This window comes from Choloepus didactylus, chromosome 3 (assembly GCF_015220235.1).
Source record: "Choloepus didactylus isolate mChoDid1 chromosome 3, mChoDid1.pri, whole genome shotgun sequence".
NCBI classification, from domain to species: Eukaryota; Metazoa; Chordata; class Mammalia; order Pilosa; family Megalonychidae; genus Choloepus; species Choloepus didactylus.
Genome location: NC_051309.1, coordinates 101,631,304 through 101,875,096, shown reverse-complemented (window position 1 = coordinate 101,875,096; position 243,793 = coordinate 101,631,304). Strand labels below are relative to the sequence as shown.

The window sequence follows — 243,793 nt, the reverse complement described above, 5'->3', positions numbered from 1 at the left end:
CTTTTTAACTGAGGCAGTCTCGTTATAAATAGGCAGCATTTTGTAGGGAAAGAATATTAGATATGTTATCAGAAAGCCTAGGCTTTAATCCTAGCTTCCTCCCGTCCAAAATTTCTGGGCAATTTGCCTAATTTCCTTATATCTCAGTTTCGTCATCTGGAAAATGGAGATTAAAAATGACGGGTTACTGTGAGGATAAAAAAAAATTTTAAATGTAAGTTAAAAGTCACTGAAAGATGATGATAAATACGGCATGTTAATTTTGTATAGCCACCATTCCATTTACTCTTGATTTTGAGTAACTTATATCTTGCTGTTGGATAAGGGACTGCATGTATGTCTTTATTAAATTTTTTACAAACTAATATTTATATTTGCTTTCATTTCTTGTGCTTACGGTAAATGGATGCACACACTTTTTTCCCCCTAGCTTTCAATAATTTTTGCCCAGCCTCTAAAGCACTGCTCTACAAATCTTATTTCATGTCTAAGGATAGAAATATCCTGGAGAGCTGACTTGATAGGAAGTATTTCTCAGTTGTTTGGTGGTGATGTTCACCAGAACTCTTATCAGAAGACAGTGTAGTAAAGATATAGATGTCATTTTCCAAATATATCAAAAACTTCATCCATCATGGAAGCACTTTCTTGGGAAACTGAGGATTTTTAGATCAGCAGAATTATCTTGCTTGGAGAGAGGTTGTAAAAATATCTATAAAGACCCAAGTCTTAATGTTTTTTTTTTTCTTTATGCTTCTTTATTTCTTTTTAAATTTTTTTCTGATTGTGGAAAATATAGAAAAGCACACAAAAGAAAATTAAAATCACTCACATTTCCACTACCTAAAGGTAACTACTGTTAGCATTTTAATGTATATCTTTGACAACTATAATAGAAATAATTAATATTTATTGAGTCCTTTATATATGTTAGGCAGCGTGGTAAGCATTTTAACATGGATAGTCTCATTTAATTTAATTCTCATATTCTCTTTTTTCAAGGTTAAAACCACTTTAGAAATAAGAAGTGTTACATGACTGACAGGTTGTTACTGCTGACTGTGGCTGTAACTTTCTGGAAGATGAAAGCTACCCTGTCATTAAAATGTTTCATGGATTATCTTCAGGCTCCATAAGAATAGGCAGGCGTTTTATTGGGTCCTTTCACTAAACTATCTTAATGTTATAGCTGGAATTAATTCCTGTTCTAAGGAGTTAAATAAATTTCTAAAACTGATAGATATTTATTGCTAATGTATAGGGATTATCAACAAGATGCGTCTTCCATGCCAGGATTACTCTAAACCTGAGAAATGAGTGGAAATGAAATATACTAGCAGCCACAAAAATTTAAAGAGTTCTTGTAAAAATGTTAATTGTGAGGAAATATCAATTAGGATAATCTATTCATCAAATATGTATTAGTGCCTCCTACATGCCTGTCACACTTCTTAATACTGAGGACACAAGTGTAAACACGACAATGAAATGCCTGCCCTTATGGAGCTTACATCTTAGTCGCGGAGACTGAAAACAAACAAATAAAATCAACTAAAGTGTCAGACACTGCAATGAAGAAACATAAAGCGGGTGAAGGGTGGGACTGTTGGGGGTGGGTTTGGTGAGGAGGTGGTCTGCAGCGGCTCCTGAGGAGACCAAATGAATTGAGGAAGCTAGCCACATGAATATCTGTAAAGGGGATTTAATTGTACTCAAGTTTTTTCATTTTAAAGGTGCCTGTGGTTAAGACTTTAAAAATAAATGACATGTAGCTTTTGGGACATGAAGCAACCATAACTTTGACTTTACTGATTATATGCAAATATTTTGGGTTATTCATGCACAGAGATATCATAAAATGCAAAGAATAGCCAGAAGTCTTTGCAGGCTTGAACTGTTCAGCACACATATTTTATCTAAGAAAATGAAGGAAGAGGCATAGGTGGAAGTAAGACGCCTCTTCTCTCTTTGGCTTGTCACCATCACTTACTCATATAAACTTAAGTGCAGTCACATCCAAGTGAATAGAAGACTCTAGAGGCTGCACAGAGATACAGCACAAGTAAGTGATATTATTGAACTGTACATAGATTTTTAAAAATGAGCTGTTCTTCACTTTTCCTTTGGGGTTTCATTTTTATTACTCTCGTAATAAAATTTTTATTACTATATGTAAAAACATTTTTATTACTGTATGACTGAGCCACTGTTGTGACCTATTTTCACCATTAAACTCAGACCTTGTCTCATCCAGAGTCTCTTTGTTAGTGACCACGCAGAAAGCAAATGCTAATTTTTAAGAGAAGTGTAGGTATAGGTGATTTTAAAAGATCCCTTCACATGGATTTTAATGTAGAAAATACAGTAAATACTGGAGGGAGAATCCTGTCCTAATCAGAGTTTGTGACTTCTTCCAGAATTTCCCCAGGTAATTTTTCAATGTGTAAAGCAGAAGGGAATTTTGTTTCACAGTTCTTTGCCTTCTATTTTTGAAGCTCATGGATTTTATTTGTAATATTTCCTACATTTTTATGGCACATTTTGTTGAAGCATCTATATGTTTTGCCAAGAATTGCATTCTAATATCATTTGGTTTCAGAGACAGTGTAGGGGTTTCAGAGACAGTGTAGGGATTTACCACAGGTTGAGAATTTGAACTCATGGTTCCCAAAGCATATCTCAATTATGCCTCTTGCTCTGGCTTTAATATGAGGCAAGCATTAAAAATGATATTGAGTTGCTCTTTGACAAGAAAATGGAGATCCCAGCTTGCACTGACTCAAAATTAAATACCAAAATTAATGCTTATTTGGCACAGAATTTCTGTTTGGGATGATGGAAAAGTTTTGGTAATGGAGGGTGGTGATGGTAGCACAACATTGTGAGTGTAATTAACAGCACTGAAATATATTTTTGAGTGTCATTAAAAGGAGAAAATTGAGGTTGTAAATATGTTACTAGAAAAAAAGTTTTTAACACCACATAGTGGACCCTAATGTAAACTATGGATTATTAATATTCTTTCATCAATTGTAATAGAAGTTACAATTGCAAAGTGTGAATAAGAGAGAAAACTGTGTATGATTGGGGTATATGGAAATCTGTATTTTCTGCATGAGTTTTCTGTAAACTTACGTCTTTAATTAAAAAAAATAATGTCCATTAAAAAATTAAATATCCAGTGTTTGAAATCAATACTTCTCTGGGTTAACAAATATTCTTATATTTCTCTGTTGTCTTACAGTTTAACTCTAACCTGTTTTCTTTTCCAGAACTGGATAGAGGAACTGTAAAATGACGGGAATGAGGGGAATCAGCATTTTTTTGTTTGTTTGTTTTCTGTTTACCACCACTGTTAGGGGATAATAAATTGTTGTTATTTAATGTTAATATATGCAAGAAGTTCCTATGCAGACAATAGAATCTTACATGATTGATGTCTGAATCTAAGTTTTGCATTTCAAACAAACATCGTCTGTACAATGGGAGTGCAAATATTAAGCTCTATGCCACTATGTTTTCACTAGGTTTATTACTGGTCAAGGTAAAACGTAGCAGACAAGAACTGTTGGCAAAGTCACGAATAATCCTTTATTTTTATACTTTAAACTCTTAAATTATTGCACCATTATTAACTCTGTGTGTGTGTGTGTGTGTGTGTGTGTGTGTGTGTGTGTGTGTGTGTGTGTGTGTCTGTGTCTGTATCTGGAATTCTCAAGTATATTTGATGTTTCTGTTACCTTTTATTTAATAGCCAGAACTCAAATAGGCCACACAACACTTCCATGAATAAAATAAATTAAGACAAGTAGCATTTAAGTTTTGAATTGAGTTGTAAAATGATTAATACTTATATCCTTATTTTTATAATTTCCTATCCTTCAAAATTACACTAAAATCTGTACTAAGATGTGTAATATAGCAATTAAATATTAGCCACCTTCTCCAGAGGGTTCAGTTCGGATTATTGTCACCTTGCTGGAAGAGAAATTTTTGAGATTATTTTTTATCATGTTCTGACAGCAATATACAAAATAGAACATTGGCTTAGTTAAAAAGGATGGGGTCACCAGCACATTCAGCCCACACACTTACTGGATGTAGGGCAAAGTGATTCCCTAAATTCCTTTATGCTGTACTAAATCATTCATGTTTAACTGATTTGCTTAGTGAATATGTTTCTAAATTTTTCCATATCAATTGTGAATTGTCTGAAGTAAATACTGTAAAATGTGGATGGACTTCAACTGGTCCTGTGTAGCTGCCTTCTGCTTTAGCAAAATCCATGCCTTCCCACCTAGAGGGTGGGAATATACTTGTTCTCAGGATACGCTACTAAATGTTTAACAACAAGCTCTCCAAAAAGAAAGAAGGAAGGGAAGGAGTGAGGGAGGGAGACAGGGAGGATGGCAGGATAATTCTTTTACATTTGCCGATTCCCTTGGTGAAAATACTCCAGCCATGGCTGATTTCTGAGAATCACTGAACACAATGTTGGGAAGATATATTCAGTAGAACACGGTTGTAGGATTTCTATCATACAGGAATGATAGATATCACAAGAGCATTGATAATAGTAAAATGTAGTAAAATAATTAGGAAAAAAATAGATTTCATAGTGATAGTTTGTATTTTATCAGCTAAAATATATCAGTGTTATATAATGTAAAAAAAGATACAAACCTAGCAGAAAGTCCTCAAGACAGAATTTTTAAAAAGCATTATTATTTCCCATGCAAAGCATTTAATTTCCAAACAAGTTTAGCATACATTAAAAAGTAAATTTTCAGCATTTAATAGCTACATTCATAGAGTGCATATGTTGAAGTTTCTGTCTAGAGTGTTTATTAACACCCATTCATACGTTCTTTGAGAAACCATATATCTTTTTTTTTTCCAACATAATTTTAAATGGGGTTTTCATCTATCTGCTGAATCAGGAACTTGACGTGACTTTCTTTGAAGTAAAAGGAAGTCAGTGGTTAGTTTTAGGTATACAGATCTGCAACCCAATCTTTTTTTTTTTTTTTTTTTTTTTTAACTTCTTGTTTCAGTATCATTTCAGGAAATATATATGGCTTTCATGCACACCCTGTTTGGGATTCTTAACCCAGAACAGCCATGTTAGCTTCAAAGATGAAGCTAACAGGAAATAACAGGCCAGCATGACAGTGGAATTTTCCTAAAACTGTCAAGTCACAGTTAGGTCCTATAATCCAACCAGATGGTCTTTCTGTGTTTGATTTGAAGTTGTGATCAAATTATATTTATTTTCCTCTTTTGTCTCAGAACCATTTTAGTCCAGTCCCCTGTGTCCCCACTGTAATATTATATCTGTCATATATGTGTAGTTCTGTTTTGAGACTCTATGCACCAATATCAAACAACTCTAATTACAAGGCTATTTGTATGTCTTGCTATCTGATAGGTCAAATCCTCCCATCTGCTCTTTTAATTTGTCTTGGCTATTTTTGACCCATAGCATTTCCATGTGAAATTTAGGATAAGGTTTATCTGTAGAGCTGGATTTAGAATACAGACAATCATTTCAGTCACAGGACAGTTTTGTCTCTTCCTTTTCCTTCCCTACATTCCTTATTTATTGTTGTTTCCTCATTGAATTAGCTAGGCTGTCCTGGGCTATGCTGACTAGTAGGGTAGGAGTAGGATTCTTAAAAAAATGCTCCTCTTAGTTCACGGTTATGTATGATGTTTCTCTAAGTTCTTTGTAGAGACTTTATCAAGTTAAGGGAGCGTTCTTATACTCCCAGTTTGCTAAAAGGGTTTTAATTTTTAATTTTTTGCTGTTAGTTTTCATCACAAATGAATGATGAATTTTATAAATGCTTTTTCTAGCATCTATTGAGATGATAGTATGATTTTCCTCTTTTAATCTATTAATAAAGAGCATTCTATAGAAGGATATTTTGATGTTGAAACATCTTGCATTCATGGCATAAATCCTATCTTGCCATTACATTTTATTTCTTTTTGCACACACATAAATTTGAATAGCTAATAATTTATTTAAGATGTTTATCTCTATGCTTATAAGAAGAATAGTGTATTATTTTCCTCTTTTAACATCATTGACTTTTTACATTTTTCCTTTCTTTTTTACTATTTGTAAAAGATAAGGACTGCCTTTCTTTTGAAGATTAAATAAAATTCACGTGTAAAACCATCTAGGCCTGGTTTCTTTTACAGGTATAACTTAACTACCAATTCAATTTCTTTACTGGTATCGTTAAATGTAGGTTTTTGGTTTATCAACATGTTTACATTTGATTTAAGTGTCAAAATGTATTGACAAAGTTATTTTTAGTATTAGCTTATGATTTTAAAAATATTGATCTTATCTGCTGTCATGAACCCTTATTATTTGTAATAGAATTTTCAACTTCTCATATTTTTTTCTCATTATCATTTTGCTAGAGGTTAGAATATTTGACCATTTTTAAAATTTATAGATCAGCTGCCAGGCCCTGGTTTCAAGCAGTGAATACTTCCAGTCTCCCATCTTGTTTGGAGAACATTTACTCTCCTTTATTTTGAAGGAACTAAACTCCTGGTTGGCCACTGCTTACTACAGAACTTGGGATCTTGCTCATTGCATTTTATTCATTTCATTTCTGTTCACTTTGGTCCAGGTGATATTTGTTTTCCTTTTAAGCTTAATTGTATATTTTTCTTTTTATATTTTCTTTTTCATTTTTATGTGCTTGAAGAAGGATGGTTTTATCAAAGAATATGATCTTAAGAGGCATATTCCAGTCAAATCAAACAAAGCTGGGCTATAAACTTCACTAGGGTAGGAACCCTCCCTAACCTTTCCTTCCTCCTTACCTTCCTCCCTCCCTCTTTCTTTTCCTCCTGGTTTCCTTCTTTTCTTCCTTTCTTCTTTCATTCCTTCCTTCCTTCCTTCCTTCGTTAACACATACTATGTGTTAGGCACTGTTTTGATGCTTTACATGCACTATTTCCATTACTATTTTAGAGGTGAGGAAACGAAAGCTAGAAACAGTTAGTTGACTTGTTCAAGACTGCTCAGATAGTAAGTGGCAGGAATGCCTCCAAAGCCACACGTTCCCTTCTACCATCCACCTGCTCCAGCCCTTGAGTTTATTCTTCACTGCACCCCTTGGTAACATTTCACCTTCACCCTTTTAGGCCATCATGCTTTTGATATAAAGGCATTAACAAAGTGGGGTTATTGTAACATAGACGCACTGCTCAATGTAATAAAAGGAAAATATATTTTTCTATACAATATCCACTACAATTTCCTTCAGCACTTATTGTAAATGTCCTTATCTGTTTTCAAAGACAGGAGAAACATTTACTTGGAATTCCTTCTGTTAATTTTATGCAAAAACTTTATGAAATATATGCAGGATTTTGGGACTCAATAAATGTTTCTAAACTGCAATTGCTTTTACTTATTTTTCGTGTTATAAAAATATGCACATAAACACTGAAAAAGAAAAGTCTTTAAGTTTGATCAGATTACAGGTTACCAGGGGCAGGGGTGGGGGTGGAGAATTGGGAGTTAATGCTTAGTCAGTACACAGTTTCTATTTGGGGTGATGGAAAAGTTTTGGTGATGGATGGTGGTGATAGTAGCACAACATTGTGAATGTAATCAAAACTATTTGTATACTTGAAAGTAATTAAACTGGAAGATTTTAGGTTATATATGTGTTACCAGAATAAAAATTTTTAAGAGACCCATAGAGCGGCCAACACAATGAGTGAATGCTCATGTACACTATGTTAATAATATAATTATAATATTGTTTCATCAACTGTAACAAAGTTACCACACTAATGCAAAATGTTAATAATAGGGAAAATTGTGTGTGGGGAGGGGGTATATGGGAACTCCGCAAATTCTGAATAATGTTTCTGTAAAACTGCAACTGCTCTAATAAAAGAAAAAGTCTTCAGATTTGGAATTTTGTAGCTGCAGGGATCAGTAGAGTTCAGTAGAAAACATAATTAGGCAAGTAATTACAGGAATGCGATGTGAAAGTACAGCTTCATTAATGAATTACAGCTTTTAGGAGGATGTTCTAGAAGGAAAGATAAATATTTGTCAAATGTTCATGGATCTGTGCCAAATCTCAGATTTAAAGATATATTTGCAAAGAAATACAGATATACCAACCTATGCTAAGAATTTTTAAACTTCTTTACTTGAGTGAAATACAATATAAAATTGCATGATTTTATAAATTAACAATAATGAAGAAAGCTTTGTTTTCATTCAGAATTGAGGGGGTACATATCGATATTTATGTGCTCTTTGACCAAATGTAAAAAGGTGATATGTTTAATTTTAATGCTGGTCAAAATCGATACGTATGAATCTGTACATACATATAGTATTTATAAGGAACATATACAGTTTTTTTTGGTGCTGTGGAAGAATTGCCCTATGACAGCAAAAACCAATAACAAGTTTATATAAAAATGCTTTTCAAATGGAAACTGTAATTATCATACTTTTTCCACTCTGAAGGTTTTTATTTTTTGAGGTGTAAAGGAAATATTAAAGAATTATAACAATTATGGTTTTCCTTTCATAGATAAGAATGATCCCTTAACTATGATAACATAAAATGTTTTCCAGAAGGAATCTTATTACTTGACATTTTTTAATTTACTGTTTGTTATTTTTGTGCTCTCATATCTTTCCTGATACTACTTATTTCTAGGCACAACATTTCTAAATAACTTAGAAAACAGTCCCATTGTTTGAATGGACACTTAATTTAGTCCCTCAGATTTGAACTCCTAGTATGCATGTTTCTCCCCCAAAGGAATTAGGGGCTGTAAATTTTGGAATATTCATTAAGTTACTCTAGTCAATTCTTTCTATAGAGAACATTGCCTGCATATTAACATGTGTAGTATGTGCCATATTTCTCTTGACTGGGGACTGGACTGCTGACAGAAGTGGGGGCAGGACAAGAAATGATTAGAGGCGGCTCTTTTTCCCACAAGGTGACCACATCCACTCCACAACATCTGGACATGGAAAACCAGGGGGCAGAGAAATGGATTCACTACAAATTGCCATCACCATCATTTCCTGGATCCCAAGAGGGTCTAATAGGCAACCAGACAGTTATTTCCAGATCTTCCACACAGACAGATTATGTAAATGCATCAACTTTAAGTCTGAATTTTGCAATCTAGAGTTTTATGATTTGTGTTGGACTTTTTATGTAATATGATTTCAGATGGAACTTTGTTTTTGAGACTAGAGCCCAACGTTTCTTTTTATTTAATATTCCAGTAATATTCTTTGAAATACTTCCTTATTAGGGAATAAACTATTTAATCCCAGCAATTAAAGAAATAATTATCATGACATTATTTTTATTCATTTAATTACTACATTGTTTAGTTTTACTATTCTGCATTCAATGGGACAAGAGCTATTATTATCAATAGCTAATAATTATTAAGTGTTTAGTATTGTGCTAAATGCTTTACTTGCATTCCCTCATGAATTACCACATTCATATTCGTACCCCTATTTATAAAAAAGGGGCTTTGAATTATAGAGAGATAGTGTTAACCAGCCCAGAGATACACAGCTATTGAGTGGTAGAACTGAATTTCAAATGAAAATGTTTCTTTCTCAGTTGCCTGATCACTGTAAAATTACAATACATTCCACTATAAGTGCTTAAAAATCAGGAACTGCTTTTCCACAATGGAAATGAAGCGAACCAATCACAGAATGGAAATCTTACTAAATTATAATGATCTATATCTGACTACAACCAGTATTAGCAAACTTTCTGAAACGGCAAGGTGTTTGCTTTCTTCCCTCAGAGAAGGCAAGCAGGAATATACTCACCCCTGACCCTTCCTAGGCTGGGATGTGTCTGTGCCATGCAAGTAATCCAATCAAATCCATCAGCATGGATGCACTAAGAGAGAAAAGGGGAATGCTTTGATTGCTAGTGGGAAGAGCCACTGCTGGAGGAAGGGTGAGGAAGACAAGTTGGCAAGGTCCCCTACCCAACCCCTGCCCCACTTCCTCACAAACTCTGAGCTGTATCACCGAAACAAAACAAAACAAAACAAAACAAAAGTGTCAAATGCCACACGTTACAAACTACAAAAGGCAGGGCAAAAATACAAAAGGCAGGGCAAAAACATCTTAAAATGGAAAGTATTTTACTCCATCCCCTGAATGTCGAAGTGTGGCTGCACTCTCAATCTGGTCTTTTTCATAATAAAATTTGAATTTAGTTATTTCACTGGAATGTTCCAGCTAGTACTGAGAGAAAGAGTCGTGATCTTGTTTCTACGAAGTCTTTCTTGTATGTTATTAGCATAGTGATTTATAACTATGGTTTTGACTATCTTCTAATAACTCCCATTATCTCAAAAGATGTTATAAAGTTTTCAAAAAGACTCAAAAGAAAAATGTTGAGACCCCTCTTGAGGGTTGTTAAAATAATACCTCCCTTTTTCTCTTTCCAGAATCACACCATGCCGAACTACAAACTCACTTATTTTAATATGAGGGGGAGAGCAGAAATTATTCGCTACATATTTGCATATTTGGACATAGAATATGAAGATCACAGAATAGAACTAGCTGACTGGCCTGAAATCAAATCAAGTAAGTAGCAAAAGTAATAGCTCATGAAATGGGGGAAAGGATCCTTCCAGAACTTTTTGTGTTTTGTCAGGGAAATGGAAACATAAAGATATTGTGTGTGTGTGTGTGTGTGTGTGTGTGTGGTGGTCTTGTTTTTTAATTTCATTTGGCTTTAAATTGAGAAGTAGCTGTTCAGCCAAATTAAATAAATGCTATGTGACCCAGCAAATTTTCTACTAGAAGTAAGAAAAACAAGCATCACAGAAAAAGAATATAAAGATAAACCAATAAGAAGCTTTGGCAGAAGAGCTGGAATGGAGGAATACTGAAGCCAGTATTCCTGACAATTGAGTGTGATAGGTATAGGGTACTTTACAGATATCTATTAAGTTTTGACAGTTACACCGCTTTAACAGAAATCCAAGCTCACAACTGCTTAGGTAATAAGGAAATAATTTGTATCATATAGCCGAAAAGCCAGAATTAAGGCAAATGTCTAAGAATGGCTTTATCCATTTCCTCAGGCTGGTAGCAAGATGCTTGCTTCAGTTCCATCCTCACAGCTTCAAGAAGCAGCATTGAGAGGATGACTGACAAAGAGAAAGAGAGAGAGAGGACTTCTTCCATAAGTGCTTCCAGAAGAATGGAGAAAAATTTCCCAGAAGATCTTAGCATACTTCTCATGTCTCACTGGCTTAAGTTGAGTCACAAATCTATTTCTGACCCAGTCACTGGAAAGGGGACATGAACCTAGAACAATCAGGTGTGCTCTGGAGTTGGGGATGGGCTCCATTTTCATGAGGCATGTGACTGTAGGAGAGAGAGGTATATACATGGACAAAATTGGGATCTGTTTAATTGGAGGAAAAGAGCAAATTGACATTGGGCTGGCAACTCAATGAAAAGATGCTACCTAGCACTTAGAGCACTAGGGAATAGAGAAATATTATCACATTGAACAAACAACAGTAAGTTGGAAGTCATCCTCTAGATACCTGTCATGTAACCTATAAATACTAAGCAAAAATTAATTATTGAAAGTGCAAAAAATTTAAAAATTATTGAAAGTGCAAAAAATTTTAAACTTTTTATTTTGAAATTCTTTCAAACTTATAGTACAGTTAACAAAAATCATACAAACCCCATACAGAGAATTGTCACACATACTTCTCTCTCCCAGATACCCAGATCCACCAGTTTTAACATTTTGTCATACCATTTTATCTGTCTATCCATATCTCTGTCTATTTATCAATCTATTTTCAGAACACTTGAGTGTAGCTTGTATACATCAAGATCCTTGAATACTTAACACTGCCATGTACATTTCCTAAAAATAAGGATATTCACTTATGTAACCCTTTGAAGTTGCAGTTATCAAGTTCTAGGATCATGTATTGCACTTAATTGTCATTGCCTCTTTAGTTGCTCTTCCTCTTTTTTTTTTTTCTTTAACGGTGGGAACACACACACATCATACACCGTCCCATCTCAACCACTTATACCATTTGAAGGGATTAATCACATGCACAATATTACAATACTCTCACCACCTTCCAGTAGTAAAACTTTCCCATCTCCCCAAACAGAAACCCTGCATCCATTATGCATTAAATCCCCATTCTGAGAGTCCCCATCCCTGCAACCTGTACTCTAATTTCTGTCTCTATGGACTTGCATATTCTCCAATATTTTCTTTGTAGCTACCACAAGCCTGAAATTTAAAATTCTAAATCTATACCAATCTCATTTAATTTATACCAGCTTAACTACATTAGTGTATATAAACTATGTTCCTATATGACTCTGTTCCCTCATTTATGGTATACCACAGGTTCCTCAGGCTCTGTTTACTTTTCTTCATTATTTCTTCTTTCTGCTTCTTCATTCTTTCTTCTTTCTGGAGGATTTCAATAGTTCTATCTTCAAGTTCTCTGATTCTTTCTTCTGCCAGCTCCAATCTCCTATTGAATCGCTCTAGGAAATTCTAAATTTCTGTTACTGTGGTCTTGAGCTCTGTTTGGTTCTTTTCAAAATTTCCATCTCTATATTGATATTCTTTTGTGTTCATTTATTGTTTTCCTGATTTCTTTTCGTTCTTTGTCCATGTTATCTTTTAGTTCTTTGAGCATATTTAGGGCCCTGTCTTAAATGTTTGGTTTGTCCCAGGTCTAGACCTCCTCTTTGATAGTTTCTAATGCTTTAATCTTATCCTTTGCATTGGCCACCTCTTCCTGTTTCTTTGTATGTTTTGTAATCTTTTGTGGAGACCTGCACATTTTGATATTTTAATGTGTTATTGCACATTTGCACACTGATGTTCATGGTGACAGTATTCAAGATTTGCAATGGATGGAGGTGGCCTAAGGGTACATCAACAGATGAATAGAATGGTGAACTGTGGTGTATGCATACAGTGGAATGTTGAGCAGCTGCAAGAAGGAATGAAGCTGTGAGGTGCAACTAGGTGAATGGATCTTGAAGACAGCATTTTTAGTGAAGTACACAAGAAATGAAAAGACAAACATTATAATGCCTCACTAATATGGACTAACTATAACATGTAAACTTAGAATTGAATCTTAGAGCACAGCTTAGTGTAATGGTGCCTAGACTGCAAGCTCTTACAGCAGTCATATCTATTCCTGAGTTGTAATGGTTATCTCTAAATTCTGAGATTCTGGGCTCTTTGTGTGTAACCTGGTTGGTCTCTGTAACTTTGAGTATCTGTGTGACACCTTAAACTCAGAGCTAGAGCTCGGCAGCTATGAATGTCAGTATTAGCTCATACAGTGACTGTTAAAAAAGCTGAAAAAGACTTCAGACTTCAATTAGAGATATGAGTGAAGCAGATCTGGTTAGGACTAAGGCAGATCAGAACAAAGGGTAAAAGACAATATTGCACTGTGTTTTAAAACATCAAGTTCTGTATGAGACCAAGGGAAGAGATGTTTATTTGGTGCAGGATCTGTATTTTTTTTCAGCAAACCAAATAATTTAACTTGTATGGTCAGTTTATTCAAACACCATAATTACATGGAACTTTGACTAGGAAGTGAGATATAGCAGGTTTGTACACGTTAGTATGAAATCCCAAAACATCCTGAAGTAATTTGGACAGAAAATAAAACTATATTTGCAGGGCCCCCTGAGGAACTTGGGAAAAATGCAGAAATGTTGGACTTCCTAACCTTGCTTATTGCTGATATCTCATAAACATTGAGAACTAACAATTTAGCAGGATAAGCCCTCAATCTTGGGGCTTACCCTTATGAAGCTTGTTACTGCCAAGGAGAGGCTAAGCCTACTTATAATTGTGCCTAAGTGTCTCCCCCAGAGAACCTCTTTGTTGCTCAGATGTAGCCTTTCTCACTCTCTAAGCCCACACAGCAGGTGAACTCACTGCCCTCCCCACTACATGGGACATGACTCCAGGGGTGTAAATCTCCCTGGCAATGTGGGACATTACTCCCAGGGATGAGCCTGGACCCAGCATTGTGGGATTAAGAAAATCTTCTTGACCAATAGGGGGAAGCCAACATTTCAGTGGTGAGAGATTTCAAATGGAGTCAAGAGGTCACTCTGGAGGGCATTCTTAGGCACCATATAGATATCCCTTTTTAGTTTTTAGTGTACTGGAATAGCTAGAAGGAAATACCTGAAACTGTAGAACTGCAACCCAGTAGTGTTGATCCTTGAAGACAACTGTGTAACTATGTAGCTTACACTGTGTGACAATGTGATTGTGAAGACCTTTGGCCTATACTCCCTTTATCCAGTGCATGGACAGATGAGTAGGAAAATGGGGACAAAAACTAAATGAAAAATAGGATGGGATGGGGGGTGGATGTTTTAGGTGTTCTTTCTTACTTTTATTTTTATTTTTTTTTGAATTAAGGAAAATATTCAAAAATTGATTCTGGCATTGAATGCACAATTATTTTATGGAACTGTGAATAATTGTACACTGTGGCTGACTGTAGGGTATGTGAATATATCTCAATAAAACTGTATTTAAAAAAAAAAAATTGTATCATGAAAATGCCTCATCAAATAGAGAATATCAATAAAGAGAAATTATAAAAAGACCAAAAAAATAGAATTGTTGCAATCTTTCAATATTTTCATAGATTCTTAGGGTTGTGATGATTGGGATATAGTTTCAAATGCTTTAATAGAGACCCAACATAAAAGTAGCTCAAAGAGGATAGAATTTTATTTCTTTTGCATAAAATGTCCAAGTGGGTATGATAGTTCTGCTCCTTGAAGTTGTCAAAGATTAGGCTCCCTTTTTCTTGTTGATCTGCTACCTCTAGTAGGTTGCCTTATCTACACAGTATAAAGTAGTTCACACTCCTTCCACATTCCAGCTTACTGGAAATGTGAAAGGGGAAAGGAGTGCACAACCCTTCCTTTTAACAGCATGGCCAGGAAGCTGCACATATCACTTCTTGTTACACTCCCTTGGCAAGAATTTAGTCACATGGTCACACCTCACTGCAAGGGAAGCTGGGAACATAGCCTTTACTGTAGATGGTTATTTTCACAGCTAAAAATCCAGGATTTTGTTACTTTTGAGAACAAAAGGGAAGATAGATATTGGGAGGTCATTTCTACTATAAATGTTATCTAGTTTAATCTCCCACCCAACTGAACAATTTTCTCTAGTGTTTGAAACTCTATGAGATTGCCTCTGCTAGAATCTCCAGTCAACAAATTTCATCATTAGATATTTCTATTAAAAATTTCTTCCTGGTCAGATCTGGTAGGCATGTAGTTACACCTTTTTCTCCCCTAAAAACTTTATAATAAAGTATTTTTTAAAGGCAAAACCCCACAAGGACCAATAAATCAAACTTGAATATGACAGCACAAAATTTTGAAAGCTATAAAGCAGGTCAAAGAATGGTAAAGTGACGTAGTACACCAGTGAAGCTCAAACATAAGCCTGGAGGAGGAGAAGATGAGCTGAATGACTGCAGAGATCCCCCAAAAGGCTCAGGAATAGGTAAATCAACAGATAGCTCTGAGCTGATAGAGGATTGACTGAAATAACGGGAAGAAGCAATGATTATTCCTCTCCTTAGATCATTCCTCTCCTTAGATGAAGCATGGTGATTATTCTTAGGAGAGAATGGACCAGAGATTCTGGGACTCAGGCATGTCTGAGTACGTAATGGTATAGGGCAGATGGAATTAAATAGAAGCCTACAAAGTAAATGGAGAGACCCACCACTCCCTCCCCTTTACAATCAGAATTCTGCAGCCAAGCTGATATGCCTCAGGCAGGAAATTGGAGAAATTTTCTCAGTGGAAGCTGACCAGCCCAAGAGAAATGTCTAACAGTTACTGAACCAATGAGCACTTTAATAAAATGGCCCAGCCCTGTCAGTTGCAAGCAACCCTATGCACTTGGAGCTTCCAGTTAACTCTTATTCCTTTGTCCTTAAATACAGGAGTGGCATGCCAATCATCAATAGATAACTGAGAACATCTCTAATATGAACAGACAAACAAAAAAGAAGGAAAAGAAAAAAAAGAAAGTCTGAGGAAACCAAGATGACGTAGGGTGAAGAAAGCTTCAAAAGATTATAAAATCCTCAAAGATAAAAGAGAAGATAATCTATACATGAAACAAGGACTAGATGCTGTAGAAAGGAACATTCAGACAAAAAGAGTCTCTGAAAATAAAAAATACAATACCAAAAAAACCCACATAAAATGATGGAGAATTAAAAAAACAAAAACAAAAACAAAACCCACCCAGAAATTAGAATAATCGGACAAAGAAAGGGAAGAGAGGAGAAGAAAGATAGGGAAACATGAGGATGAGTTGGTTAAGGAGGTCCAAATTCTGAATGAAATTCTAGGAAAAAACAGAGAAAACAGAAGGGAGGCAAACTTTTTTTTTTTTTCTTTTAATAAACTTTTTATTTTGGAATAATTTTATATTTACAGAAAAATTGCAAAGATAAACAGTTTTCATATACCCATCATCCCATTTCCCTTTATTTTAACATCTTACATAAAATATGGAATATTTGTCAAAACTAAGAGATAAACATTAGTATATTACTATTAAACTCCAGACTTTATTCAGATTTTACCAGTCTTCTCATTAATGCCCTTTTCCTGTTCCAGGATCCAATCCTAGATACCACCTTGCATTTAGAAGGTTTTGTTTTTAGTGAATTAAGTCATACCTACAAAGATTATATGTAGATCCGCTCCCAAGCATGGGATTAATCACATTCACAATATTGCTGTACCCTCATCACCTTACATTGCTAAACTTCCCCATCTCCCCAAACAGAAACCTTGCACCTATTATGCATTTAACTTCCCAATCCCTGTGTCTCCTACCTCTGGCGACTTGTACTCTAATTTTTATCTCTGAGCTTGTATATTCTCTGTTATTTTCCTTTTTTTTTTTTTTTTTTAATTTTTATTGGGATGGTTCAGATACCATACAATTATCCAAAGATCCGAAGTATACAATCAGTTGCCCCTGGTACCCTCATACAGCTGTGCATCCATCATCACACTTAATTTTTGTTCAATTTTTAGAAACTTTTTATTACTCCAGACAAGAAATAAAGTGAAAGATGTAAAAAGGAAAAAAAAAGGGAAACTCGAATCCTCCCATATCTCTAATCAACCCCCCTCAATTGTTGACTCGTAGTGTTGGTATAGTACGTTTGCTACTGTTTATGAAAGAATGTTGAAATACTACTAACTGTAGTATATAGTTTGCAATAGGTATATATTTCTTCCCTATATGCCCCTCTATTATTAACTTCTAGTTGTATTGTCATATATTTGTTCTGGTTCATGGAAGAGTTTTCTAATATTTGTACAGTTAATCATGGACACTGCCCACCATAGGATTCAGTTTTATACATTCCCATCTTTTGACCTCCAACTTTCCTTCTGGTGACATATATGACTCTGAGCTTCCCCTTTCCACCTCATTCATGCACCATTCGGCACTGTTAGTTATTCTCACATCTTGCTACCAACACCCTTGTTCATTTCCAAACATTTAAGTTCATCCTAGTTGAACATTCTGCTCATACTAAGCAACCACTCCCCATTCTTAAGCCTTGTCCTATAGCTTGGTACCCTATATTTCATGTCTATGAGTTTACATATTATAATTAGTTCTTATCAGTGAGACCCTGCAATATTTGTCCTTATGTGTTTGGCTTATTCCACTCAGTATATTGCCCTTGAGGTTTTGTCATCAACCCATTTTTTTTTTAAGATGGTTTTGTTCACACACCACACATTCCATCCTAAGTAAACAATCGATGGTTCTCTGTATGGTCACATATTTATGTGTTCACCACCTTCACCACTATCTATATAAGGGCATCTACATTTCTTCCACAAGGCAGGAGGGAGAGTCAAAGAAGATAGAGAGGCAAGAGAAAGAGGAAAAAAAATGACAGCTAGGAAGTAGCAAAAGGAAAGGTAACCTTAAATCAAAGTAGAACTGCATGGTATGTGAATGTATCTCAATAAAAATGAATTAAAAAAAAAATCAAAGTAGAGTAAAGAGTCAGACAACACCACCAATGTCAAGTGTCTAACATGTCTCCCCATCCCCTCCTCTTCTCTGCATTTACCTTGGTATATCGCTTTTGTTGCATTAAAGGAAGCATAATACAATGATTCTGTTGTTACGGTCTAGCTTATGTTGATTGCATCCCTCCCCCAGTGGGGAGGCAAACTTTTAAAAGACTCTTCTTCCTTATACATAATTGAAATCTGTCTTCTCGTGGCTTGCATATCCGGTCAAAACCTTGATTTCTGATTCTAGCCTCCAAAGCTGAGAAAATAACTTTCTGTTGTTTTAAGCCACCCAGTATTTTGTACCTTGTTTCAGCAGCTACAGGAAACTAATACACCACCCAAGTGGGTGCCCTCTGACCAAGCTCATGTGTCTGACATTTAAAACACATGGTGCCCCCTGGCAAACACTATTCTCCAGGCACAAGAGCAGCACTGAGCAGAATGAGACTTTCCCTCTATCAAAAGCTGATGATATACTAACACATTATATTAAGACCACAGTAGCTATTTTGGCAGCCGTATCACACTGAAGCTCCAGAGACAGTGTCACTAAATTCTCTAAAGCTTTTTAGCAGGTGCTCCTGTGAAGTCGCACTTCCAACAACCCTAAAGTTATTTTTTTTCTGGAACCAAATGATGCACTTAGCATTTGTCTTCTTAAATTTCATCTTGTTAGAATCAGCTCAATGTTCCAGCTGTAAGCAATTATCTCAAGCTTGCTGGAACACTGCCAGTGGCTGAAGGCTTACCATCTCACAAGAAAACACATTCCATGGTCAATCGTTCTAAAGCTAACGAAGTTATCCTTCATAGTGAGTTAAAGCTTGCCACCTCCTTTTACTTTCCTATTACTTTTTTTAAAACTTTTTATTTTGAAATAATTTCAAACTTATAGGACAGTTAAAAAATAATACAAACCCCATACAGAGAACTCCAACTACCCTTACCCCCCTCCAGATCCCCAGATCCACCAATTTTAATATTTTGCTGCCTTTGCTGATCATTCTTTCTTTCTATTTATCTATCTATCGTCTATCTATCTTACCTATTTCTCATCTATCTAATCTATCATCTATTTTCTGCACACACCATAATCCTTGAACACATAATACTTCCATTACATTTCCTATGAACAAGGATATTCACTTACGTAATCACATAAAGTACAGTTATCAAGTTCAAGAAATTTAATACTGATATAAATCTTATATTCTATATTCCAATTTTTTCCTTATGTCTCAATAATTTCCTTTTGAGCCTTTTCTCCTCCCTTCTTAGATCTCATCCAGTGTCAAGTATTGCATTTAATTGTAAATATCTCTTTAGCTTCTCTTTCTTTTTTTTTAAATGTGGGAACATATATGCAATATAAATCTTTTCCTCCCAATCCCTCCCAAACATGCCATTCAGTAGGATTGATCACCTTCACATCGTTACAGTACCCTCACCACCATCCAGTACTATAACTTACCCTTCACCTCAGACAGAATCCCTACACTCATTTTGCATTAAGTCCCCATTGTCCCTGTCCCCAACCCCTGGTAACTATACTCTACTTTCTGTCTCTAGGAGTTTGCATATTCTCTGATATTTTCTTTGTGGTTATCCATGGGACAAATTTAACACCCTGAATCTACAATAATCTTGTTTGCTTTGATACCAACTTAACAACTTCAATAGCACACGTAACTTATGTGCCTATACCATTTTATCCCCTCACCTTTATGTAGTTCCTGTCATAAATTACATATTTATACATTATGAGTCCAAAACCATTGATTTATCATTACGTTTTATGAATTTGTCTTTTAGATTCTATAACCTTCCTATTGCTTTTTTTTTTTTTTTTTAAATACCAACAGAAATTTATTGTCTCACCATTCTGGAGGATAGAAGCCCAAAATCAATGTCAGCAGGGCCATTCTCCCTCTGAAATCTGTGGAGGAGAATCCTTGCTTGCCTCTTCTAGCTTTTGGTGTTAGCAAGTAATCTTTTATGTTCTGGCTTGTAGATGCATCACTCCAATCTCTGTCAACATCTCCACTGGGCTTCTTTCTTTGCTGTCTGTATCTGTGTCCAAATTTCCTCTTCTTGTAAGGATATATGTGACTGTATCCTTTTTTTAACATATATATATAACAGTGATAACTTTAAAAGTATGATTTAACAAGTAGTTTGAGAGCAAATATCAAAGAATATTTTGGTTTACAGATCCACAATTTTGGTTATTTCCTTATAACTTTCAAAGTAAAATTTAATGAGTAGCTATAGAGCAAATTTCAAAGAATGTTATGTTCCACCTTTTCAGTTATTTCCTTCTAGCTACTTTGATACTCCAGCAACTAAAAAAAAATCATATAAAGATTCAGTATTTGTAATCCTTTGTTAAATCCTATCAGGTTTGTTGCTACCCCTTCCTCTCATTTAATCACTTTCTCAATCTTCAGGAGTGTCTAGGCAGAGACTACCCTAACTTGTTCATATTGAAAAAGGGTGTCAACTTTAGGAATACTCTGGTAGATTCAAGTTTTTGAAAGATAAAACTTAGCGAGTAAATCTTTTACAGAATCTCAGGTAGGGACCTAGGTATTTGGGGACTACTTTTGGTAAGGGCATGGCAAACTGTGGCCATTTGGGGTATCTTAGCAGGATAGGCTCTCGCCTCTATTTGGAATCTCTCAGCCACTGTGACCTCAGCTTGTTACCTTTCTTTTTTCCCCCTTTTGGTCAAGTAGGCATTTTCAATCCCTCACTGCCAGGGCCAGGCTCATTTCTGGGAATCATGTCCCACATTGCTATGGAGATTCACTTTCCTGGGAGTCATGTCCGGTGTTGGGGGGGTGTGATTTAATGAATTTATTTGTTGATTTGGGCTTAGAGAGAGAAAGGCCACATCTGAACAACAAAAGAGTTCTCCGGGGTGCCTTTACGCATAATAATAGGAAGGCATAGCCTCCCTTTTACAGCCATAAATTTCACATAAGTTTCTGTACATTGGAGCTAGTCAGAATAGGTCCATGCAATATTTGAGGATGAGTATCATGTGCCTGTTAGTTCATTTTGTCTCCTCTCCAGGTGAAGCATGCCAAGATTATTCATCCAATCCTCATAAAATGTGATTTTCAGACCGCTTTAACTTGGCTACTATCTTCTGGGCTTGCTCTGGTTGTTAAGGTCTTTCTCAAAACATGGCTCCTAAAATTAACAAAACAGCTGAATAAGGGCTCCAATTAGCTTCAGTTTGAATCCCAACTCTACTAGATGTGTTACCTGGGCAATTTATGCAACTTCTCTTAACCTCATTTCCTCATTTGCAAAATCAGATACTAGTTAATATCTGCTTCATAGGGTTATTGCAAATATTAAAAGACCCAATGAGCATGCTAAATATTTACTACACTGCTTAGCACAAAGGAGGCACACCAAAAAAAAAAAAAAAAGAATTACACATATTAAGTCCTTCTTGTTTGCACAGTTTCCTTCAAGTAAGGTACCCCAGATTCAAGTCAACTTTATTTGGGACTTTGTTTTGCTCAATGAGTATCTTAGGCACCTAGAAGAGAAGCTCGCTCATTCATTAGGTAAGCAAGTGCTCAAAGATTTGTTTTTAAATTCCCAATGAGAACTGTAGTTCATCTTATAATTATTTGTATGCATACGAAAGACTTTGAAGGAGATACACAAAGTTGATTTTAATAGCTATATTAGGGTCATGGGATTTTGAGTGGCACTTTATTCTTTTCCCTCTTTACAAAAAAATTGTTTATCTAAAATGAAGGCATTGGTCGAGAAAACTGTGATCAATTCATTTGGCAAAATATTATGTTGCCATTAAAAAGTTGGTGTTTCACTGATACAGAAATATATTTGAAAGACATAAATAAATGAAAAAAGTGGTTTACAAAACATGATTTTGTTTTTTAATATATATGGAAAAGTAATTTAAATATTAAAATGTTTTTAACTATGTGGTAGAATTATTTTCGTCTTCAATTTAGAATTTTTATATAATTGTTTATTACTTTTTGACAAAAATATAACAGGCTTAGGTAAGATAACAAAGTATGATTTACAGATAAAATATTAATATGGTATCTACTGTGAGTCTATCCTATAGTCATACAAATATGCTTGCTGCCTTACTCTATACTTCAAATAGTCCCTCATCAAAATAAGAATTTGGCTAAATTCCTTAACGTAACTAAATATATAAATCAAACTATCCATTTTCTTCAACTATAATTTTGAAGAAAAATCAATATGATCTGTGATTTAGGCCACAGAAATTACAAAGCTTCAATAGTTAAGTATATGAGAAAATATAATATAGTATGTAGATAATATATAATATATAGCAGCACTGGAAACCTAGGTTTTAGACTCAATTCTGCCACTAACCCTATAACAAGTCTTCTAACAACTCTTTTTTAAAAAAAAACATATAAAATTTAAAAATTCCACTATAGGGTGTCTAATGTCCCTTTCAGAATAAATATTCAAGAGTGCCATAACTTTAAAAATCATGCTTTGTTTCCATGATTATCAGTAAGAATGAAAGTATTTTATCTCTTGGCTTTGTTATGGAAGTTGATTCTTTCTTTGTGTTATTTTAAGCTCTTCCATTTGGCAAAATCCCTGTTTTGGAAGTCGACGGACTTATGCTTCACCAGAGTCTAGCAATAGCGAGATATTTGACCAAAAACACAGGTAAAATGTTTATTGTGTTTAAGATTTTGATAACTGGAAAAGCACAAGTTTTAAATTTAGTATTCATTAAATAACTTTAATATTGAACAGCACAGTACAAGGAAAAATGGAATTAAATGCTAGAGAAGTATAAATGTACCATCTGTATCAGTTTAACTTTCTATGAGTTCCCCAGAGAATTTTATTTTATATTGCCACCCACCACCACCTACCTCATACCTCTTTGCCCCCCAAACCCTTATTCATATTTAGCTGAAAAAAATGGGACAGGTATGCCTCACCCCAAACTTTTGCTAGTATGTGTATTATCAGATAAGAAGACTAATTAATAGGAAATACAGATGGCATACGGAAGTTGGAATTCCACAGAGGATTAAAATCTTGTTTTCAATGATGTTCTTCTTCCTAATCCTGCTGAAAAAAAAAATAGAAAGGGAGTCTTGGCCTCTATGGAGTGCTCTCTGAGTCATCTTTAGTGGGTAGTTAGCTCTGGATTGTTTTGTTCGTGGCTTGCTCCATGGCCTTGATGAAAATAGATAAAGGAAACTTAGTTCTGTTCTTTGCCTGATGCCCTTTCCCCCCATCCAATGTTCCACCATTGTCTTCTCTCTCCTTTCCTGCTCCTCTCACATTCTTTTTGAGTGAAAAGTGACTTTGGGCTTCTTTTAAAACCCCTATCTTTCTATTCAATCTGCGGAATCACCATTCCCTCTCCCACCCAACCCTATCACCCATTCTACCACTATGATCCAAGCCATAGACACATGGTTGGCTCACAAATAAAACAGGCCCTAGTTATGTTAAAAATTTGAAAATCTCTTAAATAACATATTTCAACAGAGGAAGTTCTTTGGAACTTCAGAAGAGATGAAGATTTTGCTAACTATGGAGACCAGGTTTTGAAGTGAATACGATAATTGAGCTGAGCCTTAAAGGATGCCTAGAATTTTAAGAGGAAGACTTGGACTTGGACAGTGGTTTCCAAGCTTTAGGTGCATCTGAATCACCTGGAGAGCTTGTTAAAACACAGATTGCTTGACCCCAACTTCAGAGATTTTGATTCAGTAGGTCTGGAATGGGACCCAAGAATTGGCACTTTTACTTTCTCGGATCATGCTGATGAAGCCGGTCCAGGGACCTCACTCTGAGAATCACTGGGGTAGGACACTCCATGCAGAGGAAAAATAGCCTGAGAGAAGGAAAAGAACCTCAAAATTGTGGGGTGGAGGAGAATTAGAAAGAAAAACATCTAAAAAACAGATTGGGATCTGGTTAGAAAGATCCAAAGTATGGGCTTTCTTCCTTAGGTAATTGTAGGTTTTTATCTAGAAAAGCAGAGTAACTACAGCTGTGAGTTTGGGAAGATTATTCTGGCATGACTGGAGGCAGGGGAGAAGATTTGGAGGTCATTAAAACAGTCCTGATGGCAACAGAAAAGAAGAGGGAGTGAGGGAAACATGGGCAAGTTTGTGAAGGTAGAATCAGCATACAGTCCGGATGACAGATGTTGGGGGCATTCTGTTTTACCAGGAGAGCAAGGGCCAGGCAGACAACAGCTTGGACATGGTTTGTCATTCTCATAGTGCTGTATACATTCTTTTTAAAACTTTCCTTAACCTGCAATGCCCTTTTCAGTGTCTTCTCGCCCAGACCATAAAACACACCACGTGGGCAGGTAATCTGTTTTATTCACTGCTGTGTTTCCAGTTAGGGCTGACCCTGGTTGGAGTCCAGTAATTATTTGTTGAACGAATGAAGAGGAGCTGGTTTGAGGTAGATGTGATGACTCTGTTTGGGGATTTGTTGATGTTCAGGAGCCGAAGGACACTTAGAGAAATATTCAAAAGGAGGCTGAGAATATGATCCGGGGTTTAGAACTAAAAGTGGTGAATGAAGAGTCTTCTGTATAAAATTAGTAGCTAAAGCCCTGAACATGGAAGTCAAAGTAGGGATGAAAGTGAGTGAAGAAGACTATGATAGAGTTCTAAGGGATTTTTTTAAAGGTCAGGAAGAAGAAGGTGAACAAGCTTTGAACATCATACACACACGAATTAGACAGACAGATTGACAGATAGGTAGATGATGCAGATAGTTTACAGAGGAACTCTGTATCACCAAAGCATGTTCTTTTACTTTTAACAGCTTTATCGAAGCATAATTCACTCATTGTCAGTAGGCAGTTTCTTGATTTTTAATAAATTTATTTCTTTGTAAAAAAGTTATCTAGTGAGAAAATATTTGGAAGATGAATGAATTTTTTAGTAAAAAGGAAGCTCAATGATTGGAAAAGAAAAATATCTGTATTATTTTAAACTTAAAGTCTATAGGCAGAAAACAAATGCTGACAGAACTTCTCTGTAAAAATAAAAACAATTCTTCTAACAAAATAAATCATAATATGTGTGCAGGTTATTTATTCCAGTATTGCCTGCTTTAGCAAAAGATTGGGAACAAACTTAATTATTTGAGACTAGTTAAATCAATTATGGCACATCAAGACAAAGAAATGCTTTGTAGCTGATAAATGAGTGAGGATACCCTTTAGATACAAGTTAGGAAAGACCTCTAGGATATATGGGAGAGCATATATATACACATATATAAAAGTATATTCTTATTCTTATTCTGATATATAAGAATATATGTTCTTATTTACTTGTATTTTGATAAAGAAACTATGGAAAGATACACAAGAAACTAATGAAAGTGGTTGCCAATAAGGTAGGTAAGAAAGGGAGTAAAATGAGGTGGACGGGGGTAGGAGTGGAAGTTACTCTTCCTGGGATACTGTTTTATATTGTTTTGAATTTTTGACCCTTGTGAGTATATTGCCTATTAAAAATTAACAAACTTTGTTATATAGTAAATTAAATTGAACACGTTCATGGGCATAAAATAGCCTCTCTCTATTCCATAGATTTGGCTGGAAAAACAGAATTGGAACAATGTCAAGTTGATGCTATTGTGGACACGTTGGACGATTTCATGTCACGCTTTCCTTGGGCAGAGAAACAACAAGATGTAAAAGTAACGTGATCAGTTTGCTATTACTTCTATTTATCACATACCACTTGCCAGCCACTGTGTTAGGGGCTTTAAAAAGTTTCTTTTTATCACAGTATTACATATGTATAGTTTTAAAACATCAAATTATATTAAACACTTTAAAATAAAGTACAGTGATCCCATTCCCCACCTCTTCATATTGCTCACTTTAGATACAATCCCTTTCTTTAAACCCTTTAGCTGTTTCTTTAGGATTTACACAACTCCATATTTCTATAGGATATGTAAATATGGCTTTCTTCTGATTACCAATTTTAGACAGTCTCTATGAACTGCTTCCTATAGTAATAAGAATTTATGTCTCTTACATAGTCATCCCTTCTGCTTCCTTTCCTCCCACACTTCCAATACAGTGATAATTTTTTGGTTAAATCAATAATCAGTGATTACATTAGTATGCCTATGCAAATATTATGTGGATCTATGCATTGTAATATACTTTGATTATATTTCCTTTCTCACAGTTCCTCCTTGAAGTTAGTTATTTTTTTTCATTTGCACAATTCTTTTTACCTTTATTGCTGATTCTTCCCAGACCATTGATAGCCTGCCAATACAATTTTCCACAAGGTCAAGCCATTGATTATTTCCAGTATTTTCTTAGACATACACAGCCTGAAGATGTCCATGTTCCTTTGTAGATCTCTCTAGGTTTTTTGTACAGCTCTCATCATTGGACTTCCCTTCCCTGTCATCCCAGAAACCCTCTTTCTCTTTGTCTTGAATTAGAATCCTGTTTCCTGGGTGCTACCTTTTTTGTTTGCTCCTTTGTTTATTTGGGGCACATCCTACAGTGTTGAAAGGTTAAAATGAAAGTTTGAGGACAGAAGGTCTGATGATGGCAGACTGTGTGACCATGTCTGTCTCAGGACTCATGCTATTTCTGTTGGGTTTGGTTGCCCTAGGCACTTGGGGCACAGTTATCTTCCTGGGATGTCCATTATCATCCTGGATGTTTCTTTTGATCATTTCTTGTGTTCATTTTCCTGTTTCCTGTCATTGGTTTTGTGGCGCAATCTTCCAATAGCTTATTGAACATGAGAAATAAAAGTTTGAGGCCTTCTTTATCTGAAAATGTTCTTATTTCATCCTCATACTTGTTTCATGGTTTGGTTGGGTATAGAATTCTATGTTGAAAGTAATTGTTCTTTAGTAGTTGGAAGGTGTTTATCATTTTCTGGTTGAGAAGTCTGAATCCAATCTAATTCCTGATCTTTTGTATGTGACCTACTTTCTCAATTTCTCTCTCTCTCTCTCTCTTTCTGAAAGCTGGTAGAAGACCCTAGAGTTCCAAAATTTCACTGTAAAGAGGCTTAGTGTGATCTTGTTTTTCTCCACTTTGCTATCTCCTTGTTGGGCTTTCAATATCGGACTTTGTACTTTAGTTCTGGGAAATTTCCTCTAATTATTTCACTGATGATTTCCTCCCCCTTTTCTTTGTTTCTTCATACTGAAATTTCTCCAATTTAGATGTTGGATCTTTTTTTCTCTCTTATTTGCATTACTTTAAGGAAGAAGTCCTCAACTGTGTTCATCAGTCCTTCTCTTGAGTTAATAAGTTCTGATATTGTGTTTTTAAATTTACAGGGCCTCATTTTTTTTCACATTCTCTGTTTTCTTTTTAAGATATCATTTCATATTTATTTAAAGATGCAATATGATCTCTTTGCCTAGTATATGTCTGTTAGCAGTTGCTTTATTCCTCTTTGTTTTGTTCTCTATCTTTACTGGGGTCAGATAATCCTTCATAATTTGAGATAAAGAATAGGGAAATTAATAAACTTATTCAGAGCTCTGAATGTGCAGATGGGGTTTGTTGGTTGAGTTTCACTAGGTTACTTCCCAATATCAGTATCTTCAGGTTTGCCCTCTGGCACTGGACAGAGTCCTTAGAGAAGAGTTCTAATCTCCTACCCAGAGATAAAGACTTCAGTGTTCTGAAGTGAAGTAGGGAAGGAAGGGCTGGGAGTCTCAGAATTTAGCATTCAGTATGCATATGTTCATTTAATCCCCCTATTTTTAAAACAGTGTGTGTGCCTTTCCTCAGCCCAGAGATCATCTGTTTTACATTCTCTCTTGCCTTGTGCTTAGGATAGGAAAGAGGTAGTTGTCTAGCAGCACGAAATGAAAAAGGAAATCCCATGTTCTGACTACTTCTTTAACAGCTTTCTATGAACCCTCATTTTATCAGCCTCCTCCACCTTTTGAAGTACTCCTTTAACTATACTACTCCCTCATTAACTCTACTAATGGTAGAGCTACAAATCCTGCTATTTCCCAAGCTATTCCAGTATTTTATGTTGTAGATAGGGTTGGTTTTCCACTTCCCTTTGCAGATGTCATTCATCCATCTGCTTTGCAAATTTTATTTGCTCTTGTCTCTTCTCCTTGTGGGTTCTATCTTTTTTTTTTTTTTTTAAAGACATTCATTTACTATAGTTTTGGAACAGAAACAAAATTATATGTGTGCCACATCCATTGTCTTTATCCAGAATTCCAAATAGACCTCCTCTGTTACTCTCTATAACAGCAACCTAATCATTTCTTTAGGGCACCTATCACAATCCATATTTTGTTTTAAAATGGATTTACTTGTTTGTTGTCTCCTCCAATAGAATGTATCATGAGGGCAGAAATCTGTCTGTATTAGTCCCTGCTGTATCCACCACACCTATCACAGGGCCTTTTACATAGCTGGCACTTAGTACTTGTTGAATGAGTAATAGGAAAAGCTAAATTTATCCAACACTCACCAAATCATGTGCCAAATCCTTATGTATTATCTGTCAGTCCTCAGAACCCTTTCAAGAGATAAGTCCTTTTTAGTGTCATGCTCACTTTCTAGATAAAGAAACAGAAATAAAGAGGTTAAGAAGTTGCCCAAGTCACACAAGTAAGGACAGAATTGTGATCTGAGTCCAGATAGCCTGGTTCCAGAACCCACAGCCTCATCACTTACGCATATTCTCTCCTCAGTGACTAATTCATACTGCATCCCTTTATGGAGAAACTATGGTTATCCTCATTTTCCAGATGAGGAAATGGAAGTTTATGTAGCATAAGTAACTTGCCTAAGGTTCTTTTAGCTAGTAAAGTGTAGAGCAGGTATTCAGATCCCAGCCTCTCTGACTCACACCCTGTTCTTAAACACTCTGTGCAGGGCTTGCAACTGCTCAAAACAGCTTGGTCGTGAATATCTATGTACGTGTCATAGCTAAAGGCCTATACCCAAAATCTACAGCACATAACAAATGGTGATTCTATCAATTTACTTTGAACGTATTTATTCTAAATACTGTTTTCTTAATTAGGGCCTTCTTATTTGAATGCAAATATCTGGACATAAAAGTATTCACATTTACTGACTCATAAAAATGTTAGGTTTGAGGGGGATATACCTCCTCCCCCCACAAACACACACATACACAAACACACACACACAGACTAGACAGTACAAACTCTTAAATAGAAGCTTAGCTTTGGTAATGCTAAGTATAATGAGACTTTTTGACATGAATACATTTGGATTAGAATCAGAATGCCAGGCTTGAATCTTTTTTTTTTTTATCTTCATTTTATTGAGATATATTCACATACCATGCAGTCATACAAAACAAATCGTACATTCGATTGTTCACAGTACCATTACATAGTTGTACATTCATCACCTAAATCAATCCCTGACACCTTCATTAGCACACACACAAAAATAACAATAATAATCATTAAAGTGAAAAAGAGCAATTAAAGTAAAAAAGAACACTGGGTACCTTTGTCTGTTTGTTTGTTTGTTTCCTTCCCCTATTTTTCTACTCATCCATCCATAAACTAGACAAAGTGGAGTATGGTACTTATGGCTTTCCCAATCCCATTGTCACCCCTCATAAGCTACATCTGTATACAACTGTCTTCGAGATTCATGGGTTCTGGGTTGTAGTTTGATAGTTTCAGGTATCCACCACCAGCTACCCCAATTCTTTAGAACCTAAAAAGGGTTGTCTAAAGTGTGCGTAAGAGTGCCCACCAGAGCGACCACTCGGCTCCTTTTGGAATCTCTCTGCCACTGAAGCTTATTTCATTTCCTTTCACATCCCCCTTTTGGTCAAGAAGATGTTCTCCGTCCCATGATGCCAGGTCTACATTCCTCCCCGGGAGTCATATTCCACGTTGCCAGGGAGATTCCCTCCCCTGGGTGTCTGATCCCACGTAGGGGGGAGGGCAGTGATTTCACCTTTCAAGTTGGCTTAGCTAGAGAGAGAGGGCCACATCTGAGCAACAAAGAGGCATTCGGGAGGAGGCTCTTAGGCACAATTATAAGGAGGCCTAGCGTCTCCTTTGCAGCAACCGTCTTCCCAAGGGTAAAACCTATGGTAGAGGGCTCAACCCATCAAACCACTAGTCCCCTATGTCTGTGGTCATGTTAGTAACCATCGAGGTGGGGTAGGCCAATACCCCTGCATTCTCCACAGGCTCCTCAAGGGGGCACTACATATTTTTTTCCTTGTTTTTCTTTTTTAAATCAACTGAATGAAAAAAAATTAAAAAGAAAAAAAACATACAATAAAAGAACATTTCAAAGAGACCATAACAAGGGAGTAAGAAAAAGACAACTAACCTAAGATAACTGCTTTACTTCCAACCTGTTCCTACTTTACCCCAAGAAAGTTACCTAATATAGCAACATTTCTGTGAACTTGTTCCTACTATATCCATCAGAAATTAACAGACCATAGTCATTCCTGGCCATCCCCAGAACGTTAAATAGCTTATCCGTTCTTCTTGGATTATTGTTCCCCGTTCCTTAATTGCTCTCTATTGCTAGTTCCCCTAGATTCTACATTATAAACCATTTGTTTTACATTTTTCAAAGTTCACATTAGTGGTAGCATATAATATTTCTCTTTTTGTGCCTGGCTTATTTCGCTCAGCATTATGTCTTCAAGGTTCATCCATGTTGTCATATGTTTCACCAGATCGTTCCTTCTTACTGCCGCGTAGTATTCCATCGTGTGTATATACCACATTTTATTTATCCACTCATCTGTTGAAGGACATTTGGGTTGTTTCCATCTCTTGGCAATTGTGAATAATGCTGCTATGAACATTGGCGTGCAGATATCTGTTCGTGTCACTGCTTTCCGATCTTCCGGGTATATACCGAGAAGTGCAATCGCTGGATCGAATGGTAGCTCTATATCTAGTTTTCTAAGGAACCGCCAGACTGACTTCCAGAGTGGCTGAACCATTATACAGTCCCACCAACAATGAATAAGGGTTCCAATTTCTCCACATCCCCTCCAGCATTTGTAGTTTCCTGTTTGTTTAATGGCAGCCATTCTAACCGGTGTTAGATGGTATCTCATTGTGGTCTTAATTTGCATCTCTCTAATAGCTAGTGAAGCTGAACATTTTTTCATGTGTTTCTTGGCCATTTGTATTTCCTCTTCAGAGAACTGTCTTTTCATATCTTTTGCCCATTTTATAATTGGGCCGACTGTACTATTGTCATTGAGTTGTAGGATTTCTTTGTATATGCAAGATATCAGTCTTTTGTCAGATACATGGTTTCCAAAAATTTTTTCCCATTGAGTTGGCTGCCTCTTTACCTTTTTGAGAAATTCCTTTGAGGTGCAGAAACTTCTAAGCTTGAGGAGTTCCCATTTATCTATTTTCTCTTTTGTTGCTTGTGCTTTGGGTGTAAAGTCTAGGAAGTGGCCTCCTAATACAAGGTCTTGAAGATGTTTTCCTACATTATCTTCTAGGAGTTTTATGGTACTTTCTTTTATATTGAGATCTTTGGTCCATTTTGAGTTAATTTTTGTGTAGGGGGTGAGGTAGGGATCCTCTTTCATTCTTTTGGATATGGATATCCAACTCTCCCAGCCCCATTTGTTGAAAAGACCATTATGGCTCAGTTCGGTGACTTTGGGGGCCTTATCAAAGATCAGTCGGCCATAGATCTGAGGGTCTATCTCTGAATTCTCAATTTGATTCCATTGATCTATATGTCTATCTTTGTGCCAGTACCATGCTGTTTTGGCAACTGTGGCTTTATAATAAGCTTCAAAGTCAGGGAGTGTAAGTCCTCCCACTTCGTTTTTCTTTTTTAGAGTGTCTTTAGCAATTCGAGGCATCTTCCCTTTCCAAATAAATTTGATAACTAGCTTTTCCAAGTCTGCAAAGTAGGTTGTTGGAATTTTGATTGGGATTGCATTGAATCTGTAGATGAGTTTGGGTAGAATTGACATCTTAATGACATTTAGCCTTCCTATCCATGAACATGGAATATTTTTCCATCTTTTAAGGTCCCCTTCTATTTCTTTTAGTAGAGTTATGTAGTTTTCTTTGTATAGGTCTTTTACATCTTTGTTTAAGTTTATTCCTAGGTACTTGATTTTTTTAGTTGCTATTGAAAATGGTATCTTTTTCTTGAGTGTCTCTTCAGTTTGTTCATTTCTAGCATATAGAAATATTACTGACTTATGTGCATTAATCTTGTATCCCGCTACTTTGCTAAATTTGTTTATTAGCTCTAGTAGGTGTATCGTTGATTTCTCAGGGTTTTCTAGATATAAGATCATATCATCTGCAAACAATGACAGTTTTACTTCTTCTTTTCCAATTTGGATGCCTTTTATTTCTTTGTCTTGCCGGATTGCCCTGGCTAGCACTTCCAGCACAATGTTGAATAACAGTGGTGACAGCGGGCATCCTTGTCTTGTTCCTGATCTTAGAGGGAAGGCTTTCAGTCTCTCACCATTGAGTACTATGCTGGCTGTGGGTTTTTCATATATGCTCTTTATCATGTTGAGGAAGTTTCCTTCAATTCCTACCTTTTGAAGTGTTTTTATCAAAAAGGGATGTTGGATTTTGTCAAATGCTTTTTCAGCATCTATTGAGATGATCAATTGATTTTTCCCTTTCGAGTTTTCAATGTGTTGTAATACATTGATTGTTTTTCTTATGTTGAACCATCCTTGCATGCCTGGAATGAACCCCACTTGGTCATGGTGTATGATTTTTTTAATGTGTCTTTGGATTCGATTTGCAAGTATTTTGTTGAGGATTTTTGCATCTATATTCATTAGGGAGATTGGCCGGTAGTTTTCCTTTTTTGTAGCATCTTTGCCTGGTTTTGGTATTAGATTGATGTTAGCTTCATAAAATGAGTTAGGTAGTGTTCCATTTTCTTCAATGTTTTGAAAGAGTTTGAGTAAGATTGGTGTCAGTTCTTTCTGGAAAGTTTGGTAGAATTCCCCTGTGAAGCCATCTGGCCCTGGGCATTTATTTGTGGGAAGATTTGTGAAGACTGATTGGATCTCTTTGCTTGTGATGGGTTGGTTGAGGTCTTCTATTTCTTCTTTGGTCAGTCTAGGTTGTTCATATGTTTCCAGGAAATTGTCCATTTCTTCTACATTATCCAGTTTGTTGCCATACAGTTGTTCATAATATCCTCTTATAATTTTTTTAATTTCTTCAGGATCTGCAGTTATGTCACCTTTTTCATTCCTTATTTTGTTTATATGGGTCTTCTCTCTTTTTGATTTTGTCAGTCTAGCTAGGGGCTTGTCAATCTTGTTGATCTTCTCAAAGAACCAACTTTTGGTGATATTTATCCTCTCTATTGTTTTTTTGTTCTCTATGTCATTGATTTCTGCTTTAATCCTTGTTATTTCTTTTCTTGTACTTGGTTTAGGATTGGTTTGCTGTTCATTTTCTAGCTTCTTCAGTTGATCCATTAGTTCTTTGATTTTGGCTCTTTCTTCCTTTTTAATATATGCGTTTAGTGCTATAAATTTCCCCCTTAGCACTGCTTTTGCTGCATCCCATAGGTTTTGGTATGTTGTGTTCTCATTTTCGTTCGTCTCTATATATTTAGCAATTTCTCTTGCTATTTCTTCTTTAACCCACTGATTGTTTAGGAGTGTGTTGTTTAACCTCCAGGTATTTGTGAATTTTCTAAGTCTCTGATGGTTATTGACTTCTAATTGTATTCCATTGTGGTCAGAGAATGTGCTTTGAATAATTTCAATCTTTTTAAATTTATTGAGGCTTGTTTTATGTCCCAGCATATGATCTATTCTGGAGAAAGTTCCGTGAGCACTAGAAAAGTATGTGTATCCTGGTGATTTGGGATGTAATGTCCTGTAGATGTCTGTTAAATCTAATTCATTTATCAGATTGTTTAGGTTTTCAATTTCCTTATTGGTCTTCTGTCTGGTTGATCTATCTATAGGAGAGAGTGATGTGTTGAAGTCTCCCACAATTATTGTGGAAACATCAATTGCTTCCTTTAGTTTTGCCAGTGTTTCTCTCATGTATTTTGTGGCACCTTGATTGGGTGCATAGACATTTACGATTGTTATTTCTTCTTGCTGAATTGTCCCTTTTATTAGTATGTAGTGGCCTTCTTTGTCTCTCAAAACATCCCTGCATTTAAAGTCTATTTTATCTGAGATTAATATTGCTACACCTGCTTTCTTTTGGCTGTAGCTTGCATGAAATAATTTTTTCCATCCTTTCACTTTCAGTTTCTTTGTGTCCCTGTGTCTAAGATGAGTCTCTTGTATGCAACATATTGATGGTTCATTTTTTTTGATCCATTCTGCGAATCTATATCTTTTAATTGGGGAGTTTAATCCATTTACATTCAACGTTAAAACCGTGAAGGCATTTCTTGAATCGGCCATCTTATCCTTTGGTTTATGTTTGCCATATTTTTCCCTCTCTCTATTAATATCCTTTATTGTACCCATACCGAATCTCTTTAGTACTGAACCTTTCTCCAAGTCTCTCTGTCCTGTCTTTGTTTCTCTGTCTGTAGGGCTCTCTTTAGTATCTCCAGTAGGGCAGGTCTCTTGTTAGCAAATTCTCTCAGCATTTCTTTGTCTGTGAAAAATTTAAGCTCTCCCTCAAATTTGAAGGAGAGCTTTGCTGGATAAAGTATTCTTGGCTGGAAATTCCTCTCACTCAGAATTTTAAATATATCGTGCCACTGCGTTCTTGCCTCCATGGTGGCTGCTGAGTAGTCACTACTTAGTCTTATGCTGTTTCCTTTGTATGTGGTGAATTGCTTTTCTCTTGCTGCTTTCAGAACTTGCTCCTTCTCTTCCGTGTTTGATAGTGTGATCAGTATATGTCTCGGAGTGGGTTTTTTTAGATTTATTCTATTTGGAGTTCGCTGAGCATTTATGATTTGTGTATTTATGTTGTTTAGAAGATTTTGGAAGTTTTCCCCAACAATTTCTTTGAATACTCTTCCTAGACCTTTACCCTTTTCTTCCCCTTCTGGGACACCAATGAGTCTTATATTCGGACGTTTCATATTATCTATCATATCCCTGAGGTCCATTTCGAGTTTTTCAATTTTTTTCCCCATTCTTTCTTTTATGCTTTCATTTTCCATTCTGTCATCTTCCAGGTCACTGATTCGTTGTTCAACTTCCTCTAGTCTTGTACTATGAGTGTCCAGAATCTTTTTAATTTGGTCAACAGTTTCTTTAATTTCCATAAGATCATCCATTTTTTTATTTAGTCTTGCAATGTCTTCTTTATGCTCTTCTAGGGTCTTCTTGATTTCCTTCATATCCCATACTATGGTCTCATTGTTCATCTTTAGTTCTTTGAGTAGCTGCTCTAGGAGCTGTGTCTCTTCTGGTCTTTTGATTTGGGTGCTTGGGCTTGGGTTATCCATGTCGTCTGGTTTTTTCATATGCTTTATAATTTTCTGTTGTTTTTGGCCTCGTGGCATTTGCTGAACTTGATAGGGTTCTTTTAGGATCTGTAGACCAATTGAAGTCCTTATCTCTAATTTATCAGATCTACAGCTTCGTGGAGTACACTTTCTCTAACTAACCAGCAGGTGGCGTCCACGAGCCACCTGTTCTCCACAAGCCAGTTCTCCCCTGCTTAGCCTTTGTGGTGAGTGGGGGAGTGAGTCTTGTGGGGCCCAATAGGTGTACCAAGCTTGCGTGTGTAGTTGGTGTTGCCTGCCCTGTATGTGGGGCGTGTTTCTGGGCAGTCGGGGAGGGAGGGTGGCCCTAACAATCAAATCTCCCTGATGATCCTAGAGTTTTAAAGCTGCTGCAATAGTCTAATCCTTCAGTTCACTCGTGCCACAGTTTGTCTCTGCCACTGACCCACAAGTCTTTGGTATTGGCGTATGGCTCCTGAGACTTGCAAGTGGGCCCCTCTTCCAGGCCGTGCACCCCGGGTCCTCTGTTGAGGGATGACTGTGCTATGTCACAGGTGAGTGCCGTCCCCCCAGGGCAGTTCTGGGCTGCTGGGCTGTGTAGGGAGGCTCCCAGTCTGCTCAAATGATGGCTGAATGGGGCTTTGTTAATTCACACTGCTCCACCTTCCCAGCTCTGGGACATTCAGCTGAGGTTGCAGCGAAGGCTAATGTCCACGCCCAGTTTTGTGGTGTGTGCCTGTTATTTGAAGCACTTCTGTCACACTGGGTTGTCTGGGGCAGCTCTGGGCTATGGGGCTGGCGATGGGCAGGAGTGCTTCCTGTCCACCAGGATGGTGGCTGTGAGCGGACACCCCCCTTTTCTTGGGAAGTTGTGTTGTTTAGTGAATTTTCTCAGCCACTGGATTATTGCCTTTTGTCTCAGAGCTCTCTTAGTTCTGCTCTTGACTTGACGTGCCCAAATTGCAATTCTTTGAAGCTTTCTGTATTGGGCTTAGATTTCGCTGATCTCAGCAGTTCCACGTTTTCATGAGTGTTGTATGAAGTATGCCCAAAGACAGATTGCTCTGTGGTGTCCAGTCCACGCAGTTCCTGGCTTTTTGGATAAAGTATTCTTGGCTGGAAATTTTTCTCACTCAGAATTTTAAATATATCATGCCACTGCCTTCTCGCCTCCATGGTGGCTGCTGAGTAGTCATTACTTATTCTTATGCTGTTTCCTTTGTATGTGGTGAATTTCTTTTCTCTTGCTGCTTTCAGAACTTGCTCCTTCTCTTCCGTGTTTGACAGTGTGATCAGAATATGTCTCGGAATGGGTTTATTTGTATTTATTCTATTTGGAGTTCGCTGACAATTTATGATTTGTGTATTTATGTTGTTTAGAAGATTTGGGAAGTTTTCCCCAACAATTTCTTTGAATACGCTTCCTAGACCTTTACCCTTTTCTTCCCCTTCTGGAACACCAATGAGTCTTATATTCAGACGTTTTATATTATCTATCATATCCCTGAGGTCCGTTTCGATTTTTTCCATTTTTTTCCCCATTCTTTCTTTTATGCTTTCATTTTCCATTCTGTCATCTTCCAGGTCACTGATTCGTTGTTCAACTTCCTCTAGTCTTGTACTATGAGTATCCAGAATCTTTTTAATTTGGTCAACAGTTTCTTTAATTTCCATAAGAACATCTATTTTTTTATTTAGTCTTGCAATATCTTCTTTATGCTCTTCTAGGGTCTTCTTGATATGCGTTGTATCCCGTACTATGGTGTCATTGTTCATCTTTAGTTCTTTGAGTAGCTGCTCTAGGTGCTGTGTCTCTTCTGATCTTTTGATTTGGGTGCTTGGGCTTGGGTTGTCCATATCGTCTGGTTTTTTCATATGCTTTATAATTTTCTGTTGTTTTTGGCCTCTTGGCATTTGCTGAACTTGATAGGGTTCTTCTAGGATTTGTAGACCAATTGAAGTCCTTATCTCTAATTTATCAGATGTACAGCTTCGTGGAGTACACGTTCTCTAACTAACCAGCAGGTGGCGTCCACGAGCCACCTGTTCTCCAAAAGCCAGTTCTCCCCTGCTTAGCCTTTGTGGTGAGTGGGGGAGTGAGTCTTGTGGGGTCCAATCGGTGTACCAAGCTTGCGTGTGTAGTTAGTGTTGCTGTGCACCCCCTGGTCCTCTGTTGAGGGATGACTGTGCTATGTCACAGGTGAGTACCATCCCCCCAGGGCAGTTCTGGTCTGCTGGGCTGTGTAGGGAGGCTCCCAGTCTGCTCAAATGATGGCTGAATGGGGCTTTGTTAATTCACACTGCTCCACCTTCCCAACTCTGGGACAATCAGCTGAGGTTGCAGGGAAGGCTAATGTCCACGCCCATTTTTGTGGTCTGTGCCTGTTATTTGAAGCACTTCCGTCACACTGGGTTGTCAGGGGCAGCTCTGGGCTATGGGGCTGGTGATGGGCAGGAGTGTTTCCTGCCCACCAGAATGATGGCTATGAGCAGACACCCCCCTTTTCTTGGGAAGTTGTGGTGTTTAGTGAATTTTCTCAGCCACTGGATTATTGCCTTTTGTCTCAGAGCTCTCTTAGTTCTGCTCTTGTCTTGACCTGCCCAAATTGCAAGTCTTTGAAGCTTTCTGTATTGGGCTTCTTAGAGTAATTGTTTTAGAAAAAGAAAAAAGGATTAAAAAAAAAAAAAAAAGGGCACTCCTTAGAGATCTAATGGGTTATTGAAATGCTAAGAAACAAAGCAATTAGGGCCATTAAGGAAAGGTCCACAGAGCAGAGAGATCAGCTTTTCTTCGGGATTTGCCTATGAGCCTCAGGGCCTGAGCTCTGCCCTTCCCCTTTCTATGTTCACCAGAACTCCAAAAATCCTCCGCTTTTATTTTGGAGTTTTTCGTGCTGTTTTTTTCTGTGCCTGTCTCCTCTCTGCTGGGCTGGCTGCTCTCAGATTCTCTGGTGTCTGGTCTCAGTCTATCTATGTTTGGAGTTTGGATCAGTAGAATGAGTTTCTGATAAGGGCTGCCACTGCAGTTCTCCCTTTTCCTTCCCGGAGCTGACTGCCCCTCCTCCCACGGGACTGAGCCTGGCAGGGAGGGGTGCGGGTCCCCTGGCCACAAAAACTTACAGATTTCACTGATCTCAGCAGTTCGACGTTTTCATGAGTGTTGTATGAAGTATTCCCAAAGTCAGATTGCTCTGTGGTGTCCAGTCCACGCAGTTCCTGGCTTTCTCCAGGCTTGAATCTTGATTGTCTTCTAACCAGCTGTCATTTAACTCTGTATCTATATTTCCAATTCTTTATTTGTAAAATGGGAATATAATAGAATCTACTTTGAATTTAAACAACATATGTACCTGTGGCTAGGTAGAAAGTATTCAATAAATATTACCTATTGTAAATAATATGATGTTAAATAGTTTATTGCAAATTGCTTTTACTTATTTTTGTCAGACACGGCATCTATATTTTACACATCCTTATAAAGGCAGAAACAAATTGATACATGATAGCAAATTTGTTCCCTGTGTCAAAGACCCCACTGATTGACAGTCTATCAACTTAACAATCTTGCCCCTTCTCTATTTTCTCTCCATCCTGGCTGAGGCTCTATAAGAGATGCCACCTCACAAAGAGAAATATTCTCTGAACTTTCATAAGAGTAAACATTCTTCCTTTGAATTAGAATAATTATGCTCTTCCATATCACCCATCTCACTGTACAATTTCACGAGACACAGCAATCCAAGTTCATTAGTGAATCGTATGGAGGTAGAAAAAGTTGCAAAAATGTTGCTGATAGCCACAAACTACCTGAATAATAAGCAGGGCGTGCCTAGTCAATGCGTAGTGAGCAATGCATAGTTCTTTGGTATTTCGTGTGTTTGTTTTTTAGTGGGTTGCATTGCTGCCACCTTGTGGTCAAGTAAAACATTAACATCTAATTCAAAAAAATACTAAATCACTTAAATGGACAAATAACGAAAATATTCCTATCATCATGTGTTTTTAAAGATCTACCAAATATATATTAATTATAGATGTTTCAGTATCTGTTTCTATAAAATTATTTTTCCAATTAAAAAAAAATTAACGTGAAACATGACTCTGGACATTGGTAGCCCTAACAGTCCTTGAACTTAACCACTAGTGTAACTTTGTTTACTCAATGTATCTTTGTTTCAGTATCCTCATTTGAAAAACAGGGTAGGGATAAAGGATGAACAGATTGAGGAAATTCCAATGCCAATACTAAATGATTTTGGTATTGTGGATTTTAAAATAATGCTTTTGAGAAATATGCAAACCTCCCTATATCCCTCAGAAGTCATTTGTTAGAATGTGATAGCAGTGATTTCTCAGAGTGAAAAAAAATCTGTTTCATAACTCTCTGAAAGGGCAGGCAGGAAATTTCTGAGTCCGCCAAGTATAAGAGTAGCTGTCTAGGATTTATCAAGATATAAAATTTTTATGGTACACATTTGGGAAAAAATGATGTGTAAATAAAAATTCATTTTCTATATATTATTTTGGTAAGTGTAATTTAAAATGAATCTTAAATAATATGATTACCCTGTTTACTAATTCACATTTCATTAGCCTGAGCTGATTCATTAAACTTGTAAAAAAGAACCTGTGCTACACAAGTCAATAGCACAGATATGAAATTTTTATCTGACACTGCATATACACAAAGATTTGGTGTCCTGAAGTTGTGTATATTCAAATTAGGAAAAGTAACAGAATTATCCAGGAATACAACAGGAGTTTGGAAAGCCTATCAAGCAGCCATATCCTGCTTACTCCCCCCTCCTCTTCACCAGTTCTAGCTATTCACTAGGAGAACAAAGTCGGCCATTACCAACCAAGTGGGCCAGAACCGAGTCGGCTGATGCTGAGCTGAGCTCAGCTGTGGGAAATGCAGTGTCACTCTGGGCCCACAGCCCCGCAGCTCACAAATTCTGTGTAAAGGGCACAAGGACTCACTAACGTATTATTTAAAACTATGAACATATTAAACATAGAGCACTTTATGTACAAAGTTGTACACAACAGTGGAAAGAACCTAAAGTCAATTTAATGACAAGCTTTCCAAGCTTCAGTTGTAAAATTGGCAAATATATGTAGGTATGTAATGATGCTTTTGCAAACGGCACTCCACGAATATGAATTGTTATAGTAATATGTTATATAGCTAAATCATAATCAGAGCAGAAAGTAAATCAGTGAATTGATTTAGTTATCCAATGTTTATTTTTTCTTAATAAAGGTAGTATTTTATTGTAGGTCAATTATATACATTAATAAATGACATATGCATATTTTATATTTTTGAGTTTTCCTTAAATTTCATATCCAGACCACAAACCAGCCAAAATCTTCATATATAAAGAAACACTTCTTATCAAGAAAGAGACCACAAAGAAATGGCCCTGAGAGCTTCAAGTAAAAACACAAGGACAATTTTTTAAAAGATAGGTGTATCTGTTAAATCTTTTCCGCTAAGGATTTTAATACCTGATTGCAATATTAGCTTACATAATATGTCAAACAGTGCCTCTGGATAATGGGTTTTACAGATGATATTCAAGACAGACAAATTTCGTATTAAGGCAAAATGACAGACCAAGCAAAGAAAATCCACAAAGGCCCAAGAGCATAATGAAGCATTATGGATTTTATTCATTAATTGCAATGGTAAAATAAGAACTGTCAAACTGGAGGAATCTGGCCTTACAAAATAAAATCAAGTTCTTTTCCTTCATATATATCATATAATTGTAGGGGAGTTTGGCTAAGAAAAGGAGAAAGTTGAGAAATCTAAAAACATAAGAGAATTATTCTTCAACAAAATATAAAGATAAAAATCATGAAAATATTTTATGGCTGAAATATTTAGTAATTATACATAAAGAAACTGTAAGAACTGGTGACAAAGTACTTTTTAATTAATGAGTAATAAAGATCACAGATTTGTAGAGAATCAGACCTGAATCTACTTAATGTCATTAATTTGAGAAAAACATACAGCAACATATATTCCTCTCTGAACTCATGTGGAAGAATAAAGATGGAAAAATCTACTACCTCTTCAAATGATATTATTTTCCTCCTTCTACTCTTTTTTTTTAAAAGCCATTTTATTGAGATACATTCACATACCATACAATTTATCTAAAGTGTACCATGTCTCCTAGTATATTCACAAATCTGTGCTTTCATCACCATAATCATTTTTAGAACATTTTCACCCACAAGAGGCTTCACTATATTATACAGTCCCATGTTTCATTGTCTGGCTTTCCTTCTAGTGACATCCACAACCCTAAACTTGCCCTTTCAATCAAAAATCACACCCACATATCATCACTATAGTGAGTTAATTAAACTCACTATAATATTGTACCATCATATCTATCCATTTCCAAACATTTATACTCAAACTTATTACAAATTCTGCACAAAGTATCAGCTCCCCATTCTCTGTCTTCATTCTTTCTTCTGTTGACCAGTGTTCTAGATATTAACATCATGAGTTTGCTAGTTATATTTAGTGCATATTAGTGAGGTCATACAATATTTGTCCTTTTGTGTCTGGCTTATGTCACTCAACATAATACCTTCAAGGTTCATCCATGTTGTCACATGTGTCAAGTCTTTATTTCTTCTTACAGTTGAATAATATTCCATCATATGTACATGCTACATTTTGTTTATCCATTCTTCAGTTGATGGACACCTGGATTGTTTCCATCTTTGGCAAGTGGGAATAATAATATATAGTCTTCCAATCTATGAAAATGGAATGTCCTTCCATTCATTTAGGTCTTTGATTTCTTTTGGCACTGCTTTGTAGATTTCTGAATACAGGTCCTTTGCATCCTAGGTTAAATTTATTCCTAGATATTTGATTCTTTTAGTTGCTGTTGTAAATGGAATTTTTCCCCTGATTTCCTCCTCAGATTGCTCATTACTAGAGTACAGAAATATTACTGATTTTTGTGTATTAATCTTGTATCCCACCAATTTGCTGGACTTGTTTATTGTACTCGTAGGTTTGTTTTAGCTTTCTCAGGACTTTCTGGGTATAAGATCATATCATCTGCAAACAGGGAAAGCTTTACTTCTTTTCTGATTTGGATGCATTTTATTTCCTTTTCTTGTCTAATAGCTTTAGCTAGAATGTCTAGCACAATGTTGAATAACAGTGGTGACAGTGAGCATACTTGTCTTTTTCCCAATCTCAGTGGGAAAGCTTTCAAACTTTCACTATTGAGGACGATGTTAGCTGAGGGTTTTTCATACATGCCTTTTATCATGTTGAAGAAGTTTCCTTCTATTCATATTTTTCAAAGTGTTTTTATCAAGAAAGAATGCTAGATTTTGTCAAATGCCTATTCTGTGTCAATTGAGATAATCATGTTTCTTCTCATTTGATTTGTCAATGCAGTGTATCACATTACTTGATTTTCTTCTGTTGAACCACCTTTTCATACCTGGGATAAAACCCACTTGATCATGGTGTATAATTCTTTCAATGTATCATTGGATTCAATTTTCAAGTATTTTGTTGAGGATTTTTGCATCTATATTCATTAGAGAGACTGGTCTGTAATTTTCTTTTCTTGTAGTATCTTTATCAGGCTTTGGCATTAGGGTGATGTTGACTTCATAGAATAAGTTAGGTAGCATTCTTTCCTCTTCAATTTTTGGGAAGAGTTTGAGCATGATTGGTATTAATTCTTCTTGGAATGATTGGTAGCATTCACCTGTGAAGCCACCTGGTCCTGGGCATTTCTTCGTTAGAAGGTTTTTGATGACTGTTTCAATTTCTTGTGATTGGTTTGTTGAGGTCTGCTATTTCTTCTGGAGTCAGTGTAACTTGTTTGTGTGTTTCTAGAAAATTATCCATTTCATCAAAGTTCTCTAGTTTGTTGGTGAACAGTTGTTTATAGTATCTTCTTGTGATCTTTTATTATTTCTGTGGGGTCAGTAGTAATGTTTGTCTTCTCATTTCTGATTTTATTTGTTTGCATTTTCTCTTTCTTTTTCAGTCTAGCTAAGGGTTTGTCAATTTTTTAAAAATTTTTTAACATTTTTTATTGTGAAACATAACATATATACAGAAGGTGATAACTGTCAAAGTTTGATTTAACAAGCAGTTATAGAGCAAATTTCAGAGAATACTATGGGTTACTGTTCCACAATTTCCATTATTTCCTTACTGTGAAATATAACATATGTACATAAATGTGAGAACTTTCAAAGTATAATTTAACAAATAGCTATAGAGCAAATTTCTGAAAAGTAAACTTTGGTGAGTGAAGCTTTTATAGAGTCTCAGATAAGGACCTAGGTATTCTTTAGTATTTTCAGGACTACTGTTGGTTAGGCTTGGCATATTGTGGACATTTGTAATATCTAGCAGGAGCTTGCATAGTAGTAACCTCCAGGATAGCCTCTTGACACCATTTGGAATCTCTTAGCCACTGAAATCTTATTTTGTTACCTTCTTTCCCCTTTTGGTCAAAAAAGGCATTCTCTTGTGAGTCTCTTCCTGTAGCTCATTTATGGTGTATAAGAACATTAATGACTTTTGTGGATTAATCTTGTATCTTGCCACTTTGCTGAATTTATTAGCTCAAGTAGCTGTGTTATTGACTTCTCAGAGTTTTACAAATATAAGATCATGTCATCTGCAACAATGAGTTTTACTTCTTCCTTTCCAGTTTGGATGCCTTATATTTTTTTGTATTGCCAGATTGCTGTGGCTAGAACTTCTAGCACAATATTGAATAATGGTGGTGACAGCAGACATCCTTGTCTTGTTCCTGAGTACTATGCTGGCTGTGGGATTTTCATATATGCCCTTTATCATATTGAGGAAGTTTCCTTCAATTCCTACCTTTTGAAGTTATTTCATCAAAAACAGGATGCTGAATTTTGTTGATTGCTTTTTCAGCATCTATTGAGATGATCATTTGATTTTTCCCTTTTGATTTGTTAATGTATTGTGTTACATTGATTGATTTTCTTATGTTGAACCATCCTTGCATGCCTGGAATGACCCCCACTTTGTCATGGTGTATGATTCTTTTAATGTGTCTTTGGATTAGATTTGCAAGTATTCTGTTGAGAATTTTTGCATCTATATTCATTAGGGAAATTGGCCTGTGGTTTTCCTTTCTTGTAGTATCTTTTATCTGGTGTTGGTATTACAGTGATGCTAGCTTCATAAAATGAGTTACATAGTGTTCTTGTTTCTTCAATGTTTTGAAGGCATTTGAGCAGGAATGATGTCATTTCTTTTTGGCAAGTTTGATAGAATTCCCCTGTGAGGCCATCTGGCCCTGGACTTTTATTTGTAGGAAGCTTTTTGATGACTGATTGGATCTCTTTACTTGTAACTGGTTTGTTGAGGTCTTCTATTTCTTTTCTGGTCAGTCTAGGCTGTTCATGTCTTGGCAGGAAATTATCCATTTCCCCCAAATTGTCTAATTTGTTAGTGTACAGTTGTTCATAGTATACTCATGATTTTTCAAATTTCTTTGGGATCCACAGTAATGTTCCACCTCTCATTTCTGGTTTTATTTATTTGGGTCTTCTCTCTTTTGACTTTGTCAGTCTGGCTAAGGGCTTGTCAATCTTGTTGATCTTCTCAGAGAACCAGCTTTTGGTTTTATTTATTCTCTCTATTGTTTTTTGTTCTCCATGTGATTTATTTCTGCTTTAACTCTTATTATTTCTTCTGCTTGCTTTAAAGTTAGTTTGCTGATCATTTTCTCACTTCTACAGTTTTTCAGTTAGATTTTTTATTTTAGCTCTTTCTTCCTTTTTAATGTATACATTTAGAGCTGTAAATTTCCCCCTCAGGGCTGCCTTCCCTGCATCCCATAGGTTTGGATATGTTGTGTTCTTGTTTTCATTCATCTCTAGATATTTAGCAATTTCTCTTGCAATTTCTTCTTTGCCTCACTGATCATTTAGGAGTGTGTTGTTTAACCTTCACATATTTGTGAATATTCTGGTTCTTTGATGGTTATTGATTTCTGGTTGCATTCCTTTATGATCAGAGAATGTGTTTTGAATAATTTCAATCATTTTAAATTTATTGAGGCTGGTTTTGTGCCCCAGCATATGATCAGTCCTGGAGAATGTTCTGTGAGAACTAGGGAAAAATGTACATCCTGGTAATTTGGAATGTAACACTCTATAAATGTCTGAAGTCTAATTCATTTATAGCATTATTTAGGTCCTCAGTTTCCTTCTTGGTACTCTGTCTGGTTGTTCTATCTGTAGAAGAAAGTGGTGTATTGAAGTCTCCCATGATTATTGTGGAAACTTCTATTGCTCCCCTCAGTTTTGTCAATGTTTGTCTCATGTACTTTGGAGTGCCTTACTTGGGTGCATAAACATTTATGATTGTTATTTCTTCTTGGTGGATTGTCCCTTTTATTAATATTTAGTGTCCATCTTTGTCTCTTATGACATCTTTGCATTTAAAGTCTATTTTGTCTGATATTAGTATTGCTACTCCTTTTTTTTTTTTTTTGGTTGCAGCTTGCATAGAATATTTTTTCCATTTATTCACTTTCACTCTCTTTGTGTCACTAGATCTAAGATGAATCTCTTGTAAACAGCATATCAATGAATCATACTTTTTAATACATTCTGCCAATCTGTATCTTTTAATCAGGGATTTTAATCCATTCACATTCAATGTTATTACTCTGAGGACAGTTCTTGAAACAGCCATCTTATCCTTTTGTTTTTAGTTGTCAGATTTAATTTTTCCCTCTTTCTCTTTATTTCCTTTAAGTTTCCCTTACTAATACTCTTCAGTTCTGTGCCCTTCTCCAGATCTCTATCTCCTTTCTTTTTTTCTCAGCCAATAGAACTCCCTTTAATATTTCTTGCAGGACAGGTCTTTTATTAACAAATTCTCTTGGAATTTGTCTCTGAAAATTTTAAACTCTCCCTCAATCTTGAAGGATAGCTTTGGTGGATAAAGAATTTTTGACAGGCAATTTTCCTTTTCAGAATCTTAAATATGTCATATCTCTGCTTTCTTGCCTTCATGGTACCCAGTGAATAGTCAGTAGTCTTATGTGGTTTCCCACATAATGTGGGTAAATCATTATGTGGTAAATCACTTCTCTCTTACTTCTCTCTTACTGCTTTCAGGAATTTCTCCTTCTCTTCAGCATTTGACAATCTGATTAGTGTTTGTCTTGGAGTGGGTTTATTTGGATTTATTCTATTTGGAGTTAATTGAGATCTTTGATTTGCACACTTATGTTGTTTAGAAGGGTTGGGAAGTTTTCTCCATGTCTTCAAATACTCTTCCTAGCTCTGTACTCTTCTCTCCTCCTTCTGGGACACCAATGATTCTTATATTTGTGCACTTCATGTTGTCCATCATTTCCCTGAGGCCCATTTCAAATTTTTCGATTTTTTTCACCATTTGTATTTTTGTGTGTTCACATTCAATTGCTTTGACCTTTAGTTCACTTATTCTTCCTTGTGCCTCTTCAAATCTGCTGTTGTGTGTCTCTAGTATATTTTTAATTTGATCAACACTATCTTTTATTTCCATAAGATCTGCTATTTTTTAATTTACTCTTTCAAATTCTTCTTTATCCCTTTTAGTGTCTTTTTGATGTCCTTTATGTCTTCAGCTAACTCATTGAAGTGTGGTTTTGGAGATTTGTGTGTACTTCTCTAAATAATTGCACCAAGTTCCATGTCTCCTCCAGCTTTTTAATTTGCTCATTTGGCTTGTCCATATCTTCTTGTTTCTTCCTGCACTTTACAATTTTCTGTTGGTTTCAGGGCATTTATTTATCTTGATAAGGTTATTTTTGGAAATGCAGGATTATTTGAACATTTATATAAATATATAGTATTTGTTAATGTAGTGTATTAACAATTGATTTTCATATATATATCCAAATATATCAAATATATATATATATTTGGCAGAGCCACAGCTTGCTAGAGTGCACTTTCCCTGTCTTCCTGGAAGATGGTCCTCTTGAGCATCTTTCACTCTCAAGCCAGCTTTCCCCTAACTTTGCCTGTTCACTGGACAGGGTCCAAACTATCAGAAGTCTCCAGGTATTATTGTAGAGATGTCTATTATTCCCTTCAGTTTTGCCAGGATTTGCCTCAGGTACTTTGGTGCACCTTGATTAGATGCATAAATATTTATGATTGTTTTCTTCTTTGTAAATTGCCCCTTTTATTAATATATAGTGTCCTTCTTTGCCTCTTAAACAGCTTTGCATTTAAATTCTATTTTGTCCAATATTAGTATAGCTACCCCAGCTTTTTTTGGGTTACTGTTTGTGTCAAATATCCTTTTCCATCCTTTCATTTTCAACCTTTTTGTATCCTTGGGTCTAAGGTTAAGTCTTGATAGACAGTATATAGATGGCTGATTTTTAAAATCCATTCTGCCAGTCTGTGTCTTTTGATTGGGGTGTTTAATCAATTAACATTGAATGTTAATACTGTAATGGCAGTACTTACTTCATCCATTTAATCTTTGGCTTTTATATGTCATATTTTTTGTTTATGATTTTAGCCTTTTAGTTACCTTTACTGATACTCTTCGTTTCTATGCTCTCCTCCAACCCTCTCTTACCTGTCTTCCTTTCAGCCTGCACAACTCCCTTTTGTATTTCTTGTAGGACCAGGTCTTGTTAACAAACTCTCTAAGCTTCTGCCAATCTGTGAATATATTAAAACCTACCTCATTTTGAAAGACAGTTTTGCTGGATAGAGAATTCCTGGCTGGCAGTTTTTTCTCTTTCATTATCTTAAATATGTCATACTACTGCCTTCTTGCCTCCATGATTTCTAATGAGAAATTTTTATTTAGTCTTATCAGCCATCACTTGTATGTATTGAATTGCTTTTCTCTTGCTGCTTTCAGAATTCTCTCTTTATCTTTGGCATTTGACATTCTGATTAGCCTTCTCTTAAAGTAGGTCTATTCAGATTTATTTGGTTTGGGGTATGTTGTGCTTCTTGGACATGGATACCTATGTCTTTCAGAAGAGTTGGGAAATTTTTTTTTACCATTATTTCTTCAAATATTCCTTCTGCCCATTTTCCCTTCTCTTCTCTTTCTGTGGTATGTATTAGTCAGGGTTCTCTAGGGAAACAGAACCAACAGGACATATCTGTAAATAGTATGAGATTTTTTAAAATTGTCTCACACAACTGTGGGGAATGCACGAGTCCAAACACTGTAGAGCAGGCTGCAAGCTGACACTCCAATGGAGGTCGTCAATGAATTCCCCAGGAGAGGATGTCTTTCTGAAGTAGAGACAAAAGTTCTCTCTTCTGACTGCTGAAGTCATCACTTCCCCCTTATAGTCTTTCAACTGATTAGAATAAACATCACTCATTGTGAAAGACTCTCCTGTAGGCCAATGGCAGATGTAAGCAGCCATAGAAGCAAGCAACATACTGATGATTTAAGCCCATGAAATGTCCTCATAGCAACAAATAAGCTTGCCTAGTTGACACTTGAATCTATCACAGTCCATCCCTTGTCTAGTTGGCGAGTATATGCATCACCTTAAAGCATGCTTAATCTCTAAATAAAAACAATAACAAACATATTTTTCACATAACAATACTCAACTGTCTTGCATACAACCAAAAATGCACTAAATCTCTCCAGAATAGAGTGCAAGTCCTTGGATAATATTCACTCTTAAACTTGATATCCTATAACTTATATACTATAGCATGAACAATACAATTTATATCATTTGATAAGGGGATAAGATAAAGAAGAAAACAAAGATATTTGCTTTATGTACAAATGAAAAAATTCATAAGAAAACAATGAAGAAATATTCATACCACTATAGTTATTTCTGTAACTGGTCACATGTGTGTAGTTAATATTTATCACTACCTTCTTCCACTACCATTCCATGTTCTCTTTACCCTCAGCAAGCACCTCAGCTGGCTGAGTTATTTGACTGGTGGGGTGACCCAAACCTTCATTCCTGAAGATTCTGGGCCATTGTTAGTCCTGCCTTGATTGAGTTTTTGCAGTTTTTCCATTGACTTTAATCATAGGGCATGGTAGTAAGAGATGCCCTATGGGAGCTCCTGTATCCCAGGAGAACTCTTTTTTTATCTCCACTGGGTAGTTGCAGTCCTATTTCCCTTGATAGTCAGGATCAATCACTCCAGAAAGTACAGTAATCCCCTTCCTTGCCTGTTGATTTCAAAACATGAGAAGCCCAAAGTGGCCAGATGGCAGACTTAACTTCTGGTTCAAAGGAAACATTGTTGTGTTTTCTGGTGGAAGCACTCCTCCTTTTGGAACTAAAACTTGTAGACCAGCAGAGCTTAAGGTTGCAGGGACAGGAAGCAAAAATTTATCTAGTGGATCACTAGGGGTGATAATAAGTTGCCCCTCCCATTTCCACCCCTTGATTCCTGGACCAGTGAATTCCTGGACCAGCTATGGGAGAAGAAGTTAGAGTGGATGATGATTCAGAACAGACATAGTCTCCTGGAGAACATTGCTCCAGCCCTGCAAGGTATTGCCATCTAGCTGGCACCATAATTGAGCCTTTAAAAGGCCATTCCACCATTCTATCAACACAGTTGCCTCTGGATGATGGAGAACATGGTAAGACCAGAGTATTACATGAGCATGTGCCCATTCCCACACTTCATTTGCTGAGAAGTGGTTTCCTTGGTCAGAAGCAATGCTGTGTGGAATACCACAATGGTGGATAAGGCATCCCATAAGTCCATGGATGGTAGTTTTGACAGAAGCAATGTGTGCTGGGAAGGCAAACCCATATCTGGAGTATCTGTCTATTCCAGTTAGAACAAATTGCTGCCCCTTCCATGATGGAAGTGGTCCAGTGTAATCAACCTGCCACCAGGAAGCAGGCTGATCACCTCAGGGAATGGAGCCATATCAGGGACTAAGTATGGGTCTCTCTGATGGCAGATAGGACACTCAGCAGTGGCTGTAACCAGGTGAGTGGAAGTCCGTGTTGCTGAGCCCATGCATAACCCCCATCCCTACCACCATGACCACTTTATTCATGAGCCCATTGGGCTATGACAGGAGTGGCTGGAGAAAGAGACTGATTAGTATCCACAGAATGGGTCATCTTATCCACTTGATTTTTAAGCCTTTCCTCTGATGAATTCACCCTCTGGTGAACATTCACATGGGATATAAATATCCGCATGTTTTTTTTTGTTTGTTTGTTTTGCCCACTAAGGTCTATCCACATAGCTCTTCCCCAGACCTATTTATTAGCAATTTTCCAATCATGTTCCTTCCAAGTCCCTGACCATTTAGCTAAACCATTAGCAAAAACCCATGGATCAGTACACAAGCACACTTCTGGCCATTTCTCCTTCCAAGCAAAATGAAAAACCAGGTGCTCTGCTCAAACTTCTGTCCACTGGGAGGATTTTCCCTCACCACTGTCCTTTAGGGACATCCCAGAAAGGGGCTGCAATGCTGCAACTGTCCCCTTTCAGATGGTACCTGCATATCCTGCAGAACCATCTGTAAACCAGGCACAAGTTTTCTCTTCCTCAGTCAGCTGACTGTAAGGATATCCCTAAAAAGCCATAGCTCTGAGCTGGGAAAAAGAAGGCAGTGTGGCAGGAGTGGGGGCTATGGGCATTTGGGCCACTTCCTCATGTAACTTACTTTTGTTTTCAGGATCTGCTCAAGCCCTATTTCATATATACCGTCTCCATTTTATGATGAAGTGCTGCTGTTCAAGTTTATGGCTGAGTGGGTCAGACAACAATCAGCTCATGACAGGCAACTCAGGTCTCATGGTGACTTGGTAGCACATGGTTAAGTGTTTGGTCTCCACTAAGTCCCAGTAGCAGGCCAAAAGCTGTTTCTCAAATGGAGAGTAGTTATCTGCAGAGGATGGCAAGGCTTTACTCCAAAATCCTAAGGGCCTGTGTTGTGATTCTCCTATAGAGGCCTGCCAAAAGCTCCAGACAGCATCTCTGTTTGCACCTAACACTTCCAGCACTATTGAATCTGCTGGATCGTATAGCTCAACTGGCAGAGCAGCTTGTACAGCAGTCTAGGCCTGTCACAGAGCCTCCTTTTTCTCTGGCTCTGACTCAAAACAAGCAGCTTTTCTGGTCACTGGTAAGTGGACTGGAGTAGCATACCCAAAGAGGAACGTGTCTCCAAAATCCAAAGAAGCTAACTAGGCATTGTGCCTCTTTTTTGGTCATAGGATGGGCCAGATGCAACCACTTATCCTTCACTTTAGAAGGGATATCTCAGTATACCCCAAACCACTGGACACCTAGAAATTTCACTGAGGAGGCAGGACCCTATATTTTTGTTGGATTTATCTCCCATCCTTTGAAATGCAAATGCCTTACCAGTAAGTCTAGAATAGTTGCTACTTGCTCACTTGGTCCAATTGACATATCATCAATATAATGAACTACTGTGATGTCTTGTGGGAGGGAGAAATGATCAAGGTCCCTGCAGACAAGATTATGACATAGGGCTGGAGGGTTGGTATACTTCACTGAGGTAGGCCAGTGAAGATGTACTGCTGGTCATGCCAGCTGAAAACAATTTCTGGAGGTCCTTACTAACAGATACTGAGAAAAAAAGCATTTGCCAGATTAGTAGCCGTATACAATGTACCAGCCCTAGGAAGGCAGGCTCTTAGCTACCTGACAAATCCAGAAAATGGCATAGCACCAGGCCAGGTGAGTTGAAACCACAGGTCCTGGCTGTCCAAATTTGCTGGCCAAAAGCTGGAACAGTGCTAGACTGAGTCCCACCCTGTTCTTGGGAAAGTGGACCTCTGTGGCTCTCTCAGTCTGCAGCCACCTGCCAACCAGGACTGGTCACCATGAAGCTTTCTGCCCCAAGGAGGGGAATGGGTATAAGGAGCTAGGGCTGATGTGGGGTTACTAATGATCTCTCACGCAGCTTCTCATCTCTTCTTCCAGCAATTTCCTGTGTGTTGCACAGCCCTACCCCCATCTCCAGAGCCCCAGAACTATTGTTCCAGTTTCTGCCTGTCTCCTAGTCATTTTTATGAGAGAGAAGTTATCCCAGCCTCTCCCTTATCAGCCATTTTGGATTCTATCTTCTCCTATTATTCTTTTTTTAAAATTCAATTTTATTGAGATTGTTCACATACCATACAATCATCCAAAGCACACAATCAATTTCCATGGCACCATCACAGAGCTGTGCATCCATCACAATTAATTTTTTTTTCAATTTTTAGAATATTTTCATTACTCCAGAAAAGAAATAAAAACAAAAAAGAAAACTCAAATCCTCCCATACCTCTAACCCCTCTCCATTATTGACTCATAGTATTGGTATAGTACATTTGTCACTGTTGATGAAAATTAAAATACTACAAACGTGTAATACATAGTTTGCAATAGGTATATTTTTCCCTATATACCCCTCTATTGTTAACTTCTAGTTATAGTGTCATACATTTGTTCTAGCTCATGAAAGAGATTTCTAATATTTGTACAGTTAATCATGGACATTGTCCACCACAAGATACACTGTTTTATACATTCCCATCTTTTAACCTCCAACTTTCCTTCTGGTGACAATGTGACTCTAAGCTTCCCCTTTCCACCACATTTACACACTATTCAGCACTATTAGTTATTCTCTCATTAACTTGCTACCATCACCTCTGTCCATTTCCAAACACTTAAGTTCAACCTAGTTAAACATTCTGCTCATAATAAGCAATTTCTCTCCATCTTTTAGCCTCATTCTATACCCTGGTAATCTATATATCATGTATATGAATTCACATATTATAATTAGTTCATAAGAGTGAGACCATACAATATTTGTCCTTTTGTGTCTGACTTATTTCACTCAAAATAGTGCCCCCAAGGTTTCTTCATCAAACTATTTTTTTAAGGACAATTTTGTTCACACACCATACATCCTGTCCTAAGTAAACAAATGATGGTTCCCTGTATAATCACATATTTATGCATTCACCACCATCCCCACTATCTATATAAGGACATCTCCATTTCTTCCACAAAGAAGGAGAAAGAATCAAAGGAGATAGAGAGACAAAAGTAAAAGAAAAGGAAAGAAAAAAACATGACAGCTAAAAAGCAACAAAATGAAAGATAGAATAAAACTAAAGTACAATAAAAGAGTCAGACAACATCACCAATGCCAAGAGTCCCATACTGCTCCCTTATATCCCCCTTTTATAGGCATTTAACTTTGGTATATTGTCTTTGTTACATTAAAGGAAGGATAATACAATGTTTCTGTTAACTATAGTTTCTAGCTTGCATTGATTGTATTTTTTCCCCAATACCACCCCATTTTTAACACCTTTCAAGGTTGACATTCATTTGTAGTCCCTCTTGTAAAAATGTATTTGTACGTTTTATCACAATTGTTGAGCACTCTAGGTTTCACTAATTTATACAGTCCCAGTCTTTATCTTTCTTCTTTCCTTCTGGTGTCCCACATGCTCCTAACCTTCCTCTTTCAACCATACTCACAGTCATCTTTGTTCAGTGTACATGCATTGTTGTGCTACCATCACCCAAAATTGTATTCTAAACCTCTCACTCCTGTCTTTTCCTTTCTGTTTGTAGTGCTCCCTTTAGTATTTCCTGTAGAGCAGGTATCTTGTTCATAAACTCTCTCATTGTCTGTTTGTCAGAGACTATTTTAAACTCTCCCTCATATTTGAAGGACAGTTTTTCTGAATATAGGATTCTTGTTTGGCAGTTTTGCCTCTTTCGGTATCTTAAATATATCACACCACTTCCTTCCTGCCTCCATGGTTTCTACTGAGAAGTCTTATCAAGCTTCCTTTGTATGTGATGGATTGCTTTTCTCTTGCTTTCAGGATTCTCTCTTTGTCTGATGTTTGATAATCTGATTATTCAGTGTCTTGGCTTAGGTCTATTCAGATCTATTCTGTTGCAGTACACTGCACTTCTTGGATGTGTAATTTTATGTCTTTCATAAGAGATGGGAATTTTTCATTGATTATTTCCTCTATTATTGCTTCTGCCCCTTTTCCATTCTCTGCCCCTTCTTGGACACCCATGAGATGTACATTCATGCACTTCATGTTGTCATTCAATTCCCTGAGACATTACTCATATTTTTCCATTCTTTTCCCTATCTGTTCTTTTGTGTGTGTGATTTCAGGTGTCTTGTTTTCCAGTTCATGAATGCTTCCTCCTGCCTCTTGAAATCTGCTGTTGTATGTCTCTATTGTGTTTTTCATCTCCTGTGTTGTGTCTTTCATTTCCATAAATTCTGGCAGTTGGTTTTTCAAACTTTTGATTGCTATCTTACCTTTGCCCAGTGTTTTCCTTATATCCTTCAACTCTTTTGCCATATCTTCCCTAAACCCAATGACTTGGTTTTTGAATTGATTTAGCTTATTTATCTGAAAATCTTTAATTGATTGTTCATTAAAGTGAAACAATATTTCACCTGTATCTCAATTGAGGTGTAAGTTTGTTCCTTTGATTGGGCCATATCTTCATTTTTTTTTGTAGTTTTCTGTTTTCTAGGTATCTGGGTTCTTTGGTTACCCCAATCAGATTTTCCCAGACCCGAATGGGTTCAGGTATTAGAATGGTGCTATATTCAGTGTTGTTTCCCTGAGGGTGTGTCTTGGAAGATTGACAGACTATCCTGTGAGGTCTCTAGCCACTGTGCTTTCCCCTAGCCTGCCCAGCATGTGGTGCCTGTCAGCTTGTCACTCCTGACTGGTGTAAAGAGGTGTGGTCCCCTTAATTCTCAGCTTAGGTTGTTTCTGTTTTGACTGTTTTCCTCCAGGCCCAGGGGTTTGAGTTCTGAAGGAAGGCAGGCACTACAGCTTGACCCCACCTCCTTCCTCTTAGGGAAGATACACCACATAGGGAATTATTTTATGCATTTTAATTACTTCTTTGTCTCTCTGACTCTGTTAAGTACACCCCTGTCTGGGTCAGAGTGCTGCAAACTGAAAATGGCTGAGGCTTCCTCCACTGAGCCATTCAGGTTGAGAGAGAGAAAAAGGGAAAGACAGCCCCTTTTCAGAGCCATGGCCCCCCAGTTTCACCGATCAGTCAGAGGGAGCACCCAGTCTTATGGGTTCCCTTTCCCGGGGCACAGGCATTTTCTGGCTTTCTAAGGTAAGTCATCTCTAAAAGTCTTTGCATTTTTTTAATTAATTTTTTTTTCTGTCAGCTCCACCTCCTCTCCACTGGGAGTGACCTCAGGGTACTTTGCTGCTTGTTAGGGGTTTGTCTATGTTTGTAGTTTATATTCAGCAGTCTACATTTGTTAATTAAAACCCAGTTGGAGCTAGGCTGAGCTATATTCACTTGCTCCAGGAATGCTGCTTTCTCCCACAGTGAGGTCTTGCAGCAAAGCCTGCCATGGGGGAGGGGGCTCCCAGCATGGTTCCACAGTTTTTACTTACAGTTTTTATGCTGTAATTTCAGCCATTCCACCCAATCCAGGTTTGTGTACATGTGTCAACAATCACAGTTGTTCCCCAGCAGTTGCTCCATATTATTTACTAGTTGTTCCTGGTTGTTTATTAGTTGCTCCAGGGGGCTAACTAAATCCCACATCTCTCTATACCACCTTCTTGCCCCTTCCACCTCCTCATATTATTCTTAAAGTGATTTTTTTCTCTCTCTCCTAGGATCAGATGTTTAATGAACTGCTCACATGTGATGCACCTCATCTTCTGCAAGATTTGGACACATATTTAGGAGAAAAAGAGTGGTTTGTTGGTAGCTCTGTGAGTATATCTTAAATCTCAAAAAATATAAAGAAACATATGTTTCTTTAAAAAGTAAAAGGATAAATAAAAACATAAAAACAATGAAAAAATGTTAATCAGAGGAAGGGAATAGCGGGAATAAAATCTAAACTTCTTTGAATAAATATTTTTTGTAGATTGGACTCTGGAACCATGAAATATTTTATATTTAACAGCAATTACAACAAAAACAGAAAACATTTTAAAGCTCTATGTCTAAAAATGAAAAACAAAACAATAGAAATGAACCTAACTGTTTTAAGTTGGAGCATAAATTGCAGAGTACATAGTAAAGAACTTTTTCAAGAAATATCATTTTAAAACACTATTTTTTTATTAGAGAATTTGTGAGTTTACAGAACAATCATGCATAAAATACTGGGTTCCCCTATACCAGCCGACTGTTAACACCTTGCATTAGTGAGGTACATTTGTTTCAGTAGATGAAAACTCATTTTTATAATTGCAGTATTAACTGTAGTCCATGATTTATCTTAGGGGTCACAGTTTATGTTGTATAGTCCCATGGATTTTTAAAAGATTTTTATTCTAGTAGTGTATATAAAACCTAAAATTTCCCCCTTTAATCACATTCAAATATATAATTCAGTTCTGTTAATTATGTTCACAATGTTGTGCTACCATCACCACTAATCAGCACCAAAACTTTTTCATCACCCCAAACAGACACTCTGTACAATTTAAGCCTTAACTCCCTATTCTCTATCCCTACCCCAACCCTCAGTAAGCTGTATTCTAGATTCTGACTTTATGAGTTTGCTTATTCTAATTAATTCATATCAGTGAGATCATACAATATTTGCATTTTTGTTTCTGGTTTATTTCACTCAAAATGAAGTTTTCAAGATTCATCCATGTTGTCACATATATCAGAACATCATTCCTTTTTGTTGTTGAATAATATTCCATTGTGTGTATATACCACATTTAGTTTATACATTCATTGGTTGATGATCATCGGGTTGCTTCCATCTTTTAGCAACTCTGAATAATGCCACTGTGAATATTAGTATGAATGTATTTTTTGAGACCCTGTGTTCAATTATTTTGGGTATATACCTAGCAGTGAGATTGCTGGGTCATATGGATATTCTATACTTAACTTTCTGAGGAACTTCTAAATTGTCTTCCACAGTAGCTACACCATTTTACATTCCTACCAGCAATGATTGAGTGTTCCTAGTTCTCCACATAATAACCAACATTTATTTTCAGTGTAATAAATCTTTTTTATTAAGATTTATTCATGCATCATACAGTCGTCCAAAGTATATGATCAATTGTTCATATTACCATCATATAGTTGTTCATTTATTACCCTGATCTATTATTTTAATATCATCCTTGTACCAGAAAAAGTAAAAATAAGAATAAAAAAGTAAGAGTAAAAAAGAACACCCAAATCATCCCCCTTCCCTATTTTTCCTTTAGCTTTTTGCCCCCATTTTTCTACTCATCCATCCATACACTGGATAAAGGGGTGTGTGATCTGCTAGGCTTTCACAATCACATTGTCACCCCTTGTAAGCTACATTGTTATATAATCATCTTCAAGCTTCAGGGCTACTGGGCTGTAGTTTGATAGTTTTAGGTATTTACTACTAGCTATTCCAATTCATTAAAACCTAAAAAGAGTTATCTACACTGTACTTAAAAGTGTCCACCAGTGGCCTCTCAACTCCATTTGGAATCTCTCAGCCACTGAAACTTTATTGCATTTCATTTCACATCCCCCTTTTGATCAAGAAGATGTTCTCCATTCCACAATGCCAGGTCTGCATTCCTCCCCGGGAGTCACATTCTTCATTGCCAGGGAGATTTACACCCGTGGGTGTCAAATACCATGAAGAGGGGAGGGCAGTGAGTTCACCTGCCAAGCTGGGTTAGCTGGAGAGAGAGGGCCACATCTGAGGAAAAAAGAGGTTCTCACGGGGAGACTCTTAGGCACAATTATAGGCAGGTTTAGCCTCTCCTTTGCAGTAATGAGCTCCATGAGAGCAAGCCCCAAGAAAGAGGGCTTGGTATACCAAACTGCCAGTCCTCAATGTGTGTGAGTACATCAGCAACCATCCAGGTGAGGAAGCCCAACACCTCTGCATTTTCCCCCAGCTACTCAGGGGTGCTTTGTATATTTTTTCCATTTTTTAAAATTAACTTAATCAAAAAAAAATTTTTCAAACAAAACCAAAACAAAGGAATAAGGAAAAAAACAAATAACCTAAAATAAGTACATGACTTCCATAACACTCCTACTCTACCCAAAGAAAATACACAAACTATAACCCAACAAAGGAATAAGAAAAAGAGATAACCTAAGATAACTATATTTCTGTGAATTCATTCCTACCATACCCACCAGAAATTAACACATTCCTGAGCATTCCCAGAACATTAAATTTACCCACGATAACTTATCTGTTCTTATTAGGTTATTGTTTCCCCTTCATTGTTTGCAATCTATCACTAGGTCCCCTACATTCTACATTATAAACCATTTACTTTACATTTTTCAGTGTTCACATTAGTGGTAAAATATAATATTTCTCTTTTTGTGCCTGGCTTATTTCACTTATGTCTTCAAGTTTCATGCATGTTGTCATGTGTTTCACATCGTTCTTTCTTACTACCGCATAGTATTCCATCATGTGTATATACCACATTTTGTTTATCCATGCATCTGTTGAAGGACATTTGGGTTGTTTCCATCTCTTGGCAATTGTGAATACTGCTGCCATGAACATTGGCATGCAGATATCTGTTCGTGTCACTGCTTTTGGATCTTCCGGGTATACACCGAGAAGTGCAATTGCTGGATTGAAGGGTAACTCTATATCTAGTTTTCTAAGGAACTGCCAGACTGTCTTCCAGAGTGGTTGAACCATTATACAGTCCCACCAACAATGAATGAGTTCCAATTTCTCCATATTCTCTCCAGCATTTGTAGTTACCTGTTTGTTTGATGGCAGCCATTCTAATTGGTGTGAGATGGTATCTCATTGTGGTCTTAATTTGCATTTCCCTGATAGCTAGTGAGGCTGAACATTTTTTCATGAGTTTTTTTGCCATTTGTATTTCCTCTTCAGAGAACTGTCTTTTCATATCTTTTGCCCATTTTATAATTGGGCTGTCTGTGCTATTGCTGTTGAATTGTAGGATTTCTTTATATATGCAAGATATCAGTCCTTTGCAGATACATGGTTTCCAAATATGTTTTCCCATTGAGTTGGCTGCCTATTCACCTTTTTGACAAATTCCTTTGAGGTACAGAAACTTCTAAGCTTGAGGAGTTCTCATTGCCTATTTTTTCTTTTTTTGCTTGTGCTTTGGGTGTAAGGTCTAGGAAATGACCACCTAATACAAGGTCTTGAAGATGTTTCCCTACATTATCTGCTAGGAGTTTTATGGTACTGTCTCTTATGTTGAAGTCTTTAACCCATTTTGAGTTCATTTTCATGTAGGGTGTGAGGGAGAGGTCCTCCATTCTTTTGTATATGGATATCCAACTGTCCCAGACACATTTGTTGAAAAGACTGTTATGACCCAGTTCAGTGGCTTTGAGGGCCTTGTCAAAGATCAGTAGACTATAGATCTGGGGGTCTATCTCCAAATTCCCAATTTGATTCCATTGATCAATATTTCTATCTTTGTGCCAGTACCATGCTGTTTTGATTACTGTGGCTTTATAATAGGCTTCAAAGTCAGGGAGTGTAAGTCCTCCCACTTCATTGTTCTTTTTTAGAATGTTTTTAGCAATTCAAGGCATCTTCCCTTTCCAAATAAATTTGGTAACTAGCTTTCCCAAGTCTGCAAAATAGGTTGTTGGAATTTTGATAGGGATTGCATTGAATCTGTAAATGAGTGTGGGTAGAATTGTCATCTTAATGACATTTAGCCTTCCTATCCATGAACAAGGAATATTTTTTCCATCTTATAAGTCCCTTTCTATTTCTTTTGGTAAAGTTATGCAGTTTTCCTTGTATAGATCTTTTACATCTTTGGTTAAGTTTATTCCTAAGTACTTGATTTTTTTAGTTGCTATTGAAAATGGAATCTTTTTCTTGAGTGTCTCTCTTCAGTTAGGTGATTTGTAGTGTCAAGGAACATTAGTAACTTATGTACATTAATCTTGTATCCCACTACTTTGCTAAGTTTGTTTATTAGCTCTAATAGCTGTGTCATCGATTTCTCAGGGTTTTCCAGATATAAGATCATATCATCTGCAAATAATGACAGTTTTACTTCTTCCTTTCCAATTTGGATGCCTTTTATTTCTTTGTCTTGCTGGATTGCCCTGGCTAGCCCTTCTAGCAGATGTTGAATAACAGTGGTGACAGCAGGCATCCTTGTCTCATTCCTGATCTTAGAGGGAAGGTTTTCAGTCTCTCACCATTGAGTAGTATGCTGCTGTGGGTTTTTCATGTATGCTCTTTATCATATTGAGAAAGTTTCCTTAAATTCCTACCTTTTGAAGTGGTGTTATCAAGAAAGGATGTTGGATTTTGTCAAATGCTTTTTCAGCATCTATTGAGATGATCATTTGATTTTTCCCTTTTGATTTGTTAATGTGTTGTAATACATTGATTGATTTTCTTATGTTGAACGATCCTTGCATGCCTGGGATGAACCCCACTTCGTCATGGTGTACGATTTTTTTAAAGTGTCTTTGGATTCTATTTGCAAGCATTTTGTTGAGAATTTTTACATCTATGTTCATTAGGGAGATTGGCCTGTAGCTTTCCATTCTTGTAGCATCATTACCTGGTTTTGGTATTAGAGTAATATTAGTTTCATAAAATGCATTAGGTAGTGTTTCATTTTCTTAAATGTTTTGAAACAGTTTTAGAAAGTTTGTTGTCAGTTCTTTTTGGAAAGTTTGATAGAATTCCCCTGTGAAGCCATTTGGCCCTGGGCATTTATTTGTGGAAAGCTTTTTGATGACTGATTGGATCTCTTTGCTTGTGATTTGTTTGTTGAGGTCTTCTGTGTCTTCTCTGCTCAGTCTGGGTTGTTCATGTGTTTCCAGGAAATTGTTCATTTCTTCTACATTATCTAGTTTGTTAGCATACAGTTGTTCATAGTATCCCCTTATAATTTTTTAAATCTCTTAAGAATCTGCAGTAATGCCACCTCTCTCAGTCAGTATTTTGTTTATTTGGGTCTTCCATCTTCTTAATTTTGTCAGTCTAGCTAGGGGCTTGTCAATCTTGTTGATCTTCCCAAAGAACCAACTTTTGGTGTTATTTATTCTCTCTGTTTTTTTGTTCTCTATGTCATTTATTTCTGCTTTAATCTTTGTTGTTTCTTTTCTTCTACTTGGTTTGGGATTAGTTTGCTGTTCATTTTTGAGCTTCTTCAGTTGCTCCATTAGCTCTTTGATTTTAGCTCTTTCTTCCTTTTTAATGTATGCATTTAGAGCTATAAATTTCCCCCTCAGTACCACTTTTGCTCCATCCCATAGGTTTTGATATGTTGTGTTCTCATTTTCGTTCATCTCTATATATTTAGCAATTTCTCTTGCTATTTCTTCTTTAACCCACTGATTGTTTAGGAGTGTGTTTTTTAACCTCCAGGTATTTGTGAATTTTCTAAGTCTCTGAGGGTTATTGATTTCTAATTGTATTCCATTGTGATCAGAGAGTGTGCTTTGAAAAATTTCAATCTTTTAAAATTTATTGAGGCTTGTTTTATGTCCCAGCATATGATCTATTCTGGAGAAAGTTCCATGGGCACTAGGGAAGAATGTGAAACCTGGTGATTTGGGATGTAATGTTCTATATATGTCTTTAATTCAAATTCATTTATCAGATTGTTTAGGTTTTCAGTTTCCTTATTGGTCTTCTGTCTGGTTGATCTATCTATAGGAGAGAGCAATGTATTGAAGTCTCCCACATTATTGTGGAAACATCTATTTCTTCCTTTGGTTTTGCCAATGTTTGTCTCATGTATTTTGGGGCACCTTGATTGGGTGCATAAAGATTTATGATTGTTATTTCTTCTTGTTGAATTGTCCCTTTTGTTAGCATGTAATGGCCTTCTTTGTCTCTTATAACATCCTTGCATTTAAAGTCTATTTTATTTTAGATTAATATTGCCACTCCTGCTTTCTTTTGGCTATAGCTTGCATGAAATAGTTTTTTCCATCCTTTCACTTTCAATTTATTTGTGTCCCTGTGTCTAATATGAGTCTCTGTATGCAACATATTGATGGTTCATATTTTTTATTCCATTCTGCCAGTCTATATCTTTTAATTGGGGAGTTTAATCTGTTTACATTTAATTTTATTACTCTGAAGGCATTTCTTGAATCAGCCATCCTATCATTTCATTTATGTTTGTCAGATTTATATTTCCCCTCTCTCTCTTACTGTCCTTTAATGTACACTTACTACATCTCTTTATTTCTGAACCTTTCTCCATATCTTTCTCTCCTTTGTTTCTCTGTTGGTAGGGCTCCTTTAGTATCTCAAGTAGGGCAGGTCTCTTGTTAGCAAATTCTCTCAGCATTTGTTTGTCTGTGAAAAATTTAAGTTCTCCCTCAAATTTGAGGGAGAGCTTTGCTGGATGAAGAATTTTTGTTTGGCAATTTTTCTCTTTCACAATTTTAAATATGTCATCCCACTGTCTTCTCACCTCCATGGTGGCTGCTGAGTAGTCTCTGCTTAGTCTTATGCTATTTCTCTTGTAAGTGGTGAATTGTTTCTCTTTTGCTGCTTTCAGAACTTACTCCTTCTCTTCAGCATTTTACAATCTGATCAGACTATGTCTCTGAGTGGGTTTATTTGGATTTATTCTGTTTGGAGTTCATTGGGCATCTATGATTTGTGTATTTATGTTGTTTAGAAGGTTTGGGAAGTTTTCCCCAACAATTTCTTTGAATACTCTTCCTAGATTGTTACCCTTTTCTTCCCCTTCTGGAACACCAATTATTATTATATTTGTGGGTTGTATGTTATCCATCATATCCATGAGCTTCATTCAATTTTTAAAATTTTTTTCCCCATTCTTTCTTTTGTTCTTTCACTTTCAGTTCTATCCTGTTCAAGCTCACTGTTTCACTGCTCAGCTTCCTCTAATCTAGTACTGTGAGTATCCAGAATCTTTTTAATTTGATTGACAGTTTCTTTTATTTCCATAAGATCATCTATTTTTTTTTTAATTTACTCTTGCAAATCTTCATTATGTTCTTCTAGGGTCTTCTTCATGTCCTTTATACCCTGTTCCATGATCTCATTGTTTGTCATTATTTATTTGATTAATTGTTCCAAGAACTGTGTCTCCTCTGATCTTTTGATTTGGGTGTTTGTTTCTGGGTTATACATGTCTTCTGGTTTCTACATATGCTTTAAATTTTTATATTGTTTTTTGGCTTCTTGATATTTGCTTATCTTGATAGGGTTCTTTTAGGATACACAGGCTTATTGGAAAAATTATCTCTAATTTGTCAGAGCTACAGCTTGGTGGAGTCCACTTTTTCTGACTAACTAGCAGGTGGCTTCTGAGAGCCCTCTATTCCCCTCAAGCCAGTTCTCCCCAACTTTGTCTTTGTGATGAATGGGAGTCTGAATCTTGCAGAGGTCCAATTGGTGCCCCAAATTTCTGTATGTATTTGGGGCTGCCTGCCCTGAATGTAGGGGGTGTGTCTGAGTGGTTAGGAAGGGAGGTAGGCCTTAATAATCCAATCTCCCAGGTGTTCCTGGAGACTTGAAGCTGTTGTTGGAGTCCACACTTTTGGTTCAGTCTACCCACAGTCTGTCTCTGCCATGGACTCACAAGTCCCTGGTATTGGTGTATGTTCCCCACAACTTCCATGTGGGTCGCTCTTCTAAGCCTTGTCCTCCTAGGGCCTCCACTGAGGGAAGACTACACAATGTCACAGGTGAGTGCAATCCACAAGAATCTCCAACATTTGCAATTTTTGGTTTACATAGTAACCATTCTAGTGGGTATGAAATGATATCATTGTGGTTTTGATTTGCATTTTGCTAATGCATAATGATGTTGGGCATTTTTTCTTCACATGCTTTTTAACCATTTGTATATCTTCTTTGGAGAAATATCTATCCAAATGTTTTACCCATTTTTAAATCGGGTTGTTTCTCTCTGTTGAGTTGTAGGATTTCTTTATATATTATAGATATTAAATCTTTATCAGATTGTGGTTTCCAAATATTCTTTCCCATTGTGTAGGTTGTCATCTTACTTTTATGACAACTTCCTTTGACATGCAAAAGTTTTTAATTTTGAGGTGGTCCCATTTATCTAATTTTTTCTATTATTGCTTATGCATTGGGTATAAAATCCAGGAAACTATCACCTGACACAGGTCTGGACAAGGCTTATCTACATTTTTTTCTAGCATTTTTATAGATCTAGCTCTTATATTTTTGTCTTTGACCCATTTTGATTTTATTCTTTTATGTGGTGTAAGGTAGGATGTACACCTTCATTCTTTTGCATATGGAGATCCAGTTTTTCCAACACTATTTGTTGAAAAGACTATCCTTTTCCAATTGAATGGTCTTTTCCTCCTTGTCAAAAATCAGATGGCCATAAATGTGAGGGTTTGATTCCATTTGGTCTTTATGTCTGTCCTTCTGCCAGTGCCATGCTGTTTTAATTACTGTGGCTTTGCCTTAAGTTTTAAGATTGGGCAGTGTGAGTCCTTCAACTTCATTCTTTTTTTTCTAGACAGCTTTGGCTATTTAAACCTCTTACCCTTCCAAATAAATTTGATGCATGGCTTTTCCATTTGTGCAAAGAAGGCTGTTGGACTTTGAGGGAGATTGTGTTGAAACTGTAAATTGCTTTGGGTAGAATTGACATCTTAACCGTATTTAGTCTTCAAATCCGTGAACACAAAATATCCTTTCATTTATTTAGGTCTTCTTTGACTTCTTTTAGCAATGATTTTTAGCTTTCTGTATGCAAGTGCTTTACATTCCTGATTAGATTTATTCCTAGATATTTGATTCTTTTAGTTGCTATTTTCAATGGAATTTTTTCCTTGACTTCTTCAGACTGTTCATTATATGTGGTTAGAAATTCTACTGTTTTTTTTTTTTTTTTGGTGTTAATCTTGTATTCTGCCACTTTGCTGAATTCATTTATTAGCTCTAGTAGCTTTGTTGTGGATTTTTCAGGCTTTTCTCTATATAGGATCATCATCTGCAAATAAGGAATGTTTTATTTTTATCTTTCCAATTTGGTTGCCTTTTTTTAAAATTTTATTTTGAAATAAATTCAAAGTTTTAAGAACAGTTGCAAAAACAATACTAACCCCATACAAAGAATTCCATCATACCCTGACCCCCCTCCCCTGGTAGCTCAATCCACCAACCTTAACATGCTGTCACATCGCTATTTCTTTCCCTCCCTATCATCCATCATCTATTGCTCTGTCTTCTGAACATATGAGAGCTAGCTGCACACATCCTTGAACATACACTATAATTCACGTATACACTTCCCATGAACAAGAACATTCTTTTATGCAATCCCATTAAGCGCAGCTAAGAAGTACAACAGGTTCAACAATGATACAAAGCTTACATTCTATATTTCCTTTACCTTATGCCTCAGTTGTGTCCTTTTGAGCCATCTGTCCTCTATCCTCTAATTCCATCCAAGTTCATCCTTGGCATTCAATCATCTATTTAGACTGTCTTTTTTTTTTTTTTTTTTTTTAGTTGTAGGAACATATATACAGCCTAAATATTCCCATTCCACCCCCTCCCTAGCCTTCCATTAGTGGGATTAATCACATTTAGAATGTTGTAATGCTCTTTCCCACCATCCATTACTAGAAATTTCCCTTTACCTCAAACGTCAACTCCACCCTCATTTCTTAACTCCCCATTGCACCTTCCCCCATTTCTCTTAACCTGAACTCTACAATTCATCTCTATGGTTACATTCTCTGATAGTTTCTTTGTGTTTGCTGTGGGGGTTAAAATTAACCTCTTAAATCCATATCAATCTTATTTTTCTTTGATACCACCTCCACTTCAATAGGACACATAAACTATGTTCCTATACTCCTCCATTCCCCCACCTTTATATAGTTGTCTAAAATGACATATTTTACATTGAGTTCAAAACCACTGATTTGTCATTAGGGTTTGCGTAATTTATATCATGTAGGAAGTAAATAGTGGAGTCACAGTTCAAAAATTATTGACTTCTATTTGTATTTCATTGTGGTTGGAGAATGTGCTTTGAGTATATTCAAAAATTTTTTTTTTTTTAATTTCTTGAGGCTTGTTTTATGTCCCAGTTTATGGTCCCTTCTGGAGAAAGATCCATGATCACTAGAGAAAAATGAGTGTCCTGTTGCTCTGTTAAAATTCTCTATATCTCTTTCTTCTTTCTGTTGTTTCTCTGTTGGTAGGGTTCCCTTTAGAATCTGAAGTAGGGCAGGTCTTTTATTGGCAAAGTCTCTCACCATTTGTTTGTCTGAAAAATTTAAGCTCTCCCTCAAATTTGAAGGAGAGTTTTGCTGGATAAAGTATTCTTGGTTGGAAATTTTTCTCTCTCAGTATTTTAAATATGTCATGCCACTGCCTTCTCGCCTCCATGGTGGCCATTGAGTAGTCTCAACTTAGTCTTATGTTGTTTCCTTTGTATGTGGTGAATTGCTTTTCTCTTGCTGCTTTCAGAACTTGCTCCTTCTCTTCAGTATTTGAGAGTCTGATCAGAATATGTCTCGGAGTGGGTTTATTTGGATTTGTTCTATTTGGAGTTCGCTGGGCATTTATGCTTTGTGTATTTATATTGTGTAGAAGGTTGGGGAAGTTTTCCCCAACAATTTCTTTGAATACTCTTTCTAGACCTTTACCCTTCTCTTCCCCTTCTGGGACACCAATGAGTCTTAAATTTGGACGTTTTATTTTATCTATCGTTTCCCTGAGATCCATTTCGATTTTTTTTTATTTTTTTCTCCATTCTTTCTTTTGTTCTTTCATTTTCTGTTCTGTGGACTTCTAGGACACTGAGATGTTGTTCAGCTTCCTCTAGTCTTGTATTGTGATTATCCAGAGTCTTTTTAATTTGGCCAACAATTTCTTTTATTTCCATAAGATCTATTTTTTTATTTAGCCTTGCAATGTCTTCTTTATGCTCTTCTAGGGTCTTCTTTATGTAGCTTATACCATGGTCTTCTTGATGTCTTTTAAATCCTTTGCCATGCTTTCATTCCCTGATTGTATTTCTTTGATTAATTCTGCGAGGAACTTCATTTCTTCTGATAACTTGATTTGTGTGTTTGGAGTTGGATTCTCCATATCGTCTGGTTTTATCATATGCATTGAGATTTTCTGTTGTTTTTGGCCTCTTGGCATTTGCTCTGCTCAACAGAGTTCTTTTAATTTGTAAAAAAAAAAAAAAAGAAAACCTATCTAATTTTTCAGAAACACTGTTTGGTGACATACACTTTCTCTAACTAACCAGCAGATGGCATTTGTGAGTCACCTATACCTCTCAAGTCAGTTCTCCACCTTATCCCTGCGTTATATGGGGAAACAATTCTTGTGGGGTCCAGCCGGAGAACTCAGCCTGGGTGTGTTGCTGGAGCCATCCACCCTGAATGCAGGGCACTTGTATGGGTTGTCAGGGAGGAAGGACAGCCTCAATATTCAAATCCCCCCAGTTCCTGGAGATTCAAGGCTGCTGCAAGAGTCCAAGCCTTTATTTCATTTCAGCCCCAGCCCCTCTGTCTCAATGTCCCACAAACCACCGGACTTGGCATACTGTCTCTGGGATCTCCAAGCAGGTCCCCCCGCCCAGCCGTGATCCTCCAGGACCTCTGCTGAGGTAATGCTGTGCTATGTCATCAGCGCGCGCCATCCCTCAAGAGAAGCCCTGGGCCACTGGGCTGAGCCGGCTCGCTTTCAGTCTTATGCAAAAATGGTTGAACGGGGAGTCTCCACACCCCCCTCCTCACATGGTTCCTCCTTCCCAGCTCTGGGACAACTGGTGGGGCTCTGGGCTGTGGGCACGGCCCCAGGCAGGAGTTTACCCAGCCCTCCCGGGAGCGAGCTGCTAGCCGCGGGGATTCTTTTGGCTTCTGGCTCTCCGCTCCATTCCCCTGGCCCCAGGGATATCTGCAGCGGGCTATCTTCCAGGCCAGACACCGAGAGGCCGGCCCAGCCCCCTCTTGCTGTGTTTTACTGCATGTTTCCCATGATCGCACCTGCAGCTGATCGCACCTGCAGCCACTCCTGGGTTTTCCCCTTTTTTCTTTTTTTTTTAATTAAAAGAGCCCATTGGTCTCCAGACGCCAAACCCTGTCTTCTCCGGATCGCCGTGTGGCTGCAGGACTTCCAGCCAGCTTACTCACTCGTTTCAGAATGCAGACTCTCAGTTTCACCAAGTACACAGACCCTGGGAACTAGCAGATCTCATCCAGCTGGCACATCGCTGTAACCGGTATTCTGGGTCACTCTCTGGTCCTTATCTAGTGTTTTCCACAGAGGTGTTCCTTAGCCCTGTCTCACCTAGCTGCCATCTTGGTTTCTCTTCCAATTTGGTTGCCTTTTATTTCTTTTTCTTGCCTAATTGCTCTGGCTAGAACTTCTGGTACAGTGTTGAATAATAGTGGTGACAGTGGGCATCCTTGTCTTGTTCCTAATCTTGGAAAACTTTCAGTCCTTCACCATTAAGTATGATGTTAGCTATGGGTTTTTCATGTATGCTTTATCATGTTGAGAAAATTTCCTGCTTTCCTGTTTTTTAATTGTTCTTATGAAGAAGTGGTGTTGCATTTTGTTAAATGCCTTTTCTGCATCAATTGAGATGATCATATGCTTTCCTCCCTTCATTCTGCTTATGTGGCATATTACCTTAATGACTTTCTTATGTTGAATCACCCTTGCATGCCTAGGATAAATCCCACTTGATTAATATATCTAATTCTTTTAATGTGCTGTTGTGTTCAGTTTGCTAGTAGTTTGTTGAGGATTTTTACATCTGTATTCTTAAGATACTGGTCTGAAATTTTCTTATCTAGTGGTATCTTTATCTGGTTTGGTATAAGGGTGATGGTGTCAGAATGAATTATGAAATGATCTCTCTTCGATATTTTGGGAACAGTTTGTGCTGGATTGGCATTAATTCTTCTTTGAATGCTATGTAAAATTAATGTTTAACCATCCAGTTGTGGGCTTTTCTTTGTTGGGAAGTTTTTGATTACTGAGTCAATGTTTTTACTAATTATTAGTTTGTCAGTATTCTATTTCTTCTTGAGTCAGTGTAGATAGTTTGTGCCTCTCTTGGAATTTTTCATTTCAACTAGGTGATCAAATTTGTTGGTGCACACTTGTTCATAATATCCTCTTATAGTCCTTTTTATTTTGGTCAGGTCAGTAGTAATATCCCCCTTTTCATTTCTCATTTTAGCCTTTTTTGTTCTCTCTTTTTTCTTTGTCATTATAGCTAAAGTTTTGTCAATTTCATTGATTTTTTTCAAGGAACCAACTTTTGGTTTTAATTCTATATATTTTTTATTCTCTATTTTATATATCTCTATTCTACTCTTTGTTATTTCCTTCCTTTTGTCTCTGGGTTTAGTTTGCTGTTCTTTATCTATCTTTGAAATCTTTCTTCTTTTTTAAAGTAAGCATTTAGAGCTATAAATTTGCCTCTCAGCACTGCCTTTGCTGCAACCTGTTAAGTTTTTTTATGTTGTTATTGTCATTTTCATTTGCCTCAAAATATTTCCTAATTTCCCATGTGATCTCCTCTTAACCCACCAGTTGTTTAAAAGTATATTGTTTGATTTCCACATATTGGTGAGTTTTCCAACTCTCCCTTTGTTTTTGATTTCTAGCTTCATTCCATTGTGGTCAGGGAAGATCCGTTGTATGATTTCAATATTTTTGAATTTATTGAGACTTGTTTTGTGACTTAACATATAGTCTATCCTGAAGAGTGATCCATGTACATTCTACAAGAATGTGCATTCTGTTTTTGACTTTTTGACTGAAGTGTTTTATATACATCAAGTTGGGTCAGATTGGTTTGGAGTATTGTTTAAGTCTTGTATTTCTTTATTGTTCTTCTGAATAGATGTTCTATCCATTCTTGAAAGTGGTGCATTAAAGTTTCCTACATTAATACAGAACCATCAATTTCTGCCTTCAAATGTCAGCATTTGTTTTATATATTTTTGGATTCTGCTTTTTGGTGCATACTATTTATAACTGTTATGTCTTCTTGTTGAGCTGATCCTTTTATCAGTATATAATGACTATCTTTGTCCCTTTCCAGTTTGAATGTATTATGTCCCCCAAAATGACATTATCTTTGATGCAATCTTGTGTGGGCAGACATATTAGTGTTGATTAGATTGTAATTCTTTGATTGTTTCTATGGTGATGTGACCCACCCAACTGTAGGTGATAACTCTGGTTAGATAATTTTCATGGAGGCATGCCCTGCCCTTTCAGTGTGGGCCTTGGTTAGTTCTCTGGAGGCCTATAAAATCTCAGACAGAAGGAGCAAGCTTGCTACAGCTAAGAGGGACATTTTGAAGAATGCACAGGAGCTGAGAGAGGAACTGAAACTTAGAGAGACATTTTGAAGACAGTCATTGAAAGTAGACACCAGTCATGTGCCTTCCCAGCGAACAGAGGTTTTCTGGACACCATTGGCATCCTCCATAGAAGGTACCCGATTGTTGATGACTTACCTTGGACATTTTATGGCCTTAATCCACCTTTATAAAAGCTAATCCATTTCTGTTTTGTGAAAAGGCAGCATTAGCAAACTGGCACAGATTTTGGTACCAGGAGTGGGGTGCTGCCGAGTTTGCAAATACCAAACATTTTGGAATGGGTTTTTAAATGGATAAGGGGAAGATTCTGGAAGAATTGAGAGGAGCTTGATAGAAAAGGCATAGATTGCTTTGAAGAGACTGTTGGTAGAAATATGGACTCTAAAGACACTCGTGATGAGGACTTGAACAGAAATGTTGAATGTGTCTTTGTAACCTGGAAGAAAGGCAATCCTTGTTTTAAAGCAGTGGAGAATTTGGCAAAATTTAGTCCTGGTGTTGGATGGAAGGCAGAATTTGAAAGCAATGACCTGGAATATTTAGCTGATGAGATCTCCAAGCTAAATATAGAAGTAGTAGCCTGGCTTCTGCTTGCAGCCTATAGTAAAAATTCAACAGGAGAGAGATAGCTGAGAAATGAACTCTTGGGTACGAAGAAGCAGAAACTGATAGTTTGGAAAATTCTGGGCTTCCAAAAAGTGAGATCCCAGAAGCCACAATTCCACATGAGGATTTAACCAAACAAGGAACCCAACTGCCATTTCAATACAAGCCAGGATTGGAGATGGGGTTATCCAGAAAGGATTTGTGGAAAGTCCTATTGTTTGATGGTTTTGACCCCTGTGTGCTTCATGCCAAGCCAATGAGACTTTTGAGGGAAATCTATAGCCAGAGCCATGGCCAGTCTGGACTGGAGGGGACAGAGGAACAAATTGAAGGAAAAATGTCTTAAAGATAGAGCCATGGAGATTGAGGTCTGGAGTCAAGAAGTATCAGGTACGGAGAACAGAGCAGCCTACACACATGGAAAGGGGGAGTTTGCCCTGGACGTCAAGGGTAGGCATTCCACTTCAGTGCTCAGGAAGCGTGTTGCCACCTCAGGCCTCAGAGAGGGTGCAGCACATTCCCTTGGAATTGGGGAGAGCCTGGCTGCCACTCCACTGTTTGGAGAGGGTAGAGCCTTTGCCCCAGAGAGGCAGAGTCTGGGTGGCACCCCAATGTTTGAGGACAGTGGGGCTGAGAAGGTGGTCTCCCCAATGTGTTGATATGTTGGAGCACTCACCTCAGCATTTGGAAAGGAAAAGCCTTTGGAAAGTGTGGGATTGCCATTCTCTCAAGCCCCAAGGATAAATGACTCTTGAGACTTTGAAATCTAATGGCATTTGCCCTGCAGGTTTTAGGAATTGTTTTGGTCCCTTAAACCCTGTTTTCCTTTCAGTTTCTCCTTATGGCAATGGGAATGTTTACCCTGTGACTGTCTCTCCTTTATATATTGGAAGCAGATAGCTTATTCTAAGTTTCACAGGTATAGAGCCAGAGGGCAATTTTGCTTTTGGACAGACCATGCTTGCAACTGATTTTGATGGGATCTTGTACTTACCTATTGTTACTGAAATAAGTTTTTGTGATATTGTGATGGGATGAATGCATTTTGTATATGTAAAGATCATGTCATTTTGGGGTCCAGGGGTGGAATGTGCTGGTTTGAATGTATTATGTCCCCCAAAATGACATTATCTTTGATGCAATCTTGTGTGGGCAAACATATTAGTGTTGATTAGATTGTAATTCTTTGAGTGTTTCCATGGAGATATGGCCCACCCAACTGTAGGTGATAACTCTGATTAGATAATTTCCATGGAGGTGTGGCCCCACCCATTCAGCGTGGGCCTTGATTAGTTCACTGTAGGCCTATAAAAACTCAGACAGAAGGAGCAAGCTTGCTACAGCCAAGAGGGACACTTTGAAGAATGCACAGGAGCTGAGAGAGGAGCTGCAACTTCGACATTTTGAAGATGGCCATTGAAAACAGACACCAGCCATGTGTCTTCCCAGATAACAGAGGTTTTCTGGACACCATTGACCATCCTCCAGCGAAGGTACCCGATTGTTGATGACTTACCTTGGACATTTTATGACCTTAAGACTATAACTTTGTAACCAAATAAACCCCCTTTATAAAAGCCAATCCATTTCTGTTGTTTTGTGAAAAGGCAGCATTAGTAACTGTAACAGTCCCTCACAACAATTTTTGACTTAAAGTCTACTTTATCCGATATTCATATAGCTTTCCTGGCTCTCTTTTGGTTACTACTTGCATAATGTATTTCTTTCCATCTTTTTACTTTCAACCTACTTATGTCCCTGAATTTAGGGTGAGTCTCTTGTAAACAGCATACAGTTAGGTCATGCTTTTTTTTCCCCCCTATTCTGCCAATTTCTCCCTTTTGACTGGAGAGTTTAATCCATTTACATTTAAAGTAACTACTGATAATGCAGTACTTTTATCTGCCATTTTGCTTTTTTTTTTGTAAATCTGATATGTTTTTGTCCTTCAATTATTCCATTAATGCCAACTTTCATATTTATTTGTTTTGTATGATACCATATTTTCATTTCTTCCTGGATATATATTTCATGTATTTTCTTTGTAATTACCATGGGATTAAAATTTAACATCCTAAATATATAACAGTCATATTTGACTACATATCAACTTGACTTCAATAACATACAATTTCATTGTTCTTATACCCCTCCATACCCCCACCATTTTTTGTACTTGCTACAAATTATATATTTATACATGGTACATCTAAATAGATGTATAATAGATTTATCATTACTTTTTTATGCATTTGCATTTTAGCAATTCTAAGAAGAAGTTGAGCTATGTATCAAAAAATACATTAGTACTGGAATTCATAATTACCCATATGATTACCTTTACTGCAGGTCTTTATATCTTTATGCCACTTTAAAGCACCATAGAATGTCCTTTCCTTTCAGTCTGAAGAACTCCCTTTAGTATTGCTTGTATGGTAGGTCCCTCAACTTTTGTGTACCTGGTAATGTCTCATTCTCTCCCTCATTTTTGAAAGAAAGTCTCACTGGGTATAAAATTCTTGTTTGGCATTTGTTTTCTCTGAGCATTTTAAGTATTTCAACCCACTGCCTTCTTTGCCTGCATGGTTTCTTATGAGAAATCAGCACTTAATCAAATTGGTACTTCCTTCTATATAACACATTGCTTTTCTCTTGCAAATTTCAGAAACCTCTCCTTGTCCTCTGCATTCAAGAGTTTGACCTGTATGTGTCAGGGAATATTTCAAGTTTATACTGTTTGGTATCCTCTGGCTTATTGGATGTGCATATTCACAACTTTTCTATATTTGGGGAGCTTTCTGTCATTATTTCCTTGAATATTCCTTCGTCGCTTTCTTTCTTCTTTTTCTGGGACTCCCTTAATGCGTATATTGCTATGCTTGATGGTGTCACACAGGTCCCTTAGGCTATTTTTGCTTTTTCCAATTCTCTTCTCTTGCTGCTCTTCAGCCTGACTCATTTAAATCCTTTCATCTTCATTTTCACTGATTCTTTCTTCTGCCAGCTCCAATCTGCTATTGAAACCATCTTGTGAATTTTTCACTTCAGTTATTGTAGTCATCAATAGTTTTCTTTTGTTCCTTTTAAAAATTTCTCTTTATTGAGATTCTTGTATTGTTCATGCATTGTTTTCCTGATATCACCTCGATTCTTTCTCTGTATTTACCTTTCTCTCTTTAAGCATATTAAAGATCATTTTTAAAAAAAGATTTTCTCAGTATGTTGATAGTCTGCTCCTCTTTGTTGATGTTTTCTGGATTTTTATCCTCTTCCTTTGGATTGACCATAATTTCCTTTTTCTTTGTCTTGTACCCTTTTGCTACACACTGTATAATTCAGTATTTTAAAATGTTAGCATTTTAAACAACAAACATGTCTGTTTGTTGAGTTTTTATTCAACTACTGACAGGACAGAGATTTTCTTGAGTGTCATGAGCTAACAAAACCAAGGAAACCCAAGCAAAAAACATATTTCATAGTCTTTGAAAATTGGCTTTGCATTGGCTGGCACTCTTCCTCAGAGTTCAGCCCTCCCATCCAGGTCAGCCTGAGGTAAATGCAAAGTGCACTGTCCTCCCTGTCTTTTCTGTGCCTGTGTCTTGTCCTGGGCTTGTGCTTGCTAGTGGCCTTAAGCTTTCCCATTTACAGGACTTTGAATGTCCCCTTTGCTCCCCAGGAAACAGAATTTCTCCCTCTCACTGGTGTTAAAGCAGGTAAGCTCTTGTCCCAGGCTACCCCACTCAATTGTTTCTTACTCTGATTTCCTATCTCAGGCTGCTTTTGCTGGAAGGGAAAATTCTGAGGGGGACCAGCACATCAAAGAGGAGTTGGGAGTCAATATTTCCCAGCCAAAACAAGGCCACTGATTTACAAAGGAAGCAGGGGCTGGCACCAAATTGCCTTGTGGAGAAATGAGGGTGGGGACAGGAAGGGTGCTTGGGGCTTCCCTCAAGACTTCCCCAAGCTGTGCTTTCTTGTCTCAGCAAATGCAGCCTTTTAACTGTCTTCCACAGCTCTGAGGAACTATACCATCTCTAAGTCTCCTCTGCTGTCTGTGTCTGGGGTGGGTTAGAATAATGGTAATCCTCAGAGCCAGGTCTCCACAATCTGATGTAGCTAATGAAAAGCAGTGCTCAATGCTCAGAATGTATACCCCCAAATTTTGGGGGAACTGGTCTTTATGTGCCACTTTGGCACCAGCAAGCTGCACTGCTAGGTTAGAGGATGGAGGATGGTTGCCACTGCACAGAGTATAATTCAGTGGTATTTACCAGCCTCTTCCTCCCAATCTTTCCTGGATGTTGCACAGTGCTCTACTGGAGTCTGGAATTCTGAAAGTTGATTCGGATAGTTCATGCCTTTTTTTTTTTTTTTTTTTTTTTTTAAATCATCATTTTATTGAGATATATTCACATACCACGCAGTCATACAAAACAAATTGTACTTTCGATTGTTTACAGTACCATTACATAGTTGTACATTCATCACCTAAATCAATCCCTGACACCTTCATTAGCACACACACAAAAATAACAAGAATAATAATTAGAGTGAAAAAGAGCAATTGAAGTAAAAAAGAACACTGGGTACCTTTGTCTGTTTGTTTCCTTCCCCTACTTTTCTACACATCCATCCATAAACTAGACAAAGTGGAGTTTGGTCCTTATGGCTTTCCCAATCCCATTGTCACCCCTCATAAGCTACATTTTTATACAACTGTCTTCGAGATTCATGGGTTCTGGGTTGTAGTTTAATAGTTTCAGGTATCCACCACCAGCTACCCCAATTCTTTAGAACCTAAAAAAGGTTGTCTAAAGTGTGCGTAAGAGTGCCCACCAGAGTGATCTCTCGGCTCGTTTTGGAATCTCTCTGCCACTGAAGCTTATTTCATTTCCTTTCACATCCCCCTTTTGGTCAAGAAGATGTTCTCCATCCCACGATGCCGGGTCTACATTCCTCCCCGGGAGTGTCTACATTCCTCCCCGGGAGTAGTTCATGCCTTTTTAATAGTTGTTCTGGTGGAGGATTCCTGGAGCTTCCTACTCCACCATCTTCCCACAATCCTCTCCTAGAACACTGTAATTTGACTATACATCTTAATACAGATATTCTCTTTTAAGGACAATAAATAAAAATCATACACCACTTCTAGCAATCATATTGTGGGTACTGTTGGTATTGTTTTTCTGATATCATTATATCTACATATGGGTAATGCAATAAGAAATTATGTTGATGTCACTGAGAAACCAGACTTTTTAGTGTAGGAGGAAGGAGATAGAAATGTTAAGATCAGTGAGGTTAAGTAAACATCCTATTCCTGAATTCGAGTTAAATATAACAATATGGACTTATGATATATCTTAAAGAAAATGGCATTTTGTATCTTCTTTTCTTGAAACAGTGACCTATCTTGTAGTCTTCAGCACCCCTAGCACCCGGATTCTGATCTCTAAATAGTAAAAGGAACCAGGACTCCTTATAGAAATGGCTTATTCTCAATCTGGGACAGGAAGTGTAAAAGATGATCTGGGAATATCTAGTTGTACCAGAAGCAAATTCACTATCAAAGACAACAAGGGTTGTATCAAAAGGATTCAGAAGTCAACTTAAAGAGGCTCCCACTGGTCAAAGATAGAACAATTCAAGATTCAGTAAGAATATTAATGACACTGGACTAAAACACTTTAAAATGAACAAATCCATTTGTTTGACAATCACCACCACAACTAAACACAAAATAACAAAGCTTCATTTGGTTACTTTCAGAAGATGCTAAGTAGTCAAATTATTCTTCTAAGAATTGTTTTTAAAATGGGGGTACGGGATTTGAATAAAACATTTATCCTGTCTTTCCTATGCAAATTGTACTTGGAACTAGTAAAAATAGATGGAGAAAGTTTCTCTTCATAAGAAAGTATTCCAGTTAATCAGTGAGAACAAAAGATTGAAACAGACTATCACCATTTTGCAACCCCCGATGAATTCATGGATCAAAACATTGTCATCAATTGCTAATATATACACACAAAAAAGTGAGACAACTGGTTATTACAGGCCTATTGATGGAAGAACATACCACCACCTGTGATGTAATCTTGGCAAAAAATCAAATCTTAATCTGATATAGATGTTTTTGTATGTGGGGGTCCCTGCTTTCAAGACTGTATTCTAGCAAAGTCACAGATTGCTTTTTGCTTCAGTCATGTGACACAATCATTAGTCTACCTTGTACTGATTATTGTCTGTTTTTCTCGGGTGAAAAAGAAGTCAACTAGTCACATTTTTATCCTCAACTTGCAAGGCATCATACAGTCTTTCATTTCTTCCCACTGACTGTATTCATAGGCTTTCCGAAAATGTTCCTCTTCCTGCCCTATTGTGATAGACTAATTTCAAAGGGCTTAAAAGACTTTGTTTTCTATAAACATTTCTTTTTAAACAATCACTCTTACCCGTCTATTATTACTCCCTTCTCCACAGTGCACCAACCCATGGGACTTTTTTTTCTTCCTCAGATACAGATACACTCCCACCCAAGAACATTTATGCTCCTATTCTGCCGGGAATGCTTAACTCCAGATTGCTGCATGTCTGGATCCTTTTTATCATTAAAGTCTTGGCCTAAATATCACCTTACAGGTCTTCCGAGACCACCTGAAAGACCATCTCATCACTCCTTTTTCTTCTTAGCACCTACCAGCTTACATCCTACATATCTGATGGTCTTCCCCTTTCAAAAGTAAAAGCAAGATAAGGGACTGGCATCTTTCTCAATGAATTCCCAGCACCCAGACCAGTGCATGGCATGTGGTGAGTGCTTGGTAAATATGCAACTGAACTTTGAATCCTCTAACCAGTAGCCTCTCCTGACAGACAGAAGTTTAGTAAGCGAGTTCATGAACCACTAGCCATCAGTTTTATTAATCTCCATTCAAAAAGAAAACTTAAGAACAGTCGATGTTTAAACTTCATTCTTTGATATTCATATGAAGCCAAACATCATACAGATTCACTTCTACTCACAAAAGAAAAAAACAAACAACAGATGTGCAAGGGTAGGACCAGGCTGTTATCATTCTAATCCACTGGTCAATCTTAGCATCCCACTAATGGTCAGATAATTTATTTCTAGTGATATGATGCAATATAATGTATTTCAGCCAAAAACATTTAAATTGAAAGTATTAACAAGGTAAACAACAAGATGAACTAATCACACAAATCCTGAACAAAGGATATTCTGGACTAGTCTAGATTCTTCAGTAATTCAGCAACATGAAGAAAGGTCCTGGAATGGATTTTGCTGTGATGTGTAAAGGACATTTTGGGAACAGATAGAAAAATCTGGATTGGGCATTAGATAAGATACCACAGAGAGGTGGAGATTGGAGGTTACAAAAGAGTAAATATGGTAAGATCTAATTTTAGTAAAAATGCATTAGAGAAATATACACCAAGGAGTTAATGGTAGTAATCTCTGGGTGGTAGGAGTATGTTATCTGCATATTTCTAATTTTCTGTAACACATTCTGCTTGTATATAAAAACTCATTTTAAATTAAAAAGAAACTATCTTTTAGATTTAAGAAATTTTAATTTTGGAATGCTGATAAAGTGATACCTTTTATGTTCAAATGAAAATATGGTTTTTGTTTCCTTTAAACTAGGTAACTTGGGCAGATTTCTACTGGGATATTTGCAGTACCACACTTCAGGTCTTTAAACCTGACTTGTTGGACATCCATCCCAGGCTGGTGACCTTACAGAAAAAAGTCCAAGCCATTCCTGCCATTGCTGACTGGATAAAACGGAGGCCCCAAACTAAACTGTAGGTGATACATTACACCTTCATACTTTGTTGTTCTTCACATCACTCCCATCAGATAAGACAGCTACAGTAGCCTGCCAGATAATACACACACTTCCTTCCCTAGCTCCACCAAGACATTCACTTTTGCCATATTCCATGTAAATTTGAAAACAAACCAACAAACATTTAGTCATTTGCTCGCTGAACATTTACACACAGATAGCAAAGCATGTTGTGCTACCTTCTGGTTTCCGTGATAAACCCACTTGATATTTTATAAAAATGGATGATCAAGAGAAAACTGGCCAACAAAGCTGCAAATGCAGCAAACAAATGAAAAGTTTTAACATTGAATGAAATTCCAACTGAACATTAATGGATTTATAGAAGAAATTGCTGACTGTGGTAATATTGAAAACTGTCGCTATTCAAGAGGCTCTGGATATGCACCCGGAGGAACTAAGTGAAGGTGAACTTATCCCATAAATGAGGAAAGTGATTATGACAAGGATGAAGATGTCCCAAAGGAAGTGACATTAGAAAGGATGGAAACAATTTGCCAAGGTATAGAAAAGATGCTTGATCCTACGTTGCACAATGAGAAGGCAAACTGCTAAACCACACCTGATAAGTTTTTCACAAAGAAATAAAACATTTTAATTCTCATTGTTTCTAATTTTTCAAATTACAGTGTACTATATGTTTTATTGTTTTTCATTTACTCATATATTTATAAGCAATAATAAAGTTTTAATGCTTTGATAAAAATGTTTCAGGTTGACAGAACAATCATATTTTTTCCCTAATGAAGATTGCTTTGCACTTTGCAGCTTCCAGTCATTTTTATAGTTCCTATGATGGAAAGTGAGAACTGACTATAAATAAGCAATTTAAATAGAAATCTTCCCAGCAAATACACATTTATATCCTCCCCATTTTAGAACATATATGATTGAAACATCAAATTTTAGTTTAATTTACATGATAATATTAGATTGTCTAATAATGCCATGTCATATACACAAGTACCTCATGTCATATACATAAGCAGACTAATGAAATAGATGAACTTGCACTTGAAAAGCAGTGCAGATGAAAAAGAACATGAAGCTGAAAAGTCATAAGAAGGGGTGTGAGAAGAAGAAAGCAAAGGAAAAACTCAGCTAGCTATGATCTTAAGGTGCTTCTTTCCTCCCAGCAATGTTTTATGAAATGGGAAAAAAATGTTAAATACTTTGTAAATTATTAAGGATAACACATGAAAACAAAATGTATTTCTCAAGTATCTTGCTTGTTTGTATTCAAGTTTTGTCATCATTAGTGGCTGCTAATAAATAAATGATGATAGGTTATATGGAATCTCATTGCAAAGCACTTTCACGAAAATTCAAAATAAGATAATCAGTCTCACTTGTTTACATGAATTGTAATTCAAGTATAAAATGCAACCATAATGGGTTTCATAAGGAAATATTTCATTTCAATCATAGCATCTTCAAAACTTTAAGGTCACCTTTCTGCACTGAAGAACACATTCATTATTTCAATGTATCTTTGTTTAAAGATTGTCAGAGAGTGAGAGAGAGAATGAAAGCAGAAATTTAATTGCATATTTATAACCAGAAAAAATCCCATAAATTTTGGGAAGAAAAGTGTTAAAATATACAGTTCCTTAATTTTGTGCAACAGTTTACGTTCTAGCTTAAGGTCACAGAAATGGAAACCAAAGCTCCTGATTCCCTTACCTCTCCACTACAGGAACAATAGACTAATCAGTGTGCCAATATAAAGATCTGCTTGCATAAAGCTACAAGTCTATGGAAGTCAGGAATATAATTATGAAAACACATAAAGGATGTCTTCTATCTCTATGTGATTTGCATTAAAAAAAAAAAGGTTGCTTCAATTGGTCAAGATACTATTCCAAGACTTGTGGATTTATTTGCTCTCTTTATTGATGTTGGATTACAATGTTTACTGACATCAGCCCAATGAAGGGCCTAAGGAGAATACATCTTAAGTAATAAATCCAAGTTTGTTGAGAAACAGACAATATTAAGCACACAATATGATCTCAGTTGTGCTCAATATATTTTTTTTAAGGGAAGGGAGGGTTAGAAACTATTAAAAAGGGTTTGAAAAATACAACTGGTGATCACAAATACTTATATTAAGCCCAAGACATAATAGAGCACTACAAGGAAAATCCAACTATATTTCCTTAGAGATAAAAATACAGATTTAACAATTACACAGTCTATAGCTGATGATACAGAAAAACAGAAAAAATTATGAAAAATCCATTATGAGATTTTAAAATGTAATATTCCCAATGATTTGATATGATTTAGGTACTGTAATGTAAGAGGAGGTAGTAAAAACATCTGCAGATTCCTTCTAGCCCTGTTACACTAAAATATATTCAGTGTGTACAATAAACCTTCATGACTGGGTAAATCTATTGAGTCAAATGTGCTTTCAGGGTCTAAAGTATCTCAAGAATCACGACAAGTTTCTTTTGTCTTCTAAATCCAGAGGGTCATATGACTTAGCATCCCAGCAAGGTAAGATGCCATCCATGAAAGTTATGAGCTCCAATAATTAACAAATCCCTGATTTATAAATAAGTTTATTTATAATGATATTTACATAATTAAAACAAACACATGAAACTCACAAGTTATACAAAGAAATTGATGTATAATAAAAACAGCAATAGACTGACAGGCAAAAATTTAAAGAAAGACATAATAAGGAGTTAAATATTAAATAGACAACTTTACTTCTAAATTTCACTTTGTTACCCACACTGAACTGGAATTAAACGGCTCTCTTCAGGAGGTCCTGTACTGGAAATTCTGGAAATTGGTAAATTATATTTTGATAAGAGCTTAAAGTTAATGACCTATTTCCATGCAGTACCTAATGCTGCCTTAATATGAAGTCACTTTCATTCTGCTTTGAAGTGAAATAGCTTTAAGTTAATCTGTTCTGCCAGGCTAGAAAAATGTCACCAACATTTTGCTGATATGTGGGGATGTGGCAGGAATAAACTATTGTTTAGAGAGTAAAGAGATCTGAGTAGAAGTGACCAGGCAACAGTTTCAAGAGAAGCAAAAGCTAGGAGAGGGAAATCAACGAAAACATGCACAAGAATAGCATAGTAGTAAGCACAATTAGTGCAGCTGTGAAATGAACAGAAGGAATTAATCCATGGAACAAGATAAGGACTTCTTCAGTTACTATTCACTGGAAAACAACTTAGTGCCTAGCCAAAGAAATCTGTTTAACAGAAGAACTTGAGAGGAAGAGCTGGGGGATATTAGTATATGGATTGCCACCTTTAAATTCAGGTTGAGTTCTTGTTGACGTGGTGAACATCTGCTTCAAATAGCAATAAAACTAAAGCTATATAAACTATACAGCTGCATTCTTTAAACTAACATAATAAAAAAGAACTTCAAATGAGACAAGCAAAAACGAGACATAAGCATTGTCAAATAAGGCACATGTAAAAATCTACACACATTATCCAGTGAAAGACAATATATATATATATTTGGAGGTAGAAATAATTACAAAAATACTGACATTTCTAAAGCATTAGCATATTTGTTACAAACAATCACCAACTAATCCCCCGTTCAGAAAACTGCTTTGTAAAATGATTATTCAACATCTTAAAGACTACATATTTGTGGCTTTTCTGGAAATTTCACAGGTGAGCATCTGGAGAATTCCGTTAGTGGCAAAAAAGTTGTCCATACTATGAGAAATGCAATATGGAAATTATAAAAAGTTATAAATGTTCATAAACCCCATGGTCATCATAATGTAAATGTCCTTGAGTGCACCAAGTTGATGTTTCCTCATCAAATAAGAATTCACAGTTATTTTACAGGCCCATTGAAGTTTTTAGTAATGTGGCTATATCTGCTGGCATACTCCCTTCATCACCTGCAAGTCAGAAAGTAGCATTAAAAGTTTAATAAAAATATTTTATTTTATAAAATACATTTTCTGATTTCCTTTACCTTTGGTGACTTCCTATTCAACTTTGAAGGCCCAGTTTGCTACAGTGTCTGCCTATCTTAAAAACCTTCCCTGACGCCTATATACATTAGGGCTACTTCTTCTATGGTCTTATTTATACTATCACCATAGCATATTTTAGACTTATAATCTACAGGTTATGTTTCTGATTTTATATATAGATATATAATGATAGATATAAGTAGCATGTACCATATTTTATTCATATAGCACACTGTACTTACTCTTCTCATGCTAAATGAAAGAAAAACATTTTTGTAAGAAAATGAGTAGGGAAACAAAACCAACAAAGTCCCCAACTTCCAACCAAAGTGAAACAATTTAGACCTTTATATTTGGTCCAAAGATACTGACCTAGACCCACCCCATATACATGACCAAAATTTTGAGTACAGACTACCAGATGAGGATTACATTACCTGCTATAAATTACCTTTTCTTATCCAACGATTGCCCTATCTTTCAATTAAATGGGATCACAGTATCCAGATACTTAGAGGTATTATTTAAGATTTTCTAAGGCGTGAGAACACCCGGTATCACGATGCTGTAGAATCTACCAACCTTGATCAATTCAATTAAATTTCACTTTGAATATTTTTAGATGAACTGATTTATTAATTTACTGGTTACTGACAATGGCACAGCTGGCAGTACATAAATGTTTGCTGACCTTATGTACATTTGTTAACTATAAATCAGGTATAATAAAAAATTATAAGAGTACTTTTATCTCTTCTCTTCTGTAAAAAACACACACACACCACAGGAACACAAATATGTACAAACTTTCAAGGAGTTCACTAACACCCCTGCCTCCAAGCCCATGCAAAGGTCTTACAGTAGCCCATGAACCTAAGTTAAGCACACCTGTCCTAAATTAAATGACATAATAAGTAACAAAGAGGACAAATCCAGAATACAACAAGAACACAAGAATACGTATCTCCAAGACAATAAGACTCCAAAACTGAGTATTACTGGGAGGAATGCAGAGACAAAAGGAAAGAAGGAAAAGGGTGAGGAAACTGTTCTAAATTTAAAGAGACTAAAGATATAATTCAATAAAATGCAATATGTGAATTCTGATTTTTTTTAAAAAAGCTATAAAAGATGTTAAGGGAACCACTGGAAAAATTCTGAATATGGAAAATTATGATAATATCTGGAAATTATTAACTTTGTTGCATGCCATAATGGTATTGCAACAATTTAGAGGAATACGTGAAAATATTCAAAATGAAGTATCATGATGTCTACAACTGACTTTGAAATGTTCTAGTGGAGAAAAAAGGTACATGAAACAAACACTGCATGTTACAACTGTTAAATCATTGTCCTTTCATTCTTACTATGCTTTCAATATTTTTTATGAAAATTTCCATAATAAAAAGTTTTAAAAAATAGAAAAACTATTAATACAATTAATCACATTAAGAGATATTAAAGACAAACAAAATTTAAAAATACCCAAAAACCAAAATTCTTATCCTAAAATGGTTGTTCTCTAAGTTTAGCATGTATCAGAATCACCTGGAGGGCTTGTTAAACAACACTGCCAGTTTCTAATTCAGTAGGTCTAGTGTGGGGCCTGGGAAACTGCATTTCTGGCAATTTCCCAGGTGATACTGCTACTGCTGCTGGTCCAGAGACCTCACTTTGAGAATCAGTAACTAAGGCAAGCTCTAGAGAATAAAAATCTGATAAGCATAACTCAGAGCAATCACAGTCTTTAACCTTTCATATCTTAAAGGAAAAGAGGTCCTACAGATTGTGCTAACCTGAAGCACACATATTCACTAAAATATACCTTTTGTTTACAGAGCAAAAGGACCTCATTATGAGAGATGAAGGACATACTCTCATCAGTTTGGTGTCAAAATAACTAAATGAAAACAAGTGCATAGCTGAAGGTAAAATTACAGTTAGGAGAGTAAATAAAAGAAAACACTTTATCATTAGTCTACCATTTTTCTTTTGAAATAAAACACTGGGAAACACTGATATATAAGTAGGTTTAACAGACAAAGGAGGAATATTTCCCATAGAAGGAAAGAGCTGTAAGTGGAGGAAAAATTCTTTATAACTTAACATTTTAAAGCTAATGGCCTGAGAACATAGCTGAAATACATTGCTATCTTAACAAACACTAGAGACAGAAATGATGGGTAAACTTTTGGATTGAGCAAATTTATATAAATAAAAATAATATGTGTGGATTAAATATGATTGAACATACACATCATCTCTGATCTGACCTGAATATCATTAAAATGCCATGAACAAAAGGGAGAAGGCAAGAAACAAGAGAAAGAACAGGAGAAAAGAACAGTAGAAAGAGAGCTGTCAAATTTTGGAAGATGAAAAGCTGATGTAAGACTGGAAACTGACTCACAGAATGAGAAAGCAGAAAACCTAAGTATCTAATGTGTGAAATGCAAGTAGGGTACTTCATAACCAGCACTCCCTAAAGTTCAGAAAATGGAAGTTAATGGATGCTTCTGAAAGGTGGGGAACAGATGGAGCTAAAAACAGGGTGAAGGAGTAGAGGCTGCTTAAAGCCTATTCAGCAGAGCCAGCCATTTACCTCCCAGTTGTAAAAAATTGAAAGTAAGCTCTTTTCCTTTTTAAAGGAATCTTGTCGGGGATTTATTACAGGTGAATAAAACCTAGTGTGAGAAAACATGACATTAAGAATCTCAATCTCTATATAAAAATTTTTGACCTGTATGTCAACCTCATTTCTATGTTACCTATTTTTCTTCCTTCAATAGAAGGTAAGAAATGTATATAACCAGCAAAAAATGCAACAGAGTTTTAATGAAAACAATCCCTCCCCTACTACTCAGCTGTGACAATGCTGTCAGTTGGCTTAAATCCCTTCTCTCAACTATCTGCAAGGGACTGGAGAATCTCTCTCTGGGAACATGTACTAGCCCATGAGAAAAGATCTATAGTTAGGACAGCTGGGAATCCAACAATCAAACAGCTGAATCCCTGATTAATATTAAGGTTCTATTCAGACTTATTGTTAGGACAAAAATACAATCCACATATCTGGTATTTGCCAGCATTCAAATAAGAGAAATTAAGCTAGGTATTTAATTAATCTACTACATTGTAAAAATGGCCTAACAAAATAATCAGGAAAAAAATAATACCTAAGTGGAATCTGGCTTTCATGGTCACTCTACTGCTTTTGCTGGATAATATGAAATTGATAAGCTCCTTCATCACACAAAGTATAGTATGGTAATTGTTTAAGTCATGATCTTTCTACTCATCCTCATCCTTAAAGGTCTCAACTACTAATCCTCATCCTTGTCTAAACCAGTTGTTTTTTTACTCAGTTAAAGGTTTGCTAATGCCCATGTCCCCAAGGTGCACAGCAATATGATATAAGTGCTATACAGGAAGGGCAAGTACTAATTTGATCACACATGCCTCCATCTCTCCTGTAAGACAGTTTAAAAGTTACTGATTCCTATATAGTACTTAGAACAGTAACGGAATATCATAAATATTCAATGGAAACATGACAAACTGTAATAAATCATTATCAATAGTAGAATCATCCTTAATTATCAGAATGAAATCACTTGTTTACTATGAAATTTAACATCTAATAAGAAAAGCAAGGTGCAGAACTGGGCATGCTATCCTGTGTAGAAGGCGGGAAGAATACATAGACTTATTTACTTCAATAAGCATAAAACAACTGTCACACACTCAAAAAGATAACATGTTACCTTTATAGGGAAGCTGATTGATGGAGCTGGAAGGAGGCTTTTGTCTGACTTTTGATAATCTTTTGTGTTTTGAACTATGTGAATTATTTTTTCAAAAATGTATACATAAGTAAAAACTTTGAACTTATAAAATTTTAAAAATTATTCTTTACAAAGAGGTGAGTTGGGGAGAGGGCTCTTATTTGAGGGTTCTTTCTAGAGCCCAACTGTTACAATCTGAAAAGTTTAAATTATTAAATCTTCTTAAAAAGCATTTTTATTGCACTCTAGTGCAATAAATAATTACTAGTAAAAATGAAATTAACGTGAATGTTAACACACCTAATAAGTTAATATTACGCCATGTTTTAAACCTTTGGTTTCATATAACTACTTAAGTAGTTACTGCAAATCATAAATATGTGGATCTGAACTTAATTTTATTTCCAGAATATTTTGCTGGAAGGTAAAAATATTTTTATATTTTTAAATATAAAGGTAAAAAGGTGGGAGAATTTTTCAAAATCAAAGTGTTTATATCAATTCTGGCACAATGTATCTTAGTTATTGTAGCACTTTTGAAATGATATGCTTAGCTTGTCCCAAGCCATCCCTTAACTATATGCTAGTTAGGAACTCAGGCCATCTTTGTTATCTCCTTGCTAACTGCTAGTTTTATGTCTTGTCATATAATTGTTCCATGAATATGTACTGAAGTTGCTGCTTACGGATAACTTACCTTCATCTGCTGTGGTCATATCTTGCTCTAGTTTCAATTTCTGTTGGTTAATTTTTAGCATGGATTCTTCAATCGTTCCTTGGCTTATTAATTTTATAACTAGTACTTCTCTAAAAAATACAATATATGTCCACTGGTTACACATGTAAATGATATAAATTACGGAGTTCAATAAGAATGATTTGAAAATTATATAACAAGTGCTCTTAAATTTAAATTCTCCTTATATTCAAACTCATTGAGATTGACAATTTCTGAGCATGTAACTTTTGAACACCCTTTCTCTTGGACCCAAGAGGGAAAAAGAAAGATATTTACTTTAAAAATTACTCATAAAACTGTATTAGAACAAACAGTTCTGTGTTCAGATACAAATTCCATTAAGAAAAAATAAAAACATACTTAGCTTACTGGGGTCCAAGAAATATTTCTGTACAAAAAGGCAGAGCAGTAAAATACAAAGATTACATTACAGGTTTTAGTCCCACAACAGGTACTGATAAATATTTGGTCCATAAATGAGTATGCCAGTGATCTTTTGGAAATACAGGAAAATATTCCACAAGAAAATACTGTCTACTGTTTACATATGAAGATAAGAGTTGAATTGTAATTATTTTCACCTCTTTACAGCTTCATGCCAATATCAAAATTAGCCTTCAATGAAAATATGGGGAACAGGGTAGGAAAAATATGTGTATTACTAAGTCTGTCTGCCCTTAACTGGTCTAATAAGCAAGTCCATTCAATTACTAATCCTTCTCAAAGGACCACTCAAAATACTTTATCCCCAAGAACTGCTGGACTTTTGGGGGTGGGTTATTTTGTTTCAATTACCAGAAATGAATAGGTTACATAGGTTACATGTTTAACAATGTTGGCATGCTTTGCTGAAAAAAAATGAAAACCAAGGCAGGACATCCAAGAGACTACATTCTATACAAAACAAACTGGCATTTGATTAAAAAGAAATTTCCACTTCAAACACTTACTTAGTTTGGCCTACTCTATGGCATCTATCTTCTGCTTGTTTGTCATTGTAAGGATTACAATCAATATCGTGAAGTATAACAACATTTGCTGAGGTCAGATTAATTCCTAGTCCACCAGCTTTTGTTGACAGCAGGAACACAAAGATATCCATATCGGTATTGAACTCATCAATTAGATGAATCCTATAAGATTAACATATTAAGTTAAATCTCACTAACAAGTATATATTAAGGACATTAGAACTTTTTCCTGAAACTGAAAATGTAAAACAACAAATACCACAACTGAAATTTTTGCAGCTGTTTATTTTGCCTACTGGATAGGGTATTAAGATAATATAATTAATTTGAAAACTTAAATTTTGACTGATGTAGAGTAAATACAGTAGGAGTAAAAAGACTACAAGTTCTAAGCTTAGGCCACTAAACATGTGTGGATTAACCAGTGTGGATATTATCAGAACAGAACAACTTCCCACTGTTGCAAGCATCTGTCCTAGCACTTTTTGCTTGTTTGTTTGTTTGTTTTAAAGAGTGTAACAACTATGCAAAATATAAAACAGAATTGTTAAGATTTTAATATTTTTAAAGTTTGAATGTGGAATTGTTAAATGTAATTAAAGCTGAAAACACGTCATATGAAGGAAAAAACCTTGAAGATGTAAATTCATGCTTTTGGCATTACAGTCCTGTGACTTTATTACTGAATGACCTTCCCAATGCACCAACTTCCTTTCTATAGTACTGACTTCCCCAATAGCTCTTACTTCAGTTAATTCAACTATTCAAATTTGATTAATTCCTAAAGGACTATTTGGTCATTTGCTTAATGACTTCTGGCTTATCTAAACTCTGCATATGGCTCTTTAATCTCTAACCTTCTCAGATATCAGTACTACTGATAGGCAATGTATCTGATGAACCAAGGACCTCTATATCAAACTATATTGATGTATTTTCTTTTAGCATACCTTTTATCCTTACTCTAATGCCCCCTCTCCCATTCAAAAAACATTCACTCTGGATGACTTAAAAAAAAAAAAAAAAAAGCCAAATGATATAATGCAAATTAAACACACTAGATAAAGCATTCCTGTTTCCTTAAGATAATCTTTTTAACCTTTGGGAATTAAATAAAAATAAAATTTAATTACCCTTAAAATAGGAAAAGCCCAGGATTTTACAACAATCTTAGTTTAATGATAAGGTGCTGTACATTCTAAATGATTTTTAAAAGGGAATGGTATACAATTCTAATAACTGCTTCAAAATAAACTTCTGTGCAATTCAGACAGAAAATTAGAAGGAAAATGTCTCTCATCTTAAGGTAATGACTTGAAGTAGTAACCAAACATAAGACTCAGAGCAATAAAATTCTATCAAATGCTCTAGACATTTAAAATTCTAACATTTATTATTACTTACGGGTAAGGTGGGAAGAGACTTTCTGAAACAGAAGTATACCAACCTTTCAGATATCTGAGTCTTTCCATCTAATCTGAGATATCTATGCTGATGATGCTTTAAGAGAACCTCTAAAATGTCGAGCATCATGGTAAATTGGCTAAATAATACAACTCTATCACCCTGTGAAAATATGAACATGGATTAGGAACACAGAAAAATAAAATTTTACTACTCTAAGCCCTCATAGGTTTAAACAATTAGGAGTTTTACCCAAATCATATTGAGAAGTTGATGGCAAATTCTCTATGATACAAATATCCGAAGATCAACTGCTTCTTTAATAAAAATCAAGTAATAATATGTAATAGAAATTTCTCACTTTAACTTATATATGAATAAATTACTTTAACTTCTAAACTTAAAAGCTAAAATTTAAATTCTCAGTTATGATTTTAAGGACATAAGTTAAGCATTACTTCTATACCTGAAAAAAATTTTAAATACTACGTAAGTACCATGTGGATTGTAATCTTACAATTTAAGGTATTTCACATAAATCCTGCAATATTATTTACATAAAATAAGTATTTAACAAATAATATATCATAAATATTAATTTTGGAGCAATCATACACATTTCCACCTATGAAATAACAATTAAGATTATTTTTTAAAAACATCAATACAGATGTAGTCTACTATTTTCTATTGTTCTGAGATTCCACAGAGGAAAGGAAGCAATCAGGAAAACATATGCCCAAATAAATCAAGAAAATAATGAAAACTTTAGATTTTAGAAGAATGTAGACCAGACATAGGCTAAAGCCTCAAAAATCAGGAACTGAGAAAATACAAAATGAGTACCATTCCATTTTAATACCTTCTGTTTCAATTCAGACAAGATGTATCCCAAAACTCGGAATTTTCCGGAATCTAAAATCAAATCCATGTCTAACTGGAAGTTATTAATATGTCGATACTGTTTACAAAGTACATGTAGTTCAAAGTCTGTCATAACTTCCATATCTTCAAAGATCAGATCAGGGTTAGCCTCACAATGTGTAGGTTCCTTTAAAAAAAAAAATCACTTCGAAATGAAAATTTGTAATATGAAAATTTATCAGATCAATTTATTAAAATTGTTTACATCTGGTAAAATTCCTAAATCATTGAACAGTGTAGTGCAACAGATTCAGCTAAGAAAGGCAATACTTATTTATTAAGGTATACTAATGGGAAAATACTTATCTTGTAAGAGACAACATACTGAATATTTACAGATAAAATAATACTATGTCTAGAATTTGGTTCACAATGATTCTGGGAGAGGGACAGGAGTTACAGATGAAACGAGTAGTTTTCATTATCAGATGTTAACTACAGAAGTTGGGTGAAGGGTATATGGACAGAGGGGTTCATTATATGATTCTCTTTACTTTTATATATATTTGAAATTTCCTGTATAAGTTTAAGATAATATAAAACTTTAAAGAAACAGCAAATGGTTACTTTCAACACAAAGATCTGTAAGGAGAAATAAGGGTTAGGTGCTAAAGAAGAATAAGGCAAAAATAAAGAGTAATGGCTAAAACTATGAAGATATGAAATACAATAAAAAGGAAATAAAATGAAGAAAATAAAGGGGGAAAAATGACTGCAACTAGAACATAAAACCTGAAGGATCTTCATAGTTAAGACTTTCATAATGTACTTCATTTATGTTCTAGGTTGTAAACATAGGTTCTCAGACATAAATGAAGTACATAATGGAAACGTAGATCAGGAGCTGGCAACTTTTTCTTTAAAGGGTCAAATGAATATACTAGGCTTTGAGGACAAGTTGGTCTGTCTCAACAAACTAGCTCTGCCACTGTAGCCAGAAACCAGGCACAGACAACATATAAATGAAGGGGTGTAGCTTAGGCACAATAAACTTTATAAAAATTGGTGTGGCCGGATTTGCTCTCCCACCCTCATCCCAGTACCATAGTTTGCAGACCCCTGATCTATATTATTGGTCCTTGCTTGGCTCAAATTATCTTAAAAACATTTTTCTTAAATATGTGTTTAAAAGGATTAACATTTAGGTTTGACAGTCTTATTTATAGCCCAACAATTTACCTCCTGTTTAACAATGTGGTGTTAAAATATGCAGAAACCCTCAAAATGGCAGCGCTGGAGGAGGAGTGAACGGTGAGGAAAGAGGCGATGGCCGCGGGGATGGCGACAGCCCCCACGGTCTCCCACACTTCCCCCAACCCTGCAACTCCCCGACCTGCTGCCTCAAAACGAGTCTGACAGTGCTGTCCATAGTAGCCACTGAGAAAAGCCTGAGCTTTAGGTCCTATGACAAAATTAGCCAGCTTCACCTGGTTTGTAAAAGAATGCGCTTGGTCTGCCAGAGATTGTTGAATCAGGGATTTCTGAAAGTTGAGAGATACCATAATCTATGTCAGAAACCAGTTAAAACCCAACTCCCAGGGAGAGTCAGAAAGAAGAAACCACTATATTAGTTTGTAAGGCAGATATCCTTGTTGCTGTTGAAACAAGACTATCACTGTTAAATATGACTTTCATGAAGTATGTGGATTCCAATCTCTGTTACTTCATCGCAGGAAAGGTGATTGATGAAATTTATAGTGTGTTGAGATAATGTCAATTCTACCAGAGCCCCTCAGCGAGCTCATGAAACACTTCAAGAGTTAAGCGATATTTCCTCCATGGCAATGGAATACTTTGATGAGAAGATTGTTCCGATTCAGAAGAGGAAATTACCAGAATCAGTTTTCTGGAAGACTCATGGTCTCTTCTCCAGTCCCAGGACTTTCTGCAGCCCTAACAACAATACAGCTCTTCTCCAAGCAGAACCCTTCAAGACAAGAGGTTTTCAAACTCCAACAGCAGGTTGAAACAAAAGGTGATGGTTTGACTGTTCTAAGGTGTGAAATTTCGGAGCTTCCTACTGACAGCTTCAAGACCAGGACAAAAAGCTTGCTAGAAAAGACCCAGATCATAGGTGAACAGAATGAAACAGTTGGCAGAGCTGTAATGCAAATTATTGCAAGAAGTAATGGAAAGCGCAGTAGGAAACTCATCGGAAATGAAAAAAGGCAGTGGGAGCCACAGACTCTCTTGGGAAATCTAAACATCTTTGGAACAGAAAGTAAATTGGAATGTGGTTTAGCTCCGGTGGAAGACATGGCTTGTTGCTTAAGCAGTTATGCACATCAGGACACTGCGAGCAACATGGCATCCCCTTAAGCTTCTACCCTTAAGCTTCTAGGCTTTCAAAATACAATTTAATTTGAACTCTTGTGGCTGGAACATTCTTTCCCCACTGTCTTGTTGTACTGATGCATAGAAATCTTTTTACTTTGCAGTAGATTCGTACTAACCAAACCTGTTCTCTCATGTTTTCAGGAGTTAACATTTTTCCTGTGCAGATAATACAGTAAGTTTATTTGTTTCTGCATATATGCACATTATACATGGATCTTAAACAAACCCAATCTTGACAGAGTAGAAGTTAAGTTTAAATGCAGAAAATGTCCTGGTCACTTGAAAGGAAAGACCTACCTTTTAAATGGATACTATCTTGTTAAAAAAAAACAGACAAAAACAAGTGACCTTTCTCTGGAAACTCTGAAAAGTAATTAATGCTTTCTGGTATTGAAGTAATCTGAAACTAAAATGAACTTTCACAGTATTGACTGCAGACGGGGCCTCTACAGTACTGACTTCATATTTTTATAAACAATTGGTAAGGGACTTATCCAGTTGTTATATACATGTTTTCAGATCTCTTTTGGGGCCATGTCTTACATATGCATGCAATGCTTAGCTCACTTAAAAAGCTCTTGCAATGGTATGATCTTGAACCTCTGTACTTCTCTACTTTTTAGAGCAGCTTCTTAAGATTATTTAAGTGCTTAGTATCTTCCACCACAACAGGTTGTTCCTAGAGAGGAAATTTTTGGTCCGTTTGTCCTCCAGTTTTAAGGGGCAAGAGAGAACTGAATCCCATTGTTTTATCTATTCTCTGTAGGGTTCAAGTATGCAGGCAGGGTCTCAAATTCCAAGGCTCCTTTCTATTGATATTGGACTTCTGGTAACTAATACTGTTCCTTACTCACCTGTGTTGCTCACTGATCAAATGTGGTGACTGTGTAATGCAGCTTTGCAACTGAAGCAAAGTTCATTGAAGAAAACTGTACTATGAAAAAGCAATTTATTAATTTCATTTTGAGTGGGGGAGTGACCCAAGAGAAGCTTTTTATTGTCAATTTCAAGTTTTCCTTATCTTATGATTTTAAACAAAAACTTAATTTTTGCACTCCTCTTTTGAGCTTGTAACTGGAAAAGCATGTCTTGCACTGTTCAACCTTCTGAGTGATCACCTTCAAATTGGGTATGGTGGTTATTTTTGCAGTTGTATATTTTTGAGACATTATTCAACTATCACTGTCCTAATTTCTTTTTTTAGCTTTTTATTTTGAAATTTCAAACTTACAAGACAGTTGCAAAAATAATACAAACCCCATACAGAAAACTCAAAAATACCTCCACACCTTCAGGTACCCAGATCTACCATAGTTTTATTTTAATGTACTAAATGATGTAGCTATTATTTGACCATTAAATTCTTTTAAATAACTGTTGCATGTGCTTTAATTATTTAAAGTAAATTTAGGTGTAATATAGAAAAGTATCTCCTTTCAGGTGGAAGTTTGACAGCTATATAAAACCTAAGGTTTTGGTATGTACCTTAGTTGAATAAAAGCACTAAGTTACCACATTTTACAGGCAGCCAACATAACATAGTTACGCATCCTTTAGATTAACTTCACCAAATGAAACTTTTTCCCATCCATTTTTAATATTGTTTTTATACAATATTGTCCCTAGATTTTGATTAATTCTATGTTTAACTTTGAAATTCTATTTACAATGTAGTGTATTTCAATGAAAAACCATAAAGTAACATCCAAGTGTTTCATGGATTGTTGGGAAGATAATTTTAAAATAAACAATTTCCCAAAAAAATGAAAACAAAAACACATGCACAAAATATGTATGAAATTTTACCTTTAGCATAAGCTGAGACATTTCCTTGAGTTTTTCAGCTGTGTAATATTGGCGATGTAATAAAGGATGATTGGCCATTTTTCTCAATTGCATCATGACATTGCACATTTCTGTGTTTTTTTCTGTGATCCAAAGAGTACACATTAGAAAAAAAAATCAATCTGAAGGCTGTTTGAACAATATATATTGCAACTTAAACAAAAAGGTTCTAAATTAGTTCTTCAAATTCCAACTAGTTTTAAAAATGAGCAAATCCCACTAACATAACTAAACAAAATACAGGACTATTTTTTACATAAGATTGTGAAAATCAGATTATACCCATGTTATTGATAGATTTTTTCAATCTGTTGAAAAGACCCAAATAGAGCTGCTCCTGCTTCTCTGACATTGCACATAATTCAATTTGGTCTTTCTTGGGAGGTAGCTGCTTGAGAACCTGAGAAAGGAAGAGTTTTAGATATCATTTTAATACAGAATACAGAGAATTAAAAAAAAAAAAAATAACCAAAACAAAGCAGATAAGAGTTACCTCTTCTTTTACTCTTCTGAGAATAAATGGTTTTATAATTTGTTTTGCATGTGCTATTCTCTCCTTTTCATATATACTTTGCTCATCTGCTGATTTCTAAGTGAAATAAAAGCATACCATTTAGAAATTGTTCATTTAAATTATTAAAGAACAATCTTAACAATATGCAACTCCCCCTCACTAGATTCTGAGTTATTTTCCACAGAAACTCAATTCATTCTATATGGAATTTTACGTTGAACTCTGGGCTGTAATCTACTCTTGAAGCTCCCTATTATTTTGAGGTCTCATGACATGTAATGTATTCTGCAGTGGTAATGAATTTGAAGTGGACTAGGATGGCACTGAGGTACTAACTGATGTATTATAAACTGATAACCGGAGAACTCTCATGAAATAAAAAATTTTGTATGTGTGTAGGGGGTGTACTTCTTTGTGGAAAACAGTCCCCAAAGAAAGCTAGTGCTGGTGAGGCAAATAATGCAATCTAAAAAGGGAAGATGGTTTCTCATCAGAAACCAGTGATTTTGGAAAATTAGAAAGTGGAATTTTTTCCTGAGATATGAAGGAGCCCTCCACACCCAATGAACTAAACCTAGAACAAGTAATTCAGAAAATTTGCTAGGCCACTTCAAAAACTGCATATTTAGGAGGGAATACATTAGTGAAAGTTGAAAAGGCAGTTAATTTCTAGTTGAATAATATCACAGAAAATTCTTGCAAAAGATACGTTATTCGAGAGCCAAGAACCTATACAAAACTTGCTTTATTAGAAAATTTGTGAGTTCCTGAAGACTCTACTATACTTTTCCTAAGTAATAAGGGAGAAAATTTACCAAACTTTTCTTCGAAATAGGATTCTTTTGCAGTAGTTTTTCTTTTGTATTTATGAACTTTTATTTCAAACCATATTTCCCAATATAGATATTTTTGGATATTCTAGTTTTGTCCAGTTCTTTAGCTTATTCATAAAGAAATGCTAATATGCCTGTCAAATTTTAATAAGGATGATGAAATAAACTTCCCCACAGATTATATAACTAAGCTCTCTTCCAATTTAATATTGCTATTTTTCAGAGAATCAGGATATTAAAAACCAAAACTTCTGGATATTGATTATGGATGTCACCAAATTTTACCATTATAGTCTGGCTGACTTCACAGGTCATCAAAGTATAGGGAAATCAATTACTTAAACTATAGAACATAAGCACCACAAAAAGAAAACCAAACAAAACAGAAAAATGGGCCAGGTAAACTACAAAGTAATATATTTTGGAGAAAATATCCATTGATGCTTACTGTCTTAGAAGAAAACATTCTTCGTATTTCACTGGTGCTACTACTAAACATGTGTGGCATAACAAAATTCAACAGGGACATGAGTTCTAACAGATTATTCTGTACAGGTGTGCCCGTGAGCAGCAAGCGATTATTTGCCTGTGAATGGAGGTAAAATTTAGATTAGATTTTCTTTTTTAAAGAACCACTTTTCTTCTTGTCTACCCTCCCCAATACAAAAATAAATAAGTAATTTTTAAAAATGTTTAAACATTATTAATAATTTACCGTTTTGTGATGAAAGACTAATAAGAGTTTCGGTGACTGGTATTTACTATTATCATCTATTTTTCTTAAGGTGGAATGAAGTTACTAGTTTCATTTTATAAGTAGTTATCTTATGTCCCCATATCACCTTGTTCTACTTTTTTAAAATTATTATTGAAGCAGTTGCAGATTTACAGAAAAATCATGCAGATAGTATGATATCTTTGTTACAACTGATAAACCAGGATTATTATATTAACTACAGTATATGGTTTACATTAGGGCTTACTCTGTGTGTTGTATGGTTCTATGGATTTTTTATTTTTAATCTGTTAACATACATACAACATAAAATGTCCCATTTGACTCTTCTAAGTATACAATTCAGTATTACATTTACAATGTTGTGCTGCTATCACTACCATCCTTTTCACATCATTTTTATGAAGTAATGAAAGATTAAGGTATATTTGATATTTATAAAGTTTATCATAAAAAAACAAGTGTTGGCAGCAAACTGGCCCATGAGCTAAGAATGCTCTTTGCATTTCTAAAGGATTGTTAATATAACGCACAAATGTATGGATCAAAAGCATGAAATATTTACTTTCTAGACCTTTATATAAAAAGTTTGCTGACCAATGATATAGATTACTATATACATTAAATGTATAGTCTAAAATGGTCTATAATGTTATCATCACTACAAAACACTCTTACATTAATTGTCATAAGGTGCTGGTAGCGGATGGAGCCCATATTCTTCAGCATATGGCCTTCATCAAAAATTGCGTAATTAAGTTTCAGCCGTCGAAACAGACTACGGTCATCAGAACTGCTGATTGCACAATTATACCTGTCGCCCAAAGGAATAAAACCAGTAAAGTTATACCTTTAACAACTTGGACCCTAGTGAGGTTTAATGGTTTTGTAAACCTATTTTTATTTACACATTTCTAATAGCTGATACCAAGAAGATTGCACGAAACACAGCTGGTGCTCAAATAATTACTTATGTATTTATAGCCAATAATTATTGATGTACATGTAATCAGATTATGAAAGCTTCAATTTAGAATTAAAAGAAATTTAAACGATATAATGTATTTAGATAACATATACACCTGGGAAAAGGATTATACAAAATCTGCTATTGTTACACAGTGCTTCATGAATTGTTAAATTTTAAGCAGCAGCAGTAACAGGACATGAAGCTAAGAAATGTTTGTTTAGAGCATAGTTTTAAACTAGTTGAGTAGATCTAAAAATAACAGTTGTTAGCTAGCAGTTCAAAATTATATTGGAAGTAGAGTCCATTTTGTTAAGACAAGTTTTGAACTAATTCTTTTAAGGATGGCCTCCTAAAGAAGCCAGTAGTGAAAAATAATAACCAAAACTGACAGTTAACATGGAGCTTGAAATAACATATAATAAACACAACAGTATGAACATTAAGTTCTCTGCCAGATATTTATACCAAATAGCTACTACTAAGTAATGGTTAATTTACTCAGTTATATTTTTCAGCCTTATTTCTGTCCTAACAAATTTTTCATTAGGAAAAAGATCTTTCCCTTTATTTATGACTAATAATTATTTACAAGTTAGAAATATTATTCACCACTTTGGTGGAATGTCTCAAATTCTACTTTAAGCTTACCTGAGAGTACTATTATAAAAAACTATGGTTTCAATCAATTGGACAGAACCTTTTACACTCACAGTTAGTGACCTGATGTACTAGCAAAAACTCCTATCTGGCATGTGTAATGCCAAACTGAAAAATGTCGTGAGTCATCAATATAATCCATTCAATTACATATGACTTGCTGTACAATTTATACAATAACTTTCCTACTAATTACTACTGTAAAACCTTTTTCTTATTTTTTTTTTTTAATATTTGGAGCCACATAAATCCCTGTCCTCTTCTATCCCCACAAAATCAATACTTACGTGGTCACAATTACATTGTATTCTTCATATCTAGTATGAATGTTGTATCTAATTTGTTTACGTTCTTCTTGAGAACCTAGAATGTGAAAACAATAAACACGTGGATTGTATTTATTATACTTTAAGGATTTTAAAATTTCCAAAGTTAAAAGAAAAAGACATTTTCTTACCATAGTAACACAGAACCTTTAAAGTGGGGCACCATAAATTAACTTCCCTTAACCAGTTATCTAAGAAACAAAAGAGATATTACTTGCATCTGCCACCATAGGGTATGTGTGCACAGTGAAATAAACACTAAAGTTTGACAAGCTCTAATCAGAAATTATTCTTTTATAAAATAAAATAATATAGGATAATTTTTTATCATAGAACCTTCACAATCTATTACTCCTAAGTAAAATGATTTTGAGTTTCTGAAAAGGTATCACAACGAACGGCAGAGGACCAATCTTTGTATTTACAGCTAATTAACAACTTATTTAAAGACATGTTTCTGTCTTAGATAGGCACAAATATTCTCTTACTTTAATCTCCACACCCAGTCAATTAGGAAAGAATGAAACAGTAATTTGAGTAGGGATGAATTACATACTTACTAATTCAAAAAGTCTTTACCTATAAATTAACAAGTACTTACATTCTTAATTTAAAAGTACTCTGAAAATAAAGGATCTCATCAAATGGTTCTTGATATAATAGCTTAAAAGTTGAATTAAGACTTATATTTGAGTTACCTTCTTTTTAAAAGACTGCCTGTTAAACACACCTAAATATATTTACACGAAGGGGAAGAAAAGGGTAAGGGTACCATAAAAATTAATACTCAACTCCACAAACCATTTTACTTAGGAACTACCCACATGCGCACATGCAGTTTTCTTCTATGGAGCTTATATAAACAATATGGAGTCACATATGGCTTGTCTTCAGTAATTACTAACCTATAGTTGAGGCTGGAACAACAATCAAATGAGGACCTTTGTTGCCCTCCTGCAAGAGGTATGCGAGGAATGCAATTGCTTGAATAGTTTTTCCTAGGCCCTAAAATTAAAAATTTAAAAGACAATGAGTGAAATTTAAAAATAAACAAGAAACAAAGAAATACTGGAAAAAACAAAGGGAAAACACAGAAGGGTTTTATTCATTTTTTATTTCCCAAAATGCAACTACAAGAATGCTACTGTCAGAACCTAAGATGGCGGCTAACTGAGACAGGGCAAAAAAAAACACCCCCGTGAAAAGTACTAGATAAAAGCCAGAAAGTGACCCAGAACACCAGTTCCCGCGAGGCACCAGCCAGACAAGGTCTGCTAAATCCACAGAGACCTTGCATTTGGTGAAAACAGGAGTCTGCATTCCGAAACGAGTAAGCCGGCAGAAAGTCCAGTGGCCGCGCTGCGGTGTGGGGAAACCGCAGGTTGGCGTTTGGAGATGGACTAGTTCTTTTAAAAAAAAAAAAACAAAAACAAAAACAAAAAACCCGGGAGTGGCTGCAGATACGGCAGTGAGAACCACGCAGTGAAGCACTGCAGGAGCACGCTGTAGCCAGCGCCTCGGTGTCTGGCATGGAGGATAGCTCTCCGCACACATGCTCCTGATTGTCTCAGGGCCAGGGGGAGAGAAGGGAGCCCAAAGGATAAAGAAACCGTGCCCCCTGCAGATATCTCCCCGGAGGGCTGGAGACACTCCTGCCCGGGGACGGAGCCATAGCCCAGAGCTGAGCCAAGAGTGTTTCCCACAGTGCCACGCGCACGCCACAATATCGGCCGTGGACAGTGGCCTTTAGTGCACACACAGCTAACTGCCCCGGAGCTGGGAAGGCAGAGCTGTGAGAAAAGTGGGAAATTAACACGTCCCATTCAACCATCTTTATAGCAGGCTGGGAACGCCCCTGCATGGTCCAGCAGCCCAGGGCTTCCCTGGAGGCCAGTGCGCACTTGTGACGTGGCACAGCCTTCCCTAGCAGAGGTCCTCGAACAGCACAGCTGGGAAGGGGATCCACTCGGAAATCCCAGGGACCCTACACCAACACCAAGGACTTGTGGGTCAGCAGCAGAGACAATCTGTGGCAAGACTGAAATGAAGGCTTAGACTCTTGTAACAGTCTTAAATCTCCGGAATACCTGGGAGGTTTGATTATTAAAGCTGCCCTGCCTCCCTAACCACCCAGACACACGCCCCACATTCAGGGTGGACAGCACCAACAACACACCCAAACTTAGTGCACCAATTGAACCCCACAAGAATCAGATCCCCACACACCACAAAGACAAAGTCGGGGAGAACTGACTTGAGGGGAATAGGTGACTTGCGGACGCCATCTGCTGGCTAGTTAGAGAATGTATATGCCACCAAGCTGTACATCTTAAAAATTAGGTATCGGTATTATATCCAGAAAGAACCCTATCAAGTAAAGCAAATACCTAGAGGCCAAAAACAACAGAAAATCTTAAAGCATATGATAAAACCAGACAATATGGAGAACCTAAACCCAAACACCCAAATCAAAAGATCAGAAGAGACACAGTACTTGGCGCAATTAATCAAAGGCCTAAAATCAAACAATAAGAGCATGGCACAAGACATAAAGGACATGAAGAAGAACATGGCACAGGATATAAAGGACATAAAGAAGACCCTAGAAGAGCATACAGAAGAAATTGCAAGGCTAAATAAAAAAAACAAAAGATCTTATGGAAATAAAAGAAACTGTTGACCAAATTAAAAAGACTGAATACTCATAATACAAGATTAGAGGAAGATGAACAACAACTCAGCATCCTTGACAACCACAGAATGGAAAATGAAAGAACAAAAGAAAGAATGGGGAAAAAATAAAAAAAATCGAAATGGATCTCAGGGATATGATAGATAAAATAAAACGTCCAAATTTAAGACTCATTGGTGTCCCAGAAGGGGAAGAGAAGGGTAAAGGTCTTGAAAGAGTATTCAAAGAAATTGTTGGGGAAAACTTCCCCAACCTTCTACACAATATAAATACACAAAGCATAAATGCTCAGCGAACTCCAAATAGAATATATCCAAATAAACCCACTCCGAGACATATTCTGATCAGACTCTCAAATACTGAAGAGAAGGAGCCAGTTCTGAAAGCAGCAAGAGAAAAGCAATTCACCACATACAAAGCAAACGACATAAGATTAAGTAGTGACTACTCAGTGGCCACCATGGAGGCGAGAAGGCGGTGGCATGACATATTTAAAATTCTGAGAGAGAAAAATTTCTAACCAAGAATACTTTATCCAGCAAAACTCTCCTTCAGATTTGAGGGAGAGCTTAAATTTTTCACACAGACAAACAAATGGTGAGAGATTTTGCTAATAGAAGACCGGCCCTACTTCAGATACTAAAGGGAACCCTACCAACAGAGAAACAAAGAAAAGAGAGAGAGATATAGAAAAATTTAACAGACATACATAGAACATTACATCCCAAATCACCAGGACACACATTTTTCTCTAGTGATTGTGGCTCTTTCTCCAGAAAAGACCATATGCTGGGACATAAAACAAGCCTCAATAAATTAAAAAAAAAAACAACGAAGAACAGCTGAATATACGCAAAGCACATTCTCTGACCACAATGGAATACAAATAGAAGTCAATAATTTTTGATTTGTAACTCCACTATTTACTTCCTACAGGATACAAAATACATAAACTCTAATGACGAATCAGTGGCTTTGGACTCAATGTATAACAGGTAATTTCTTACAAGAACTACATAAAGGTGGGGGAATGTAGGAGTATAGGAACATAGTTTACGTGTCCTATTGAAGTTGAATTGGTATCAAAGAAAAACAAGATTGTTATATATTTAAGAGGTTAAATTTAAGCCCCACAGTAAACACAAAGAAGTTATCAGAGAATATGACCATAGAGATGAAAAGTAGAGTATGGGTTACGAGAAGTGGGGGAAGGGGCAATGGGGAGTTAAGAAATGAGTGTAGGGTTGCTGTTTGGGGTGAAGGGAAATTTCTAGTAATGGATGGTGGGAAGGTGATAGCATTACAACATTCTAAATGTGATTAATCCCACTAATGGATTAATCAACGAGAGCATGGCACAAGACATAAAGGACATGAAGAAGAGCATGGCATAGGATATAAAGGACATAAAGAAGACCCTAGAAGAGCATAAAGAAACTGCAAGAGTAAATAAAAAAAAAAGAAGATCTTATGGAAATAAAAGAAACTGTTGGCCAAATTAGGGAGGGGTTGGAATGGGAAGATTTAGGCTGTATATGTTTCCACAATTGAGAAAAAAAAAGAAAAAGGCCGCCTAAATAGGCAATGACAATTAAATGCCAAGGATGATCCTGGATGGGATCTGAGGATGGAGGATAGGAGGCTCAAAGGGACACAGTTGGAACATAAGGAAAAAAAAAAAAAAGAAATACAGAATGTAAGCTTTGTATCAATGTTGAATTTCTTGAACTTCTTAGCTGCGCTTAATGGGAATGCATAAAACAATGTTCTTGTTCATGGGAGATGTATACGTGAATTATATTGTTTGTTCAAGGATGTGTGCAGCCTGCTCTCATACGTTCAGAAGACAGAACAATAGATGATGGATGAGAGACAGGGAGGGAGGGAGGGAAAGAAAGAAATGGTGGTGTGACAGGATGATAAAGTTGGTGGATTGGGGTATCGGGGGAGGGGGAACAGGGTATGCCGGAGTTCTGTGTATGGGTTTTGTATTGTTTTTGCAACTGTTCCTGTAACTCTGAACTTATTTAAAAAAAAAAACAAAAAAAAAAACAAAAAACGAATGCTACTGTGATTTCAGTTCTTAAAGATAAAACTGATCAAGATCTAAATGAAGCTACAACTTACTTTAACAAGCAGGGTGGCTTTTAATTGCTAGTTTATATGTGATGCAACTTAATATGGAAATCTTTTTGCATTGTATAGAAAGGATATAATTTTGGTTATATAGTGAATATTTAACCACTAGATGGACTGAGGAAGATGCTCCCCATGACTATTTGGTTTAAATCCTATTACCCAGCAATTCCACTCCTAAGAATAAAATCAAGAGATATGAGAGCATATGTCCACAGAAACAGACTTGGATAAGAATGTTCACAGTAGTTTTATCATAACAGCCAAACACTGGAAATAATTTAAATGCCCACCAACAGGAGAATCGATAAATTGTGGTATATTTATACCACAGACTACCACACAGCAATATAAAAGAAACTATTGATATACATAAGAACATGGACAAATCTCAGTAACATTATGTGGTACCAAATGAACCAACATCAAATAGTTTGATTCTGGTAGTAGTAGAGACTGGAGGGAGCATGAAGGAATTTTCTGGGATGATGGAAACGTTTTAGATCTTGATCTGGGTGGTGGTCACATAGGTACGTATGTATGTAAAGAGTCACTGAGCTGTACATTTTCACAAGTAACATCAATAAAATACTGTTTTTTTTTTTTTAAATACTGCTTTTAAAAAGTTTTTTTGCAGAGGTTTAACCCCTCAGAGGAGCTAAACATTTACCAACTTATAACAAATATTGTGCTTTACAGGTTCAACAGTAGTTTTATATATCTCATTTAATACCAAATATAAACTTAAGAGAAATTAAATAATTTTGTTAATATTGGTTCTGAGAGGCTGGGTTACTCAGCAAAGATCACACAGCCCACTAAAGAGCAAAGTTGAAACCCAGAAATGAGGTCTACTGATTCCTAAGTCCAATTTTCCAAAACTGTAATGTTCTATATCTGATTTCTATAACTGCTTTTGAAATCTTTTTATATTTATTCACTTTCCTATCAGATAAATAGCATATTTCTCTTATTGACAGTATGAAATATGTGTGGGAATATGTCTTACAGTACTGAAGATTAAAGATTACTTTGCTATAACTAACTGGAAAATAAAGATCATCATTTTTATTAATTTTTACTTTGGGAATCCAATACTCAGTGTAACACATATGTATTTTGTAAATATTTTCTCCATTGAACATGACTCATTTTTAATACACATTTTAAAAGTATAGCTGGTGGAAGGACGCTATGGTTACACTAAAGGTCAAATTTCAACATGACAGAACCTGGGGTATTAGATGTAATGAACTTTCCTACCTTACTTTCAAGCAAATATGACTTGGGAAAGAACAAGAGACTCAAAGAGGGATCTGATGAAAGCAAAATAATTGAAAGGGTGTTTTTGATGGCGCTGATACATGTATGTACTTATTTACTGACGAGGACAGGTAACCACGATAAATTAAATTTTAACAAATTCCATTTAATAATACACACACACACAGAAAAAAAACCTAGCAAGATAAACAACAAAACAGAGCTTATTTCTAGGATCAGGATTATGATTTTGAGCTTTTTCTTTGTATATTAATGTAGTATACAATTTCTAACAAATATATTAATTTAAGCATCAGAAAGATTATAAATTTATTTTCCGTTTTGGAGGAAGTGAGGAGGCCAGAACTAAGACAGGAAGTAGAAAAAAGAGAGGGGCAAGAAAAGTTCTAAGATACTTAGGTGAGAGCAGTAAACTACAGTGGCAAGGAAATATTCCAAGTTTTAAATGACAGCAAGGATGTTAGATCTGCAGTGTCTTTTAATGAATTATCAAATCCAGAAATAGAGTACTACTTACCATTTCATCTGCCAAAATGCCATTAAGTCCATGTTTATGTACCAATGCCAGCCAATTCAAACCAACCTTCTGATAGGGCTTGAGTGACAAACTGGTAAAGAGAGAGTTACAAATATTGTAGATTTACATTTTAGGTTTTTGTACTAGTTTTCTGATATGAGGTTTAGATTTACAATGTAAACAAAAACTGAAACACTGGATCTAGCCTTACCTTTTAACTTATTGTTACCAGCTTTTACACATACTTAAGAAAATGAATCTTTTTTTTTTAATCTTCTCAAACTTTATTCTTTATTTGCTCATTTCTTTTTTCTGGTATCTTCTGGCAATAAGAATTACAAAAATTACAATATCCATATTTGATAATATATCACCACCAGGTTAATTCCATATATGATCAGAATAGTACCTATAACATTTTACTAAGCAAATATTTACATTAGAAAATTGTATTATACTGATTTGATTTTCAGCACATTAGGACATTTTTTATAGGTAATAATAGGACAAAACTACAAGCACAATTTGCTTTGCCAGGTTGGTTTCATAAACACTTTATGAATTCATGCTCAACCATCCCTAATGTCAGTGGTATATAATTCTGGAGTGTGTGCGTATGTGTGTTTATGCGTGTTCTACATGTATGTAAAATGTGATAGACATCAGTGGACATCAAGTGAGGAGAAAGTGACATGAAATGTCAAAAATATTTGATTTGGAAACACAAACTAATCCCTGGGAATGATCTGTTTGGAAGACAATATGGGAGAGTTATAATGGGAGAAAACAATAGTTTTTCTGTAAGTTCTAGTGGCTAAAAACTAATAGCAGTTATAATATACTGAGTACTGATTATACACAGAACACATATTTTCCAGGTATCATCTCGTTTAATCCTTAAACATCCTACACAGTAGCTATTTTAACAGAAGAAAAATCCCTCAGGCTCAGTAATTAGCCTGAGATTGTGTAGCTAGGAAGTGTCAATGGTAAGATTTTAATTCAGGAAGTCTATCGGACTCCAACGTATATTCTCATACTCACTAGGCTAGCATACAACCCATATTAACCTGAAAACCTAGGACAAAGCCATGCCTCCCATTCTCCAGCTTTTATCCTGTCCCCTTAATTTCCGCTTAAACTCATAACTGTTCCCAAACAGAGAAGGGGTCTGGACATAGCTATAGTATAATAACGGACAAGGGGTCAAATTCTGAAAGACACCTTAAAAAGAACAGGGGCAAAAAAAGGTGGAGTGGAAAGATGTTCATCTATTATCAGAATTTGTGTTTCAACTGTGGGGTATGCAATCCATAAAACATTTCTCAGTTGAAGAAATTAAAGGTAGGCAAAAAGAAATTACAGTATTGCTGAAGTCTTTGCAGTTTTTTTGCTAGATTTTTAATAATGTCCTTTACCTTTGTGGCCAATATAATTTTTATGCCACTACCAAAAGTAATAATAAATTGAACATCATAGATATTTTAATTTCCAGATGCAAATGAATTCTTTAAACTACAGTAGGAGTGAGAGTAAATGCTACCATTGGAATGTTCACCACATGCCGTATACTACCTATATATCTTACATGTATTATTCATTCATTTAATCCACATTATAAAGTAGATACTACAATTACCCCCATTTTAGAAATGAGACATTCTCTGGGGCTCAAAGAAATAACTTAACCAAGAACATATAGCCATCCAAATCCATGTATGCAGTGGTAGAACTGGTATGTAAATCAGGTCTGATCCAGAGCTCAGCACTTTACTACTACACAAAAAAAATGAAAAAGCTCTCTCTCTGTCTCTCTTACCAACCCAACATATGGTCAAACCTGAGTTCTCCACTATTTTTCTGAGTCATTTCCAATGCCTTAGCCATCCATATACATAAGGTTCACATTTCATGAGAATAATGAAACTTGTTAAGGGAGGCTTATCATATCACTTAAAAATGTATCCAAGGGCCGACATGTCATGCCAATGTATAATCTACACAAATAGCCAAGAAATGTTTTTAATAAACAAAAATTATTAAAATTCTTCATCACCAACACATGTTGAGAAACAAGTATATTAAACTATTAAAATATACATAAATTTAAAAAACAATGAGGAAATTTTAAAAGCATCAATTACCAGGATCTTTCATTCAAATAAAATTGCTTCATCCACATCACAAAGAAGCTCTGGTAAGGTGGTTTGATCAGCACATTAAATAGCTTTATTATACTGAAATATTTGTTTAAAAAATAGATTTAAATATTAATGTGTGTATATACTTGCTCCTATGCTAGATATATCAAAATTACAAGTAACTTTTTCTTGCTTGGTATCTCAAAAGTGCTCCCATCATCTTTCAGAAAGCAAAAGGATCAATGTAAATGCAGTTTTGACAGACTCTTTGAACCCAATTCATTTATTACGACAAATTTTTAAAACATGGGACTATATTCTTTCTCCATCAGGCTCCAGCATTTAAGATGCTATCTAACCACGCCTCATATTTATTTTGGCACTCTACAGTTTTCTAAGAATTTTCATGATTGCATATGAACCCCAACTACCAGTTCTACACATACGAATGTAGTGATTTGCACACTATCAACCAAATGTTAAAAATTATGGTTCAGATCTTCTGAATTAGTTGAGTGCTCTCTTCTCAATAGGGAATTAAGTATCATCTCTAAATAGAAGGTTTTCTTACCTCCCCCTATGGAAAAAAATGATTTTAAGATTTTTATGAACTCATGAAAGAAAATGAAGTAGCAGATTATTTTGAAATGACTTCTTCTGTTAGGGAAAAAAAAAAAAAATTCCTCCAGACAGAGTTACCGTGATTTCTTCAAAGAGCAAATATTAAATTGGCTTTAAATCTCCTGTTAAGAGAAACTAGTTTCAAAATTATTTTACAAGGTGAGAAAGGCCTGGAATAGTAATGATATAACAGAAATATACATAATGTCCTAAATTTGAGTTTAAAGTGCAGAAAAACAGGGGTGGAAGGACTTGTTTGAAGCAGTTCATATAAAACAGATTAGGGATGATAGCTGACCAAAAGTCTATTATGTTTTATAAGTGTGACATGGCTACTGAAAATACCACAATATTAATTTGTCTTAATGGAAATATCCAAACTACTAAAATATTTACAATTAGTACTGTACTCAAACTACATCTGTAGTATTGATTTGCATTCACATCACTGCTAAATGTTTTCATAGCACCTATTTAGGAACAGAATAGGGAACCATCCTGTCAAATTCAGGACCAAAAACATCATAAGAACCTTGGTAGAGTTAGCCCGGAAAACAAAGACATACATGATTAAATACATTTTATATTGAACATATAAGAAAACTTTTCAATTAAAACAGTTTAAAATTGATAAAATTTTAAATAAATTGCTAAAGGTATAGGGATGGCAACAGTTATAGCAGGAAAAGAACAGGAGAAATACTGAGGTTTCCTGTTTTCTTAATTTCCCCCCACTATTTTATATTTTAACTTTAATTCTGACACTTTAAAATAAAGATCATCAACTTAATGGTTTTAAGGTACATACCAGAAATTTTCTTCTTCCCTGCAAAGAATTTACTTTTAACAAGGATTTGTGGTTCGTTTATATTTCCTATATATCTAAAAAACAAATTTGCTTCTCAATTCACATAAATTTGTAAGAGAAAAGCAAGAAAGAGTTAACAAAATTTTGTTTCCAAGTAACTATGCTACAAAGAATTTGTTCTGTTAAGAGGAAGATCCAAGGATAATAGGTTACTCATCAGGATGGTCTAATATTTTCCTCTGTGCTGACAAATCCTTTCCCAAGGCAAGGAAACTACTTTAAACATCTCTATAATAAGCAGCCATGATGCCTGGCCAGCATACAAAGTAAAAATTGCTTGTGCAACTCTTACCTTGGCTAAAAAACAAAAACCAAGACCACAAATTTCACCCCCTAAAAGTGCAATTACATAAACATTAAAGGAACTATTTTACAGGTTTTGGTAATTGTATTTTGGACAATTCTCATCTATCAAATATTTCATTAAATTTTTTTTCAATCCAACGTAAAGGATAATTTATTACCTGATCATACTATTTGCAAGTAACAGGACTTTGTGACTATGGGTTTAGGAGAGAAATTTTTAAAGTGATGCAATAAAGCACTTGATTTTTAAAATCCAAATTATGATAAAGTAGACTCAACTGGGTAAGTCTTGTAGAGTGAAGAACTCTCCATATCCAATGCTGGAGAACAAGAAGCAGCAGCTCCAACTACACTTTTAGGAGATGAATTTGCTGATATGGCCATAGTTCTTTCTATGCAACAGAGAAAAGAGCTTCTTTGTGGGAACTGCATCACGTTTCCCTACACCATCCCATAGCACCCTAGAAGGGCACAGAAAAGATTGTAGCTTACTATTAAAGGCCAGTAATCATACCTTGATTTTTTTTTCTCAAAACCTTGATTTTTAACCAATGATCAGGCAAATAGGCTTTTGATCATTAACTTTTAAAAATACCCAGTAAAAGTAAACAAAATGATCAACTAAGGTAATTTTAATAAAATCCTAGTGCTAATCTTATTAAAATACCTATCAGAAATACACTGAACAGATGTATTTTTCAAGTTGCATTAACATTATACACTATGGATACCCCACAGTTCATTCAACTAGTCCGTGAATATGGGAACTCGGATTGTTTCCACGTTTTTGCCACTATAAATAATATCAAAGTAAACAATTTTATACATTTTTTAAAAGGAAATATTCTGAATAGTTCTGAGTCCCCAAGTTGTTTAAACTTTTAAAGGAAGCTCAAAACTATTTTCTCCAGCCCAATTCCTCAACACCATGCAAAAGGGGTATTCACAATTACAAAATGCCATTTTAATATGCATATGGTCGTTGGACAAATGTTTTCGTGAAAATAATTTAGGGCCTATTTCCCGTCAAGAATTTTGACAAGGTATATTACTGAACAAAGCAGTTTCGTAATGTATACCTGTATAATCTATTTAACAAAAGTGTCTGTCCTTTAACCATCTGATATATTTCTACCCCAAAAGAAGATTTAAAAATATGAGCTTTTGGAAGCATCTAAAACATTTCATCAGAGATACAGGATATTTTAATCATTACATTTTATTTATGACTTAAAAAAAAGCTGGGTTAAAAGGAATGTTTACTCTGGTCCAATTAAACAGCTGACTTTTTGAAACCCCAAATTTATGTAAAGGTATAGCTAAAACCATCTTTTTAGTTTCTATGACTATATACAAAGTTATTTGTTATCAGACAAGGAAGACATAGGTTATATAAGACCATAACAATTTTTCTCTCTATATGATGGAATAAAATACTCTGCTCGAGGTAAAACAAAACAAAACAACTAATGAAAAACAATTCATAAAGCACTTCATGTAACATCATAGGAAACCTTGGGTTTTTCTTCCAACATTAGTTTTAAATCATTTCTGCACTTAATTTCCCTAGCCCCACTACAGCAACAAATTCAGAAATTTTATACAACTGAGATAAAATTATGAGTAATTCTGTACAGCAAATATTACCTTTGGTTTAGAATGGAAGGTTGTTCTATGTTCCATCCACCTCCATTTCCAGTGAGCATTGTAACTTGTTTTGTCAATTTATTTGAAATGTCTTCACATTTGTTCATAAGCCTTATAACTACATCCCTTTCTTGGATCAATGTTTTACAGTGCCAAATCAAATCTTCTGATAAGCCATTAGTTTTGGACATCTTTGTGAACTATGGCATGAAAAGAAAAACAAACAGTTCAGTTCTAGAAAACAGAAAGGCAAACATTATTTCTTTCTCTTTGAGGAAAGTTTATTAATTTAAACTTTTATTAATTGGCTTAATTAAGTGCTAAGAGAACTTCATTCTGCCTTCATGTCCACATTCAAGCTTCCATGTTTCACATCAATATACTACTGTCCCCTCAAACTCAGTATGTTGAAATAAAAGATATCCCACCACCGCAGCTGTACAACGTCAAACTTATTTTGTCCTTGGCAGCTGGTCTTGTATAGGAGAAACCTGAAGTAATTGTTAATTGCCTACCAAGTTTTGTTACTCTTCAAAATCGCAAATTTACTTTTCTCTATTACCTAAGGTAATATAATACTGACATCACCTCTAAGTGGACTTACCATAACTGCATATCTGATCTCTTGCCTCCATTTTTGTCACTAACCATGACCCTTACTCTAAGATTAACTTTCCTAAAACATTACTTTTCCATATCTATCACCAAAGTGCAAATTGTTCCACGGTGATGTTAGCACAACACTGTGAAAATAATTAACAAGCACTGCATTATATATTTGAATGTGGTTAAAAGGGGAAATGTTAGCCTATATGTATGGTACTTGTGGTGGCATGAAGCTCTATGGACCCCAGAAAAAACATGTTCTTAGATTTGGATTTTTCTTCAGCCTCAAAACCATAAGCAAATCAATTTCCTTTATTTAGTGCAACCCATTTCATGGTATTTGCTTGAGCAGCCTAGGAAACAATTTAGGTACCAGGAGAGTAGGATGCTGATGTTGCAAACAGCAAAAAGGTGGAAATGGCTTTGGAATTGGGTAATGGGTACAAGGTGGAAGAATTGTGAGGTGCTTGATTGATTGAAAAGGCCTAGATTTCTTTGAAGAGACTGTTGGTAGAAATACGGATGATAAAGGTACTTCCAAAGAGGCCTCAGAAGGAAATGATTAATGTGTCACTAGAAACTGGAGGAAAAGCAATCCTTGTTTTAAAGTGGAAGAAAACTTGGCAAAACTGAGTTGATGTCAGATGGAAGGCAGAACTTAAGAGTGATGAACTTGGATATTTAACTGAGGAGATTTCAAAGCTAAGTGTGGAAAGTGGAGCAGCTTATGGTAAAATTTGAGAGGAAAGGGATAAGCTGAGAACTCAACTCCTGGGCACAAAGAAACCAGAAATTGATGGTTTGGAAAATTCTGAGCTTCTGGAGAGCGAGTTACCAGAGAATAGTGGTCTATGTGAGGGTTTAACCGAAATAGAACCAGTCAGCAATTTCCATGCATAACTGGAGGTGCAGTTATTCAGAAACGAACTGGAGAAAGTTCTACTGACTAATGGTAGCGACCCTGTGAACAACACGCAAGGCTGACAAAGTTTTTGCATAATTTGTATGAATGAACCACTGACAGCCTGGTCTAAAGAGGACAGAAAAGGAACAAATTGAAGGAAAAATCACTTCAAGGGCAGAACCATAGAAGCTGAGGTATGGACTGAAGACACCTTCTCAGGCCAAGAGTGGGCCCACCCATGTGGGAAGGATGAGTCTGCCCCAATGTTTGGAGAGGGCAGACCTTCTGCCCTGTGGTTCAGGAAGAGTGCTGCCACCCCAACGTTCAGAGAGGGTGGAACCTGTGCCCCAGGGATTACAGAGAGTCTTGCCACCAACCTGATGCATGGAGATGGTGAAGGCTTCACCCCAGTGTTTAGGGAGAGCATGGCCACTACACAAGCATTTAGAAGGGGTAAGGTGCCACTCTGTCAGGCCCAGAGGATAAAACATGGATCCACAGGTGAATCTCAGAGCTTGATATCTAATGGAACATGCCTGCTGTGTTTGAGAACTATCTGGGACCCATGACCCTCTTTTCCTTCCAATTTCTCCCTTCTGGAGTGGAAATGTTTATCCTATACTTGTATCTCTATTGTATATCCAAAACAGGTAACTTGTTCTCTACGTTTCACAGGTCCACAGACTGAGGGGAATTACACCAGGGCAGACCACACTCATAACCAATATTGATGAGACTTTGTACTAAGCATTATTTCTGAAATGACTTAAGGCTTTGGATTAATGTGATGGAATTAATGTATTTTGCATATACAAAGAACATGTCTTTTGGGGGTGCAGAGGGTGGAATGTGGTGGTTTGAAGCTGTATGTCCCCCAGAAAAACTCGTTCTTAAATGTAAATCCATTCCTGTGGATGTGAACCCATGATAAATACCTTCTGATGAGGTTACTTCAGTTAAGAAGGTATGGCACACCTAAAACAGGATGGGTCTTAATCCCATTACTGGAGTCCTTTATAAGTGGAATGAAGTTCAGACAGAAGGAGAGAAAGTCACAGAAAGCAAGAGGCTGGACATTGATGGAAGCCAGAAGGGAAGGGAAGAGACCAGGAGACATTGCCATGTGTCTTGTCATGTGACAGAGGAGATAAGGACCACTGGCAGTCAGTCCCAGAATGCCATGGTCTCAGGGGAGAAAGCACCACCTTGATGATGCCTTGATTTGGACTTTTTTTAGCCTCAAAAAAAGCAAATAAGCAAGTAAATTCCCATTGTTTAACCTGACTCATTTCATGGCATTTGCATGAACAACTTAGGATAACTAAAACAGTAAAAAATCCAGAGGAACTGCACAACACAAACAGTGAACTCTTAAGTTAAACCACGGACTACAGTTAATATTACAATTATAAAAATGTGCATTCATCAATTATAACAAATGTACCACATCAATGCATCAATAATAGGTGGTATATGGGAATCCCGTATTTTATGGTGCGATTTTTCTGTAAACCCAAAACTTCTTTTTTTTTAAAAAAGGGTAAATCCCTCAAGCTTTCAAAATTCTAATTATTATTTGTCACTTGATGTTCTACTCCTAAACAAAGATTATTACTTGAAAAGATATTACATGGATCAAGTTTACTATGATCAATTCAATAAAACTTTTTTCCTACCAATTTCAATATAACACTTGTATAAATGGTTTTGCATGAATACTCAAAGAATGTCTCTTTCAGAACATATTTGTACTTATTCTTCAAAAGGACACAGTGAATATTTCATATGTAAAACTATACCAGAATTAGAAGTTCTTATAGACAGCTGAAAAAATATTTTCTGAAAAATAGTACCAAAAAAAATTTGGAGTGAAAAACCTTAGAAAGCCCAACAGCTGTTGAAAGCTAACAATGTTGGTGGGCAAAAACAAAAATCTCATAATCTAGAAATGAATAAATTAAATAAAAATAAAACCATCTGTTAGAATAAAACCACACACAATTTTGATTTATATCATCTTACTTAGCATATTCTTGCAAGTTACCACACGACTCATATTAACAACTCTAAATATAATCCCTGCGATCACAGTATTTCTAAATTCAGAGAAGCTCAAACAATAGAAATTTAAGAGTTAATAACAGGATATCCTAAGATAATTTCATAAAAATGTGATTTAAATAGTATACACTTTGTATATTTAATCCACAGTAAATTGGTAAGACAAATATCCCTCTATTCCAAAGCCACTTCATTAATATTGCAGGATTTAAAACAAAAACAAAAACAAAAAACTTAGCATTTCACAAATTGCACTAAGAAACATAAGGTATTTCTATACCACTTCATATTTTTACAAGGATAACATTCAATCACAATGTCACTACACCCAATCCTTTCCAGGTAAAGAATATATACCTAAATAGCAGGACAGATAAAAATCAGTACCTTTAAGATTTTAAGGAGGTGCTATAAGAAATTTTAATTAAAATATTTTTATTTTTAACAAAACCAAAAAATTACAGGCCTAAAAACCAATCTCACACCTACTGGTGTGTGTGCGTGTTTGCATGTCATGTGTATTTGTGAGAAAGAACCAACAAGAATAATCAGGAAATAAGGAAAGAAATATATATTCTGTGCCTTGTATATGCTAGAACTACTAGGTGCCTTTTATTCACTAACTCATTAAATCATTGCTGTACAATTGCACGATTAGCCCACTGACTCTGGATGAATAAATTAAGGTTCATAAGGTTTTACAAGTTAAGAAACTTATGATTCCAAGGTCCATGTGTGTTCTTTTCACTGTAACAAATGCATCCTTAAACAAAACAATTTCAAAGACCTTACAGTTAAAGAGAAATGAACTTTTTTTCTTTAATCAACTACTATTGTGCTCTTACTATTCAAAAGAAATTGTGCTCTTACTACTTCTTTTTTTCAGGAGACAGGTTTATTTTCATTCCAATACATCTATTAAACATTTGTTTTCACATCACATAAACTTCTTGGACATGAGTTTCCCAATTTTAAACTCAATACTAATGGAGGTATACAATTGAAATTAAAGGATTTAATAAACATAAATACTTTAATTTAAAGTGGAAAGTACTGTATACTTACAACTGATTATTATATTATCTCTACTTTCACACTTGAGGAAAGGTAGGGCTGCCTACATTTAAAACAGAAAATTTTCAATTTACATATAATAAATTGATTTTTTTAGGTGTATGTAACTGTGAGTTTTTAGAAATGTATAGAGCCATGTAACCACCACCACAATCAGGATACAGAACAATACCCTCACCAGGAGTACCCTTACTATTTAGCAACTACTATCCTAGCTACTGAAAGGTCCCAAGTAGACAGAGTTCCTGTCCTCTTGCCCTTCATGGTTACTGTAAAAGACAGACAACAGATACTTTTAAGTGTAACAGTTGGTATTACAAAAGGAAAAAACAGGATTTTATGGGCGCTTATTACAAGGAGAGGGACCTAACCTAGGATCCAGGGAGTCATTTCATATTAAAAACGCCAAAAACAAAGAAAAAAAGGTTTTGATCCAAAGACTAATTCAACATGTCCAGAACACAGAGAATTAAGAGATAAGCCTGAACAGGAAAGCAGGAAGGGTCACAATCATTTATGAGTTCTAAGTTTAACTAAAGGGCACTGGAAAGCTATTGAAGGGTTTTAAGTCAAAAAGTGACAAGATATGACTTCTTGTTTAGAAAGATCACTATGACAGCAATGTGAAGATAGCTTGAAAGAGAGTGGGGAATACTAAGAGGGTGGTTACATCCCTGGAGGTAAGACAGTAATGGCCTGGGTTAGACATGCAGAAGTGGACTGATTCATGATATTTAGGAGGTAGAATCCATCAAGTGTCAGGAGATGAGTAAAAAGAATTACACACGACTCCCAGATTTCTGGCTTCAGCAACTAAGTTGCCAGTGAAACCATCTACTGGATACTGCCATTTACTGAGATGGTGAAGAAAGAACAAATTAGAGGAACATCTGCCTCTAAATATATTAAATTTGTGGTGGTTGCCAAATTCTGAAGAGGACACAGACAAACACAGATAAAAAGATCTAGAAGTTAGGGAAAGATACAAGCTGGAGGAAAAGATGTCTGCATAGGTGGCCATCAAAGTCAGAGATATTGATGAGACTACCTAAGGAAAAGCACATGGAATTAGAAGATTTCAAGCGGAACTAAAGATTAGAAGACCCAGAACAGAATCTTTAAGAATTTTAAAAGAGACCGTGAGAAAACAAGAAGAAATGTAGAATGCAGCATCAAGGAAGTCAAAGAAGAGATCGTTTGAAAAATGAGAGTGCAGTTTCAACTGTCAAAAGAGCAATCAACTCATCTGATCTCATTTTTACCAATTAAAATGAACTGAGATAAAAATATACCACATGGTGTTAACTAACTTAGCATTTCTCACCGACGGTTCTGAGAAATTAAATATATATCTACAATGGTTATGTTTTTTAAGACATATGTCAGCAGCACCTGGAGAGGCAAATACTCATCTAGTAATATATCACATATTCAGTAGAAATTTAAAGATTTTATTGCAGCTTTGAAGATTAGTGCCTAAGCATAGTATGAGCTAGCGATGACTAATCATTTATTATATACATACTACTTTTATTACCTGAGAAACAGATAAGGAAATAAATAAGTCATGTCACTGTTATTTACAAAATCAAAATTAGACTACAGTAAGTGGATATGTCTTAAGTAATACTGAAGCATATACTGATTCTTCAAAAAGTCATTTCAAGTCTCTTTTTAAAAATTTTACTTAGGAAGAATATTATCTTGAAATAGTTGCAAAAACATGGTATGTAACAGGTTATTTGGGAAAAAAAAAATATCGTATTATTTTCTGCTTCTGAACAGATTCCTGAAATGTAAGGTTTCTGTTCTGTACTTCCTAAAAGATGAAAACTTACAAAGGGCATATGAATGATGATCCCAAATTTGCTTAAGCTATCTCAACTTACAAAGTGAAAATCTTTTTTTCTTCCTTGTACTTATTATTTTTTTTACAAGATAAATTAGTCACTCAAAAACTATAAGAAAGGTTTAAAGAAGGGACAGCCAAATCATTATTTTAAGAGTTGGGAAATAAAGGGAAAGAATTAAGCATTTATTCTAAATTTCAGATATGAACAGTAACATTAAGAGTGGTAGGTGTGGGAAAGTTCTCTATAAAGACTGCTCCTGAGAGAAAAAATAATGATGGAATTAGAATATTAATTTTGCAACCCTTAATGAATTAACGGATCTAGGCATGAAGCTTCAAGTTTCTAACATTACAAAAAAGAAGCAACCAGACAATACTGCCTCCTGATGAACAAACACATTCATCAGCTAGGTGACATTACTGGAGGGAACATTTAACTTCCCAATTATCATTTTACAGAAAATATGGTCCAAGAGAAACATGTTATAATCAGGTATAAGGAGAAAGGTATAATCAGGAAAGTAAAGACTATGGGATGTTACATGACAGATGACCCAGTTTCTTCACCAAAGATATGTATGAAAAAGAAGGGGAGAGAGATGGATGGGGAGCCTATAGATTAAAAGACGGTTTAACGACTATTAAGCAATCTCAGTATGTGAAACTTATTTGGAATCTAATTCAAAATAATAAACTGTAAAAATAAAAAAACCAAAAGCCAATTATGATGCTTATGAGAAAACTCAGTCCATGATTCAGTGAGAACACTGAATGGATAGTTCATAACATTAGATAATATTACTATAGTTTTGTTAAGGGGAAAAACTTTTTGAGATTACATTTAAATTTGAAAGGATAAAATGATATGAAGTCTGATATTTACTTCAAAATAACAGGATGAAAGGACGTACACGAGAGTATAAATGAAAGAGGAGCTCATTATACTACTATAAATTTAAAAGTCTTAGAAAACAGATTAGGCAACAAAAGAGGTACAAAAGTCTATTTATAACTTCAGGATGTTGTAGCAGTTTGAGTTGGTTACTACGATTTTTAACTGAACTTGACTTTTTTGGTAACTTAGAGGTCAAAATTTTAGAACCACTTAACTCTGGGGTTTCCCACTTTCCCTACCCCGCTCCTCTCAACACATACAACAGGTAAACCAGCTTTAGAAATGACCCAAATTATTGTTGCTGGTTTATAATTTAGATCCATCTAATAAATTTAAGAAAAAGTGGTTTTACTCAATGATGATTTTGGTAGGATTAGGTTCAGCTGTGAGTGACAGGAAGCCCAAAATAACAGGGATTTAAAGAAACATAAGTTTATTTCTCCCATAAATGAAGCCCTGAGTAAGCAGGTCACATCTGGTGTAGTGGTTCCAAAATTCAAGGATTTTTCTATTTTGTTGCTTTACTATCCTTGACATGTGGTTTCCACCATCAAATTGACATCTCAACCAGCAGGAAAATGGGATCCTTTAAGGATACTTTCTATAAGTCTTATAATGTAATATACTTCTGCTTATATGCCATTAGATACAACTTTTATCAAATTACTACAGTGGAGGCTGAAAATTAGTCTTTATTGTGGGTAATGTGCCCAGCCATAAATTTCATTAAAAGCACTGGGGCTGGGGGTGGGGGAAGGAAAAGGAGGAAATTGGTTTGACCTAAGAAGTTTGATTTAATATGGGTAGAACTGATATTAGAGGATAATCAGAAACCAACAAATAGCATTTGAACTTTTCTTAGCATTTCACTAGTAATATATACAATGCTTATAATGCAAACGCGGATATCTACAGCCAACATTTTCTGAAAGCTGGGCGACTGAATAGGGATTTACTATATTTAATCCTTAATTACTTCCCCACACATAGGTACCACAATTACATACCACTTACAGATGAGGAAACACAGTAACAGAGAATACTTGCTTAAAGTAACAAACATAGCTAGAAATGGCAGAATTGGGATGCAAAACCAGGCCATCTGGTTCTACCACATTATTCACCTACCTCCTTAGATGTACTCATAAAACCAAGGTAAGAGTAGGATAGACATGCATGAAAGGAAGAAATAAGAAATCTAACTAAAAAAGAGGCAAAAGGATTCCCCAGGATGTCAAGGAAATGAGATTCCAAGATTATAGCTGATCAGCTGGTTTACAGTGAAACCAGTCCAAATTGGAGCAGGTCATAAGACTCTGGAAGAGACATCCTCAAGCAGATGGAATTGACAGAATACCTGCAGTGTCTAAAAACTAAGGGGAAATTTACATAACTTGGGAAAGAGTTTAGAGTTGAAGTAATGATAAGTATATTGAAAAATAAGCAAACCAAAAAACAAGACAATAACCAGGGAACACAAAATGCTGAGCAAGGAAAAAAAAGTAACCATGTAGTATACTACATGGCTCAACTATGCAATACATTTACATAATGTTTTATCAAAACAATGTAGATCCCAAAAGTGACCTTTAAAATTCCCACATTATTAACATATATTGGTAGGGAATAAGAAGTATGTGTGTGAATGAGGTCAGGTAGACAGTGAAAAGAGGTAAATCCCACTTTCATAATGTTATGACAATACATAATGCCAACAACTAGGGAAAAAAAAAAAAACTACAATTATATTACCCAGAGATACGGAGGTAATAAGAATCTGATAAAAGAGGTAAGCAGTTATCTACAGAGTAGGAAACAGGCCAGGAGAGAGGATGGACATGGATTTTTGAGGGGGTGGGGAATAAGCCCATAGAATTATTTAGGTTTACTTGTCAACCTAGGTACATGCATAACTCAAGTAAAAATATTAAAGCGAGAGAGAGAGCGCGCGTAATAGAAACTCAACATTTACTTCCACGATATCTTCATTAAGTATGGGGTTGGTGTGGCACTTAAGGAAAGGTGGAAGAACACTCCACTGCCACCATGTTACTAATTCCTGAAAATAAAAAACATTGAACAATCTTGTGAGTTATTTAGTGTCACCAAAAAGGTATTTAAGAAAGCACCCTGTAAATGCAGGATCTACTAGCAAATTTTAAAGTTGTTGATGAGCATATAAAATATGATCCTGTTTATAGTATGGCCCTGATTATTATCTCTTTGATTAAAAACTGAAGAATCACCCTAACGACTTTCTTCTTTTTAAAACAGTTGGCAACTGAAGTACCCCTCTCTTGCCACACTGTGTCACTCTTACTGCACAAATATTTTTAAAATTTCTATAGGGAAGTGGAAGTTTTTTAAAAACAGATTCAATAACTAACAAGTAACATTCTTGAGAACAGAGTCCTAAACTTATTCATTGCAATAAATACTTGACAGCAGCCAGCAAAGCACCTTGTGAGAGGCCACACTATTCAGAATAGATTTATAACTTTTTAAATAAAAGTTTATCAAACTTACACAAATTAAAACAAAGCATGAATGAAGCAAACTTATGAACAAATGTTCTAAAGTCACTCTTATTAGGAAGGAAGAATGAGGCAATATAATGCTTTAAGTGACAAATTTAGATTAACATTTTATAGTAGTTATCAGGTAAAACAAAACAGAAAATCTATGGTCTAAGTTACTAGCAGATGGAGTGGCACGAGGTGTTCGACATGAGCCAAACCTGGGTTGGTTGTTTCACAGCCAAGGGAAACTGTATCTGCATCAATCTACAAGTTTAAGAAGTAGATACATATGTGAAAAGTTTTTAGGTTGAGCTATTATGAATTGGGTTATTCATGAATCTTGTACTGGTTAGTGTAAACATATTAGTATTCTGAAAAAAATGTAAAGATGCATAATAAGATTATCATAGGCATGACACTATCCCCTATTCTACTTAGTATGAACTAGACAAACAGTAAGTGGTTGGTGAACTCATGCCATCATATGTGTGATATATGACAATACAAATTCCCATTTTACCACATTAACAGTACAGGTTTTTAAGTTAAAGATATTTTTGGCTTGCTACATTTCCAAAATCTACCTGATTTAATGACCTAATTTTCTTACAATAAGAATCCATATTTACTGCTATTATACAGAAAAACTGTAGGTAAGATGAAAAAATTATGAAAAGCTAACAATATTTAAATTTTGATTTCAAGAAGCTGCAAGTACAAATACCCATTTACATAATATTCCAATACATTTATTTTTAAAATAGCCACTTTTTCCTTATGTAAAATGAGGGTGACTAGAATATCTCTGAGATCTAAATTTTAGCTTAAAAAAGTATAATTCTCTGACAAGAAAGTCATAATACAGGGAAGTGTGTAATCTCTGGCTTTAGAATTTGTTAATTGTTAAAAGATCACTCTAAGCTGATATTCTACTTCTAATACTTGAACAAAATCCAATCATCTATATAACTTCACAAATTTTATTTTAAAAGGCACTGCTTATATAATTTTCACATCCAAATTATTTTCACAGTAAGACAATGAAATATTAGTGATTACATTTAAATTACCAAAGTTAAAGAAACTTCAGTTTTAACAAAAATCATAATTAAAATGTACATGTGTACGTGATTCACTGACTCCAGATGCATTTTTTAATGAAACAAATATTGATGAAATTTTAAGTTCTGCCAAATTCCTCAATCTTTAAGACTAAATAAGCTTCAACAATAATATTAGGAAATAGTGTACTACACATTTACTGGCTCTTAATATATAATACCCTGTGATTTTCATTAAAGTATGACTGAGTGACATGATTAAAACCTCAACTAATTCTCATAGGGATTTATAAACACAGCAGCTATGAAAACAAAAATAAATGTCTTTTTGTTTATGTTTGCTTTTGAAGTTCTTTGGAGGCATGTATCAAAAGCCACTGATTAACAGGGAAGGAGTAAATTATACAGCTTTTTACCAAAATGTAGATAAGATCACTCTTTTCTTTGATGATTTTATTAGGCTATTAAATTTACCTAGAAATACCAGTCACATTCAAAATTCTACAATTACTGAATATAGAAGTTAAAAGTTTTAAGCAAACTAAAATTCAAAGTTTGTAGACATTTACTTGCTAATTTTAACTGTTCATTTGCAAAAAAAAATCATTTGTCTACTTCGCTTAGGACAGCAAAGCACTACATTCACTGCATTCAGACAGTAAATTTACTTTTAAGATACTTTCAAAAGTTTTAAATAAACTAGACAATGCTAAGATGGATGGCTAGAACAAACACAGTCTTTGTGTTCAACTTTTGGAAAGGGGACAAAATGCTATAGGAGTTATAAATAGCTAAAGCATAATCTACAAATTCATGCCAAGACTAATTTAAACTATGTCAATTAATTAATAAGGAAAACATGATTTCTACAAGTTAAGTTGCTGAATATTTGTAAAAGCATCTGGCACATACACCTCTGGTAAAATTGTATAATTTACTTTTACTGTTTAGGCAAGTAGTTACAGTGACTAAACACACTGGTACAGATAATTGCATTCCTTATTAAATAAATTAGAATCCCAACAAGCCTGAGCAACCCAACTCTGCAATAACATAGGAGACCATTAAAGATTTTTAAAAGAAGAAAAGAAAGAAAAGAAGAAGAAAGCCCTTCAGCAAATACTTTAACAAATAAATCACTCAGGCAAAGCCAAACAAGTTTTGAAAGGTCTGCTTTGACAGATGTTCTCTGGAAAAGCAAAGCTTCAAGCAAAATGGATGGTTTTAATTATTTTTTTTAAAGCTACAAAATACAGGTACCGTTGTTTCTATATTTTTCAAATATTTTAATTTTAAAAAAAATGCTTTTTACAACTATTGTTCAAGGACCCTACCCTACTGGCACTTCAAGACACTTATCAGGGGCATTTATGTTCATATAGATTTAAAACAAGTATAAAATTAATCACAAGGCAACTCTGCTTCCTAATCTGGGAAATAAAACTTCCTAAAAAGTTTCATAAACCACCAACAGACAATTCATCTTCTAAACCTGTAAAAAAATCATCCATACTGCTTTCAGAGCAAGGCCTATATACAAATTCATACTATAAAAGCCCCTTTCTCACAAAAGTTGAAGTAAAATTTAAGACAGAGTTCTTCTATCTCTCTGTATGAGTAAAATTTGATGACTGTTGAAATTCATAAAACTCAAAATACATGTACTTTGGATAAAAACTGTTTACAGGAAATCAAATTCCAGAAAATGATCATGCAAAGTGTACTTACCAGTGCTTATGCCTTCCCTTCACCTAACGCTTGAATTCTAGGCTTCCACATACTTTTCTATCTTTCCAATTAAAAATGCTGCAGCCTGCTACACTCCATAAAATGGCCGCGTTGATTAACCAAGAAAAACATGCTACAGACTGAGCTGTCATTTTTAAAAGAAAAAGAAAATAAACAATTGCTTCTTTTGTAGTGGAACATAAAACACTTAGGCTGGCATTTTGAATCATGGAGCAATCCCTGGATGTTGCTATTGTTCTTCAAGCAGTTGTAATATTTCTGCCACATTCTTGCTTTCTGCATGGTGTATCAGCAGTAACAGATCAGAACAGGCTAGCAAACAACTCCTTCCTAAATGTAAGCTCTAATTTCTTCTTCTGCAGTGAAATGAACTAAGTTTCTATGCAAAAGAATGAGTGACAGTGTTTCCAGCCAATCACCTTGGGTTTCTTCAGGAAAATCACCCCTTAATTCATTCAAAATTAGGTCATATGACACTATTTGAAATACTATTGGCTTACAATGAAAGTAATGTTTGACTCTACTCAGGATAAGGCCACCCATCTATGCTTCCCTGGGCTGAAGACACCTTGACTATAAACGGTACTGTGAATTAAACACACACACACACACACACACACGAACACACACACACACACACACACACACACACACACACACACACACACACACACACACACACACACACACACACACACACACACGAAAAAAAAAAGAAAGAATGTAGCCTTACCAGAGCTTCCCAACTATTAAAGGGCCGGAGTTCTGTTATCTTCTGAGCCTTTTTCTGAGAACACTGAGGAATCAAAGTAAGCTCACCAACTGAAGCATCTTGAAGGAAGTGAAGAATTTTACCTTTATAGCCATCCTCCATCACTTCTTCACCACTACTATAGTCCTCATCAAGTGAACTACCGACATCAGAACCTGAATCATATTCAGAGTCTTCCATAACTCTCTTGGGATTAAATACATTTTTTTTACGTTTCTTATTAAAACCATTTTGTGGTTTCATGGAACATTTCTGTTTTAGTTTTGTTTTAGCTGTATTTTTAGGATAATTTTGATTTCTTGAAGAAACTTCTTTTCCATTTGGAACCTCATTTTGTGAACCATACTGCATATCTGTGTACAAAGAGAAATAAATTAGAAATATATACATTAAATACAAAGATCTAAGACCTCAAATAAGACAAGATAGATATTTAAACATTTATATTTTCCTTCTGAATACAGAAGAGATTAATTATTATTTTTGTTAAATCTTGATACGTGTTAGAAAAATAATACTGAAAGAGAATTTGGGGTAGAATAAGTTGAAATAATTCATTTCAAAAGCAGACGATAACTTGCTTTTTAAAGCAAATTAAATATCAAATTCCATTTTCTAACAAAGGCCCTGAGAATATAAATGGCAGCTACATATCCATAAGATGTCTCAGATGCCACTTAGCAATTCCACCTCGATGCCAACACTGATGGACAGGTATGGCAAAACATCGTTCATCCTATTAAGAAGCTTACTAATGAAGTATCTGTATTTCAACCACCCAGATTATAGTATTTTTGCATCATCATCTCTACCACTCTATTCTATGATTGACGGTACATTATTATTATAAGTAACAGCAAGAAAAGATGCACCAATACATCTTTTGTGCAAAGATGCACAAAATACTACTCTCTTATTATTTACAATGTTTATTTACCTTTTCAAAGGGCTTTCAGACAGATTATCATATATTCATTCTTGTGAATATATAAAAAATATAAGCAAAATAAACTGGACAAGGTATTCCTGAAATTTCTTCACATTCATGATCTATCTCCTCTGAGTCATTCTTTTGACTCAGAGTTGGTGATATTAGTGGCTTTCGTTACTCCACACTTCATTCTCTTGTGTCATTAAGAGCACTGGTATATGGCATTTCTTAAAAGAATTCAATTAAAAAATCTTAAAGCCATTGTGTTGGGCTTTTAAGTTGGCTTTCCAAGCATGAAGACTGAAAAAGTATGTGTGATTCAACTCTTCACCAATACCTCTTCTCTACTGTTTGGTTCCTAAAGATAAAGTTCCAAATGGGTTCAGGGACTTTCTTCCAAGTTGATGATACCTGTGTCTTAGGTTTTTGAGGCTAGCTATTCATAAGTGCAGGCTAAGACATCTACATAAAGTGATTATAAGACATCATCCTAACTGAGAGCTGTTAAAATCTATACATGTTTATTTTATATTCAATAAAACATGCAAGTTTAAAAGTAAATTTAACTATCAAGGAAAGCTGGTCAAATAGAAAAACATTACTTATTTATTGTTTTGTTTTACACTGCCATAAAGAACAGGCCAAAATATCTGGAAGTGGTCATTTAAATAAAATTTAACTCATTATTTCCAAAGTTTTTTGCACTCTATTCTTTGATTATTAAGTAGTAGGCTTAGTATTTTCTTATATACTTCAATACAAAATATCATTGGAAATATGTACTTTCTATAATAACATAGCATAGAAAATTACCTTGGTCTTCTGCAAACACTTTTAGAGATTCTAAAGCTTCTGTATACATCCATTCATGTTCCTTGAGTACTTCTCTTAGCTCCTAGAAATAAATCATTGATCTTTTTGTTAAAAATCTCAAATTAGCAACTTACAGAAAAGAAAAATCTTACACTCTTTGAAAAATAAGCTAATCTATAAACATACAGAATTCATAGCTGATTATTTTACATTTGTTTTTATGTTGATTTACAAATGATTTCTGTGCATATATTTCCCCTCCACAAATACAGTCTTCAAAGGGAAGGAATCTTTTTTTTTTTTTTTCCATTTCTGACTCCCCCATACAGTGCTGTGAACACCAGAGGATCAAGAAATGTTTGCTCAATTAAAAATGAAAACTTCAACATGCAGCTAGGCTTTTACAAACTGCCAACTTCAAAACATGTAGTTTCAGCATAACCAAAGAACCAGCACAGCAACATGATATTGCATTCAGCTCAAAAGAACCCAGCTGAGGTACCACTTGTGCATATACTTGAAAAAATCAATGTAATTTTAAAAGTATTTCAAATGTTAACAAAATATGTGCTTCTATATATGATCACGTGATTAAATAAGAGGCCCTTTTAGCACTGGCATGCATCTTTACTAACCCTGAAAATATTCTATCTGAGAAGTAGAACAAAATTTATGGAATATTAAAGACACTGAAATGCAGTATATTTTAAAATCCTTATGAAAAATTTAAAGGAGAACATGACAAAAACTAAAGCAGTTGATTTGATATGGGGCAAGGTTATAGATGACTTTCTAGATGATTTACAATTAATAAATGAATTTAAAATTGTTATTATGGTTATGTTTGTTATTAATGATGATAATTAGCAAAGAAGGTAATTAAACAATATAAAAAGTAAATAAACTGTAAAAATATTTTATAACATTGAAAAAAGGACAATTTATGGGACAAATGCAAAACTCACACTATAAAAAACAACCCTAAGCTTTTACACTGTTGATCTAAAATTTGTAAATAAAAACATTTAATATATACTGATTAAATTTCCTTAGAATAGTCACCTGTTTATTAAAATTGGGAAATTCCTTTTGCAATTTCACTACAATACTTTCCTGCTTTTCCCAGTTACTGCTGGATTCTGCAGACTCATTGGATTCTTCTCCCTAATGGCAAGAAAAAAAAAAAGAGAAAATTTAAAAGATCATCAATGACAATGGTCTTAACGTAATTACATTTATATTCTGACAGACTGGAAATTATCACATTCAATCTAGAATAATCCAAAATGTTTATTATGGTCATATGAAAATAGATAAATTTATGTCTTTCAGGATAAAATATTGCTGGTTTAAGATTAATGATAGATCCTGAATGTTATCTAGGAACCCAAATTTTATTCAGGAAGTGCTCAAAATGAGATAAATCTGCTGAAAAACTAGATTATTAAATTAATTCAAGAGAATTCATGAATATCAAAGTCTTTTCCAAATCAGTGGCAAATAACAGAAAAATAAACAAATGATACACATATCCTTATCAATGCCCACAATTTCATCCCCCCTAAACATTTCAAACACAGACAGAAAGGTTAATTTACTTTTACTTCAGTCTTATTTGTAGAATGGCTTAAAATTTTAATCGCTCATTCACAACATAAAGTGACACAATAATAAAGGAACTTATCTGTAACTAAATAATATATACATTCAATGGGTTAACCTGGGAATAATTGGGTTACACACATTGTTTTTATCTGTGTCACTCTCTAGAAGAAACTGGATAAATTCCACATTTGAGGAAAAAATATTCCTTCAATTCATGACTAAGAAAAACCTTGTATTCTAGACTATCAAAAAGCATTTTTTTCACTCTCCTTAGAGCTATACCATATGCTACAAAACAAGATGGAGAATAATATGATCTCATACTTTCCCTTCTACCTCCTTTCTTATCCAACTGAATTGTTCTTTTTCACTCTCACTACCTCAGGTAGAAATAACTAAACTGTAATACCTCTCTTGCACAGAGGAATAAGCAGCAGTTCCATACTATTGAGACAAAAATTCTATGGAATTTTGGAGTAGGAAGAAGAAAACTGCATGTGTTTTTGTCATAGTAAGTAGTCAATTTGGGCTGGAGCAGAGAACATTGATAAGAATAGTCTGCTGAAACATTAAACCAGAGTCAGTATTGCATAAAGTCTAGAATGCTAAGTTGAAGTCCATCTTTCTTAGAAAGCAACAGGGTTTTAAGCAGAGGAAGAATAAAACACCAGTTCGAAGACCTAGAAATTCACACTGCCATCCTCACTTTGCAGATAGGACACTAGAACTCCAAGCTGGACAGTATCCAGCTGAGATGAGATTAGAAACTAACATGTTTAACTCCAAAGCAGTGTTTTTCTACCACATGTGTTTCCTAAGCTATTCACATACACATACCGCACTCCTAGTTTTGTACATATCTGTACACAATCTGAACTACTCATTTAACACGAACAGAAGAAATCAGAGGACCATGTTCACACGTATCCATGTACCCATATGTATCTAACCATAAACTACTTCCCTTCCTGCTATTCTGGATAAGCTGTCTTAACTATTACCTGAGGCATATCTTTTTTCTTTTGGTTCATCAGGCCCCATCTCTTCTCAACTACTTAAAGGTTTCTCTCCAGCAACTTTTCCCCCTTTAGATCAGATGCAATAATACATCCCATCTGTGCTGGTTTGGATCTGTTATGTACCCCAGAAAAGACTGTTCTTTTAATCCAATCTTGTAGGGGCAAACCAATTGTGGGTGGGACCTTTTGATTACGTTGTTTCCATGGAGATGTGACCCTGCCCATTCAAGGTGAGTCTTAGTTAGTTTACTGGCATACTCTATGAGAGGATAAAAAACATTTTTGGAGAGTTCAGAGAAGCTAAGAGACAGAAGCCCAGAGATATTTTGGAGAAAGCCAGTGAAACCAGAAGCTAAACCTGGAAAGAAGGATCAGCAGAGACAGCCATGTGCCTTCCCATGAGACAGAGGAACCCCAGATGCCATCGGCTTTTTTTCAGAGAGGGCATCATCTTGTTGATGACTTAACTGGGACATTTTCATGGCCTCAGAACTGTAAATTTGTGAACAAATAAACCCCCACTGTAAAAGCCAATCCATTTCTGGTACATTGCATTCTGGCAGCTTTAGCAAACCAAAATACCATCTTAAACCAAAACAGAACAAATCTTTTAATCTGACATCCTTCTCCAGCTGCAGACTCATCCCTCTGCTTCCTAAAGCACAAAAACTCTGAAAGGATTGTCTATGCTTGCAATCCATTCTATTGACCCCAGTCCAATCAGGCTTTGGTCTCAAACAGTCCACCAAAGGAGTTTTGACAAGCTCACCAATGACCCCCACATTGCCAAACTGAAAGAAAATTTTTCAGTATTTATCTTCCTAGACTAACAATGACATCTGAAATAGTTATCATTCCTTCCTTCTTGAAACACTTCGGTTCTACCTCTTGTTTCTTCTTGATTCTCATCATCCTTAATGGACCACTTTTTCTCAATTTGAATCACTTTGCTGATTCAACTTCACCTTGTAGAATCTTAATGTTGTAGTGCCCAAAGCTTAGTTCTTGACCCCTCTCTTTTCACCTACACTCTCCTAAGTGATGACTCCTATATTCATAGATCCAGCATGGACTGTTTCCCCAGAACTCCAGACTTGCATACTACTTGTCAACTAAACATTTACATTTAAGTATCAACAGGTATCTCAAACTAGCATGGAAAAAGAAACCCCCCAAATCCTATATTTACTTACCCAAAACCTGCCCATCATACGGTCTTTCCCAATCATTAAATGGCAACTCCCATTCTTCCAAGTGCTCAGAACAGAAACCTAGGAGTCTCCCCTGAGTGTGAGTTTTCTCTTATGCCACCTATCCAATCCACCTGCAAATCCTATGAGTTCTGCCTTCAGAACATCCAGAATTCTCAGAGCTCATTCTAATATCCAGACAACATTAAAGAAAAGGGTACAGGGAAGGAAAACTAATTTTTCAAAATGAGAGGAATAAAACTGCAACTTAAGCTGAAGGCAGGTTACCTTAGGACAGAAAAGTCATCAGCCATATTTGAAGGAAAAGAGGAATGAGATAAAGGAAGGGAAGGAAGAAGAAAGCAGCGAGTTAGATTCAATGAGGAAGCACAATGAGTAAAAGCTGTGTAAGGGAAAATATGTAGGTTATGTGCAAAGTAACCCTAATATCCTTAGCTGAGTGAGAGAGTTAATTAGTCAAAAATTGCTAACTACCTAAGGGGGGCAAGGCTAAGGGTTCAAAGTCTGAGGATGTAACACAAGGTGGAAGAAAGATAAAATTAGGAGTATACCAGACTGGATATCGGAAAGAAAAGAATGGCTGAAGAATAAGGAAGAAAGATTAGATTTTTAGTGAACTAATTCATTACACAGGGCTCGGGCCTTTATCCCTTTCCAGTTCCCTTTCCGTTGTTTACTTCCAAGCAAGAGGACAAGAAAAACCTTTCAGTGGATTTGGCCCATCCAAAAAGTCCTAAAGATATGACATTACAGATCTTCCAAGAGCCAAATGACTCAGGAAAAGAAAAAAATAACATCCCCAGATAAGATACTAAAATCACAAAATAAGAACAGGATAATATAAAGGTGAAATATTTGAAGACAACCTACAGAATTGGAGAAAATATTTGCAAATCATATCTCTGATAAAGGCCTATCCAGAATAAAGAACTCTTAAAATGCAAAACAAAAAAGACAAACTAATTTAAAAATGGGCAAAGGACTTGAAAACATTTCCTCAAAAAAGACATACAAATGGCCAACAAACACATGAGAAGATGCTTAACATCATTAGTCATTAGGGAAATGCACATCAAAACCACAAGATACCACTTCACACCCACCTAGAAGAAAACCAAACCAAAAAACGCAAAAAAGTGTTGGTGAGGGTGTGGAGAAATTGGAACCCTCATACATTGCTGGTGGCAATGTAAAGTGGTTCAGTCCATGTGCAAAGGAGCTTGGCAGTTCTTCAAAAGTTAAATATAAAATCACCCTGTGGCCCAGCAATTCCACTCCTAGGTAAACATGTGAAAGAATTGAAAACAAGTTCAAACAAATACTAGTAAATGCATATTTCATAGCAATGCTACTCATAATAGTAAAAAGGTGGAAACAACCCAAATGTCCATCAATAGATGAATGGATAAACAAATTGTGGTATATATATACAATGGGATATTATTCAGCCATAAAAAGTACTGATATGTGCCACAGCATGGATGAATCTCAAAAACAAATCCTAAATGAAAGAAGCTAGACACAAAAGGTCACATACGGTATGAATGACTCTATTTATATAAAATATCCAGAACAGGTGAATCCATAGAAACAGAAGGTAGATTGGTGGGTTGCCAGGGACTGAGGGGAGGAATAGGGAGTAACTGTTTACTGGGTACAGGGTTTAAAAATGGGGTGATGAAAATATTTTGGAACTAGATAGAGGTGATGACTGTACTACACCATGAATGCACTAAATGCCACTTGAAAATGGGTAATTATACTATGTCAATTTTACATTAATAAGTTATTTAAAAGAAGATAACTGTGGAAAACAGTAAACGGTTTTGGGAAATCAAATATATGATGGCACAATTGAAATATTTAATAGATGGTATATCTGTCATTTGCTGATTGCCCTTGGATCCCACCCTTCTGCCTACTCTGTCAATCCCTAGTGACTGAAAATACCCCTTGCAGTCCAGTGGTTACATTGGAGCTTTACAGAAGCCAGGTGATAAATGGAGTTTGGGCCCAAATTAGTCTCAGTGGGCCCAGAAGTGAATGAACCCTATGGCTATTTCCAGAAATCATAAATGAAACAAACATATATTTGGTACTGGCAGAAATCCCATATTGGCTCCCTGGCTACATGGAATAAGGACAATCATTGTAGGAAATACCAAGTTAAAGTCCCTAGAACTGTCCTTCAAGCAAAATGATGATCATGATCATCATGATGATAAAGACTACCATCCCATCCCAATGTAATGAGGCTCCTTGATCTATACAAAAGCTGGATGAATCTTGAAAAATTATTTTAGATTATCATAAACAATCAGATGATGACCCCCAACTACAACTGGTACACCAGAAGTGATTTTTTTTTTTGAGCAAATCAGTATGGTTATGCAGCTATCAATCTGGTAGATGCTGTTTTCCCTATTCAATTAGAATGACAAATGGAAGTAATTTGCTTTCACTTAGGCAGGAACAGCAATATAGCTTTACTATCTTCAGAGCTATGGCAACCCTCCTGCTCTCTTTCATAACATAGTACTCAAGGACCTTGATAGTTTTGCATGGCCCACAGAACATTACTTTGATCTACTACACTGAAGACACCACTTTGACTGGACTTGTTAAGTAGGAAGTAGCAGGTATCTTAGATGGCCTTAGTAAGATACATGCATACCAAAGAATGGGTGGAAAATGACCCACAAATTCAGGGAACCTCCACTTGTGTGAATTTCATGAATCCAATTTACAACACATTGGGAAATCTGCTCTTAACACAAAAAAAGACAAATGGCTGCACCTTGTCTCTAAGGAGGAGGCACAGCATTTGGTGGGCCTGTTTGGAGACTGGAAGCAAGGTTTACTTCATTGGGGTGCATGCTGCTTTGACCCATTTACCAGGTCGCTCTTAAGACTATCAGTTATGAAGGGGGCCCAGATTAAGACATGGCTCTGCAGCAGTTCAAAGGTACAGTACAAGGTTCTAACCCTCTTGGGACTCCTGACCAGCAGATGCAATGATTCTCAAAAAATCTGCAAGTAAGGAAGCCATATGATGTCTCTGTCAAGCTCCAACAGGAAAAATTACAGCAGAAAACCAAACGGATTAGAAGCAAAGTCATGTCCTCTTCTGCTGATACTACAGTCAGTTCTACTATATAACACAACATAAGCATTTCTAAAAATTACCATGCTATGCAAAATTGTGAAAACAAAAATCACAGGTTTATGAGAAAATTCATGTTAAGACACACAACACTTGAAAGCTTAGAGTTGAACATGTGCAGCAAGAACCAATAATCAAGTGTAAATGGTATATCTGAGATTGGACTTGAGCAGGTTCAACAGGCAAGAAATAAGTTGCATGTGCAGGTGGTTCAGGCTTTCATGGTGTCTACTCCTACTTCTCTGCTGTCCCTCCTTCAACCAATATCTATGGCACTATAGGGTATTCTTTATGATCAGAGAAGGGAAAACTGTGAACTTAGTTTACAAAGGGTTTGCCTAATTGCTAGAACCAGTCAAAAGGGAACTGCTGCTATAACAGGATCTCATTTCAGAGAGTAGCCCTGAAGAGCAGTGTAAAACATAGGTGGTGCATCTTATTGTCCATTTTGTGTGAAGAGATGGCCAGCCATAGAGATCAATGATACATGATGGACAGTGACTAAGAAAAGGAACAAGACTGGAAGCTCAGTGACCAAGAAGTCTGAAGAGGTACACTGTTGAACTTCTCAGAATGAGAATAGAATGTGAGGATAACAGTGTTCCATGTGAACTGTTCAACAAAGGGAATCTACTATAGAGGAGGCTTTTAATAATCAGGTGGACAAAATGATCCATCCTGTGAATACCAAAGACCTTACCACTTGGGTGCTTGCTCAACAAGGCCATACACAAAATGGTCATGGCAAAAGAGATGCAAGGTATGCATGGGGATCAATAAGATGAGACTTCCCCATACCAAGATTCATCTGGCTACCACAAATAGTGAGTACCCAACCTACCAAGAGCAGAGGCCAACAATGAGTCCCCAGTATAGCACCATTCCTCAGGAGGTTCAGTCAATTGTTTGGTAGCATGCTGTTTACACTGGATCCCTTTCATCATGAAAGAGACAGTGATGGATACCTACTCAGAATATGAATTTGCCTTCCTTTTCTACCTGCTTTTGGCAATTACCACCATACACAGATTTATGGAAAGCCTTATTCCCAATCACGGTACATTGTGACACAACAGAGTTTCTGACCAGGGAGCTAATTTCATTGATGAAATGTGTGTTAGTGGATTCACAGCCATGGAGTTCATTGATTTCACCATGTGCCCAATACCTAGAAGCAAAAACGGCTTACAGAACAGAACAGCTTACTGAAAATTCAGCATGTTAACTTGGAGAAAACATCCTACGAGGCTGACATTATGTTCAATAGGATGTTACATGCTTTGAATTAGCAATCAATATATGATGCTGCTTCTCCTATGGCCATTACACATGGGTTTGGAAACTGAAGCCTAGGCCCATTCCCCCACTTCACAACCATCTCTCACACCTAAAAACCCATTAGCAGAATTTTCACTTGTCATCAGTATTAGTTCCCAAGAGAAGAATGCTTCCATTAGGGGACACAAGATTGTCTCATTAAATTAGGGTAGAAACTGTAACCTCAGGGGTTTTATTTGTTATTGTAATGATTACTTTAGCTTATTTCCATTTCTTTACTTGTATTTGTAGTTGTTACTTCAGCTTATTTCCATTCCTTTACATGATACTGTAGTTGCTATCTTATGTTAACTAAGTGATTTATACTGGTTATTGAAATGGTTACTTTTGCTTATTTCCATTCCTTAACTTGTAATTGTAGCTGTTACTTTACCTTATACATTTTACAGTAATGGTTACTTTAGCTTATTTCCATTTAACTGAGTGACATGGAACACTGCTCAGTAACAACTCCATCTTTCCTTGGTTAAATCCCATTAAAAAAAACCCTCAATTCTTTAGACGTGGGGAAACAGATTTGAACTTTTCTTTTCTCCTGCCTCCTTACTTCTAATAAAACTCTTTTCTCGAAATCCTGGTGTCATAGCATATTTCCGTGTGCTTGGTAACAAGACTGCCACCCGGCTATTTTGGACTTCTTAAGTCGGGAAGGCAAAGGAGGACGTTACTATGCTAGTTGGGATGGTTGTTTCTGCTTTTGATTACCAAGGAGAAATTGTGTTGCTGTGAATGCAGATACAGAAGAACTATGTCTAGAAATAGGCAATTAACTGTGATGCCTCCTAGTAGTTCCATTCATAAAGTAAAAGCTAGTGGAAAACTAGAGCAACCCAATAAAGGTAAAAGCACTATTATTTTCAGAAACGGAGGTAATTAACAAATAAGTCATCTAGAAGAGTTATAAATAGTTGCCTCTTGGGAAGTGGGAAACTGTGGCAGTAGTGGTAGGGACCAGCTGTTTAAGTGCTGTGCAACCCCCTGTGTATGTATATCTTTAATGAAATAAAATTTAATTTAAAAATAGATTTTCCCAAAAAGTTACTTTGCCACACCACTAAAACACCTTTAAAAATTAAAACTCAGAAATAAGCAATATTGGATAAATTTAAAAGAAAGCAAAACAGTCACAAATTAAATGCAAACACAAAAAACCCTGAGTCAGATGTGAAAAGGAAGGACTGATTTATTTAGGAGGATTTTCATGTACGATATTCACAAAGTCAATATATTTTGTGCTTATGCAATTAATTTGACAATACAATTGACATAACTTACATGATCCAGTCTTTTCTTTTTTATAGATTGATCATCATTAAATTCATCTTCTTCATATGGCTCTGAAGAAGAAGATAATTTTCTTTTCCTGGGTCCACCACCTTTAAAAACACAGAAAAGCAAATTCAAACTTTGCATAGAAATGGGAAAACTCAACAAATGCTAAACAAAGACATACTGTATACATTTGCAGACAGTTCTCTTAACTTCAGGTACAATGTTCCATGTTCCTTCTCGTATATATTGTATATACACAAAAATGTCAGTGAATTGAGGGAACAATGAACAGAAATTCTTCGCCTTTCAAAAGTAGAAACCACTGTAATACTGTTTGGGCAAACTATTCTAATACATTATTTATGTTAAAAAATATGCATATCTAAATTGATAAGTTAATTCTACAAAGTAACATTGGAGGGTGGGCTTCTCCCCAGTGACTGAACATTCAGCAGTGAAAAGAAGTTGAGCCGCATCAGTTGTAGTTAATGTGAATAGCATCACTGACACAGATAATTAAGTGACTACTATGTACCAGGCTTAGCACAGGCTTTTTACAAGTGTTACTTCATTAACTTTTCACAACCAACCTACAAAGCAGAAAATATTTTCATTTTACAAATGAGGAACTGAAATATAGACAGCTTAAGAGATTAATGCTTTTAACCTAAAAACAAGAGTGTGACAATAGCAGGAAACCTACATGTTCTGTCATGACCAAAAAAAAAAAAAAAAAACCCACCAAAATCAATCTTCATGATTAAAAGAAATCATGTTATATACACACCAGCTATTCATAATAAATCATTAAATGATTTTTTTTAAAAATGCGAGCCAGTATCATTACTACATTTTGTAACCTACTGTGTGTGTCTGTATGTGTGTATTATTTATACGACTGTGTGTAAACTTAGGAAACAGCTGAGAATGATATAAAGCAAATTCAGAAGTGGTTGTTTGTGGCTTTACCACCTTCTTTTACTTCAAATACTTTCTTAACTAGTGGGATTATACGTAATTTTTACTTGTTATATATTTTTGTATATTCAAGTGAAAAAAAAACATTTGCTAAAATAAAACAAAAAACAGGAGGTACTCTCATGCTGCAAACTACTTCAAATGCATTTATTTTCATATCCCAAGCCTAAACATACATAAATATTTACTAAGTAAAAGAATGCTAACTGCCAGCTAGGACTTTCCCCAAGACATTATGTTTCTACTGATTCAGATCTGTAGACCTGTAAATAAAACCACAATGCATTAAGGAAGGATATGTAAGAAACACAGAAAGAAAATACACCTTCCAAAACTTCACTGTTATGGAGATTTATGTAAGAAAACAAGCAAAATTAACATTGAGAAAACTGACTTCTCCCTTTTTGAGAAAAATTCACCCCAGTAAACTAGGTCCCCAAATACTTGTATGAACTTAGGTAAATCAGTTAATCTTCTAATCTTCAGTTTCTTCACCTAAAAAAACTTAAGCCATTAATACCTCACAGGTTTCCTATAAGAATTCATGAAGGTGGATGGTAAACTGCAGAGAAATATTAAGCTTATTAAAATATGAAAAGATGACATTATTATTATATTGAAAATAAATCAACATGGCTTGAAACTGAGTCAGGCATACCTGCATCACCAAACATCAGCAAGGCAGCAGCAATTGCTCCATCCATAGTGCTTGTTGATTCAATCAACTAACAAAATTGAGAAAAGATTAATGTTTTAAAAATAACACTTTAAAAATTATTTCACTAAGATACTGAACTACTTAAGAATAATATATTTTATATATATATATATATATACACACACACACACACACAACGTAGGTGAGGAAATGTGTGTTATAGTTTAAGATCATTATTTTCCTACAATTTTCAGAAAACCTGATTTATCTTGAAAAATGTGAACTTATCTAAGCATATAAGATGCATCAGATTTATTCATCTATATAAAGAAAAAACTGAAACATAACAAATATATACAGTATAATCAAAGTTTTTGTTGTTTTAATTACAAGGTTCTGCACTAAAGCCTTAAAACTTCCTACGTATGCGTATAGGCACTGTGTGCATACGTGTGTACGTGTGTAAGGGAGAAAGAGAGCAAACAGAGACGGAGAGAAGGAGGAAGGGCGAAAGGGAGATAGACATTTATTCCTTTTATTTTTTTCTTAAAAAAGCATAATTCTGCTCACATTTTTTTCTCTAATAATTCAAAATATGAGTGAGATAAAGGGGTCAACTGCTTTTACTCTATTCCTGAATTGTGTGATTTTTTTTCTAGAAACATATTCATATATTACTTACATAATTACCAAAGTTTCAATATACTGTTTTTCTACTGTTCAGTAAAATGTGGGCCTTCAAAAAAAAACTAAACATCTCATCTTTTTACCTTGGTATATAGTTTCCCTTATTTCCAATGAGTTACTTAAAAAAAAAAATCTTACTTTTTAAAAAAAAAGCTATTTCTATATAAATTAAATAGCCTTAAATCAAATTTGAGAATGCTCTCTTCTATACTACTTTTCCTAATCTTGGATCCTCATAAATCCTAAAAGCCCCTCTTATTTTCAAAACAGCTAAAGCATATTCTTATCTAAGACTAAATTTTTATTTAATAACTTCTTGAATTCTTTTGTATGGGTCTAAAATCCTTCATACAGTAATTTGTAAATGTCACCTTTAAATCCCCTGAAAGGATGCCGATCACTTGAAATACGTTATTTTAAGAGAATGCTCTGCTCTAAAGAGGATGATATGCTGAATTCCCACAATTATAGATACTGATTAATGAAACATTAAGAGTTATTCTGTGTATCAATCCAATTTTCCCACTGAAATTATAAAATTAAGGAAAAGTGTTTCTGTAGGAAAAAAGTTCCATTGAAAGAAGAAACTCGGAAAGCAAGCTAAAACATTTTAAAATGAGATTTTTTCTTACTGATGAATATTTTAATACTCCATGTTTCTTCTGTTGGAAGCTCTTCCTTACTAGAGCTTTCCAACACTATAAGTAGCCCTGCAACTACTAGTGGCTACATTTCTTTTTTCTTTTCTGGAAATAAACATATCAACAAGAAGATAACATTACTGGCAGGGGAAAATGTGGACTCAACATACCACTGTGTAGTTTCATTTAGCTAAGAGCAGGAGGGTATCAAAATGATTTGGGGGAAAAAAAATGTGGGTTCATGTTAAAAATAACACAGAAAAGGAGTAACACTTAAGAATTTAAACTGGCATGCCCCAAACCACTTTTGGTTCACATACATATTTTACATGGCCTGAAGAGTATTTTTGATTTTCTTTAAATCTGATTCATACTAACACACAGATGAACCTGAAAACCTCACTCTAAGTAAAAGAAGCCAGTCACAAAAGATCACATATTGTATGATCTCATTTACATGAAATGTACAGAATAGGCAAATCTACAAAGACAAAAAGTTGATTAGTGGTTGCCCAGAACTGAGGAAGAGAGGGAGACAAATGGGGAGTGAGTGCTTAACAGGGACAAGGTTTATTTTGGGGAGAAAAGTCACAGAATTAGATTATGGTGATGGTTGTACAACTTTGTAAATATTCCAAAACCAATGAATTGTACTCTTTAAATGAAATGGATGATCACTATGGTATGTAAGTTATATCTCAATAAAGCTGTTAAATAATTGATTACCAACACTAAATAAAATTCCAACTTTTTCCATTCATTCGAAAAGTATGAATACCTAGTATTAAGGGTCTTGATAACCCACATGACCATATTCACCTGGAGCTGAGCAGCACCTACTCCTTGTAGAAAGAACCATAATATTCTATCTAGTATGCCAGTGTCCATCACTTCCAAGTTTACTGTCTAGCCCATACAGATATGGTAACTCCTAAGCATCACATAAGGGCAGGGAAAGGGATAGGGAAGGTGAGGGGCATTAGTGGTCAATTTTTATCTGTTCTTGTAATAAAAGACCCTATTATAGAACAAATTTTATATATTTCAGCTACCACTTATTTCATTAAACAAGTGTTTCTCAGCAATGGTGCTACTGGTAGGGCAATTCTTTGTTATACAGGACTATTTCTGGTATTGTGGGGTATTTAGTATCTCTAGCTCCATCTAAATGCCAACAGTCAGCCTCATCATCATGGGGAAGTTTCTCAGTGTTTCCAGAGGAAGATGGCCGTTTCCCCATTTTAGCACCACTCAGCACACAAATAAAGCCTCACAACCTATGTGAGCTATTTAGGATCAAATAATTTTATTATTTATAGGTGAATAACTTCACCTATCAATGGGTTAAGACCATCACCAAATTACTTAAAATTACCTTATTATTACATAAAATAATAGCTGATAATTATCTTCAGACATAAGATACCTTTAGAAAAATGACTATCCATTAATTAAAGCACTGGATATAGGGGAGACTTCAATCATCATCACAGCCACAACAATCAATACAAATAATAAAAGAGTGTAACCTTAAGTAAATCGTTGTCACTTCTTTGTGGAAAAAGTTCCTTCAGGGTCTGAAGTTTAGCATCTTTGAGATCTTCCAATTCTGAAAGGTCTTCCAATTCTGAAATATCATCATTTCTACCTGCCATGGTAGGATGGTCTTCAGACTCTTCATCTTCAGATGGTTCAGAACTAAAAATATTTTCAGATGAAAAAAAAAATTAATGTATTACTAATGTTATTTCATTATACTTATCTATGTGTGTATACATAATACAGGACAAATGTAGTTCTTTTCAGTATTAAATGCAATCTACACTTGTCAAAAGAGTAAAAGAACTTTTTTTCATTTCAGTATGGTTAAGTATATAAACCTACATTCCCAAAGAAAGCATACTTCCAAAATATCTCAAATTATTTGGTCTGGGATGAAAAATAACAAGACAGGGAACTATCTGGCATTTAATTTGCTAAGATCAACATATATTTACTGCATGTCCACCATATTCTCTTTTCTATTCTTGTTCCACTATGCTCTGCAGATCAGATAAGTGTTGTAATACTGTTCCTGAGTAATTATGAAGCTTTACTGAGATAATGAAAAAGAATTTTCAGGGCCTACCAAAGTGATCAGGATCTAAATGTTAAAATCAAAATGGTCCCATTCAATATCACAATCTCTGCCAGAAACTAAGGATTTCCTTAGTAAAGACAGAGCATATATTTCATAATGGGGATTTATTCTCCAACAACTATAAATCCCATTTATTTCACATCATGTGTTCCTCCAAATAAAAGATATTTTGGGTCAGACTTTACATATTTATTCCTCAAACAAAAAATGTCATTTTGAAAGTTAGGTTTTCAAACATGGTAGACATTCTATAGGTCAGAACTACAACTGAAGCAAATGGATAGAAGTTACAAAATCAGAGAAAGAAAGCAAGATGGAAGATAGTTAAGTACATTCTAGTGCAAACTTTGCTATGCAGCTAATTCTATTTTTGGACAACTCAATCTTGGACACAACCAGAATCTGCACAATACTAAGTTCTCTATACCCACTCTTGTTAGTTTAATTGTGCCTTTTAAAAGGCATTTAATATACCTAAGAATCACCAGAAAATATTTAAAATATTTCCAAGGACCAAGAGCATGTAGTTTAACAAGCTCCTAGATGACTTTTTGAACCTTGCTCTGAGAACTGCTCTGAAGCAACAAGGCAAAATAAATCACTTCCTTTTTCATTATGTCAGTGCTTTAAATATATGAAGACAATCACTTGTTTCTTCCTCTTCCAGTATACCCAGACTTCTCATTCCTGATATACTCATCTCTGAATTTTTACTCTGTTTTTGTATTTTCATTCTTGCTACCTGACTTTGCCTCCTAGATTACAGGAAAAAAAGGAAAGCATTCAGGTTGGAATCCCTTCACAATTCCTGTCCTGAACAGCTACTTTTAGAAGTCCTTACTCTTCCAGCTGTCATAACCTTAACCTAGTGACAGACTTAGGATCATTTGTAGTGGGACAAACTTCAAGCCTCTTGAAGTAATAAGTATTCATATTGCCCATGAATCTTATCAAGCCTTGGATTTAACTTCCAGTTTATAAGAAACACAAGTGATAGAAGAGTTGGTTCAATAAAATCATGAAGAAACAATCAGAAAAATCTATTTTCTCAAAGACAACTGCATGATCTCTTCAATAAATCAAAGTCCTTAAAAGGGGGGGAGTCCCCTATGTTGGGACCTGACTCCCAGGGTCCCAGGGTCCCAGGGTCCCAGGGGTGTAAATCTCCCTGGCAATGCAGGATATGACTCCCGGGGATGAATCTGGACCGGGCACCATGGGACTGAGAATATCTTCTTGACCGAAAGGGGGATGCGAAATGAAATGAAATAACGCTTCAGTGGCTGAGATTTCAAATGGAGTCGAGAGGTCACTTTGGTGGACACTCTTACGCACTATATAGATAACACTTTTTAGGTTTTAATATATCGGGATAGCTAGAAGTAAATACCTGAAACTACCAAACTCCAACCCAGTAGCCCTGACTCTTGAAGACGATTGTATAACAATGTAGCCTACGAGGGGTGACAGCATGATTGTGAAAACCTTGTGGATTGCACTCCCTTTATCCAGTGTATGGATGGATGAGTAGAAAAATGGGGAGAAAACCTAAATGGAAAATAGGGTGGGATGGGGGGGTGATTTGAGTGTTCTTTTTTATTTTTATTTTTTATTCTGATTCTTTCTGATGTAAAGAAAATGTTCAAAAACAGATTGGGGTGATGAATGCACAGCTATATGATGGTACTGTGAACAGCTGGTTGTACACCATGGATGACTGTATGGTATGTGAATATATCTCAATAAAACTGAATTTCAAAATAAATAAAAAAATAATTTAAAAAAAAAGGGGGGGTGCACTGTTACAGATTAAAAGAGAGTTAAGAATTATAACATCCAAATGCAGTGGATGTTCTTGGTTTGGATCCTGGCTTGAAAACCAGCCACAAAACACATGAAATTGAATATGAGCTAGAAATTGGATGATACTAGAGAATTGCTGATTGGTAATATATTGTGATTATCTGGGAGGGAGGGGGCATACAAGAATTAAGGGATGTTGGGATATCTGTAATTTACTTTAAAATACTCAGTTAACAGTAACAACAACAAATGAAACAGTAGAGAAAAATGTTAATTGCTAAATCTAGGAGACAGAGAGATGGGTATTCATTATATACTATTCCACATTTTCATGAAACTTTAAAAGAAAAAAAAAACTGCAAGATCAACAGATCTTTTGCGTTATTTTATCTGGTTTCAGATAAAGTTCCCTCCTGTAGGGGTAAGAGATTTTAGTCTTTCCACTTCCTACAGGATCCTGCTCTCTCTCGCTACTCTTCTGTCTCCTAGGTCTTTTCTCTTTCTGTAAACTCCTCCACCCAAGGCTATGAGATGCTCAAGGCTGCATTCATTCATTAATTCAATATGCCAGGAGTTCTAGGCACTGTGGACACAGCAGCGAAAAAACAAGTTCTCCGCTCCTTCACAAATTTTATCAGACTTTGAGTTTCTATTTCCTTATTTCCTATATAGTTCCCTACCTACTGCCCTACCTTGTCACACAACTTTGGTGAAAATGCTCTCACCATAGACAATAATACCCTCAAACTGCTGAATATGATGAAAACTTTTCATTCCTTTTTCTTCTGTGGTCCCAAACACTGTTGACAAATCTCGCAAAGACTTAGCCCCACTCTCACACACATACATGGGTTCTACAACATCACTACTTCTGATTTTCCCATTACCTCTCAGGTTCATCCTTCTTAATCTCTATAGCAGACTCTCTATCTTTTGTTCACCTTCTTGAATTAACGGCGTTACCTAGGATTCAGTCTTCAGCTCTTTCTTATCTGTAAATGCTTCCTGGGAGATTTAATCAACTGCCAGAATCTCTAATATTTACATCAGTGGTTTTCAATGGGGGTGATTTTGTCCCAGGGAAGATGTGGCAATGTCTGGAGACATTTTTATCATGACTAGAGGAGTGCTACTGGAATGTGTGAGTAGAGGTCAGGGATGCTGCTAAACATAGGACAGAGACCCACACAAGAAAGAATTATCCGACCCAAAATGTCAAAATAGCATGAAGGTTAAGAAACTCTGATAACTGAAATGCCCATACTTAGGAGTTTGACTGATGAGCTATGGAACATTCACACACAGATTTCTAAGGACTGATACAGAGTGGTTTCCAGGACATACTGTTAAAACTGAATAAAAACAAATTAAAAAAAAATGAGTGTGCACATGTGTTTTGTGAGTTGTATGTGTGTATATACATATACATAGTGTGATATATTTTGTATATGAAACAAGAAAAATGGTACATAAAAGATAAATAGAAAGTATGATGAGAAACTGAAGAAGTTTGTTGGTTATGCAGGTTGGAATGGAAAGGAAGGAACAGGAGAGGGAGTATCACTTCCCTGAGTAAATCCTATGTAAAGTTTTGACTTTTGAAGCTTGTTAATATTTTTAATATTTAAAGACAAAATTAAACAAACAAGCAAACAAAAAAAACAGGGACAAGGAAAAACCCTGAAAGAACAAAAAATAACATTAATGAACTTAACTATACTTCAAATGAATAACATAGAGAAAAATTAAAATAAAAAATTAAATAATCCAAGTTCTTCGACTATATATGCTCAATGTGAAGAAAAATAAAACCTATAAATAAATTTTGAACTCGGTTTAATGGTTGAGTGGTAAGGGTATAGCAATTTTGAAACTATTTTATGTATACTAGATAACTAAGCAAATGAGTAAATATACTGATATTGCTGAGAGCCAGAATTCTCACTGTCAGAAAAGGAAGATGCAAATATAAAAGGAAAGAGGCAAGAAGAGGCCTGTATGACAGATCAGAATTAAAGGTATCATTATAAAACTCATGATTAAAATAAAAGCCAAACGCACCCCACTGCCATCCCAATCCCACCCTCACATACATATTTCCTAGGCTGGTCAGCAAAGAACACACCTAATTCCAGATTTGTAAATACCATTCCCTACTAAAGGGAACCAGTGCTACTTGGAGAAATGCTAATTCCAGGCTTGGGTAGAGAAAGTACAAGTCAAGTCTTAACATTTTGTGTCAGAGGGAGTGTCTCAAAAAAAAGGTATAGAAACCTCTTAAAATGACATAATAGCCTGCTTGATGGGGCACTCCCCTGCCAAAACTGAGCAATTTGAACATTAAAATGAATAATGATTGCAATGAACTATAACGCACTGAATAAAATAAGCATCCATGGTTCCATTTTGATATTTACTATACTATATAAACACACAAATAAAAGAATAAATGAGGAGAGAAGGGAAAGCTCTTCTTTACAGTAGAATACCAAATAATAAAAGTAGAAGGAATGACAAATATACCACCACCATTTTGCAATCATCATCATAACTGATTCAGGCAAAAATCTTCAATGGATGTTAAACCTATTGGGTTAAAGTATGATGGGGAACAGGATTATTATTCAATCTCAAGGTATCTCCCCACAGACTACACAATCATTACAAAGGGAAAAATGGTGACTTTTTAGTGAAGAAATCTGGCATGAACCATGTAAAGTTAAACTCTCCAAGTGATGACAAAGGGATATTATGTGCCTACTAATCTAACATACTGAGGACACAAGATCATTTAAGTGGTATTCCTGTCACTTAATCTAAATCTAATCACGAAGAAGTATCAGGTAAAACCTAAGCTGAGAAACATTCTAAAAAAGTGGACTTTTCTCTTCTTGTGATACTACAGTATCATGAGAAATAAAAACAGGTTGCCTAAGTGTTTCACGTTAAATAAGACTAAAGAGTCATGACAAACCAAGTATAATTTATGATTCTGGACTAGATCCTAGAAAAAAAATTACTATAAAAAAGTACAACTCAAAATACGATCTAAGGACTGACTGCTTGTCCTCAAACTTAGAACTGTTTATTGCCTGTCCATGATAAAATAAGAAACTTAAACCAGAAAGTAAAACAACTATGTTTCCTGAGCACATTGCTTAATGCAACTGACATTTTTCTTCACTGCCAGACTTTCTTGGTGAAGGAAGCAGTATGTTTATTTACATTCCAATGCATATTACTTATTTAAAACAGTACCTAGAGGAAGGCACTATTGGGATAATGGGAAAATTTAAATATGGGCTATATATCAGACATTATTATTGTAACATTAGTAACTGGTAATTCCTGAAATTGAAACAGTACTATTGTTATGTAAGGAAATAAATGCCTGTTCTTAGGAGAAAGAGGTAAAGGGCACAGTACTAATTATAATTATTTATGAAGAAGGAGATAAAGCAAATGTAGGGAAATATTAATAATGGGTGAATCTATTTGAAAGCATTGTGGGAGTGGATTATATTATTTTTGCAACTAATCTGTAAATTAATTTCTTTTTCAAAATACAAAGTAAAAAAAAGCTAATATATCAATTTTCCTCAGGATCTTCATTATTTTTCATCTCAGAGTGAATTTGGAGAATAAGACATTAACATAATGGTTTAAGTGCCAAAATAAAATCATTTTAAGAGGAATTCTTACTTCTACCATCTCTTGCTCCTCCTTGCAATATTTTCTTCATTTAGCTTCTAGAAGCCCACACAATCTTTGACTTTTCTCTTGCCTCAATATGATCTAAGGACCGACTGCTTGTCCTCAAACTTAGAACTGTTTATTGCCTGTCCATGATAAAATAAGAAACTTACACCAGAAGTTAAAACAACTATGTTTCCTGAGCGAGTTTGTTCATCGTTATTTCTAATCACTGAACAGTACCTACCTACCTATCTCGGAACCTTCTACAGGTTTCTTCTCATCTCCCTGTTCCTAAAAGCCAAAGTTCCCCTGGCCTAAGTCTTTCAACTAAGAAATCTCTTCTTCTCCAGTTATACTTGTAGCCCTTTGTGATTTCACCTAATCATACTGCTTTACATATCAAATCCTGGTAACTCCCAAATTCAGATATGCAATCTAGACCTCTCCCCAGAATCCAAATATCACAAATTCAATTGCCTACCTGACATCTCTACTTAGATGTCTAAGAATCTTCTCAATCAAAGCATGTTCAGAACTCAATTGTTAATCTTCCCTTGAAATGGTCGGCTCTCCCCAACCTACACACACACCTGAAACAGTCCTTCCTATCTCAGCAAATCTAACTTGATTCTCCCAGTTGTCAGGCCAAAAACCTAAAATCATCCTGGATTCCTTTCTTTCCTACCCTACACGCAATCCATCAACAAATCCTCTCTGCTCTAGTTTCAAAGTATATCAAGAATCTAACCACTTCTTACCACTTCCACAGGTGCTAGCCTGATCTAGGCTTCTATTATTTTTTGCTTGGGTTATTTCAACAGTATTACCTCTACTACTCTTGATCCCTCACATCCAGAGAAACCTTTAAAATATATGTCAGATCATTTTACTCCTCTGCTCACAACTCTCCATTAACCTCCCATCTCATTCAGAATAAAAGCCAAATAAGCTACAGGACTACCAAGATTAAGCCCCTTCTCCATACCACCCCTTTATCTCTGTGGCCTCAAGTCCTTCATTCTGCAACCCTTGTCTTCTGCTTTCCTCAAAAGCACCAGGCATAATGCCACCTAAGGGTGACTGAAGGTGTTATTTCCAGACATTCACTCCACATAGTTAACTTTCTTACCCCTCTCAGGTCTTCGCTCAAACATCATCTCAATGAAGGTTTCTCTGACCATGCTCTTCAGAAAAAACTTTGCCCCCACTCCAGGTCCTGAACTCCCTATTTCTTTTCCCCTTTGCCCCTAATGTTTATCATTTGACATACTATGTGTTTTGTTTGTTTATTGTCTTTTTATATGACTAGGATATAAGCTCAGGGACGGTAGGGATTTGGTGAGTTTGTTCATTGTTACTTCTAACCACTAAACAGTACCTACCTACCTATCTCATAGAATGAGCCCAATAAATACATTAAAATAATCTTACTTGACTCATGGGCTTAAGAACAAATCATAGTGTCTACATAAATTACCAGAGGTTATTTGTTAAAATAATTTCCTTATCTATAGAGTTTAAAAAAGAGCTACTTTTAAAATTTCTGGTCTCACTAAATTTTTATTGGAAACTCACCATCTTCCAGGAAAAAAAAACAAAACAAAAAACACATTGTGCCTCTTTACATCTACATGTACTCAGAGAATAACCAAGGTTCAGTCATGAAAGGGAATTAACCAAAATATTCCAAAATCTCTTATGCATACAAATATAATGAATCTAGTATTAAGCTGCTTACACTATAATCACGGTATCTTTGTTGAATTTTTTCTCTTGAATTGCATTGGAACAATTTGGGGAAACAACATCTTCAGTATCAGAAGACAAATCAATATACTGTATTCCTCTTTGATTCTTGAAATATGATATACTTGCATTTCTTTCATTTTCTGGAGTTTCTGGAACACTAGAATCTTCTGCAAAAGAAAAAAAAAACATGAGAAAAGGCATTCTGAGCAACTTAACAAAACAAACCCAGTTCTTATCACTTTAAAAAATTAAATAAACTACGGCTGCTGTTAAGATTATTTCCCATGTGACACCTAGGGGAAATTACAAAATAGAGGTTTGTATTTTATATACCACCCCTTTTCTTTCTGTGCTTTTATTTCATAGTACTCAGTTCTTGACTAAGACAACATGGGTTTTAGAGCCCCCAAAGACTTGGATTTCAACCCTTTTAGTCAAGCTACTTAATTTCTCTAAACCTCAGTTTCCTCACCCGTAAAACAGAGATGCTAATAATTACAGCTAATGTGCACATAAAAGCACATAACGTATACACAGAATTGAGTTCAGTAAATGGCACAACGGTCAGTATCCAATAAACATTAGCTATCACATAAATGTTGGTATCATCTGGCTGTACAAATCAGGTCAGTAAAGTGTTATGTCAGAGTTTCTCTCCAAGGGGTAAGGAGCTCCAAAATTATTCTTTTCTTTTTTTATTATTATAAAACTCTCTCTCTCCCTTATAGCCCTCTAGGAGGAAGATAATCATATTGAAGGAATCAGATTAAAGTAAAAATAGTCAGTGCCCTGGGTCTAGGGAATATTTATATTTTAAAAAGCAAAGAATGATCTTTACTTTAAAGGCGTCAATTAGAAAAAATCAACCACAGCAACCATTAAGTACTTTCCCAGTAAATATCAAGTCCTCAACTAAAATGCTTACAAACATTTAATCCTCATGATAAACCCAAAGGGGCACACACTGCCATCATCATTTATAGATAAACTTAAGGTTTAGAGAAAGTAACCTGCCCAAAGTCATGTAGAAGGAAGCAACAGATCAGAAATCTAAGCCCAAGAAGCCTCCTGAAACTGTCACAAAAGGATAGCAATCATTATTTTGAGGCTCAAAAGCCTTATCTGTAAATAACATTAACCAAGATCTACAGGACCACTGTTTACTCTTGGAGGGCACTAAAACATGGACTTTTCTTTACATCCTATAATACTGTCCTAGCAACAATATTGAAAAACAAAACATATTTTTCCAACTCCATTCTTGAGTTGTCCTGGGTGAAGAACTCTGCAATGAACAAATCATAGCTGCCATAAAAATGAAAACACCTTCAAATTTGGGTAATTATGTAAACTACTAAAATTACAGTCCAACTCCTGTAAAATATATATAAAGATACTACAGAGTCTGATTTTACAAAGTGTTCCTGATATGCCATCTAAATAAAATGAAAAATTTAGATATTTACCATATCACGTCACTTTGGTGGACATTCTTACGCACTATATAGATAACACTTATTAGGTTTTAATATATTGGAATAGCTAGAAGTAAACACATGCATGAGAGCTGAATACTTTAATTAGTGATAATGTCCTGGCTTCTTGTTCTTTAGAAGGGCTATGGGAAAATGATCTGGATTGTGCATTTTTCTTTAAAATGTCTTTCATTTAAAATGAAGAGAAATTTTTCCAAAACTAGACATTTAAATGCCTAACTGCTATACTGGGGGACAGGAGGATGTCTAAGAATTCTGTTAGTGAGGATTAAGAACATGACTGTTTCTTGACTCTGATTATATGTTCATCTTTTCTTTGATTTCCTCCCCTTACTGTACAGATTACAATATAAAATATATGGTAAAGAAATACCAGTTTTTAAAACTAATCCTTAATATGCTTAGCTAACAGAACAACAGCAACAAAAAATACAGGAGAAGTTTGGTTTATGATCCATCATGTAGCCAATTACTTAGAATTTTTTCCGGATATCTAACATCCCATAAAACTATATACATTAAAAATGTATATGCACTCTCTCCCCTATGTGGGACCTGACTCCCAGGGGTGTAAATCTCCCTGGCAACACAGGATACAACTTCTGGGAATGAACCTGAACCCGGCATCGTGGTATTGAGAACATCATCTTGACCAAAAGGGGATGCGAAATGAAACAAAATAAAGCTTCAGTGGCTGAGAGGTTTCAAATGGAGTCAAGAGGTCACTCTGGTGGACATTCTTATGCACTACGCAGATAACACTATTTAGGTTTTAAAATATTGGAATAGCTAGAAGTAAATTCCTGAAACGAGTAGCCTCGACTCTTGAAGACGATTGTGTAACAATGTAGCTTACAAGGGGTGACAGTGTGATTATGAAAACCCTGTGGATGGCACTCCCTTTATCCAGTGTATGGATGGATGAGTAGAAAAATGGGGACAAAACCCAAATGAAAAATAGGTGGGATGGGGGGGGGGTAATTTGGGTGTTCTTTTTTTATTTTTATTTTTTATTCTAATTCTGACTCTCTCTGGTGTAAGGAAAATGTTCAAAAATAGACTGGGGTAATGAATGCACAACTATAAGATGGTACTGTGAACAGCTGATTGTACACCATGGATGACTGTATGGTATATGAATGTATCTCAACAAAACTGAATTAAAAAAAAATGTATATGCACTGAACCAAGTGTCATTCCCACAACCTGATTGGAAAGTGATTAATAGAAGAAGTGGTTAGTGTAATATGGGGGAGAGGAAGGTATGATACAGTAGCATTTCTCAAAGTCAGGACTCCTTTACACTCCTAAAAATTGAGAGTACCAAAAAGCTTTTGTTTATGTGGACTATATCTACTGATATTTACCATATTAGAAAACAAAACTGAGAAAAAAATGTTGATTTATTTAAAAACAGCAATAAACTCTCTACACTTTAACACAAAATAACATCATTTTATTAAAAAAAAAAAAACAAAAACTATATTCCTGTTCCCCCCAATCATTTAATGAGAAGAGTGGCACTGTTATACACTTGTGACAATCTCTTGTTTAACAGAAGAGGACAGGAATCTCATATTTTAATAGGCTTTCCAGAGTACTACGGATAGTCTTCTTTGACATTAAACCAAACTTTAGTTTCTTAAAGGCTAGCTGCAATGTGGAATCTTAAACCATATGAATATACTTTTTTGCACTGCTACATTAAAATCTACTGGTCTAGGTCTGTCTTGCATTTCAATAGACCATTTTAACCATGCATTATTTTATATCATTGTGCATTGATCATTTGGAAAATACTGGTTCACTGAGTAGCACAGACCTTCCAAAAGTTAACACATTTCATGATGTTCTATCAAAAAACCACTTCTGTAATATCACCACTGATCTCATTTGAAAAGTCCAAGTATCTGGAAATTGTCAAACTCACAGTGGTGGATACAAGTTTTCAAAAATTAAAACTTCCCTTTAAAAACTGTAATTTTATCACTGGCAATAAATAATGTCAGTACTCTCCTTGACAGCACTTTCCTCATTTTGGGGAAGCTGTATGCCACATATCCACAGTTTTGGTCAGTCATTCTTTCAGGTAAAAATGATATTCTGTAAAATAATGACAGTTTGTCTCACAACTCAAAGCAACAGAGCAAATGCTTTCCCTTGAGATAACCAATGTACTTCAGTATGCTGCAAATGGCACACTCCCCATTCTGTTTCATGAATATTAAAAAGACATCTACTCAAGAGTCAATATTTAATAAAATAAATAAATTTTATTTTCATCAAGGATATTCTTAAGTGAAACTGGCATTTTTAAAATTGTTTAAGAATACAATGACTATTAGAATAGTTTGGCACCTCAGCCTTGATTTGTCCAAAGGCAACAGCAGTTTTACCTATCATTGCTTTTGCACCATCAGTACAAACCAATAACATAGTGAAAACACAAGTAACACTGTAATATTACGAAAACAGTTTTGACATTGTGGACCTGAAAGGATCTTGAGGATTCCCTCAACGGTCCATGGACCATACCCTGAGAACTCAGGGGACAGAGTAGAGCCTGTTTATAAAATAGCAACTTTTCAATATAGTCGATAATTGTGCTGCACAGAGATATGCTTGGAATAATTTGGGAAGTAAACTACAACAAAAATAGTAAGAGTCAATGGCCAAAAAGATATTCTTGATGCAAAGACACTTTTTGAACCAAAATAAACAAGTACTTTTAAGCAGCAGCACAAAGGATACAGGAAGCAAAAATGAAAAATATAAAAATGCAGGAAAGAAGGGTGAAAATCAGAAAACAATTATGAAGAAAAGACATCTGCTACTATTCACTTCTGATATTTGCTGAATGCCTTCTGTGTTTAAGGTGCTGTAACAGGAAGTGAGAATATTAAAAAAAAAAAAAGTTATAGCTCAACTTGTCTCAGAAAAACTAATAATAGAAGATAAGTAGTCATTTACATAAATAGCTAAGCAATGAGACATAATTTGTGCCATGAGAGAGGAGTAAAGAAAATGCTATGTGACCATGAAAGAAAATAGCTTGTCCTTTCATACAAAAACAATTTTTTAAAAAAAGGCTATCCATCATGTTTTAAAGATAGATATGGTATTTCCCCAGTAGCAAAGGTAATAGGAATCTACATTATTAGTATATGCCAGAAAAGTGCACACCTCCAGGGAGTAATTCCAAATGAAATCTCATATAGTCATATGCACGAGGTAAGACAATTTTATATTCCAAATTTTCCAGTCCTCTTGCATCCATTCGCATATCTAAGAATACCATGAAGTAAAAAAGCATTCAAGTCCACCACTTGATATCACTTTTCCAGGCGCTCCAAGATCAATGACCACAGAAAAACAAAATCAAAAACAAAACAAAACAAAACAAAATCACTACCGAGAGATTATGGGTTCACAATAGTAGTCTAAATCAATTTGATAACCCCCAAATAAAGGCAATCTCCCAAAGTAGGATGAAAACACGTAAATTCTTGATCTGACAAAAGCCTGCCATTTTTGATACTCTAATTGTTTGATATTCTAATCATCTACTATTCTCCAACATGTCAACTAATTTTCAAGGCAGTTCCTTTGAAAACCAACTAAAACACATCACATATTTGTCATTTAAAAGTAACCAAGACAATAGCTTATAAAATGTGACGAGTCTTATTTGAATGTCATGATAGATAGGAAAATAACCTTTTGCAGCTTACAAAAGATACCTCAAACTATCTCCTGATAAAGACTCTAGAAAAGACAAAGAAGACAATGAAAACACTGGAGGTTAAAGAGTAGCTGTTAACAAAGCATTCTAAGATAAAATGATGATGAAACATTTCAGACATTTCAAGGTTAAGCCAAAAGAAAGAGAAAATATAAACAGAAAAAGGTAAAGAGAAAGAAAGTCAGGCTATTAATACTGTACATGGCAATAGCGTTAAACCTGCAAGAGGTACTTGTTAATAACAGAATTTTTATCTACAGTAAAAATATAACTGACATGTATCTCAACCACCTACTAATAGCAATGAAATACATAAAGACTGAAAGAAATATAAGGCAAAAAGCCAACAGAGGAAATAGGAAATTTTAAGGACTCTAAGCTCCTAATAAAGCTAAAAACACAAAAATAAGATCTAGAGCAGTATTTTTCATATATTTTTGACTGGAATCCACTGTAAGAAACACATTTAGATCTTAATCCTAACCACACAGATTGATAGAGAGATACAACAAAAATTTTGGAAGTCAGCATTAGCTCGTAACTGTAAGTGATACACTGATAATTTTCTATTTGTTCTACTCCACCATAGCCAGGAGCCAACAAATTGATTTTATAACATAATAAATGTTTGTGACCAACAGTTTGAAAAACAATGATATAAATACAAAAATAAAATTCATCTATTATTTGGTACATAATTAAATCTGTACTCAGATGATATCTTCTTTTCAAACACCCCTGGAACTTTTACAGAAATTAATTGTATATTAAACCATGAAGAAAATCTCAGTAGATTCCCTAAAGAAATACTACAGACCACATTCTCTGGTCACAAAACAATGAAGTTAGAAATAAATGTTAATAAAAACATGGTAGCAAAAAATTCAGCCATTTGGATATTTAAAGGAAAAGAAACTACAGAAACTGCTTTCAAGCAACCTTCAGGTCAAAGAGGAAGGAAAAAAACAATGAAAACACTACTATTAAAATCTATGATATAGGACACATTATATATATATATATAATGAATTAATGAATGTGTACCTCGTAATACTACAAGAATTTCAATAACGTTGTAAACTAATAGAAATTAGAGAAACAGATTAATGGACCAAAAGATGAAAATATCATGGGAAGTTAGATGATAAAGAAGATACTTCAAATCTGAGGGGAAGAAAAGATTTTTCAATAAATGGTTCTGGGACAGCTGACTAATAACTGACAAATAACGAATGAAAAAGAAAACCGACCCTTTGGCCCTTATACCAAAATAAGTTCCAGATAAAACTTATGTTTTTTAAAAAAATCAACACAGAGAGGCTCTAGAAGAAAAACATGATGTATCTATTTATAATATGGTAGTAGGAAATGTCTGTCTGATCTGGACCCAAAACCTAGAATCTTTAAAGAATGAACAAAGTGACCACATAAAAATGTAAAATTTCAGTCTGACAACAACAAATGGAATACAAAAAAAAAAAAAAAATTACAAATCACCTATCAGAAAAACAAAAGGCAAAAAGCGACGCAGGAAAAATCCAAATGGCTAATAAATTTATGAAAACATATCTAACCTTAAAAATAAAGCAACAATAAGATACTCTTGCCTATTAGCCTGTCAAAGATTTAAAAGGTTGATAATATTTCAGCTAGGGTGTAAAAAACCAGACATTATAAAACCAAGCTATAGTATGGCGTAAAGTAGTAAAAGTTTTGTGGAGGATGATTTGGCAATCACTAAAATATCACTTATATTCTCTTAATCTGCCAATTTCATTTCCAGAATTTTTTCCCACAAAGATGGAAAAATGCTAAAATATCTACGTAAAAGGATAGTCACTACTGCATTCTTTTGATAGCAAAAAACTGAGGGAAAAAACGAGAACAAAAAGTAAACGCTAATGTCCATCAACAAGAAACTACATAAATTATAATATATCTGTATAAAAAACACTCTTTAGTCATTCAGAAACTTAAAAATAGCATATTTTATATTCACGGTCATGGACAAAGTATAAAAATAATCTATTTTTTAAATAACATAAGCATTACAATATGGATATAATGCCACTGTTTAAAAAATAAAAACTGGAATATATAGATGCAGGAAAAGAAGTGAAGGAATAAACACCAAAACTAAATAAGAATTACTCTTTCTACACTATACAATGCTGTATCATTTAATTTTCTATACATTGTTATAACGAAATAATAGCTAAGCATGAAAAGTAAAAGAGTAGAGAAAGAAAAGAAGTGTATATAAAATACAAAGATTTTTACTTAACATTTTATTATTATTTATTAATACTCATACTTTCTACTAGAAAAATTCAGCACTAATTCTTTTACCAAGTATGGCTTTTCAACTAACATTAACAGACATTAACAAACCAAAGATATAGCAATGATTCACATTTTGGCCACACATACCTAAAAAGACTGAGTATCTCCCAACAGTTATAGAACTGTGAGGCTAAACTGATACATTCCGCTTCATCATTTAAAGAGGAGCTATTTTATTGTTGGCAGGTTGTTCAGAGAACATCTAGGTAAAGCCAGGCAAAGAAAGTGAAGAACAAAAATGTTGATGTCTTACCCAAGATCTTACAATTTTTATGTGACACAGCAGTGATCTCTGGAAACCCTTCTGATAACTGGTATATTTTAACAGCTGAAAGTATTCTCTCACTTAACAACAACTGTTACTTTCAACAGGGTAACCACTTTAGAGGACTAAATTTCCTATTTCACTAAGAAAAGAAAGTTCAAGAAGTATATACTTCAACTTTCCCCCATTCTAGTCTTACAATTATCTATGAATCCATCTAACCTTTCCTCTTCCACTTTTTCCCCTAGATAAAAGGTGTCTCTATTCCTTTGTAAAGCTAAACAGTCCAGTTGTGTTCCAGATCCTATCAGCTTGATGCTTCTTCTTCATATACTTCCCTTCTTTTTATCTTTCCTTCTTCACTACCTTCTTCCTTGTGGCCAACAAATATGTGCAACTTTCAACAATACTGCAACATCTTTTGTTGACACTGCCTTTCTGTCAACTACCAGTTTTTCTCTTCCCCTTCTTGGGAGTAGTCTCCATCTCCTCACCATTCTACTGAAATTGTTACAAAGGTCAACGGTAACCTTTACTCTCCAAGGAAACCGATCTCTGGTAAGTCCTCATCCAACTCGACTTCTGTACAGCATTTGATACTGTTCATCATATACTAAACTTCTTTCTCTCTGGCTTCCAGAAACTATCATTTTTTATGACCTTACCTTTCACTGATTTCCATTCCTTTGTCCATCATTTAAGTGTTCTTTATTGTTCAACCTGCTTAGGACATTTTTCAATAACTACCACAGTGAGTATTCCCAAGTTGATTTCTCAGGTTCTAACCACTCTTTGAGCTCCAAACTCTAGTGGTTCAACCTAGATTCCCTAATAAATTAATAGGTCACTCAAACTCAACATCTTTTAATACCTTCCTCCTAAACTACTTCTATCACCCAGCTGTCCAAGCAAAGGAACATATAAATCAACTTTAAATCCTCCACATTCAACTTATCACCAAATCCCATCAAATATATCTTATAAAACTCTCTTCTCCATTCCTACTGTAATTTGCCTACACTTAAATTTCAATTAATGCAATAGCTTCATAAATGGTCTTCCAATATGAAATACTCTATGTGTACCAAATATCCCTGGCACAGCATATAAAGGCCCATTACAACCCAGCAGTTTATATTTCTATCTTTCTAACTTTGTCTGCAGTGCCCTAAGCCTCCTCTCCCATAAATAATTCCCCCATATATGTGCCACAGACTCTTATTTCAAAGGAACATGTATGTTCATCCCTTTCATCCCATTCACCCAATAAGCAATGACTGATTGTTCAGGATTCACTCCAAAGGTCACCTCGCTGTGACTCTTTCTGATGTTCTCAGGAAGAATGGATAATGTACCCATTTCTGAATCACAGCTGTGATCCTACATCATTTAATATCTTCTATTACTATATGACTTAACAAATTGTATTATTTTAACTGTATTTTTACATGTCCTTTCCTCCTTGTGCTTCTTAAGGATCATGCATTGCTCACATTTTTATCCTTATACCTACAACATAGTAGGCTTTCTTCCCTCCCACTCATCTGTCATTATTCCATTCCCTCAAACTCACTGTGCTCTAAGGGATAAAAAAGGGAAATGCATTAGTATCAACCACTGATAACACTGGATACTATGAGAGCAAAATAAACTTGGGCAGGGGAAACAAGGTAAGTATATGCCCCTCAATCCAAAGGTTGGGATGGATTTAGACCAGTATTAGGGAACCTGTCCTGTATCAAAAGGAACTTCAAGTATCCATAGCTAAAGAGTGCCAGATGGCTTGGGGATGCTTTCAATGTCATAAAAGGAGGAGGGATACTAAAATACATGTAAAAAGTACTGATTTCACCCACTCATCTATCAATCTAGTATTTCCTTCCTTCAACACATGTTGGAGAAAAACAGAGTAAAGCAGTGGGGAGTAAAAGGTGCTATTTCAGAGAATGATCAGGGAAGGCCTTTTAAAAAAGGTGACATTTCATTAACCTAATGAAACAAGGGAGCTGAGTCATACCAAACTATTAGCAGGGTGTTCAAGGCAGAAGGAATAGTCAAATGGGAAGAAACAGAAATAAGACTGTGTTTGGCGTATTTAAGAAAGTGTGGCTGTTACATGGTAACTGAAGGAGTGGTAGGAAAGGAGATATTAACTCATATTAATTAGGTAAGATAACAGATACCAAGGTCGAAGAGAGTGATTCTGAGTAATTTTGACTATATGCCATTTCCATCTTAGGAGGTGACTTAGACCCTAACACTCTACCATAAATAAACCAAAACAGCATTATATCACAATGACTGAATGACATAAAGACAAAGGAAGGAGGGTCAACATTCATAGTCCACTCTATTTCTAGTGCTGATCTTCAGTCTAATTTCAGCATCTTACCTCTCCAATGGTCCAACACCAAATTCAAAGCCCCCCACCTCTCCTCCCTTCCCCCCACAACTTAACATGTTAACTTGGGAACAGAACCAGTGTTTCTTATTTGAATCCTTAAAAGCATTGTCCAGAGGCTTACAATGGGTGCTCAATACCTATCCTAAACTAAACAGACGTCTTTTAACAGTCATCTCTTCTCATTCCTACCATGGATCTAGTCGTAAAACCCTGTCCTTACTTCCAAATCTTACTCACATGTCTTTCTTCATTTCGACTGCCATCATTAAATTCATATTATAGAGCCTCCTAACTGATTTCTCTGTCTTCAAACTCTGCCCTCTAACAATGTATACTCACTATCGGTAGACTGACTTTTCTGAAAAAACAACTTTAAAAATCCTTAATGGCTCTCTAGTACTTATAAATGTAAGAGCTAAATGTCTTAGCCTTAGTTTTCAAGATTCTCCAAAATTCACAGTATCAACCACTACAGCAAAGCCCTCTATTACCACTAGGATGGATTCTAACTATCCTTGGAACAAAGTTAAATTTCATATTTCCCAATGTCATCAAAACTGACCATGTGATTCCTAAAGGCAATCTCAGTTTCTAACAGGAATTTATGCATGAAAAGTTTCAATAAAAGAAAACATGAGTGAAGTCTCCTCAGGAAGAAAAAAAGAGCAAAGCAGAAAAACATCTGATGAGACCAATATGTATAAACAACTGAAACCTTCCACTCAGTTCCAGTTTACAAGGTGCTTTTACTTTTAGAGACGAAAAAAAAAAAACTGGAGAACTCAGATTTTGGTGACTTGTCTAATGTCCCACATTTAACTAAAATGGAAAAGCAGAGGCTTCGAAGGATCAAAAGCCCACTCCTTCCCTGACCTCTCTAACTACCTAAGAAATGCAGATGAATATATTCACTGTAAAAATATGTTCATATATTAACTATACCATATGTTATGCAAATCAAATATATCTTGAAAAACTGAACCCAAGAGTCACTCCTGTGCTTAAAATCCTTCAATCTCTTATACTGTTTCGTCAGTTATAACAAAGATACCAGATTAATGCTGTGTTAATAAAGAGAACACTGTGTGTGAGGGGGGTATATGGGAACTCTGTATTTTCTGCACGATTTTTCTGTAAAACTACAACTTCTCAGAAAAAAAAAACAAAAACAAAAAAACCTGTCTTACTCACAGCATTCAGACAAGTTCAAAACTCCTTAGAAAGTCCAAGGCGTTCCACCATGTTCCAATTACATCAACGTACTTAGAAACGTTATTCTAATGATAACTTGTAGGGAATCTGATCCCAAATGTCATCACTGTTAGGTTTAAGTAGAAGAGAAGCAAACGTAACAGGGATACCAAAGGTGAAGACATGCATCTTGTCAGTGCCACATTAACACTGCTTGTGAAATACTGTTTTACATAAAAAGGTACTACAAAAAAAAAAAAAAATGGTACTACCAAAATAAACATTAAAATAACATTCCTTTCACCCTAATCAGACCTCTACTTCTCAGGAAACCCTATTCCATAAAGAATTTATGCTCTGGAATCAAAATGCTTGAATCTCTAGCAACTTCTTAACAAATGACCATGGGCAAGTTACTTACTCTCTCTCGGTCTCATTTCTGCAAAATGTGTATTATAATACCTACTCATAGGATCCTTATTGCAAGTTGAATGAAAAAAATCTGAAATAGCACTATGAATAAAATATAAAAACCGAACATATATTCGAGTGTTACTCAATAAACACAGATTAAAATGAAAATCTTAATTTTCTGCTTCTCCTCAAATCCTGTTGTCTATAGAGCAATCTGCTGAAGAGACTAAAAACGGTTCATTCAACAGGAAGGCCAATTATTCACATGTACCCTGAGGGGTCTCCAAGAAGTCAAGAGATGGCAACATCTAAATATGATTTCATCTTCATTTATGCATAGAGGTTATCTTTAGGCACGTAGCACAATTCTAGCTCATAGTAGATGATCAGTATTTTTTGAAGGAATATTGGAATGAATGAATACAACTGGCCAAACAGCCCCAAGGTCTATACAAGGACTGAATTATCTGGTTCCTCTTCTAGCAGGAACTATTCTGACCTAAGGATGACCTAAACTCTGAATTCATGTAAAAATGAAGCAACCATGGATGGGTAATCATTTTGAGGTATATGGTACCCGTGGCAGTCCAAAAGATGTTTTTAAAAAGGGCACACCGAAAGACAATGCATCAATATATATAACATGAAGAATAAAAACTAGACCTCCTTCTGCTTTCATCTTCTAACGATACCTCTTGATGCTACATCAACTAGCAACAATGTAACTCACCTGTTTTTTCAGTTATATCTGAATCAGGGGTGCTTGCCCTGCTAACTTCCCCTTCAGCATTCTCCTCTTCAGCACTAATAGAAATTGGTGAAGAAGGGCCGGGCTGGGAGGGCTGGGAGGGCTGGGGGGTTGCTTCAGGCGCTTCCTCAATCTTACTCCTTTTCTCAAAGCGAAAACGGTCCAGGTTGAAAAGATTCATAATGGTAGAAATCACTACCCTGTGGAATTGGGGCTTTGAATGGACTATCTGCAGGGGTGTAATAAAAAGAGAAAAAAAGGCCATGAAAACAATAAAAAATTCAAAGCCATAGCAGTTCATTCCCAAGGCTAATAAAGGACCCGCAAATATGCCAATGGCCCAGGACGACTATGTCTGCGCCTCATTGTTAGGCCACAACGCTGAGAAGGTGGACAGTGGTATCTTGTTTAATTTTCCATTGCTTCTTTCACTCCCCTACGTCCCCCCGCCCCGCCTTCCTCGAACCACAAGCTGACCCTCGTGCAACCTCCTCTTACCCCAGCACGCGCAGGTACGTTCCCCAATCTAACCCCCCAGCAGGCCGAGCGCACGCCCACAGCGAAAGGCTCCCTGCACTATAGAACCCCCTGCCTCGAGAGATGCCGTTCCAGGGCCCGAGACTCGACAATGCGGGGACACAAAGGGGCCAAAGGAGGGAGCGGCGGAGGCCGTGCTGGCGGGCACCCGCCCGGAAGTTGACGCGGCGCGATCCCAGCTGAGAGGAAGCTGATAGGATCAAGAAAGCACAGGAAGGTTCTGAGGTCGGGATGTGTGATGGGGTTTCTCTTAACGCTGACTCGCTCTCTTTCTTTCTTCCCTTAATACTTACCGTCTTGCAGCCTCGGTGCGATGTAACAAAGGTTGAATACAAAAAGAATAAAATAATTCCTAGCGTGGGGCGACGGTAGCCGGGCCAGGACCTTCCAAAACAGCACGGAGAAACACAAGGAGCGCGTAGTGATGACGCAATACGCAGCCTAGGCTTTTTTCTTCCCCGGCGACTAGGGAGCGGAAAATGTCTAGGCGCGCGCAGTTGTCATGGAAACTCGTACCCACCTCTTTGCCTGGGAAGCGCTCATCTGTCTTGTTTCTCTCGGTTAGCAAGACAGTTGTTAAATAACACAATAATAAATAGCATAGTAATAGCAATATATTATGTATCGTAATATTTTATTTCTATTATATAGTGTATCTAATATAGCAACAGTAATAATGTGCTAAATGCTTTATGTGTATAATGACTATCCTTACAAAATAAGGAAACTGAGGCCTGAAAATGTTGAGTGGTTAATTAGTAACGAGTAAAAACCTGGTATGTTCCATTCCAAAGCATGTGAATTGTCTCCCTACTGTTGGCTGGATTGCTCTTAGAGTGGAACGTGACAATTAATTCACTTATCTTGATGGAAATATTACCTTAAGAATATTTAGTCTCTTTGTTCTAACATTAGACTACCTAGCAGTCTTCTAAGCTGTAATTTGATCTTTTGGTTTGGATTTTCTTTAAGAGGAATTGCTACAAATAATACATTGATCACTGAAAACCAAATTGGCATTCTGTTTTATAAACCAGTCTTGTGAATTGTGTAATTGTAGCACAATTTATACTTATAACAATTTAATTCATATAACACAGTTTTATCAAATGTGGATGCACTGATAAAATCAAGTGTCTGGATGCATAAAATTTAGGTACAGAGTCTGAACAAGAGGATTTCTATTATACCTCTCTTTGATATCCCATGACATGTGTTGGCTTTGTGCATGCATGTTAAATGATGTGATCAAAAGATATATTTACTTATAAACAGTACATTATTTTGGGTGGTTAAAAGTATATTTTATAAAGATGTATTTCTATTCAGACAGATCTGAGATTGAAAATGTGCTCCATTAGCTGAATTGCTTTGGGCAAATTATAAAGCCTCTCTCAGCTTTAGTTTCTTCATCTTTTAAATGAAGTTAACTACAGCATTGACCTCTTAGGGTGATTTTTATGCAAAAAAAATCATCTTGACATTTGTGGAACTGGGATAAGACTAAAAATGGAGACCCATTGTGCCAGTTCCATGTATCATGTCCCCCAAAATGCCATTATCTTTGATGCAGTCTTGTGTGGGTAGACATATTAGGGTTGGTTAGATTTTGGAATCCTTTGGGTGTTTCCATGGAGATGTGATTCAGTCAACTATGGACAAGACCTTTGGTTGGATAATTTCCATGGAGGTGTTGCCCCACCCATTTAGGGTGGATCTGAATTAAATTACTGGAGCACTGTATAAGCTCAGACCGAAGGAGCAAGCTTGCTACAGCCAAGAGGGACACTTTGAAGAATGCACAGAAGCTGAGAGAAGAGCTACAGATGAGAGACAGTTTGAAGATGGCTGTTGAGAACAGACTCATGCGCCAGAGAAGCTAAGAATGGACAAACACCCCAAGAGCAACTGAGAGTGGCATTTTAAAGAGGAGCTGTGGCCTCGAGAGGAATGTCCTGGGAGAAAGCCATTTTGAAACCAGAACTTGTAGCAGACGCCAGCCACGTGCCTTCCCGGCTAACAGAGTTTTTCCAGATGCCATTGGCCATCCTCCAGTGAAGGTACCCAATTGTTGATGCATTACCTTATGGCCTTAAGACTGTAACTGTGTAACCAAATAACCCCCATTTATAAAAGCCAATCCATTTCTGGTGTTTTGCATTCTGGCAGCATTAGCAAACTAGAACACCCATATACCATATGTCTAAATATTTAAACATTATAAACACAACTAACCAAAGGTTGAAATAAAAATATATTCTATCTTCCTATTTTGAAAGTGACCAAGAAGGCCAGATTAAACTTGGAATTGCTGTTGAGTCAGAATGTAAGGAGCTCAAGGAGAATTGGTTGGCCCATGTATCCTGCCTTCATCACGTCATTTCTTCACGCTCAATTTGATAGCACTAGGAGCTTTATGCTTGTGTATGTGGACATTCAGCTCAAATATTCAACTCTTTACCCACATAGGGTAGTCATATTTACTTTTAAAAAATGTATAGTAGTCTAAGTTAAATACGAATTTTAGATAAATAACAGATACTTTTTTAGTATAAGTATGTCCTATGCAATATTTTGGACATATTCTAATATATTATTTGTTGTTTATGTGAAATTCAAACTTAACATAGTGACCTGTATTTTATCTGACAACCCTACCCCCATCTGCCTATTAATCACCCCTTGGGCCTAGGGGCCTCCTCTGGGACCAGTTTGTCAAAGCATTGTTTAAAACCTGAGGCACATAAGAGTCACCCCCAGAGAACCTCTTTTGTTGCTCAGATGTGGCCTCTCTCTCTAAGACAATTCTGCAGGTAAACTCACTGCCCTCCCCACTATGTGGGACATGACTCCCGGGGGTATAAATCTCCCTGGCAACACAGAACAGGATTCCCAGGGATGAACCTGGACCTGGCATCAAGGGATTGAGAAAGTCGCTGTTCTAGTTTGCTATTGCTGCCAGAATGCAAAACACCAGAAATGGACTGGCTTTTATACATGGGGATTATTTGGTTACACAGTTACAGTCTTAAGGCCATAAAGTGTCCAAGGTAACACATCAGCAATCGAGTACCTTCACTGGAGGATGGCCAGTGGTGTCCGGAAAACCTCTGTTAGTTGGGAAGGCACATGGCTGGCATCTGCTCCAAGTTCTGGTTTCAAAATGGCTTTCTCCCAGGACATTCCTCTTGAAGCTGCAGTTCCTCAAAAATGTCACTCTTAGTTGCACTTGGGATATTTGTCCTCTCTCAGCTTCTCCGGAGCAAGAGTCTGCTTTCAATGGCTGTTTTCAAACTCTCTCTCATCTGCAGCTCCTGTGCTTTCTTCAAAGTGTCCCTCTTGGCTGTAGCTCCTCTTCAAAATGTCACTTACAGCTATACTGAGTTCCTTCTGTTTGTCAGCTCATTTATATGGCTCCAGTGATTGAATTTAGACCCATCCTGAATGGGTGGGGTTACACCTCAATGGAAATTATCCAATCAGAGTCACCACCCACAGTTGGGTGGGGCAAATCTCCATGAAATTAGAATTCCAATCTAATCAGCACTAAAATGTCTGCCCCACAAGATTGCATCAAACAATATGGCTTTTTCTGGGGGACATAATACATTCAAACCAGCACACCTTCTTAACCAAAAGGGGGAAGAAAAATGAAATAAAATAAAGTTTCAGTGGCTGAGAGATTTCAAATGGAGTCAAGAGGACAATCTGGAGGTTATTCTTATGCAGCATATGGATATACCTTTTTAGTTTTTAGTACATTGGAATAGCTGGATGGAATAGCTGGAAGGAAATACCTCAAACTGTTGAACTGCAACCCAATAGTCCTGATTCAATTATATAACTATATAGCTTACATTGCGTGACCATGTGATTGTGAAAACCTCATGGCTCACACTCCCGCTATCTAGTGTATGGACAGATAAATAGAAAAATGGGGACAAAAAGTAAATGAATGATAGGGAGGGATGGGGGGATGGGGTGTTTTGGATGTACTTTTTTACTTTAATTTTAATTTTTTATTTTTTTACAGAAATGAAAATATTTAAAAAATAGTTGTGGTGATAATATACAACTATATAATGGTACTGTGAACAACTGATTGTACACTTTGGATGATTGTATGGTATATAAATATATCTATATAAAATTGAATTAAATGAAAAAAATTGAGGCATGTTTGACCATGTTATCGTGATCCCACAGGTTCCTTGCCCATTGGGATGGGGTACAAGTGGAACAGAGCCACACTGAGCCCTTCTAAAGCACTGGGTCCAGTACAGAGTGGGACTGTTATACAGCATTTGTTGACCTGTGAGAACTGGATTAATCCAAGATTGTGGTTTTGCTTGATGGTGGAGCAGAAGGTTAAGGTGACAAGAGAGTGAGATAACTGTTTGGGAAGGATTATCCACATGAAGTCTTCTAAAATGATAGCAGGAGTTGGGGCTGAAAAGACTGAACCAATCCTCTGATTTTCTTCCTTTTGACCCTAAATAGGGTCGTTCTTCTAAGTTGAGTCCTTGGCCCTGTGCTTCTCTCACTCTACTCTTTCCCACAGAGGACTGATACTGTCAGTGACCAGATGTATTTGTCAATTTTTATCGAACTTACAGACTTCAAAAGGGTGAATTTTACTGTTTATAAATTATATCTCATTAAACCTTATATTTTTTAAATGACTGTAAAAATTAATTGTTGAGATGGAATAAAAATTTGAAAACCATCCCCTCCCCCCAGAATGCAGAAAAATAAAAAAATATTAAATCAATGAGATGATGTAAAGAAATATAAACATGGGCACCAGAGGTCTGAAAAGCAACCTTTTTTACTCAAGTAAAAGCAAAGAAAATAACACAAACTCACTCAAATGCACCCCTCCACACACAAAATGAACAGAAGAAATAATGAAAAATATAATGGAAAATATCCATAACCTTTCATTATTAGACTGCAGGTAGAAGAGCTCACTGAATTCAAGGCAGAATTAGTCAAAAGAGATTGTGCACTAAACATATCCTGGATTTCCGCACCCCCCCCCGAATTAAAAAAAATACATATCTTCAGGAAAAACCTGCGGCATACAAAGGGACAAATAAATCAGGTAAAAACCTGATAGATGCAACATCAACAAGATTTGCATGGATGGTGTTGTGACTTAATAATTTTCTAGACACAAATACATTGTTTTTGGAAGCAAAACAATTTCAGATTTTGAAATCCTTGAAAGTGTATTTTCCTTAAAATATTCTTAAGGCATAAATCCAGCTGATAAGGTCAAAATGAGGATTTCAAGAATGGAAAAGTCATGGTGTAGAGTCTAAACACAGGACTGAATAACTGTAAATATGGATATTATGTAGCTATTGTTGCATAAAAAACAACCACAAAATTTTACTTGCATAAACGATAAGCATTTCCTTCTCTTTTATTCAGCTTGTCATTGACTAATGTGGCCATAGTGGATGCTCAATAAATATTTGTTAAGTGAAGGAATGATATTGGTAACTAAATAAATTGCATAAACATACAGATAACCACAAATAAAACTTAAAATAAACTGCCTATTTTTCAAATGATACATGCCATGGAAGAACAACATAAATCAGAATTAGAAAATGTCAGAAAAAACATAACAGAACTGAAGAAAGACATAGAATTAAAGAAAAATAATATTTTGGAAATGAAGATTAAAGTAGAAGTACTTGTAGATAAACAAACATAAGATAATACCTTAAGAGAAATAGGAAGTAAAAAGGAAGAAAACTTTAAAAGTAAAAATGGAAAGTTAAATAGGTTTCAAGAGAAAATAATATTGAATATAAGCAAAGAAGATCCACCATAATTACAATAGGAGTCTCTGCAGAAGAAATCCAAAGCAAATGGATTGGAAGAAATAACTAAAAAATATAATTCAGGCCACCATTACAGTGAGAGCTGGCAGCGACGGGCGACAGTCAGTGGAACGGTTCCGTGCACCCACTTCATCTTGTGCGAGCTGAAGAGAACGATCAGATAAGGTCTTTTCTACATCAGGGCATGGATTTATAGACAACTTTAGAATATCAGGATTTGAAGCAGTTAAGAATGTCTCTGCCAAATCAACAAACAGCTATTTTTAATCCGCCTCCACCAGAGTATATAAATACTAAGAAAAATGGATGTTTGACAAATCAACTGCAGTATCTACAAAAAGTTGTCCTGAAGGCATTATGGAAGCATAGTTTTTCTTGGCCGTTTCAGCAGCCTGTGGATGCCCTGAAATTAAAGTTGCCTAATTTCTTCTTCAAAGCTATAGGATTATTATGCTATTGTTAAAAACCCAATGGATTTAAATACAATTAAGAAGCGCTTGGAGTATAAATATTATGTGAAAGCTTCAGAATGTATAGAAGACTTCAATACAATGTTCTCAAATTGTTATTTGTCCAACAAGCCAGGAGATGACATTGTTCTTATGGCACAAGCTTTAGAGAAGTTGTTTGTGCAAAAATTATCTCAGATGCCACAGGAAGAACAAGTTGTGGGTGGTAAGGAAAGAATAAAAAAAGGCACTCAACAGAATGTAGTAGTTTCTTCTGTTAAAGAAAAACCATCTCCCAAAGCACCAGAAAAAGGATTTAAGCAGCAAGCAATTCCTTCTGTATTTCCTGAGACGTCTGTTTCTCCCTTAAATGTAACACAAAGCACTCCACTCATCTCTACCTCACAAACAGTGGCCCAAGTTACAAGGGGTGTAAAGAGGAAAGCAGATACAACTACTCCTACAACTTCAGTAGTTAAAGCAAGTAGTGAATCTTCCCCAGCACTTACAGAAAAAAAATCAGTGAAAATGCCACCTATAAAAGAAAGTGTGCTAAAGAATGTTTTGCCAGATTCTCAGCAACGATATGAAGTTCTAAAGAGTGTTAAAGTAACTGAACAATTAAAGCATTGTAGTGAGATTCTTAAAGAGATGCTTGCAAAGAAACACTTGTCATATGCATGGCCCTTTTACAACCCTGCTGATATTAATGCCTTGGGACTTCATAAATGTTGTGATATTGTCAAAAATCCCATGGATCTTGGAATTATTAAGCAAAAAAAAAAAATGGATAACCAAGAATATAAGGATGCATATGAATTTGCTGTAGACGTTAGATTAATGTTCATGAATTGCTACAAATACAATCCTCCAGGTCATGAAATAGTGACAATGGCGAGAATGCTCCAGGATGTTTTTGAAATTCATTTTGCAAAGATCCCAGATGAACCTGTTGAGAGTATGCCTGTATATTACATCAAAACAGATACCACAAAAACCCCTGGTAGAGAAAGCGGTAGTGAAGCTTCTTCTGAAGATAACTCTTCTGATGATTCTGAAGATGAACGAGTTCAGCATCTTGCAAAGCTTCAGGAGCAGCTTAAAGCTGTTCATCAACAGCTACATGTTCTGTCCCAAGTACCTTCCCGTAAGCTAAAGAAAAAGAATGAGAAGTCTAAAAAGGAAAAGAAAAATGAAAAATTAAATAACAGAGATGACAATCCAAGGAAAAAGTTTAAGCAAGTGAAATTAAAGGAAAAATCCAAGGACAATCAACCAAAGAAGAAGAAACAAGTCTTTGCTCTGAAATCTGAAGATGAAGATAATGCTAAACCTGTGAACTATGATGAGAAAAGGCAGTTAAGTTTGGATATAAACAAACTCCCTGGAGACAAACTTGGGCGAGTAGTTCATATAATACAGTCAAGAGAGCCTTCACTGAGAAATTCCAATCCTGATGAGATAGAGATAGATTTTGAAACACTGAAAGCATCTACACTAAAAGAACTAGAAAAATACGTTGCAGCATGTCTAAGAAAAAGACCACCAAAACCTCATGCTAAGAAAATAATGAAGGCCAAAGAAGAGCTTCATTCACAGAAAAAACAAGAATTGGAGAAGCGGTTACAGGATGTCAATAATCAATTAAACTTGAGAAAACGTCAAACAAAATCTAAGAAAACAGAATCCACCAAAGCAGTTGGAGGTGGTTCCTGATTAAGTGAAAGCAGTAGCAGCAGCAGCAGCAGCAGTAGCAGCAGCAGCAGCAGCTCATCAGAGTCTGAAAGTAGCAGTGATTCAAGTTCTTCAGACAGCAGTGATTCTGAATCAGAAATGTTTACTAAATTTACTGGAGTAAAACAGAATGATTCTCCTTCTGGAGAGAAAGTAAAGATACAGTCCTCTGTGCAAGATGCAACGTCTATGAAAACTACTCTTATTCATCAAACCACACATTCATATGGAACACCAAATCACCACCAGTTAGTGTTTAATCATCAAGAATTAGAACATTTACAGAGTGCCAAAAACATTTCACCTTTACAAATTCTGCCTCCCTCAGGTGATTCTGAGCAACACTTGAATGGCCTAACTGGGATGCATCAGTCTGGTGAAACTGACACAAAAGTGTTAGAATCTGAATGTCAAGGTCCTGTGCAGAAGGATATAAAAATCAAGAATGCAGACTCTTGGAAAAGTTTAGGCAAACCAGTCAAAACATCAGGTATACTGAAATCCTCAGATGAGCTCTTCAACCAATTTAGAAAAGCAGCGATTGAAGAAGAAGTACAAGCACAAACACAGGATCTAATTTGAAAACATCTGGAACAAAATACAAAGGAGCTGAAAGTATCCCAAGAAAATCAGAGGGACCTTAGTAACGACTTTGCTCTAGAATCTTTTTCAAGTGAAATGCAAAACAAGTGCCTTGGAGAAGAGCAGAAAGAAAGTCAGCAGTCTTTGGAAGCTCAAGATAACTGCAAACTCTGGCTTCTCAAAGAACGTATTTAGCAAGAGAGAGAGAACAAGAGCGAGGAGGAGAGAAAGCAATGGCTGGTACCATTGATATGACTCTCCAAAGTGACATTATGACAATGTTTTGAAAACAACTTGATTAAAACTGAATTTTTTTAATTAACCATCACCTACAATGAATGAATTAAGATTAAAATCCAGATGGCAAAATGCTTTCAGACACCAGGACACCAAGTCATATATTGTATTTGACTCCTCTAAAATGATTAAAACAGTTTTCACTTACATTTTTAATAGCTATATGTTCATTTTTTAATGATGCAATTTACAGGAAATTTTATAATTTTGAATCCCTAAAGGAAATAAATTTCCAGATGTTATTCACTCTACAAAAATTGCTGGGTATGTATTATAGATCCTGTTCTAAGCAGTCAAAGTCCAAAAAGATAGTCTCTGCTTGTTTAAAAATATACAAGTGTATAAAAATTAAAAAAAATATATAATTCAATAAAATTTTCCTGAAATAAAGATTTGAAATTAAATATTGAAAAAGCACATTGTTTATCTGCAAATATCAACTCAGATTGTCAACAGCAACACATAGTCTAGTAAACTTCACACTTAGAGAAAAATTTTAAAATACCTTGGACAATTAGTTTATACAAAAGTAAACAAGTGACTTATAATGGAAGGAAATTTATATTTTCATCAGAGTTTTCAACAGGAAGACTTGTGCCAGAAAAAATGGAGTATTGTATTGAAGATACTTGAGGAAATAAATTGTAATCCAAAGATTTTGTATCCCAAAATGTGACTTGTAAATATAAAGCCACGGGGACTTCTGAGAAGATGGTGGAATAAGGGCAGGCATAATTCACTCCTCCAACAAAAACACCTAGATAACAGGCAGCAACTGTGCAAAGGAGTGATTCTGGGGCTCGGGAGATTATGGGAAGGACCATGGCAACATATAAGGAAGAGCTAGATAAAAAAAAAACAAAAACAGAAACTACAATAGAAAAATTATGGTGAGTGAACTTGATTGCACTGCCTGCCACCTATCCTCCACCCACAAGGCCAGCAAGTGTAGGTTGACCTGGGCTCTCACCTGGCTGGCAGGATGCAGTACAGCACTGATCCAATTGTTGGCTAGCAAAGTTAACCCTCTTGGTTGCACAGCCTACAGCCTTTCCACTTGGGAACCTGGGAGCCTGTGGCTCCATTATTTCCACAAACAGAGGACTGCAACAAGAGACTGATCTCCACCATGGTTCCCAGTAACCCCCTTCCCCCACCCCTGAGGCTGGCAGCTTCAGGTCAGCCAGGTTTGTCACCTGGCTCGCTACAGTGGTCTGGGAGAGACGGGAGTCCATTTTTTTTGGGAAAGATGTCATGCAGAACAGTCCTTGAACCAAACTGTCAGCTGGCAAGGGTTACCCTCTGGGTCCTGCAGCCTTGAGACATATCCATGCAGAGCCCAGGGCACCCATGGCTGCATTATGTTCACAGAGAAGCTGCGGAGAGTGACAAAGCTCCACTCAGACCTCAGTACCATCCTCCACCACCATGGCTGGCAGCTTCCGGTCAGCTATACCCTGCCCAGCTGCCTGCTGTGGTCTGAGAGACTCAGGTAAGTCCTCCTACCTGGGAACAGAGTGGGGGATCCAACTGTTGGCTGGTAAAGTAGGACAGTGGGCTCCCTCAGCCTTGTTCCTTTTTGGAAAAACAAGAGAGGGAAAAATATTCAAAATAATCAGATGCACAGAAACTAGCCAAAATTTACAAGGCATATTAGGAACCAAGAAGATATGGCCAAATCAAATGATCAAAGTTTAAAAGTCAGAGGAGATGCAGAATTTGGAACAACTAATCAAAGATGTTCAAACAATCTCCTAAATAATTTCAATAAGATGATTAAAGAGATAAGGATGAGACACTAGGAGAGCAATAAAGAATATTTGAAAGAATATAGAGAAAAAAGAGCAGATCTTATGGAAATGAAGAGAATACTGTAGATGAAATTAAAAATGTACTAGAGACAACACAACAGCAGATTTGAAGAGGCAGAAGAAAGGATCAGTGAGCTAGAGTACAGGGCAACCAAATTCAAAAACACAAAAGAATAAATGGAGAAAAAAATGGAAAACTTTGAGCTGAGTCTCAGAGAAATGGTTGACAGCACATAGCACACAAATGTACTCATTGTAGGTGTCCCAGAAGGAGAAGATAAGGGAAGAGGGCCAGGAACAATATTTGAGAAAATAATGGCTGAAAATTTCCCAACACTTATAAAAGACATAAATATGCAAATCCAGGAAGACCAAAGTACTCCAAATAGAATAAATCCAAATAGATCCACTTCAAGACACATACTAACCAAAATGTCAAATTCCAAAAAGGAGGAGAGAATCCTGAAAGTAGCAAGAGAAAAGATATTCATTACATGGCAGAGAAGCTAAATAGGCTAAGTGATGGCTCTCATCAATCATCATGAAGGCAAGAAGGCACTGCTATGATATACTTAAGATACTGAAAGAGAAAACCGGCAAGCCAAGAATTCTTTTTTTTCCAGCCAAGAATTCTTCATCCAGCAAAGCTGTCCATCAAAAGTGAGGGAGAGTTTAAAATATTCACAGGTAAAAAAAGCTGACAGAGATTTTAAATAAGAGAACTACCCTGCAAGAAATAGTGAAGGGAGTTCTTCTGGCTGAAAAAAAAAAAAAAAAAGGTAAAAGAGAGAGACTTTGAGGAGAATGTAGAAATGAAGATTATCAGTAAGGGTAATTAAAAGGATAAAAAGAGAAAATAATAATAGATCCAACAAATAAAAGTCAAAGAAACAAAGAAAGGATGACTTTTACAGTTTGCACTGAATGTTAATGGATTAAACTCCCCAGTCAGTCAAAAGACACAGATTGGCAGAATAGATAAAAAAATAAATATGATTGATTTATATGCTGTTTATAAGAGACTTATCTTAGACCCAAAGATACATATAGGATGAAAGTGAAAGGATGGAAAAAGATATTCCATGCAAGAAATAAGGGGAAAAAAAAAGCTAGGGTATCTATACTAATGTCAGACAAAACAGACTTTAAATGCAAAACTGTTAGACAAAGAAGGACACTATAAATTAATAAAAGGAGCAATTTGCCAAGAAGAAATAACAATCATGAATATTTATGCACCTAATCAAGGTGCCCCAAAGTACATGAGGCAAACACTGGAAAAACAGAAGGGAGTAGGAGGAGGATGCAAGATGGCAGATTAGGAGAGACAGAGCAAAATACTTCCCCATGAAAAACACTAGATAAAAGACAGAAAGTGCTCCAGAATACTAGTTCCACAGTTGTACTGGCTGGACAAGGTCCACTATATCCACAGTGACTGTGCACTTGGTGAAACTGAGAGTCTGCATTTGGAAACAAGTGAGTGAGGCTGCTGGGGAATCAGCAGCCATGCCACGGTGGGGAGAAGGCTGGGGTTGGCGTTTGGAGACAGATTAGTTTAAAAACCCCAAGGATGACTGTGGATCCAGCAGTGAGAACCATGCAGTTGAGAGCAGTGGGGAGTGCCTTCCATGTCCCGGGCACCTGTCTCAGTATCTGGCATGGACAATAGCCTTTCACACACCTGCAGCTAATTGACATGGAGCTAGGAAGGCAGAGGTCCATGGAAGTGGGAAATTACCATGCTCTGTACAGCCATCTTTACAGTGGGCTAGGAATGCCCCTGCGTGGCATCACATTCCAGAGCTTCCCTTGGGGATTCTGCTCACCTGTGACATTGTGCAGACTTCCACCGTGGAGTCCCACAGAGTGCACAGCCTGGAGGCGGGATCCTGCACAGAAGTCCCAAGGGCCCTACACGAATCCCAGGGACTTGTGGGCCTGTGGCAGAGAGAGACTGAAGGGAGTCTGAGTTGAAGGGTTGAACTCATGGAACAGCTTTAAGTCTCCTGGAAGAGCTGGGAGATTTGAGTCTTAAAGACCCCTTCCCTCCCTAACTGCACAAGGCACACCCCCCACCTTCAGGGCTGGCTACACCGACTGAACATGGAAATTTGGTGCTGATTGGACCCCCATAAGATTCGGACCCCAACTTGCCACATATACAAAGTTGGGGACAACTGGTTTGAGGGTAATGTGTGTCTCGGGGGTGCCATCTGCTGGTAAGTCAGGGAAAGTGCATTCCACCAAGCTGTAGCTCTGACAAATTATAGATTATTATTCAAAGAAGCCTGCATATTCTAAAAGAATGCTATCAAGATAAGCAAATGTCAAGAGGCCAAAAACAACAGAAAAATTTAAAGCATATGAAGAAACCAGAAGATATGGATAACCCAAACACAAATACCCAAATCAAAAAAGTCAGAGGAGACACAGTATTTGGAGCAATTAATCAAAGAAGTAATCACAAAAAACAAGATCATTGCACAAGATATAAAGAACATGAAGAAGACCCTAGAAGAGCATAAAGAAGAATTTGCAAGAGTAAATTAAAAAAAAAAAAAAAAGATGATCTAATGGAAATAAACTGTTGCTCAAATTAAAAAGATTCTGGATACACACAGTACTGGAATTGAGGAAACTGAAGAAAGAATAAGCAAACTGGAAGAATGCAGGCATTAAAGTGAAAATACAAAAGAAACAATGGAGAAAAAAAATGGAAAATTAGAAATGGATCTTAGAGATATGATGGACAACATAAAGCACACAAATGTAAGAATCATTGGTGTTGCAGAAGGGGAAGAGAAAGATAAAGGTCTAGGAAGAGTATTCAAAGAAATTGTTGGGGAAAACTTCCCAGCCCTTCTAAACAACATAAATACACAAATCATACACACCCAATGAACTCCAAACAAAATAAATCCAAATAAACCCACTCTGAGACATATTCTGATCAGATTGTCAAATGCTGAATATAAGGAGCAAGTTCTGAAAGCAGCAAGAGTGAGGCAATTCACCACATACAGGGAAACAACATAAGACTAAGCAGTGACTACTCAGCAGGCACCACAGAAGTGAGAAGGCAGTGGTATAACATATTTAAAATTATGAAAGAGAAAAATTGCCAACCAAAAATTCTTTATCCACAAAGCTCTCCTTCAAATTTGAGGGAGAGTTTAAAAATCTTCACAGACAAACAAATGCTGAGAGAATTTGCTAACAAGAGACCTGCCCTACAAGAGACACTAAATGGAACCCTACTGGCAGAGAAACAAAGAAAGGGCAGAGAGGTATGGAGAAAGGGTTTAAAACTAAAGAGATGTATAAGGGTACATTAAAGGAAATAAAGAGACAGTGGGACAAATATATATGGCAAACAAAAACCAAAGGATAGGATGGGTGATTGAAGAAATGCCTTCACAGTAATAACATTGAATGTGAATGAATTAAACTCCCCAATTAAAAGATATAGATTGGCAGAATGGCTTAAAAATATGAATAATCAATGTTTCTTACAAGAGACTTATCTTACAGAGACTCAAAGAAGTGAAAGTGAAAGAATGGAAAAAAATATTTCATGCAAGCTACAGCCAAAAGAAAACAGGAGTAGCAATATTAATCTCAGATAAAAATAGACTTTCAGTGCAAGGATGTTATAAGAAACAAAGGTCACTATATACTAATAAAAGGGACAATTCAACAAGAAGATATAACAATCATAAGTGTCTAGGCACCCAATGAAGGTGCTCCAAAATACATGGGACACACATTGGCAAGACTGAAAGAAGCAATAGATGTTTCCACAGTAATACTGGAAGACTTCAATACATCACTCTCTCCTGTAGATAGATCAATCAGACAGGGGACCAATAAAGAAAATGAAAACCTAAACAATCTGATAAATGAATTTGAATTAACAGACATATATAGGACATTACATCCCAACTCACCAGGATACACATTCTTCTCTAGTGCTCGTGGAACTTTCTCCAGAATAGATCATATACTGGGCCATAAAACAAGTTTCAATAAATTTAAAAAAGATTGAAATTATTCAAAGCACATTCTCTGATCACAGTGGAATACAATTAGTAATCAATAACCATCAGAGACATAGAAAATTCACAAATATCTGGAGGTTAAACAACACACTCCTAAACAAGCAGTGGGTTAAAGAAAAAATAGCAAGAGAAATTGCTAAATATAGAGATATGAATGAAAAGGAGAACACAACATATCAAAACTTATGAGATGCAGCAAAGGCAGTATTGATGGGGAAATTTATAGCTCTAAATGGATACATTAAAAAGGAAGGCTAAAATCAAAGAACTAATGGAACTGAAGAAGCTAGAAAATGAACAGCAAACTAATCTTAAACCAAATAGAAGAAAAGAAATAACAGCGTTTCAGGCAGAAATAAATGACATAGAGAACAACAACAACAACAAAAAACAATATAGAGAAAAAAATCACCAAAAATTGGTTCTTTGAGAAGATCAACAAGATTGACAAGCCCCTAGCTAGACAAAATCAAAAAGAGAGAAGACCCAAATAAACAATATAATAAATAGAGAGGCAACATTACTGAGGATCCTGAAGAAATTTAAAAACATATTAGAGGATACTATAAACAAGTATATGCCAACAAACTAGATAATGTAGAGGAAATGAACAATTTATGGGAAACACATGAACCACCTAGGCTGTCCAGAGAAGAAATAGAAGACCTCAACCAACCAACATGAGCAAAGAGATCCAATCAGTCATCAAAAAGCTTTCCACAAATAAATGCTCAGGGCCAAATGACTTCACAGGGGAATTCTACCAAATTTTCCAAAAAGAAGTGACACCAATCTTACTAAACTCTTTCAAAACATGACATGAACATCACTCTAATACCAAAATATGAGGTAAAGATACAAGAAAGGAAAACTACAGGCCAATCTCCCTAATGAATATAGATGCAAAAATTCTCACCAAAATAGTTAAAAAAGGAATCCAAAGACACATTAAAAAAATCATACACCATGACCAAGTGGGGTTCATTTCAGGCATGCAAGGATGGTTTCAACATAAGAAAAATCAATCAATATAATACAACACATTACAAATCAAAAGGGAAAAATCAAATGATTGTCTCAATAGATGCTGAAAAAAGCATTTGACAAAATCAAGCATCCTTTTTTTGATAAAAAACACTTCAAAGGTAAGAATTAAAAGAACTTCCTCAATATGATAAAGGGCATATATGAAAAACCCACACCAGCATAGTACTCAATGGTGAGAGACTGAAAGCTTCCATCTAAGATCAGGAATGAGACAAGGATGCCCATTGTCACCACTGTTATTCAACATTGTGCTAGAACTGCTAGCCAGAGCAATCTGGCAAGACAAAGAAATAAAAGGCATCCAGATTGGAAAGGAAGAAGTAAAATTGTCATCATTTGCAGATGATGTGATCTTATACCTGGAAAACCTTGAGTGATCGACAACACAGCTGCTTGAGCTAATAAACAAATTTAGCAAAGTCGCGGAATACAAGATAAAGTGCATAATGTTCCTATACACTAAAATGACTTAACTGTAGAGATACTCAAGAAAAAGACACCATTCTCAATAGCAACGAAAAAAGTCAAGAACCTAGGAATCAACTTAACCAAGGATGTAAAAGACCTGTATATAGAAAACTACATAACTTTACTAAAAGGACTAGAAAGGGACTTAAAAAGATGGAAAAATATTAATTGTTCATGGATAGGAAGGCTAAATGTCATTAACATGTCAATTCTACCCAAACTGATCTACAGATTTAATGCAATTCCTATTAAAATTCCAACAATCTACTTTTCAGACTTGGAAAAGCTAGTTATCAAATTTATTTTGGAAGGGGAAGAAGCCTTGAATTGCTAAAAACATTCTAAAAAAGAAAAACAAAGTGGGAGGACTTACACTCCCTGACTTGGAAGCTTATTACAAAGCCACAGTAGTCAAAACAGCATGGTACTGGCACAAAGACAGACATTTTGATCAATGGAATTGAATTGATAATGCAGAGGTAGACCCCAGATCTTTGATAAGATCCCCAAAACCACTGAACTGGGACATAACAATCTCTTCAACAAATGGGGCTGGGAGAACTGGATATCCATACCCAAAAGAATGAAAGAGGATCCCTATGTCACACCCTACACAAAAAATTAACTCAAAGTGGATTAAGGACCTCAATATAAGAGACAGTAGGGAAACAGCTTCAAAACCTTGTATTAGGAGGTCACTTCCTAGAACTCACAACCAAAGCACAAGTAACAAAAGAAAAAATAGATAAATGGGAACTCCTCAAACTTAAAAGCTTCTGTACCTCAAAGGAATTTGTCAAAAAGGTGAAGAGGCAGCCAACTGAATGGGAAAAAATATTTGGAAACAGTGTATCTGAGAAAAGACTGATATCTTACATATACAAAGAAATCCTACAACTCAACCTCGATAGTACAGATAGCCCAATTATAAAATGGGCAAAAGATATGAAAAGACAGTTCTCTGAAGAGAAGTACAAATGGCCAAAAAAACTCATGAAAAAATGTTCAGCTTCTCTACCTATTAGGGAGATGCAAATTAAGACCACAATGAGATATCATTTCACACCATTTAGATTAGCTGCCATTAGACAAACAGAAAACTACAAATGCTGGAGAGGATGTGGAGAAATTGGAACTCTTATTCATTGTTGGTGGGACTGTATAATGGTTCAGCCACTCTGTAAGACAGTCTGGCAATTCCTTAGAAAACTAGATACAGAGTTACCCTTTGATCCAGCAATTGCACTTCTCAGTATACACTCGGAAGATCTGAAAGCAGTGACACGAACAGATATCTGCATGCCAATGTTCATAGCAGCAATATTCACAATTGCCAAAAGGTGGAAAGAGTCCAAATGTCCTTCAAGAGATGAGTGGATAAACAAAATGTGGTATATACACATAATGGAATACTACATGGCAGTAAGAAAGAACGATGTTGTGAAACATATGACAACATGGATGAACTCTGAAGACATAATGCTGAGCAAAATAAGCCAGACACAAAAAGAGAAATATTGTCTGTTACCACTAATGTGAACACTGTGAAAAATGTAAAATAAATGGTTTTTATTGTAGAATATAGGGGTCCTAGCGATAGCAAATAGTGAAGGGGGAACAATAATCTAATAAGAACAGATAAATTATGGAGAGAAAGCTTGATGTTCTGGAAATGCTCAGGAACGACTATGGTTTGTTAATTTCTGGGGGGTATGGTAGGAACAAGTTCGCAGAAATGTAGTTATTTTAGGTTATTTGTTTTTCTTATTCCTTTGTTAGGTTACAGTCTGTTTATTTTCTTGTTGTAGGGTAGAAACATGTTGGAAGCAATGTAGTTACTTTAGGTTATTTGTTGTTTTTTATTCCTTTGTTTTGGTTTTGTTTGAAATGTTTTTTATTATTTTCTTTATTTTTGATAAAGTTAAAAAATTGTGGTGATGAATGCACAACTATATGATGGTACTGTGAACAATTATTGTACACTGTGGATGATTGTATGGTATGTGAATATATCTCAATAAATGGAATTTAAAAAAAACTGAAAGGAGTAATAGATGTCTCTTCAATAATAATAAGAGAATTCAGCATACCACTCTCTTCAACAAATAGAACACCTCAGCAGAGGATCAATAAAGAAACAGAAAACCTAAATAATATGATAAGTGAACTGTACATAACAGACATATATAGAACATTGCATCCCAGAAAAGTAGGATATACATTTTCACTATTTGCAGATGACATGATCCTATATTTAGAAAATCCCCCCCCCCAAAAAAAAACCAAACATGACAAGGCTACTAGAGCTAATAAACAAATTCAGCAAAGTGTCCAGATACAAGATCAATGCACAAAAATCAGTAAGGTATCTATTCACTAGTAATGAGGAGGTACTCAAGAAAGAAATTCCATTTATGATAGCAACTAAAGGTATCAGATATATAGGAATAAGCTTTACCGAGGATGTAAGGCCCAGCACACAGAAAGCTACAAAATATTGCTAAAAAAATCAAAGAAGACCTAAATAAATGGAAAAACATTCCGTGTCCATGAATTGGAAGGCTAAATTTCATTAAGATGTCAACTGATGTCAAGTCTACCTAAATTGATCTACAGATTCAATGCAATACAAATCAAAATTCCAACAGTCTACTTTGCAGAAATAGAAAAGCTAATTGTCAAATTTATTTGAAAGGGTAAGGGGCCTTATATAGCCAAAAGCATCTTTAAAAAGAAGAATAAAGTAGGAGGAGTCACGCTCCCTGACTTTAAAGCTTATTATAAAGCCACAGTGTTCAAAACAGCATGATACTGGCATAAAGATAGACATGTTGATCAGTGGAATCAAATTGAGAGTACAGAAATAGACTTTTAGATCTATGGTCAATTGATTTTTGTCAAGGCTCCCTAATCCACTCAATTGGGATGGAACAGTCTCTTTAATAAATGGTATTGGGAGAACTGGATATCCATATACAAAAGAATGAAAGAGGACCCCTATCTCACACCCTATATGAAAATTAACTCAAAGTGGGTCAGAGACTTAAATATAAGAGCCAGTACCATAAAACTCCAGGAGGAAAATATAGGGAAGTATCTTCAAGATCTAGTGATAGGAGGTAGTGTCTTAGACTTTACACCCAAAGCACAAGCAATGAAAGAAAAAATAGATAAATGGGATCACCTCAAGATTGAATACTTCTGTGCTTCAAAGGACTTTGTCAGAAGGGTGAAAACGCAACCAACCCAACTGGAGAAAATATTTGGAAACCACATATCTGATAAGGGTTTGATATCCAAGATATATAAAGAAATCCTACAACTCCATAATAAAAAAACAAACAATCCAATTATAAAATGGGCAAAAGACTTGAATAAGACATTTTTTTCAAAGAGGAAATACAAATGGCTAAAAAGCATATGAAAAAGATCATTTTCACTAGCCATTAGAGAAATGGAACCAAACCCACAATGAAAATATCATTTCACACATACTAGAGTGGCTGCTATTAAAATAAACAACAAGCTACAAGTGTTGGAGAGAATGTGGAGAAATAGGGACACTTATTTACTGCTGGTGGGAATGTAAAATGGTACAGCCATTGTGTAAGATAGTTTGTCAGTTCCTCAGAAAGCTAAGTATAGAGTTACCTTATGATCCGGCAATCCCACTACTCAATATATACCCAGAAGATATGAAAGCAGGAATGCAAACAGACACTTGCACACCAATGTTCATAGTTGTATTATTCACAATTGCCAAAAGATGGAAACAATGCAAATGTCTGTCAAAAGATGAATGGATAAACAAAATGTGGCATATACATATGATGGAATATTATTCAGCAGTAAGAAGGAATGAAGTCCTGAAGCATGTGACAACATGGATAACCTTGAGGACATTATGTTGAGTGAAATAAGTCAGACACAAAAGGACAAATATTGTAAGGCCTCACTAATATAAGCTAACTATAATGAGCAAATGCCAAGAATTGAATTCAAGAGCATAGGTTATCAGGGGATATAATATGATCAGAGATTGGGCAATCAACAATGCAGGAGTACAGAATGTTCAATAAGGCTTATTGTAAAGGTTCCTAGATCATAAGCTCTTAAAACAATTATATCTATTCCTGAGTTTTAACTGTTATTTAAGAGATGTTCATTTGGTTATAAAATTTATATTCTCTGTAGCACACTATCTAATTTAACCTGTATGGTCAGTTTATTTAAACAACATAATTGCATGGAACCTGGAATAGGGAATGAGACCTTGTTATTCTGTACAGGTCAATGTAATACCCCAAGACATCACAGAGTATTTTGGGCAGAAAGTAAAAAAGTATTTGCAAAGTCCCCTTGATGGACTGGGGAAAAATGTGGAAGTATTAAACTTCCACAACTGGGGAATTCCTGATATTTCTGCAAGCATTAGGGAATACCAATTTAATAAGTCAATCCCTGAATCACCTGAATAGTAATCCGGTAGACTTGATTCTTGATGATGATTGTGTAACTATATAGTTTTTATTGTGTGACTGTGATTGTGAAAATCTTGTGACTGACACTGCTTTTATCCAGTGTATGGGCAGATGAATAATAAAATAAACACAAAAATATATAAATAATAGGGGGGGATAAATGTATGGGATGTTTTTGGTGTTCTTTTTAATTTTTTTTCTTTATTATGGAGTAATGAAAATGTTCTAAAATTGACTGTGGCAATAAATGCACAACCATATGATGATACTGTGAGCCATTGATTGTACAGTTTGGATGGATTATATGGGGTGTGAATACATCTCAATAAAACTGCATTAAAAAAGATCAGATATGGAGCTATAGTGGATCCATGCTTAAATGAAAAAAAAATTGCAATGAATTGAAAGCCATAAAATAAGTTTAAATCCATGAGTTCTTAATGTTATTTTTTAAATTGGTTATATTTGGAGGATCGATGGAAGATAACTATCATGAAAACTGGTAAATAAAAGACTCAAATTTTTATCCTGTCTTTCCTCTATCAAGAGTTACTCTAGGTAATCAAACAGTAGATGGGGGGAAGTATCTCTTTATAAAAATATTCCAACTAATAAATAAGAAAGAAATGATAAAATTTATATCACTCAACAGAGCCTCGTCCAAATTCCTGATCTAAAAATCATGACTATAATAGAATGGCTAGTGTGTTAAGCCACTGAGTTTTGGGGGTAGTTGGTTATGCAGTAATAGGTCATTGGAACATTTCTAAAAATTTTCTGTATTTTCCTCTCAAGTGTACCAATTCTTCTACACAGAATTAAAATGTTCCTTATTTTCCCATCTTAAAATTCCCAAACTTAGAAACTGTCTGGGAATTTTAGGCTCTTTTCCCACTAAATCGTCTTTTAATATAATCTATTTGTGTGTCCTTACACTTTCTCTCTGTCTTCTTTGCCAGAAGAAGTATATCCCATAATAGTATTATCTAATTCCTCTTTCTTGGGAGTATAAATGAAACAATATTAAAGGCATCTCTTCTCTAGACATATCTACTTAATTATAGAAAAGCATCACTGTTTCTAATTTGTGTTAAGTTACTTTATGTGATACAACAAGGTAGTTAAGATAAAGTTCCTGGGATATAGACCATAAAACAGAATTTTGTTATCAGGACTACTCTAAATATGGTCACTAGAATTCTGTAAACAATTATTGCTTCAAGGATCTCTATTGGGGATCTAATTCACCTTTTAAATTAAAAAAAAACTCTTTGTAAAGGACTTCCAAAATCCTGTACATTGCCAAGCATTTTTTTTTGGGGGGGGGGGTTGCTTTTTTTTTTTTTTTATCTTCATTTTATTGAGATATATTCACATACCACACAGTCATACAAAACAAATCGTACTTTCGATTGTTCACAGTACCATTACATAGTTGTACATTCATCACCTAAATCAATCCCTGACACCTTCATTAGCACACACACAAAAATAACAAGAATAATAATTAGAGTGAAAAAGAGCAATTGAAGTAAAAAAGAACACTGGGTACCTTTGTCTGTTTGTTTCCTTCCCCTATTTTTCTACTCATCCATCCACAAACTAGACAAAGTGGAGTGTGGTCCTTATGGCTTTCCCAATCCCATTGTCACCCCTCATAAGCTACATTTTTATACAATTGTCTTCGAGATTCATGGGTTCTGGGTTGTAGTTTGATAGTTTCAGGTATCCACCACCAGCTACCCCAATTCTTTAGAACCTAAAAAGGGTTGTCTAAAGTGTGCGTAAGAGTGCCCACCAGAGTGATCTCTCGGCTCCTTTTGGAATCTCTCTGCTACTGAAGCTTATTTCAATTCCTTTCACATCCCCCTTTTGGTCAAGAAGATGTTCTCCGTCCCACGATGCCAGGTCTACATTCCTCCCTGGGAGTCATATTCCACGTTGCCAGGGAGATTCACTCCCCTGGGTGTCTGATCCCACGTAGGGGGGAGGGCAGTGATTTCACCTTTCAAGTTGGCTTAGCCAGAGAGAGAGGGCCACATCTGAGCAACAAAGAGGTATTTGGGAGGAGGCTCTTAGGCACAACCATAGGGAGGCCTAGCCTCTCCTTTGCAGCAACCGTCTTCCCAAGGGTAAAACTTATGGTAGAGGGCTCAACCCATCAAACCACCAGTCCCCTATGTCTGTGGTCAGCCAAGCATTTTTTGAAATGATCTTAGTGAAAATATTTGATACAATCCTCAAATTCCTTCATTTAATAAGAGGAAAGACTATGGGACTTTTAATATTAGTTCTTTTTGGTTTCTATCCACCAAAATAAAAGCATGGAACAATGCAAGGAAAGAACATCCCTTCCAAATGTGATTTCAATTGATTAAGAAATCAAACAAAATACAGACAGCAACAGGGAGTCAAAATGGGTCTTGCAAACTTGGATCCCTCCTTAACTTGATATCTTAGAAATGCAAACCACACCTGCTTGGTAATGGAAACTTGTGTAAACTAATCTTACCTCCCACACAAAAATATGAAATAAAAAAGACAAGATACCAAATCATAAAACGAAATAAATCTTTCTTCCTTGGTAACAGAAACTAAGCCAAATATTACCAATTTGTAAGCAAATATCTATTTTCCTAGAGTAATAGTTCTTAATGTGGCGGATTGGATGGTGAAAGGGAGGGTCATAAACCGCTTCCCGGAATCTGATTTTTTTAAAAGCTATGAACACCTTCCAGAAAACTGCACATGCCCATGAAAAATTGTACTTCATGTCAGGGGGCTCATGGGCCCCCTTGTGACCTGTGGATTTCAGAGTAAGAAATTCTGAGACAGAGGTATTCAGTCCTCATAACTGGCAGAATTCACAATGATCCATTCCATCCCTCTATGTGCCTTTTTAAACTGAAAACCTCCAACAACTGCCATGATCAATTTAGGAGATTAAAATACTGAATGTTTTTCACATTTTTGAGACTTACCTTCCATAATTTGCTAACAACCTTATTCTTTTCCGAAAAAGGTAGGATTTGAATTCTAAATAAAGCACATGATGCTTGATTTTTCAGTAACTTCACTTTAAAAAAGAATTAAACTTCATATTAAAGAATTTTTCATTCTAATTTTTTCTTCTTTTGTCCACTCGTGAATATTTTATAATCATCAAGGTACTCTCACCTGGAAATTTGAGTTCACATACAAATATACACAAAACAACTTACATTGTTCTTCCAGTGTTCTTGCAAACCATTTTCCACACAGCATGCTGTAGTCACCATTTTGTCATTATCTAGATCCAAAATGTCAGGATGTTGCTCGATACTTTGAATCATTCAATGCACACATCCAGTTCCAAAGTTTTCCACATCTGTACTTGTGGCATCTCGTATAGGAACAAGTTAAACAACACCATAAGAAAACAATCAAAGTCAGAGAGTGAAACATTCAATAAGACAACTGACCTGGACTTATTAATCAAGTAAAAATTATGAAAAATTAAACAAAAAAAGTTGGGGAGCTACTCTAAATGAAAGGCTATCCATTTTTCCCTAGATGTCATTTTAATTTAGTTGGTAGTTAATTGGAAGACCAAGAATCATGCTAGGCACTTACACACACATTATACATGCAATCTTCACACCGTCCAGTGAAATAATTATTGGGCATATCTTCTCTCTGAGTCTTAGTTATTTACTATAAAAAAGGGATTATACTTACTACTGTTATAATAAACTTCATGAAAGCAGGAACTGTGTTGTATCCCAGGTACCAACTATAATTCCCATATATACATATATGGTGCTTAATAAATATATGTTGAATAAAACATTTCTGGAATTTCCACACTTTCTTTTCTCATTCTATAAATAGACAAGCTTGTGCTATAACCAGATACAATGAAGTTATTGATTTGTCCATTCCTTAGGTAGTAAAACCTATTATGTTTATAAAAGACTTACATATATCATTTCATTTAATCCTGACTATAATCATGGAGGTAATATTTCTACATGTTATAGATGAAGAAATTGACCCTTGGAAAGATTAAATAGCAGTGACTTAGCCCATATTTTAACTAGTAAGAGGCAGTATTAAAACTGGAAAACAGACATGGGTTGTTTCCAACTACTATGCAGGTGCTAGAGAAAATGATAAGTTAAAAAATTGAGCAGGTAGAAATGAAACAATTGAGAGTTTTATGTGATGCTAGACCTAGTCAGGTAATGTAAAATTACAACCCCACATAGGTTTCAAGTCACTTCCTGTTGTAGGCCTTGTGGCCTCTTCTTAGCAGAGATTGAAAATTCATGAGGGGGTGTGGGTGCGTGCTGTGTGTGTGCATATCTGCAGAGACACACACATACCATTCACTGGCAGTTAAATTAGACGGAGCAAACTTTTTAATTTTTGTCCCAAGACAAATTTTTTTTATTATTATTTTTTTAATCTTCATTTTATTGAGATATATTCACATACCACGCAGTCATACAAAACAAATCGTACATTCGATTGTTCACAGTACCATTACATAGTTGTACATTCATCACCTAAATCAATCCCTGACACCTTCCTTAGCACACACACAAAAATAACAAGAATAATAATTAAAGTGAAAAAGAGCAATTGAAGTGAAAAAGAACACTGGGTACCTTTGTCTGTTTGTTTGTTTGTCTCCTTCCCCTATTTTTCTACTCATCCATCCATAAACTAGACAAAGTGGACTGTGGTCCTTATGGCTTTCCCAATCCCATTGCCACCCCACATAAGCTACATTTTTATACAATTGTCCCAAGACAAATTTAAACTTAAGTTTTTATAGAGGAAAAGATAGGTTAGTAAGCTGTCAGAAATCTAACTCAACCTCAGTTTAATTTGTTATCAGATACTTATATAGATAGATAATCTTAGAACATATGTACAAATATCAGAAATCTAATGTGATAAAACATAGTTTAGACAAAATATTTTATAACTTCTACATGTTCAGAGTTTGACTCCATTTGAAATTTCTTTAGCACACCTGCTCTCTTAGTATCAGTATAAGATACTTCTGACACTGACTAGAAAAGCACTTTTGAGTCAAAGTACTGGGAAAGATTATGTTACTTTTATAATTTGTGAATGACTTGTACTATATTATAAGCAATATAAAAATGGTTTCTGAATGATAGGTATCGACCAAACATTTTTCTACTTAGAGTGTACAGAGTAATTAAGGAATTCCTAGGAGTGCCTCTGTCCCAAAGTCTCACTACCTCACCTAAAATGCCTACCATAAAAATTTGTGTTAAGTGTTGCCTGGTTTCAGGTGGTACTTAAAAAAAGTAAACCCTCCTAGGAAGGAAATAAAGTCTCAGGTAAATGTGTCATTTGGGCATTCATTCATTTTTTATATGTTCATTCATTTATTCCTATACAGTTTATTGTTAACACATTTATTGAAGCATAATTTACATAGAGTAAAATTCCATCCTTTTTACAGGTACAATTTGATGAGTTTTTACGAATGTATTTGGTCATATAGCCATGACTACAATTGAGATATAGAACATATTCATTACCTTTTTACCCTCCAATAGAACAACATGGACAACAGTCAGTCCCCTTCCCACTTTTTCCAGCTCCTGGCAGCCACTGATCTGATTTCTGGCCTTACAGTTTTGGGTTTTATATTCTTGTTAAAATGCTTGATGCTAGGGATATAGAGACAATAAGATCTGCACAGAAGGAGCTTGTTGTCAGTGTTGGAGACAGACTTGTCAACAGAATATTACCACAGGGTAAATGTTATCACAAAAAATACAAATGAAATAGTTTGGTAGCACAGAAGATGTGACAACTAATTTTGTGGGTATCAGGAAATGCTTCACTAAGGAGAGCTCAATTGAATTGGGTCCTATAAGGATGAGTTGGAATAGGGCAAGCAAAGATAGATTAAACATTTCCAGGAAGTTATTCCAGGAAGCAATACATGCACATAGGTTCTACTGTGTTAGAAATATTAAAGAATATTTCTGGATGTTCTGGAAAGAGGGTGAAGATGAGTGTGGATAAAATCTACCTGTTCAAGATGTAGGTAATAAAGAGTCAGCATTCCAGTCCTTGTGCATTTGTACCTCAACTTTAGTTTTCTAGGATTCTTCCTGGATGTCTGAGGTAAATGGTTATGAAGAAATAATCACTTAAATTATTTGTCAGTTGAAGTCTATAGTTATTTCTACCATGTATCTTTGTAGGTTTAAATTTGATTTTTAATTACATGATGAAAGGCTTGAGTTTGAAACATCAGCAAACTTGTGAGGAGGTTAATTGAATTTGAAGCATCTGCAAACAGAAAATGAGACAAGTTTTTTATTGGAGAATATTTCTTGGTTCTCCAGAAATTATACCTAAACACCACTTTTGTGTAACATAAAAAGTTTCACCTTGGTGTCAATTTATGTCTTTGTGTCATCCTTTCCCCCACTTATTTCCAACTATCCTCTTTCAGCTAGGAATGCTTTTAGCCATAAGAAACAATATAACTAACAGACTTAAACCATCAGGACTTTCATTATTTTCTTTACAAGAAGTTTACTTGTTTTTGGTCTCAGAATTAATCAGAATGCCATCAAGGACTTTTTCAAAAGTCCTCAAACTTGCTCCAACACTTTAAGCTTTTCATTCACATAGTGTTACATTATGGCTGCGTTATGGAGGGCTGCCCAATTCCAATCATCACATCCACATTCGAGGTAAAGAAAAGGAGCAGCTCCAGTGAACTTCCTTTTCTGCTTATTCCCTTTATCAGAAAGCTGCTCAGAAGATTGCCCCTATCAGTTCATTAAACAGCACTGGGTCACATGCTATGGTGGTTTGGAGCTGTTATGTGCCTCAGTAAATGCCATGTTCTTATAGTCCATTCTTGTGCGTGCATATCTATTGTGGGTGGGACTGTTCCAGTTTGCTAATGCTGCCGTTATGCAAAATACCAGAAATGGATTGGCTTTCATAAAGGGAGCTTATTTGGTTACAAAGTTACAGTCTTAAGGCCATATAGTGTCCAAGATAAGGCATCAACAACCGGGTACCTTCACTGGAGAAAGGCCATTGGTATCTGGAAAACCTCTATTAGCTGTGAAGACACGTGGCTGGCATCTTCTTCCTTTGCTCCCAGGTTGTGTTTCAAAATGGCTTTTTCCCAGGATGTTTCTCTCTAGGCATTTGGGAGTATTCTCTTAGTTTCTCCCAGGCAAACTCTGGAGTAGCAAAAGTCTACTTTCAATGGCTGTCTTCAAAATGTCTCTCTTGGCTGCTTGGCAAACTCACTCTCAGCTGCTCTGAGTTCCTTCTGTTTGTCAGCTCTTTTATATGGCTCCAGTGATTTAATTCAGACCCACCTTGAATGGGTGGGGTAACACTCCCATGGATATTATCCAATCAAAAGTCTTGCTCACAGTTGATTGGAAACACTGAATCCATAGATTCCAACCTAATCAACACTGATACATCTGCCCCCACAAGATTGCGTCAAAGAACATGGCATTTTGGGGGCATATTACATCCAAACTGGCACAGGGACCTTTTGGTTAGGTTGTTTCAATTGAGAGGTAACCCAGTCCATTCAGGGTAGGTCTTGATCCTTTGCTGGAGTCCTTTGTCAGTGCATAAAAAGCAGAAACATTGAGAGAGAGGGCAGAGAGATGAGAAATGGCAAGAGAGAGAAGGACCCACAGGAGCTGAGAGAGGGAGCCCTTGAAACCAGAACACAGGACAGAAAGACCAGCAGACTTTGCCATGTGCCTTTCCACGTGACAGAGAAACCCCAGATGCCAGCGGTCTTTCTTCAGAGAAGGTATTCTCTTGTTGATGCCTTAATTTGGACATTTTCACGGCCTTAGAATTGTAACTTGTAACTTAATAAATTCCCATTTTTAAAAGCCAACCCATTTTCTGGTGTATTGCATTTCAGCAGCTGTAGCAAACCAAAACACATGCCTACCCCTAGGTCAAAGGGAGGCCTGGAAAATGAGGACCTGGTTTTCCTGGTTCTATGGAAAACCACTGGAAAGTGACAAAGAGAAAAAGAGGTTAAGAATGCTTTCATGTTTCAAAAAACAGTATATGCCACAAATTCCAATTATCCCTTTCCTTTCTCATAGGACCCTAAAGCATGAATTCATTCATTCATTCATTCAGTCACTCACTGATTCAACCAGTACTCATTAAACACCCACTCTGTATGAGACCCACTCTGTATTCTTGGCAGTGGGTGACACATCATTGTATCTTAATTGGTAACTCCACTGAAAATGATAAATAAGAACCATTTAACATTTGTGAGTGCCCAGTCTTGCTTTTTGATTTCCTACATAGTAGAGGAAATTGCTAGCTTAAATTCAAGAATTCTAGATGTGCTCTCTATTGGGAATGTCCTCTCTGCTCCCATCTTTTCCTACCAAACTCATTAGATTCTTCAACATCATTTCAAATTCTCCTTTATTACATAATACCAACTCGTCTCTCTGCTTTAACCTTCCATGGGGAGGCGGGGCAAGATGGCAGACTGGTGAGCTGTATGTTTTAGTTATTCCTCCAGTAAAGTAGGTAGAAAGCCAGGAACTGTGTGGACTGGACACCACAGACCAATCTGACTTTGGGCATACTTCATACAACACTCATGAAAATGTGGAACTGCTGAGATCAGCAAAATCTGTAAGTTTTTGTGGCCAGGGGACCCGCACCCCTCCCTGCCAGGCTCAGTCCCATGGGAGGACAGGCTGTCAGCTCCAGGAAGGAGAAGGGAGAACTGCAGTGGCAGCTCTTATCGGAAACTCATTCTACTGATCCAAACTCCAACAATAGATAGACTGAGACCAGACACCAGAGAATCTGAGAGCAGCCAGCCCAGCAGAGAGGAAACAGGCATAGAAAAAAACAGCACGAAAAACTCCAAAATAAAAGCAGAGGATTTTTGGAGTTCTGGTGAACATAGAAAGGGGAAGGGCAGAGCTCAGGCCCTGAGCTCATATGCAAATCCCGAAGAAAAGCTGATCTCTCTGCCCTGTGGACCTTTCCTTAATGGCCCTAATTGCTTTGTCTCTTAGCATTTCAATAACCCATTAGATCTGTGAGGAGGGCCCTTTTTTTTTTTTTTTTTAATCCTTTTTTCTTTTTCTAAAACAATTACTCTAAGAAGCCCAATACAGAAAGCTTCAAAGACTTGCAATTTGGGCAGGTCAAGACAAGAGCAGAACTAAGAGAGCTCTGAGACAAAAGGCAATAATCCAGTGGCTGAGAAAATTCACTAAACACCACAACTTCCCAAGAAAAGGGGGGTGTCTGCTCATAGCCATCATCCTGGTGGACAGGAAACACCCCTGCCCATCGTCAGCCCCATAGCCCAGAGCTGCCCCAGACAACCCAGTGTGACGGAAGTGCTTCAAATAACAGGCACACACCACAAAACTGGGCATGGACATTAGCCTTCCCTGCAACCTCAGCTGATTGTCCCAGAGTTGGGAAGGTGGAGCAGTGTGAATTAACAAAGCCCCATTCAGCCATCATTTCAGCAGACTGGGAGCCTCACTACACAGCCCAGCAGACCAGAACCACCCTGGGGGGATGGCACTCACCTGTGACATAGCACAGTCATCCCTCAACAGAGGACCAGGGAGTACACAGCCTGGAAGAGGGGCCCACTTGCAAGTCTCAGGAGCCATACGCCAATACCAAGGACTTGTGGGTCAGTGGCAGAGACAAACTGTGGCAGGACTGAACTGAAGGATTCGAATATTGCAGCAGCTTTAAAACTCCAGGATCACCAGGGAGATTTGATTGTTACAGCCACCCCCCACCCTGACTGCCCAGAAACACGTCCCATATACAGGGCGGGCAACACCAACTACACACGCAAGCTTGGTACACCAATTGGACCTCACAAGACTCACTCCCCCACTCACCACAAAGGCAAAGCAGGGGAGAACTGGCTTGTGGAGAACAGGTGGCTCGTGGATGCCACCTGCTGGTTAGTTAGAGAAAGTGTACTCCATGAACCTGTAGATCTGATAAATTAGAGATAAGGACTTCAATTGGTCTGCAAATCCTAAAAGAACCTATCAAGTTCAGCAAATGCCACGAGGCCAAAAACAACAGAAAATTATAAAGCATATGAAAAAACCAGACGATATGGATAACCCAAACCCAAACACCAAAATCAAAATATCAGAAGAGACACAGCACCTAGAGCACCTACTGAAAGAACTAAAGATGAACAATGAGACCATAGTACGGGATACAAAGGATATCAAGAAGACCCTAGAAGAGCATAAAGAAGACATTGCAAGAGTAAATAAAAAAATGGATGATCTTATGGAAATTAAAGAAACTGTTGATCAAATTAAAAAGATTCTGGACACTCATAGTACAAGACTAGAGGAAGTTGAACAACGAATCAGTGACCTGGAAGATGACAGAATGGAAAATGAAAGCATAAAAGAAAGAATGGGGAAAAAAATTGAAAAAATCAAAACAGACCTCAGGGATATGATAGATAATATAAAATGTCCGAATACAAGACTCATTGGTGTTCCAGAAGGGGAAGAAAAGGGTAAAGGTCTAGGAAGCGTATTCAAAGAAATTGTTGGGGAAAACTTCCCCAATCTTCTAAACAACATAAATATACAAATCATAAATGCTCAGCGAACTCCAAATAGAATAAATCCAAATAAACCCACCCCGAGACATATTCTGATCACACTATCAAACACAGAAGAGAAGGAGCAAGTTCTGAAAGCAACAAGAGAAAAGCAATTCACCACATACAAAGGAAACAGCATAAGACTAAGTAGTGACTACTCAGCAGCCACCATGGAGGTGAGAAGGCAGTGGTATGATAAATTTAAAATTCTGAGAGAGAAAAATTTCCAACCAAGAATTCTTTATCCAGCAAAGCTCTCCTTCAAATTTGAGGGAGAGATTAAATTTTTCACAGACAAACAAATGCTGAGAGAATTTGCTAACAAGAGAGCTGCCCTACTGGAGATACTAAAGGGAGCCCTACAGAAAGACAAACAAAGAAAGGACAGAGAGACTTGGAGAAAGGTTCAGTACTGAAGAGATTAGGTATGGGTACAATAAAGGATATTAATGGAGAGAGGGGAAAAATATATATGACAAACATAAACCAAAGGATAAAATGGCTGATTCAAGAAATGCCTTCATGGTTATAAAGTTGAATGTAAATGGATTAAACTCCCCAATTAAAAGATATAGATTCGCAGAATGGATCAAAAAAAAATGAACCATCAATATGTTGCATACAAGAGACTCATCTTAGACACAGGGACACAAAGAAATTGAAAGTGAAAGGATGGAAAAAAACATTTCATGCAAGCTACAGCCAAAAGAAAGCAGGTGTAGCAATATTAATCTCAGATAAAATAAACTTTAAATGCAGGGATGTTTTGAGAGACAAAGAAGGCCACTACATACTAATAAAAGGGGCAATTCAACAAGAAGAAATAACAATCATAAATGTCTATGCACCCAATCAAGGTGCCACAAAACACATGAGAGAAACACTGGCAAAACTAAAGGAAGCAATTGATGTTTCCACAATAATTGTGGGAGACTTCAACACATCACTCTCTCCTATAGACAGATCAACCAGACAGAAGACCAATAAGGAAAATGAAAACCTAAAGAATCTGATAAATGAATTAGATTTAACAGACATATACAGGACATTACATCCCAAATCACCAGGATACACAAACTTTTCTAGTGCTCATGGAACATTCTCCAGAATAGATCATATGCTGGGACATAAAAGAAGCCTCAATAAATTTAAAAAGATTGAAATTATTCAAAGCACATTCTCTGACCACAATGGAATACAATTAGAAGTCAATAACCTTCAGAGACTTAGAAAATTCACAAATACCTGGAGGTTAAACAACACACTCCTAAACAATCAGTGGGTTAAAGAAGAAATAGCAAGAGAAATTGCTAAATATATAGAGATGAATGAAAATGAGAACACAACATACCAAAACCTATGGGATGCAGCAAAAGCAGTGCTGAGGGGGAAATTTATAGCACTAAACGCATATATTAAAAAGGAAGAAAGAGCCAAAATCAAAGAACTAATGGATCAACTGCAGAAGGTAGAAAATGTACAGCAAACCAATCCTAAACCAAGTAGAAGAAAAGAAATAACAAGGATTAAAGCAGAAATCAATGACATAGGGAACAAAAAAAAATAGAGAGGATAAATTTCACCAAAAGTTGGTTCTTTGAGAAGATCAACAAGATTGACAAGCCCCTAGCTAGACTGACAAAATCAAAAAGAGAGAAGACCCATATAAACAAAATAATGAATGAAAAAGGTGACATAACTGCAGATCCTGGAGAAATTAAAAAAAATTTTAAGAGGATACTATGAACAAATGTAAGGCAAGAAACTGGATAATGTAGAAGAAATGGAAAATTTCCTGGAAACATATGAACAACCTAGACTGACCAGAGAAGAAATAGAAGACCTCAATCAACCCATCACGAGCAAAGAGATCCAATCAGTCATCAAAAATCTTCCCACAAATAAATGCCCAGGGCCAGATGGCTTCACAGGGGAATTCTACCAAACTTTCCAGAAAGAACTGACACCAATCTTACTCAAACGCTTTCAAAACATTAAAGAAAATGGAACACTACCTAACTCATTTTATGAAGCTAACATCAATCTAATACCAAAACCAGGCAAAGATGCTAGAAAAAAGGAAAACTACCGGCCAATCTCCCTAATGAATATAGATGCAAAACTCCTCAACAAAATACTTGCAAATCAAATCCAAAGACACATTAAAAAAATCATACACCATGACCAAGTGGGGTTCATTCCAGGCATGCAAGGATGGTTCAACATAAGAAAATCAATCAATGTATTACAACACATTAAAAATTCGAAAGGGAAAAGTCAAATGATCATCTCAATAGATGCTGAAAAAGCATTTGACAAAATCCAACATCCCTTTTTGATAAAAACACTTCAAAAGGCAGAAATTGAAGGAAACTTCCTCAATATGATAAAGAGCATATATGAAAAACCCACAGCCAGCATAGTACTCAATGGTGAGAGACTGAAAGCCTTCCCTCTAAGATCAGGAACAAGACAAGGATGCCCGCTGTCGCCACTGTTATTCAACATTGTGCTGGAAGTGCTAGCCAGGGCAATCCGGCAAGACAAAGAAATAAAAGGCATCCAAATTGGAAAAGAAGAAGTAAAACTGTCATTGTTTGCAGATGATATGATCTTATATCTGGAAAACCCTGAGAAATTGACGATACAGCTACTAGAGCTAATAAACAAATTTAGCAATGTAGCGGGATACAAGATTAATGCACATAAGTCAATAATGTTTCTATATGCTAGAAATGAACGAACTGAAGAGACACTCAAGAAAAAGATACCATTTTCAATAGCAACTAAAAAAATCAAGTACCTAGGAATAAACTTAACCAAAGATGTAAAAGACCTATACAAAGAAAACTACATAACTCTACTAAAAGAAATATCAGGGACCTTAAAAGATGGAAAAATATTCCATGTTCATGGATAGGAAGGCTAAATGTCATTAAGATGTCAATTCTACCCAAACTCATTTATAGATTCAGTGCAATCCTCATCAAAATTCCAACAACCTACTTTGCAGACTTGGAAAAGCTAGTTATCAAATTTATTTGGAAAGGGAAGATGCCTCGAATTGCTAAAGACACTCTAAAAAAGAAAAACGAAGTGGGAGGACTTACACTCCCTGACTTTGAAGCTTATTACAAAGCCACAGTTGTCAAAACAGCATGGTACTGGCACAAAGATAGACATATAGATCAATGGAATCGAATTGAGAATTCAGAGATAGACCCTCAGATCTATGGCCGATTGATCTTTGATAAGTCCCCCAAAGTCACTGAACTGAGTCATAATGGTCTTTTCAACAAATGGGGCTGGGAGAATTGGATATCCATAACCAAAAGAATGAAAGAGGACTCCTACCTCACACCCTACACAAAAATTATCTCAAAATGGATGAAAGATCTCAATATAAAAGAAAGTACCATAAAACTCCTAGAAGATAATGTAGGAAAACATCTTCAAGACCTTGTATTAGGCGGCCACTTCCTAGACTTTACCCCCAAAGCACAAGCAACAAAAGAAAAAACAGATAAATGGGAATTCCTCAAGCTTAGAAGTTTCTGCACCTCAAAGGAATTTCTCAAAAAGGTAAAGAGGCAGCCAACTCAACGGGAAAATATTTTTGGAAACCATGTATCTGACAAAAGACTAATATCTTGCATATATAAAGAAATCCTACAACTCAATGACAATAGTACAGACAGCCCAATTATAAAATGGGCAAAAGTTATGAAAAGACAGTTCTCTGAAGAGGAAATACAAATGGCCAAGAAACACATGAAAAAATGTTCAGCTTCACTAGCTATTAGAGAGATGCAAATTAAGACCACAATGAGATACTATCTAACACCGATTAGATTGGCTGCCATTAAACAAACAGGAAACTACAAATGCTGGAGAGAATGTGGAGAAATTGGAACTCTTATTCATTGTTGGTGGGACTGTATAATGGTTCAGCCACTCTGGAAGTCAGTCTGGCAGTTCCTTAGAAAACTAGATATAGAGTTACCATTCGATCCAGTGATTGCACTTCTCGGTATATACCCGGAGGATCGGAAAGCAGTGACACGAACAGATATCTACTCGCCAATGTTCATAGCAGCATTATTCACAATTGCCAAGAGATGGAAACAACCCAAATGTCCTTCAACAGATGAGTGGATAAATAAAATGTGGTATATACACACGATGGAATAGTACACGGCAGTAAGAAGGAACGATCTCGTGAAACATATGACAACATGGATGAACCTTGAAGACATAATGCTGAGCGAAATAAGCCAGGCACGAAAAGAGAAATATTATATGCTACCACTAATGTGAACTTTGAAAAATGTAAAACAAATGGTTTATAATGTAGAATGTAGGGGAACTAGCAATAGAGAGCAATTAAGGAAGGGGGAACAATAATCCAAGAAGAACAGATAAGCTATTTAACGTTCTGGGGATGCCCAGGAATGACTATGGTCTGTTAATTTCTGATGGATATAGTAGGAGCAAGTTCACAGAAATGTTGCTATATTAGGTAACTTTCTTGGGGTAAAGTAGGAACAGGTTGGAAGTAAAGCAGTTATCTTAGGTTAGTTGTCTTTTTCTTACTCCCTTGTTATGGTCTCTTTGAAATGTTCTTTTATTGCATTTTTTTTTTCATACAGTTGATTTAAAAAAGAAGGGAAAGTTAAAAAAAAAAAAAAAAAGGGAAAAAAAATATGTAGTGCCCCTTGAGGGGCCTGTGGAGAATGCAGGGTTATTGGCCTACCCCACCTCGATGGTTGCGAACATGACCACAGACATAGGGGACTGGTGGTTTGATGGGTTGAGCCCTCTACCACAGGTTTTACCCTTGGGAAGACGGTTGCTGCAAAGGAGAGGCTAGGACTCCCTATGGTTGTGCCTAAGAGCCTCCTCCCGAATGCCTCTTTGTTGCTCAGATGTGGCCCTCTCTCTCTGGCTAAGCCAACTTGAAAGGTGACATCACTGCCCTCCCCCCTACGTGGGATCAGACACCCAGGGGAGTGAATCTCCCTGGCAACGTGGAATATGACTCCCAGGGAGGAATGTAGACCTGGCATCGTGGGACGGAGAACATCTTCTTGACCAAAAGGGGGATGTGAAAGGAAATGAAATAATCTTCAGTGGCAGAGAGAATCCAAAAGGAGCTGAGAGGTCACTCTGGTGGACACTCTTATGCACACTTTAGACAACCCTTTTTAAGTTCTAAAGAATTGGGGTAGCTGGTGGTGGATACCTGAAACTATCAAACTACAACCCAGAACCCATGAATCTCGAAGACAGTTGTATAAAAATGTAGCTTATGAGGGGTGACAATGGGATTGGGAAAGCAATAAGGACCACACTCCACTTTGTCTAGTTTATGGATGGATGAGTAGAAAAATAGGGGAAGGAAACAAACAGACAAAGGTACCCAGTGTTCTTTTTTACTTTAATTGTTTTCATTTTAATTATTATTCTTGTTATTTTTGTGTGTGTGCTAATGAAGGTGTCAGGGATTGATTTAGGTGATGAATGTACAACTATGTAATGGTACTGTGAACAATCAAATGTATGATTTGTTTTGTATGACTGCGTGGTATGTGAATATATCTCAATAAAATGGAGATAAAAAAAAAGATATATATCAAAAAAAAACAAAAAAAAAACAAAAAAAAAAACAAACCTTCCATGGCCTCCTACCTGGTCTTCCAGCGTGCAATCCATCCTTCAAAACGTCCTATCACTCCCCACCTTTACATGCTTATGTGGGTCTTCATTGCCATTAGGATGAGTTACAAAATCTTTAACCTGGTTTGTAAAACTCCAGATATTTTGGCCCTTGATGCTTTGCTTCCTCTCCAGTCTAATCTTCAGCAATCTTTAGCCTGTACCTCATTTCAGACATACTGAATATTCAGTTCCACCCATGTGCCATTCTCTCTCCCTTGCTGGCCTTTACACATACTGTTCCTTGCCCTGTAACAATCTTCCATGCATTCTGACAAGGTCCTGACCCACTTCACCTAGATAACTGTTCTTTCCTATCCTCCCTTAGCCATCCCCATTCTTAAAGCATATAGTATTTCCTTTATCAATGTCATCATCATATTGTACTATGATTTGTCGTTCTCTGTCACCTTCACAGACTCGAAGCTGTATGACAGAACCTACTGAAGTTTTCTTTGAAATAGATGCTCTAGAGATATTCTGGGAATGAAGGAATGAATGAATTCACTTCAGATGGAAACTCACCAAAGTTAATTATATTAAATGAGAAGTAATTAGGAATGATAAATGAAATTTTAAGAATTTGGAATACAAATACCATTGCTATTTTGGGTTGAATTTTGATCTTAAGTTATATGGGAAAAATAGGGGTCAAAATGTAATTGGTTACGATGTATCCTTAGTGAAAATTGTGGGAAAGGTGTTTTAATAGCATAATCCCATATTATTTTTGCAATATGTAGACTGCAAAGGGTAAGCTATTTAAGTGTACTTTTTCATTTCATGAAAGATTTCAAAAGTGGGGGAAAAATCATTATTCCAGCAATGATTTGCCATTACAGGTCTAAACTGCCAGAGGCACCAAGCCACCCAAAATCTATATGGCATGAGTCACAAATCAAACAGGTCTTTACCTTGCCTGAATTCCAGTCTTTAATCACAAACTTAACTATAAGCATGTGAACACTTTAAGATGAAAGAACAATTCTACAAGGGACATTTCATTTCACAAATATCTGTATACCTAGGAAGGTGAGTCATGAAATAAAATATGTATTTTACTAGTAAAATAGTTCACAGTTAATATGGGTTCATGTTTTATATGTATTATATTTCAAATAAATTCTAAGGAAATAAACATTTTAGAATAAGTTCTAAAAGAATTTTCTTCTAAAATTGTGTGCACATGGTAAGCACACAAATATTTGTTGATGAGATTGATTGGCAGTAAGAGGTCTGAGAAGATCTAGATTCTAATCCCAGCTTTGCCATTGAACAGCTCTGTAGTGGTTTGAATCTGTATGTACCCCCAAAAAGCATTGTTCTGGTTTGCTAATGCTGCCATTTTGCAAAATACCAGAAATGGACTGGCTTTTATAAAGGGGATTTATTTAGCTGCAAATTTACAGTTCCAAGTGTCCAAACTAAGGCATCAGTAAGATGATACCTCCACTGAAGAATGGTGATGGTGTCCAGAACACCTCTGTCAGCTGGAAAGGAATGTGGCTGGCATCTGCTGGTCCTCTACTCCCAGGTTGTATTTCAAAATGGCTTTCTCCAAAATGTCTCTGGGCATCTGTCTTAGCTCCTCTCTCTCAGCAACTCTGCATCCTTGCTTCTTTCTCCCAGGATGTTTCTCTCTAAGCATCTGGAGGTCCTCTCTTAGCTTCTCTGGGGCAAACTCTGGACTTCATCATTTAGCTTAGCATCTCCAAATGTCCTTCTGTCCACATCTCCAAGCATCTCTAAGCATCTCCAAACATCTCCAAGCATCTCCAAGTGTCAGTGTCAGTGTCAGTATCAGCTCTTAGCTTCTCTCCAAAATGTCTTCCTCTGCTCTCTATGTGAGCTCTCTTTAAAGGACTCCAGTGATCTCATTAAGACCCACCCTTAATGGGAGGGGTCCACACCTCCATGTAAATAATTCAATTAGAGTTGTTACCCACAATTGGGTGAGTCACATCTCCATGGAAACAATTAAAAGATTCCACCCTAAAATTGGGTTAAAAGAGCATGGTTCTTCTGGGGTCCATAACAGTTTCAAACTGGCACAGGCATGTTCTTAAATCTGATCCATTCCTGGTGGTGTGAACCCATTGTAAGTAGGATCTTTTGATGAGGCTACTTCAGTTAAGACATGACCCACTTCATTCAGGATGGGTCCTAGTACCCTTACTGAAGTCCTTTATAAACAGAATGAATATATATATAGAGAAAGACACAGAAGCAAGAAGCTGAAAACAATGAAACCTAGAAGAGAAAGAAGAGATCAGCAGACAGTGCCATGTGCTTTGCCATATAGCACAGGAGTCAAAGATTGTCAGCAGCCGGTCTTCAGGAAGAAAGCATGACCTTGAAGATGCCTTGATGACATTTTTCTCAGCCTCAAAACTGTAAGGTGATAAATTCCCATTATTAAAAGTCAACCTATTTCCTGGTATCTGCTTTGAACAGCTTAGCAAACTGAAACAAGCTCTATGGGACTAGGTAAATCACTTAACCTAACACTAGAATGATAAATATGTAAATTATGTGGCATAATAGAAAATGATCATTGCTTTGGGAAAGAAAAGGGTAAAACAAGTTTGGGAAGATCAGGAGTGTAGGTGGGTGCTTGGGTGGGTGCATATGTCTGACATACATGAAGCCCTCAGTAAAATAATATCTGCCATTATCATTACTTTGGATTCTTCATCTGTAAATGAAAACATTAGGTTTGAATAAGTTCTAGCACTTGAAAAACCTTTTGTTCTATTTTACATGTTTGTGGTGAGTGAGTTCTGTTGTGAACTCCTGTGAGTTCTTCTAAGTTTCATAAAATTATTATACTTCTATTTGTTGCTTTAAAAATTTTTGTTACTGTGTTCCTTGTGGCTGCCATAAAACTGTCTGCCCCTAATAGTGTAGGAATTATCAAGTTACTTTTTTAATATATTGACTTATTTAAAGTAACAAATTCAAAATAAAATTGGTAGTCTAAGAAAAAACAGGTAATGGTATGAAATAATAGCTTTCTATCATTTGTCTCCTTTAAATCTTATCCTTATGGTCATTGATTCATGATTATTTTAAGTTTTTCAACAAATACTGGCACACAGCCCCATTTTGGTACATTCCTGTTTGAATTTAACATAGTTATCATTGTCATATTGGAAACATTCATTTGCAGCACATATTAAGACCTGCCCCCAAAGATTGTTGAGCATCATTAAAAGTAGGCATTTTTCACTGCTATAAATTGTAAATTAGAAGACAGGCTGTCATCCCTAGATAGGTTTGTACATGAATATTAATTTCATAAAAAGAAAGAAAAAATAAAGGAAAAAATAGAGAAACCCTCAAATGTTTAAATCAGTGTAACTATCTATAATAGAGTACATGAAAAAAGGTGCATATAAAAATTCTATAGGAATCTTACCATTTTATTGCCTTCACAAGTATCTAGTTTCTAGCAAAGTAAAATGAACAGAGGTCCTAAATGAAGTCTCATATTCTAATTATCTTTCTCTCTTCCTCCTCTTTCACTCAGTTTAGCTAGTATAAATTATAAACAGAAGGGTAGAAGCATGCAGACAAATTAAGCTATTGCACTAATTTAGGCAAAAGATGTTTGATTGGACCAGGGCTGGCATAGCAAGTGGTGAGAAGTAGTTGGATTCTAGATATCTTATAAAGGTAGATACAAAAAGATATCCTGACAGAATGAATGTAGGGTGTGAGAGCCAGAGAGGAATCAAAAGGCCTCAAAATTTGGGGTCTGAGCATCTGGAGTTGTGGAGTTGCCAGTAACTGAAATGTAGAAAGCTGAGGTTTTCTGGGGTATAGCTCACGATTAAATAGTTTACAAAACAACATGTATAACATGATCCATTTTTGTATGATTATAAATATAGACATAGACCTCCTTGAGGAGATAAAGGAAAGGATGGTCACAAAAAGGCTAATGTAGGATGGTTCCTCAAGTACTGTGAAGTAAAAGTAGTAAGGTATAGAATAGTGATTATGTTGGGGATTGAGTCATTCCCCCCCACCCCAAAAGGCCTGTTTAGGTTCCAATCCCTGGTATTATGGGTGTGAACCCATTTGTAAGACATTATTTGTTAAGGTGTGGCCCAAACTGAATGAGGGTGGGTTTTAACCCTATTACTGGAAGCCGTATGGAGAAGACCAGAGAGAGAGAAGCCATGGGGAGCAGCCAGAAGCTGGAAGGTAAGAGAACCTGGAAGAGAAAGGAGAAGATGCTGCCATGTGCATTCCCATGTGGCAGAAAAGCCAAGGAACCTCAAAGGTTACTGGCGAGCCAGAAGATACCAACCCTAGGAGGAAACAAGCCTTCTATCCTCTGAAACCAAGGGTCAATAAATTCCTTTTGTTAAACCAAATATATGTTTTACCAGCCAGGAAACTAATATAGAGTGCAGGAATATGTGTCAAAATAGGGTGGGGAAAATCAAATGCATGTGCTTATAATACCTTTGCTAATGTACCTCAAAACTGATTCCATTAATTGAGTCCAGGAAGGGGAACTGACTGGCCAGGGGACAGGAATAGGAGGGGTTTGTTTACTGTATACTCTTTTGTAACCACTCAAGATTGAAAAATGTACATGTATCACCTATTCAGAACTAATTAATTAACTAATTAATCAACATTAAAAAATCTGATATCTTCTACTACTGGAAATGAAAGGAGGACTGTATTCTCATACCTTCATATTGTTGATGGAAATGTGATTTATACAGATTTTTTGTAATGTAGTGTGATAGCATCAATTAAAAATAAAAGTCCATATTTATATTCCATTTATATAAATTCCACTCCTGGGGATCTGTTTTAGTTTCCTAGGCTGCTTAAGCAAATATCATGAAATGGTTTGGCTTAAACAATGGGAATTTATTAGCTTACATTTTTGAGGTTGGAAAAATGTTCAAATCAAAGCGTCATCAAGGTGATGCTTTCTTTCCAAGACTGTGACATTCTGGGGCTGGCTGCTGGTGACCCTTGGCCCTTAGCTCGTCACATGATGAGGCACATAGCGGCCTTGTCTATCCCTTCTCTTCCAAGTTCCATTTCAGCTTTTTACTTCCTCTGGTTTTCTCTCTCTTTCTGAATTTCATTCTCCTACAGAGGACTCAAGTTACGGGATTAAAACCTGGTTGAGGTAGGCCACACCTTTAACTGAAGTAACCTCATCAAAAGGTCCTAATGGATTTATACCACAGGAATAGATTAAATTTAAGAACATGTTTTTCTGGGGCACATATGGCTTCAAATCAGCACAGGATTTATATCACAGAAATGAAAGTACCAATAAGTAAGAATATAGTAAAAGAATGTTTATTGTAGCATTAAATGTAAGATGACTGCAGGATGAAGGAAAGTATCTCTGTAATCCCAGTTTTTGCAAAACCATGGCATTTCCACTGTATATGTGTATGTGATGTATATTGGGTATAGGTGTACATGTTTATGTATGTTTGCATTCGGTGCTATGAGCATGGAGGCAAAAATCAAAGGCTATATTAATTTAAAAAGGGGGTTAGATTAGTGGTTAGAGTATAGACTGCAAAACCTGACTACTGGGCTTCAAATGTGTGCCCATCACTTGCCCCGTATGACCATGGGTAAGTTACTTAGTCTTTAAATGTCTCAATTGCCTCATCTGTTACATGTGGACAATAGTATTTACAACATAGTATTGTTGTGAGGGTTAGATAAGTTGGTATATATTATGCACTCTGAACAGTTCCTGGTGCATGCTAACTGTTGTAAGGTATTAGCTCTGGAATTATTATTTTGTAACCTTGTTTGTTGTTGCCAGCTGGGGGAGAGCTGTGGGAAGGACAGAAAAGCAAACTAACAGAAACAACTAACCAATCAAGCAAACAAAAATTAAAGTCAGCATTAGGGAGAAAACTATTGAGTTTATGATTATATAAGGTATAGCTATAAAATTATATATACATAAGAATGGTTGGCATTTTTCTTGAATAAACATTAGTTATAAGTTTAATAAAAAGTAAATTTTAGAGTATATTAATATATGCTACATAGCAATTGTAGAATGAAGGAATGTGCAACAAAATTCAGAATTCTGGGATGGGTGTGCAAACTAGAAACATCACAACAGATCCCCACTTTAAGGGATTGGGTAAAGAATTGTAAAGAAAGCAATAGGTTGGTGTTTTCATTTCCTAGGCTGCTTATGAAATACCATGAAATGGGTCAGGTTAAACAATGGGAATTTATTTGCTTACAGTTTTAAGGCTAAAAGAAAGTCCACACCAAGGCATTATCAAGGCAGTGCTTTCTTCCACAAGGCCAGTGTTCTGGGACTTTCTCCCAGAAGATGTGGTGTTCTGGAGCTGATGCTGGTGATTCTTGGTCCTTATCTTGTCACATGGCAATGCACGTTGTGGTTTCTCCTGGCCTCTCTGTTTTCTTCCAGATATCATTGATTTCAGCTTCTTACTTCCTGTGGCTTTCTCTCCCTCTGTCTGTCTGAGTTTCCCTCTGCTTATAAAGGACTCCCTTAATAAGATTAAGACACATATTGAATGAGGTGTGCCACACTCCTTTTACTGAAGTAACATCATCAAAAGTTCCTACTTACAATGGGCTCATACCCACAGGAATGGATTAAATTTAAGAACATGCTTTTCAGGGGTACATACAGCTTCAAACTATCCCAGTTGGTAAGGTAGCAGAGTCATTCGATGATTCAGGGGGTGAAGGGTGAAATACATACACACACTCATACATATGTTCACATGAATTTAAAAAATCAGGACTAATCTGAAGTGCCTAGTACAAGTTGGTTATTGGGATTCTTTTTTTATTTCTTCAAATGTCTACTTATATTACAATATAACAAAAGGAAATGGGAAACACAATGAGTGGAAGTGAATTTACTCAGTCTCAGCCCCTGCGATAAATGCTATGTCATCATAGTCAAACATTTATAAACATGTACATTCGCATACTGACTTACACTTGTATATCTGAGGGGGGGCATCATGGTTTTGAAAAAATGGAATTACAGAGACACTTTCTTGTATTTTTCATTTCTTGTCAGAAATACCTCCTGGAGATCCTTCCATAGCTCTAGTTTGTTATTTTTAATGATTGCATAATTTCTGTGGCACAAATACACCATTATCTCCTCAGAGGGCAATATTCCACAAAGTCAGAGTATTAAAAATGGTTCCTCTTACTTGTCTTGACCCAGTGCACCTGGAAGCTCCTGGCCAGGAGGGCTTCACAAGCCAATTGATTGCTTGACACAGAGGGCACTGATTACTCCATTAGGATGTTTCTTTTACAGGTGAGAAAGATGTTGAATCTTTGGAAATAACAGCTGAAGTCCATAGGAATCATGAATATAAGGATTTCAGAGGTTACATGGTTTGGAGAAGTATACTTATGGGGAAAAAGAAAACTATTTAATCTCTCTAAAATACAGGTCTTATCTTGTTGTTTTACAGCTTAAAGCTCTTCAAAGGCTTCCACTGACCTTAGAAGACCCAAATTCCTTAAAATGTCTTATTAGGAATTTCAAAACTTGTCTAATTCTCTCCAGTCATATCTCCTTCTCCGCCTTCAATTCTTGAACCATTCTGAACTACGGGAAAGTTATATTGAAAGCTTGATGGTGTCACTCATTTCTGAAATTTGCATAGTCCTTTTTTTCCTCTTTGAACTACCCTCCTTATTGCCTCTTTTTTTTCTATTCATTTTTCAAGTCTCAATTTTGACATCACCTTCTTTTAAATACCTTTGTCTGACTCCTATACCTGTTGAGGTCTGCCTATTATGTGCTCCCACAGTGCTTACACTATTGCAATTATTTATTCAATTGTTAGTCTCTCCTGGAATCTTACATTCCAGAGACAGTGTCTGTTTGTTACATATTCCCTGTGGCTGGCACATAAGATGTGCTCAATAAAAATCTGTTGAATGAATGAATGCATGAAAAACCAGGTGTGCCAGTTTGGATGTTATTATGTCCCCCAAAACACCATGTGCTTTCATGTAATCTTGTGGAGGCTGAAGTATTAGTGTTGATTAGGTTGGAATCTTTGGATTAGGCTGTTTCCATGGAGATGTAACCCACCCAAATGTGGGTAATACCGTTGATTAGATTATATCCATGGAGGTGTGGCACCACCCATTCAATGTGGGTCTTGATTAGTTTACTGGAGCCCTATAAAACCTTACAAACAGAAGGACAGCTGGGCAGCTGTAGCTTAGAAAGACATTTTGGGGAACACCGTTTTGAAACGTAACCTAGAAACAAGCAGATGCCAGACACGTGCCTTCCCAGCTAATAGAGGTCTTCCAGATACTAATGACCTTTCTCCAGTGAAGGTATACTCATGTTTATGACTTGGTGTGGACACTTTTATGGCTGTAGAACTGTAGATTTGTAACCAAATAAACCCCTTTATAAAAGCCAATCCATTTCTGGTATTTTGCATAACAGCAACATTAGCAAACTGGAATGGGGGTTTATTTGGTTACAAATTTACAGTTACAAATAAATGGGGTTTTATTTAGTTACAAATTTACAAATGTCCAAATAAAGGCATCAACACGAGTTACCTTCACTGAAGGAAGGCCAATGGAATCTGGAAAATCTCAGTTAGCTGGGAAGGCCCATGGCTGGCATCTGCTGATTCTGGGTTGTGTTTCTGCTCCTCTCTCAGCTCCTGTGTGATCTTCAAAATGTTGCTCTTGGGGCATTTTGTCCTCTTTTAGCTTCTCTGGAGCAAACTCTGGGCTAGCATCTCCAAAGTGTCAACAAAGGCCTGCTTTCAGTGGCCATCTCCAAAATGTCACTCTTTCAGCTGCTCTTTTTGGTCCTTCTGCTTGTAAGCTCTGTTATAGGACTCCAGAGATTAAATCAAGACCCACCCTGAAAGGGTGGGGTCCATATCTCTATGGTAACACAATCAAAGGATTTCAACCTAATCAACACTAATATGTCTGCCCCCACAAGATAGCACTAAAGAATATGGCTTTTGGTGGGACATAATATATCCAAACTAGCACACACAGTAAATATCATCCTTTACCCTTTAGCCTGATTTACCTTAGTGCAAACCAAGTCCATTTCACTCATACCTCTAACTGAAGTATGATCTCTTTTTCAGCTTTTTAAACAGTTGCTGTGTGGAGTAATGCTGACATTCAAGAAGCATACCTTTTACTACTGAGAAAATTCCAATGATCAGGGAAGAATTTATCAACCTCTTTAATCTGCATTTAAATTCACTCTTGTATTTCAGTGTTCTTGATCTGTGGTCTTGATTTCTATCTCTTTAAGGATCTTATTCCTTCTCTTGTCTATATCTTTATCACCTTCCTATTTATTTAATTAAACCTTTTTGAAAGAAGTCTAAGTAATGTCATCAATCTGGTTCCTGAAAAAGCCTCCTCACAGATTTAGTAAATAAAAGGAAAAATTCCATTTGCTTAGAAATCTGGAGGATGACAGACACTGGACAGACTCCAGAAAAGCTGAATTGAAGAAACAGAAAAATCTCAGGTAGGAGACTTCCATACTTGACATTGGCCCATTCCCATTCCCTCACTCATACCCATGCAGCTTGGGAGTCACACAGAGGCAACATGGCATGGGTCCCTCCCACCACAGCAGCAAGATAGAACTACATGCATATCCAGGCACAGAGACTTAAGTCTGCAGAGACCCAGGGTGGAACACAAACTGGGAGGAGTACTTCAAACAAAAGGTTCATCGGGGTGAGAGAGAGAGGGAAATAGAAGAAGAGAAAGAGAGAGAGACTGACATAGAAAGGCTGGCAAGAACTGTAGTGTCCTTGCTCAAACCAGTTTCAGTCAGCTGGTCTCCCTAAAGCCAAAATGGACTTTTTGGAAGTGACCCACCTTTCTGGATTGACCTCATCTGGCTCCTGAGGGTGGGATACTCTAATGTGGAAAAAACCAGATAGAAAATCCTCACAGAAAAAAAAAGGGGGGGGGGTGTTGAACTTAACTGCTATAAGATAAGATGGGTTCCAGAACAGAAAAGTATAAGGAAAATGGGGCACTAAGTGAGGGAGAGAATTTAAAGAAATCATAAGAGCTGGGGAGAAAATCTGCACAGAAACAAACAGAACAGATCAAGATTCCCAGAGAAGGAATAGCAGAAAAGAAGCTCTCTTCTGGAGGTGAAACAATACACAAAAATAACAATCATAAAAATTGCACCACATATTCAGAACAAGAATCAGATGAACAATTGAGATACTTCGAGCAGTAAAACATGGGATTTTCTAAAAGCTATAGAATAAGTTTGACCATGCAACAAAAAAGAGCCTTAACACAAAGCCCATAAATAGTAAAACCCTAGACAAAGGGAGAAACAGACCTTAAGAGTTAACTCATCAGGATAATTAGATGCCTAGACATCTGCAAAAAGTTACAAACCATAGTAAGAAACAGGAAAATGTGTTCAGTCAAGGGGATAAATTAAAACTTCAGAGGATATTCAGTGGTTGAAACAACTAATCAAAGACATCCAAACAAATCTCCTAAACCAATTCAATGAGCTGAAGGAAAATATGCATAGAGAGATAAAGAACATTAAGAATACAAGCATAAAGAGCATAAAGAATTTGAAGGTATAAAAAGAAACACAACAGAAATTGTTGGGATGAAAGACACACTAGTAGAAATTAAAAATACATTAGAGGCATACAACAGCACATTTGAACAGGCAGAAGAAAGAATCAGCAAATTAGAAGATCTAACAATCAAAACCTTACAGTCAGAAGAACAGATAGAGAAAAGAATACAAGAAATAGAGCAGTGTCTCAGAGATTTGAGTGACAGCATGAAGCACACAAAAATATGCATCATGAGTGTCCCAGAAGGAGAAGAGAAAGGAAAAAGGGCAGAAAGGATATTTGAAAAAATAATGGTCAAAGACTTCCCAGTTCTTATGACAGACATAATATACATGTTCAAGAAGCTCAATGTCCTCCAGAAAGAATAAATCTTAATAGGCCTAGTCCAAGGCATGTATGCCAAAGATAAAGAGAAAATCCTGAAAGCAGCAAGAAAAAGGAAATTTGTCATATACAAGGGATCCTCAAATAGATTAAATGCTGATTTCTCATAGGAAACCATGTAGGTGAGAAGGCAATGGTATGATATATTTAAGGTGCTGAAAGTAAAAAGCTTCCAGACAAAATTTCTTTATCTGGCAAAACTGTCCTTCAAAAATGAGGAAGAGTTTAAAATACTCACAGATAAACAGAACCTGAGAGAGTTTGTCAAAAAGAAGCCTGCCCTACAAAAATTATTAAAGGGAGTACTTCATGTTGAAAGGAAATGACAGGAGAGTGTGGCTTGGAGTATTGTGAAGAAATGAAGATCAGGAATAAAGGTAACTAAAATGCAAAACCCAATAATAGTGTATCCTCAATACACAACTCTACTCCTTAATTAATGTATAAATCAGAATACAAATGAACAAAGAAAAGGCATATTTCCTGATAATGGACATGCAAAATATAAAGTGCTAACGTGGAACAAAAACAACATGAAGAGGGGAAGCAAAGGGATATGGGAGCAGAGATGGTGTATGCTATTGAAGCTAAGTTGGTATTTTTGCAAATTAGTAGGCTATAGATAAATGTGGTGTAATATAAACCCCAGGTTAATCACAAAGAAAGTATTTAAAATATATACAGAAACAGAAATGAGAAAGAGATCAGTCAAATACATCAACTACACAGAAAAGGAGTCTGCAATAAAGGAAAAGAGACAAAAGAGATATAACATATAAAAGCCAAAGGACAAAATGTATTAAGAAAGTATTGCCTTTGCAGTAATAATAACACTAATGGATTAAACTCCCCAATCAAAAGACACAGGATGGCAGAATGGATAAAAAAGAATGATTCAACTTCTGTGCATCAAAGGACTTTGTCAGGAAAGTAAAAAGGCAGACTACTAAATGGGAGACAATGTTTGGAAACCACATTAAATAAGCATTTAATATCCAAAATATATCAAGAGATCTTACAACTCAACAAGAAGGCAAACCCAATTAAAATATGGGCAAAAGACATGGATAGACACTTTTCCAAAGAAGAAATGCAAATGAATCAAAAGCATATGAAAGGATGTCCAATTTATTAGCTATTAGGGAAATGCATATCAAAACCACAATGAGATACTATCTCACACCTACTAGAGTGACCATGATATAAAAAAACAAAACAAAACAGAAAACTACAAGTGCCAACAAATTAGACAATCTAGATGAAATGGACGAATTCCTAGAAACATACAAACAACCTGCACTGACTGTACAAAAAAAAAAAAAAAGACCTCAACAAACCAATCACAAGTAGATATAGGATCAGTCATCTCAAGCCTCCCAACAAAGAGAAGCCCAGGACCAGATGGCTTCACAGATGAATTCTACCAATTATTCCAAGAAAAATTAACACCAATCTTGCTCAAAATATTTCAACAAAATGAAGAGGAAGGAACACTACCTAAGCCATCTTTTGAGGCCAACAGCACTCTAACACCAAAGCCAGATAAAGATACTATAAGAAAAGAAAATTACAGGCAAATTTCTCTCATGAATATAAATGCAAAATCCCTCAACGAAATACTTGCAAATTGAATCTAACAGCATGTTAAAGAATTATACACCATGATCAAGTGGGTTTTATCCCAGGAATGCAAGGGTTGTTCAATATAAGAAAATCAATTAATGTAATACATCACACCAACTAAACAAAGGGAAAAAAAACCCACAAAATCATTTCAAATGACACAGAAAATGCATTTGACAAAATTCAGCATTTTTCTTGATAAAAATCTTAGAAATTTAGGAATACTTCTTCAACACGATAAAGGGCATACATGAAAAAACCCACAGCTAACATCATACTCAATAGTACAAGACTGTAAGCTTTCCCACTGAGATAGAGAACAAGACAATGATGCCCATTGTCACCATTGTTATTCAACATTGTACTGGAAGTTCTAGACAGAGCAAATAGGCAAGAAAAATAAATAAATGACATGCAAATTGGAATAAAAGAAATAAGATTTTCATTGTTTGCAAATGACATGATCCTATATGTAGAAAGTACTAAAAAATCAACAGCAAACTTTCTAGAGCTAATAAACCAATTCAGCAAAGTGACAGGATACAAGATCAACGTGCAAAAATCTATAGCATTTCAATATCCTAGTAATGAGAAAGCTGAGGAGGAAATCAAGAAAAAAATTCCATTTACAGTAGCAACTAAAAGAATCAAATATCTAGGAATGAATTTAATAAAGGATGTAAAGAGCTTGTGCACAGAAGCTACAAAATGTTGCAGAGAGGGGGCAAGAAGGCAGCGTAGAGAGGAGTGGAATTTAGTTAGTCCCTTTGGAGCAACTAATTAAAGAACCGGGAATAACTAGTAAATAATTTGGAATAACTGCTGGGGGACAACCGTGATGGTCCACACATCGTACGCCAACCTTAATTGGGAGGAATGCCTGAGATCACAGCATCAAATCTGTAAGTAAAAACTGCAGAATCACCCTGGAACCCCCTCCCCACATGGCAGGCTGAACTGCAAAACCTTGCTATGGGAGAAAGAAGCACTCTCCCAGAAAGCAAATATAGCTCAGCCCAGCTTCAACTGGGGTTTTAATTAACAAATGTGAACTGCTGAATACAAGCTACAACCCCCAACAAGCAGACAGAGGCTTTTAGTGATGACTGACTTTAAAGAGCCAGAGGACTCCTCTGTCCTGGGAGGAGGAGCCCAGAAGACCAGGTGCTCTTTGGTTGATGAGCAAAACTGGGAATCTGTAGACTGGCTCTGAAAGGGGGCTTTCTGTCCCTTTTTCTCACTCTCAACCTGAGGGGCTCAGTGGAGAGAACCTCAGCCATTTTCAGTTTGCAGTGCCCTGACCCAGACAGAGGAGGAGATATCAGAGTCAGAGAGACAGAGGAGCGATTCAAATGCAGATGCTAACCCCCTAGGGGGTGTATCTTCCCTGAGAGGAAAGAGGTGGGGCCCCAGCTCTACTACCAGTCTTTCCTTTAGAACCAGACCCCAGAGCCTGGGGGAAAATAGCCAAAAACAGAACTAAAGGGGCCACACTTCCTTACAGCAGTTGGGAGTGAAAGGCTGACAGTCGCCACCTGCTGGGCAGGTTGGGAAAAGCACAGTGGCTAGAGACCTCACAGGAAAGTCTGTCAATCTCTAAGACACACCTGCAGAGAGACTTGAAACTGAATATAATCAATATTATCTGAACCCACTCTGGTCTGGGAAAATTTGATTCGGGTAACCAAGAAAACCAGATGTCTAGACAACAGAAAACTACAATCTACAGTAGGATAAATGAAGATATGGCCCAATCAAAGGAACAAACTTACACCACATTCAAGATACAGTTGAGATATTGTTTCAATTTAATCAAATAATCTATTAAAGATTTTCAAAGAAATATGCTAAATCACATAAAAAACCAAATCAATGAGCTCAGGGAAGATATGGCAAAAGAGATGAAGGATACAAAGGAAACACTGGGCAAACATAAGGTAGAAAAAGAAAGTTTGAAAAAACACCTGGCAGAATCTATGGAAATGAAAGGCACAACACAAGAGATGAAAAACACACTGAAGACATACAGCAGTAGATCTCAAGAGGCAGAAGAAAACACTCAGGAACTGGAGAGCAAGACACCTGAAATCTTACACACAAAAGAACAGATAGGGAAAAGAATGGAAAAATATGAGCAATGTCTCGGGGAATTAAATGACAATATGAAGTGCATGAATGTACATGTCATGGGTGTCCCAGAAGGAGAAGAGAAGGGAAAGGGGGCAGAAGAAATAATAGAGGAAATAATCAATGAAAATTTCCCATCTCTTATGAAAGACGTGAAATTACAGATCCAAGAAGCGCAGCATACCCCAAACAGAATAGATCTGAAGAGACCTACACAAAGACATTTAATAATGAAATTATCAAATGTCAATGACAAAGAGAATCCTGAAAGCATCAAGAGAAAAGCAATCCATTGCACACAAAGGAAGCTTGATAAGACTGTGTGCAGATTTCTCAGTAGAAACCATGGAGGCAAGACGGAAGTGGTGTGATATATTTAAGAATATATTTGGAATGGTAAGGGGCTTTGAATAGCCAAAAACATCTTGAAAAAGATGAACAGAGTTGGAAGACTCACATTTCCTGACTTTGAAGCCTTTTACAAAGCTACAGTGCCAAAAAAGCATGGTGCAGGCACAAGGAAGATATATCAACCAATGGAAAAAAATGGAGAATTCAGAAATAGACCCTCACACCTATGGCTAATTGATTTGTTGCAAAGCTGCACAGTCCACTCAATTGGGAAAGAATAGTGTCTTCAACAAAGGTGCTGGGAGAACTGGATATACATATGCAAAAGAATGAAAGAGGAATCCTATCTCAAAATTAACTCAAAATGGATCAAGGACCTAAACATAAGAGCAGTACCATAGAACCCCTAGAAGAAAATGTAGGGAGGCATCTTAAAGATCTTGAGGCAGGTGGAGGTTTCTTAGACTTGATGCCCAAAGCACAAGTAATGAAAGAAAAAATAGAGAAATGGGACCTCCTCAAAATTAAAAATTGTATGGATCAAAGGACTTTGTCACAGGAGTGAAAAGTCATCCTATGCAATGTGAGAAACTATTTAGAAGCCACATTTCTGATAAGGGTTTAATATCCAGAATATATAAAGAAATCCTACAATTCAACAATAAAAAGATAAACAACCCAATTTAAAAATGGGAAAAAGACTTGAATAGGCATTTCTCCAAAGAGGATATACAAATTTTTAAAAACTACATGAAAAGATGCTCAACATCACTAGCTATTAGAGAAATGCTAATCAAAACCATAATAAGACACCATTTCACACCCACTAGAATGGCCACTATTAAAAAAATACAGAAAATTACAAGTGTTGGAGAGGATGTGGAGAAATAAGAACACTTAGTCATTGCTGGTGGTAGTGTAAAATGGTGACAACACCACTGTGGATGACTCGCAGTTCCTCTGGAAGCTAAGTATAGTTATTTTCAATGACCTGGCAATCCTGCAACTAGGTATATACCCAGAAGGATTATTCACAACTGTCAAAAGATGGAAGCAATCCAAGTGTCCAACAACTGTTGAATGGATAAACACAATGTGGTATATACATAGGAAGTAAAATTTTTCAGCTGTAAAAAGGAATGAAGTCTTTATGCATGTGACAACATGGATGAAACTTGAGGACATTATGCTCTGTGAAATGAGCCAGGTTAAAAAGGTCAAATATTGTATTATCTTACTGATGTCATCTAATTATAATAAGCAAACTGCTATGTTAGAATCTAGAATATAGGTTACCAGGGATAGATTGGGGTAGAGAATGGGAACTGATGTTTAATTTGTACAGAGTTTCTATTTGATTTTAAAGGTTTGGAAATGGATAGTGGTGATGGTAGCACCTTATTGTGAGGATAATTAACAGTGCTGACTCATAGGTTTGAGTGTGGTTGAAAGGGGGAAGTTTTGGGTCATGTATGTCACTAGAATGAAAGTTAGAAGATAAAATACGGGACTTTATAACACAGTTAATCCTGTTGTGGACAATTGTCTGGGATTAATAGTGCAAGTATAAGAATGTTCTTTCATGAATTATAGCAAATGTATGATACTAATATAAGGTGTTAATAATAAGGTGGTATATGGGAAAAATATACCTAATGTAAACTATGGACTATAATAATAGTACTATTCTAATATTCTTTCAATTGTAACAAAGGTACCAAACTAATGCACAATGCCAACAATAGGGGTATATGTGGAAACGTATTTTTTACATGAATTTTATGAAAACCCACAACTTCTCTAATTAAAAAAATAATATATATATTTTTAAAATTCAATTTTATTGAGATATTCACATATCATAAATCATCCAAAGTGTACAATCAATTGTTCACAATACTATCACATAGTTGTGCATTATCACCCCAATCTATTTTTTGAATATTTTCCTCATACCAGAAAAAAAGTGAACATAAGAATAAAAAAAAACAGTAAAGAACAATACCCAACCCCCCACCACACTATTTTTCATGTAGTTTTTGTCCCCATTTTTCTACTTATCCATCCATACACTGGATAAAGGGAGTGTGATCCATAAGGCTTTCACAATCACACTGTCACCTCTTGTAAGCTATATTGCTATACAATCATCTTTAAGAGTCAAGGCTACTGGGTTGCAGTTTGATAGTTTCGGGTATTTACTTTTAGCTGTTCCAATGCATTAAAACCTAAAATGGGTTATCTATATAGTGCATAAGAATGCCCACCAGAGTGACCTCTCGACTCCATTTGGAATCTCTCAGCCACTGAAACTTTTTTTGTTTCATTTCGCATCCCCCTTTTGGTTAAGAAGATGTTCTCATTCCCATGATGTCAGGTCCGGATTCATCCCTGGGAGTCATATCCCATGTTGCCAGGGAAATTTACACCCCTGGGAGTCAGATTTCATGTAGATGGGAGGGCAGTGAGTTCACCCACTGAGTTGGCTTAGCTAGAGAGGGCCACATCTAAGTAACGAAGAGGTACTCAGGGGGAGACTCTTAGGCACAACTACAAGCAGGTTTAGACTCTCCTTTCAGTGATGAGCTTCATAAGGGCAAGTCCCATGACAGAGGGATCAGCATATCAAATTGCCAATCCTCAATGTTTGTGAGAACATCAGCAACCATCCAGGTGAGGAAGCCCAACACCTCTGCATTTTCCCCCAGCTCCTGGGGAGGCCCTGCACATATATTTTTATTCTCTGTCCAAGTTATTTTGGGATGTGTTGCTATTTCACACTAGCTATGCAAACTATCAGGTCTCACTTCCTATTGAAAGTTTCAAGTAATTATGGTATTTGAATGAACTGTGTGAGTTAAATTGTTTAGGAAATATAGATCTTGCACCAACTAAATATCTCTTACCCTGGTCTCACATGGAATTTGAAGTTTTAAAACGCAGTCAGTATTGTCCTTTACCCTTTGGCCTGATTTGCCCCAGTCCTAACCACATCTGCTTCATTCATATCTCTAGTTGAAATCTGGATTCTTTTTCAGCTTTTTAAACAGTTGCTGTATGTGCTAATACTGACATTAATATCTGCCAAGTTCTAGCTCTGAGTTTCAGGTGTCAAACAGATAACCAAAGTTCCAGGGATTGATCAGGTTACACACAAAGGGATCAGCATCTTGGAATCTGGAGATAGCCATTACAATTCAGGAATAGATGTGATTACTGTAAAAGATGTAAAAGAAGTCTAGCTGATTTGTCTGTTTTTTTTTTTCTCATCTTGTTCACTCTTCAGACCACTGCATTTAGGGGTCATTTTCCAAAAAGCCATACATAAGTCTCCCTTTTCTTACCCCCACCCCCCACTCTCCAGGTTGGGTGCAGAGTCACTCTAATGCACTCCCAGAGCTCTCATTTGTATTCCCCACCCCACACACTGGAGTAGACATCCCTGGAGTCGGGAATGTGTCTTGTTCATCTTTGAATTCCCAGAGGCTTTCATTGGTACCTGGCACATAGTTTGTTGAATGGAATTTGGGGTGGGGGATGGAAATTGCTAAATCAGAAGAGATGCTTAGCTTTCCTTAGGTTAAATTTGTACTGTAAAATGTTATTAAGAAAAATATTTCAGTAATTGTGTACTGCATGGAAGTTCCTAGAGAATTGTCAATGTCCTTATTGTTTATGATGTGTTTCTATTACTCAGTGTCATGTTGCTGCTTGACATTAGACTTGACGTTAGACTACAACATAATAATACTAGTCATAATTGCAGTTATTTAAAAAATTATCTTGGTCACTACTTTACTCCTTTAATTTGTATCTATCATCTTAGACTAGTGGTTCTCAAATGGAGATTCATATCACTTTCCTATGGATTTTTATTAAAATATATATGATTAGGACCCACTCTAGACTCAGAATTTCTTTACTTGTTATTTACTTGATATATGCTTGGCACATTCTAAACTTATTGTATACATGGTGTCTTAGTCTCCTGACTGCTAAAGCAAATACCATATAATGGGTTGGCTTAAACAACAAGAATTCACTGATTCACAGTTTTGAGGCTAGGAGAAGTCCAAAATCAAGGCATCAGCAAAGTGATTGCTTTCTTCTGGAACACTGTGGTATTCTGAGGCTGGCTGCCAGTGATCCTTGGTCTTTGGCTTTTCTGTCACATGACAATGCACATGGCAATGTCTTCTTTCTCCTCTGGTTTCCATTGACTTCTGGCTTCTTCCTGTGGCTTTCTATCTCTACGTCTAAATTTCTTTCTGTTTATAAAAGACTCCAGTAATCCACATTAAAGTCCAACCAGATTCAGACAGGCCACACTTAACTGAAGTAACATCTTAAAAAATATTATTTACAATGGGTCCACACCCACCAGAATACAGACCAAGCCCAAGAATATGTTGAAACTGGGATACATAATTCCATCTACCACATGCAGTATATTGGTGGTATATTATGTCTCAAGGATTATTTTAAGTATATCTGAAGATTTTTTTTCTTTGTAAAGATTGTGCTCATCCATTTTTATAAATCAGATACAATATGCATTCTTTTTAAAAATAGGTTTAATCATTATATTTATAGATATTTTGTCTTAAACTTTTTTTGGAGATTGACTTTATTATCTTCTTTTGCATGCCACAGAAACAACCAAATTTATTGTCAGTTGCCCTATTCTTGTTATGAACTCTCATTAGCTCTTTAACTTTTGAAAATTGTTAGTAATAAATTAACCACAGCCACTTAAGAAAAAAACAGATTTTTTTTGTGTTACTCAAGTGCTTCCCTGAAAGCTCTTGCAATCAGCTACAGGCCTGAATGCTTTATCTTCAGCAATGAAGGGCTGGGTCGGTGGTCTGTGGAAAAGGCTGATGCCAGGGGCTTTTGGGTATAGGCTTCTGATGGCATCACTTCAACAACTTTGAGACTCTATCAGTAGACTGAATCAGGATTTCTAGAACCCTAGTCAAGAGGCAGATGCGTTCATGAGGCTGCTAACCCAAGATTGAGCAGTACAAAGATTAATTTCATAGGACTGAATGAACTGATAAGGAATGATTGTGGTTTTCAATTGGATATTTTGATATTTCAATGTTCATTTTTTTTGGATATACAAAAAACTCCTTTATCTTTTCTCTTAAGCTATCTACAACTCGTAACAATTTAGTAGGCTCTGTTTTTTTTTTTTAATAGAATAGAAATGAAACAGTTGTATACAATTGCATTAGTTAGGGTTTTCTAGGGAAACAAAACTGATAGGGGATATCTATAAATATCTAAGATCTTTGTAAGTATTGTCTCACACAAAGGTCCAAATTTCATAGGGCAGACTGTAAGCTGGGAACTCTGATGACGTTTCTTGATGAATTTTTCAGAAGAAACTGGCTGGCTGAATTAGAGATGGAAATTCTGTCTTCTGACTGCTGAAATCATCACTTCTTTTAAAGCCTTCAACTGATTGGATAAGTGGTCTCTTATTGTTGAGGGCAATCTCCTTAGTTGATTGTAGATGCAATCAGCCATAGATGCAACCAACTTCCTGAAGAATTTAAATCCATGGAATATCTTCACAGTAACAATCAGACAAGTAGTTGCTTGACCAAACATCTGGACACTATCCCCTGGCCAAGTTGACACATGATCTTTTCGTTCTGACTGGCTCCCTCCAGAATCTGGAAAATATTCTTTTCATGGTAATATAGTTATTTGGATAGGTTCAATAAGAATCTGTCCTCCCTGTTACCAGGAATAATTGGATAAATTGGTTATGCTACCAAGACCTAGCCTGGAATATCACATTTAAAAATGATGCTCATTTATTTACTATGACCAGACACTTTTAAGGAACTGAGTTTGACTTAATGGAGCCAGTACTTACAAAGCAATCTTGGGAAGGCTAGCCTGGTACCTGGTCACAGGGTTCCCAGCCTTACTGGTCAATAAGGAAGGTTCCTTCCTGATCAGCCCAGGAACGTTAGGATATTTGGGAGATCTCGAGAAGAGAGGAATTCCTCTACATTTATAGGTACTACAGGTGAAATCTAATGTCAGATTCTTAGTTTGGCTTCCTAACCTCAAGAGGCTTTTAAAAGTCTAATCTGCGATTCCTCATGAAAGCTTCCAGCAAGCAAACTTAAGAAAGCCTATATGGTAAGCTACCATTATTGTTGCACCTATGAAAATAATCAGACCAAATCTAATGACACTAGCTTTATTTTGTGATCAGAAATATTCTTTCTTTGAGATTGTTTTTTATCAAAAGGTGGGTAACGCTAGAGAGAAATTTTGGGTTTCATTGAAAAACTATGCATCTTCATTTATAGCATACCTTTCCAGGTTATCAGATTCTGACCTTGTTCATTATCTTTGAGCTATTTACCTCTTTGTAAGTACAGATAACTGGTGGATATACAAACTCTCTATAGCCTGGCAGAGATTTAAATTAATTCCTACTCCCCTATGGAAAAACTAATGTTGGCACCTACCTGTAAAATGGTCTGGATTCTATTACCTATACCAAATTCTCAGTTCTCACTAAGTTTTCAATTCTTTCAGTTTCCTTCAGTATCTGGCCACACACTTCCCAACTAATATTTCCGATTTTTTTTCCCCTCCTCCTGACTCGGCATCATAAAGACCTAAAACCTGACTGCCCAGATCTCTGTGACTCAATGTTGCCTTGTAGATGGCCCTTTTCCCCCAGGATCTGAAGAAACTTGGCAAGCTGAAACTCCATGACTTAATATAAACATTGAAGAGCTCACTGCTGCAGCAGACCATGCAGGGGCTGGATTTCTCCCTGGACAAACTGCTGTTTAGACCACTAGGAAGTCCAGCAAACTGCTCAGGTCATGAGAAGTAACCAAGATGGAGGTCAACAGAACCAAGAGCATTGACATCCTAGTTTTAGAGCTTCAGGAAACTCAACAAGCAGTGCTGCATAACCGAAATATTCTCTTCCAACAACCTCTTTCTTGTGGTTCAATTCCTGGCTCGGTAACTTTCATAAAACTCTTTATAGTAATGTTTCTCTTTTTCATTTTAGGAATCTCTCTCTTAAGATGCCTGCTTTCCAGGGCCCTAGAACAAATGACCTTTAGCACCACCTCCCCAAAAAAGGATTTAACTGATTTTACAGGAACAACACCAACAAGATTCCAGGAAAGACTATTTCTAGACCCTAATTCACCTTAATTAGGTTTGCTATAGTTTCTGAGTTGTTCAGCACTGAATGACCTTGAACTTTATCTGAGCCCTGTGTTTCTGGAAAGCAGAAAGAGTCAAGAACAGCCTTACTCCCCATGCCCCTGGCCTTTTGTTTTCTAGGATATGTCTAACCACATAGGGCCACCTGGTTCTCTCTATATACTCAGATAAGACCCACCACCATCTTTCCTCAGTGGCTATGACTCCCTGTTTACCTGCCGCTATAAAAGCCCTAGTCTTCTCCCTTTCCTTTGAAAAGTTTCTCATTAATGAATGTTTTCCCTAATAAATAGGCTAAATAAAATCATTTCCATAATTCTCAGGTACAGTTCGTCTTTTATACTAAGGTTAATTTTCACACTAGGGTTTGAGATAAAAATTGTGCCTAGGCTGAAATGTGGCTTTGAAGAGCAGAAAAACTATATCACTGCTTAACTAGAAGGCAAGGCTAGCTTAAAAAAAAAAAAAAAGCTAACGGTTAATTCACCTTTATTAAACACTTTGAAGTAATAGGACCTATACCAAGCAAGGAGTTGCAGTAACGACACATCATTATGCCTAAAATAAACCAGATCTTACACATACAAAATGCCGCATATCTGCCCTGTGATTTTTTTTTTTTAATAAGGAAAACAGCAACAAACTTACTAAAGAACACATGTAAACTGAATGCCGTATGTCCTAACCAGTTCTGTTCTGTGTCGGGAAATTGCCTACTGTAAGGTACTATGGGCTGTAATTGAATAATGAATTTTTGAGGCATTTAAATCAAATTCCACGAAAAACCCATTTTGAAGTTTGAGCATTGTGGAAAACAAGTATGGCTAGAACCTCCTCATGAGTTTGATCATTCATGAGAGTTGCCACATAGACCTTCTTGTCTCATCATTATTATTATCAATAAAATGATTCATGCTGCCTGCTTTTAGTTGGATTTCTGATCATGTGGCTATAAAAGAAACCCTTGCACGTTTTTGAACTAGATAGTAGCCAAACAGATGTGAATCAGAGCCAGGTGCAGGTGTTGAATCTGAGGTTCTCGGGACTGGCATTGTTCAATGTCTGATTCCTACAAGAAGATAATCCTATCCAACCTCTTAGATGTCCTTCAAGCACAAGGTAAGAAACAGAGAGGCAATGATAGCTTATCAAGCAGCAGGAAAACCAGAGATAGGATAAGCTTGGTGTTACTCATACGTATGTTCCAGAGGTGGGATGGGAAATATTGGAATGTGGAAGGCACCAAATGTTTGCTGATAGCCACTACTGCCACTGTCTTCTTAAACACAATTAAGGAATGATTTGAAAAGTGGAGGCAGACTAGAGAGCGGAGAGCCAGTGAGGAGGAGGCCAGTATTTCAGCTTCACAGAAGCCAACCTAGATCTTTGAATATGAGTGAAACAATAGGATTATTTGAGAGACACATAAAAGGTAAGCAAAAATTTTAAATGTTTCCATTCTTGAACAAGGGTTGAGGTCGGCGCTTATGGGAAAATCCTTTTGAGTGCTTATACAAAGTGAAAGAAATGTATAGCACAATATAAGGAAAACCAAACAGTGATGTCAAAAGATATAAATGATCAGTACAACTTCAGTGTGCTAACTAGTGTTTAAAGAATAGGAAAAGGAGCAGTGTTGAGAGGTTGAGACAGAAGAAGGAATCAGACAGGAATGAAGAAATAAGAGGACTCAAATTCTGAGGTGATGTCATTTTAGCCAATTCTCCTACAATAATTTTTCTTTCCACCTTAGGTAGTAGAATTAGCTTTTTATGCACACCCTCAGATTTTTATGCATTAGGAATGCTTCTGCCCAACTCTTTTAGGAAAGCTTAAATCTAAAATAAACTTTTCAGTTTCTGGAGATAGGGAAAGCCCTTAGAAAAGAGCAACTACACCAGGTGGTTTTTTTAAAAATGAAATATGTCTTCAAGAGCTAGGAGAATTCATATTCAAACGGGTTTCTTATGTGCACTTAATTATTTTCTTTAAAGCCTTATGGACTATAGGAGAATTTTCTTTTTTTAAATACAGAAAAGATTTTCTTCAGTAACTTGGATTTCCAGTATTTCTTATATCTGTTATATGTGACAATCCCTGTAGAAGTCATTTCAAAATTACATTTAGTAAATGCTAAAAATAATTTCAGGCTTAATTTCCATGGATTTGAAGTAGCATTTTCTGTCCTTTGATTTCTTCTAAACCTATAAAGTAATTCTTAAACTACAATAGTGGTGATTATTTAAAAAACCGTTTCCTTAAACAAAATAATTTGTCTCATGCTAATATTGTATTTGTTCCTATGTTCAATAACAATAACTAGTTTGAGCTTGTCTGAAATATGGAAATGTTTATCCACTACAAGGCGTTTATTGTAATAGATCATTATTTTTTCCACATTCTCCCTTTTAAATTCAATATATCTATTAACAATATAATTAAGGTTGGTAAAATTTGTGATTAACACATACTTTAGAGATAATTTTAAATAGAATAGAAAAGTTAGTATCTATTTGTCATTGTACCTTTTTAGTGTATTCTATTCTAACATTTTGAGCTCTATTTAAACTTCGTAGCTTTCCTGAGTTGCTCAGGGCTATATCCTTAGCATCTAATACAGGACTTGGCACTTGGGCACCTGAAAAAGAGTTGATGAACAAATATCCCCCAAACAGGAAAGTGTGAAAAGATTATATTTTGAACGCCTCTAGAAAACAGGAATCTTGCCTCTCTTCCTTCCCTACTTCCTTTCCTTTCCTTTTCTTTTTTTTTTAAAGAGTATGTTTTAAGTGATTAGGAATAAAATTAAAATAATTTTTGCATGAAATTCCTGTCTCTCTAAATATACACATTGACTGAATTTTATATTACCTGACCAAAATCAGAGAAATTTTAGACATCCGTTCAATGTTAGTAGAATCAGAAACTTTAAAGAAACACCAGTCATTCAAAACAGCAAATAGTGGACACATCTCCATTCTTTCTCTCTTTTTTGTTCCTACTTCTGACATATTCATACCCCATCCTTCAGTGGAAGATAGTTGAGATTTTTAATTACTGAAGGGAACATTCTTACAATTGCATTTAAATTAACATTCAATTTCTTAAAGTTGCAAGTTTCCAAATATAATCACAAATTTAACGGTTTTATTTTCTCAAGTACCTCAAACAACCAATCAAGGAAGGTTTATTAATCTATTGCATCTGTTGCAGGCATTTAAATATTATTTGAAAATCTAACACATCTACACTTTTAGGTTTAGTTTAGGATTTTCTTAAAATTTGGGATACTGATTAAAAACTAGGTGTTTTATAACTTTAAATTAAAATCACAAGTCCAATATTAATCAAATTCAGTTATACATTTCAAATTAAATTATTAAATCTAATAGAACTTAAATATTTCATATTAAATCACAAATTTATTTGTTAAATCATCAGGGATGCAATATTATGTGCCCATCTAGAATAACAATTTAGGCTTCCTAGATGACTAGTTTAGGGCTTGGGTAGTTTATATGGTTACAGATTCAGAAGAAACCTGGACACTACTTACAGGATGATTCTCCCTCAAGCTCCAGGTTAAAATGATACATTCACTTTTATCATAGTGGGACTTTTCACACTCATGCTATTTTTTTGTTACCTGATTCATTGCATTGTGAGTCCCATTATCCCTCTTCACACCTTTTAATTGCCATGTTTAAATTGTTGAGATCCTGTCCTCCTATCAGAATTACCACATACTTCTTTACTACCTGTTATGTCTTTTACTTTTTTATGTCTTGCCCAGCCCACAGCTATGGCATCTTGGGGAGTTCCTTACAGTCAGTTGACTGAGGAAGAGAAGACTCGGGCCTGGTTTACAGATGGTTCTGCACGATATGCAGGTACCACCCGAAAGTGGACAGCTGCAGCACTGCAGCCCCTTTCTGGGATATCCCTGAAGGACAGTGGTGAGGGGAAATCCTCCCAGTGGGCAGAACTTCGAGCAGTGCACCTGGTTGTTCACTTTGCTTGGAAAGAGAACTGGCCAGAGGTGCGTCTGTATACTGATTCCTGGGCTGTTGCTAATGGTTTGGCTGGATGGTCAGGGACTTGGAAGGAACATGATTGGAAGATTGGTGACAAAGAAGTCTGGGGAAGGGGTATGTGGATAGACCTTTCTGAGCGGGCAAACAACATGAAGATATTTGTGTCCCATGTGAATGCTCACCAGAGGGTGACTTCAGCAGAAGAAGGTTTTAATAACCAAGTGGATAAAATGACCCGTTTGGTGGATACCAATCAGCCTCTTTCCCCAGCAACTCCTGTCATTGCCCAATGGGCTCATGAACAAAGTGGTCATGGTGGTAGGGATGGAGGTTATGCATGGGCTCAGCAACATGGACTTCCACTCACCAAGGCTGACCTGGCCACAGCCACTGCTGAGTGTCCAATTTGCCAGCAGCAGAGACCCACACTCAGTCCCCGATATGGCACCATTCCTCGGGGTGATCAGCCTGCTACCTGGTGGCAGGTTGATTACATCGGACCACTTCCATCATGGAAAGGGCAGCGATTTGTTCTTACTGGAATAGACACATACTCCGGATATGGGTTTGCCTTCCCTGCACGACATGCTTCTGCCAAAACTACAATACGTGGACTTACAGAATGCCTCATCCACCGTCATGGTATTCCACACAGCATTGCTTCGGACCAAGGAACCCACTTCACAGCAAATGAAGTGAGGGGATGGGCACACGCTCATGGAATTCTGTGGTCTTACCATGTTCCCCATCATCCAGAAGCAGCTGGGTTGATAGAACGGTGGAATGGCCTATTGAAGACTCAATTACGGCGCCAACTAGGTGGCAATACCTTGCAGGGCTGGGGCAGTGTTCTCCAGGAGGCTGTGTATGCTCTGAATCAGCGTCCACTCTATGGTGCTGTTTCTCCCATAGCCAGGATTCATGGGTCCAGGAATCAAGGGGTGGAAAAAGGAGTAGCACCACTCACTATCACTCCTAGTGATCCACTAGGGAAATTTTTGCTTCCTGTCCCTGCAAGTTTAAGCTCTGCTGGTCTACAGGTCTTGGTTCCAAAAGGAGGAGTGCTTCCACCAGGAAACACAACAATAATCCCATTGAACTGGAAGTTAAGGCTGCCACCTGGCCACTTTGGGCTTCTTATGCCTCTGAATCAACAGGCAAGTAAGGGGATTACTGTACTGGCTGGGGTGATTGATCCTGACTATCAAGGAGAAATAGCACTGCAACTACACAATGGAAGTAAAGAAGAGTTTTCCTGGCATACAGGAGATCCCCTGGGGCGTCTCTTAGTACTACCATGCCCCGTGATTCAAGTCAATGGAAAACTGCAACAACCCAATCCAGGCAGGACTACCAATGGCCAAGAAACTTCAGGAATGAAGGTTTGGGTCACCCCACTCCTGGTACCAAGTTGTATTAGTTAGGGTTCTCCTTGGAAACAGAATCAATGAGAGATGTCTCTTATTATCAAATTGTAAAAGTGACTCACGCAACTGCGGGAGCGCACGAGTCCAAATTCTGCAGAGCCGTCAACAAGCTGTCAACTCCAAGGAAGACGTCCGACGAACTCCTCGGGAAACGAACCGACAACTTTGACGAACTCCTCAGGAAACGAACAGGCAACTTTGAAGAACTCAGGAAACGAACCGACAACTTTGACAAACTCCTCAGGAAACGAACTGGCAACTTCGATGAGCTCCCCAGGAAAAGCTTCACTGAGCAGCTGAAGAAGAAGTGAAGGTTCTCTAACTGTCCGGCTTATAAGCCTCCAACTGATCACCCGGATCAAATCCAGCCAATTGCATTCTCTCACTGTGGAAGCACGCCCCTTGATGAATCATCAGTCAGCTGCAGTCAATTGACTGATGATCCGACAAACCAACCAGCCTCAAATAGCCTCACAGGAATCGTCAGGCCAGTGCCCACTTGACCAGACAGCTAGGCCACCTAGCCAAGTTGACACATGAACCCAACTATCACATTGACCATCCTTTTGTAGTCATTTATTGACAAAAATCACAACTTCAGATGTACGTTTTTATTAATTCCTCAGTGCCATCTCTAGACTGCCCTGTTGAGCCTTCCAGAAGCAAAGATCTGGAAAAATTTGTTCAGTGCTTTCTGGAGTTTCATTAAGAAGTGAGCAAGGACTGCATAATTTGATGTCAGATTCTCAGCAACTCCTTTTCCCAACTTCTTTGTGCTGTTCCTTCAGGCAAGGTGCAAGTTTAGTACCCTCTTAGTTAAATGTGTATGTTTACCTCCTGTCTTAGTTTGCTAATGCTGCAGAATGCAAAACACCAGAGATGGATTGGCTTTTATAAAACGGGGATTTATTTCACTACACAGTTACAGTCTTAAGGCCACAAAGCGTCCAAGGCAACACATCAGCAATCGGGTACCCTCACCGGAGGATGGCCAATGGCCTCCGGAAAACCTCTGTTAGCTAGGAAGGCAGCTGGCATCTGCTCCAAAGCTCCGGCCTCAAAACGGCTTTCTCCCAGGACGTTCCTCTCTAGCAAGCTTGCTCCTCTTCAAAACATCACTCCCAGCTGCACTCTCTTTCTTCCCCCCAAGTCAGCTCATTTATATAGCTCCACTGATCAAGGCCCACCCCGAATGGGTGGGGCCACGCCTCCATGGGAACATCTCATCAAAATTATCTCCCACAGCTGGGTGGGGCACACTCCAAGCAAATCTAACCAACACCAAAACTTCTGCCCCACACAAGACTATAAAGATAATGGCATTTGGGGGACACAATACACTCAAACTGGCACACCTCCCCTAAAGGTATCCTTTGTAATGAACAGTGTTGGTTGCCTATCCAGCACTCTTTATTCCATTCTTCTAATGACCAGTGGATCTAAAAACTCTTTAAAGAAGCTAGAGTGCCAATTATCCAAAGTTGAGAGCTGCCGCAGATTACCTGCCTTTAGAAGAATAGATGGATATTTATCAGTCTAAGGGGGATATTATTTTTAAGAAGTTTCTACTTTTCTATTCTATTTCATTTCAGGGAGACAGAGTTTAAGTGATTATAATCTACTGAATAATCTGGGGCAAAAGAGATTATTATTGATCCTTATATTGTTCTGAAGACCAAATGGGATGATTCCTACATGGGTGCCTTATTGTGTCCTAATAATTGTAAGGTGTTATCATTTGCATTCTATCATGAACACTTTTGTTTTTGTGAATAGTCTTTCAGCAGGTTTAAAGTAGAATTTGAGGACATCAGAGGCAAAGAGATCATCTCCTAAACTATTTTTCATTCTAGGTGACACATGATAAAAATATTAGTAACGGCAATTTGGATGGAGAGAAAAAGATGGATTCAGAAGTATTTAGAAGATCGTTTAACCTAATAACATATACAATTATGTCAAAGCCCAAAGTAAACACATGACAAAATTAACAAAGGTGATTTAATTATAAATTTGTAGTAAGGGAACCCATATGTCATCACTTCCATTTCAGGAAGTGTTTAATAGTGTTAGAAAAGCATGAGTTTTATTGAGTAAAAAGGAAATACTGAGGTTACCTTTGATTGGCAAGCATTCTAGTAAAGTGGGAATTTTGGAAGCTGGGGAGACTTTCTAATTGGTTTTCAGTTACATCAGGTTGCTTGATGGGGCAAGCAGTTTGGGGTCATTTCAAAAGAGGAAGGATTGTTTCATGTTAGAGGCAGAATATTTTCTGTGACCACCCATTCCCTGGAATAAGTCGTGGTTGATGGGGTGCTTTTATTGTGCTCAAACTTTCATTGTGGCCCTGATGGGGGTGGCTGCCATGGCAGGCAATTTCTTAATTACTTAATATGAAAATCGGGCAACATTTGTTCATTCCTCTCACTCTGGAGGAAAAGAATCCTCAAAAGCTTTTGTAGATGAAGGAATTCAGTAAGTATATTTGGCACCATGATATCACTGTATATGCTAATTCAGGGCATGTATCTTTTAGGGAAGATTTTGATGATGGCTACCATCTTCATCTGCCTACAGACAAGCTTGGGACTTATATAATTCTTGCAGAACTTCTCCAAATCACAAGACCAACATCAATCTTGAATAATTCACCTTATCTGCTATAGAATTTTACATAGCACCCCAAGAGCAAAACTGTTTTCAGATTCAGGTTAGTAAATGCACACGGTGCACATGCTTCTGAACTAATCATATTGTAAAAAAGGAGTGGTAAAGACCAGCAACTTAAAAATACACTTTGAAAAAAACCTGGAAGCTCCTTAATACTACATGTGCCTTAAATTGCTTCCATGTGCAAATTTTTCCATAAAAGAAATCTTGGCCAGAAAATATATCTGGTAAATCACAATCTTCTAAAAGCTGCTGAAGATAAGGGAAAAAATTAGTAAGATGATGCTGTTGCTAAACTGCCCATCTAATTAATTCTGGGGATTATTAACGACAACTTTTTTCTTTTTCTTTTTCTTTTTTTGGCAGGTTTTCTCCTTTTCACTAATCCTATTTCAGCTCATTTAAAGAGGATTTTTTTTTTAAAGTTGGATAGGCAAGAAAATGTTCTTTGCCTCCTTATGCAATTTAGTATCTCCACTTAAATAAAATGCCTTAAGGATAGAGATTGCAGAGGTAAGAAGATACCAGGCAAGAACAGGGCAAAAAGGACTTGGTTTTAACAGGCATATACATGAGAAGCTTTCCAGCCCAAGAACTTCTGGAGGGTGGGGTGGGGTCATCCTGGGATTAATGATGAAGGGATCCTGTCACTTTTGAGTATGAGCATTTTCTATCAGTGGTTCTGCAACAAAGAGATATTGTGCTTCAAAACAGGAGCTCCAAAACAATGACAGAAGTGAGGCAAGGTGGGTGGGAAGGGTGGTTGATTATTGAAGATTTCAGTAGCATTTTCAAGATAATTGGCTTAACAATACAGCCAAGCTAACTTGTTGTAATTTCAAAGGCCCTGCAATTAACAATGATTTTTTCTAAAGCTCTGTAAGTAGTTCTTTGTTTTTCCTTTCCTGTAGATAGTCTCTGAGGGACATTAGCAGGGCCTCAAATGTTAAGTGTCAAGACTATGTGAAACAAAAGACACTCTTGACCCAAGGATGGTTAGGAGTGTTTGGAATTGGGAAGTTATAGCCCACTTTGGGTATGTTAGATAAGAATTAACTAGAAATAAATTCTAAGATTATTAGTTAGTACTTCATGTACTGTTCCAGATAAAGGCATTTTAGGGGGTGGCTAAAGCATGGCCTCTGGAGTCAGAGAGGTTGGGTTTACTGCTCAGCTTTGCCCCACTAAGTGTGTGATCTTGGGTAGAGTAAATAAAAACCATCTATAATCCCACTACTTATAGTAGACACATGCGTAATTCCAATCATATTGGATTGCAACTTAAAAGATCATTTAATGATCTAATATGGACCATTTTCTAGTTTATTTCAAACAAATTCATCTCATGAGAAAACTTATTCCATAGTATTTCCTCATGTTATTAATTATTGGTCTATTTAATGAGCAATTATCTTTCCATTATTTAGCTATTATGAAAGTAGAGTGAACGTCCTTCTGCATAACGATTTCTGAAGGCTAGATTCCAAACTAGTATAGAAAACATAGAGTATGCACGTATTAGATTTTAATAGATACATTCACACTTCTTTTTAAAATGTGCCAGTTTATGATCTCATCAATATTATGTGAGAGAATGTCCACTTCTTCTTACCCTCAATTTTTACTTTTCATTAAGGAAAATTCCAAACATATGCTACATATATCCCCTGCTGATGAATTATGTTGAAGCAGATTCCAGGCATGAAATTATTTCATGCAAACGAGATTTTAAATATACAATTCTCTGTAATTCTGCTTTCTTTGAACAATTTATAAACATGATGGTATTTGCTCTTCCTCCTAATCTCATCTCTCATAGTGAGATCATTGCAAACAGAAATTTAGAGGTCCCCTTTAGGACTTTGGGGTAGAGATGGAGGATTAAACACATTTTAATTTTACTCCCAGAATTACTTTGCACTGACTAGCAACCACTGACTCCCAAAATGTACAGGTTTCTGATATAGCTGTTTGATGTTGTTGTTCTTGGAAATGTAGCAACTGTTCAATGAATGGCATATAATCCCCCATTCTTGGATGAGATGCACTATTGAGCACAAGGTCCTCAGTTTTGATGACAGAAGTCAGAAGAATGGCTATTGGAGGATGGTGTCATGGTGATGCTGCTGAGGTGTGCATCTTGCTTACTTTTTAATGCTCCATGCCACTTATGAACATATATCCAAAGCAGGGCCCAGGTGGCATGATCCATGATATAAAAAACATTGTTAGGATTACAGCCATCACATATTATACCCATTCCGAGGGACTTGGTCCAGAGATTACCTGTCTTTCCACCAAGTGGGAGAAATTAGAGGATACCAGGAATTGGGACAACTAATTCCTTCTTTATCCTCTTCACTCCCATGCAGAATGCCTGTCTCAATAACTTGGGGATTAAACATTTTAAATCTAATTTGCCTAATCCAATCCCCACATAATTAGAGAGATCTTCTAGAAGGGTAAATCAGATTTTGTTATTTACCTGTTTGAAACAAGTCACAGACTCCTCATTTCCTTTAGGAGAAAATTTGAATATCCTTATCATGGCCTAGGAGACCCTGCCTACTTTCCTCTAGATGCCTTTCTCCATTTTGCTCACTCTGCTCTAGCTGTATTGGGCTTCATTCAGGTCCTCTGAAGTGTTAGGCTTTTTCTTCTGTTAGAAAGCTGTTCCTTTGTTCTGGAACACTCTTCTTGCTCTTTGCCATGGCAATTGTTAAAGGTGCTTCAGCCTTAGTGTAAAGGGCACTTACCAAGAGGCCTGTTTTGGTTTGATAAAGCTGATGAAATGCAATATACCAGAAATAGGTAGCTTTTACAATGGGAATTTATTAGCTTACAAATTTGCAGTTCTAGGAATATGAAAAATGTCCAAATTAAGGCATCAACAGGATGGTACCTTCTCTGAAGATTGGCTACTGGTGAGCTTGGGCTCCTCTGTCAGATTGCATGGCACATGGTGATGTCTGCTGGTTCTTCTCTCCTGGGTTTTGTTGCTTCCAGCTTCTGGCTTCAGTGTTTTCCTTTCAGCTTCTCTGGGGCTTTTTCTGTGAGCTTTGCTTAATTATATTCCTTTAGCTTCTGTGTGCATTTTATCCTCTTATAAAGAACTCTGGTAAGAAGATTAAGACCTATCTTGAATGAGGTGAGTCACAGCTCAGATGAAGTAACCTAATCGAAAGTTCCCACCCACAGGAATGGATTAAAAGAACATAACCTTTTCTGGGATATATAACAGCTTCAAACCAACACAAGGCCTTCAGAGACATCTCATTTTAAATTAGGTCCCCTAGTTTTATTCTGTCTTTGTAACTTGTATCTTTCCCCCATTATATTCATTTGTTCTGGTTTGCTAATGCTGCCTTTTTGCAAAACACCGGAAATGGATCGGCTTTTGTAAAGGGGGTTTTATTTGGTTACAAAGTTACAGTCTTAAGGCCATAAAGTGTCCAAGATAAGGTGTCAGCAATTGGGTACCTTCACTGGAGGATGGCCAATGGCGTCCGGAAAACCTCTGTTAGCTGGGAAGGCATGTGGCTGGCATCTGTTCCAGAGTTCTGGTTTCAAAATGGCTTTCTCCCAGGATGTTCCTCTCTAGGCTTCAGATCCTGAAAAATGTCACTCTTAGCTGCTCTTGGGGCATTTGTCCTCTCTTAGCTTCTCTGGAGCAAAAGTCTGCTTTCAAAGGCCATCTCCAAAATGTCTCTGTAAGCTGCAGCTCCTCTCTTAGCTCCTGTGCATTCTTTAAAGTGCCCCTCTTGGCTGTAGCAAGAGTCTGGGCCTGTGTGACTCTTTTTAAAGTACTCCAGTGATCCAATTAACACCCACCCCAAATGGGTGGTGTAACACCTCCATGGAAATTTTCCAAATATTTCACTCACAGTTGATTGAGCCACATCTCCATGGAAACATTCAAAATATTCCAATCTAATCAATACTAAATACATCTGCCCCACAAGAATGCAGCAAAGAACATGGCATTTTGCGGAACATAATATATCCAAACCAGTACATCATCCTTTATTGATTGTGATCATATACTTATTTATAAGTTTTAAATTGTGATCTCTTCCTCTATTTGTAAGCTTGAAAAGGCTAGAAATTGAAGTCTTCTCACTTGTTTAGAAACCAGCACAGTGCCTTGCCTCTAGTATGTACTCATTCTTTCTTTACTTTTTGTTTTAAATACATGAATGAATAAATGAAGTAACATTTACGCTAAGACCTGAAGAACAAACTAACAGAATTTAGCTAGGCAAAGTGTGTGTGTGGGATGGGGATGCATGTGGGAGAGTTTTCTGCAAATAGCCCATGGAAACTATCAAGCATGAAAGGCCATCTTGCAGAGTGTCACAAATGTTAAGAAATTTGCTTTGCACCACTTTGTGAGACAAAGAACAATTTCTAATTTTTCTTTAAAGGAACAGTATTTTTCTCATATATTGACTTGTTTAGTTATTAGGCCAGGATCAGTAGAGGTGTAGAAAACAAGCTAGATAGAAATCTCAGTGGGATTAGCATTGGGGTGGTCCTGTTATCTTCAGGTGTTGGATGAAGTGACTCACTCGATAACTGTGATGTTCTGGTTCTGAGGAGTTTTAGAGAACACAGAGAGTAGAAGTCAGAATGAGTGGGCTGCTGATATGATCTGTTACTTTGCTGAGTAAAGGACAAAATATCACTTTTAAAAGGGTATTATGTTTGAACTCCAAATTTTATATGCTATTTTGTTATCACAATTATTAGAAAATTATGGATAACAACCTGAAAATAATCATTGAAAATGTTAAAGACAATTATTTTGACAAGGAAATGTGAGAAAAACCACACAAACCAATTGTTATCGGATGGCAACTTTTGCTCAAATATTTCATTTTTCAGCTACCTTTAAATCCAAAATGCCTATTTTTTATGGTGTTAAGACATCATTAAAAAAAAAAAACCCACAGATATGAAGGCCAGTTAGCCCTGAATTTAAATCCCAGTTCTACCACTTACTCTGAAACCACTGGGTAATTTTTCAATAGACGACTGAAGTATAATCTGTATATCATAAAATCTACCCATTTTAAATGTACAGTTCAATGACTTTTAGAAAATTTACAGATTTGTGAAATTATTAGCACAATATAATTTGATAAAATTTCCATCATCCCAAACAGATCCTTCCTGCCCATTTGCAGTCAATCCCCATCCCCACCCCCAGTCTAGGCAAGTACTTATCTACTTTTTGTCTCTATAGAGTTTCCTTTTCCAGGCATTTCATATAAATAGAATCATGCATTATGTAGTGTTTTATGCCACCTTCTTTCACTTGGCATAATGTTTTGAGGTTCATTCTTTTTAGCATGTTTTAGTGGCTTGTTCATTTTTATTTCAGAATAAAATTCCAGTAGTAGATATACCACAGTTTATCCAGCAGTTGATGGACATTTGGTTTTTTTTCCACTTTTTGTCTATTATGAATAATGCTGCTATAAACATTCACATATTGGTCTTCTTTGTGTGGACATACATTTTCATTTCTCTTGGGTAGATACCTAGAACTGGAAATGGTGGCGCTTTAAGGTAAATTTATGTTTAATTTTTTAAAGAACTGCCAAACTTTTTCCACAGTGGCTGCACATTAAAGGTCACAGTTTTTCTACAGCCTTGCTAACACCTGTAATTGTCAGTCTCTGATTATAGCCTTCCTAGCAGGTGTGAAGTGTTTTTTTAATGATATGATGGTTTCCCTTCCTTGACTTTTTTTATGCAGTTTTATTGAGATATATTCACATACCAGATAATCATCCAAAGTGTACAATCAGTGGTTTGCGGTATCATCACATATTTGTGCATTCATCACCACAATTTTTGAAAATTTTCATTACTCCCCTCCAAAAAATAAAATAAAAGTAAAAAGAACATCCAAAAACATCCCACACTCCTTATTATTTTTTAATTTTTTTAATCTTTCTTTTCTTACTCATCTATCCATACAGTGGATAAAGGGAATGCCTGTCACAAGGTTTCACAATTACTCAGTCACACCGTAAAAGCTATATAGTTACACTATCATCTTCAAGAATCAAAGCTACTTGATTACAGCTTAACAGTTTCAGGTATTTCCTCCTAGCTATTCCAATACACTAAAAACTAAAAAGAAATATCTGTACAATGCATAAATAACCTCCAGAATGATCTCTTGGCTTTATTTGAAATCTCTTTGCCACTGAAACTCTATATTGTTTCATTTCTCTTCCTCCTTTTGGTCCAAGAAGACTGTTTCAATCCCATGATGCCAGGGCCAGGCTCATCCCTGGGAGCCATGTCCCATGTAGTGGGAAGGGCAGTGAGTTTACCTGCAGAGTTGGCTTAGACAGAGAGGCCACATCTGAGCAACAAAAGAGGTTCTCTGGGGGTGACTCTTAAGCATAATTGTAAGTAGGCTTAGCTTCCCCTTGGCAGGGATAAGTTTCATAAGGCAAGCTCTAAGACTGCAGGCGTGGCATATTAATTTGGTAGTCCCAATGATTGTGAGAATATCAGGAATTCTCCAGGTGTAGAAGTTTAATATTTCCACATTTCCCCCCAGTTCCTCAAGGAGACTTTGCAAATAATTTTTTATTCTCTGCCCAGATTACTCTGGGATATATCAGGGCATGTGAAGTGGTTTTAATTTTCATTTTCCTAATGGCTAATGATGTTGAACATCTTTTCATGTATTTATTGGTCATTCATATGTCATCTTTGGTAAAACACCTATACAAATTTTTGCCTATATTTTAACATGTTCTCTCTCTATGAATTTATGTATACTAGTTATTTCATGTAAGTGAAATCATGCAATATATGTTCTTTTGTGTCTGGCTTACTTTACACAATATAATGTCTTCAGGGTTCATCAATATTGTTACAAGTAACAGAATTTCATTCTTTTTAAAGACAGGATAGTATTCCCATATATAAATATGTCACATGATGTTTACTTATTAATATGTTGATGGACACTAGGGTTGCTTTCATCTTTTGGTATTGTAAATAATGCTGCTATGAATATTGGTGTATGAATATCTTTTAGAGTCCTTGTGTCAACTCTTTTGGATATATATACCCAGAAGTGGGATTGATAGATCATATGGTAGTTTTATGTTTAACTTTCTGAGGAACCACCAAATTGTTTTCCACAGTGGCTATACATTTATACATTCCCATCAATGAAGTATGAGGGTTTCTATTTCTCTTCATCCTTGTCAGTACTTGTTTTCCTTTTTATTTAAAAAATAATAGCGGAGGCGGGGCAAGATGGCAGACTGGTGAGCTGTATGTTTTAGTTACTCCTCCAGGAAAGTAGGTAAAAAGCCAGGAACTGCGTGGACTGGACACCACAGAGCAATCTGTCTTTGGGCATACTTCATACAACACTCATGAAAACGTGGAACTGCTGAGATCAGCGAAATCTGTAAGTTTTTGCGGCCAGGGGACCCGCGCCCCTCCCTGCCAGGCTCAGTCCCGGGGGAGGAGGGGCTGTCAGCTCCAGGAAGGAGAAGGGAGAATTGCAGTGGCTGCTCTTATCGGAAACTCATTCTACTGATTCAAACTCCAACCATAGATAGACTGAGGCCAGACACCAGAGACTCTGAGAGCAGCCAGCCCAGCAGAGAGGAGACAGGCATAGGAAAAAAACAGCACGAAAAACTCCAAAATAAAAGCAGAGGATTTTTGGAGTTCTGGTGAACACAGAAAGGGGAAGGGCGGAGATCAGGCCTTGAGGCGCATATGCAAATCCCGAAGCAAGGCTGATCTCTCTGCCCTGGGCACCTTTCCTTAATGGCCCTGGTTGCTTTGTCTATTAGCATTTCAATAACCCATTAGATCTCTGAGGAGGGCCGTTTTTTTTTTTTTTTTTTTTTTTCTTTTTTTTTAAATCCTTTTTGCTTTTTCTAAAACAATTACTCTAAGAAGCTCAATACAGAAAGCTTCAAAGAATTGAAATTTGGGCACGTCAAGTCAAGAGCAGAACTAAGAGAGCTCTGAGACAAAAGGCAATAATCCAGTGGCTGAGAAAATTCACTAAACAACACAACTTCCCAAGAAAAGGGGGGTGTCCGCTCACAGCCACCATCCTGGTGGACAGGAAACACTCCTGCCCATCGCCAGCCCCATAGCCCAGAGCTGCCCCAGACAACCCAGTGTGACGGAAGTGCTTCAAATAACAGGCACACACCACAAAACTGGGCGTGGACATTAGCCTTCCCTGCAAACCTCAGCTGAATGTCCCAGAGCTGGGAAGGGGGAGCAGTGTGAATTAACAGAGCCCCATTCAGCCATCATTTGAGCAGACTGGGAGCCTCCCAACACAGCCCAGCAGCCCAGAACTGCCCTGGGGGGACGGCACTCACCTGTGACATAGCACAGTCATCCCTCAACAGAGGACCCGGGGTGCACAGCCTGGAAGAGGGGCCCACTTGCAAGTCTCAGGAGCCATACGCCAATACCAAAGACTTGTGGGTCAGTGGCAGAGACAAACTGTGGCAGGACTGAACTGAAGGATTAGACTATTGCAGTAGCTTTAAAACTCTAAGATCATCAGGGAGATTTGATTGTTAGGGCCACCCCCCCTCCCCGACTGCCCAGAAACACGCCCCACATACAGGGCAGGCAACACCAACTACACACGCAAGCTTGGGACACCAATTGGGCCCCACAAGACTCACTCCCCCACTCACCAAAAAGGCTAAGCAGGGGAGATCTGGCTTGTGGAGAACAGGTGGCTCGTGGACGCCACCTGCTGGTTAGTTAGAGAAAGTGTACTCCACGAAGCTGTAGATCTGATAAATTAGAGATAAGGACTTCAACTGGTCTACAAACCCTAAAAGAACCCTATCAAGGTCAGCAAATGCCACGAGGCCAAAAACAACAGAAAATTATAAAGCATATGAAAAAACCAGATGATATGGATAACCCAAGCCCAAGCACCCAAATCAAAAGACCAGAAGAGACACACCTAGAGCAGCTACTCAAAGAACTAAAGATGAACAATGAGACCCTAGTACGGGATATGAAGGAAATCAAGAAGACCCTAGAAGAGCATAAAGAAGACATTGCAAGACTAAATAAAAAAATGGATGATCTTATGGAAATTAAAGAAACTGTTGACCAAATTAAAAAGATTCTGGACACTCATAGTACAAGACTAGAGGAAGTTGAACAACGTATCAGTGACCTGGAAGATGACAGAATGGAAAATGAAAGCATAAAAGAAAGAATGGGGAAAAAAATTGAAAAACTCGAAATGGACCTCAGGGATATGATAGATAATATGAAACGTCCGAATATAAGACTCATTGGTGTCCCAGAAGGGGAAGAAAAGGGTAAAGGTCTAGGAAGAGTATTCAAAGAAATTGTTGGGGAAAACTTCCCAAATCTTCTAAACAACATAAATACACAAATCATAAATGCTCAGCGAACTCCAAATAGAATAAATCCAAAACAACCCACTCCGAGACATATACTGATCACACTGTCAAACATAGAAGAGAAGGAGCAAGTTCTGAAAGCAGCAAGAGAAAAGCAATTCACCACATACAAAGGAAACAGCATAAGACTAAGTAGTGACTACTCAGCAGCCACCATGGAGGCGAGAAGGCAGTGGCACGATATATTTAAAATTCTGAGAGAGAGGAATTTCCAGCCAAGAATACTTTATCCAGCAAAGCTCTCCTTCAAATTTGAGGGAGAGCTTAAATTTTTCACAGACAAAGAAATGCTGAGAGAATTTGCTAACAAGAGACCTGCCCTACTGGAGATACTAAAGGGAGCCCTACAGACAGAGAAACAAAGACAGGACAGAGAGACTTGGAGAAAGGTTCAGTACTAAAGAGATTCGGTATGGGTACAATAAAGGATATTAATAGAGAGAGGGAAAAATATGGCAAACATAATCCAAAGGATAAGATGGCCGATTCAAGAAATGCCTTCACGGTTTTAACGTTGAATGTAAATGGATTAAACTCCCCAATTAAAAGATATAGATTCGCAGAATGGATCAAAAAAAATGAACCATCAATATGTTGCATACAAGAGACTCATCTTAGACACAGGGACACAAAGAAACTGAAAGTGAAAGGATGGAAAAAAATATTTCATGCAAGCTACAGCCAAAAGAAAGCAGGTGTAGCAATATTAATCTCAGATAAAATAGACTTCAAATGCAGGGATGTTTTGAGAGACAAAGAAGGCCACTACATACTAATAAAAGGGGCAATTCAGCAAGAAGAAATAACAATCGTAAATGTCTATGCACCCAATCAAGGTGCCACAAAATACATGAGAGAAACATTGACAAAACTAAAGGAAGCAATTGATGTTTCCACAATAATTGTGGGAGACTTCAACACATCACTCTCTCCTATAGATAGATCAACCAGACAGAAGACCAATAAGGAAATTGAAAACCTAAACAATCTGATAAATGAATTAGATTTAACAGACATCTACAGGACATTACATCCCAAATCAACAGGATACACATACTTTTCTAGTGCTCACGGAACTTTCTCCAGAATAGATCATATGCTGGGACATAAAACAAGCCTCAATAAATTTAAAAAGATTGAAATTATTCAAAGCACATTCTCTGACCACAATGGAATACAATTAGAAGTCAATAACCATCAGAGACTTAGAAAATTCACAAATACCTGGAGGTTAAACAACACAATCCTAAACAATCAGTGGGTTAAAGAAGAAATAGCAAGAGAAATTGCTAAATATATAGAGACGAATGAAAATGAGAACACAACATACCAAAACCTATGGGATGCAGCAAAAGCAGTGCTAAGGGGGAAATTTATAGCACTAAACGCATATATTAAAAAGGAAGAAAGAGCCAAAATCAAAGAACTAATGGATCAACTGAAGAAGCTAGAAAATGAACAGCAAACCAATCCTAAACCAAGTACAAGAAAAGAAATAACAAGGATTAAAGCAGAAATAAATGACATAGAGAACAAAAAAACAATAGAAAGGATAAATATCACCAAAAGTTGGTTCTTTGAGAAGATCAACAAGATTGACAAGCCCCTAGCTAGACTGACAAAATCAAAAAGAGAGAAGACCCATATAAACAAAATAATGAATGAAAAAGGTGACATAACTGCAGATCCTGAAGAAATTAAAAAAATTATAAGAGGATATTATGAACAACTGTATGGCAACAAACTGGATAATGTAGAAGAAATGGACAATTTCCTGGAAACATATGAACAACCTAGACTGACCAGAGAAGAAATAGAAGACCTCAACCAACCCATCACAAGCAAAGAGATCCAATCAGTCATCAAAAATCTTCCCACAAATAAATGCCCAGGGCCAGATGGCTTCACAGGGGAATTCTACCAAACTTTCCAGAAAGAACTGACACCAATCTTACTCAAACTCTTTCAAAACATTGAAAAAAATGGAACACTACCTAACTCATTTTATGAAGCTAACATCAATCTAATACCAAAACCAGGCAAAGATGCTACAAAAAAGGAAAACTACCGGCCAATCTCCCTAATGAATATAGATGCAAAAATCCTCAACAAAATACTTGCAAATCGAATCCAAAGACACATTAAAAAAATCATACACCATGACCAAGTGGGGTTCATTCCAGGCATGCAAGGATGGTTCAACATAAGAAAAACAATCAATGTATTACAACACATTAAAAACTCGAAAGGGAAAAATCAATTGATCATCTCAATAGATGCTGAAAAAGCATTTGACAAAATCCAACATCCGTTTTTGATAAAAACACTTCAAAAGGTAGGAATTGAAGGAAACTTCCTCAACATGATAAAGAGCATATATGAAAAACCCACAGCCAGCATAGTACTCAATGGTGAGAGACTGAAAGCCTTCCCTCTAAGATCGGGAACAAGACAAGGATGCCCGCTGTCACCACTGTTATTCAACACTGTGCTGGAAGTGCTAGCCAGGGCAATCCGGCAAGACAAAGAAATAAAAGGCATCCAAATTGGAAAAGAAGAAGTAAAACTGTCATTGTTTGCAGACGATATGATCTTATATCTAGAAAACCCTGAGAAATCAACGATACACCTACTAGAGCTAATAAACAAATTTAGCAAAGTAGCGGGATACAAGATTAATGCACATAAGTCAGTAATGTTTCTATATGCTAGAAATGAACAAACTGAAGAGACACTCAAGAAAAAGATACCATTTTCAATAGCAACTAAAAAAATCAAGTACCTAGGAATAAACTTAACCAAAGATGTAAAAGACCTATACAAAGAAAACTACATAACTCTACTAAAAGAAATAGAAGGGGACCTTAAAAGATGGAAAAATATTCCATGTTCGTGGATAGGAAGGCTAAATGTCATTAAGATGTCAATTCTACCCAAACTCATCTACAGATTCAATGCAATCCCAATCAAAATTCCAACAACCTACTTTGCAGACTTGGAAAAGCTAGTTATCAAATTTATTAGGAAAGGGAAGATGCCTCGAATTGCTAAAGACACTCTAAAAAAGAAAAACGAAGTGGGAGGACTTACACTCCCTGACTTTGAAGCCTATTATAAAGCCACAGTTGCCAAAACAGCATGGTACTGGCACAAAGATAGACATATAGATCAATGGAATCGAATTGAGAATTCAGCGATAGACCCTCAGATCTATGGCCGACTGATCTTTGATAAGGCCCCCAAAGTCACCGAACTGAGCCATAATGGTCTTTTCAACAAATGGGGCTGGGAGAGTTGGATATCCATATCCAAAAGAATGAAAGAGGACCCCTACCTCACCCCCTACACAAAAATTAACTCAAAATGGACCAAAGATCTCAATATAAAAGAAAGTACCATAAAACTCCTAGAAGATAATGTAGGAAAACATCTTCAAGACCTTGTATTAGGAGGCCACTTCCTAGACTTTACACCCAAAGCACAGGCAACAAAAGAGAAAATAGATAAATGGGAACTCCTCAAGCTTAGAAGTTTCTGCACCTCAAAGGAATTTCTCAAAAAGGTAAAGAGGCAGCCAACTCAATGGGAAAAAATTTTTGGAAACCATGTATCTGACAAAAGACTGATATCTTGCATATACAAAGAAATCCTACAACTCAATGACAATAGTACAGACAGCCCAATTATAAAATGGGCAAAAGATATGAAAAGACAGTTCTCTGAAGAGGAAATACAAATGGCCAAGAAACACATGAAAAAATGTTCAGCTTCACTAGCTATTAGAGAGATGCAAATTAAGACCACAATGAGATACCATCTAACACCGGTTAGAATGGCTGCCATTAAACAAACAGGAAACTACAAATGCTGGAGGGGATGTGGAGAAATTGGAACTCTTATTCATTGTTGGTGGGACTGTATAATGGTTCAGCCACTCTGGAAGTCAGTCTGGCAGTTCCTTAGAAAACTAGAGATAGAGCTACCATTCGATCCAGCGATTGCACTTCTCGGTATATACCCGGAAGATCGGAAAGCAGTGACACGAACAGATATCTGCACGCCAATGTTCATAGCAGCATTATTCACAATTGCCAAGAGATGGAAACAACCCAAATGTCCTTCAACAGATGAGTGGATAAATAAAATGTGGTATATACACACGATGGAATACTACGCGGCAGTAAGAAGGAACGATCTGGTGAAACATATGACAACATGGATGAACCTTGAAGACATAATGCTGAGCGAAATAAGCCAGGCACAAAAAGAGAAATATTATATGCTACCACTAATGTGAACTTTGAAAAATGTAAAACAAATGGTTTATAATGTAGAATGTAGGGGAACTAGCAGTAGAGAGCAATTAAGGAAGGGGGAACAATAATCCAAGAAGAACAGATAAGCTATTTAACGTTCTGGGGATGCCCAGAAATGACTATGGTCTGTTAATTTCTGATGGATGTAGTAGGAACAAGTTCACTGAAATGTTGCTATAGTATGTAACTTTCTTGGGGTAAAGTAGGAACATGTTGGAAGTTAAGCAGTTATCTTAGGTTAGT

General features: G+C 36.3%; 3 protein-coding genes and 1 pseudogene across 6 annotated transcripts; 3 read left to right on the top strand and 1 right to left on the bottom strand.

The window, feature by feature from the left end:
* Positions 1-1,774: 1,774 nt before the first annotated feature.
* Positions 1,775-80,827, top strand: HPGDS (hematopoietic prostaglandin D synthase). 2 transcript variants are annotated; one of them, XM_037830273.1, is made up of 6 exons: positions 1,775-2,062; positions 10,504-10,645; positions 22,814-22,906; positions 25,824-25,933; positions 56,378-56,476; positions 79,342-80,827. In XM_037830273.1, the coding sequence occupies exons 2-6, from the start codon at positions 10,513-10,515 to the stop codon at positions 79,504-79,506; spliced, it is 600 nt and encodes a 199-aa protein (XP_037686201.1). In that variant the 5' UTR covers positions 1,775-2,062; positions 10,504-10,512; the 3' UTR covers positions 79,507-80,827. The 2 variants fall into 2 exon arrangements, with proteins under 2 accessions (XP_037686201.1, XP_037686202.1); XM_037830274.1 differs by lacking the exon at positions 1,775-2,062 and adding an exon at positions 11,149-11,387 and having other exon boundaries at positions 10,542-10,645.
* A 1,270-nt stretch (positions 80,828-82,097) lies between these two features.
* Positions 82,098-162,510, bottom strand: SMARCAD1 (SWI/SNF-related, matrix-associated actin-dependent regulator of chromatin, subfamily a, containing DEAD/H box 1). 3 transcript variants are annotated; one of them, XM_037830270.1, is made up of 24 exons: positions 162,406-162,510; positions 161,558-161,804; positions 148,962-149,139; positions 141,114-141,282; positions 138,257-138,323; positions 136,624-136,724; positions 128,075-128,176; positions 127,013-127,094; positions 125,230-125,621; positions 111,776-111,975; positions 106,193-106,283; positions 100,469-100,568; positions 99,695-99,754; positions 99,525-99,600; positions 98,289-98,424; positions 97,323-97,460; positions 96,021-96,116; positions 95,810-95,927; positions 95,489-95,610; positions 91,284-91,472; positions 90,465-90,583; positions 88,997-89,179; positions 88,005-88,114; positions 82,098-83,441 (listed from the first exon to the last, which is right to left on the bottom strand). In XM_037830270.1, exons 2-24 carry the CDS (start codon positions 161,754-161,756, stop codon positions 83,380-83,382), a joined length of 3,090 nt encoding a protein of 1,029 aa, XP_037686198.1. In that variant the 5' UTR covers positions 161,757-161,804; positions 162,406-162,510; the 3' UTR covers positions 82,098-83,379. The 3 variants fall into 3 exon arrangements, with proteins under 3 accessions (XP_037686198.1, XP_037686197.1, XP_037686199.1); XM_037830269.1 differs by lacking the exon at positions 162,406-162,510 and adding an exon at positions 162,074-162,382; XM_037830271.1 differs by lacking the exons at positions 125,230-125,621; positions 127,013-127,094; positions 128,075-128,176; ... (4 more) ...; positions 161,558-161,804; positions 162,406-162,510 and adding an exon at positions 124,476-124,931.
* LOC119529062 lies at positions 91,498-93,548 on the top strand (annotated as a pseudogene).
* Positions 162,511-168,184: 5,674 nt separating the features above from the next.
* On the top strand, positions 168,185-171,019 carry LOC119529658 (bromodomain testis-specific protein-like). The gene is given in 3 exon segments (XM_037830272.1): positions 168,185-168,409; positions 168,411-170,919; positions 170,922-171,019. Coding segments are annotated over 3 exon segments (2,817 nt in total). The 5' UTR covers positions 168,185-168,199.
* The last annotated feature ends 72,774 nt before the right edge of the window (positions 171,020-243,793 follow it).

Coding starts and splice junctions, on each gene's coding strand:
- HPGDS (XM_037830273.1), top strand. CDS start 10,513: ATGCCGAACTACAAACTCACTTATTTTAATATGAGGGGGAGAGCAGAA. Junction 22,907..25,823: donor ATATTTGACCAAAAACACAG/GTAAAATGTTTA, acceptor TCTATTCCATAG/ATTTGGCTGGAAAAACAGAA. Junction 25,934..56,377: donor AGAAACAACAAGATGTAAAA/GTAACGTGATCA, acceptor TCTCTCTCCTAG/GATCAGATGTTTAATGAACT.
- SMARCAD1 (XM_037830270.1), bottom strand. CDS start 161,756: ATGAATCTTTTCAACCTGGACCGTTTTCGCTTTGAGAAAAGGAGTAAG. Junction 106,284..111,775: donor CCTTCCATTCTAAACCAAAG/GTAATATTTGCT, acceptor TCTCTTTACCAG/TTTGTCACTCAAGCCCTATC. Junction 90,584..91,283: donor TGTCTGAATTGAAACAGAAG/GTATTAAAATGG, acceptor ATATTTTCACAG/GGTGATAGAGTTGTATTATT.